The sequence below is a fragment of the Epinephelus lanceolatus genome, chromosome 11 (assembly GCF_041903045.1).
Source record: "Epinephelus lanceolatus isolate andai-2023 chromosome 11, ASM4190304v1, whole genome shotgun sequence".
Classification (NCBI taxonomy): domain Eukaryota; kingdom Metazoa; phylum Chordata; class Actinopteri; order Perciformes; family Serranidae; genus Epinephelus; species Epinephelus lanceolatus.
In genome coordinates this window covers 10,000,904-10,289,261 of record NC_135744.1, presented here as the reverse complement: position 1 = coordinate 10,289,261, position 288,358 = coordinate 10,000,904, and the positions used below count along the sequence as shown (strand labels likewise).

At 40.3% G+C, this 288,358-nt stretch overlaps 4 protein-coding genes and 1 long non-coding RNA gene across 19 annotated transcripts; 2 read left to right on the top strand and 3 right to left on the bottom strand.

The window, feature by feature from the left end:
* Window positions 1-14,075: 14,075 nt before the first annotated feature.
* Window positions 14,076-55,243, bottom strand: acaca (acetyl-CoA carboxylase alpha). Of its 12 annotated transcripts, none has more exons than XM_033611781.2 (55): window positions 55,050-55,243; window positions 53,549-53,807; window positions 50,843-50,975; window positions 50,499-50,637; window positions 50,181-50,290; window positions 50,002-50,083; window positions 49,795-49,893; window positions 48,872-48,978; window positions 48,384-48,494; window positions 47,953-48,162; window positions 47,693-47,863; window positions 46,217-46,378; window positions 45,877-46,040; window positions 45,583-45,733; window positions 45,272-45,375; window positions 44,945-45,172; window positions 44,599-44,749; window positions 44,354-44,488; window positions 42,995-43,141; window positions 42,721-42,909; window positions 41,869-41,969; window positions 41,477-41,565; window positions 41,129-41,253; window positions 40,924-41,037; window positions 40,324-40,437; window positions 40,149-40,238; window positions 39,902-40,020; window positions 37,898-37,921; window positions 37,288-37,437; window positions 36,649-36,792; window positions 35,075-35,177; window positions 34,876-34,983; window positions 34,732-34,788; window positions 34,406-34,450; window positions 32,914-32,955; window positions 32,041-32,256; window positions 31,737-31,892; window positions 31,414-31,638; window positions 30,383-30,538; window positions 30,111-30,257; window positions 29,460-29,729; window positions 27,724-27,821; window positions 27,421-27,541; window positions 27,143-27,253; window positions 24,981-25,124; window positions 24,725-24,845; window positions 22,815-22,911; window positions 22,598-22,694; window positions 22,369-22,504; window positions 22,114-22,291; window positions 21,907-22,019; window positions 21,052-21,206; window positions 19,988-20,158; window positions 15,945-16,081; window positions 14,076-15,784 (listed from the first exon to the last, which is right to left on the bottom strand). In XM_033611781.2, exons 2-55 carry the CDS (start codon window positions 53,776-53,778, stop codon window positions 15,658-15,660), a joined length of 7,224 nt encoding a protein of 2,407 aa, XP_033467672.2. In that variant the 5' UTR covers window positions 53,779-53,807; window positions 55,050-55,243; the 3' UTR covers window positions 14,076-15,657. The 12 variants fall into 12 exon arrangements, with proteins under 12 accessions (XP_033467672.2, XP_033467682.2, XP_078028358.1 ...); XM_033611791.2 differs by lacking the exon at window positions 55,050-55,243 and adding an exon at window positions 54,616-54,766 and having other exon boundaries at window positions 31,435-31,638; XM_078172232.1 differs by lacking the exon at window positions 55,050-55,243 and adding an exon at window positions 54,616-54,765.
* Window positions 55,244-66,177: 10,934 nt separating this feature from the next.
* On the bottom strand, window positions 66,178-74,583 carry LOC117264589 (T-box transcription factor TBX2b-like). 2 transcript variants are annotated; one of them, XM_033638655.2, is made up of 7 exons: window positions 73,791-74,582; window positions 73,199-73,466; window positions 72,842-72,988; window positions 72,468-72,544; window positions 72,228-72,388; window positions 69,756-70,285; window positions 66,178-67,472 (listed from the first exon to the last, which is right to left on the bottom strand). In XM_033638655.2, exons 1-7 carry the CDS (start codon window positions 74,132-74,134, stop codon window positions 67,071-67,073), a joined length of 1,929 nt encoding a protein of 642 aa, XP_033494546.2. In that variant the 5' UTR covers window positions 74,135-74,582; the 3' UTR covers window positions 66,178-67,070. The 2 variants fall into 2 exon arrangements, with proteins under 2 accessions (XP_033494546.2, XP_033494549.2); XM_033638658.2 differs by having other exon boundaries at window positions 67,114-67,472; window positions 70,157-70,285; window positions 73,791-74,583.
* Window positions 74,584-123,527: 48,944 nt separating this feature from the next.
* On the bottom strand, window positions 123,528-135,813 carry LOC117272454 (protein phosphatase 1D-like). Its single transcript, XM_033651397.2, has 6 exons — window positions 135,141-135,813; window positions 130,891-131,119; window positions 130,561-130,685; window positions 130,260-130,441; window positions 129,064-129,291; window positions 123,528-125,783 (listed from the first exon to the last, which is right to left on the bottom strand). Exons 1-6 carry the CDS (start codon window positions 135,661-135,663, stop codon window positions 125,355-125,357), a joined length of 1,716 nt encoding a protein of 571 aa, XP_033507288.1. The 5' UTR covers window positions 135,664-135,813; the 3' UTR covers window positions 123,528-125,354.
* A 217-nt stretch (window positions 135,814-136,030) lies between these two features.
* Window positions 136,031-137,308, top strand: LOC144464636 (uncharacterized). Its single transcript, XR_013492307.1, has 3 exons — window positions 136,031-136,165; window positions 136,988-137,076; window positions 137,179-137,308. It is a non-coding gene; the product is annotated as an uncharacterized LOC144464636 (long non-coding RNA).
* A 5,713-nt stretch (window positions 137,309-143,021) lies between these two features.
* Window positions 143,022-271,018, top strand: LOC117269091 (roundabout homolog 1-like). 3 transcript variants are annotated; one of them, XM_078172230.1, is made up of 31 exons: window positions 143,022-143,207; window positions 150,079-150,216; window positions 154,045-154,137; window positions 182,581-182,907; window positions 234,401-234,558; window positions 242,807-242,927; window positions 243,936-244,074; window positions 244,175-244,302; window positions 246,902-247,026; window positions 247,126-247,297; window positions 254,841-255,046; window positions 255,160-255,241; window positions 255,340-255,508; window positions 256,712-256,878; window positions 257,026-257,147; window positions 258,125-258,359; window positions 259,825-259,946; window positions 260,118-260,289; window positions 260,610-260,807; window positions 261,541-261,567; window positions 263,043-263,082; window positions 263,277-263,431; window positions 263,600-263,965; window positions 264,050-264,169; window positions 264,262-264,397; window positions 266,781-266,933; window positions 267,095-267,495; window positions 268,531-268,671; window positions 268,766-268,987; window positions 269,072-269,226; window positions 270,847-271,018. In XM_078172230.1, exons 2-31 carry the CDS (start codon window positions 150,123-150,125, stop codon window positions 270,859-270,861), a joined length of 4,761 nt encoding a protein of 1,586 aa, XP_078028356.1. In that variant the 5' UTR covers window positions 143,022-143,207; window positions 150,079-150,122; the 3' UTR covers window positions 270,862-271,018. The 3 variants fall into 3 exon arrangements, with proteins under 3 accessions (XP_078028356.1, XP_033501848.2, XP_078028357.1); XM_033645957.2 differs by having other exon boundaries at window positions 143,024-143,207; window positions 267,044-267,495; XM_078172231.1 differs by lacking the exons at window positions 143,022-143,207; window positions 150,079-150,216; window positions 154,045-154,137 and adding an exon at window positions 157,486-158,716 and having other exon boundaries at window positions 267,044-267,495.
* The last annotated feature ends 17,340 nt before the right edge of the window (window positions 271,019-288,358 follow it).

Below are 288,358 nucleotides of genomic sequence, written 5' to 3'. Positions count from 1 at the left end.
GTAGTAATGGGACTCCCTAAAAACTTTTTTTTCACCCAGGGGCAGTACCGTATTGCGTCACTGTTGTGTGCCTGATGCGCATCCTCATTAGCTGGCATTGGGTTGTCTCCATGACTTATCGGATAAGCTAGCAAAACCTAAAAATTTGTTTTTCAACCTAATCTTTGCCTCGACCCCAAGAATAAGCCCACAGGAGACTTCACTCCTGACTATAACTTCACACAGAGATGATGATTTTTTTTTTTTTTTTTTTGTGATCATTGATTCATTAAGATACACCTAGAGTTATGCTCCTTATACTGCTGGCACAGCTGCAATCACAAGACTTTTTAAACTACTTTTTTCTGACTGCATGTAAATTCTCAAATTGACCATCATACCGTTATGCTGGAAAATACGTGCAATTAAATAGTGCTAAAATATGCTGACGTTTAGATGGATTTAATTATGGTCAACAACAAAAATCTACTGATATCAATGTAGTATCCTGTATCAGTCTGTAACAGTCGCAAAGCCCGACCAGGCTTTAAAGGCAGACTACCAGTTTCCATGAACATATGCGTGAGGCCAAATACAGGAAAACTTGAATAGTATTCTTTATGCCTTCATATGTGACATCATCCGTTGGTTTGTGGACTCCCAGTTTGAAGCCTTGGATTCCGCATTTCGGCCATCACCATCTTGGATTTTTGGGGCCAGAGGTGACAATATTTGGATGAGAGGGTGTAGCTGTGGAGGAGCAAGGGATGGATCTGACTTACAGTGAAACCTCACAGATAACCTGTCACTCAAGCCGCCCCACCTGTAAATATCCATAACTATGAGTCTTGATAAAATGTAAATGGGTGAGTTACATGAAAATTCACCCCCGTACAGCTGTCGTGAATTTTGAAATAAGCTATAGAGATTTCTGCAGTAAAGTCGGACATTTTAACATGGGTTTGAAAACCAGTGCCAAACAAAAAAAGACAACCAAAGTAAAAGAATGCTTACATAAAAATATATATATAAGCTCCTCCCCCTTGACCTCTGGCTGGTTGACATAAAATGCATTCATTCTGGTAAGCGGACACAGGAAACAAAACTCCGGTATACTAAGAAATATAGAGAGCTTTCCCCAGATGTAAAAGGCTCAGTCAGCATTGCGTGAACTCATGTGACACGAGCCTGAATCTAACGGATGTTCATTCATATGTAAAAGTCTCAGACTCTTTAAATATATGCTACATGCAATAATAACAAATACAATATTTAAATAATGGTGATGAATGCATTTTATAGCAGATATAGCTAAATTCTGTTTCAAGTTTCAAACAGAATATTCAATAAAATACAAAAATATATTTAATGTTTTAAACTGTGTCCCATTGTGTTGATTAAAGCCAATGTCTAAAGCCTACAATGTTGAAATGTTAGGAGATAATGCTATGCTGTTAATCAAGCTAATCCCTGTTTATCTGAGCAAAATGCCATGATTAAGAGAGAGATTTGCATGTCAAATACATGGCCAGCAAATCAATTTAAATCTAGTTGACAGTGATTGTGGCGACTCTTGAATAAACCATGCACAGTAATGGTTATCTGTCGTCTGAGGTGTGATTTGTAGCTTTATTTGGCTGCAGTACTAACTGTACTGTGTCCAAGAGTGTGTAGGCCTACATATTTTATGTTGTGTACATATTGTACACCCAAATCTGATTTTTTTTTTTTGTAAATCAAATGACTGAACGTCTAAAAGTAAAAATGAATAAATAGATAAATAATAATAAGCCAGCTGAGTGCTAATCAGCTGACTAATACTTTTGACCAGATGGACACTTTGACCGCTAGAATGGCCTGACATTTGACCTGGCTGACAGCTACTTGGTTAGTTGCCTGCAGTTAGTCTCTTATAGGCGTTCACACTGGCACAGTTCCTACACATTCCAAGTGGGCTAACCCCAACTTTAGCCTAGGACCTGCTGATCAAGAGCAGGGCCATTCCCAAGTTTGCAGTATTCTTCCCTGAAAATGGACTTAACCCAGAGCTAAACATTGCCAGTGTGAAGTGGGGCTCGGTAAACTGTAAAACAGTAAACAGCAAATTTTAGATTGTTAATGTGAATTGTGTGTTTCAGCAGACATTTATCCAATGGTTAATAGAGGTGCTGTGTAAATTGTATAGCCCTGGGCTTAGGCTAACTGAGCTGTGAATAGAGACTAAATTAGCCCTGGGGATAGCCCTGAGCTGAGAGAATGCAGTGTAAAAAGCTGCACAAAACATATATATATATAGGGCTGTAACGGTTCGTAAATTCACTGTTTGGTTCAATACGACAAAGTTTGATATGTTTTTGATACAACAAAGCAGTGGAAATGACAGAGAAATTTCCTTGATTTTTAAAATTTGCAATTCATCCAAATGAATATCATGAAGTATTATCTTTTGGTCTTTTGGACTAAAATGTAGTATTGTAGATATAAACAAATACAAACAAGAAAAACTATTTAGTTTCTGAAATATCAGAGAAATTTTACTTGTTTTTTAAATGTTGTTTAGGCTTTTGGTTTTCGTACAAAGCAGGAATGGGTGTGTGAAGGAATATTGTAATGGGGCCCAGTTACATTAAGCATGCTCGTAAAGCCTGTGTTTCTCACCACAGAGTAGGGCCACATATCTGTGGCTATAAATGTCATGTTACCAGTCGCTGTGGGGATTTCTTTTACCCTAATCGGATCGGCTGCCTAAATGCTGCGCAGACAGCATTAGCTTGTAGCTTGTGTCGCCACTTGTTTTTGTCTAGTTCCACCGACTGACACATTGAGGTGAAGTTGGCGTAAGTAAGTTGACATGTTTTGAAGTATTCCCACTGATTTGTTGTCAGTTTAAATGCCACTCTGCTCAACTGATTTGGAAAAGTGAGCACAAGACATTAAAGCTCTTCATATGAATACTTTTTATGACCTTTCCGTCAACTCTCTTACAGAGCAGAGTCTATAATGGCACTACACTGATGGACTTTGCAGTTGATTCAAAAAAATAATGATATCCTATGCCCTCTTCTCCTAGGTAGCCTTATGAGCTTAGAAACCTAAAACCTAAGATGAGTAAATCTTCAATCTGAGTACAGTTAAACAATGGGGCAAATATTATCAGTGGATAATAGGTTATTGTAATTTGCGATAGAAATCCTTTTCATTTTCTAATCTGAATCTTATTTGAACTTAGATTTGGCCTTTTTGCAGATGCTGTTTCCTTTGACTTACTTGCAAAATGTGGCCTTATTCGCTAATTCCACTCTTTCTTCACTTTTTGCTCTAGGCTTGGTAGTCCACTTTCTGCATGAAAATCATTCACACATACAATTTTATAATCAATGCCCACAGTAATAGGATTCCTCTGGCCATGGGCAATTAATACAGTTTTTCCCTTTTTTCCCTCCCTGCACTGATCTCAAAGCTACGAGACATTGGCTTCTCCTCATTTACATATTTATTGCATTGGACTCAAATCTGGCGAGTGATTGATGTGGAGCCTGCCTCCTGAATTTTTAGCGGCCCATTATTATGAAAGAGAGGGAGGGGGCTGCAGCACGTCAGTGTACTTTTGATTAAAGTTGAAGAGGACAGAATCATGAGTGTTCCCCACCTACTTTCTTTTCCTGCAGTGCTTAATCTGCAAGGCCAAGTGCTGAGGAGATTTCAGCATGTTATAGATATTGACAAGTCATTCACTCACAAAAACTGAGGCAGATATGCTCGTTAAGATTTTAATTAGCGTTTCACTTTCTGTTAATTTTTTAGAGATGACAATATAATGCGTTTCAATGAGACATATTATCAGTTATTCTATGATATACCCTGGCAAAGCTTAGTACTATTATTTACATAGTTGCCCATGCTCAAAAGATGTTGATCATTTTAAGATGATAAGACTTAAACATTCCACACCTGTAAGATAAACTGACAAACAGCTGCCAATTTTGCCCTCAGTATGTTCATCACTACCAGTCTGTGGAATCAAGTATGCATGATCTTGCTCTATCACAAAGTGCTTTACACAGAAAACAAAAAGGATTCAAAAAACAATATGCAAAATAGTCATCTGAAATACCATGCTATACAAAGGCATGAAGAGGTATTTGGTCCCTGATTGGTTTTACACAAAGCTATATATCCTGAACTCCAAACTGAATTCTTTTACATCACTTTGAGTGCTGTAATTATGGTTCGTGGGAACAATGAGACAAAGACATGACACAGACATGCAGAAGGTTGCTGCTTCTCTCATTTGCAATCAAGTGTGTAATGTTCTAGTGTGAAAAAGCTCAGCTCTGCAAAATGTGTGCGCGCATACATGTGTGTAATGGGGTTGATGACCAGGGTGGAGACAAGGGTGGAGGGGGGGGTTCATCAGTTGTAGTGTTTCTGCCAAGTCCACACCTCTTCTGCTTTGTACTCCATGATCTTTTTGTCTGAGACACCACGTTACATACACAACAAATTTTGATTCAGTCTTGGAAAAAATGTAGCAGGTGAAAGCTGCCTTCTTCAGTTTGATTTAGTGGTAAGCAGTGAGCTTTAACAACACTAACTGAAAGAAATATATTTCCTCCAGAAGTTTAAAGGGTAACTTCGGTATTTTCCAACCTGGCCCCTACTTTCCCATGTATTTGTGTTTAAGTGATTAATGGGAACAACAATTTTTTAGCGGGCTTAGAATTTAGCGAGAGCGCTGCAGCCAGCAACGGCAAAACTGGTTACAATGCAATTCCTGTGGGCAACTGAGCATCGCCAGTCCATGTCCATTTGTTTTGTCACTGACCGGCTCAGATTGGTATTATAAGTGTCTGGCAATTTATGCATAGGGTCCCTACAGAGGTCAACCTTTTTGTGAAAGAGTAATTTTTTGTTTCACCAGAAATAGCCCCAAAATCGCCATAACCAAAACCACCAGACTCCATTTAGATAAACAGTAATTTAAACATGCGCAGAGCTGCCATATTTATCTAATTCTCCTTTTTCACCAAAATTAGTATGTGTATGCAGGTTTTTTTAAACATGTGAAAACAAGCTAAAAATAGGCCATAGACTTCTTTTCTATTGCTTGTAGACCAGAGCTGTGTACATGGCTGTGCAGCAGACATGTAGGCCTTTCTGTGTGTGGGGGTTTTCTTGGTGTGTCACATTCAACATCACAGACAGGCTAGAAAACAGTGCTAGTGAATAGTAGAAAACAGCCTGTGAGAACTTTGCAGTGGTTACTTCTTTTTATACACCTCTTACTTGTTCTTTCAAACCCGGTGCAGAGTAATTTGGATCGATGTTAGAGCACTGCTTCGGCGGAGATGGACGGTATTTTGTGGTGTCACGTCTTTGCATCTTGCTGGTTATGGGGCTAAAATTAACATCTTCACCCAGGTGTTGTGTCTCAATCACTGCCAATCGCAGCCAGAGCTGATAAATACCCTTGACTACTGCTGAGTCATTTGACCCGGGTGTGAATACTGACTGTAATCTTTCCCATTAAAAAACAGATATTTAGTGGGTCTTAGCGTTGTTGTTTTTTTGTTGTTGTTTTTTTGTGCAGAGGACAGGGGGCTTGACTGATTGAATTAAGGGTTTATTTCAACCAAACCAGAGTTGGTGACTGTTGGGACAGTGGAAAGATGAACCAAGACATTTTTGTGATTTTTATTTTGTTTCTGTGGACTTTGAATGAAGTGTGTTTTACTTTAATAAAATTACAATTTATTTAAAGGAGATCTAGTGGGTTTGACGATGGTGATTTCGGGGCTGTTTCTGGTTAAACCAAAAGGATCTCTCTAACAAATACAGTTGACCTCTGTAGGGATCCTTTATGTTGTCAGACACTTAGAATAGCAACCTGAGCCTGTCAATGGCAAAAACAAACCCTTTCTTTGGACATAATTGACGGTGCACAAATGCACTAAGTCATTGCATTATAGCCTGTATCGCCACTGGTGGCTGCAGCACTCCCACTCAATGCCCTCTGGAGGTCAGGCAGCTTCTTGAGAACTTAAACATCTTTATCAGTCTGATTTAAATGTTTCAAACCAGCGATGTCAGATGACACTACTGTATGCGATGTTGTCAAGAACACTGATTTCCATGGTTGGCTGCCTTTGTCCTTCAGAGCCAGAGGACACTGGTCACAAATAAAGCCTTCCACAGGCCCTATGAGAAGCAGTAAACCAACATTTCCATAGGGAGCTGGCTTGCCACGCTCCACCGATACGCCTGTAATGCATGCATTTTAATGTGGCGCACCTCTCAAAATGGGCCACTGCTGGACTGATGTTTGCATTCAGCTAAACTCTTTTAGTCAGCACCCCTGTGCATACCGTAACTTATAATGAGTATGCTGTGCATGTGTGCGTAGCAGAATGCATGTTCTTCAGAGTAGCCTCCTCTTGAGGCCATCAGTCAATCAGTATGTATATCCTGACATGCTACATGGGAAAGAAATACAGCTTTGTACCATAGTTGTATTTTGAAGTAAACAACAATTTCTTTGCAATATTTTAAACCCAAACTTGCGACACTAACTGCCAAGTGCAACATCCGTGCTTTCGCAAGAGTAGTGATGGCTGAAAATGAATGAACAAATCATTTTTAAACAACTCTTTTTAGTGTCTGTTATGTATCAGATCAGCTTGTCAAATGTCCAAGTGCTCATGAATCCCTAAATTTTCCCTCTTGCCCACTCGCTGTTGTCATGGGGTACTGCTCCTCGGATGGTCTTTCTTCCGGCTTCAGTGTGTTCATGAGCTTTAAGTTGTAATGTGGACTCTCCAAAGAAGATATGTTGTATTTTATTGCTTTATCTTTAATGTGTTTTAACAACATGTTGATCACAAAATCAAAGAAAATGGATCAGCTGTGCTATGCAATGTGATCAGGTACTCATTTTTCAGATTATTCTAACACCACGAGAATGTGGCTCATGGTTGTGGAAGTAACTCTTCTAACTTCTTTGCCCCTCAAAGAACGACAGTTATTTTTCAATAGAAGGCAATGATATGAAGCAATAAACTGACACCCAACATTTTTGATGTGATACAAATCAAAGTTAAGCTCACCTTTTTTCAGTGCTCCAATGATGCGGTGTGAACCAAGTGTCAACCAATCATATTATTTGGTCCCTAGTTGTGGTGTAGTGTTATTTATCTACCTGAAGACCCACCCGCAAACCTTAAGTCCTCCGTTTGGGAACACTTTGGTTTCAGGGTAAAATACGAAGATGGAAATAAACAAGTTGACAAGACAAAAGCAGTGTGCCAACACTGCAGAACAGCGGTCGGGTATGTACTTGGAAACACGTCTAACATGCTAACGCATCTAAAGCGACACCACCCGAGTTTGAACGTTAACCGGCACGACTAGAAAAAGCAATCTGGTGCAAACTACAATATCGTCGTCGTTTAAAAAGAAAGAGCGTTTCCCTGACCATCGCGCTAAAGAAATAATCAACGCCGTTGGAGCTGAGTAAAATTGTTTAAGCTGCACTTTAGATATAAGCATGTTTTGTTTACTGCACTTTAACAAAGTGGGAAAGCTAAGTAAGTTCCTAGTAAAACTGAATCTGAGCAGGCTTTAAAGCTGACCAGCTGCACTATACTTTTTATTTTAATTGAGTAAAACTGTTAAAGCAGAAATGTATATTTATATTTTTCATTCAAAAAATGTGTTAAAAGCAGGAGCAGGATTTTATTTTTCACTTTTATATTTCTATTTTCATTCAAACAATGTGAAAAAGCAGGATTTTATATATATTTGTTTCATTCAAAAATTGTGTAAAAAGAGTTAACTGCTGTGTTGGTATGTTTTAATAAGGTTACCAAGAAGTAAAAGATACTTAATAGTTGTCTATTTTTTTCATTACTGTACCGAAAAAAAACGAACCGTGACTTGTGTACCGAGGTACGTACCGAACCGAGATTTTTGTGTAGCGTTACACCCCTATTCAAAAGCGACTCTGCCATAATGTAGATGGTCGCCCAGTTGCGTTGTCACCATGGCTTTATTAGGACAACTGGATATAGCATTGAACTGCCAAAATTATCCAGATGACCCAGGGATTATCGGCAATACTCCCGCATTGTCAGGCCCACAGAGCAGGCACAGTAGAGACTCAGAGTGGCCAAGCTCTGCCGAGTCCAACCGAGCGGCTAACTTCCACTGGTCGAACAGCTAACTTGCAGTTTAACACACTGCTAACTTGAATGGGCATAAAACTATTTAATTTTGCGGCCCTTCTAGACTTGTCATCAGATTGAATGGATCAAATCCTAATAGTGAAATGAGTCATTTTGTGGAGAAAAAAAAAAAATGTATCCACTGATTTACAGACGTCTCTTTTGCCATCAAAGTCTATGGGAAAAAGTGGCATGATGCACTTCCTGGGGGGCTGGTTGTTGCTCCTGGTGTGATTAGAGCATTAGACACAGTGGCGCTGTGAGCTAAATGCTAATATCAGCATACTAGCATGCTCACCATGATGATGCTAGCCTGTTGTTTAGAAGATATAATGTTTACCATGTTCACCATCTTAGTAAGCTAGCATGCTACTATTTGTGTATTACTTTAGTACACCTGAGGCTGATGGGAATGTCAAGTTTTTGCCATCCCCAGAACCACGCTGCTAGCATGGCTGAAAACTATACTTTTACTTAGACAGTGATCTCTTGCTGGCCCAGCCTTGCCCACACTTCCAGCATACCATGTGGACCTGTCACTGCTCCTCTAATTTCCATACCTGTCAATGACCTGCAGTAATAACTGTGATATATGGCTAAAGATGTAACACCTTGGTTGGTGACCTTTCCCACAATGCCATACCAGGCAACCTTCAGCACCTCACCCCAGGCCTCCCCTTGCTTCATACAGCCTATTGTTGGGGGGGGTTCCATCCTCCCTCTCCCCCCTCATCCCTGCATCTCGTCGTTGGCTCAATGTACACGGCTCGCCACACTCCAGTGGCTCCATGAATGTTAATGTCGGGGCGGGGGGAGGGAGGGAGGGAGGTGGGGCTGCATGGTACAGGGAGCAGCTTCACCTGGTCTGCAATGCACAGCTATAAGGAGATTTCTGCATATTATTGTTCACCTTGGTGGAGCTATGTTTCTCTTATGTTACAGTAATATCAGTGATAAACAGTCTAGCACCACTATCATGACAAATAGCAACCTAGTTATTGTGTTGTCACATACAGCATAATATACATTTCCTCCTTAAAATGAAAAACAGACATTTGATGAGGGAATTTTGCTGCTTATATTTAAAATAAAAACTGTATTTTTCAGCTATGTCAAGATTAAAACACACCTAATTCTCTATCTTGTTTTGATACCTTCTTGCTTTTCTGTCTGCAACACAGCCCTCCTCTCTGTCGTCCTGGTGTTCAGTTAGTCAGCCGATGTTTACCAAGCTCTGACAGAATGAGAATGTATGCATTATGTGGTGATGATCACAGGGTGTTGTAATCTTTGACCCTCGTGGCACGTTCCAAACACAGATTGAAGATTAAGCCTCTCATGCAGCTGGCTGACAGGCTGCCCTCGCTGCCCCTGGAGAGATTCACTGCTTGACTAGAACTCTGCACGCTGGCCTCCCTGCATTAAAGATACAATACGTCATTCATTTTAATTCTTATCTAAAAATGCAAACTGCTTCACAGAAATTCTGCTTGCCTTTCGTCATTCAAGTCTATCAAACATTATAAATCATGGAAGACTTGAAATGCATAGGGGCGTCTCACTCAGAAGCACCACCATCATAAAACAAAGCCAATAGTGTGACAACAGTGTGTTACTTCCCATTAGAAATTCAGCTTAAATCCACATGGACTCGGACTGTTTGATCAAACCATATGGCAGCATTGTTCTGGGCATTAAATTTAATGGAAATGGACTGCTCTTACAATGGATACCCTTTTGCTTGATGTGATGTAAGTTGCTAGTAATGCATTGGCATTGAATATGTGGATTTACACGTACATTTTCATTTAAAATCAAGTGTATGTCTATGTCTTTATATTTACAAAATTCCAACCACTACTTTATAAGAACTTTCCATTTATGCACTTTCATTGAGATATCATCAAGAACATACTTTAGTATTACTTTAACTTTACAGGCACTGTAAGTCTTGTGGAAAATGCACTTAAGCGTTGCTAAATAATTAAAGGAACAGTTCAACCCAAAATCAAAAATACACAATTTTCCTCTTACCTATTGCTAGTGCTTTTAATCAGTCTAGATTGTATGGGTGTAAGTTGCTGAGCTTTGGAGATATTGGTCATAGAGATGTTTGCCTCCTCTTGAATATAATGGAACTAGATGACACTGGGCTTGTGGTGCTCAAAGCACCAAAAAACAACAACAACAAAAAAAAAAACAGCTGAAAATAATAAGAATCCACAGACCTTGTTGCGAGCCGTTTGATGTAGGAACTTAGGACCTATTTTCCCTCCACTAAACTACACCTGCAAACTGTATCATAGCACCCAAAGACGCATGTGTCTACTGCTAGCTCACCTAGCGCCACTGGGCTAGCAAACGTGAAAGCTTAGCTGAGGAAGCCGTCGTTAATGTTTACATCTCACGAGCACGAGCCTCTCGTCCATTAGTAGAAGCACAACTTCTCCTGCATGGTGATGTGGTTTCTAGATGTTGTTTGGTAAAAAGAAAATAGTTCCTACTTGAAACTGCTCACAACAAGGTCTGTGGATTATCTTGAATAACTAGATCATGATTTCTGGAAAAAGCCATTGCTGTTGAGTTTTTCAAACGTATGTTTTTGGCACTTTGAGCACCACAAGCTGAGTGCCATCTTGTTCCATTATAAAGATAAGAAGGCAGACACCTCTACAGCTGATATCTCAAACACTCAGCAACTCACACTGAAACAATCCTAGACTGATAAACAGCACAACGGGTAAGAGGAAAAATATGTATTTTTGATTTTGGGGGTGAACTGTCCTTTTAAGATAAATTAAATATCATTTAGATTATGCTGGATGTTTTTGTTGTACTTCATTTTAATTATTATTCATTATTAAGAATTCACGTTTGCTTACAATCAATTTTACCTCAGCACAAATCTTATTACACTTACGGAAAATGCACTCAGCCACACTTTGTAATGTATGTCAAAATAGTGCTCTTTTAATAAGTATGCAAATATATAAATTATATTTCTATGTTAATATTCTTAGTAATAGTCCACTGAAAATTAACTTACATTTGTTCAAAGGTACTTTAATGATGCCACAAGAATATGCAAGTACATTAATATTTTGGGAAATATACTCAACACTGAACACACTTCATATGCTATTAGTATAATTTAGAAATGAAGATGCATATTTCTTTTGTACTTGGGGCAGCATATTGAATAATTCATCAGTTTTGTTTCATTTGGAGACTGAAAACATTTTGGAAGCAGGCCACAAATATGCTCATGTAAAACAACAGGCACTCTGCACATGAGGGTGCCTTGAGGTAACAGATGCAGGCTTCTGACCCAGAGGTCACCTGTTTCTATTAGACTGGCAAGAAAAATCTACCAACAGTTACTCAGCTCATAAGACACATATGAAAAGTGTCTCAGTGTGACTGGCCTGCTATACACCTCCCAATATGGTTGAAATGTAAAAAGGCAGGCAGGCAGGCAGGCGGAGATGAGATGAGCTCTTCAGAATCCTCAGCCTGGAGAGAATGAGAACAGCTGGGGCCTGGCGCTCCCTCTGTGCCGGTCGACTCTTTGTCACGGGCAAAAGGCTCTTGTTTTCAGGCAGTAATCAGACAGCCCTGGGGCTCTGTAAAGACCCTGTTCTCTTTTCATCTCAACTGTTGCATACACCCTGCTAATTGGAATCCTGCAACTGGGTCACAGGCATTGTCTCTCAAGTGCTGTCAAGTCATTGAGACGCGTGAATGTGGAATTATGGTTGCCTCAGATGCATGATTGAGTCTCCCCCCTGCGCTATCTTAATGCCTCCATTTCAATCTCATCGCATACACTGATTTTCTCTTTTTTTTTCTACATTAATATTTCTTGCTGTTCCCTGCTTCGTTTTTGTCACAGTTCTGCCTGAAACCATCCCTAAGGCTTGGCGATTGGAAAGTAAAAAAAATGAAATTATGTAAAGAGCAGCTTAGTTTCTATATTGTAACTTTAAAAGTAGATATTTCCTCTGAACAACAAATGCCAAAAAAGACTTCTCAAGACTGTTGATGTAAATGTATTTTAAGCAGTTTCCAGCAAGTTTCACTAAGCACTCCCGTTCCCTTCACTCCAGTGGATGAGGAGGAACCTGATTCTGCAGTTTGTCGGTGATTAAAAGAATTAGCCGGCCTAGCATGGCACCACAAATGAGCAAAACCCTCTGGGAGACCAGAGAGACCAAGCAAGGCACATTTCCAATTATACCACCAAATGAGTCATTTTCTTACTGGGCCTCCTATAATTGTGGTGGGTATTGGGTGCATGCAACTCAATTTGTCTTACGTATTTGTTGGTAGGATGGTACAAGAGTTGACAGAGCCAAGGGGATGATATCATAAAATGAGACAAAATACAAAAAAAAGAAGAAGAAGGATGAGATAGATCCCTCAATATTTGTTTGATCTGCTTCATCCTCCTTAATACTGTTGAAGTTTAAAAGCCAGAACGAAAATGCCACTTTAATCATCTGTGGATTTAGGAATGGGAAGACTATCATTTTCCAGTAATCATAAAATGTGTCTCCAGAGTAATAGACTTTGTTCTGACTGCTGAAATTAATGAGGCTTCCAGTGATGTGATTATCTGTCCCAAGGATCGTCAATATATAAAAATAATTGACAAATTAAATTACTGCGAATTCTTGGAAACTTGAGTTTTGTTAAACTGCCTTCTCGCTTTATTTTAAAGGAGCAGTGTGTAAGGTTTAGAGGGATGTAGTGGTGAGGACTGCAGATTGCAACCAGCTCAACCTTCTCCTGGTTACGATTCCTTCAGTGTTGTTACAAATCAGTGTTTCTCTTACACTCTTCATCATTTTGCAAATGGCCTGCTTGCCCAGCACCTGCATGTATAGTGTTTACCTGTTTTCTCTAATAACTTTAATGTGTACTCACCTTTTTTCTGGTCAAGATGTTCAGGAGGATGTTCAAAAACACAATGAATTAAGTTTCACATTTAAAACAACAACAACAACAAAAAAAATCAATGTTTTTCACTCTCGTCACAGAGGGGCTGCTAACTACAGCGGCTGATGTGAAAACTTGAAAATGTGAATGGCCCTATTTAGTGCCAGTGTTTGGTTTGTCTGTTTCGGGCTGCTATAGAAACATGGTGGTGTGACATGGTGATCTCCTCTGACAAGGACCTGCCAGGGCCCCAGGAAGTGCACCGGGTTTTGAAGCCTATTGTCGTAGTGGCCATACGTAGTACTACAATTTCCAGGGTCTATGCCATGTGGCCCAAAAATACTTTTTCCCATTGACTTAGATTGGGAAAGAGATGTCTATAAATCAGTTGATAAACTTTTTTGAGCATCAGAACCCCTGCAAAATGACTCATTTGATCAAGATTAATCCATTTGGTCTGATAACATTTCTAACATATTGAAGAGCCACAAGATTAAATCATTTATCCCCATTCAATTTAGCAGAGCGCTAAACCCTAAGTCAGCCACTTGGCCGGCAGAGATTGGCAGCTCAGCCACGCTCAGCATCTGTTACGTCTTTAGTTAGTGTCATACTTTGGAAATATAGTGATTACTATAGTATTAAACTATACTATAGTGATACTGTGCCACTGAGCAACTTTCATAGAAATGAATGGAGCCCCATCGTCAATGCTGTATCTGTGTCTCTTCATACATCCATAGAACCCATTTATGTAGATATAAACAGCTCATTCTAAGGTAGTGAGAACACAACAAATAACATTTCAGATGATTTTATACTAAAGAAAACATACTTATCATATTAAATTCCATTTCTGCCAGTACATCCCCCTAAATCCTACACACTGGACCTTTAATGTAAGGAAGTGGAAACATACTTGCACAACACACTTCAGAATAAGTTGGGTAAGCTTTATTAAATTTGCACATACAGAGCTCATCAATTTTTTCTCCATCCTTGCATAGGAAGCAACCAGTTACTTATAAAGCAACTGGACAACATGTCAATACAGGCACATAAAAGGCACAGCACTGACCATGAAGCCATTTCACATCGCTAATGTTGCATTTTCAGCACAGCATATGACACAATGATCTGTGGGACTGAATTCAACATTATGGTGCTGATTATTAATATGTACTCTATTCTCATACAGTTGCCGCAGCTTGCCTGTCTATTGGTAACAAACTCAAGTAGAGGAGTAATATGCAATTCAAACATTGTTTTCAAAAATTAATATTAAAAATAAGTAACATTTCATATACATAACGGTACAAACTTTAAATATGACAGTTTGGATTACAGAGAAAATTAGACACCATATCTGACATGAAACATGTAAGTCCAGTGAACAGTAGCCTTTGTTCTTTCACAAACAGACATTAAATGATTAAGACATCTAGATGTTAATTCAAAAATATTTCCTTAGTTAAAAAAAATTAAAACCTTTTAACTTGTAATAATTGGTTTTAGGAGCAAGCACTAAAACTAGATGTCAAAACAGTAACCCAAGGGAGTATTTTTCTAAACATGCCATTATCCACTCTGCGAAGTACCATTATCAATGCTCATTTAAGCTATCATCATCTTTGTGTGTATTACTGTTTGTAACACTTTGTGCGTGTACATGTGTTATATTTCAATGCACGATTCACCAGTTAAAACTGTGCACTTTTGATTCTGGGTGCAATGTGAGGGAACAGTAAAGTGCATCTAAAGCAGCATGTGTGTGTACTGTGTGAGTGAGAACAGAAGGGACAGCTGTGGTTTTGTTGTGAGGCGAGCTGCCCGTCGCTCACTGCAGGGTAACTGTGAAACAGTCGGGGTCTTAAATGGACCTCGTCCCCGCTCCCTGCTGGGCTCTCCTGTCCAGATCTGTTGTAGTGTTCCCCGTCTTTGTTCAGTAACTAAGTGCTCCCTACTTAGGAGTGTAAAACCCCCTTTCTCACTAATGCCCCCAGCAATGTGTTGTCACCGTCAAGTTGGTCATCAAAACACTTGCGAATCCTAACAAGCATATGTCACAAACTTAAGGTGTATTTCCATATAACAACAACATTCTAAATGTATTGTTGCGTCGAGGCCACTGATTATCATGGAAGCATAAACAGCTACTTGGGCCAACTGTGTAAACTCCAAACATACCACGTATTAGTCACTCAATATTCCCGTAGTCGTTTCTCAATTGCACTTGAATACAAAATACATGGATTTATCTAAACACTGGCGTACTTGTAAGACAATTTACAAAATGTCATAATTGATGTCAGTCATCTGAACTCCTGCTTAGTGAGATTCATAGCCAACGATTCATCAGTAACCTGGCAGCAGCCAAGAGCCATCACGTTGGCTCCTCCAGCTTCAGTTTCCAGCCCAGCGCTCAGTCAGCAGCAGGTCTGGCCGAGCTGGGCTCCTTTGGCTGTGTGTTTCGGGCCTGAGCTGAGCTTCAGCCAGGCGAGGAGGAGAGGCCAGGCTCCCACTAGGAGGAGGCTGACGTCTCCATTGTGGACAGGATACGGACCACCTCGGCCCTCTGTGTGGGTGAGATGTGCTGGGTCATGTGAACAATAGAATCCATAGCGACCTCTGGATTGGCTTGAACAAGGCTGAAAATAAAAGGGAAAACAAAAGGAAACATCATAATCATGCAGTGAAAGCTGGATATCATATGTGTCAGCCAGGTTGGCAGATGAACATATTGACAGGTGAAAATTAGCTGCACTGTGTAACACTTCAGAGTGAACTTTAACTGTTTAGAATTATCACCTGCGTATCTGCTTGAGGATGTGATCTCGGCGGATGTACTTGATGTTCTCGTCAATGACGGACCTTGCGCCCTCTTCTTCAGCTAGCTGCCTCTCCAGCCATGCCACCACCTCTTCATTATTATCCCACAGATAGGCCTGTGTAAGAGAAAATGAATCACTGTGAGGGAAGTTCAGAGGATTTTTGGATAAATATGCTTCAGAAATCACACTTTTTATCAGTCTGTTGAGATGCTGGGGTGATTGCAGCAATTGACACATGTTCAACCAATCTCCATGAATTCTGCATGACTTAGCAATTTTGTCCAATCACTGCAACTTTTTTTTTTTGCAAATTTGACCAATCATTGTAGTTTCCTGGAGTTTCACCAATCATAGCACAAAGTAACTTCCTTGTATCTGGTTGTGAAGATATAGACATGTGCGACACAAATGTCTCAGACTGTTTGTGCCGGACATGTTTAAGACTGTGCAAAACAATTCACTGGTGTTCTGCACGAAAGCGGGCGTAAACTGTTTTTGCACCATGTGCATCGCTACATTGGTACACAAATGACATCAACAGACAAACACTTTTCTACCGCAAAGCACACCCAGAGATTGGCTGAAATGCTTGACAACAGACAAGGTAAATCACCAGGAGAGAGGCTGTTGTATCCCGAACTATTGCGCATGCTGAAACAGTCTTTCAGAGAGAATCAAGGTGCATTAGATTAAATTAGTATAATTAATGTAGTATAAATCACAAACTCAGAAACAGTGTGGTTTTATTCTCACTGGAACAAGCTGCCCTCAACACGTACATCAAAAAACACTAGGGATGTCCGGATCCAAATCGGCCACCGATATTAGCAAAAAACGGGCATCGGCATCGGATTGGACTGCATGGAAAAATGCCGATCCATGAACTCCGATCCAGTTTTTCACGGTGCCACGTTTTCCGGCCAGCCCAGCACTCCGCGATTCAAGCAGTCCATTCCAGTAACCGCTCCAGCTCTTACTATCAATCCACCAGGCCAGCATACAGACGGCAGATACACAGAGGGTAGGAAGAGTAGCGGTCAATTTAGTTAACTGACTATTTGTTTTCTGCTCTGGCTTTTTGAGAGTGATATTTTTATTTGGTTTACTCTCTTACTGTTTAAGTAAAGAGCACTGATGGCATTGTTTTAGGCACAATTAGTGAAATTGGAGCCATGGATGGACTACAAAAACACTACTAAAATAACTGAAAAGGAAAGGCTGCATTGTTTGTTAAATGTCAACAATGTCTTGTGGTGTTAATCTTTTTTTTATTTATTAGTGGGCCAAAGCACAAGTGTGTGGAGTCTTGCTGCTATTTTAATTTCATTGTTAGACATTTTAAAGATTTCTTGTGTTGATTCATTTTCTATTTATTAAGGGGCCAAAGCAGCCAAAGCAAACCAGCTATATTTTTTATTTAATGTTAATGTTCAAGTTTAAAGTTTGTTTATTTAACCCTGTTAACAATAAACAGGTCAGTTTCTCATACCAACTGTTGTGGATCATTGTAACTAACCTGATTAAGTAGTTGTTCTTTGCTTGATCAAACCTTTTCTAACCTGACCGACAACAAAATAAGTGAATATGTATAACACATGCTTGGATCGGATCGGTATCGGTATCGGCCAAAACTCAAGGCTGTAATATCGGTATCAGATCGGAAGTGAAAAAGCTGGATCGGGACAACCCTAAAAAACGCAACTATTTTTTGCAATTTTCACTTGCTCCCACAATTTCGTTTCCAAAAAGGCCAAGGTTTTTTTTTTTAAAGCTGCCGTGGACACAACAATCCTAAAAAAAAAGCCTGCAACACACTGGATGGACTGTCTTATGTTATGGGTGTGAACAAGTGTTGCTGGGAATTTACAAGTAAAGCAAGTAATAATAAAAAAAAAAAAAAAAATCACATAATGGGTTAATGGATAAAATATATAAAATATCACAAATCAACAAATAAATATCAACAACAATATGGACAGGCACAAAGTGCGGGCCGGATGTTGTGTTGACTGGACCTGATAGAGAAATTAGTATTCATGAGTGCTGGCATCTCTGATCCCAAACAAAGCCAGGCTGGAGGGCTTAGCAAAGATTTGGGGGCTGAGGGGTTTAATGGGCTCTTGCCTTTTTTATGAACAGTCCTGCTTGAGGTCCACAAGAACATTTAATGCCCTTATTAATCATTTTTAATCTGTTTGCTTTTAATTAAGAAACAGCGTGTTGCTCTCCTATCTGCACGTGCCAGGGCTGTGATTAATTGTGGCTTAAGACAGCCAGTCCTGATTGGGATAATATATTAGCTAACAAGAAGGCCACTTCTGAGGAGATCTCAAACGCTGGGCAGCCTCCTGTCACCCCTGCGGCTTGTACTCTGAGCCTGACTCTGGGCCGGAAGGAACAGCATTTGCGTATCTCTCAGGGATGTTTATTTTCATTAAGTGCCAGTTATCAGTCCGACTGTAGTTCATCACAACGATTTCACAGGAATGCTCACTACTTCTTTATCTGGTGCACCTTGAGGAGAAGGAATAGGAGCTTCAGGATAAAAAGAAATGACCTCTGTAATCATTCCCAGGGGCTAAGAAGGTGTTTACACACTTCCCTGAAATGAAGTAAACCTCAGTCTTTAATGGCAATTACTATCAAAGACTCTCAATCATTCATCACAGAATACTGGATATGAAGACTATGTATATTAGGAGGTACTTAAACTGCATGTAATCTGAAAATAAATGAGTATAAAACAACATGTACGCATGTATGTGATGCTTGGGCTTTCTCTCGGGCTTGTTGGGAAACCAGAATTACTGCCTTGCAGTTGTATGCCTCCACAAACCAGTCAAGTTACACTTGTTTACACTCATGTCTGTCCATCACTGGTACTGCAAGGAAGCTACATAGCAGCACGGCAGCAGAGAGGATTCATACAATCACAACAGTTTTAAGATAGGCACCCAAGATTAGTGTCACCAAGTATCTGACCAAACGTTTCCCCTTCTGTTCCCGAGGTTATAACGTTATATAATGGTCAGATGTTGTCAGTTAATTTGACCATTGACCTTTTAGATAAAATGTCATTACGTTATCATTTTATGCTATTAGAAGTTTGTGTGAAATGTTGTCATAATTAACTTATGAATTTTTGAGCTATGGACAAAAACATGTTTTGTGAGGTCACAGTGATATTGACCTTTGACCGCCAAATGCTAATCAGCTCATGCTTGAGTATAAGTGAATGTTTGTGCCTTATTTGAAGAAATTCCTTTGGGTGTTCTTGAGATATCCTGTTTATGACAATGACATGGGTGCAAGGTCACAGTGACCTTGACCTTTGAAAACCAAATTCTAAATCACTTGAGTCCATGTGGAAGTTTTGGCAAAATTTGAGAGAAATTCCCTCAAGGAATTCTTGAGATATTGCATTCAATAGAGTAGGGCGGACAGCCAGATGGACAGACAAGCCAAAAACATGATGCTATTACCAACGCAGAGGCATAAAAAGAAGTTATTTTTCAGATATTTGTGTGGTTGTGAGGCTGTATATCTAGGAAAGGATGAGAAGTGAGATACTATAAATACAGAAGTATTATTACTATTATTATTCAGTTTTTTGCCCACATACAATCTCTTGGATTTCATACACTTGTATTTTATAGTGCAAGATGCTTGGAGTAAATATATGGTCATTTCTGTCTGTTTTAAATTCCAAAGAACCTGAAACTGTCTGCTGAAATGAAGCTGTATTGGCTTACTTTTGTTTGTCACAGAGTCATACCGTTATTGGCATGAGATAAAGCAGTAAATGACTGAAGTATTTGTTTAAAATCTGTGCAAACTAGATAAATTGTAGCATCATCATTTATGTAATTTGCTTCAAACAGATACATTTCAATTCAATTAAAAGTCCAGTTTACATGGAATGTAAAGCTATGAGATACTTATGATGTTTTTCTACTTTAACACTCACTGAATGTTGAGAGATTATAGAGCAAGGCCTGTAAGGACACAGTGGGGTTTTACCTTTACAGCCCCCTCAGCCTCCACAAACCAGCGGCGTAGCATTGCCTGGATTTGGCCGTCTGTCAGCTCGCTGTTGGCTGCTTGGATCTTCCTCTTCACTGTGTCCTCCAGCAGCAGACGTCTCAGGCGCCAGTAAAAGAACTGACGAGATGTTTGCCATTCAAGTATATCCTGAGACAGGCAAAAGACAAAAGAAATAATCATGTAAATGCAGCTACTGTTGTTTGAAACTACTATTGCTGCATGTTTTTATAATTTACTAAATGTCAACATATAGGTCAGTGTATTTAATAATTTGTGAATTTAAAGGGGAATATGAATCATTTTCTGCTGGTCTAAATCCACATCTGGGATGTTACACTGAGGTAGAACTTATTAAGGTAATAGGAATCGCTGGCAAAAAGGTCTGTGGTATACATTTGTCTTGATTTTCTCTAACACTGATTACATAATCCCACATACATACACATACACATAATATAAAAGACTACTTTAACACAAATTCCACTCTATTTAAAAGGGGTAATTCAAGTTTGTGGAAAAACCAGTTGAAAACATTATGTGGGAATCTTATCTTTAAAGAAAATGTCACATTTAAACATAACACCAAGCAGATTAATGTAAAGGATTTATCACAGTGGATTGCAGATCTGAGGAATTTGAACCTACAATCACAGAATTCTCTGCTGGTGTACTTGACTTGAACATGCAGACCAGTACAGTCATACTGTGAGTACAAAATACACTGCTCACATAACCAGAAGGTCTTTCACAGATGGATGGCAGTCAAAGGTGAGTGTGAGTATGTTTGTATGTGAAAGATGGGACTGGGCAGGCACAGGATGAGTTGAGGCCTGCCCGAGGCTGCTCTGCAGTTTCTAAGGTGATTGACCAGGGTCATCAGAAGATAATTATGAGGACGAATCTCACAGCCTGGTGAGACCAAACATTATTCACTAGGCATGTGCGGCAGCAGCTAGATGGATACTCCCCTGTGGGCTTTTCAGGTCATTCACGTACTGACACTCGTACTGTAGTGATACATGCACACAGAAAGCACTCACCGTTATTACGCCCTTCTCTTGCATGCGACCAGGGGTGTCGTGGAGGTCTGCAAACTGCACAGCCACCTGGTGGTAGATAGGCAAGAGGAACTCCTCACGCTCCTTGAGCTTGGTCTCCAGCTCTTTGCGATCAGGGGGGCTCAGTTCTGGGGTTCCTGTTGGAGTTACAAAGCAATACCATACAACGCTGTCAAATGAATTTGCCAAAAACGGACTGCCATGTTCCAGCAGGTTTTGATTACAAGCAGTGTATATGGACAAGAAACTGCAGTTGAACCTAATAGGCAAAGGAAACACAGTGTACAAGGGGCAGAGTTTAGGAGTGAAAGCAGCACATTCTACCCTCACATAGTGGTCCTATAGAAGGCTTTCCTTTATAGTCCCATTACCATCAAATCAGATTCTACATGAACATGCAGTGGTGAATTAACTCCTGCTAACAGCATTTTGTTTTGGAGCTCCCCAAATCCCTGGCTGCTGTCACCAAAGACTGATTTCTGTCAATTCCAATCTGTAAGCTCGAAAACATTCCCCCCAATAACCCTCCATTCCTCTAGTTCGCCCACAGCGCCAAGCACACACAGCATTGGACCAGGGTTGCTCTGAGCCTGCGGGAAAATCAATAGGCTGTGCAGGAGAGACAGGAGAGCTGGTGATTGATCTGAACGGGCTGTGATTGACACGAGTCCTGAGGGAGTGCAGCGAAGATGATACAATCAACCCCAAATAAAGAACGACAGGGAGTGCACACATGCTCCCACCTGATGTATTGCTCCTTACTAAAATGAGGACGAGGCCGAGGGGGTGAAAGACACCCGTAAAGAGCTATAATTAGAATTGAAGTGGAGGACTCACCCAGTCTTTCGGCCAAGCTCATGTAGACCGGATCCACTCTTCTCATGGTCTTCACCAGGTCCTTCCTCCTGAATTTGATCTCCACTGTTCCCTCAGGCTCCAGAACTCCACCTCTGAAGACAAGAATGATTGAAGTGAGTAAAGGTGGTTTGATACAGATGATACTTATTTTTACAGATGAAACTGCCCTTTTCCAGTCTCACTCACCGGCTGTCCTTGTCAGCGTACATCTCCATGTGGCGAGGGTTGATGGTTGGATCTATAACCACCCAGGATCCTCCCCTCAGCTCAGCCTGTGGGGGAATATAAACCAGGACCGGCTGCTTGTACTCCCTCAGCCCGTCCACGATGTAGGCCCCAAACTTCAACACCTGGTCATACATATCTAAGAAGAACAGTTTCATATGAGACACTGAATGGTTTTAATCCCAGATGGACTGATTACCACGGAAGCACAAGTACCTTTCATTCCTCCAGAAAAGCCCCTCCAGTTAGAAAACACAATAAGAGGTAGGCCCTCTCTGTTCAGGTCCTTAATAGCCTGGGCTGTTTTGAAAGCAGAATCTGGGAACCACACCTGTCCTGCCTGCTGGATGATCTAGATATACAAATCACAAAATCAGCACCTGGGCGTCTGTAAATGCCGAAATACATGGATGCCAGGTTACGCTTGAGTATATGCACCCCTTACCTTCGCCTCAGAGTCCAAATTGGCTGGATCGGCTGGGATTGACAGCTCCACTGACCTGGTTTCCACGGCGACCACCCCAGTAGGTATCCCACCCAGTCTGTGGAGAGAGGCTATTCAGCACTGACATCTCCAAAACACCTTGACTACATTTGCAGTGCCAACAAATTCATTACTGCCAGTGTGTCATTATGGTTTAGTGTTTTGTTGGGACACTTACCTGGCTCTGCCCACCACCACACTCTGAGCCCATGGCTGCATGATCTCCATGAAGGAGCCCTGGTCAAAAAAGCCACTCTGCCAGGAACCCTTTGGTGCTGTATATACAGAGAGGAGTGAGAGGAGTGTGACAGAGGAAAGAAGTGGGGTTAATTATGGCAAATTGGAAATGCGCCTGAATCAATTTTCTGAAAATATTCTCTCTTTCCATTGTTTTCTCTGGCTTTATTCTTCCTGCAGTCCAATGTTGTGCATTTTCTTCCTTAGAATCTGTAATCTTGGCAGCAAACCATGATGGATGACTGTAAAAGAAGGCTTGCTCAGCTCTTTTTCTGCCTGCACACCCTGAGAAACATGCCCAGCCTATGAGGTTACCATTCAATTAAGCCTCGCCACACATCACTACCAGAGACGTTGACTAGCTTCCCACACGGTCCCCCAATCTCTTTGCTGTCCCAAGCTGTAATTACATTGATGTGGAACCTGCTCAGTCCTGACCTGCAGTGTAAAACATGCTGGATCCATTTTGGTCCTATCTCGATCTTGCCTTTAGCAGCATAATGCCAGGCTTTAATGTTACTCTCTTAGTTTCTTAACAGTCTCTCTCTCTGTTAATAAATTATTTCATCCTCTGACCCTGGGAAAATTAGCATTAAATGATTAATCTTTGTATTTATTTTATAAATAACACAAAGAAATGAGAGTGTAGCTTTTCACAACTGCTGCTAAAAAAATAGAATGAAAATGATTAGTAGAGGAAATGGGTAAAAGTGAAAGTGCATAAATCATCATCATTGAAGTAACAACCAGGATGCTATATAACACAGTGCAACACAGTGCAACTCAAAATTTGATGTAGCCACCCCACTGTCTCAGTTTTAAGCAGAGAATGGCTGTAGGGCTACATGTAGGGCTTCAAATAGCAATCATTATTGTTAAATGGATGATTGTTTAGTCATTAACATTATATATTTTGAAAAATGAAGGCAACACTATACTGCAGTTCCTCAAATGGCCACTTGAGGCTGGCTGCAAAAGCGAGTCAATCCCTGTAGATCCACATGTTAAAATGCCCAACTTTGTAGCAGAAATGAACACGTATACAGCCTGGTACAAGAAATGATTTTGGTCTCTAATGCTAACTTTCTCACGTATAACTGCACAGGGACTGAATTTTTATATATGCCCCTATAAGGAGTCGGATGTTTTGTTTTTCCAGTATGTACATTTTGTTTTAATGTTTTAAGCCTTTTTTATTCGCTAGCAAAAATTAGCATTAGCATTATCACAGTTAAACATAGCTAAAAAAGCATCGTGGTGACCAAGCTAGCATTAGGGATTAGCTCAACCCTCTTATGCAAATATGGTCACTTCTGGCTCCAAAATTCCAAGATGGCGTGGCCAAATTGCTAAACTTGAGGCTTCAGAATGGGAGTCAACAAACCAATCAGTGACATCACGGTGGTTACATCCATTCTCTTACACAGTTTAGGGCTTTTTTCCAATCAACAATCAGAAATGTTACGGTATTTAATTAACAGTGATATAAAAGTTTTAAAAAAGCAGGAAATCCTAACAAGGGAGACGCTTGAGAAGCAAATATTTGGCAATTTTGCTTATTAACTGACAAAATTGATAGATAGCTTATGATGAATTGATGATCAAAGTTGAATCAACTAGTAGTTGAATCTGAGAGGAATAACGATGACACCAGGTATGTACACTGGGGTAATCAAATGTTAAAAAAAAACAAAAAAAAAAACAAATCTTACTTAATATTTATTAAAGATCTTGCATCACAAAAACAACCCAGACAGTATCTACCAGAACTACAATCACCTACATTATTCTGTACCTACCTGCCAACAAAAAACAAAAATATTTCTCTAGATAGTGAGACTAGACACTCACTCTGGCTGGGACGTCCTGCGAGCATCCAGCGAGGATCATAGGGAGTCTTTGTGGGCACAAACTCTACCAGCCGATCTATTGGATCCTTGGCATTAAGGATTGGCACTGGACTAGAGTTACACTAAAGAAAAGACAAAGTGAGCTTCATTTTATTATGACAAAAAACAAAACAAACGGCTATAAACATATAGATAAATTCATTTATCACAGTGCTACAGGAAGCAGCATCCTGCTCAAAACAACAGCTGAACATTACCTTGGGCATGTAGGACAGCCACTGCAGGAGTGCAAAGACTCCCTCAAAGTCATCACAAACAGTGCAGTGGGTCACACCATTGTTGTGCATGATTTGAATGCCGCCAAGTTGGTTGTTGGATGTGTACACTTCTCTGCCCAGCACCTGTGGTAGGAAAAAGATTTTAAGCATTTATTTTACATTATGGCGAAAAGGATGATAAAAATAATACTTTTCACCGTTGAATCCAAGACTGTCTGACTTTTAAATATGGCTTTTTTGACACACACCATAAGGCTTTTGATGGTAGGTCACAGCGTCACTCACAACAGCAAACTATGGAAGCACTTCTCTTGAAACCTGCTTGAGAACTGGAGCAGGAGTTTTCTGCCCACTTTAATTAAGTGTGGATTTACCCTTTAAATGCCTCCTCCGTGTGGCCTCTAATAGAGGCAACAGGGTTAATGTTCATGTTGTGCAACCTCGGCTGACAACAGGAGGTGTTGTCGCCAGGCTTCTGGAGTGGGGGGCTGTGGATCAATGAGATGGCACACAGACAGACGTGCTGGGTAACAGCAGGGGTCCTGCATTACACGGCCCCGCTGCCTCGTCAATACAGGTGATCAGCAGCCAGAAATCTCTCTACCGCAGCCGTCACAGGTGGGTGGTGGCACCTGCCACTCTTCCTGGGGGATTTTCTGATTTTCACAGACGGTATGAATTAACACATGCTCTTCTGTATCCAAAATGCTCAATTAACTCAGCTGGCTTACATCCTTTTTTGTTGTCAAGTGTATCTCTATCTACCAATTGTGATAAATCCTGTTGTACAAAGGTGAGAGGGAAGCCACCAAACTACTTTTACCCTCAAACCTGCCCCTGTGCCAACCTGAAGCCATAAAATCTCACTCCCAGCCCACCCTATTTTCATAAGCAGCCTAGAACAGGTGGCAGGGCCCTGACATGGTTCCATAAAAATCAGAGAGGAGCTCAATCCCTACCCTCAGCTCTCACCTTTTCAGCCATCATTTACTTTCTTTATTACCATTAATGGTTATGTATCTGGCTACAAATCTAGGGCACTCTCCTAAAGCTGTCAGGAAAGCCTGCGGCCCCGAGAAACATTGCAGTCACCTTGACATACACAAAACCCCTGTGCCTCTGGCCATCGCCGGCTTCATTAAGATTCCACAGCAGAGAGAAGAGGAGGGGAAATAGGAGGAGGAACAGAGGGAGATGACTGTGAGGAAGAAAATGAGGGGCAAACTGGATGTAACAGCTCACTGGGGTATTTATGCTAGTAGTTACTATCCACTCCCCATGAAAATATGAGAGCTTTCCAGCAGCTAATGGAATGATGATCTCTGGGTGGCAGCCTCCTGCTCTCCATTAAGCTTCAGTTAATAGCCAGGAAACCACATGATAAACAGGCAGAAAAAAACGACCCCATTTCTTGCCTGGGCTGCTGGTGAAATCAGTGCTACTTTTAAATGAAGACAATTGATTTTAAACAAAGGATGTATTGTGATACATCCCCTGCACACTGTTGACACTTGTCAGTAAACATTACTATGAGTCTACTCCCACAAACTGAGCTAAACAGTGGGGCCATCTAAAAACAAATGAGCTCCCAGCAAATAGGTATGCCATCATGGGGCCATTTGCATGATTTGTCATGTTGCGATCTGTCATCTAATTTGAAATGGAGTCATCTTAATGTACTGACAAGGACAGAGAATGGAAGACAAAAGGAGGTAGTGAAGTGTGAAGGCATACACACATATACACATGTGCATCCTCACACCAATCAACTGCACGGTGAAAACAATCTGCCTCAGCAAAACTTTTCATTTTGATTAAAAACAAATGATATGGGTGTCCTGCACTGCAGCCTCAGGCATGTCACTCTATTTCTATGCAAATATAACTTCATGGTTCGCTTTCAATTATTCCACTGTGAGTGGCAGGCAGGCTCGTGGCCGCGATCTGAGAGGAAATCCTAGTAGAAGAGAACGAGGCGGGAGGAGGCCTGATCACCCAGTTGGAACAGCACCGAAATCATAGCACACTTTTCTAATTTCTTTACTTTGATATATATATATAAACACATCATTCATGACGTGCCATTTAGTATCTCAGAGTCTGCAGTTTTGTTTATGCATTTACACAGTAGATCATTTCACCTTGTTGAGTGCCCCAGCTCCAGTTAGGATAATGTGAGAGTTGTCCACTTGAATGGTTCTCTGTCCGAGCCTCACCAGATAGGCCCCGATCCCTATGGCTCTGCACGTGACCTGCGGGTCAAGACAATCATGTTAAGGCTTGTGAGCTAATCAAGCCTTTGTATAGACCAAATCTTTGTTCTTAAAAGATCGCACACAAGTGTACAGCTCAAAGCTGAGGAGCAGGCTATGTGTATGCATGTGTTTGTTATACACAAGTGCGCCCATTTCAGTCTCACCAGGTTCATGGTGATGATCTCCTCATAAGCCAGAGAGGATTCTCCAGCAATCATCCCAGACCCTTTCAGATTCTCCACACCCAGACCTTCATCTTTTCCAATGATGTCAGTGATCTTGTACCTGCATGACAACACATATATTCACTCAAAGCCAGACGTGACCCTCTGATAGCTTTCTCTTCCATTCACACCTCTGTAATCTCATGGGCTTTAAACTGTGATGTCCTGCATGTTTGACTGATACTACAGCGTCTTGCAGATTCACTTTCTCACATACAAAGTTAATGTAATAAAAAGATGTACCTGGATTCTCCCTCATCTTCCACATGTTCGCAATGCACAGAGTTCAGGGCTGAAACTTTCTTGTAATCCTGAGGTGTGAGGTAGAGATACTTGAAACCCTGCAGGGGAATATAGCAATGACTGCTTAGTGATGACAGACAGAGACACAGATGCAGAAAACTACAAAGTTGGATCTCTGAAAAGGCGAGAAAAGAAGAAGAAAAAAGAAAAGAAGAAAGATAAAATGGAGCAAGGCAGGTATGTTGATGCATTTTCTAGCTTCAGGCAGCCATCTGCCTCACTGTTTCATAAAATGACATCAATAGATTGCAAACTTGTGAGTCTGTATAAAAAAGCCACCAAATGATTAAAAGGTCGCCTAATTTTTTGGGGAAATATTTTCTTCACTTTTTGCAGACCAGACAGCATAGTCACCTTCACATTTCCCTTGTTAAAACCCGCCTCAGTCAATTTTCTGTAAATTATATTGGACCCATAACATGGAACAATGTTAATCAGCTTCCAGGTCAGTCCTTGCCAGTATTTCAAAAAACTGAAAAAATCTTTTAATCTTAGCTATATTCTTTTGAGTTACTTGTTTATTCTATTTATAATTATTAAGCTTCATATTACTTTTCTTATCTGTATGTGACATTTTGTTATAGAGTAATGAATTTATGTTGTTTTCAAAATTGTGTTCAGATTAAGTTTCTTTTATTTGATTGTTCGTATCAAAACAAGGAAGACCTTGGATAAACCTTTTAGGCTTTTGTCCTCCCTTGCATATTCTGTTAATATTTACTATATTACCGCTGTTGTTTAAGGGGCTCTATGTGTCTTGTGGTGTTAGAATGAAGGGTGTTTATATTAAACGTGTCTCAAATAATGTGTTAAACGTATGTAGAAATAATCCCTGTGAGTCATAGCCCTTAGATTTCCTACCATCCTGCATACTCCGTGTCCACCTTTTTTTTGTACTCTGGCTACAGTATGACATCATAGTGATATATTTCTTTAAATAGTCATCTGCTCCAGACACAGTACTGCAAGTGTTTACATTAAGTAGCCTACACTGCTAAATGAAGCTACATACAGGGAAACCTGTATTCTTGGGTACTGATGTTGTAAATTTCTCTCCAATTTCAAATCGGAATCCTGCTGGAACAAGTCTAGTTGTGTTTAGAAGCTTTAATTTGTGATTTTTCACAGTAGTAAGTGCTGCTATTCTCTGTTACTGTCAATCCCCATCAGTAATGATGATGCCAAGATTAAAAAACCCCCGGAAACACTGACCAATCAGAGCAGACTGGGCTTTTGCGGGAGGAGGGCTTTAAGAGACAGAGGGTCAACACAGGTGTTACAGACAGTTTGAGGAAATAAAGTACTTTTTGACCATTAAAGCTTGTAAACATGTTCCAGTAGAAACCTTAAATACAAGTATAGACCCTAACACTGAGCACAATAGGTCCTCTTTCATGTTCTTTTTTAGATGTGCTATTAAAGAAATCAAATACAATCGAATCAAGTTTCAGAAAGTTAATACTGTGATTAAAAAAATGTGAGTTGGTGTCTGAAGTAATGACATCCATTAAGGAAAAGACATTCAGTGATTACCAGTAAAATAAACAATGCACTGACAAAATTATATTTCTGAGGATATTTGTGTTTTGAAACTTTAAGTTGATGAATTTGGGGTTTAAATCAGTAACACAACATTTTGAAAGGGAATCCCACAAATACAATGTTATGTGACTGACCTTATAGGGGTCAGCTGGATCTTGCCAGGCCACGTGGAACATGTGTCTGATTTCCTCTGCCAGCCCAATGCGGGCGCCACTGTTGGCCGCAATGTAGATCCGAGGAATGCCGCTCTCTCGTGCCATCTCTGAGGCCCGCAGGAACAGCACGTCCTCCTGAGGCCCGAATGAGCCGATCTTGTGCGTGATGTCGTTACTTATGACGATGATCTCACGTCCCGCTGGATATTCTGGCGTGCGCAGGGTCATCCGCCATGCCACCATACCAATCTGTATAAACAGTACAGATGCACTTTAACAAATACAAAGTATCTTTAAATTCTGTAACATAAACACACTGTTTATACATTCAGTTTAATGTCATTGATTTGATTCAGACTGCAGCACTTTGTCCTTAAATGGAATAACAAGACATAAGTGTTATTTTTAATGCACTTTCAATGATGCCATACGACAATAAAATATTTAAAAATCACACAAAAAAACTGACAAAGAAACACAGGGACACCTACAGCATGTGAGGGAAACTGCACATTTCAAAGAGTGTGGATAGACAAGAAAAATGCATGTTATGACAAATAGGTGTTATTTTAAATGTTTTCATGTATCAAAGTAACAACAAACAAACAAAAAAAAAAAACAAAAACAAACCTCATTGCCCCCTGGCAGTCGGTTCATCTGCACCAACTGACCTTGGGCGTCAAGAACCAGCTCTGTGAAAGTGAGCAGCTCAGAAGGAAGAGGGCATTTGGGTAGGTGAGCATAGGCCTGGTAAGAGTGCCACAGCTTTTTCAGAGCCTGGGAAAAGAAATTAAACAGTCAGCACAAAATGATTCCATCAACATAATTTGGCCAATCAGTGTTTCTCATCATAAGCCAAGCACAATGATCAACATCACCAGTCATTCATTTTTGTATTGTACCTGTCTGAACATTTCTGGAAAGTCGTAGACATAGGTGGTGCCCAGAGACTGCGCCTGGAAGCGCTTAGACTGCAGCAGGTCCTTGGTCACGTAGGGCGTGTTGATGAGCATGCCATGCAACGGACCCTGCTTGTCTCCATACGCTTGGAACATGATCTGAACAAAAAGGGACAGAGAGAGTCACTTTACAGATACACTCACCTCTTCTGCAACCCTGCCAAAATATCATGACATTGACAATGATGATGATAATGAGCATCTGCGATACCCACTTCTACAACCTTAACCAATACAAAGTATGTGATTTAACAATCTCTTATTAACATAATGAAGACGTTCACACAGAAGTCAGATGTTTAAGAACAATGTACACAAGAAGTGGTAACAACCTGGACATCACGCAAAAACGTCAGAAATTATCAGACAGACAGGAGCATTCAATAGTGACCTATACTACTATACTAGTGCTACAATGTTGTCAGTGCAGCTATGGTTTATGCAGGCAATTCCAATCACAAATGAAAAAGCTCAACAGCATGTCCTTGTAACCCCAGAGCATTCCACACCATTCCAGCACACATTATCTTGCAGCTAGACTTTGGCTATTTTAAAACTCAAGTTCAATCCATTTGTAAAATGAATGCAGGAAATGCAACAGATTTTTCTCATTTGTGTTTAGAATTTTCAAAAAGAAACCAAAGTCAACAACTGTCACATGCCTGTGGGTGGTTGATGGAGAGATGGATGGATGGATGGATGAAGCGTAACTTACCTGATCAGCTGCGAGGAGAGAGGACATTACTAAAAGAATTGTCCAGCAGGCTAAGAGCACAACACCATACTGGAAATCAATCTTAAAGCCAGAATTTTTATATTCTACTCTATAAAAAAATGACAGACCCCATCTTTGTTACAACAAGAGAGGCTGGTAAAAAGCACTCTGGGAGCTGATGTTTCCAGGATGGAGCTGAAGCCCTTACCCACTGACTGGACAATATGCGGATGAGATGGAAGATGTATGAGTGCCCCACCTGTCGATCTTTGGGCCCCACCTGTCCCGTTCGGGAATCAGTGACCTCCTTGTACAGGCTGATGTCCAGGTAGTAGCCTGACTCATTGGTGAGGAAAAGGCGGATGGGGATTTGCTTTCCTGTTGGAGTCAGGCGGATGTTGATTTTCAGTTCGGCCTGCAGGACGCGCAGCTTCCACAGACGACTGCCGTAACGCATCACCATGGAGCGCACAGACTCCTCAATCTGAAGTTTGTAGAGGACGCAAACTCATTAATAACCCTGTGAGCTGTGGTCTGACTGCATATCAGAGATGTATGTGTGTGTCTGATAGTTTCACAAACCTTCGATGGGTCCATGATGACCGTGGGGACAAAATTGAGGAAGATGTGGTTGCAGTCAGTTCGTACAGTCGTGTTGTTGAAAGCCACCTCCAGCTCATCCATGGCCTCCAGCAGCAGACGCTCGGCCTCGTTGTGAAGGTATTCAAAGGAGGCCTCCTAATGAAGGAACAGGAAAAAAAAATGTTAACAGGGCCGGTAAGATTCAAGTGTAAAATCAAAGAAAAGGATATAAAGAATTATGTTGGAGAATCCAGAACCTTGAAACTTAAAAGGGATGGCTGAGGTTGTCCCTTCATTTTCTTACCTTTGTGACCAGGTCTGAGTGGCGGATGATGGCTCGCACAAAGAAACGGTAGTCCGTAACCTCTGTGCCCACCTCCACACGGGCTGCACCCAGGTACAGGTGCATCTTGTGGTTGGCACATGGGATGGCAGTCAGGGCAAAATTGCGCATGCGGTTGAGCTCCAACTGGAACGCCAGTGCCGGCTCCAAGTGACGATAGATCCTGTCTTCCTCAAACTAATGAGGACACAGACGCAATCACAAACAGAAACACAACAAACAAACAAACAAAGACTTTCCTGCAAAACTTCAGGCGTCAGGCTTCCCTGCCATCATCCCCTCCATTAACGGAAGTACTTCAAATTGGCAATTTTAGGAGCACCGAGCTGATGTAAGAGTAAAAAGATGCTTGTGAACCACACACTGTATTAAGTAAATGAAATTATGGGCAATCTCACTCTCAGAAAGCTGCTAATGGGTGTCATTTCTCTTAAATGGGAGACATAATTAAAGAGTTCATTACTTTAATGAGTTTTGGCGGTGTCATTGTAGTGAAACTATCAGGGGTAACGGAGAGGAAGAGCCATCACTGATTGTGATAGAGTGAAATTCAGCACTGCCAGGGGGGGTTAAAAGTTGTTTCCTATAACCACAACATAGTTTTGAATGGTCTCCCAGCAAAAAGTCAGTCAATCGGTTTTATTTTGAAATATGTGGGTTTATTTTTAATGTCACAATAATCTGATGTATGTATAGACTACATATACATATATATCTCTTCATCTTTTCAATAGACGTGCTCACTCATTTCTACATGCAAACACCAATCTCGCCATTCAGAAAATAAGCAAAAGTGATGATTTAACACATGGTTTGTAATATGTGCACACTCACCTTGTCTCTGGCACGGAATGTGAAAAATTTGGGGAACTCTCTCTGTGTGGAAGATAGTGAGACAGAGATAGACAGAACAAAAAGAAATTAACAATGCCTTCAAAACAAAAACACATCTGCAAGCACAGCAGTGTTAAGAATACCAAATCAGTGTAGACATGTACTCACTATAAACCACAGCAGGTGACATTAAGCTGGGCTTTGCTAAAATTGCTACACCAGTAAGTATGAAGTATTATGCAGTGATGATCAGGACCTTGTTCTACATGCAGTGGGCTGTATGCTCCTTATACTGTCATTTATCTATCAAGGAATCACTGTGTGTTCACTGAGACAGCCTGCTCACATAATAATGGTAATAGGCTGTATATATATATATAACACCACTCACTATGCTAATGAATAATACATTTCCTTTAATTCAGAGACATTTGATCTTCTGAATAATGCCTGGTAGCGCTGTTTGACGTTATCAGATGAAGTGTCCCACTTGCCAAAACAATGCCAGACCGATTGGGGACGCTCTCATCTGCTCACAGCCTTTACAATAAAAAGAGGACTGCAATAGTGCACACACTGGAAACCTCCACAGCCATGATTAGAAACTGTGATTACACATCATATTCTACAATATAGTGAAATGAGAAGAAAGCATTTTAAGATGAGCATGCAGACTACTGAAAAACCCCTCGGTGTAACAAGGGCCACATAATGACGGTGACACGGGTTAGCGTGATTAGCTCTCATCAGAGACTGCGGTGCCATCAAAAGAGAAATCAAAGCCTATTGTCATAAATGACAGCAGAGGCAAAAGAACGGGGCATTTCTCAAAATCTAATCCTGTTTTAAATCCCTGTCATTATCATCGGGATGCTAGTGGGTGTTTTGTTGATAATGGGTCAGACCTGGAAAGATAAATGCAGCCCTGTGTACAACAGCACAATAGACAGAGTGTATCACAACACTGCTGTGATTGTGGGTTCAATTCCTCCTTTGCTATCCATGCTAAAACTGTGTGCTCTCATTACTGCAGTTACTTAAAAAGGCATTTAATGGTGACAAAATCTATGCATTGAGTTCACAGACCTGGGGCTTTAACGACATCTTTAAACTGTAGCTCTGAAAACTAACTGTGGCTAACCCAAACATTTATCAATTCAGCACAATGGTGGGTTAGGTTACCTTTATTTACACTAGTGCAACAGAGTTGAATAAGCTTCCTCTTGAAACCAGGGAGTTGAACCCTATGGCTTGTCATGGAAAGATCAAGCAGTCACTGCTGGATAAAGCCCATGTCTGCTCGATCTCATTAACCTACCTCCTGTGGATTGTCTACAGTATTTTAAAACAGGTACAGTGCAAATGCAACTGACCGTCTGGGTATTTGAAAGGGCATGTATGAATTTTTTTTAATCAAATGCATTGATACTTATCCCATAAATCAAATCAAAGAGCCACCCGTCCTCATTTCCTTTGTGTTTCCTCTACTTACATGAAACCTCTGGTCCACCTCACAGTTGACTTGCTTCCTGAAATCCTGTCATCATAAATGCAGCAAAAGCATGGCATGCAGAAAGAGATACAAAGACAAACAGGACAATAAGCTAAATTTCAAATGCAAATTACTACAATTGCCACAGTGATGTCATTCCATATAAACAAAGCAATAAAGTATTAGTAATTACAAACAGAAAGATGCACAACAATTCATTTGTAAACATTTTGAGACATGCTATTCAGGGCAGTTGAATTGGTGACATGCAGGGCAACACATTGTGGAGACAGGTAGCTGACCTAGTAAGTATTAATTAGGCTCACCTTCTGGGCCACGAGGAAAGTCAGCCTACGGATGCCGTGTTCAAACAGCAGAGATTTCTGGAGTGGGAAAAGGCAAAAATGTCAGGATGAGAAGATCTTTCTGAACTTTCTAAAAAAAAGTTAATGTCTCTGCTGAAATCCAACCTTTGACTGAGTGAACTCTCGGAATATGCCTGCCAGGCCTTCATCATCAATGTCACTGTCCGTCTTTATAGCCACATTCAGGATATGGATAGGCTCATCCTGGACACTCTGGATGACAAAGCAATTACACATTTCATTCTAAGGTACACAGTCACACAGGTCAATGACCGGCCTGTGAGTATCAGTCTGTTCTCGTCACCTTGTTGTCCTCTTCGCCATACAGGACAGGATTACCTCCCTCTGGGAAGGTTGGACTTGGGGGAGGAGAGTCAGAGAAGCAGCTTAACACGTCAGCTATGTTCCTGTGGAGAAGAAAACAAACATGACATTAATCACTCTTAAAATATTATCTTTACCTGGCAACAAAAGACATCAAAGTTAAAGTGGAACACCACCTAAATTCAGATTTCCAGTGTTATTTCCATGGCATGGGAAAGTTCAATCAATACTTGTGAAAATGAGCTACCCTCTCTCAAAACTTGTGATGTCATATGGTCTAAAGTCTGTAGCTGCTCCATAGACAATGAATGGGCGACTGATTTTGTGGATCCACAGAATGTTTTTCTTTTTTATACCCAAATTAGCTTTACTGTATTATAGTGATCTCAATTCTGAAATAGAAAATGTACCCATATACTCATCGCAAAAACACACCATTGCAGAATGGTGCATGTCAAACGGCCACCCATATCATTTTTAATGTACAACCCCACACCGACAGCAGCTTGACACATGCCAGCGCTCTTGGATGCCCAGCAACACGGTCCTATTTCCAGCCTCACTGCCCCTGACAAAACACTTTTTTTACCCTTCTCACTCACAGTTTTTACGTCCCAACTCCTGTGGCAGCTCGACTTTTCTTCTCACCTCTGCTGTTGCTGTCTCTCATGTGTCGAGAAATATCCTAAGCTATACGACCCACAATCTCGTCATTATAAAGACTCTATTATTATTAGCTCTTCAGGTGAGAAATCAACTTTAAGTAGTAGGTGTCCACACTTGATTTCAAACTAATGCAGAGGTATAGATAGCTACAGTGATGTCACCCACTGGTTTGTGAACTCCTGTTTTGAAGCCTCAAGTTTGTTATTCCCACCATTGCCACCTTGTTTTTTGGACTTAGAAGTGACCATGGTTGGGCGAGAAGCTGGCACTATGGAGAAGCGAGGGGTGGATCTGCCCGAGAAGACAAGGACACTATCGTAAGACAGCCTGTCACTCAAAGTGACCTGCTTTTAATTATGCGTTACTTTCAGCCTTAATAAATGTAAGCGGGTGAGTTATATAAAAAATCATCCCCCCCTTACAGCTGTCATTAATGGGGAAATTGACTATAGAGACTATAGAAGCATTATTTGTACAAGACTGTTAACGTGTTTATTTTTGTTGTTAAGTTGGGCATTTTAACACGGGATCAATGGGATTGACTGGCTTCTGGAGCCAGCCTCAAGTGGCCATTCAGAGAACTGCAGTTTTTGGCACTTCAGTGTTGGCTTCATTTTATCCCCAGAGATTGCTGCGTGGACATGATGCACTGGCAGTATGTTTTCAGCTTCAGTGTTATCTATAACATCCAATTCACTATCTATGGTACAGCTCAAGACTTTACAGTTGATGACATAACAAAGTGGAGTTTTTGTAGCCTAGCTTTTGGATTTGGGAGGGTTGTTTGGGTTTACTAATATTTTTGGACTGTCTCAGACGATAGTAATAATGTACGAATTTCGAAAATGGGCATAGTTCCCCTTTAAGCATTTCAAATAAGGAACTAACCTGGTGAATTCCTGGAAGGAGCGAAAAGCGACCATGGCTCCCATGCGCTGACAAGGTGGTGTAAAGGATGTGTCAAGCAGGACATCGCTGACACTGGCCACGTGCACCATGCCATAGTGGTTTAGGTTGGATGAGAATGACATCCTAGGATATCAACAGAGAGCAATTAGAATGTGAATCTACTACACCGCTAGAATGTCTCTGAGAAGATGACCCCCATCCACCCTTATGAACCTCACAACAGTTTTGATCCCTCAGTTTTTCAGCAATTTTAAATGCTGGGGTATAATTAAATGTGTGAAAACACGCACAATTATGTGCTTATTGAAGGGGACTCTTTGGTATAAAAACTGAATGAGGTTCAAATTACAAAATGCAAGTAGTAACAAAAGTACACCATTACATGTGAACACAGTGAAAGCAGCTATAAAGTATGTAAGGGATTTCTGACAGACCACGTGTTAGTCAAATTAAAACAAAAGAAAATATTCCTTTCACAGGAACAAGGAAACATAAAACCACCAGAAAGACCCTTGAAATATCCAGTTTCAGTTTGTCGGGTGTTAGTCCTTCGATTGTAAGAAGCTGTCCCAGAAGTTACACCCACTGAAAGCACTTAAGAGGTTTTGTGTGTCAAACCTGTCCACAGATTCCGAATCTGAGGCATTTGTCTTCACCGCATTATCGTCCTTAGATTTACTATCTTGTGCGTTAAGGTCCTGGGGTTTAGTTTCCTGTAATCTAGTGTCGGCGGCTTTTACAATGTTCAGGATGGGAGCAGACATTCTCCTGGCAGGACAGTTACAGGTTTCAGTTGAGGAGATTCAGATTCCTCCTGGTGTAAACATTTCTCCAACATGTAATCTGAATGATCTTACACCACCTCGCATCCCAAGTTATTCCAAATCTCCACGATATTGAAGCACATACATACGATAGTTTCGAATATAACACTCTTTCATAGAGACACAAACACACACACACACAAGGACTCAAAAAATGTTTGACACAGAGGCTGAATGCCAAGGCCCATGCTGCTGTCAGTAAAATTAGAAAACATCGTGTTTCTCAGTCAGATTAAATCCCAGTTGCTTGAGTAGTTTCATTTTGGGAATTTTTAATGCACCAAACAATTTGTTGACTTAATCACCAGATAAATTAATTAAAACATGAATTACTGCTTTGACAATGCAGCTAGCTAGTCTACGGTCACTAGTAGTCTATGCAATGAAAATAATGTTTACAATACCTGTTTAGAGTGGGGATGTTCCCTCTGCAATCAAACAACATTGATTACTAAGTGGTTAGTGGCAGGCATCAGGAGAGGGAGACAGTCAAGTGTAGCAATGCGTGTATGTGTGTGTGTGTGTGTGTGTGTGTGTCCTGTGACATGTTCAATTTGTTTTGCACTGATCGATATCTAAATGAATGCAATTAATGCAAAAATTGAGGATAAAATAAAGTGAAAATGTATTTCAAGCCGTAAACACACATTTCACTTCCTGACTGCTCCCTTTACAACATGCATTATGTGATCCTAAAGCCTCCTTGTCCCGAGGTATACTCTGAACACAGAGAAATCATTTCACACTCTCATGCTGTCTTTAGTCCACAGTGATGAGCCAAACATGAAGGTTAATTCACACACACAATCACAAGCATGTAATCAAATGCGTGCACAACTGCATTCAAAGGATTGCTGCAACTAACTGCGTAAACAAGCTGAACCCAACATAGCAAAGCGACGACAAGCAAATACACTGATACACACATTCACACGCAGACAAACTGAACACAGTCACACGGATGGGATGCAGAAGTGCAACATAAATGCCACAGTTCTTCGTCTGGTACAGGCTTTTTCAAATGCTGGGCGTGTACAAGACAAATCCAGAGTTTGTCTAAGGTTTCTCTCTGAGTCTCAAGTTTCACATGGCGAAAGAGCGCCCCCGTGTTCATTCAGGACTTACGATGAAGTGCGACTGTCATGAGACTTTTTTTCTTTTTGCTGATGGCACTCACATACTTTCGACAAGCCAAGAACAGTATTTTTAATCTTACAAAATACCTTCTTTTGCACATGAGGAGCATTTACATGGAGAACAACAACGAACAATGACACATAGCTGGGAAGGTGTGAGAGGAACCGTGGCACCGTGGATGTGAGATTGTGAAGAAAACTCAAGCTCTTCACTGTTCACTGTTGCAGTGTTTTTTCAAATTGAGTGATATGTTTTGTGTAACCACAGCAAAGCTCCACCTATGTTACAAACACTCAGGCAATTGAACAACAGGCATGAAAAACTGAGGAGCCACCAAATGATGCTGATAATTCTAAAGAAGAAAGCAGTGAGCAGGAAAAATAAATGATAGCTGCACATGCTGCCGCTAAGATATATACTCAAATAACATGAAGCTGCATGCTGGTGCTGCCAACTTGCCAGCATCACTGCCACTAATGGAAAATTCTCCTCATTTTATAGCCATTCTTATTATTAATATTGATCCCTGTCCATAGTGCCGTTTAAAGGGATAGTTCGGATCTTCTGAAGTGGGGTTGTGTGAGGTACTTATCCATAGTCAGTGTATTACATACAGTAGATTTCAGTTGGCACCCAGTTTGGAGAAACAGGCCAACAGTACAGTACCAACACAGAAGCTAAGCAATGTATGTTGTGGACACGGCAGTAGCAAAATGTTTTATAGCCACCTAAAAAAAATGATATCATTTCAACTGTAGGCTATAGTTAGAATATTTTCACTGTTTTATCTTGCCTCCAAACAGCATTTTCTGACGGGTTACTGAGGTCATTATACCACCCTCTTCAATGCCAGGGTTAGTTTAGATTTACCAATGTCACACAATAACACAAACTAACTGATCGAGGCAACGGTAGCAAGCTAAAACTACTGTTTTTGTCAGTGGAGTCTGATGGCATTGAAGAGAGCATAGAGGGAGAACTAAAGCCGTTAATGGCTTCCCCGTCGGACAGGCCTGTCTGAAGCATAAACTTAAACCGATACTGATTTTTTTAGGTGACCAAAATACGTTTTGCTGCTGCTCCTGTTTACAGCAGTACATTACACACAAGGGGCGCACCGTCCGCTATCTATTGTATGTAATACACTGACTTTGGATAAGTACCTCATACAAACCCTCTTCAAAAGATCCAATCTACCCCTTTATGGGAGGAGCAGCGGGAAAGGTAATGCACAGCATGTGAGCGTTGCTGGCATTTGATGTGACTTATACCTGTTGGGGTGCGATGTGGGAAGCATGAACTGGAACTCTACAATACATGTGTTGTCCCGCAGTTGTCGATGTTGAACACTGTTAAGCTCGTAAGCAATGTATGCTCTGCGAACGTACACCTGCGGTTATTAGAGATAAAGCCGTACACAACGTTAGTTTGACATGTGAAACGTGTGCAATTTAACATTCAATAAAAATTAAATAAAAGGTAAACTGATTTGTGGATTGACATCATTGTGTCTCTCACCTCAAGGGCAGCCATCCTGACAACCTGATTACTGTGGTAGAAGAAGTTGGGCAGAACATCAAAGATGGATGTTTCTGACAGGATCAGTTTCTAGAAAAAAAGAAGATGGGTAATGAGTCATCTTGAAAACTTTCTCTTCTTTTAGGAGCGTTAGATAAGCTTGTTTATTGCCTACCTGCAGGTTCTCGATGCAGAATTGGTGTCCATACATATCAATGGCAGAGAGGAAGATGGACTCCACCTGGTTGTGCCGTAGCTCATAAGAGGGCAGGTGGGAAGCTATCAACACCTGAGTAGAAACGATGGATGAAATATAGTATGAGTTATATCACACTTCTCTCTCCACAGTTTACAAAAGTGTCCATGTCTTTACACTTGTCTTGGCTCTAGCTTTAAAATGTTTATGAGCATTACCATGCTTTTAATTCTAATTTTTTCTATTGTTTTGTTTTTCTGCCATGAAATTAAAGAGTAGACAGTGACATCTTGTGGTGAAACTCTCAGCAGAGATCATGAATTGAAAAACTGGTCCAATTTTCAAAAGCAGGGGAAGGTCTGCTTTTGAAAATTGGACCAGTTTTTCAATCTGATTCCTAGACCTATCTATCGCTGACATCCCTATTTAATCTGATCTTACTTGAACATATTTATAATACTAACTGAATAGTCAACCCCAAAATTTTATATGGGTAAACTGGTCAAATATGAATGTGAACGAGAGGGGACTTGAGGCTGCCATTTTTTCTAAACAGAGCATAAAGCATCCACATCTGACCTGTCGGGCTCGCAGTGCCACCTTGGCGTTGGTCGTCTTGCTGAGCTGGGTGAGTTCAGTCAAGATGGCCATCAGCTCATCTGTCAGTGTGGGATCACGGCCACACAGCTGGTCCTACACACAGGAGATGATATCATTACATAACACCACTAGCTAGATATCTTAAAAACACCTAAGTTCTGACTCAGCAAAGACAGACACTCACAATCAGCATCGTAACCAGCAGGTTCTTCTTGGTGACTTGAGCATGGGAGAAGATGTAGTTGAGCACATTGGCCATGTCGCCTTTGTTTTCCTCACGCAGTGCAAACACACACTTGTCATAGTGTCCTGTTAACAAGCCAACATGTGAGAGCTTTAGATATCAAAGACCAAATTCTGAGGTGTTTATTGTGAAATAGCTCCACCAAGTGGACAGAATATGTAAGTGCACTTCTACTGAAAAACTTAAAGAACAGCAAAGCCAAAACCCACATTACTCTTGCATGTGGCAACATGTCACCACAATGAACCTTAGAAACCAATAATTAGGGGTGTTGCCACTGTCCCTCACCATTCTGAAACTGGATCTCCACTTTCAGGTATTGTCTGAGCAAGTCCATCACCACCGCCTTCATGTGACCTCGGATCCCACTGCGATACCTGTTGGGAGACAAACACAGTCTGGCTTGACACAAAGAAGAATACAGCTTTGTGGTAATTTGGCACAGAAGAGGTAGTGACAAGGAACACAACTAATGTGCCATAAATCAATCTTAGTGTTACAAGTGAGATGACATCATGCAGCAAATTAAAGTATAGGCCTTTTAAACTTTGTGTCTGCCAAGGAGGTTGTTCCAGATCTATTATGTTCAACCCCTGGTCTATGCAGTCTGCCACTGCTATCAGGTTAACAGCACACCTTAAGACCCAAAATGTGTGTTATACTGAGAGTACTGTACTCACTTCTGCACCAACTGAACGATGCTTTGTGTGTTCATGAAGAAGACTTCTCTCTCTGACTTCTTGTTAAGAGTAGCAGCATGGCTGTCAAGGATGTTTGCAATCTGGAAAGATAAACAATATAAGAATTTAATCCAATTGCAATGCAGATTTATAAGCATTTAATCCCAGTGGCACTGATGACCCCTCAGAGAGTGATATTCTAGAGATAAATATAGTTAGAGGTGTGTGATAATGCCCTTTCACTTTAACATTAGTGTGATGGCCTTTCTTTGCTCTTTATAAACTGTGCATGAATATATGAAAGTGTCCAAAATGTTTTACCACTAATAACTTATCAAATCCAGTGGACTGTTTAAATAGTCCATGAAATTGTTGGAAGACCTACCTTTTGTCATTACGGACTGAATTATAAAGTATAGATATTAGAAACATCACAACTATGCCTTTAAACACAATTCACCAGTTATATACTTTGAAATAATTTGCTTGCACAAGAAACTGTGCAAAAAGTCAAGAGGAGGTGGACACTTTTTTTTGTAGAAATCTTGAGTGTAACTTGACACTAGAGTTGAGAAATCTCACTGGCAAAAAAACTTTTAGAAGCAATTCATGACTGGAAACTGCCGTGTTGTAGATGATCTAATATGGCAGCATTGAAAATGTACTCTATATTTAAATTAATTTAATTACTCTGTTCTCTGAAAACCAGGAGTTACCATGAAAACCAAGCATTTCTATTAATGGCACAGAGATAATGAACAGTGAGGCTAGTTTACTGTTAATGACAGGGTATTATTAAAAAGGATTCTGTGGGTTTGTTTATCATTATGTGTGTATGTGTTGCTGGGGCACCTGCTGGCTGGGAAACTGGCAGAGCACGGACGTGATGTTGCTAGCATATTGAGCCATCTCCTTCTTGATGCACTTCTCCACAGCGGGAGGGATGCGACCCGACACACTGGTCATGATGTCTTGGAGCTCCAGCAGAGGCAAAGAGGGGTCGCGCATGGTTTTCATCAACCTTTCCACCCACTCCTTCAACTAGGACGGACAAAAGAGGCATATATGTAAGGAACTGCTTCCAGCTAGAGGGGTTAATGTCGGTGTGTACCCAGGTGTGTGTTACCTTAGCACTGAAGAAAGGCTCAGGAAGACAGAAGCCGTTCATGATATGAACAAGATGATCCAGTGTGTTGTGGAAGACTCTGTGTAGCTTCTCCCCCCTCAGAGCTACTGCCTGGATAGTAGGCAGGGCCCCTGTGTGCAGCTCTGCCTACAAGATAGAAACAAATACTATTTTAACATTTTACATCATTGTTGTGCATATGCTGTTTCATACTGTTTCATACACAAGCATTGTCAATAGTGTAATCTAGTAGGAAGTAGTGGACATACTCTGAAATAAGCAAGCTGCACAATCCCCAGAATAATATTTGTCCAAGACAGCAGTAGTTTACTCTTTGTTCTTTACTTTTTTAGTAGGCTTCCTCTCAACCATTAAAGGGTAACGTTGCTATTTGTCAACCTAGACCCTATTTTCCCATGTCTGTGTGTCTAAGTGACTTATAGGAACAACAGTATTTAATAGTGGGCCAGTATTAAGCAAGACCACTGCAGCCAGTTGCGGCGAAACCTGCGGGCAATTGAGCGCCATCAGTTTTCCTCTACTAAAAGTGCTTGTTTTGCCACTGACAGGATTAGATTGCTATTCTAAGGGTCTGACAACATTATGGAAAGGATCTCGACAGAGGTCATCTTTGCTTAAGAAGATCCTTTTTGATTAACCAGAAACAGCCCTAAAATCGCTTTTGACAAACCCACCAGACTCCATTTAAAAAAAACTGTAATTTTATCACTGGGTTGGTTGAAATAAACCTTAAATTCACCCAGTCAGATGTAAAAATATACCTGTTCTATACATGCTAAATCATTGTTTATTTAAATAACAATCTGAGCATGTCATAGGCAAAATCAAGCACGTTTAGTGGATGTAATTTGACTGTGCTCAGTTGCCCGCAGGGATTAGATTACAGCCAAAATTTGCCACTGCTGGCTGCGGTGCTCTCGCTCATACTGAAAACAGCTTCAAAAACTGTTGTTCCCATTAGTCACTTAAGACACAAAACATGGGAAAGTAAGGTCCAGGTTATAAAACACCAACACACAGACACCCATTCCCCTCAGATAATTAAGCCTTTATTTTTCTGACTTAACAGATTGTAAATCAAGAAAAAAAACGCACCCACCTAAATAAATGAGACTCAGAGGAAGTAGAGTGTGTCTCTTGGTATGAAAATGTATTTAGACCTCTGTCATTTTGACAGCTTGTTTTGCTTGCTTTTCGTATTAGGAGCTGAAAACTAATATGTATGGCCTACATAAAGACATATTACATATAATGGCTCATTTTGTAGCACAGAAACAGGAAATCATACTTGCCATATGGGGTATACCTGTGCAGACTTCAATATTAAACAAAGTGTACCTGTTGCACTCTGCTTGGGTCATCCAGCTGCAGCTTGGCGATGACACAGCCAGGCTCCAGTGCTGCTCCAGCCCTCTTCACATAGTGAATACAACCAGACTCTGCAGCTGTGAGGGTCATTACCATCTTCATCACCTGGAATTCACAAGTACAAAGTTTATATCCATACAACTTCAACAATACTAAAATAAATTTGGACAGTTTCCATCTTGTGGACAACATACATAAGCCTTAACACACTGTACCTCTATTTCAGCATAGCACTGGCCAGAAAACACATGCCCGCCATCCTCGACTGTGTACTGGATAAGCTTTCCTGCTGAGGGAGATCGCAGCAGTGAAGGATCGTTCTCCTTTTCAAAAACACAAGTCTTGTTCCCAATTGTGATGCGATACCTGTAGGGGAAAAAAAGAATTAGAACATTGGAGTGCATCAAGTAATTACTGTAAAGTTGTCAAGATGTTTTCAGGCAATAAATTGGCAAATTAAAGATGTGTCATGTCATCATCTTTTATTTAATTTCATTCTAAGCTGTGGTGAAGTTACAGCTCATTTAGTACTGACAATTTCATTCTAAAGTGTCCTCCTACCTGTCCACCTCTTCCTTCATGTAGGTAGTGTAGCTGCTTCCATCATATGACAGCAAAAGACCTCCATCACTGAGGCGATGGACATCCACCTCAGCAGAGGAGTTGTTCATGATGACGACATAGGAGTTGGGAGACTGGCGGGTCACTGTCAGGACGTACTTAGTGCCTTCATAGATCAGCTCCACGTCCACAGTGTTGAGTAGTGTGTGTGCTGGCAGCACCTGGCCCCTGGTCGAAGAGTAAAAAGCGTCTTACATTTTCTATTCAAGCACTGCACAGGTTTCCTTTTTACCTGGTTGAAATGGATTACTATGGCATGTCACATACCTTTCCAGAGAATGCAGAAAGTTGGACACGCTGTTCCTCAGATTGACATCTGCCACATGTAGCGCCCCGCTCACAATTCCCAGCATGGTATCGGGACGTTCCGCCTGCACACAACATATACTTTACTTCTTAGCCAAGAAAACCAGACATTCAAGCTTTAATTCAAACCGCAGTAGGACAAACCACAAGGTCTTACTAGTATCTCAACACTCAGACGTAGTGTGGTTTCAGCACCGACATTAAAATATGAGTCAGTATGTCAAACTTATATTAGGGCCTCCAGTGGTCACAGATGGAACATCGCTGCCTACCTGCATCTTCTCTGAGATAAGCCTGTCCAGCCAGCCAGTGTCAATGCTGTTGTGCTGAAAGCTTTCAGTCTCCAGCAGCTTAATGAGGTATTCAACTGTCGTCCTGAAGTCTCCTCTGATAGACAGCTCCTTCAGAGCCACCACCATGTTGCTAGAACAGACAGACACAACCATGTATATCAGCGATAAAAACAACTGCATTACAATTATCTCCAATGGTGGATGTATATTAAAATTAGCAATAAATAAATCAGTGATATTTCTGACACTGCAATGTTTTTGGTGGGTACTCACGAGATGGCTTCTTCTCGATTCTCTCCCCAAGAGAAACAGTGTCCAAACTGTGAGTCCGCAAACTCATGCAGCCCTCCAGCGGCTGCAACACTGAAGTAGCCCCACACGTTCTTATTGCTTCTGAAGTTCAGCTCTTGCACTGTTCCGGAGCTCGGCTTGAAACCCTGCAATCACACCGTATTTCATCTTCTTATAAACTAAACCAAAACAGCTAATCTGACATTAGGAGAAGAGTAACAGAAGCAATAACAGCGACCTTTATTTGTGGTGCCACAGAATTACAGAGCAAAAAAAATGACCTTTATCTGCAAATATTTTGTGTACCAGGAGGGTACCTTACCTCATCAGGGTTTTCACTGGTGATACGTGCTGCAATGACATGGCCCCGTGGGGAGGGGGCTGTCGACAGACCCTCAAAGTCAATGGGAGAGTCTCCCCAGGGCTGGACCCCGTAAAGCATCCTGATGTCTTTGATTCTTTGAAGAGGAATACCCATAGCAATCTAAAAGGAGATAGTGGTATTAGTACAGCACAAGTTTATGCACTGGATAGGGATGGAAATCAAGAACCGGTTCCAGTCAAGAACCAGTTCTAAACTATGGAATTGTATGCCTCCAAGCTTATCAATTCCTTTCATCAATGCCGGCATGTTTTTCTGACAGGTGCAGACTGCAAAACAATGACATGAACCTAATGCGTCTACGCTGCTGGAAACTTGCAACAAGGAGTCATGGCAGAAACAAAGAGACAGTCCAAAGCATGGCTTCATTTCATAAAGACAGATGACACCAGTGATGTTTGCAATTGCAGATAAAAAGATCATTTCAAGTAAAAGTGGAGGCACCAGCAATAGGCTGAAACATCTTGCTACACAACATGGGCTTAAATTTCAGGAATGCCACGTACTAGATAATCTATGCTTGATTGTCACTGCTGCACTGCAACATGTCTGTAACTGAGGGTTAATATCCTGTTATCATAACATTAACACCAAGCTGCGTCACATGCATGGCCTTTGCTCACTTCGTTTCTACACTGTATTCAGACTGATTATAAAACAGTTGCTTTGACACTGAAAACCTGTGTAGGCATACTTTTTTCCAGACAGAAAATTGAAAAGGAATCAAAGGAATCGGACCAATAAGCAAAATCAGTAATGGAATTAGTATTGATAAAATAATACTAATTCTCATCCCTAGCACCGGAACAGACATACATATATAGAACATTACTGAACAGGCTATCAGGCCATGAACAAAGGAAGTAAACAACTCATTATGGAGCATATATGGATTATGAATGCATTTGCATTGAATAAACATCATTAGTTTGCCCCTGCATGTTTAACTGACAGTTGTCAACATCATGATTTTTAGTTTTATAGACGACCAACAAACAAAATCTTTCTGACAGATAGTGAGTCCTGTTGTAGGCTGGAAAATAAGACCTGCATCCTTTGTGCCAGACAGAGTGTGTCACTCCCACAGTCATATCCAATCAGCTTGGCTGCAAAGCTTTCCCAGCAACACTGCCCTTCAGCTTGACTGCCACTGACCTATTTACACACAATCCTAAACACTGCAGAACAGACCACGTGACCAAGCGCTGCTATAACCACTGGATCTACTACACCATTGCTGCATGTTGCCTCCTTCTTTTGCAGTCGGTTGCCATGGAGACAGGGGGCCTGTCTAGCGCTGGGCAGTGAACCGTGTTAATTTGTCTGCTACAGGACTGTCACAGACTCAAACGCTCTGTGTGTGATGTAACTGAGCATGCTCTTGTAATGCTGCAGGCGTGTTGGGGTGGGACTGACCTGCAGTTGGGCAGCAGGCAAGTTGACATCAGCCACCATCTCAGTACAGGGGTGTTCCACTTGCAGACGAGGGTTGAGTTCCAGGAAGTAGAAGCTGCCATCCTGGCTGTAGAGATATTCCACTGTCCCCGCACTGACATATCCCACCATCTTTGCCAGCTTCACTGCACACTGAGGAGAGAAAACAACTGTGTTCAATTTACTTATCTCCATTTATCTTTAGCAATATGTAAGTATAAACAACGCTAAATGGGTTGTACCCTTTCCATATCCTCAAACACGTCAGAAGTGGCGATGGTAGCAGGAGCCTCCTCTATAATTTTCTGATGGCGTCGCTGCACGGAACAATCTCTACCAAACAGGGAAATGGCATTGCCGTACTGATCAGCCAAGATCTGGACCTCTAGGTGGCGGGCATGCTTGGCTAGCTGCATGACAAAAATAGGGGATCCTGGGACTTCTGCCTGGACCTGGAGAACCAAAGACAAAGTAAATCCCTGCAGCCAACAAATGCTCAAAACCCCTTTTCTAAATGTCTGTACTTTTTTTGCCCTCACTGAATCCACCTTGGTGCGGCCACATTTTCCCGCTCGGATCTCTAATGATACATTCAAACCTTATTCTATAATGTGTTACGTCCTGCATTAATTAAATAAATTAAATGCTGGGTTTAGTCTGAGTTTTTTCATACCTGTCTGAAGAGGTTAGGGAAATCATCAGCACAGTTGACCTTTCGGATGCCTTTTCCTCCGCCTCCCTCCGAAGCTTTCACCATGACGGGGTAGCCGATTTTCTCTGAAGCCTGGCAATAGAAATATACAGCTTTTCGGCAAACATGCAAAAATGCACATGCAACATTCATTTGGCATTATAAATGAAGGAGAGGACCATCCTCTTCAGCTTCTACAGATGAACTATAGCAAGGGCTCCCACACTTTCAAGGACTTATCAGTTCCTTTCCGGCCCGAATTCCCCTCAAATTTGAGGACTCAATACAGTTCAATGCTGGTATTTATTGCTTTGTTTTAGTTCCCTGTTTTTATGTTTTGTATTATAGCCCAAGGGCACTATATTACCCTCCTGCTTTATAAATAACCTGTAAGAAGAGGAATGACAATAAACTTGAACTTAATTACTTAAGGACTTAATTATGACCTGCCAGTTAAATGACATGCTTACCTTCAGGCCGTCCTCCACATCCTGGATGCAGCCGAGCTCATATAAGTCAGTAGGAACATTGATTATTTTCTTCTTTTGGTTGTTCTCTGACCATTCTACTGTCAGGCCTGAGAAAAACGACAGATTGCATATTTACATACAAGTAAACACCTACCTAGTTCAACATGTAGTTGGAGTTTACATCCATGTCTGTCTAGATTCATACAATAATATATGTTGTGAAGACTTAATTTAATAAAAAGGTACTATGTGTATTTTGGTAATGTGGAAGTTATCACTATATATTGATGTGTATGATTCCAGTGAATCATTTTCCAATGAGAAACATGCTGTCTTCACTTAGAGACTATTTTTCCAGAGGAGAACAGAGGACTGATAAAGAGCTTTCTCACATGGTCAATATCAGCAAAACCAATGAGCTTGTGGTGGACTAACAGAGGAACAAGACAGAACACAAAGTTGCTGCTATGATGACAGACAATGATTCAACCATGGATGTTGCTGCAAAGACGCACCATATTCTAATATGTGGATGCTTCATATACAACCCAGTAGCACAGAAGATTTATACAATCAGAAGATCATTAAAATCATCTCTACAATCTGAAACCGGGGGGCGGGGGTAGACATGAGGTCACTGTCATATTGACCTTTGACCAATAATCGGCATCATTTCATCCTTGGGTCCAAGTGGATGTTTGTGCCAAATTTGGAGAAATTCCCCGAAGACGTATCTTGGATATCGCGCTCACGAGAATGGGACGGACAGACAGACAACCCGAAAACATAATGCCTCCAGCCACAGCTGTTGCCTGATGTATTTTTTTTTCAATAATAAAAGATTTCCTTTTGGGTTTTCAAAGCTGATCATGAACAACCTTAATAAAAGTCTATCTTTGGACCCCACACAAACTGTGACCTACCTGCGCCGCTCCAGGGCAGGGTTGGAATGCCCGCTGTCTGAGCCACGATAGACGAGGCAATCTTGTCTCCTAGAGCCCACATAGCCTGACTTGGGGGACCTGGGGAAGAAGTAAGTAATAAAAAAAAGCATTTTTTATTGAGTAAACTGATATCGTGAAGGTAAATTAAAGGGTCAAAGTGATAGACAAATTAAAAAGTTCTCTTACCCATGAAAGCAATGCCATTCTTGTGAAGCAGCTCTGGGAGTTTGGGGTTCTCCGAGGCATGACCCCATCCAGCCCACACTGCCTGTGAGGGACAACAGAAAGACAATGGATATTCAATCAACAATACAATTATTGATTACTGTGGGAAAACTGTAGATAGATTTAGTGTTTGGTGGTACCTGTACGGGTATGCGTTTAGCAATGTCCAGAATGAGCTCGACATTGGCGTAGTTGTTGTTATTGGTCCCTCCTGGCACAGGCACATAATGATCTGCCATTTTGATGTACTCTGTGAAAGACAGAACCACAAGAAAACAAATTCCAAATCATCGTTCTGCAGTCACATTTACGAAACTCCTTAATGGGTACTAGTGGACTCTCCTCTGAATTAGCTGTGGTGTTTCAAGTCCAGCATTTTGCCATGTCACTGGAACTACAGGTAGTATGCTTACTCAGGTGTTTTACATGTTCAGGGAGCTCATGCTAAGGCGCCTCACCTGCATTGGCCTTCAGGTCCTCTGGGGTCACCATGACAACAAAACGGATTGCCCTTTCATTGCGAAACATCTCATAGGCCCAGCGGCGGATGGAGCGCATGCATTTGACTGCTGCAATGCCATTGTTGGCGATAAGCACCTGGGGAAGCAAAATAGTTCAGTTACTAATGTTGATCAGCTCACATAAATTAAAATACTTTATTAATCATGGCTGGTCACAGATGCAAAATGACTTTACACTCATTATTAAAGAGGTTGTACAAATTACTGAGATTTATTTCTGAATATGATGTGATTTATTCTGCCCATCCTTTCAAGAATGTGTTAAATAAAAAAAACCTCACCTTCTCGATAACCTTGTTGCCACCAAAGCGGGTGACAAATTCAGCAGGGGAGGCCACGGTGAAGTCCCTCTGGAGGTCAATACGCCGGCGATCTCTACCTTGCTTCACCAGGTGCAGCCCTGACATGCTAGGCCTTTGTAAGAAAAAAAACAAACAGCCCATTATATCACCTCAAGTTTAGTCAGAACAGGTTATTAGGGAGCTCTGCTAATAACAGGCATTTAACTCATAACAACTGACAAGGCCTTAGAAAATATACCTGCCAGAAGCAAACTATCACGCAAGTCTTTTGCCAGCAGTTGCGCTTTAAAATAATTTATGTTCACAGCCCAGAGGATAACGAGACACTGATATCGCCTCCTGTTGATAAGACTGGTCTAAAGAGGAGGAATTAACTACTGTCTCTTATCTTAAACTTTATAGCTTGTGGGTAAGTTGCAATCATCTTAATCTATCACTAAGTATAGAGAACATTTGAAAACTCAGTAATGATAGGAATGGGGGTGAGGATTTAGGAGTAAAAGTAAAGGGTCAAGAATGATATGTTTAAAAATGAAACAGTTTGCTTACAGTATGACAGTGCATAACATATAATGCATAACAGAGCAGGACACTTCCCCAAACATATTTCTACGCTTGTGCAAGTGCCTCCAACAGGACTTGCAGAGCTCTTTGAAATGAGCCCCCCACCAAGGAAAACCATAAACTGTAGTGGGCACTGAGAGGAAGTGTTGTCGAAAATATTGATTTCTCGTTACATATTGATTCTAAATACATGAAACAGAGGGTGGCACGGTGTGCAGTGATTAGCGCTGTTGCCTCACAGCAAGACTGTTCCGGGTTCGAACCCACCAGACAGCTGATGCCCTTTTGTGTGGAGTTTGCTTGTTCTTCTCTTGTTAGCATGAGTTTTCTCCAAGTTCTCCAGCCTCCTCCCAAAGTCCAAAGACATGCAGGTTAGGTTAATTGTTGACTGTAAATTGCCCACAGATGTGAATGTGAGCGTGAATGGCTGTCTGTCTCTATGTGTTAGCCCTGTAATGGTCTAACCCACTGTCAGCTGTGACAGGCTCCAGCCCCTCACTCACTCTTATTGTTAATGTTTCCTAGAGTCATTCTGCTGTTCTCTGCTACATCATAGCTTTTATATAATTATCTTAAATTATATACTCTCTTATATACTCTCAATGTCAATTTTTCCCGGTGGTACCAAAAATGGAATCAAATATTGATATTTTCCAAGGTATTGAATCAAAGTTAGAAATTCCAGTATCGTGGCAAAACTGGTGGGTAGTACAGGGGGAGGGATATGACCATCAGCTGGGGGGCGTGACAGTATCTGGGCTCATTTGGCTGATTGTTTTCTGTGGCCTGATACTGCATGATTGCATCACCGTAGGCTTACCAGCACAAGGCAAATGAGTCCCTACTGAATAGAGGCTCGGCCCATCTAGCTGTGAAACCACTAGAGTGTTTTTTTTTCTGTCCTGTGAGAGAGACAACTGAGGGGGGGGGGGTAGTATTTCTAGTTTTAAATGTTGTTCCCTGTTGTTTCAGTTAAGCCAAATGTCTCTCATCCTCTTTGTCCTTGGTAAACTGATCAAACAAAAGCAGACTGGACAGAGCAACGAACCCAGTGTCTTGTATACAGTAGATAATGTGGCTCTAAAAATTAAGTTTTCTAAATAGCACACAAAGTATGTGAACAGCCAAAAACACCACTATCCACATGGCTACCAGCATAATATAACAATCTTTAGATACCAGATAACATTAAAAAAAACCAACATAAAATCATTTTTAACCTAATGGAAAGGAAGAATTGTGTACTTATGGGGAAGTTATTCTGTAGGCAGTTACTTACATCACTATCAAACCAACTCCTCTGTGAGGCTATGGGAGAAAAATGTCATTCACAAGCCCCTGTCTGTGAAAGTGACAGTGGAATGAGAGGTGTGGGCAGCCCAGTAAGACTGGAGGCTGGCAGAGGGACTAAAGACTGCCGCAAGCTTTAAACAAAGTTCTGTTGCTACTGAAAAGTTCCTTTCAATGGTTGGCTTGGAAATTTGTGATCATTTTACCAACGTTCACAAACCAACATACTGAAGTCTATGCCTACTTTCCAGGCTTACCACATAGACTCAGGAGGACACAGGCAAACCATTTAGCAATGCGCAGCTAGCGAAACCACATTCTTTCACATGTGCTGTAGAAGGGGCTACCCAGCGTAGGAGGAGGAGTGTACACACTGAACTCTCATTTTGGAGTACGGGCTTGCTTCGACAAGTTTAGTCTCACGAGACAGCATTTGAATTTGTACATTTTCTATTTGTATCACATATTTGCAAACCACTAAGAAATGATGTAATTCAATTCATGATGTGTAAATTTAATGCATCACCCTGGGTGCAGTTTGAGTAATCCAAAAATAATGGAATTGCCACTGAGACTACTTATCTTGAACCCTAAAAAAACAGTAACAATTTTCAAGTCAGAAAAATGTTTTAAGTCGCTAAAACATGGGACGCTCTTGAATCAAATTTGTCTGCATGCCTGGCAAAAGAAAATGTTTAGAATACTTGAACAAATTTTCAAAGAAAAGCCTGTATCCACATGTACAACTCATATCATAATCCCAATGTTCATGTTGTAAATTATTCTTGAGAAACTACAGGTAATGCCAACAGACCAGGTATGCATTCTAACCTCAGATTGTGCATGGGGCCTTCAATGTGGTCAAATCCCATTTCAAAGGTGCTGCTGGAGCTATCAGAGGATGGTGACAAGGAGCGAGCATCCTTTTCCTCAAGCTGCAGGTCAAGCTTCCCTTGGATTTCATCCTCCGAGTTCTCCTCTGACACTGATCCCACAATGAAGTGAGAGTGCAACGCCGTGACGGAGGGGCTCTTCTTAGCAGCACCATCCTGCTGTGCCATGGCTGGGCGACACGAGCAGGCTGCAATTACTGGCAAGAAACACAACAGTGGCGGCAGCGGTTATAAAGGAGACACAGAGTCCAAATATCAGGAGACAGTGTGACACAAGACCGCCTTGACTGACCGGCGATGCTGTTTGTCATATTGCAAAAGTGGGTTACATGAACTTAAGCATGTTGATAATGCAACTGATATTGCAACACTTGGACTCAATCTAGGAGCATCAGTACAGTGTGTGCAGGATCTGAAAGAGTGCCATTACTGGACATACATAAAAAAAGGTTGTATATCAGATTGCAAGGGTTGAATGACATTTGCATGTAGTGCTGTTCATACTGTTGTCAGTAACCATACAGTATCTGCAGCATTGTTTCAGCCCTAAATATCTGCAACCCCATGAAACAACACTGCCTTTGTGAGGCACATGCATTCAAACAAACAAACTATAAAACATGTATAAATCCTGCCTGCATGTGAGATACACTTAAAGTGTGTCTACCAATTGAAACCAATGCAGGCAAAAACACTTAACCCATCATGTAATGGTCAACACAGTTGTACGACCACATTGCATGTTGCATACATTGTTTTCAGGGCACAGTTGGCTGACAAAACTAGGTAACAATGAACTCCTACTCCACGTCCTCATTTAGTAAACTTACCAAAACGTCCTATACAATGTTAATTAGCATTACCGTATGGAAACAATAAGATTTCTTGTAACTGTCATGGTGCTGTCCGACCTGTCTCTGTTTCCTCACGTCGCTACAACTTAAGTTTTTTATCACCTGCTCGGGAAGGTGGTAGGAGTAGCCTCCCAGGTAAGGCACACCTTACCTATCGATAGCTGCTTGTGGGACCAGAAAAACAAGCCGAGCACTGCCAGACACGCTGCAAACATGAGCAACGGGAACATTACAAAATGTCGAAAACCGCATAACAGACCGAAACTTCTGACTCAAGCCGTATTTTCTTAACCGGCAAAGCTAGCGAACTGCTTTCTAGCTAGCTAAGGTTAGCGTTAAGTCAACTACCTGTCAAGTCAGAGCTAGCTGCCTAACTCAGCCGCTACAGATACACTGAGGCGGGGATGCTAACAGCGTAGCTAGCTTACTGTAATACAATTATAATGCCACCGTAGTGTCTCTAATACAGTGCTGCTGACTGTCTGCAGGTGTGCTGTACTCCACTGCAGCGTGGTCGGGATCTTCTGAACGCATCTGATGACAGGCAGACATAATCTGAGATAACCATCTCAGCTAGCAACTCACCGGTGGAGATACACCGAAACGGAATCCTGAAAAAGTTTGTGTCCGGCAGATCGATAATTTAGTTATGTCTAGCAGACATCTCTGGTTCCAGTGATGATGACAAAATCACATCATGATGAGGTAACAGACGCTTAAACAGCAGAGAGTGGGGTGATGTGATGATGCGCAGGCAGGTTACTCCTGGACATTGACCTCTGACAGGAGCTTCCGCTATAGAAATAGAATAGATAGAAAAGACTTCACAACAGATGGCATGTGGGGAACCAAATAGAAAATAGTTTAAATATTGTATAAGTATAATATATAGCATGGAATATGGAATTGAATGAAAAATAGTGACGTTAACAAAAACACACCTTCTCCAACTGTAACAAAATTAAAATATGCAGACTATTTTTTTCTTATAAATGATTCAAGCCTTTGATAAGTGTAGAAATTTAACGCCCCAAGTATGCATATAAGGTTCCTCTTAATTATGTAAATGAAATAAATCAATGAAACAATGACTTTTACTGTTTTAGCAGCAGTTATGGAATACACTACCTCTTAACATCAAATCATGTGACTCAGTTCCTCAGTTTAAAAAGTTCTTAAAAACCCACCTGTACAGACTAGCATTTATATAACATTATTATGTATGATTTTGAAGGTATGTGTGTGTGCTTGTGTATGCATATATACATATGTGTGTATGTCTGAATGCGTGTTTATGGGTATGTGTGCACATGGACGTGTCTGTATGAATGTATGTATGTAAGAGAATATATGTGTTTGTATAGACATATGTGTGTAAGTTTATGTATATATTATATTATATATATATATATATATATATGTATGTATATATATATATATACAGTACAGGCCAAAAGTTTGGACACACCTTCTCATTCAATGCGTTTTCTTTATTTTCATGACTATTTACATTGTAGATTCTCACTGAAGGCATCAAAACTATGAATGAACACGTGGAGTTATGTACTTAAGAAAAAAAGGTGAAATAACTAAAAACATGTTTTATATTCTAGTTTCTTCAAAATAGCCACCCCTTGCTCTGATTACTGCTTTTCACACTCTTGGCATTCTCTGGATGAGCTTCAAGAGGTAGTCACCTGAAATGGTTTCCACTTCACAGGTGTGCCTTATCAGGGTTAATTAGTGGAATTTCTTGCTTTATCAATGGGGTTGGGACCATCAGTTGTGTTGTGCAGAAGTCAGGTTAATACACAGCCGACAGCCCTATTGGACAACTGTTAAAATTCATATTATGGCAAGAACCAATCAGCTAACTAAAGAAAAATGAGTGGCCATCATTACTTTAAGAAATGAAGGTCAGTCAGTCCGGAAAATTGCAAAAACTTTAAATGTGTCCCCAAGTGGAGTCGCAAAAACCATCAAGCGCTACAACGAAACTGGCACACATGAGGACCGACCCAGGAAAGGAAGACCAAGAGTCACCTCTGCTTCTGAGGATAAGTTCATCCGAGTCACCAGCCTCAGAAATCGCAAGTTAACAGCAGCTCAGATCAGAGACCAGATGAATGCCACACAGAGTTCTAGCAGCAGACCCATCTCTAGAACAACTGTTAAGAGGAGACTGCGCCAATCAGGCCTTCATGGTCAAATAGCTGCTAGGAAACCACTGCTTAGGAGAGGCAACAAGCAGAAGAGATTTGTTTGGGCCAAGAAACACAAGGAATGGACATTAGACCAGTGGAAATCTGTGCTTTGGTCTGATGAGTCCAAATTTGAGATCTTTGGTTCCAACCGCCGTGTCTTTGTGAGACGCAGAAAAGGTGAACGGATGGATTCCACATGCCTGGTTCCCACTGTGAAGCATGGAGGAGGAGGTGTGATGGTGTGGGGGTGTTTTGCTGGTGACACTGTTGGGGATTTATTCAAAATTGAAGGCACACTGAACCAGCATGGCTACCACAGCATCCTGCAGCGACATGCCATCCCATCCGGTTTGCGTTTAGTTGGACGATCATTTATTTTTCAACAGGACAATGACCCCAAACACACCTCCAGGCTGTGTAAGGGCTATTTGACCAAGAAGGAGAGTGATGGAGTGCTGCGGCAGATGACCTGGCCTCCACAGTCACCGGACCTGAACCCAATCGAGATGGTTTGGGGTGAGCTGGACCGCAGAGTGAAGGCAAAGGGGCCAACAAGTGCTAAACACCTCTGGGAACTCCTTCAAGACTGTTGGAAAACCATTTCAGGTGACTACCTCTTGAAGCTCATGGAGAGAATGCCAAGAGTGTGCAAAGCAGTAATCAGAGCAAAGGGTGGCTATTTTGAAGAAACTAGAATATAAAACATGTTTTCAGTTATTTCACCTTTTTTTGTTAAGTACATAACTCCACATGTGTTCATTCATAGTTTTGATGCCTTCAGTGAGAATCTACAATGTAAATAGTCATGAAAATAAAGAAAATGCATTGAATGAGAAGGTGTGTCCAAACTTTTGGCCTGTACTGTATATATATATATATATATATATATATATATATGTATAATTCTTAAATTCCTGTGGATGATGTTCTTTTACTTCTTTGTTTTTCATAGTGTATGGTACCGTACAGCACTTTGTAACTCAGGTTTAGAAAGGTGCTATAGAAATAAAGTTTAGTATCATTATTATTATTATTATTATTATTATTATTATCATCATTATTATTAGATGTTTTAACAGCTAACTTTAAAAATGAAACACTGAAGCTGAGGTAGGAAGAAGAAGAAGAAGAAGAAGAAGAAGAAGAAGAAGAAGAGTAGTATCTGCTATTTGATGGTATTGTTTTATCAGTGCAGTCCCAAGCACATTGCAATAACAATATCAATATACACTATTTGACTTCCACTTCCAATCACTGGGCACTTTCATTGCACATAGGCGTATTTAATTAGTGATGGTATACTCCCAGTTTCAAATTAGATCACATTTGATAATGGTTTACTATTAGTTATGTTTTTGTCGAGTACTGGGTGTTTAAAGTATTCACTACTTCCATGAGTGTCTTAACGCTTTCTGATTTAGTGATAGCTCACTTGGCTGCTGTGGGAAATTCATGATATTTCATAGTAGTTCATAATAATAGGAAGTACATAATGTATATACAGTAGTCAAGTGTTTATGTTGACCTTGTTCTACATCTATTCTCTTTGTGTACAACATCATCAATCGTTATGTCAAGGCACAAAGTTACATCTTGCCTGTGCTGGCGGAAAAGAGTCTCAGTACGGTAACTACTTTGTATCTATTTAACCTAGATCTAGTATGGTGCTGTTCGCAGAGAACCAATCGGATTTCAGAGCGATTTTATGGGCGGGGTTTAGAGGAGGGTTGTAGCGCAGCCTTTGGGGCTCTGAGTTATAGGAGGGGCGGGTCCCGGAAGAGGTTGTCCCTGCTTGTGCGTGGCATGCACTGCATGTGATGTCTGCAGTAAAACAGTGCTGATGTCTGGGGCATGGTCGATACTACGTGTGTTTTGTCTCATAAAATGTTCCACAGTTTAAGTCCTTTGTTATCGATTGTGAAGCAATTTGCAAACTTGCTTATCTTACACGTGAACTACAAGACAGTTGTTAGAATTACAAAACCACCTCTTATCATGTAGTTATGACAACAATAAAGCTGTAGGACAACACCTCAAGTCTTTGGGCTGTAAATGTCGAAAATAGTAAATGTGAAAGGAGCTCAGTTTGGAGAACTCTTCCCCTGTGCTGCCAAAGATCAGATTCAGAGCAATGACACTAGTCAACAACAGAAGAGAAGACTTGTCTTATTTCCTGACTTTTTTGTTAGTCTTTCTTCATGTTAAAGGTCAGCTGTGAGGGTTGGTGACACAAAACATCAAAACAGACCAATGGATGAACAAGTATAGTGGCATGAAAGGTTTGGGTTGAATAGTAGAGTAAAGAGAAGATAAACTGATCTCCAAAAGGTATGAAGCTAAAGATGGAACATGCTTTTCAGCATTTTAAACAAGATTAAAGTATTGTTCATGTTCTGTACAGTTTTAGAGTGGGGGAAAAAAAAAAAATCATGCAAAAGTTTGGGCACCCCAAGGCATTTGAACTCTCAGGGTGTTTTCACACTTTTCAGTGTTTTTTCCTTTTCAGCCCTCTAAGCGGACTCTGAGCGGCGACTCAGCATTTTTTTGTGCATATGTGAATACTCCAAGAGAACTCAGACCCCTCTAAAGTGAACCATATGGTAGAGCTGAAGTTCACCAGAAAAAGAACTGAATCATTTTTCAAATGAACTGACAATATGAATACAAAAGGAGCTGAGTCCCTTTTCTGACGGTCCACATTTTGGTGGACTGAGTTCGGTTCATTTAAAAAGGACCATGTGTGAAAACACCCTCAGACAACTTTTACCAGGGTCTCAGACCATAATTATCTTGCTAAGACTACGGCTTGTTCACAGTCATCGTTAGGAAAGGCAGGTGATGTAAATTTCAAAACTTTATAAATTATTATTTGTCTCCTGAAACCTTGTCCCAACAATCAGTAGCCATGGGCTCCTCTAAACAGCTGCCTATAGCATTCTAAAAACTAAAATAACTGATTTCCCACAAGTGTTTTCAGGTGGCTGTTTCCTCAGTTCATAATGTAATTAAGAAAAGGCAGTTAATGGCAACTGTGGAGGTCAAGTTGAGGTCTGGACGATCTAGAAAACTTTCAGAGAGCTGCTCGTGGGATTGCTAGAAAAAAAAAAACCTGTTTGACTGCAAAAAAACTGCAAGGAGATTTCACAGACTCTGGAATGGTGGTGCTCTGTTCTACTGTGTAGTGACATCTGAACAAGTATGACCTTCACGGAAGAGTCATCAGAAGAAAACCTCTCCTGTGTCCTCACCATAAAATTCAATGTCAGAAGTTTGTCAGAAGGAACATCTAAACAAGCCTGATGCTTTCTGGACACAAGTCCTGTGGACTAAAACAGAATGTTCTGGATGCAGTGAGCAAAGGTATGTTTGGAGGAAAAAGGGCGTAGAATTTCGCGGAAAGAAAACCTGTAAAACTGTTAAACACAGAGGTGGATCGATGACGCTTTGGGCTTGCGTTGCAGCCAGTGGCACAGGGAATATTTGACAGGTAGAGGGAAGAATGGATTCAGTGAAATTCCTGCACACACCTCAAAATCCTACCACATCCACCTCGAGAGGCACAAGCTGAAGGTTTTGCCATGGCCCTCACAGTCCCCCGACCTAAACATCATTAAAAATCTATGGCTAAACCTCAAAAGAGCAGTGCATGCAAGACAGCCCAAGAATCTCACAGAGCTAGAAGCCCCTTGCAATGAAGAATGGGTGAAAATCACCCAAAAAATAATTAAGACTCTTAACCGGCTACAAAAAGTTGTAATACTTTGCAAAGGGGTGCTACTAAGTGCTGAACACGCAGGGTGCCCAAACTTGCTTCAGGCCTTTTTCCTTCTTTGTTATTTTGAAACTGTTAAGATTGAAATAGTAAAGCAGTCTTTGTGTCATCATTAACATTTTGCCTTTTGAAAATCAGGTGATCTTTTACTTGCTTAGCTATTCACAATGACCGAAATTTTGACCAGGGGTGCCCAAACTTATGCATGCCACTGTAGGGGAGACCGGGTAAATTGGCAAACTTTTCACTCTCTTACATATTTCTCCGATATAATTTATTTTAAAATATTCTACATTTCAGTAGAAATTGAAAGGTTAAGGTCTATAACTATAAATGAATGAAGAGTGCTTTGGTGATTAAAGTCAAGTTGTGCATTTGTGCTACCCAGTCCTATTAGGGGGTTGGATGGCATACTGTTAAAGTGGTGGAGTTACAAAAAATGAAGCAACCAACAGAAATAATTTAATATTAATAATTAATAATTTAATCCAAACAAGAACGAGAAAACATGTACATTTAATATAATATCTGTCCATCTTTAAAGTTTAAAGATTTTTTTTAAGCAGTTCATTGGTAGGAATGTCTAGTTACTGTTACCATTTTCTATCCAAAATTGGCAAATAATACTACTAACAATATAAACATTGTTTTTGATTTTTAAAAATAGTTTTAATTTCTCACAATATGCACATAGTTACAACTGTTAATTTTACATTTGGTTTTGCACATGTGCCAACCAACCCCACTCACATTTAACCCAACTTAGTGATTCCTTTGTGTATTAACTAGAAATAACACATTTATAATATTTGCCACAGTTTTATAATATGTTTAGTTCACAGACCACTTTTTTACTTTTGGTATTAAAAAGCTGAAATGTTACCCTCACCAAGAAACTTGGTGCCTTTCAGATGTATAGGCTAATTAAATAGACGAGTGCAAATTAAGAAAGCAAACATTTTGATTTTACATTTTTATTTCTGTGACCTTCAAAGGACCAGAAAATAGCTGTGTGCCAACCAGCCCCGGTCTCCCCTAAATGGGAGCTGTAAAGCTATGAGCTCATTGTTAATATGAAGCCAGTGCATTAACTGTAAATATTTCAGTGTAGTAAAATAACCCCTCAATGCCAAACAAAACCATGAAGAAATACTCCACAGTCTTTTGTTTTAGAATGTGATCTGAAATGCAGTGTTACTGCAACTGTGATCCACTAGATGGCTTCAGAGGCCATTAGTTTGCAAAGTACAGTGACATAGGCAGAAATCAAATGGTCTACACAAGCAAGACTTTTGAGTTAAATGGTAACTTTATGGATTCTATGGTTCAACATTGTAAATAGAAATAAAATATACAGAATATTTTGTATCTTAGTGTTTGAGATTTGAATGAATCTGTCCATCATATTTATAATTTGTTTATGGGTGCACTGAGACTTTATCCATTTGAATGCATTTGGTGAGAAAATCCACAATGCAACTGCAGACAGTGAAAGGAAGCTCACACCATCAACCTTCTCTTTCCAAATAAATAATGTTTTTACCCCCTTTGTGTGTTTATGGAATATTTTGCTAGATTTATTTCCTGTCTGCTCCCTTTTTCCTGTGGTAGCTCATGGCTTCATATCTCAAGCATCTACACACCTTTCTGCATCCACACTCCAACAGAGCCACGCAAGACACTCTAGTGCTTTATTCATGATAACACAGGCTTTTGGATGATACCCCCGTTAAAAGCATTATTCATATTGTATGTAACAGAAGACTATCTAGCATCTTTAAGTCATCTGTGTTGACATTTTGTATCTCAACATTTGAAATTTAGAGCACCAACTTGCTGAGTATTCTTGGAGGAATATGGCAGTCTAAATGCGCCATGTTGCTTTGACACCGTGCCATGCAAAGGATAATGAATAATTTAAAAATCCCATCTGAGCTTTACAGATCTGAGAAGTATTGCTTCTCTTAACACATTTCAGATTAAATGTCAACGACGTGCGGTTCAAATGTTAACTTATCTATGAGTTAACAGTTTTTAAGCTAGTATTCTGCACACTATGCAATGTGAGATAACTGTCCTACACCTATTGCTTTCCTGCAGCTCAACCTAGAGGAGGAATATGGGTGAATGAGGCAGGACGTTGTCAGCAGGAGAAGAGCTCTCCTTCCCTTTTGCTGCCTCTCTCCCCCTCCAACCCCCAGAACTCCAGCACTGCAGGGAGAAGTTTTCTGCTATCTGCAAAACTTTGCAGTTGACCTCCTTGCCACATTTTTGAGCCAGTGGAGATGTTCTTTCGGCATAACACTATGCTCAGCCAAGGAGAAAATGCACACAATAGAGGATTGAGAGGAGCCCAGCACACAGGGAGGGCTTTCAGATCAATTTTCCTCCTGGGAGACCACCTGACTTTGTCACACCAGCAGCTACAGTGAGAAAGGACAGTGTTGCTATGGAGTGCTACAGTTATGTTTTATCATGATTAAAAACAAGAACAGACTCACTCACTGTACCTCTTAAAATGCATTCCTTTATCTGTGAATTGATTCCACAGGATTAGAGTTACTGTTTTTTTTTTTTTTTTTTTTTTTTTTTGTCCAGTTCAGAACAGACTTACAAGTGACAATACTAATATTGCTAATATTACAATTACACAGTGCATAGACATAGATTTTGGGAACACATTCCCCTCAATTTTTAAGAATGTGCATTTGTCTCCCCTCAATAAAAATATTAGAAGCACAGTAGACTTTTATTTTGAAAACAAAAAGAAAAACACAATGACACCATAAATTGATACAGAAAATGCACAGATTGGTGCATAAAGATTTACCAGAATGCAGACCCCCAAATCCCCGGATGACTGCAACTAATAATTATTTTCATTATCAGTTAATTTACACATTATTTCCTCAACTAATTGGTTAAATGTTTTGTCAATAAAATGTCAGGAAATAGGGAAACATGCCCTGCTGTGTAATTTTCTATGGCCCAAGGGGATGTCTTCAAATGGTATGTTTTATCCATGTATGGCAAAGAGGCCTTTTCTTTCTTTTTTTTTTTTTTTTTTTTTGATTATCAAAATAGTTGCTAATTAATTTTTGGTTGATCGACAAATCAATTAACTGACTAATGATTGCTGCTCTATGTATATGTGTCTCTCCCAATGTTGAAACAAAACTGCTCTTGATAAGGGCATTTGACTGTTTTGCACTGATAATTCAAGCACTGCACTTTGTGGTTTTATTTTTAAGTACTCTCCCATGGCAAAGACAACACTGACTCTTGCATTAATGGCCACACTTTTTTTTCAACAGTTTTACAGGTATGTCTTTCATGATGGCAGTGCAGTATTCACCTCTCTTCATCTGTCAGGCAGATAAATGACACATCATCAGGAAAAAACTAGCAGCCTTTTGTTAGCCTCCTTGGTGTGTTTCAGCCTGACCACAATTTTACCCCACTGTATCCATTGCTATAATGTGCCATGATGAACTTTGACCTCGGTGCAGTATTTCCTTTTGTTTTATTCTATATATACAAGAGGCCTTCCTCATAATGTTCAGATAATGTGTTCATCTTAAGATACTCAGCTCGTCTTAATGAACTCTATACTCACACATAATCATGCACTTACACTGTTTGCATGAACATGTGTTTGCAAATCTGTGTGAAAACTGTAGTGTGTGGAGAAGTCATACATTTCTAAATATCCAAGAAATATTTCACAACATCTTGCATCGACTATACGAGTCAATATGTCATTTATGTATTCCGAAAAAGTATTTTTCAGCGCAGCTTGAGCAGATGTACGAGCAGAGGGATTAGCAACTCAAGTGTAGCTTTGCTGTCACAAGCAGAGATGTTTTGGGAATTGCCCTAGCAAGCAGTGAGCTGCACTCATGCATATGGAATGAAGTGCACAGGAACCGCAGACTCGCTCATTCACCTTTATTGCTCAGCCACCATCTCGATGGCCAAGGGCATGGCAGCAGCAGCTGTTGCACTGAAACACTTTCAGCTTGCGCTTAAAGCCTCGGCAAACAATATAATGAAGAAGCAATTCCAGATTTTTAAACGATATATTTTAGTGTCACATTTTTTAATTCACCTGTTAAAAACATGATCATTTTTGATTCCTGGAGAGAGGGAGCAGCAATGCCGAGAAGTATCCTACCATGAGATTGCTTTCCAAAACCATCACTTCAGAATTAAGATTATTAGGTCCACAGCGACCTTTGCCTTAATGCATTTGTCTGTCAATGTCTTCTCTGGGGTGGCAGGAAAACAACAAGAGTGAGTATTAACGTGGTAAGGAGGGCAGCCGGGGACAGGGCCAGTTCTTCTACAACAGAAACCAACTTGGAGAATTAGGACAGGGCAGTTAAGGTAGCGCAAGAGCTGATTTTGCAACAACACCTTCATGAGGAACAATTAAAATGCCTAATTTAGTCAAATGAACTTAAAAGATTAGGCCAAACATGGACGGATCCTGATCCTTGTCGGATGAGCTGGCGTCATGGAATCTAGATCTTGAATCCAGTCCAGCTCTTGAGACATTTATAATACATGCATGCATTTCTGTGTATCTATGATGGTGTTTAACATTAAATAACTACAAATGAATACTGATGAGCTTTGATATTTACAGCTTTGTTATGCATTGTGAAGGAGTTACCTTTATTTTGGTCTATGCTAACACTAATAGCAGGTTGAACAGTGTTGAACACAGCAGGCAGACATGTTTTTAGACATTTACAGTGCAATGTACAGCAGCTTTACAAATATCTAAACACCAACTGAAAATAGACAAAGGCTTGGTAGTCAGGGTCTGAACTCGGGCCATCTTGTGTGGAGAAATCAATCCCAAATTATCCTGGAAACCAAATTACAGATTGTACTTTGTGTCAGATGTATCTGGTGGTGAGACAGCAGAGGTAATGTCTTATGTAACCTGTTTTTGACCACAGACATTTGGATAGTTAAAGCTAAAGTTGGTGACTTTATGAAAATGTCACTATGTTCTGAAAGATATAATGAGACAGAATGGGAGAAAAAACCTTCAAAAAGCATTCGCTAGAATCAAACACAGTGCACCACTAACAACCAGTCAGAGCTGAGGAGTCTCTAAAGCAGTTGTCAATCATGTTAATCACTCCAGGAACTGCAGTCAAACTGCCAAACTTGCAATACTGATCAAATATGAATCAGGATTCTGTTACTGCATTGCCTGTTTCTCATCTCATCCCAAATGTTTTCAGAAACATATTTTAGTGTACTGTTTAGCTGTAAAATGAGAACCTTTGTGACCAGACCGCCATGTTTGAGACAGTCAACCGCGGTACCAAGCCCAACCCATCAGCCAGAGCCAACTGTTTTTCATTTTACAGCTAAACAGTACACCAAAATGTGTTTATAAAAATATTTGAGATGAGATGAGAAATAGGCAAAGCAGTAACAGAATTTTGATTCATATTTGATTACTGTTGCCAAGTTTGACCACAGTTCATGACCAGTGACTGACATGATTGATAGCTGGGTTAGAGACTCCTTGACTCTGATTTGTTGTTTTTTGTTCACAATGATGGATGGATGGATAGGGAAAGAAATATGACTTTTTTCACAGATTATCTGTCTCATTAAGTGCTGTATGAATATAGTGACAGTTTCAGTAAATATATATATATATATATACATATATATATACATATGTGACCATGAAAATACTGAGACAACTGTATGAACTGTGAGTAACATCTTTATTTAAATTGTGAAAAACAGATACTCAAAATCACCTGAATAATTTGGCAGATAACCTGCCAGATTACCAAAGACATTTTTCATAAGTGCTGGTAAAAAAAAAGAAAAAAAAAAAGAGAAAAAAATAATCCTGAGTTTTCCCTCCAAGTCCTCGGTGCAGCTTTGGTACATTAACAAAATGTGAAATTGTGAATAAGTGGGATACAATTTCCTCATATCTCAATGGCAGGTTTATCAGTGCTCAGTTACAGTATGCAGTCTTAAAATGCTTTGATTGATTTGGTTATATACAGCAAGTGAAAACTTAAACAAATTATTTACACTGTCATACAGCATGAAGCAATACAAATGTGTCTTATTTCCATTTAAAGCACATTATTGTCCTTCAGTGGAGCATTCCACTTTAGGCATAGCTCATTCTCCCCAGAGGAATTTCAATGAGCATCTTTTTAATAGTTTTTTTTATGACTATAGAATTTTCTGTACTTATTAATTTGGTGTTTATGCAGATCAAAAGACATCTTGATGTCTACATTAAAACTGGGCTAAATTTGGCTGAAGAGGTGGAACTTGTTTTACACATAGCCATTGTTTTAGAAGCATTAAAATGACTGTACTTAAACATGGAATTTGGTAAATATCATAAAGCCTGGTGTTAACATAAAGGTTTGGGTATCTTTTGACCTGCAAATCATCCAATCAGTGTCCAATAGGCCGATTTATTGATGATATAATGACAAGTTAAATAGCAGCAACACATGCAGTTTCTGACAAAATATTTTAGGTGATTATTGTGTGCAACTTCATGAACTTGTCTGTGTCCATTGCCCAGTGTCCATCACGTGTAGGATGAAAAGCAAGACAGAGGAGAGTCTATTGTGGAGGAGGTGGTTTGTCAAGTCCTGTAACCGGATTATGTGTCTTCTGCAGTTCATTTGAAGAACCTTTAGCAGTGTTCTTTGTCGGAGCAATCTTCCCCTTGGCCTTGCTTTTGTGACTGTGATTGTCAGACACTGGACTTGCCTCTCTGCTCCCTGATTTGGACAGCTCAGATTGTGAGTTTGAACTGCAAGGCGATCTGCTTGTAAGTAGGCTTTGGCTTGAGATGACAGAGGTGGGGACCTGATAAGGGCTGAATCGTAACCAAGGCCGAGAGCTGCGGAAACAGTGGTTTCTGGCCAGCGTAGAGGTTGCAGAACAGGTGGGGAGAGCTGGTGCTGCCATGTAGCTGTATGGATAGGAGAACAATCCTCCAAAGGGTGATAATGAGATTCCCTGTATAAAAGGAAAGAATGGTTAATTAAAAAAGTTGGCCTGCTATACCATAGATTATCAGACATTTCTATGTTTTTATGTACAGATTTGTGAAACAAGAGCACAGCCACCTCAGATCAAAGCCCTTTAAGTCTAAGTTCAGTATTTTCAATGCAAACCCAATGTGAACAGCAATTTTTGACATTGGTCCAGTATTGAGTGAAAGTGCTGCAGCCGGCCAATCAGACTGCAATGTAACCACTTGGGGCAGGTTCACTTTGTTGTTTAAGGTCCACTAAAAGCGTTTGGTTTTACTGCTGACATTTTTTAGTTTATTATTCTATGTGTTTGACAACTTATGGAAAGCATCTCTCCAGATATAAACATTTTTGTTAAAGAGTAGGATCCTTCTTGTTCAACCAGAAACAATCCCAGAACCACCGTCACCCATCCTGACTCCAGACTCCATTTAAATAAATAGTCATTTTAGCGTGCATAGTGCCAGCATATTTTCACATCTAACAAGGTGAATTAAGGGTTACCACCAAACCAGAGTTGGTAATTGTTGGAAGTGTGGAAAGACAAAGTAAGATGGTTTTTCTTGGTTTTATTTTGTGTCTTTCAACTTGAAGTGTGTTTTCACATGATAAAATTACTGTTTATTTAAATGGAGTCTGGTGGATTTGAACATAGTAATTTCAGGACTGTTTCTGGTCAAACAAAAAGAATCTTACTTTTTAATAAAAACATCCATCTCTATAGAAATACTAAATATATATATATATAAAATGTATAAAATACTGAAAATATGCTGGCTCATACTAAAATTACTGTTTATCTAAATGGAGTCTGGTGGAATGGGTGACTGCGATTCTGGGGTTGTTTCTGGTTAAATAAGAAGGACCTTACTCTTTAACAAAAATATTTATCTGTGGATAGATGCTTTCCAAAAGTTGTCAGACACTAAAATAATAATCTGAACATGTCAGTAGCAAAAACAAGCACTTTTGGTAGATGTAAAGTGACAATGCGAAGACGCCCTGGATAGTTAAGTTAGAGTTTTGTTGCTGCTGTGTGCCATGCTCTCCCTTAATAGTGGACCAATTTGAAATATTAAAATAACAGGGTCCAGATTGAAACATACCAAATTTACCCTTTGAGTGAGGAGAAGATGATGCAAAAGAGCTGAGGAAGAAATTTCTTTACAAGCTAAATCTCTGCAGCTTGGACTGCATAACAAGTGGAGAAAATTCAGACAGTCCTGTGGTTCAAAACAAGGGAGGTCCACTTGGCCAATGAGGTCAGTGTTGGGAGAGGGTGTAATAAGAGGCCGATTTGAATTTTGGGCAGGAAATATCACATGAGGAGCTGTATTGAACTTCTGGTGGAAAAAGATCTGACCTGACAAATGTTACAGTGGGCAAATCTGCAGCTGCAGCCTCAAATGATATCACATTTTTTTACAGTCACACCAATATTCTAATCCAGGCTTGCGGTTCCCGACCTACAACAGATCGGGAGCTGAACCTCAGGGGTTGTAAAATTACCAGGGTAGTGCCCCACAAAATTCAGCATATTATTTATGACTTTTCTCTGTAAAGTTACGCCTCAGCTGAAATGCTCACGACTCATAGACATGCAAGCTGTTACAAGGGGACACCAACAGAAATGGCTTTGCATTAATTATTTATCTTTATAAAATAAATATAATTTCCAAACGTATAATGATCTCAGTTGTTATGGTATAATTTCAAATATGCACAATTGCCTTTCATAATTTTGTAGATTAATAATTTTAATAAAAGTCATTTCAGTGTATTCTATTTTATGATCACTTCAAACTAATGTAAAGTGTCTTTAAGTACTATGAAAAGTGCTCTATAAATAAAATGTATTGTTTTTATTGTACATGCTGCCTTGAATTAGAAGTACTTAGAGCTCATTACAGTGTGCTCCTATAGCTTTGGCTGGAGGCTGATAACATTAATTGATCCAGCACTGAGGAGTATACCATTAAAATTTAAAGGGTCAGTACACTCAAATTATAAATTTTTCTTATCTACATTTTCCTATCTCATTGTCAGGGGCGAGAGATATCATCTCTGAAAATGCCTGCAGCCATCCCAATACAGGTCAATGGAATTTCATTTATGGTGTTTATGGAAAAAGTCCCAATGGAAATGGTTGACAGTAATATGTGCTTAGTGCTTTTATATGCAAGTGTGAATGGACCAACAGCTTACAAAATCTTGAAACTGATTAACAAGTGTAATACTAGAATAGAGTACTCCTGCTGAAGCGTACCTGAGATGCCAGCATGTGCTGTGACACGTGAAACATGAAGGGAGAGGGAGAGGTGATGCTTTGAGAAGACAGGCCTCCGTTTTCCAGGTTATTTACTCCCGGCAAAGACGACAAAAGATGTCCCATTCCCTCTGGCTTCGCTGACAACTGTCTCGGGTTAAATAACAAAGGTGCCCCGAACTTAAGAAACTGTTGGCTGTGCGCATTCCATCCATCCAAAGTCTGAAGGTGACCAGAGCTGAGGGATGATAAACTTTGCGTTTGGGACATCATAGGCAGGACCCCATCTCTGATTTCACTCATGTGCTTTTTTGATGAGTCAGTCTCCGTAGAGTACATATCATCTGATGTTCTTAACAGTGTTCTGTCTTTCATTGTGTCCTGATCGTCGTCGCACTTACTGAGAGCAGGCTTGTTCTGTGGTGTCTCCTCACTCTTCTTACTCATGTGTTCAGTCCTAGAACAACTGGCTTCAGCAATGTCCTCATCTTGAAGATCAATATCTGAATCGCTTCCAACAATGTTGTCATCTGTGGGAGAAAATGTTAAATTCATTAAATGTGTGTGTACATATTATAAGAATACAGTGGGGACAGAGATGATTTAGTGCAAACATCTTGAGCTATAACGAGACAATGCTTATTTGTGAGTAACCTCAAGGCGCCAGAACAGTCGATTCATTCAAGCAGACCGTCTGTGTTTTGCCAAATTTGAGTCACACAGAGAACTGAGGTTAAGATCTACAAACTTCCCGCCATGTCCCCCCCCCCGACCCCTCTTCTGACCACCTCAATAAAATAGGGCCATGACAATGGGACAAAAAAAAATAACTCAATGTCAGCTTACTTGCTAAAGGCTATGATATATATTATATGATATATGTAGAAAAGCTAGACCCCAAGTTAAGATTTGTTTTGTCACATTTATGTAGCGCATAATGACAAAAGAGTTGAAAAATCCATCTCATCGTCTAAGAATACATCAACTCCAGCGACATTATTTAATGCCTAGAGAGTCAACAATAAGGCATTTTTCACAAGACACATGCTGACATGTCAAAAACGGAAAAGCACAGATGTACATAATGAAAATTAATAGGAGACCATTTTACTATGGGATCACTCCAGCCACGATACAGCGATTTAACTTAAAATGAAAGTGGTCCAGGGACATAAAGTAGGGGGACCAATGGACCATTCCCAACTTTCTACCCCTAACTTTCAGTGCTCCTACTTTTGGTGCCCTTGCTCAGACCCCACCAATCTTAAAACTCAGCCTTCATTTTGATTTTTTACTATACCACTATCATGGTGACAAAATCTGTCCACAGACAGACATATTAACACCTGGCAAAGTACTAAAAATGTGGTAGTTCCCGCTGCTGCTATTGTCTCCAGGACCAGATTTTGCGATGATGACACACACACACACAAAGCGACTCAAAAGGTTAAAACAAACCAGCCCCACAGTCGCAGATAGTAATTATGGCTCAACGCTTCAGTTTAAGGGTCCTAGTTTTGCACATACTGTCACCGTCACATTGCCATGGTTTACTGGGACGCTTAAATAGAATAAGAGCCTTCGTCAATGTTATTAGTACCACCTGTGGTTTTCTAAATCTATCTAGACCAAATGTCTGCTGTGAAACTTGTTTGTTAACTTCTGCAATCTAATAGGCCTAATGATGGCTGGATGGATGTAGAAGACTCTTTAATTCATGCAAAAGAAAACCACTAAAGATCCACATTAAATTTAGAATGGTGTATTTTTTATTTGTGTGATTATTTGTAATTAGTTAATTTCCTCCATTGCTAAAAAAATAACTGAATCATTTATATCAGCTTAAAGGGGAACATCACAGATTTACACATCAAAGTGTGATTTAGTTTATAGGTCTGGAGAACTACTGCATTTTGTGTAAAGAAGTTGTATTAGAGCTTTTTGTGGCTCCAGATGGAGCTGTGATAAGTTGCCTCAGGTGATGCCACTTGAGTTAGTTTTGGCTAAAGACAACAAGTTTCAAAATGAGAAATGTGGGGATGTGGAGTTAGAAAGACATGAGGTTATGAGTCCAGACTTTTGGTGGCGATGTGAGAGGAAAGAACAAGGAAGAAGAATGGTCTACAAAGGATAATATCTTCGGTTCTGCTGCATCAGTTTTGACCCTGTTTTCTGTCAGTTGTCCAGTATGATAATGTTATGAGAATGCAATGCTACATCAGTGGAGTGCTCTTAGAGATCTGTTTGTTTTTGTTGCTCTTTTTCAATATACAGTGTTGCTACTGTACAACCTTTAAAGTAGCTGGAAACCATGGTTTGTTTGCTGCTTATTGGTTTGTAAAACATAAATGAACATTGCATCTGTTCAGTGACTGTAATGTTAAATATTTAGACCTTTAGAAATCATTTTGGTTCGCAGAAACATTGGCATGAAGGCTGCTTGATGATATAATAAACTGTAAGTTAACCCACCTTGACAGGTAGGTGTAGACATCAGAGGGCTGCTCACCAGCTCCCATGGAGAATAAAAGGGATCACTGGTGCTGGGTTGCTCACTCGAGTCATCAGAATCAGCACAGTCCCGGTCCACTTTGCTTTGGCTCTCATGCGGCGACATAGATAACTGCTTACTCCTGCAGATCACGAATTGAAATTAGGTCTACATATAGATATTTTTAATATTATGATGAATTCTAATAGCAAAACAAATACCTCTTTTCTCGTCTCCCATTTCCTGTGTCTCTAAATCCTTTGGCAAAGGGATTGTTGTCGATTTTTAGCTGTGTAATCTTGTGGAGAAAAAGAAAAACCTGCATGTTACTAAGTGCAAAAATACAACTCCCTGCACAGATCATAGAAAGCTTATGTGTGGCACTAATGAAGTCCCCGTTTTGGAGCATCTTTGTCAGGCCTCTAATTCAGTCTCCAAATCAGCCCAACATTCACCAGACTCATGTTTTTCTCTCACTTTTCATACACATAAAATACACAGCACTACAGCCATGTGCATTCTGGGTATAATGCAGGCAAACGACTGGATTTAAGTCTGCTGTGAGTGCGTGTGGAGGGGGGAGGAAGCGCGTTACCTTTTCATTCTGATACGCAGTGACAGCGATGAACTCCGTCTCCGGGAAAACGTAAGTCCGGAAGGTGCTGTATGGAAGCTTCATTATGTCGTTGGCTCTCACAATATGAAATCTGGGTTGGTATTTATGCATTGAATTCAAAATAGTCTGAAAAAAAAAAAACAAAGACAAAGAAAGTAGAATATGAATGTTGCTGGCTATATGACACAACTGACTAGAATTACGCACAATTAAAAATATTGTTAAATAAATTTGAATGGGCTCATAAGTTCTGTATTTTTTTTGTTATCATCCCTCAATATGAAAAAAGTTTTCAATAATAAGTCCTACATGAAAATTCAAATTGTTGCTACTTACAAATCCATGCTTATCCGAAATATTATTGGTGAGTTTGAGTTTATGGAAAGCGACGGGCTTGCTCATCCACTGCTCTCCTTTGGACGGGCTGTCTGGATGGATGTACATGCGCTTTGGCATCTCCGGGTCAGCTTTCCCAGCCACCACCCAGCGGGAGTTGTGAAACTTGTAGCGGCAGTCATCAACGGCGACGATGTCCATCAGCAGGATGTACTTTGCTGCTGCAACCAGCCCGTCCACCCGCACTTTGAACGCCGGGAACATCCGCCTGCAGCAGAGGATTAACGAAACATCAGTGTTAAAAAACTTTGATTTGGACTTTTTGCATGCAAGCATCTTCCAGTGGGAATATGATTTTTTTTTTTTCTGACTATTTTTAGTGATTAAGCAGGGACTGAACTGGACCCTTGTAAAGTAAGTAAAGGGCCCCGACCTAAGAAGGGTTAATCCTATAAAAAGCATCATAGACACCGATCCTATAATAAAGAAATGTAATATCTTTTTGGACCTTGATATAAACTGATGGCGTTTCAGGTCCCATAATGACACTTTTATGTATTTAATTAGGAGCCAATACGCACAGTTCACGTACCTTCCTGATTTTGTAATAACCATCTCAGTTCCCATTTTGTGAAATTCATTCCATAAACTCTTTGACTCCAGAGTGACTTTCGGGTCATCTTCCAGCCCGTCCTCTGGCTGCAGGCTCTTCAAGGACTGCGGGTGAACCGGCTGACGGTGGCGCCTCAGCGCTGCGTCAGAGGCAGCCTGCTCCGGCAGAGGCTCGGACAGAGAGGCGACGTCTGGGAAAGGCAGCGCGGGGAAAAACGAGGGCTGAGCGGTGGTAAAGAGGGCTGACAAGGGCAAGGCACCTGGTCGATGAGTTTGGAAAGGATGGTAAGCCATGGCAGTCGCTGTGTCAACTGGATCTCTCATCGGGGCATCCGATCTGACAGGTCGATGTTACAAAGTCTCAGCCCACTTGCTGCTGCAGGCGCGCGGGCGTCTACATCCGAATTGCAGCAAGAAGAGTTTGTGAGTTTTCTAGCATGGCCGAGAGATCAAATGAGGGAATGCAAATTTCCCAATAGTTTCCAGACACTTGGGCAAACCAAGGCAAGGATGGTCCTTTATGTATCCGCTGGTAGGTAGATCCACCATGGAGAGGGCAGCGCACTTTTGGACCATGCGCAAAGCTTGGTAACAACTGCAATGGCATGTGTGGACATAGAGAGGCAAGGAGATGATATCCACACCGTCACAAGTCTGTCGGCCCGGCAAGTCACACGAATGTGCCAAATAGCTTTCACTGTCTGTACCAATTACAGAGTGTGCGGGGCGTGGTTTCAACAGAGAGAGCTGTGGATTTTAATGGATTAGACAGCATGCACACACTGCATTAAGTAGCACAGCATGAATGAATGATTACAAGTACTTTTACCAACTTTTATACCGTAACAGTGACGATTAATATTGAGAATAGTTGTAGGTTGACGCTTTAATTTATCACTTATTTTATATTTTACATGAAATCAGGAGTAAAACCTCATCTCTTTTATTGGCTTATTATGTGCGAAAATATTATTATTATTATTAATAATATTAATCATAATAATAATATAATGGTGATGATTTTCAGATTTTCCCTAAATGACAGTCAATATGATCTCGAAATGTGTCTAAATCTATGGAATTCTTTTTCTCCTGTGGTGACAAAAAAAGAAGAAGAAAAAAAGATTCTTATTTTCTCATCAATCTTTGAAAACTGCGAGTGTTTCTGATGAGGTGTGGATGCATGGATTGGGTAATTAAGGCGGACCCGGCGCCAGTTTGCTGGCGTCCCGCACAGAGCCGAGAGCTCTCTCCTGTCACTTCACATCTCGGCATCTCTCCAAATCCTCAAGTTGCCTGTTCCACTTTTCTTTCCAGCGCAGCCTACAGGCTACACTGCCGTGGCTTTTGTGAACAGGAGAAAACCTGAGTTAAGAAGGAACATGACTCCGAGTATCTAAATAAAAGCAGCACTTGAGTCTCGAATTTTTCTGGATCAAATGAATGAAGTCCAGGTTTTCTTGATACTTTTGCAACTTATACACACCTACTTGTCCCAAAGTTGTAAAGTGTAAGAATTCATTTCCACTGATATCCTTTGTTATATGTGATGTATGTTGTCTCTTCTCAGGCAATTCAACTGGTAATATTAAAGGCTTTAAAAGCAATAGTAATACAACTTAAAAAGCAAAGGTGCCAACTCAGAAAACTGTGTTTCGCTTTAATCGAGGTGTGGTGTAGTCTGAACATTTTTAAGAATATATATCTAATTTAAAATTGTTTGTTTTGTTTTCTCATATTATTTTTTACCAAGATCAGATGACTTTTAGTCCCTCATATTGCACATCAGTGTCAACACAATGCCTGTATAGGACACCAATGTGTCCGTTGGTAAGTCCCTTAAGGAGATGATGAGGAAAGTTTAACTCAATTAACCACTGAATTTAAAGCTTTCATATGTAACATTTTTAAGTTGAGGAGTGTTTTTATTCATATTTTCTACTGGTTTATATAATTTCCTTAACTGAAACAAAGACCACTGAAGTGCCCATCTCTCCCAATTCAATTCAATTCAATTCAATTCAATTCAATTCAATTCAATTCAATTCAACCAGCCTTATTGGCATGACATTTAAAATATGTTGCCAAACCACAAATACAATTGAAAGACGGTGAATGAAATAAGTGACCACATGAAAGACAATATTAGTCAATACAGTAAAATAAGTAAGCTAATTCAATTTGTAAGCAAAGAAAACAATATATAGCAGGACTTGCAGAATTATGTTCTGCAATTGTCCCCCTTTAGAAATCCATGATTTTCTTTTCTTGATGACTTCCTTTTTGTAGATGGAATTTCTTGACAGTCCAAGTTTCTTCACTAACACCATTCGCTGAACTGTTGCATATCCTGGCTTAAGCTGTTTCCTCTCATGACAGCTTTCAACTGAATGAACTGATTCTCTGGCCCATAGATTAAGTAAGTCAACGCTAGCCTACACACACTGACTGAATTTGCATAGGTTGCTTGCATTCATTTCAAACATTTTTGCATTTTTATTCTGTAAGAATTACTGCTAACATGTTTGTTTTATTTTTCAATTCAGACTTTATTAAGGACACAACTCATTAGAAGTTCGTAGTACAATAAAATACCATACAATGTCAAAATAAAATAAATAAATGAAATCCATATAAGACATTCCATAGTGGTCATACAAATCAATCAGTGACAATAGTTTGTGAATTTTGGAGAAAACTTAGGTATAACATGCTATGTGATTGTTGTACCGACACTAAAAACAAAACTATAACAATTTTAGAATCAGTGAATAATGATAGGCAACTTTTGTCAGTACTTTCCAGCTCGAATGGGCTAGAAATAATAATTTAAAAAAAAAAAAGTCTGCTGTTTTTCTCTTTGCTGCACCAAAGGCTGGACTACAATGAATGCAAGGTGAGGTAGAGTGCTGCTTGACAGTTACAAGGCAGTAAAGGCTCGGGATAGGAAGTGATCTCACAGGTCCCACAAATGATAAATGGCTCCTGAGATAGTGAAGGGTAATAACTTGTAATCAAAGCCATAAGAGGAGTTCACGATTGAGAGGAGATACATTTTCACAGAAATGGCGTGCATGAGGGTGCCTGTCTAACACAGCCAATGACAACACTGAAAAAAGCTTGGGGTTGAAGAGGGGAGTGGCGGTGGTCGGGTCTGCTTTTCCTCACTCATCGCTACTGAGAGGGATGGTCTTCATATATGCCACCATTTTTCTCTGGTGCAGCTCCAGCCGGCGGCTTGAGAGAAGCGCCAGAGCAGGAAGGAGGCAATCAATCTGAGTGATGGTGCATGAATTTCACCTCTCTGGTCACAGTCCACACCTGGGACAAATTCCGAAGAATGTTAGGCCACTGAGGGTTCCTGGCAAGTCATCCAAAGGGCAAGCCAGTAAAGTACATATCACATCTGAAGGTTGGAGAGCACTCTTAAATGACAAACGGGAGGAAGAGGACAGGAAGATAACTTAAGTGTGGACTTAAGACCGAGCAGAGAGGTCTAAGGACCGGTCACCTCAAGTGTTGTCTGGGCTCTGTGGTGTCTTGCTTTAATCATGACATCATATTGGTAACATAATAGACACAACACATGGATCTATTTATCCTGACTGTAAGACCTAGACGCTGGGATTAGTGTAGCTCCAAAAGCAGGGAGCTGCATTACCACAAACAGGCTTATTTATGGATTCAATTATGGGTATCTTTCCTGTAATGCACCGGAAAGATATTCATACCCTCTGCCTCCATTTATTTTTCATTACACGTGAATCATATATGCGTTATTACATGAAAACGTCGGTCCGTGTTTGTCTGGAGTGATTCATGATGATATCACTTTCCAAAGCTCAGACGTTCGGTGTACTTTCTGAGCTCCAGCAGAGTGGAATGTGAATGTGGCTCATTATTACAGGAGGGTTAAGATGATGAACTCCATTAAAGAGCTGAACACTTTGTTCTGCATTTCAGACGTCCCACATGTGTTTTGTTATACTGTTTTGTTTCCAGACCATTTCATTTTTGTACCAGATTTTGCATGTTTTTACACCCTTATGGACAGTGGTCACCAGTTGTAGAGTGGCATTCTTTTTATTTATATTTTTTAATCAACATTTTAGGGGAGGGGGAATTTCATGCATGCATTAACTGTATATGCCCCTGTAAATTAAGAAAACAGAGGAGTGTGAGTAAAGTGTACACTCATTTGTCTATAATATGGTGTCATTCTGGAATAAATACTTAATAAGATTTATTCTCCTTTCTTTTTAGAGGGTATGGGGAATGCGCATGTAGCCTGTCAGCGGTGTAGTGTGTACAGAAGGGCCTTCTGTACACACAGGGCCTTCTGTACACATTACACCGCTGACAGGCTACAACTGGTGACCACGCACTGCTGTCCATAATCATTAGCAAATGTAATCATAATCCTAAAGACACAAAATTGCCATTATTATTATTACTATCACTTCCAGTATTAGGATGAACTACAGCTCTGCATGTAGTTTGTCCAAGTGGTGTTGCTGTATCCCAGCCGAAGACAGCTCATAGGCATATAGAGTGCCCCAGGCATGATGTTTTTCTGTAGGCCGACGCGGAAGTTAGAGTTGACCTAGTTCCTTCGACAAAAAGCCTATGGGATTTCTTCATTTGATTTTGGATTACTGCAGAAAAAAAGTTATGTGGCAGACAAATGTATAAGGTAATTACTAGTGGTAGACAAAGGGCCCATCCCAATACCCCCCCTTAGCCTTACCCCTTGGCCCTACCCCTACATTTGCGCGTTCCCAAGAGGGATCGTGGTGTCCCAATTCCTTTTTGCGTGCAGGGGTAGGGGGCATAACGAGGGGTAGTGGGTATGAAACTAGCCCTTCGGAGCAAGGGATTTCAGATGCTGACTTGCCAGCGAGGGGTAGATGTCGCCATGGCTACCACTGAGCAAGAGACGGGGAAAAAAGTTCATACATAGCTAACGTTACCGTCGTCTGGTTGCTTGTTAGCTAGCTAGCTAGCTTGCACCATCTGGCGTCTGTCATCTGTCCTGTTCTGCAAAATTGTCAGACTTTTCACATTACGATAACACACCAGCTAGTATAACTATGCTGCCTCGAAATGTTAGCTGGTTAGCTAGTTAGCAGAAGTCCCCTGTTGTCTGTCGTTCATCAAACGAAGCATGATGAATGCGGCAAACGCGATCAGTAGGATGAATTAGACTCCATTGTAGATGCCGGTTGGAAATGTAAATAGCTCGCAGCTTCCTGTTTAAAATAGTAACGTATGCAGGAACATTACTGATGCAGTGACGTAGTGAGTGGTGTCCCAATTCCTAGGGAAAGATTTCTACCCCTACCCCTCGTTGCTTCATTTTGAGGGCCAAGGGGTAGTGGGCAAGGGCTAGGAGTAGGGCCAAGGGCTAAGGGGTAGTGGACAAGGGGGGGTATTGGGATTGGGCCTAAGTACACAACTCTATTACATAAGTCAAAGTATAGATAACCTTGGCCAAACATTGAATTTAGAGACCCTAATGACTCTAAAACAACCCTAATGACCCTAAAACAACCCATTGAATGCACTGACTTGCTTGTAGAAGCAAGTAAAGCAAATAAACAAGTCATAATTTGTAGGCTAGGTTAATTCAACTTCTCTTACACAGCATTGCCATAAATGTGAAAAAGCTTGACCTCTTCTCTCTACCTGTCTCTACAAATGAAGTGGAAATGTAGTGGAGTCAAAAGTACGATATTTGTCTTTCAGGTGTAGTGGAGTCCAAGTAATAAGTTTCCAGAAGAAAAAAAGAAAAAAAAAAAGTCAAGTGAAGTACAGATACTCAAAAACTGTGCTTAAGTACAGTACTTAAGTAGATTATCTTCACAAGTGAACGTCACTTTTATCACCAGAAGTAAAAAGCTACTGTTAGGCTATAAACAAATACCACAGTCACATGACTCAATGTCTCCACCACAACAAGGCTATAAAGCCTTGTCAGCGTGATGGCATTCTGTAGTCTCATGTAGCTACTTGTTAGCAAACGCCTTTTTTAAGACACATAAAAGCTTCAAAATTCACGAGTGGGGTTTTAGGACTCATTACTGGGGCACTCTATTAACGTTAATGTCTTTATTACATTATATTTGTTAGATAGTCCACGTGAAGTCTGAGTAAAGTGTTAATTATCTGCGCTGTAGTGCTTTTCATTTATTGCAAATTCATATAGTTTACTGTATAGCTTTAATTGCTTACGATAAACGATATAAAATAGTAGGTATTATAGATATTCATTGCAAAAAAAGTTAAAGCAAATGCAATGCTCTAAAAAAGTATTAGGAGAGTGACATATTTTTGTTGTCTTGGCTCTGTAATGGATTTGATATAACACAACTCTAATGAGGTTAAAGTGCTTTAATGGCCTTAAATTTTTCATGTTGTCTACATTTTTTATTTCCATGTATTTAGACAAGGTAATGTAATTAAACAAAGTCACCATAATGAATATTACATGTGTGTTAGTTTTGTAGATCAAGGTGGCACTGCTGGGGGGCAGCTAGGTTTGAACCTGCTGATCAGCTGGGTGTTTTTGAAGGTTAGATAATTGGTGTCTCTAAATGTCCTGTAGGTGTAAAAATGAGTATGAATGGTGGTCTCTTTCTGTGTGTCAGACCTGATTGCCCGCTGACATGTCCTTAGTGTACCCAATCTCTTGCCCAATGTCAGCTGGGATTGGCTCCAGCGCCCCCCTGTGACCCCTTTGAAGGATTAGTAGTAGCTAATGAGTGTACTAATGGGCATTTACACTCCAGGCCAGTAGGGACCGTGACCCATACTGTAGCATTTTTGGATGGAACTGCAATATTGTGCTACAAGTCAAACTTCAAGTCCATGGTACTACAAAACCATGAGATATCGTCTGCTTCAGGTTAATGTCAAGCCATCCATTTACCTCTGTAAATCGGCTAGCTTAGCCGCAAAACTTTTGAACAGTTTGGTGCTAATTAAGCACCACAATTATGTTGTAAATCATATGCAGTTGATGCTTGAATAATGTCACTGGCAATGTAATTTACTCATACACACCATACACACTTGGTATCCTCCCACTTGTCCCGTACTGCAGCCATCTGTAATAATCTTCGTAAGACCTACTTGAAAAGGAGGAAGCTTTCATGCCATAGGGTAGGTCTACTCAAAATGTGGATAGCTTTGCTTCATACACAACTGACCAATTCATTTTGACATGTAGACACATACTATACAGCCATGTACACACATTTACCTTTGTTCTGCACTGAAAGCTACTAGTTTGCCTGAAGCATAGTATTATCGGCCCTGTCAAAAGTCATTAATGCAGGGGCAAACTGATTGACATTACCTTCACTTGACCTCCATCCAACAGCTTCACTTAAGCTATACTTACTTAGCTCAATGGCAGAGTGAAAGAAAAGGTAGATAATACAATAAGAGCAGACTGGATGTATATAAATGGGTAGGCAATGTGACACAGCATTATAGAAATGCATTTTCTGCCAGAAGAACAAAGCCAGCAGTGTGGCTTTATGCAGAATAATGTTGGTCAGTTCCGGTACCCTTTTGCTCGGGAGTGAAATATCTCAACAAATATTTCAATCAGGAGAAACTCATTCTGAGAGAAAGGAATATTTATTTACATGTGCACCTAAGTATAAGAAATGTGAAAAGTCTTTGGCGATTAGATCTTGATGTCATCCATTTCAGGAGGGTAGTAAAGATGTAGGCCTAGTTGATAAGGGGTCTCACCCCCCCCCCTATGGAGCCTAGACGCTGGTGGGGGTTATTGTGGTGGGGATGAGATGAAGAGGGAGCTGAAGCACACTCTGTCCTGGGCTCTGGATAAGGTGACTGGAGGTGAATGGATGAGAAAGGACGTGACAATCCGCCTAAAATGACAGCTCAAGAGATTTAAAGCGAGGCAACCAGCAACATAGATGGCTGAAGGAGAACGTGGCAGTATTTGATTGGCTAACCAGGAGACGGACTACCCATAGTCAGCTGACTGGTGGAAGTGGTGGGAGTGGGATAGAGAGAGAATTGACCTTTTGCTAAGCGACGCCCCTTTGTGACGGTCCAACAAGCTGTCAGAGTAAGCATGGAGCCCACACTGCAACTAATTGCGCTTCCTGAAGATAAAAAATGAAAATAAAATAGTGATTCCAGAAAGAGGCAGACAGAGGGGTCTAGAAATGTGCTTGAAGGATATATCCAGGATGTCAAACTCACTTAGCAGCAAAAACAGGTTAAAAAGACAAAGATAGTTAGAAGCAATGTCTCAATAAAAAACAATCACTTTTTATGCCACTATACCAGCAGGAAACACAGCAATGTCTTGGTAAAAAATGATCGCTTTTTATTGCACTATTTCTGTTGGAAAAACAGTGATAGTTGCAACAAAATTCTCACGTTTAGTGCCTAAAAAGCCACTGGAAACTCAGCCATGACACCCTAAATCACAGCCCATTTTGTTCTTTGTTGATCTCAAACAGTAATTTGCAGCTTGGCAGGTATCCCCTATTCCTCCTAATGACAAAGTTGGCTTATATACTACGCCAGTTTAGAAGCGTGATTTCTTACGAAGCATGTAAATGTAACGCATTCGTGGACAATGCTGACATTTTCACTTGGTGACTGGGCTGACTTAAAAACGTGTTTATTGGTATGTAGTCTGATGCTTGACAATGTGGAAACAGGATTAGAATTTTCTTCATCAAACATCCCATTTAGTTGTAAAAGGAAACAATAGCTTTGAATTTCAAGGTTGAGATAAGGAGGAAGACACAGAGAGACAACTCGTACACATTTGAACTTGTATTCAATTTAGTGTGAATGGCTTCTGTGCCTAACCACTGACCTTTGAGAGAGAGACGCGTTGTCTACAAGATAAACCTAATGTTGCAGTAATGAATTTTGGGTTGCATTAGTCCATTTGTGGCGGTGTTTCAAGCACAGACTCTGAGCGTCTGGGATTCCAACTTAATCTAATGACAGAGAGGCAGAGACACAACTAATTATAAAGAAAGGGCCAAGTCATTGTTCTTGCTGCAGGGACTCTAAATATATAGCCCCAAATTTAATCAGGGCCTAATAGACACGCTCTAAGAGACGCCAGTCAATTCTAACCATCTTAAAGCCTTGTGAACTCCCAGTGCAAAGCGGCACTAGCTACAAAACATCCAATGGCTTTTGAAGGGAAAAAAATCTTTTGTTCACATAATGAAATTAGGAAATATTTTTACTTCCTAAACAAGTTAAACATGCAACTCGCTGGCATGGCAGACAGACGTTTTATTTTGGAAATAAGCCTAATGCTTAATAGAGTTGACTCCCTGTTGAGGCACTGTCGCACCACTATAACTTTGTTTGTTCATATTTATTGGATTTACAGGAAGACGTGTTTTCCTACAAATTAATTTAGCAGGCTTTCAGAGAGACTGACCGATGACTGTGTGTGTGGCTCTCAACTTTGAAAGCTTCTGGCATAAATGTTTTTAATATAGCATTCAAGATGACAGGACTTTCACACATTTTTTGCAGTATCAAATAGGCTACTTCAACATTTAAACTGTAATAAAGTACATCCAAATTTAGATCAAAGTATAAAATAATAAAGGAAACCTTATCAGGACCATGGAGATGTGATTTGCTTGCTTCAGTGTTCTATAGAGTAGTGCTTCCCAATCCCCAAGGACCCCTTTTCTGTTACCAGGTAAACTGATGACCCCTATGGCATATTTTAGGGGTATTTAATATTATATTCAATTATAACTAATAATAGTGTTAATTAATAATCATAACAGTATAGAAAAACTGATAAAGTGTACAATAAACCCAAATAGTGTATGCAATATTGCAGGAAGTATGTGTAAAAGATTGATTTGGATTCATTCCCAAACTCTACTCTGGTCTCCTGCTTGTGAGGGATTCATTACAATATCGTAACATGGTTTAGATTTCTAAATAAACATTTACCTTGTTGCTAGATAGACCTACTCCTGAAAAACTCGTGTCCGCGCAAGGCTTTTTGTCCCTATGAGGCCACCGTCATTAACCCAACGGAATGGGTGAGGGAGTGAGCCCTGCAATCTAGAATTTGACCACTGATGTCACTGTTTTCAACCCATTTTACACACTGGCCCTTTAAGCATTTTTCTGTTGTTATAGCGCCACCCAGTTGCCAATAAGAATTAAATTTCTCCAGTCACCTTGAGGTTTCCTGTTCTACATATCTACCAAGTTTAGTAAAAATCAATGGTTAGGCCTAGATAAGAAATTAGCTCTTTAGCACCCCCATTTTATGTGATCTGGTCAATAATGGAGGGGTCCCCTCAGATTATGTGTGGTCATATGCCTACAAAGTTGCGTGGTGATCGGTGAAACCCTTGAGATGTTATACACCTTTATGTGATGAGCCACGCCCTCCACAATATTCATTGCCTTATAGAAGCTCAGTTTTAGTAAGTTTTCCAACTTTTGCCAAGAGGGAACTTTAGATATTGGGCCCTAGATTATGTTCACCCAGTTTCATGCAGATGGATCAAATTTCCTAGGATGCCAGAAAATCTATATAACCGGAAGTTATGGGTTCTTGAGGCAAATTTGTTCCTCATGAGGAGAGGCATTTCTGTGCAAAGTTTCAGGTCCCTACACATAGAGGGCATGAGATATGCCCATTCAAAGTTTGCAATTTCAATCGGTTGCTACAGCGCCCCCCTTTGGTCAATTGATGTAATATTGCTTCATTCTCATCCTCCCATCACCCTCTACTACTGTGCCAAATTTCACATGGATTGATTAAGTCAGTGAGGAGAAAAACGTGGAACAGACACACAGAGTTTTCGTCATTATAAGTAGTATAAGATAAGATTACTTGTTTTGAAAAATTGCATTACTTCTGGCAAAGAATGCATCATGACTTGTTTTGGGCTAAAGACTCAAGGTTTGGGACTTGGGATTCATAGTCTTGACTTGGGATTCCATTGGTAACTTGCTTGTCTTGACTTGGGACTTGCCTTGGGACTCAAATGCGAAGACTTGAGACTTGTGCCTTGAGCCCTGTTTCCATCAAACACTTTTGGTATGGTGCCTTTGGAACCAAATTAAACCTTCAGACATGGTGCCTAGACCCTAGGTCTTTGTAGGGTTTCCACCACAAACAGCACTCTTAAATGTGGGCGGGGCTGTTGTCACTCACTGCTCTGTCCAACAATCTGTCCTGTATTTTCACAGGTGACACAACTCGTTTTTCATCCACAGACAAAAATGGGAGCAGTAAGGAATGGTTCCATAAGTACAATCCACCACTTTTCGCAGTGGAAACAGAAAAATGCATAGCGAACTGAACTGAACCGTACAAGACTGCTTGGTGGAAACGGGGCGAAACAATGACTTGGTCCCATCTCTGCTTAATGGGCCTCTTTTTGACAAATTTCTGTTTTCTTCTCCCTGACACTTGGCCATTGCTCTATGAGATCTTTAGTTGTTTACTTTTCTAATGCAGGGTGAGGCTGTTAAGCAAAGAGTAAAGGCTCTGTGAATATCAGCCTGGCATGTGTCCAGGTCTTCACTGTGCCCTTTATCCTGTGAGCTTTTTTTTAAAAATGTATATCTTAAATGATGATCTAAACTGTATAAACTAACTATAAAAACATCATTTAGTTTCCTGCACTGAAATGAATGAAATCCTGAGATGTAGGCCAAAGATGTAGACCCCCTGTAAAGCTTTGGTGACCCCACAGGACCTCCAGGTTGGGAACCAGTGGTAGTAGTTATCGTAGAATATATAACTTTATCATTAAAAAACATTTTAGGAGCATTTATGCAAACTGCTACACAGAGAGTTTGGCATATTAAATACTGAAATATTGGCTTAAACCTTGGGTAGAACTATTTATGAGAACATACTGTTTTAGAAACCATGAAACCAATTTAGGATAGTCAAAGGGGGACCGTTATTGTAACAGAGGTTTAGACCTTTATCCTGTGGGATGCTGCAGCTCTCTGATTGCTTTGCTACATTAGATCTGCTATTAAATCATTTACTCCTTATCTTTCTGATCCTGCCACTCCTGTGCATTTTCTGGTATCCAAAAGCGTCAGTAATCCCATCAGAGAGTCACAGTCAGCAGAAGGCTTTTGTAGAGCTGCCTTTTAACTCATCCCTACCCTGCCTCACTGAAATGTTTTTTTGGAGTGTCATCTCTCTGTTCTCTTAGCAGTATGAGGGTCCTAAGTATCTATTGTGCAAAATACTTTCAACACTTTCTCTATGCTTTCTCTTTTTTTTTTTTGAGCAGGAGGGACCTTTCATAGCCAAATAAGGCTGCTGCCATGCCTAAGGGCATCTGACAGTGGTAGATGGGACCTGGGAGGACAAGAGGGCTCCACGGTACTCAATATTACATGACAGTCAGTGTAGCTGTGTGGCACTGCAGCTCACTTTACATAGAAAAGCTTCAATGTTACAGTCTCTGATTGTGCTGTACATTTTTTGCAACATCAGTACACATAACTGCTGTGTATTCTTTCAAACCTCCCTGGTGTCTTACATTATTCTCCGTGAAAGTACAACAAAGCACTATACAGTAATACACATATTATGGTTGGTGAGTGACAACTGGGATGTCACTGAGAGGGAGTTAACTGCTGACATGCAGAACTAACAATGTGTAAGTATGGCATGGACCAAGATTTCACCCCTCAGTGAGACCAGTTATTTGTTTGTGGTGTGTTTAATTTCAAGATGGTTTAAAAGCAAGATTACTGGAAATTTTTAAATGACTTAAATTATTTGTTTCAACAATTTTAGCAATGATAAATGAGTGAATTTGGCTACAAAGTTGATGGTGTCACTAACATCTTTAGTTCTGTTTTTTTTTTTGCGTGTGTGTCTGCTACCATAGACTGCAAAAAAAAAAAAAAAAAATGGATGTAACTACCATTAGTAACCCATTGGTTTGTGAAATCTCGTTTTGAAGCCACACATCTTGCAATTCAGCCATTGCCATCTTGTTTTTTTTTTGTTTGTTTTGTTTTTTGAGCCAGAAGTGATCATATTTGGGTGGGATGCTGGCTCTGTGAAGGAGCTAGAGGTGAATCTGACTGAGAAGCTGAGGACACAATTGGCAGACAGCCCACCAATCAAAGTGGCCCACCCTTAATTATGCATAACTTTTAGCCTTAACAATGTAAACAGATGAGTTATATAGAAATCCATCTTCTATACAAGTTGTCATGAAAGAGGGAATTAGCTAGAGATACCAAATTCCTTTTTTGTACCAGGCTGTAAACATGTTTATTTCTGCTTTAAAGTTGGGCATTTTAACATGGGGGTCTACAGGGATTGACTGGCTTCTGGAGCAAGCCTCAAGTGGTCATTAGAGAAACTACAGTTTTTGGCACTTCCATGTTGGCTTCATTTTTCAGCCCCAAAGGTTGCCGCTTGTACACTATCTGCACATCAATGTTGGGGAGTAATTAGTTACATGTAACAAAGTAACATAATCAAATTACAAAAAAGTAATAGTAATCCGTTACAGTTACTGAGACAAAACAGTTCACAAAACGCAACATTTCAGAAAACACATCTCACCAAAAACGGCAGTTCACAAAACAAAAGATTTTATTAAACATGATATTTCACAAAGCACCACACGACAGAAAACACGACATTTCACAAAACACGTTTCACAAACACTACAACATTTTACAAAATACAATAAAATTTCACAAACACAACAACGGAAAATCCATCCATCCACCGCTCATCCAAATCTGGGTTAAGGGGGCAACAGGCCAAGCAAAGCATTCCAGACGTCCCTCACCCTAGCAACGCTTTCCAGCTCCTCCTTGGGGACCCCAAGTCGTTCCCAGGCCCAGCAGTGGCTCTATTCCGACCTCCCTCCAAATTTCGGAGCTCCTTATACTATCTCTAAGGCTGAGCCCAGCCAGGCTTCTAAGGAAGCTCATTTCAGCAGCTTGTATCCCTGACCTCATTTTTTCAGCCATTACCAGTGATGGGAATAACGGCGTTATAAATAAACAGCATTACTAACGGTGCTACTTTTTTCAGTAACAAGTAATCAAAAAAGTTACTGTCTTCCCCGTTATAATGCCGTTACTGTTACTGTTACTCGGCTTTACTTGAGTTCACTGAAGCGGCTTTCACCCAAGCAGGCTCCTTCTCAGCGGAGCTCTAAAGTTTTTTTTTCTTTGGTGAGGGCAGGTGAGGGGGAGGGGAGGGAGAGACAACCACATAAGTGATGATGATTGGCATAGGGAGAGTAAAATTTCATCATAAACCAATCAGAGGCAGAGTAGGGCGGGGTTGCTGTGTGGGCTTGTTTTTTTGTAAAGTCGCTTACAAATATTGGTAGTCGTGGGTTGTGTTTTTTTTTTTTTGGCCTGTTTCTAAAGTGGATTTGCTTATTTGGGCTTGCTCTCTAAACGTCACCTTTCTCTATATATATCCGTCTAATAAGTTATTTAAACGCACAATAGTGTGTGGAACTGCAGGGTGTTTCCACAGCTCCGCTCCCTCCGCCCCTCTCCTTCTCCACATACACACAGGTGACTGTCAGTCAATGATACTTTTCACATTTAAATTGTGTGATTAATGGAGGTTCTTTAACTAGTGTAGGTAAGTGTTCAATGTTTTATAATAATGATTTATTCTGTTAAGTGTCAATTTCATTCATTTAACATATTCAGTGTTGAGTTTCATTACATACAGTTTCATTAAGGGGGGTGTCCAAGCAATTTGACATATTTGAGCTTTTTTTTTTTTTTTTAAAGTAACACTATAGTTACTTTTCCAGGTAATTAATTACTTTTACAGTGCAGTAACTCAGTTACTAACTCAGTTACTTTTTGGGGAAAGTAACTAGTAACTATAACTAATTACTTTTTTAAAGTAAAGTTCCTAACACTGGCCATTACCCATAGCTCATGACCGTAAGTGAAGGTTTCATAAAATGCAATGGTAAAAAAGGAAGCACAACAGCCATTTGCCATTTGTTCTCTGAAATACTGTGTTGTTTATTGTATTTTTCATATGGTGTCCTACTGCAGTTTTGACCGAGAGCCAGATCTAGGCTGTACCCAGTCTCCCCCTGTCTCTGTTATCTTATCTATCTGACTAAAACACTGTGAGCAGTCACTTGTGCTAACACACTCAGGGATGGCACCTGAAGGTGGCCTATCAGATATCCAGAGTGATTGGCACCATCTGGGCCACCCACTGCCTGAACCGTAAAGCCAGTCTTTCTCTGAATTTCAGTTAAGAGTTAATTTGCTAATACTGCTTACTGGCATGGCTCTTGAGCTTAACATCGTAGCAGCCTTTTGCTGAGTAACCAGATTTGGCGGTGCTGTGTTGAGGCATTCAGACACTACCTTGTTCTAATCCCAGCTCTCTGACGTGAACCAGATGGCAGCACCAACTGGCTTGCATCTCTGTATGTGTAAAGCCCTATTCGGACAGGATTAGTTTTACATGGGCACATGGGGTAATGTCACTTTACCACAGGACGTCGGTAATGTTAATGGCCAATTTGCACGGGATAAGAAATATCAGTAAAACTACCACAAGTGGGAGAGGTAAATCCATTCACGCACCGCTGTCCCCTCCTGTTGTCATGTGCGTATGATGTTGCACTTGGCTTGGCACCTGCAATCTGTGCTCAGGTGCTATGTGGGAACTGTTCAAAGAAATGAGCCTTGAGGCACACCAATACATCACATCACTTAATATCTGGACCTGTAGTGGACCTGTTGGCAAGCTACAGCGAAAAAGAATGCAAGACACACGTCTTTTTTTCTGTCAGTAACGCATCATTACTGCCAAGCAACACTCACCAATAATGTTGAGTGCATTACCATAAATCAGGCTTTAGTGCATGCTTATTTTTTCCTGATGGCTGGGTAATGATGTTAACAGTAAAGGCATTGCTGATTGAGTAAATGCTATATCATAGGCAATTGGACTTGACTGAGTTGCCTACGATATAGCACTCAGGATAACCATGACCTGAATGACTGAGAACCTTCACCAACATGTTGCTGATTGAGATTGAGATTGAGATTGCATTCATCATTACAGAGTAAGTGTGCATGTGATTTTTGAACAAAGCAACAATGTGTTTTAGAGACACACCTTCACTGTTAGCCTATTATCTTGCTGCTGTCTTTTTAAATATGATTCTTTTGCTGCCTTTAGTAGGCTACATTCATGCTCCATTTGTGCGCATCCTCCACCTCCCTATCACTGCCTAGTCTTTGCAGATTCATCAGCTTCATCAGCCTCATCAGCCATCAGTCTCAGCAGAGTCACCAGCCACCTATACCCTCTCTAGGCAGACACCCCTCAATCAAAAAATCTCAAAAGATTTTCTGGCAAATCTTAAACATCACATGTCAGATGTTAATCTGTACATCTGTAATCTGTAATGGACAGTTATCTTTACATCATTCACCTGTCTCTCCTGATTAAAATGATCAAGGATCAGGATTTAAACCTGCAACAAGCTCAGCTGCTGTTGACTTGGTCAAAACTGCAAAGCTAAAAATAAGAAAAAGAAACAGACAGAAAAATAGGCTATGGGCTGATTACAAATTACTGTGTGATGTTTTATTCATTCATTCAGTCATTTTCCATAACCACTTATCCTGGTAACGGATTGCAAAGGGACTGGAGCCTATCCCAGCAGACACTGTGTGAGAGGCAGGGTACTCCATGGGCAGGTCGTTAGACTTTCACAGGGCTGACACCAAGAGACAGACAACCATTCACGCTCAATTTAGAGTACCAAGAAACCTAACCTGCATGTCTTTCAACACTGACACAGGGAGAGCATGCAAACTTCACACAGAGTTTAATTCAACAACTAATGATGCATCACGATGCACACAATGTAATAAGCAGATCTGCCATGTGTAATTGTGGCTCAACAGTGTAAAATTTAATCCAGTAAGAGATGAATGTTCCTATACATGGGATCTTGTCTTGAACCAGCATTAACCATAAAGGTGAAGTGTCATGGTAGAAACAAACATGTTGGCTAACACCTTCCCAGCAGCAAGGTTAAAGCCAATGAATGACATGGCAGTAATTTAGGGGTGGCATCTGGGATGGCCAGTGATGTTTTAGGGATGCCACTGGCCACCCTTTACCTTGCACGGCAGCTCTTGCAATTTCACAAGAACACAAGAATCGTGGCATCATGAGATGTCACGATAATCTTTTTAGGCTTCAAGTACTGCATTTGCAAATTAGTGTCCTGTAGGAGCTACTGGCAGCTATGGTGGTGGTTTAGGTCGTGTCAGCCCACGATGGATGGTAATACACAGATGGTTCACCCAATCAAAGTTTTTCAAAGTGTCTGCCCCACAATTAGCTTCCAATGATGGCTTCTTAGATCGCTCTATGTAACAAACCATCTGGCACATGAGATTAGGCCACCCCAGCCACCCCTGTAAAACCATACATGGATTTAAATTTCCACAGTATGTCAGGGGTGTTCTTAAGGTGTCATGTCTGGTGTAAAAGTAGTTGTTTGTACAGTAAATTAGGCAAAATAGATAAATTAATTAATTATTGCTAATGACTTCATCTTAGTATATTCCATGACTTTGCAAAGTCCCATCAAAGGCTTATTGAAGCTTATCATAATGGGTGTAGAGATTAGGGCTGCACCGATGCAAACATTATATATATCAAGTCATGTTGGGTTAACAGGATTTGAACCAAGTAAATGCCAAGGCAACCTCACTCAACCTTTGAAGCAGTGACACCCCAAACACAGGTGGATATATTTAGGTCATGTGTCTTTTTAAAGTACCTGAGCTCCTGGTCTATCACAGGATGAAGAACTCCTGAACTGAGAAGACCTCAGAGTTGAGTTGAGTAAATAAAATAAAACAAAATACATGTATTTTATTTCAAATACAGAAAATACTTTTTTTCTTTTTCTTTTTAGCAGCAACCTGCAGCTCTATAGGTCACTCTGTCGGTCGGTTGGTTGGCTGGTTGGTCGGTCGGTCGGTCCACAAAGCTTTTCCTGAATAACTCAAAAAGTCCTTTACCAAAATGCTCAAAATTTGCATACTGCAACTAGAGACCATGAGTAACTATACCAGAAAGAATGCCCACGATTCGTCCATAGGTGGCGCTATACTAACCAATTCAAATCTTTCTGTGAATAACTCAAAAATTCCTTGACCAAAAATGCTCAGAATTTACATGCTGCAATCAGAGACCACAAGTAACTGCATTGTAACTGATTCAGACAACTTTATTGATCCCACGTGAGGCAATTCATTTGTAGCATACTCATCCCAAGCATCAACCACAACAACATACAATTTCCTATGTTATGCACAGTCCGGTAAAACAGACCACTAGGTCATTGAAGGGCATATTGAATGGCCCAAGTTTAAAAAAAAACATATAGATAAAAATATTTTTTTTAAAAAGTAAAAAATATTGTTATATCCAATATTATAAGAATGTGTAGCCTATTATTTTTGTTTTTTGATTCATGGAGAAAGTATTTTGAGTATTTTAAATACAAAATTACTCCACTCAAAAGTATTTTGTTACAAATTACATTTGCTTTTTATCTGCCTTATCAAATACAAATTACAAAATACTCAAATATAATTGAAATACATATTTTAAATACAAGTAATAGAAATACTGCCCATCCCTGTTAATGGTGACCCTGAATTCCCCCAACAAGATTATCTTGAGATTCACGCGAAAAAATACTTCTGTTTATTCAGTCTTTGAGGATGTAATGTACAGCCAAAACACATGCAAAACAACTTTCTTTATTTACTTTATTTCTTCACAAAGAGCAAAAATGCAGTAGATTCAATATGTTTTGCAACATGCAGTTTAGGGTAAGTTCAAACTGTAAGATTACTTTCAGTATCTTGCTCTCTCCCTTCCCCTGTCCTGTTTTGTCACATCTGTAAAACTAATGAAGCTCAGCGTAAGTTCAGTCAGGAAGATTTTCTTTACAATATATCCATTCACAGTTCTCTCTCCATCCCACTCCCACCACTTCCACCAATAAGCTGGCTATGAGTGTTCCCTCTTCCAATTAGCCAATCAAACTTTGCCATAATCTCCTTCAGCCATTCATGTCACTGCTGCCAAACTAATCTGTTCTCCTTTCTGGGGTGTCGATGGCTTAGTGGTAGAGCAGGCGCTCCATGTACAAGGCTGTTGCTGCAGCGGCCCAGGTTCAACTCCAGCCTGTGGCCCTTTGCTGCACGTCACTCCCTCTCTCTCTCCCCCCTTCACACTTGTTTGTCTTATACATTAAAGGCTAAAAAGCCCCATAAAATATCTTTAAAAAAAAAAAAAAAAGAAATCTGTTCTCCTTTCTGCTCCTGTCAGTTGTCATTTGAGGCGGAATCGTCGCACCCTCCTCCACCCCATTCACCTCCAGTCACCCATTCACCTCCAGTCACCTTATCCAGTGCCCAGGACAAGCTCATCAAAAGCCCATTCCTCTTCACATCCAGATCCTCAGCTCCCTCTTCATCTCATCTCATCATCACAATTACCACCACCTGCTCTCAGTGCTTCTGCATTGAGTCCTGTGCCTTCAGAAGAGACCGCATCTCTCCATTCAGCCATGGTTCCTAATTTGGATGAAGGGTTATTTTACCTGGTGGTGGTGACATCATCAATACGTTTGCTGATGTATCCATAAACAGATGACACATATTCCTCCAGGTCCACCCCGCCCTCACCAGTTGCTGTTTCTCTGAATACCTGCCCGTTGGTGCAATCAAAACTGTCCTGGAGCACAGAGATAGCTCGACAGGGCCACACAGTGATGGTCTTCTGTGTGGGCTTGTTGTCTTTGAGCACAGGATGATGTGGTCAGATGGTGCATATATAAATAAATATTATTTTCTCTCAGAAAGAGTCTCTGCTGATTGATCTGTTAAATGATCTTGTTGCTGTATAACTTGAAACTGCTTCCTCTCTGGGTTACTGTCAGCTGTCACTCCAGTGCTCACTTGATGCAACTTACCGCTACGCCTTTTCTTCCAGTGTTCCCAGTGTGTGATATTGCTCAGGCCCAGTCCAATGTGCTTCTCAGGAATTCTGCCTTAGTTCGAGAGTTAACCCTGCTCTCAACTCAGATGCTCAATCTGTCTCTAAACTAATGAGGCTAATAATTTTATGATGGAGTCAAGCAGTGGACAAAATGGATAATACCATGTTTGCCACAGTGTACTAAATAGCGTAGCATAATAATTTTATGCCTATGTGCCAGCAACAGCTATGACCGGAGGCATTATGTTTGAAGGTTGTCCATTCTTCCATACTTCCCATTCTCGTGAACGCAATATCTCAAAAACACCAAACAAACAAATTTCTTGAAATTTGGCACAAACGTCCACTTGGACTCAACAATAAACCAATTAGAATTTGGTGGTTAAAGGGCAAAGGTCACTGTGACCTTACCTCTGTCTCATTCTCATGAATGCAATATCACAAGAAGGCCTGGAGAGTTTTCTCAAATTTGGCACAAATGTCCACTTGAACTGATTAAAATTTGGTGGTCCAAAACATGTTTATGGCCATAACTCAAGAATTCATATGCTAATTATGACAAAATTCCACACAAATGTCTAATAGGCTAAACTGACACCCTTCTGGACACTATTCAACTTCATACCTCAGGAACAGAAGGGGAGACATTTGGTCAGATACTGAATTGTTGACACTAATCTTGAAACTGTGCTGACTGTATAGATCTTTGCTGCCAGGTTGAAGATGTGTGTGAAGCATTTGTGTTTTTGGAATATGTAGCTACTTTGCAGCAAAATCCTTATCTGAAGCATTGTCAACTGTCATGGCTAACTGCAACTTGACTGGTTCATTGAGGCATACAATCATGAGGTGATAATTCTACTTTTCCCCTCATATTGTTGTATTTATATTTATGTCACTTTAATACACAGGTTCTGATACACAGTAACACATTTATCAGTGTTGCATCAGTGGGAAATCATTTTTATACACACATGACACAGTCCATTGTCCTTGTCATCTAGTATTATCTACCAGTGTCCCAGTATTGTGTGTGAAGGCACGGTGGCACTCAGTGGCACCCTGTCACCAACTCTTGGGCTTCTCTGCGAAAGGCTGAGCCAATGTTAATAGCTTAATAGTCTTTACAGGTCAGCTGGAGTCGCTTGTGTCTGTGTATGTGTGTTGTACAGCTGGGGTCCGCTTTCCTTTACAGGCAGTTGTGTTGAGAGTGTGAAAGTGCTGCCGTTAAAAGCAGCAGACACACTGCCAGTGACAGAGGAGGCGTTGGACAGCTCCCAGGCCCCAGCATGTCCCTTTGCCTTCACTCTCACCTTAATCCAAAGTGAAAAGACAACACATTCAAGCAATACAAATTCAGTGACTTGAGAGCTGCCTCCATCGCCAGCAGGGAATTGGGAATGAGATGAGTCAACTGTTTCTTTTCACTTCTCCTTCTGTGTTTTTTTTGCATCTGTGAGCATCTGTGTGTTTGTGCACGTACCCAGATTTGGCATCAACACAATGACAAAAACAGTAAAGGAAAAATAGTGGCAGCAAGAAAAATCAGACACTCCTGTCTTATCAGATGAGCTCCTTTGTACAAGAATTGAATAAGCAAAGGCCTTTAGATTTTAAAAGGAAATGTGCAATTGCTCTGTCTTGCCAGATTTACAGAAATAAATCACTTTTACCCACATTGTCATTCTTTTATTTAAAATATGTGCAATTTATATTTTTCAAATTTTTTGCAGGCATATTCCTTTTTTTCCTTTTCTTTAAGACTTAAGGGCTCTTTTGTGATCACTATTTCTAGCGCAAACCAGCAGGTCTTGTTTGGGCATCTCTAAGTTTGAACCTGTTATTTTGGTTCATGTTGGTGCAGGTGCCAGTGCAGTGCAAAGTTCAGAAGGGATGTTGGAAGCTGAATATAGATTGGAGAGTGTGGTGATTACTTAACATATTCTCAGTCACTAACTTCGCTGGTGTCTCTTCAACACAACCATCCACAGACTGTGGCTTGGAGGTGAAATGTACTGACATCAGCCATTGGTTTGTGGATGGCTGCGTGGAAGCCTCAAATTCTGCATTTCATTGCTATCTTGTTTTTTTGGAGCCAGAAGTGACCATATCTAAATAAGAGGGTAGAGCTTTGGAGGAGCCAGGGGTGAATCTGAAAGACAGTCTGTCACTTAAGTGGGCCCACCCTTAAATATGTGTAACTTTGGGTGAAACGGTTGTCCCAGTCACAGTGTCACATGATGAGGGGCTAAACTATTGGAAAGAGCTTCTTCAGGAGATCATATTGTTGTCTGGATGATGCAGAGGTGCATTGCATGGGTTTACATTAAATTGGTACAATGATAATAAAAATGAATTAAAAAACAGGTTTGGTAAAGCTGTTTGATCGTGCAATGCATATCAAGAATGCATAGATTTTTTGCTGATTTCCTTTTTTCTCTTTTTAGTTGGAAAGGAAGCTGTGATGCACAGGATTAATGACTTCAAGTAATCTGATGTCTCCCACATCAACAGGCAGATTACTGAGCTATAACTTACTGTCTGACATGTGTAGAGGTGTGCACGGTTATTTTGCAGCAGCTCTGTATCTTTTGCACATGATTTAATGAAAGTAAAACACAGTGGGTAGTTGTGCTGTGGCACTGTGCATCACAATCGGAAATCAGAGGCTGCAGATTATCAACAGCGTAAAGCAATGTTGGAAAGTGTAGTGAGCTAAGCTACCAGATAGTCTACACTGAATGAAGCTTCACTACACAGTGTAGTTAACCCCCCCCCCCCCCCCCCGAAAAGAAATGTAACAAGCCAACAAGCCATGTTAAAGCAACATGCCAAGAGTCAAAGTCAAAGTCAGACTCAGTTGACAAAAACAGCAGGCATGTAACAACATAAATCGGTTTTTAAATGCATATACTCTCTGGGGAGTGTTAAAAAATAGTTTATTTACATTTCAAGCATAAGCATTACTGTGTCATATGTCCATTAAGAGTAGTCTATTTCATTTTTTGTTGTTAATAAAACATAAGATTTGCAGCAAAGTGACGTTGCATGAGGATCATAGGCTTTATGGTTCTAAAATGTCTATTCTCAGTGGAAGGTCTAAGATCCATTTTCCACAAAAATGCCCACCCAAAAATTGTTTTGTTCCGCTGCATTTGAATAAACCTCCCATCTCTTTGTGCCTCTCCTACTTGTGCATCATGTGCTCTGCGCTGGGCTCCAAAATACCACACATGGGACAAAAATTCAAGGCTAGGACAGTACCAGATGGTCTGAGTCCTGCCACAAAAATATAATCCAAAGAGTTATAAACTTAATGTTTATTGCATTTGATGGTTTGATTGATCATTTTCACATCACTCTGCCAGCAAAAAGCATGATACCACTGCTTATACACATTGTTTTAGGGTTATTAGAGACGTGTCACAGGAACCATTGTAGCTGACATAATCTAAAATGCCAATTGTGACATTTTTAATAACGCTATGACTCAATGAGTCTAAACAAGATGTGGTTAAACTGGAAAATTTAAATTTCTTGATGGTCAGCCAAGCTGACTTGATTCCTGGCTATATAATGGTTTTATTAGGAGGTATAAAGACTGATTGAGTGTGACAACAGCAGTGCTGACAGTGTGTCCACATTTCCCTTTAGGAATACTGTATGTAGGGCAGGAGAGGCTAATGGAATTTAGCATTAGGGTCCCACTTAAACTGATTAATACTTTCTTGTATTTATTCTTGACACACAAATTAGAGACACTGATTTATGAGAATAAGGTCTGCCTTGCACACTGTTCAATCAGGTCAGTGGGACTGCTAATAGACTTTCTCACAACAGTGGGTTTTATATAAGCCCTGTGTGTGACACTTCTCACCTGTGGTTCACAGCGATGACCCTCTATGGCGCTATAATCCAGGCTTCAGAGGTTTGATCAGAGTAAGAGCATTATAAGGTATGGGAGGTCAGATCGATGTCTGAAAGCAATGATGGCCGGCAAGGACACATTAGAGGAGGATTAAACACCATCTTTTGCCATGGTTACATATGGTAACAAAACTACTTTAACAAAAAGGACACCTTGACACGCTATAAACTTCTCAGCACGGCAACTTGGATAGCTAATCATTGTGTCACACTATTCCCCATGAAATCTTCTCAGGTTTTTTAGCTGAATACTCAGGTCAGGGTTTTTCAAACATTTTTATGCAATTTCCCCAAAATGTGCAAGCACCTTGGCTTTTGTTGGAACAAGTAAATGAAGAAAGTAACTATGATTTTGTCCCATCATTTGTAACTTTAATGGATCATCCTGGTTCTTGGATCAATTCAGCAACAACAAAACACGCCATGCTTGTGTGATGACATGTTCTCTCACACACTGGTAGATTGCTGACATAATCCTTAAATCCGGACGTGCAAATCTGCCTTAAACCTGCTCCTAATGTGTGTGAGGTGATATAGGTTTTTCAGGGGAACAGCCATGGGACTTAAAGACAGCTAAGAATCTTAACCCCAACACACCTCTAAATCCAGCTCCAACAGTTGTCTAAAACTGTATAAAAAGACAGACTCAAAGAACAGTCTAGATGATTCATTTTGTCTTGACGCAGCAGGGAAAATGGAATTCAGCCATTGTTAGTGTTATTAGTATTTATTTCGTAAAGTGAAAATGTCCACCATTACAGACTTCAGAGTGACAGCCTGCTTTGATGAGATGAAGTCATTACTATGTAGAGACATTGAATTGGAAAAAAATGTAGAAAATTTAAATTATTTGATGCAATGTTTCATAGTCATGATGGCTTGTCATTAAGTAGTCTTTGTGTCCATTGTTCACTCTCAGCTTAGCCAAAGCCCCTGTGGCCATAATATGATGGAGGCATTAGTTGTGGTAAAGTGACACCTGAGCACGTCAACACCTGGCTCAGAATTAAATGGATTTAGTAATCAGCGGACAAACCTTCTTTTCGTAAACAGTTTACTACTTCCTGGAAAACAAAGTGTAGCTGGAGAGCCGGAGTATAGCCAATAAGCCAATAGAAGCCGTCTCTCTCTTGCTTTTTAGGTGTTTGTTCAGAACTGCAAACCATCAGCTCTTGATATCAGCTGCCTGTGAGGAATCAGTATTCCCAATTTTACATGCAGAAACTATTAATAATGTTCATGATGATTTCAGGTAAATTTTGTCATTTGCATGTATAAAAAAAAAAATACTAATAATTTCTTTACCATCACCAAATGGAACTCAGCTGGATAAATTTAGACTAATCACCACACTATATAATACACATTGTTACTCAGATATGTGGAAGTTCATGCAGGCATTTTGCACCATGAGCTGCTAAAACATCAAACATCAAACCACAGTCAATGCTGAGCTTTATAAGCAGGTATTATTGTGTGTGATGCCTTAGACAAAATGATTTAATAGTAGAAAACATGAACACATCTTCTTTTGTTTCCTTCTTCATGTTAACCCCACAGTGTACAGCTGAGCTTATCGTCATTTTAGTCAAGACTGATTCACAGCCAGGGGAGTGGCTTAGTGGGAATAATCACCTTTGAAGCACTAGTGTAATTAACGTATTAGATTAATCCTTAATCTTCACACTCACAGGTGCTTTCACTCATGTTGACCGATTACACCTCTCCTAAAAACTGGGGGAATTTACACACTGTTTGACAGCTCCCTCCTGCTCCTGTGAGCTGTGTTGCACCTATAAGGCCTTCAAGGCTTTCACACACAGCAGGGTGGGATGATTTACATCATTTTTGTTTAAGGGTTTGTGTTAGCATGGACTAATTTCCATTATAGCTTGACCCAGTTTCTACCTGACCAGAGGTCTGATTAACAGAGATGTGGATTTTTGTCACGTCTTGGGCTCGAGTCAGACACGAGTCACAAATTTAATGACTTTAGACTCAACTTGACAAAATCAAAAGAGACTTGCAACTGGACCTGGACTTTAACACCAATGACTCATGACTTCACTTGGACTTGGACTTTTGACTTGAAAAATATTTGATACTTTCCTCCAAGTCCAAACATTAAAAAGTATGTTATGTAAAAAGTACAAAACAAAACATTCATTTTCTTTCACTTCCTAAATTAACTGATGTTAACAGTTTTCATTTCCAGGAAGTCCACAGATAATTTCCCAGATCCCCTTTGTTTTGAACTAATCCAACAGCAATCAATGAAGTTGCAGGAGAGAACCATAAAGAAGTATCTTTACCCTGTAAATGCCAGTTGGAAAAATGAGAGCAAATATACGTTTATTCACGTACAAAAACCAAGCAGAGGTCATCAAAAAATGAACTTCAGTATGCAAAATGTGAGGGTCAAAAACGGAGATGCACCAACCTTGAACTGCGTTTGACATTTAAAGTACGCAAAGAAGTGTGAATCGAGGCTAGCGAGCTAATACTAAGTTAATGTTATTATTATAACATTGTTAAAATAGCATTAGGCCACCTTTGGTGTAGAGTGCGTCAAAGTTTAGGGCTTGGGACTGGACTTGGGACTAGAGTGCAACAACTTGAAACTTACTTGAGACTTGCAAAATAGTGACTTGGTTCCATCTGTGCTAATTAGCCAGAGTCATTGAATATATTTGCATGGGTGTGTTGGGCCTTTGATGAAGACAGAGGCATACAACCTCCAACTACACTGATTGACAAGGTTACATCTGCTCTTGAAAACAATGAATTTGTTTGTAGTATTTTCTTCAACTTCTCTAAAGCATTTGATACTGTAACTCACAATATCTTATTGGCTAAGTTATATAAATATGGTTTTCAGGATGTTACTCATAAATGGTTGACAAATTATGTTTCTAACAGAGCTCAGTTTGTTTGTGTTAAGGGATGCTATTCTTACAGAGCTAAACTACACTGTGGGGTTCCACAGGGATCCATTCTTGGACCACTATTATTTCTTATTTATATAAATGATTTAGCAAATGTTTCAAATCTCTTCTCTTATATCATGTTTTCAGACAACACAACTCTTGTTCTCTCACACTCAAACTTTAGTTCATTGATTGAAAATGCAAATGTTGGTTTAGGTGCCTACGTTGCATGGTTTAAAATAAATAAATTATCTCTAAACATTAAAAAATCTAATTTTATTATTTTTATTGGCAGAAAATCCTATAATATGGATTTATCTCACATTACAGTTGAGTCCATTGAGATGCCCCAGGTATCAACAACAAGATTCCTGGGAATTATCATTGATGAGGGTCTGAGCTGGAGAGAACAAATTGATTGTGTTAGTAGAAAAATAAATAAATCTGTTGGTATAATAAGGAAGGTTGGCCATCTTATCACTAGAAATTGTCTTCTTACTCTCTGTTACAGTTTAATTTATCCTCATCTTTCATATTGCAATTTAGTTTGAGGGAGTACATTTCCCACTACTCTCCAAAAGATTTTGACCCTTCAGAAACGCTTTGTTAGAATTGCATCCCAATCAGAGCCATGTACTCCTTCTGCCTCTTTATTTCAGAATCTTCAGATCCTTACAATTTATGTTATTAATGTTTTTAAAATATGTGTTTTTATTTATAAGATTCTCTACTCAACTGAAGAAAATATCCGAGAACAGTTACGGACTTACTTCGTAGCAAATTCTCTTGTTCACTTATATACTACACGTCCGTCATCAGTTCTCCATCCTCCAAAATGTCTCACTTGCAGAAGCCAATTTTCTATTAGATTTAGAGGCACAAAATTATGGAATAGTTTTTCTCAAATTGCAAGTAATTGTTCACCAGCAACATGTTTCAAAAGACATCTAAGAAAACATTTAATTAAAGCTTTGTAGCAAAACATTTAGCCCATTTGAAAGCTTTCTGTATCTCATTTCCAGTTGTTTTTTTATCTTTATTGTAATTTTTATGCTTTGTATATTATTTATGTATCCTTGACACTGTCATTTTAATTGTATTCAGTGGAGGCTTCAAATAAGCCAATCAGCTTTTTGCCTCTTCCTGCACTGTATTTTCTATAGTATATTTTATATTTTTGTGCAAAAATAAAAAAAAACCTAAAACCTAAAACACTCAACAAGTTGTACAAAGGATGATGAATAGATGCTAAATTAACATAGTTGGTGAGCTAATGTTTAGCTATGAGCAGCTTAACAGCTATGTAACTTTTTCACAGCCTTGTTTTGATAGGTAAACAGTAGCGGATCCTGATATTGGCCGAATGGGCTTTTGCCCGGAGCAGCACTTTGTCACGACGTGTGGGGGGCAGCAGGAGCAGCAAGTGCTGGATTATGTAATTTTCGTGACAACGCCTGAACGCAGCACAGACTCCACTCCAGTTGACTTTGTGTTCAGTGTAGAGCTTAGATCGGGCTGGCCCGGCCCTTTAACTGTAATTATGGGCCCGAGCAGGGTTTAAACCCGACATTTTTTTAAGGATACGAATGTGGACATTGAAGGCTGACTCACATCTTACTTTCCATGGCAAGCCTTCGTCATGTGCCTCTTAAGGGTTGAGGTCCCCGTCTTTTTGCTGTCCTATACCAGCATCGTGCTGCACTTGTTACACTTGACAAAGCCGAGTTTTTCAAACATTTTTACGCAATTTCCCCAAAATGTGCAAGCATCTTGGCTTTTGTTGGAACAAGTAAATGAAGAAAGAGTCTTTTGTAGAATTTTGTCCCATCATTTGTAACTTTAATGGATTATCCTGTTTCTTGGATCAATTCAGCAACAACAAAACACGCCATATTTGTGTGAGGACGTGTTCTCACACACGCACACACACACACACACACTCTGGTAGATTGCTGACATAATCCTTAAACCTTACCTGGGCATCTGCCTTAAACCTGCTCCTAATGTGTGTGAAGTGAAATTGGTTTTTCAGGGGAAAAGTCATGGGACTTAAAGACAGCTAAGAATCTTAACCCCAACACACCTCTAAATCCAGCTCCAACATGAGCACATCAACAGTATCATTGCATCTCTCACTCTATAACCAAACGCTCATTTGTCACAGCGGTTGTCAAAAACTGTTTAAAAAGACAGACTCAAAGAACAGTCTAGATGATTCATTTTGTCTTGATGCAGCAGGGAAAATGGAATTCAGCCATTGTTAGTGTTATTGTTAGTATTTATTTTGTAAAGTGAAAATGTCCACCATTAGAGATTTCAGAGTGACGGCCTGCTTTGATGAGATGAAGTCATTACTATGTAGAGACATTGAATTGGAAAAAAAAATGTAGAAAATTTAAATTATTTGATGCAATGTTTCATAGTCATGATGGCTTGTCATTAAGTAGTCTTTGTGTCCATTGTTCACTCTCAGCTTAGCCAAAGCCCCTGTGGCCATAATATGATGGAGGCATTAGTTGTGGTAAAGTGACACCTGAGCACGTCGACACCTGGCTCAGAATTAAATGGATTTAGTAATCAGCGGACAAACCTTCTTTTCGTAAACAGTTTACTACTTCCTGGAAAACAAAGTGTAGCTGGAGAGCCGGAGTATAGCCAATAAGCCAATAGAAGCCGTCTCTCTCTTGCTTTTTAGGTGTTTGTTCAGAACTGCAAACCATCAGCTCTTGATATCAGCTGCCTGTGAGGAATCAATATTCCCAATTTTACATGCAGGAACTATTAATAATGTTCATGATGATTTCAGGTAAATTTTGTCATTTGCATGTTAAAAAAAAAATACTAATAATTTCTTTACCATCACCAAATGGAACTCAGCTGGATAAATTTAGACTAATCACCACACTATATAATACACATTGTTACTCAGATATGTGGTAGTTCATGCAGATATTTTGCACCATGAGCTGCTAAAACATCAAACATCAAACCACAGTCAGTGCTGAGCTTTACAAACAGGTATTATTGTGTGTGATGCCTTAGGTAAAAATTACCTTGGAAATCCAGAGTTCTCGCAAGAGCACAATTTGAATTTGCTCAGCGAGTCACTCTGGCAATCAGTAATGATGCTCATTACCTATGCCCATGAAACCGAGCTGCACCAATCACATTGGTGTATCTGATATAGGTGGGCCAGAGGCGAGTTAAACAGATGACGACAACGCTGCAACGACAAAGTCCGGAATCAGTCACTGAGCATTGCAAGATGGCTACGGATGAACACCAGTTGTTTGAAACAGCTTTGGCCGCTACAATGAACGAGTTAGACTTGGCTTTTTCTCTAAAAGAGGAACAGAAGACGGCACTCAAGTCTTTCCTTTGCAAGAAGGACGTTTTTGCTGTTTTGCCGACCGGATACGGCAAGAGTCTAATCAGAGATATTGGATAAAGCGAGATACCCACTCAGCTCACTTCCTGATTCAGTGATGTCAGCGCCACGCCCCCGTAGGAGACTTGCGGCAGCTCTGAATGTATTGTTGTCAATGAGGAAAATGAACGTGATCACAATTTATGGTCAATTCTTTCGCCCTGTAGCCACACATCTTACCAACATTCTGACACTAAAGCTGGATTTTTCATCCGCACAGATCAAGAGAAAGTTAACTTTGTTTGAGAGAGAACAGGCTCTGATTGGAGGGAGGGCCAACCACGCCCACTTAGGAGACAGGAAGAGTAACCGTTTTCTTAACATTGGATAAGCCTACGGTGGGGTATCTCCTTTATCCAATATCTCTGGTCTAATCTACCAGTTAGCTCCATAGACATACAGTGCCCTCCAAAAGTACTGGAACAGTCAGTCCAATTCGTTTACTTTTGTTGTAGACTGAAAACATTTGGGTTTGACATCAAAAGATGAATATGAGACAAGAGATCAACATTTCAGCTTTTATTTCCAGGTATTTACATCTGGATCTGATACACAACTTAGAAGATAGCATTATTTGTAATGGAACACAAAATTTTTAGGTGAGCAAAAGTATTGGAACATATAAACTTAAAATAGATTAAAGTGAATGAGACTTAATATTTAGTTGCAAATCCTTTGCTTTCAATAACTGCATCAAGCCTGTGACCCACTGACATCACCAAACTTTTGCATTCTTCTTTTGTGATGCTTTTCTAGGCTTTCACCACAGCCTCTTTCAGTTGTTGTTTGTTTTGGGGGGTTACTCCCTTCAGTCTCCTCTTCAGCAGGTAAAATGCATGCTCTATTGGGTTTAAGTCTGGAGACTGACTTGGCCAGTCTAAAACCTTCCACTTCTTGCACCTGATGAACTCCTTTGTTGTTTTGGCAGTGTGTTTTGGGTCGTTATCTTGCTGCATGATGAAGGATCTCCCAATCAGTTTGGTTGGATCTTTCTTTAAATTAGCAGACAAAATGTTTCTGTAGACTTCTGAGTTCATTTTGCTGCTGCCATCATGTGTTACATCATCAATGAAGATGAAAGAGTCCATCCCAGAAGAAGCCATGCAAGCCCAAGCCATGACATTACCTCCACCGTGTTTCACAGATGAGCTTGTATGTTTGGGATCATGAGCAGATCCTTTCTTTCTCCAAACTTTCGCCTTACCATCACTTTGGAAAAAGTTAATCTTTGTCTCATCAGTCCATAAAACTTTTTCCCAGAATTTTTGAGGCTCATCTCTGTACCTTTTGGCAAATTCCAGCCTGGCCTTCCTATTCTTCTTGCTAATGAGTGGTTTGCATCTTCTGGTGTAGCCTCTGTACTTTTGTTCATGAAGTCTTCTGCGAACAGTAGATTGTGATACCTTCACTCCTGCCCTCTGGAGGTTGTTGCTGATGTCACTAACAGTTGTTTTAGGGTCTTTCTTTACAGCTCTCACAATGTTTCTGTCATCAACTGCTGATGTTTTCCTTGGTGTACCTGTTCGATGTCTGTTGCTTAGTTCACCAGTGGTTTCTTTCTTCTTCAGGACATTCCAAATGGTTGTACTGGCTATGGCCAATGTTTGTGCAATGGCTCTGATTGATTGTCCATCTTCTCTCAGATTCACAATTGCTTCTTTTTCACCCATAGACAGCTCTCTGGTTTTCATGTTGGTTCCACCTCTAAATGCAGTCTGCACAGGCAAAACCTATCGTACCCAATCTGAAACTGAGCTCAGACATCCAGTGCTATTTATTGTTTGAATAATCAATGTAATTGGGAGACACCTGGGCAACAAAACACACCTGTCAGTCACATGTTCCAATACTTTTGCTGTCATGAAAAATGGGTGGGTTCAAACAAAAGGTGCTATCTTTTAAGTTGTGTATCAGATCCAGATGTAAATACCTGGAAATAAAAGCTGAAACGTTGATCTCTTGTCCCATATTCATCTTTTGATGTCAAACCCAAATATTTTCAGTCTACAACAAAAATAAAGGAATTGGCCTCACTGTTCCAATACTTTTGGAGGGCACTGTATATCCACCTTATTTTCAAACACGGAAGTAAATAGTGATCAACTTCCGTTTTTTTGTGCATGACTTCCGGTCAGCCGCTTTCCATCATGCTTTCCCTTACCGGAGCTAATGGTGCAAGCTAATTTTTTTTCAATTTTCAGTTGTTTATGTTAGTCAATCAGTTAGTTAGTTAGTTAGTTAGTTAGTCTGTGTATTTTGTATAGATAACTGTGCCCATGTTTCCGTTATAACAGAAATTTATTCCCTCTAAACACGAATAAATCACACGTCAATCATAAACTATGAACCAAAAAAGCACAATCTATCCCGAGTGAGACAAACTGCTTGATCCCCGTCTCCAGTGTACCAGCAGAGAACCTGCAGAACCGAATCAGCGAAAAAACACACCGGGCTACACAGCCTCTCTACCTGAGCAGCTGAAGCTGCGGCTCGCACCCTCGACACACAGACACACAGACGGTGCTTCTGCATGCCAGCCAAACATGTACGCAACTGTGAGAAATAAATATGTGAGGTGTACACTGCTTTTCTATCTTTTTTTCCCTTTTCTTTCTTTCTTTCTTTCTTTCTTTCTGTCAGCGACATACACTCCTAACACAGGACGGGTTGTTTTAATTGACTGAGTTGATCGTTAAGCCATAGTGATGTGCGGATCGGCTCTGATAGCACCCGAATCAGCATATACGCATCAACCATCCAGCCGTTACAACATGATTGAGCTGGCAAAGCAGTTTTGTGTTGCTATGTGTGGTATTTATTCAGTTTTGGGAAATCACGATGTCTAGAAAGCATCAGTGGCTGCAGCTGACAGGGACAGCTAACGTTAACACTAGCAGCAAAGCTAACATCAGGATCGTCATCTGTTAAAAGCCTCCTGTTGTCAGATACGACATGAAACTACTCCAGTTAGCTCAATCATGTTGTAACTAAGACATCCGCTGGAGAAAATATTTTTGTGAGTTTAGTGAGTTATTACAGACACGGCTAACGGCTAACAGCTAACGGTTAGCCCAGCTAATCTACGATAACCATGTTATTAATTACACACAGAGAAAGTACGAATGTTTGTTCAGTCATTGTGTTTATAGACTTTACAAGAATCAGATTAGTTGAAATGGTGATATGGTGACGTGAAAAATGTGATATATACATATATATAGCTAAACTCAGCAAGGTAAACAACAAGGGGATTCCCATTTACACAGTGGTAAGAGTGCTGGACCGGAAGTGTCGCACAAAAAAACGGAAGCTGGCTGCGTTCTGTTTTGCCTCCGTGTTTCCGTGAAAAATATGTTGGATACATAGACGCCGCATCGAGCGCCGTCAACGTCGCCGCCATATTGGATGTGGCAAGGCTGCGCTGTAAACTAATACAAGTGAATGGACTTAATTTCATAAAGCGCCTTTCTTTAAAGAAATTTACGTTAATGCCTGTCGTTTATTCATTCACACACACACTAATATATTTGGGAAACAGTTAGGCACCAAAAACAATGTATTTGATCTTCTCAGATGGCTAAGATAAGAACTTTATTGATCCCACACAGGAGTAATTCACCTTACATCAGCTATAGAGAACAAGGTAGTGCCGAAAAACAATACACAGTAGCCTATATATAGGCCTACACACATATATATATATATATATGTATATATATATATGTATATAGCCAGGAAGTTTCCACTCAGAGAACAGCGTTGGAAACACAGGCAAGCGTGATCGAAGACCAGAGACCGGCTGTGGCTCTGGATCGCCGGATGACGGACTTGGAGAGGTGCCATTGCCATGGATCGCCCGGCCGGGCCCGTGGGGCTGGTGCTGCTGCGTTGGGATCGCAGGAGAGAGAAGCCCCGGGGTCGTCGGAGCCTGCTCGGCAGTCACTGGGGGTGACGGCATGCCCCCAACTCCTCTCCCCAGCATGGAGTACCGTTCTGAAGGAAGGGAAGCGCAAGCCTCAGAAGCCCCAAAAAGTGTAATTGTGTAGGATATCTGAGTCACCAAACAGCTTAATTTCAGCGCTTGCAAATCCTGCCGTGAGTACGGTTAGGTTTAGTTTATATGCAAATATTTGCTATTTTTGTATCTGTCTGTCCTTTTACTGTGTCTTGTATTTTTATTGTAGGCCTACTGTAGCCTACTAGGTAGGCTACACACACACACACACACACATACATATATATATGTATACTGTGTATTGTTTTTCGGCACTACCTTGTTCTCTATAGCTGATGTAAGGTGAATTACTCCTGTGTGGGATCAATAAAGTTCTTATCTTAGCCATCTGAAAAGATCAAATACATTGTTTTTGGTGCCTAACTGTTTCCCAAATATATTAGTGTGTGTGCGAATGAATAAACGACAGGCATTAACGTAAATTTCTTTAAAGAAAGGCGCTTTATGAAATTAAGTCCATTCACTTGTATTAGTTTACAGCGCAGCCTTGCCACATCCAATATGGCGGCGACGTTGACGTATCGCAGCAGCGGGCAAACCCACTTGATGCGGCGTCTACGTATATATGTCTATGGTTAGCTCCACTGGTAGCACTCTGGATACATCACCCTGTGTATTGTTCGGATTGGTCATAGTGTTATCCAATTGTGTGCAGTGATATTTACAAATGTATGCTTGGTGCTGCCCCTCGAGTTGGGCCATTTTAATTACTCATGGCCAGACCCTAAATCTTTCTTGATTTGGGTGTGGATTTCCAGGCTAAGGCAAAATGGTTTAATAGAAGAAAACATGTACACATATTTTGTTTTCTTCTTCATGTTAACCCCACGGTGTAGGGAGAGTGGGGTAATTTGTGCCAAGGGGCAAGTAGTGCCACCCCTGTTATTTAGAAAACCATAGAAGAAGTTGGTCATGTGACCACATATTTTTGAAGAGGCATCCATTTCGCTCATCCTGCAAAGAAGGGAGACACATGGCTTGAGAGGTAAGCAAGTTCAAAAAACATTTTTTTGCCCTCCAAAGTAAAATTTCTATGATTAAGGTTTTTTGATTGCTGTGTTTGAACAATTATAGAAAACTTTGAAAACAGTTCACACATGTTTTAGTGCTTTAGTAAGCTACATCATGAGTCTATACAGTTAGCATGATGCTAGCTCAAAACAGCTGGGGGATGCATTTTTTTCAAAATGGTGGGCTTGGGGTAATTTGTGCCAAAGGACCTGGGTTAAGTTGTGCCAGTGGCACAACTTCCCACAACTTATGATTATTTACTATATATTACTTTATTGTATTTTATTGTTATTGTACATTGTATTCTTACATTTGATCACTAAAACTATATGCCATTCTTAATTTTAGACCAAAATCCATCATGCCACGCAGATACAAAAGGAAGACAGACAGGGTTTCAACTCCTCTTGAGGAGTTGGAAAGAGCAGTGAAAGAGGTGCAACAGGGGAAGACCATACGTCAGGTTGGAAAGGAGATGAAGATCTGAAGGATGACCATAAAAAGATATATGGATAAGAAAAAAATAGGAGAAGTAACAAAGCCAGGCTATGAAAGAACAGCAGCCGCCAAATGAGTCTTCAGTGAGAACATGGAGAAAGAGCTAGCTGACCATATTAAAACACTAGCAGCAATGTTTCATGGCTTAGGTGTCATGAAATGCCGTGAACTGGCTTTTGAGTTTGCACAAAGAAATAACATTGACATGCCTGCCAGCTGGACCAGAGACCAAAAAGCAGGTTAGATCAAGTATAGGCTATTGGATAGTTATTTGGAGCAGATAGCTTCAACTTAGCCTAAATCTGAATGTAAACTGCAATGTGCTGATAAACTTTTAACCTTTTCTAGGACCTGATTGGTTCAACGCCTTTAAAGCACGCTACCATTTGGCATGCCGCGTTCCTGAAGCAACCTCTCTTGGAAGAGCTACTGCCTTTAATAAGCACAACGTGGGGGAGTTCTTTGATAACCTCTCTAAAGTGATGGACAGGTAACTTAATAATCATGTGGCTTTGACATGCTGATATGATCACCTGCACACTCCGAGCCCTCTCTCTCTCTCTCTCTCTCTCTCACACACACACACACACACACACCCTGACTAGGTAGCCTGGCAGCCTGGGAAGGAGAGAGGGCACATCATCTCTAGAGGGTCTTCTGTCCTCAACAGCAGAGTTGACATTTACACACACAACCACATCCAAGTATGTTAAAACTGCTTTAAACTTCTCTGATCATCAGCACTACCTTTTATCTCATTTCAGGTACAGCTTCCCTCCACACATGATGTACAATATGGATGAAACTGGTGTGACGACAGTGCAGACACCCAAGCAGGTTGTCACAGAAAAAGGGAAGAAACAAGTGGGTTCAGTAACATCTGCTGAAAGAGGAGAGCTCGTCACTGTGGCCTGTGCAGTAAACGCCACTGGAAATGCAGTACCACCCATGTTCATTTTCCCGCGTGTCCGCTTCAAGGAAAGCCTCATGAATGGATCACCAGCATGTTCCATTGGTCATTGTACAAAGTCTGGATGGATTAATGAAGACGCCTTCCTCATCTTCCTGGAACACTTCATCCGCCACACCAACTGCTCCACCGATCACCCAGTCCTGCTCATTCTGGACAACCATGAGTCTCACATCTCACTCAATTCAGTGACAATTGCTAAAGAGAATGGGGTCATTATGCTCACCCTGCCACCTCACACCTCACACCGCTTGCAACCATTAGACAAAACTGTCTATGGACCACTCAAAACCTACTATAACCGAGCGATGGATGGGTGGATGCGATCACATCCTGGGCGAACCGTATCGATCTACGAGGTCCCAGAACTTGTGAAGCAAGCGTTCCTCTCTGCAATGTCACCAACAAACATAATCTCAGGTTTCAGAGCAATGGGCATATACCCTTTCAACAGGGACATCTTCCCGGAAGAAGACTATGCACCATCAATGGTGACAGACAGGGCAAATCCAGAAGATGAACCCAGTGCCATTGCTGACCTTCCTGGAGAAGAGCCCTCCACCAGTGCAGCTGCTCACCTGCCTGGACCATCACATGTGCCAACACATGTCACAGGTATTTTAAAAAAAGTCTTGTAGGCCAATAGTGGCAGTGCGCATAGTGGCGCGGCTCAGGCTTACCCTCCATCTGACCATGCAATCTTGTTGTTCCCTGCGTTCAATGACAATAAAGTTCCTTTCCTTTCCTTGAAGCAGGTCCAGACCCAGGAGAGCCACCTGCTATTCTGCCAAATCCCGAGCACTCATCAAGTGACGAATCTGGTTGTTCTGCTCACTTGGGTTATGTGTCTCCAGAAGTCATTCTTCCCTTGCCAAAATCCACAGAAAGAAAGAACAGAATTGTAAGAAAGAAAGTGAAAACAAGAATTGTGACTGACACACCTGAGAAGATGGAGTTGGAGAAGGCTCACAAAGAAAAAGAAGATAAAAAGGCTGAACAGGAAAATAAAAAGAATGAAAGAGAGAAGAAAAGGGCTCTGAAACCTGCAAATCAAACCAAAACCAAGAAGAAAATGGCCGTGTACAGTAGCTCAGAAGAAAGCTCCACCACCAATGATGAGGCAGAAGATGGCCTGGAGAAGACACACAGCAGAGAAAAGGAACGGGCTGAAAAGAAGAAAAGGAGTGGAAATAAGAAGGGGGTTCTGAAAGGGTCAAAACCAACCAAACCCCAAAAAAAAGTGCTCTCCAGTAGCTCAGAAGAGAGTGACTTTCCGATTCCACTTAGCGATGCCACTGAATATGAGAGTTCAGATGTCCAGAGTGACGATGATGATGATGATGGTGACAAGGATCTGTCTGCTGGTGACTATGTCATTGTGAAGTTTGCAGGTAAAAAATCCAAATCCTATAACTATGTTGGATTGGTGGAGAATGTTGAAGGTGACGAGATCAGTGCAAAGTTTCTGAAGCAAAGTTGTAAGAGGTCTGATGGAAAGCCCATCTTCACATTTAGAGAGAATGATGAAGGAGTCATCCCTAGAGGTGATGTGCTCAAGAGACTACCCACACCACAAAAGCTTGGTGGTAAAGCCAGAAGGGAGCACAAGTTCACATTCCCCTGCAGCATTGACAAGTGGAATGTCCAGTAGTAGGCTAAATCTGTGAAGATATTCAGATGCAGATGCAGTTAGGTGCTCATTTTGGAATTTTCATTTTGTTCTGAGCACGTGTTCATGTGGCGCTAGGCCTTGTTGAAGCAAATTGGCCTTTGATGATGTTAAAACTTTAAATAAACATTAAACAAGTACTTTTGTATTGAATTTGTCTTGCTTTTATATAGCATTATCGTTTGTGAGATTAAAATGATCTTTTTTACTTCAGTTATCAATGGCACAATTTACCCCAGTGTATTCTGACTAATGGCACAACTTACCCCGCACTGGGGGCAAGTTGTGCCACAAAACCACTTTTTTTTCTAAAGCTATATTTCTCAAACAGTTTATTTAAGATCCAAAGTGATTGCTCCCAGGGATGCACAACATCCTAAACTATATGTACATATTTTAGTTGGAGGCATTCCTGTAATCCCCTTGCGTAAAAGGCACTTTAAGTAAAAATTGGCACTACTTACCCCACTCTCCCCTACAGCTGAGCTTATCGCCATTTTAGTGAAGACTGATTTACAGTCAGTGGAGTGGCTTAGTGGAAATAATCACCTTTGAAGCACTAGTGTAATTAACTTATTAGATTAATCCTGAATCATCATGCTCACACAGGTGCTTTCACTCATGTTGACCGATTAGACCTCTCCTAAAAACTGGGGGAATTTACACACTGTTTGACAGCTCCCTCCTGCACCTGTGAGCTGTGTTGCACCTATAAGGCCTTTAAGGCTTTCACACACAGTAGGGTGGGATGATTTACATCATTTTTGTTTAAGGGTTTGTGTTAGCATGGACTAATTTCCATTATAGCTTGACCCAGTTTCTACCTGACCAGAGGTCTGATTAACAGAGATGTGGATTTTTGTCACATGTCTTGGGCTCGAGTCAGACACGAGTCACAAATTTAATGACTTTAGACTCAACTTGACAAAATCAAAAGAGACTTGCAACTGGACCTGGACTTTAACACCAATGACTCATGACTTCACTTGGACTTGGACTTTTGACTTGAAAAATATTTGATACTTTCCTCCAAGTCCAAACATTAAAAAGTATGTTATGTAAAAAGTACAAAACAAAACATTCATTTTCTTTCACTTCCTAAATTAACTGTTGTTAACAGTTTTCATTTCCAGGAAGTCCACAGATAATTTCCCAGATCCCCTTTGTTTTGAACTAATCCAACAGCAATCAATGAAGTTGCAGGAGAGAACCATAAAGAAGTATCTTTACCCTGTAAATGCCAGTTGGAAAAATGAGAGCAAATATACGTTTATTCACGTACAAAAACCAAGCAGAGGTCATCAAAAAATGAACTTCAGTATGCAAAATGTGAGGGTCAAAAACGGAGATGCACCAACCTCGAACTGCGTTTGACATTTAAAGTACACAAAGAAGTGTGAATCGAGGCTAGCGAGCTAATACTAAGTTAATGTTATTACTCCATTGTTAAAATAGCATTAGGCCACATTTGGTGCAGAGTGCGTCAAAGTTTAGGGCTTGGGACTGGACTTGGGACTAGAGTGCAACAACTTGAAACTTACTTGAGACTTGCAAAATAGTGACTTGGTTCCATCTGTGCTAATTAGCCAGAGTCATTGAATATATTTGCATGGGTGTGTTGGGCCTTTGATGAAGACAGAGGCATACAACCTCCAACTACACTGACTGACAAGGTTACATCTGCTCTTGAAAACAATGAATTTGTTTGTAGTATTTTCTTCAACTTCTCTAAAGCATTTGATACTGTAAATCACAATATCTTATTGGCTAAGTTATATAAATATGGTTTTCAGGATGTTACTCATAAATGGTTGACAAATTATGTTTCTAACAGAGCTCAGTTTGTTTGTGTTAAGGGATGCTATTCTTACAGAGCTAAACTACACTGTGGGGTTCCACAGGGATCCATTCTTGGACCACTATTATTTCTTATTTATATAAATGATTTAGCAAATGTTTCAAATCTCTTCTCTTATATCATGTTTTCAGACAACACAACTCTTGTTCTCTCACACTCAAACTTTAGTTCATTGATTGAAAATGCAAATGTTGGTTTAGGTGCCTACGTTGCACGGTTTAAAATAAATAAATTATCTCTAAACATTAAAAAATCTAATTTTATTATTTTTATTGGCAGAAAATCCTATAATATGGATTTATCTCACATTACAGTTGAGTCCATTGAGATGCCCCAGGTAGTTTTTGTTCAAGGGTTTGTGATAGCATGGACTAATTCCCAGGTCTAAGTAGCAGTGGATTTTTGTCACATGACCTAGACACAAGGCAGACTCGTGTCACAAATTCAGTGACTTCAGACTCAACTTGACAAAATCAAAAAGACTTGCAATTCGACTTGGACTTTAACACCAATGACTCATGACTTCACTTGGACTTGGACTTTTTGACTTAAAAAATATTTGATACTTCCCCCCAAGTCCAAAGATTAAAAAGTATGTTGTGTAAAAAAGATGCAACAAATCAGTTCATTTTCTTTCATTTCCTAGATTAACTGGTGTTAACGGTATTCATTCCCAGCAAGTCCACACTTAATTCCACAGATCCCCTTTGTTTTGAACCAATTCGACAGCAATCAATTAAGTTGCAGCAGAGAACAAGGAAGAAGTAACAAGAAAAATTAAGTAAAAAACATTGACAAATTTAAGTTCATTTGTGTAGAAAAACTAAGCAGGGGTCATCAAAAAATGAACAGCAGTATGCAAAATGTATGGGTCTAAAATTACAGATGGAGTTGCACCAACCTCTAACTGTGTTTGACATATAAAGTATACAAAAAAGTTTGAGTCGAGGCTAATATTAACATAGTTAGCAAGCTAATACTGAGCTTATGCTCCACTTTTAAAATAGCATTACATTTGGTGGAGAGTGCATTATGATTTATTCAGGACTCAAAGTTTAGGACTTGGGACTTGAGTGCAACAACTTTAGACTTGGTATGACTTTCTAAACAGTGACTTGGTTCCATCTGTGCTAATTAGCCAGTCATTGATCACATTTGTGTGGGTGCCTTTGATTAAGACAGAAGCACACAACTTCCAACTTTTTTTTTTACGAGGAAATACAAATTTTGAAAAGCATTCTTGATTTTTTGTAAATTTATCATATTAGTATATTGGCATTACGTTTGGTGAGGAGGCCATTACGACTTGTTCAGGACTCAAAGTTTAAGACTTGAGATTTGACTAGGTATTTGAGAGTCTTGACTTGGGACATGACTCAGGACTTGTCTGTCTTGATTTGGGACCTGAGTGCAAAGACTTGAGACTTAATTGTGACTTGCAAAACAATGAATTGTTTCCACCTCTGCTAATAAGACAGAGTCATTGAATACTTATGCATAGGTTTGTAGGGCCTTTAATTATTATGTGTTTTTTTTTTTTTTTTATCAAAATGCTGTTCAGACATAACATACACAACATCTAGAAAATTACTATGTAACATGGTATGAAAAAAGTAAGGTCCTTTTTGTTGGACATAGGGTGGACATTAAATTCATTCCATGACACTTTCTCAGATTACGTTCACTCCGTGCACATGTGCTGCAATGCTTCAGAAACAAGTGGCTTTGAGCTGCAGGCAATTTAGGCTGAGTGTCCCTGTGAGTTTTGGTCTATATGAGCAAGAGAGTGAATAAGTGAGTGGACTGAGATATCAGGCGGAGAGAAAGGGATTGTGGAAGGAGGCGCTGGACCGTGAACAAGCCATGAAGCGGAAAGGGATGTGATGACTATATTAGGGGTGAAGGTGCCATTCCTCTAAATGAGTGAGTCTTGTCTGAAAGTGCTATTGGGAAGGTCCATGTGACCCTGGTCAACAACACAGACCATCCAGTTTGAAGGCGTCGACGTGGAGCCAGACCTCATGACCTACCACAAAGGGAAGCCATTGTGTTGCAACAACCCCCCTATTCAGCTAATGACCATAACTAGAAACATTCTGATTCATCACAAGATGCCTGTAAGCCACACAAGTGTGACATAGGACTGGAAAGGCAGAATTTAATTACAAAAGGACACTTATCACACAAGTAAATAATAATGTGAGGGAGATCCTAAGTGTGGGAAAATCTGAGTCTAATCTTTAACAAGACTGAGATATAAAAAAAATATTTTTTGTGATATAAACAGTTTTTGATCACGATCCTGCCTGCCTTCTTTGAGTCAGTGCAAGGAGTGAAAAGGAGGACACGTCACCTCCCATCATCTGTAGAAGTCTTTCTCCTCGTATAGCACTTACTCTAGAGCCTCCCAAGAGTGGCAGAGGGCAAGCCATTAAAGGCATGCTGAAACGCTACTGATACTGTCAGAAGGAGACAGGAGACATGGAAAGAAACAAGTTAGGCAGGCTCTACCAAAGGCTGTGACACTTATAGCTCTCACTGTTCCTGTCCATACTAAGAGTGTTAAAGATATAATGTGTAATATGTAGCCCCATGCGCCTAATTAATGGGGGGCACCATTTCACCTCCAAGCCACAGACTGTATAGCTTAAGTAAGAAATGTATCGATGCCATTGGTTTGTGGACAGCTGTGTTGAAGCCTCGAGTTCGGCATTTCATTGCCATCTTGGTTTTTTGCATTCAGAAGTGAAGTGACCATATTCGGACAAGAGGGTAGAGCTGTGGAGGAGCCAGGGGTGGTGACAGCCTGTCACTCAAGTGGCTCCGCCCTTAAATATGCATAACTTTGGGCCTTAATAAAATACAAACGGGTGAGTTACGTAAAAATTCACTCAGTTGTCATAAATGTTAAAATTAGCCGTAGGGACCAAAACCGTTCTTTTGTACCAGACTATAATCACTTTCACTTCTGCTGTAAAAGTTTGGCATTTTAACACTGGGGTCTTTGGGGACTGACTGAAAAATGCAGCTTTTGGCACTTCCGAATCTTACTATTCTTACTATATAATGACGAAAACTCTGTCTATCTGTCTGTGGGTGTGTCTGTTCCATGTTTTCCTCCTGACTGACTTGGTCACTCCATGTGAAATTTGGCACAGTAGTAGAGGGTGATGGGAGGATGTGAATGAAGCAATATTACATCAATTGACCAAAGGGGGGCGCTGTAGCAACCGATTGAAATTGCAAACTTTGAATGGGCATATCTCATGCCCCGTATGTATAGAGACCTGAAACTTTGCACAGAGATGCCTCTCCTCATGAGGAACAAATTTGCCTCAGAACCCATAACTTCCGGTTATATAGATTTTCCGCCATTTTGAATTTTTTGAAAAACACTTAAAATCAATCTCTTCCTAGGAAGTTTGACCAATCTGCATAAAACTCGGTGAACATAATCTAGGGACCAATATCCAAAGTTCCCTCTTGGCAAAAGTTGGAAAACTTAGCTTCTTAGCTTCTATAAGGCAATGAATATTGCAGAGGGCGTGGCTCATCACATAAAGGTGTATAACATCTCAAGGGTTTCACCCATCACCACGCAACTTTGTAGGCATATGACCACACATAATCTGAGGGAACCCCTCCATTATTGACCCCATCAAATAAAATGGGGGCGCTAGAGAGCTAATTTCTTATCTAGGCCTAACCGCCATATCAATATTTACTAGAACAGTACGCCTCAAAATTTAACTCTAATTGGCAACTGGGTGGCGCTATAACAACAGAAAAATGCTTAAAAATGGCTAAAATGCGACCGATTGCTGTGGCTCCCCCTGTGGCCCAATGTTGTTTTGTTTTTTTTTTCTAATTTTTGGTATGACTAAGTCATGGTATGGTATGCTGTACTCAGTGAGTATGGACTAGTTTACTAAATTTTTCAGTCGCTGAGGTTGCTGCTTGCTCCGAGCCAACTACTAACAGCAGGGCAGGAATATGCAAATTTCAACCAAACTGCTGAAACTCCGGGAGACGGTCAAAATAACATTGCTATCTTATAATCTTCTTGTGTGGCATCTGCCTTTAGTTTACGTATAGCTTGTTTTGCTCAATTTTAGCAAAACTGAAAAAAACCCACAAAGTTTTTGTTGTCATTATTTGCACTTTCGCTGAATAACCATTGTTACATGTCACCAGTCTAAAAGAAATATGCAATATTTCTTTTAGACTAGTTTAGCGTAAAACGTTATGTCTTTATTTGCAAAAGAGCTGTCCTCATTGGTGGAATACCAAGCTAATATTTCGATCACTTCTTTTCTTTGCCATTGAACATGGTTTCTTGCTGGGAGCAGACAGTTGGGATGGTGATAAAGGTTGCTTGCCATGAGCTTCAGCCAGCTTTGTGTTCCATTCTGCCAATTAAAGGGTGTTTTAAGTATTTTTTTTCAGCCTATTTTAGAGGAAACCACACCCATGACAAAAGTGGGCTGCCAGATGTCAATGCCCAATGATGGCTGCCAGCCTACTGCTGTGGTAGGCAGGAAGTCAGGTGCTGGCTCGAAGAGGTGTGTCATTGCTGGGCACCCCGTGAAACAGTACAGTTTGACTTTATGAGTTTTCTTAAGTGCCAACTTCTCTAAAAAACACTGAGTTTGAGTTACTACAGGGAAATCACAGTGTGTGCAGTGTGTGCAGATAATTGCCAGATTGCCACTGTAAATAATAAAATGTTCTCAGTTAGTTGCCTGGTAAAATGAATAAAACAAAACAAAAATGGTGTTTGGCTTCCACTCCATGCCGCGAGTGCCCAGATCTTCCTGCTCATCTGCTGGCAAAAGTTCAGCCAGTTCAGCCAGTTCAGCCGATGACAGAGCTGGTTGAAAATCAACAAAGTTTCCCCTCAGCTATCCTCATTGCTATTTTTCCAAGCTACTGTAGCTGTCATGTTTTTTTGGAGACGTACCTTCAGTGACTGCCCCCGTCTCCCCACTGAATCCGCAAATTTTCCAGTTTTGTAGCCTCCAAATGGCAGAGAATGAGGTTGAATGAGGCTCTCTTTCAATGTAGCTGTCCAGCATTAGGGTAGCAGCCAGTCATGGGGCCTTGACGTCTGGCAGCCTGCTCTTGTAATGCAGAAGTGGGCGTGGTGTCATTTAAAGTGGATGGAATAACCAACTCAACCAGGGGCTGTAGCTTTATTATAGATCCCACCTCTCTTTGCAAGACATGCCTCACATAGCATTCAAGCTTTAGGATTGGCCAGGTGTCCATGCTTGTGCAAGGCGATGGAAGAGTGTTGATTCTGACCACAGAGGAGAGCCTGGGCCTGCAGAGCATGTTGAAGGCTCCAAATTCAGGGGTGTGTGTACACTGGAAGACAGCCAACAGCAGGCACTCAGCCATGGACATGTACCCTTCAGACCACCCACCCTCCCTTTGGTTCTCCACCATGCTCTGCGGGCCCTGGCTGTCCTCTCACCCGCGATGACTGCCTCTCTGGCCCTGGTAAAGCCTCCAGCATGCTCTGCCGGCTCTGGGTTGACTCTCAGCTGCCTGGCTATATCCCACAGCCCCTATGCAGCCACTGACCCAGGATGTGCTCTGCCTCTCTGCCAGAGAACCAGAGGGAGTGCAGAAGGTCAGCCGGGCTGTGCCCACAGCCGAAGGCCCTCTGTCTGCTTTCCTCTAGTGTCCGCTGACTAAATTTGCTGTGGACTCTGACTTTTTTTTGGTCCCACTGCATTCCAAACGTTTGTACAGTATGATTGGATGAACGTTTCATGCTCTAGCCAATTACAGCACAGTTGGGCTCCAGCCAGTTACAGCATAGTGAAGATTTTGTGGCCCTGCTCTCGAAACATTTGTATGGCATGATTGGACAAGCAATGTTTCGTGCTCTAGCCAATCACAGCACAGTAGGACGGTACATTTTTAAAAAAGCTGTGGGATCCATAACAATGCAGGGCAATGCCTTCAATGTAATTGACAAGCCCTCTTGGTAGCTCTACTTCTTCATCCTCTCATAGTGGACTGAGGGCAGACTGGACGCTACGGTGACTCACTATCGCCTCATGAGGTACAAGTGGTGTTACAAGACAGGACGGGCCTGGGCTAGCCGGTTAGCATGCTCATTTCAGTAAATGCCTTTGCAGTAGACGTCTTTGATGTCAAAACTCTCACTTCTTCATATTCTTTGATATTGTTAGTTCATTTTTGAATATTTTCAACTAAAATTCTGGCCACAGCTTACATATTGCACCTTTTAGGTGCCAGATTAACATTGGCCTAATTTAATGACAAACATTTAATGAAGCAAATTATAAAGCCACATATAAATGCCTGTTGTATTGGTTGACAGGAGAAAGAGTGGGGCTACCATTCAGAACAGTTGGATGACAATGAAATGAAAGGATAAGACAACATTAAGTGATTAAGTAAGGCATCGGACCACCCTGCCAGAAGAGCTTGAGTTTCAGGTCAGCATCTGTTTTTCCACTCATTAACTCAAACTTTTCCTTAAATCTATCTGTTTCTGCTTGACTGTTCCAGTAAGGTTTGGGTGATTAGGATGAAAGGGAACATATTTTAGAAATCAAGGTTATCTTGTTTCTTTAACATGTAGCAGATTCTGTAACAGATCTACCGAAGTATAGCAGTTGAATAAAAATGTTACAGCTGTAATTTAGACTATCTTAGAATGTAAAATTAAAAGCTTTATACGGCGCTTGAAAATGTCTTCTGATCTCCCTCCCATGTGTTCTATCACCCTGCTAAATGAGCGTCATGCAGGATCTTTTGGGATCATATGAAGGAAGCAAAGGAAGGAAAACCAGCTAAGGAGACCTCTTAGGACAGCACAACACAGCCTTTGGAGTTGGAGCCACAACTGATGAACGAAACAAATTTTGAAAAATCATTAAATGTTCCAATCACACACACACAAGCCATTGACCACAGTTTGGGAGTTAGATAGAAAAGAAAAAACCTTCAGAGTGTGTGTGTGCGAAATTGCTATGTATTCAGAGGTGGGCCAGAGAAGGCAGGATCCATTAACTTGTATGTTGGTTAACACCTTTTCTGATCAGGGGTCTGTTACATCCAATCTTTCCATTAAAGCCCTCACACTGTCATAAATATGGTGTAAAGAAAGGTGTTTCAGTATTGGCAATGTAAGGAATAGAGTGTCAGAACAATATTTGCTCTCTGAGTCCCACCTAGTTTGCTGGGATGACGCTTATTTGTAAGAAATATGAGGAGGGGGAGTAGATGAAGAGGTGGTGGACAATGACACGCTCCACTGGCTGATGTACAGTGACAGACTGTCTGCAGTAAGAGGGGAATGTTGCATGTTAGGCAGGTCAGCAGATGCTGGGCTGACAGTCGATGAAATATTCAAGTCAAGACACTGCTATCATGGATCTGATGTCTGTAATGTCTCAGAAACAGACCCTGGGTAAGGACAAGAAATGTGTTCCCATCATATCACAAGAAAAAATTACCAGGGATGTTTTTCATTTACCTTTATCGGAGTCAAGTCAAGCGCACGTTACTAGCCTCATCCAATGGCAACACCCTTCTCTTTTGAAAGAATGCAGATTGAAATGATTACAACAGACACTGGAGTATGCCAAGAGTTATTTTCAGTTCGAGGTTTGCTTACTTGCTCATTCTGGAGCTTTGGACTATACACATCAGTAGATGGAGTTTGCTCAGTTATCATGAAACATAATGTTACTTTTCCATTTTTTGACTGATAGTTCTTTCGTGACCTCGGAAACAGCAGTTTGACAAAACAATCTCAACCAGTATTGTAGTGCCTAATATTGGTCTTGGTCTCGAGACAAGTCTTCATACCACTTTTTGAAGGTCTCTGTCTCATCTTGACTCATCTGCATTTTCACTGTCTTGTCTCGATCTCAGACAAAGAGCAGTTGGGATTTTATTTCAAGACCTGTCAAGACCACAACTGTGAGAATATCATTATATTGCCTGTGCAAAAAAGGGAGTGTTGAATAGAGACACTTGATTTTAGCTCCTCCATGTTTGTTTGTATTTGTTTGGTCATACAAAACAAAATTCCCATACATAATGTTCACCTATGCAATGCCTTTTGATTATTTTATCAAAACATTTCTCATGGTACTTAAAGACCAATTCACAATGTTTGTTACAGTAACTTCCAGGTAGAAAACCTCCATGTCACGTACATAAAATGAAACAACGCTGAGCAAATGCTGCCTAAATTGGTTAGTTTTCAGCCCCCCGTCATGCCTCCATCAGTTAGTGTAAGGTAAAGCAATGACAATATAATGGTACACACTTAAACTGTTATTGATTGTTCTAGGTGGGTGTTTCTAGGTAACTAAAGCACATTTTGCTGCTGCCCCCGTCCACAGCAGTACATTGCATATCCTCCATGCAGGTAGATAAGGGTTCTAAAAGATGCTAGAACAGCACAGCACATAAAATTAGCACAACAGAAACATCAGAAAAGGAAGACCACAATGCTGAAGTATATATCTTTAAACATCACAGTCAAAACAATGGCCATTGTCTACCCAGAACTGTTAGTGTGACGCCACAGTGATAAGGCTATACAGACACATAGTGCAGCATAGCAAAAAAAAAAAAAAAAAAAGGTTTCTGTGGGTGTTTTTATGAGGATGTGGATCCTTCAGATCAATTTGAAGAGTGCCTGTTGTTTGTATGTTTATCATTTTATCGTAAGTCTTGTCACGTGGGACGCACACTAGACTGGTCTTGGTTTTGACTTGGTCTCAGTTTAGGTGGTCTTGACTACAACACTGATCTCAACTCAAGGTCCTCTTACTAGTTCACTGGAAAAAGAATTTTTTAAAAAAAGTGACAAATAGAAAGACATAAGCTCTATCGATTGACTCAACCTTTTAATAGTTAACCCCATCTACATATTAAGTCACTATCAACCACATTTCATAAAAGGCCAAGATATGTGCTTAGTATGTTACTGACCCAGACCTGTGAAATTTAAATTGTAGGTCACTGTGTGTACATTGTACTTAAGAGACTTGTTACTGTAGAAACACAACTGTTTAATCCCTTTACATTAGCGCCATCTACTGGAACATTTCACCGGTGCACCCTCTACAAATGTGAGTACAAGTCTTACCTCTATATTCAAGCTACGCTGTAGCTGAAGCCAGTGTAAACAATGTTCTGTTAACAAAGTTGATGAACAAGTTACTTAATGAAACAGATACATGTTTTAGTCAATAATTAAAGTCATGATAGCAGTTTCACACACAGGGTTGGATATCGTTGTGTGAACAACATAGACACTGCAGCGGATGTAACAGCACCAATTGGAAAATGAGAACTTTATTACACCACACAGACACTGTATATCAAGTCACTTTCAAAGCATGTAGCTTATACAGTTAGTCCTGAAAACTGGCTCCAATGGATATGAAGCCAGACCCAAGTTTTGTAATTGCCAAGAAAAAAACAAAACAAAAAAACAAACATGCCCATTAACATCCATTACCTCTGGACACTTCACAACATAGAGAGTAGATCTGAGCATGCCAGACTCCTGAAAACCCCCAATAACTTTGCATAATAATGTACTGTACAAACTTCTATTGCATATTGACTTACTGTACAAAACCATTAAACTGCTCTGTAATAGAACTGTAAAACATGAACCAGGTTTAGTATGCTGTAGTGTGGATGGCAAAATGACACTGGTATAGAACTGAAGGTGCATGACAAACAGTTGAAGCTGGGCCACGGCCATAGACACATTGACATATCCTAGATATTCTAACCCGTTTGAGTCCCAAATAGGAAAACCTGTGAAAAGCACCTGTGACTCATTTGTGCTAAGGCAACCATGACTCTTATGTAACATGAAGGCAAAGAAATCAGCTAGAACAGTAGCTGAGCTGCCATATCAACACAAATGGTAAATTACTAGTTATCATGAAACGGGCACTTCCTGCATTCGTACCATAAGGTGTTTTAAGTGCAGATTAAAACACAAGTTATGGGAACAAACCACACACAAGAATATACAGTACTATATGAAAACAAAGAGGAAGGCCTATCAAAATGGTTCTAGTGCCTAGTGGGCACTGAAACTGGATGTTATACAAACAGGGCAAAACAGACTCCTACCACCTTCCACTGAGGCACAGGTATTGATCTTGGCTTATACATCAGCACCCAAAACAGTACCAATACCCATTGGCCAAATCATAAATTGACATGCTTGGAATGGATCAATATGACTCTCCAGCACACACAAAATATATCAAGCAAAGTACCATCAAAGGGTCAATTCACTAAAATCACAATACAGTATCTACATGGATAGATACCACTGGGGTATATCTTTTATTTTCTGATTTGGGTAAACTGACCCTTTAACACCACCTCGTAAGCTATGCATGAGATACAACAATTAGCTGAGTAGCAATTGTGATCTTGACAGTATATTTAGCCACTGGTAAAGACACAAAACAAATAATATAGCCTTAAAAGTCAGTACCCACATAATTACCTCAGACCACTGCTTGTCAGGTTTTTCCATTATTTTGCATGCTACAGTATTACCACTGCCAGAGGCTTCTATTGCACCTGATTAAACGATAAAAGAAAAGCCTATTAATGGCTGAGTAGCACGTTTCATGAGAGGAAAGATTCCAAACAACTGGTCTGAGGTTTTCACCAAAATAAAGGAAAGACTCCAACAAGTAAATTAAAAATAAAATAGTGAAGTCATTGGATGAAAACTGGAAGATTGCATGTGTCACAAATTTGGTAAATTGATGTTCTCTTAGACTGTAGTGATCCATCTTCTTCAAACTACATCTTTCGGATATACTATACATACTCATAAGTATGAAAATAGATTGTGTAGATTGAATGGATCTAAAATTTAAAATTTTATTGACTAAAATTTAAAGAGGGGGCAGGAAGAAGAGCAAGAAGAAAAAGTTAAAACAGCAACACATTTACAATCGCAAATTTCTCACTTATTTACAAAAACAAAGACTGTATAAAAAGTATACATCTAGGAATAGGCCTGTGGCACACCTGATACATGAGCAAGGTTGACACGATGCAGATTATCCTTCTGGCCTCAGGGCGAAAACACTGTTTCTGTGAGACAAGATTCAACACACGCACAAGGCGGCATTGTGGTGCTGTGGTAGGATACTGCTTTCCTCAGAGGAGCTTCTCTTTTGAGCGCGAGTTTGACGGGATTCACTTTGTACATTGCTATGAGTCGTCTTCTGGGGGAAACTTTTGTTGGAGGACCAGCCGAGCCGACGGGGAGGACATCTAAGTTCAGGGGGGGTATGCTGGGAACGGCGAGACCTTTTTAATGGAGGAGCAGGAGTGGCGCAGTCCATTTGGGTTGTTGAGTCTTGCTTTTCAAAATCATTCACTGAACCGTCTGAGGGGGGCAGTGTGGCCCTCACAGAGTCAACGTCCGGTAAGAGCTGTGCTGTGGCACAGGAGGCTGCTTCATACAGCCCAAATGCCTGCTCCAGAGCCATGGAACTTTCTTTGAATGGGGAAGCATTCACTGCATCACTCCACTGAAATAAAATGAATAAAAACTAAATCAATATTAAAATGTAACATTTCATGATCCAATTTATTCAATCAAATTACTGATACCAGTATTACACCTTTATTTGTAAAATCTACATTCATTCAAATTCTGTCACACACAACTTTCTTTAAAAATGAGACATAGAGATGAAAGCTGTTACAAATGGACAAAGACTAAAATCATGAAAATAAACAACAGTTTGAAACAATATCGGATTAAGATGTGTTCAAATGGTTCTATGTTGAGTTTTAGGTGTGGTGCATGATGTAGAAAATGTAGGCAGTCAATGTAGACATATGAGTTTCACTGTGAAGAATGCTGGAGCTTGGTATTTCTCTGCTTGCACAATGTAGTGTGACGTATAATTGTTTTATGAACTTCACGCCTGTTTACTTCCTGTCAACTGTAACGTTAGCCTTCGCCTCCAACCTTAGTGATCAAAGTGGTTTTTCATCCTTTAAGTTAGTTACTTCATTTTTCACAGTCACCTTTGTCCATATTGTTCATAGTATTTACTGTTCTTGTTCCACATAGTGTTTTTGATCATTTTAATAGCTTGGTTAGCCAGCTAGCTAGCCTAGCTAGCTAGCCTAGCTAGCTACTAAAATGAAGAAAAACACCATCAAGTGTATTAAGGTGATCAGCTCTATGGAGTTTTACTGCTCGCTTTCGTAAGACAGGGTACGTCAGACATTTTAATACTTTTGGTAGCTCTTCAAAGCACTAAGTGTAAAAGAGAGAGAGCCGTAGGAATTTAGAGTTAGCTAAGCTCTGAACATCAGGCTAACGTTGTTGCTAAACTAAGCGATTAGCTAATGTCGCTAACAGTTATTTAAGACACCAAGGTGATTTTTAAAACAATCAATCAATGGTAAATACTATTTACAATATGTACAAAGCTAACTGTGAAAAGTGAAGTAATATGAACTAACTTGGGTTAGGGCTCACTGAGGTTGGGGGCTAAGGTAGTAACATTACTGCAGAGTTGACAGGAAGTAAACAGACAACACATTTCACAGTTGGCTTTGTATCTCACAAATTGTTAATAGCATTAGCTGTTCCTTTTTGTATAAAGTATTTTTGACCCTTTTGATAATCACCTCACTGTCTAAGAAGATAAATGATAGCTAATGTTAGTCACCCAATATAGCACTAACATTAGCTTGATTTTTAGAACTTAACTAATGTCAGCTGCTATGGCCCTTTTTGACAGTGCTTTTTTCATTTTAGTAGCCAGCTAGGCTAGCTGACTGGCTAAGCTCACACAAAGCTAACGGTGAAAAGTGAAGTATCGTTAATTAACCTAAGGATGAAAAGCACTGTGATCACAGAGGTCAGAAATAAAGTCAAAGACGGTGGATCTTTGGTAAAGATAATGTTACTGTAGAGCTAACAGGAAGTTCATAAAGTGGATAAAGGTCACACTACATTGTGTAAGTAGAGAACTTTGAGGTAGAAGCATTCTCAGAGGTCTCCATCTCCAAGCTATTTACTTTAAAAAATGGTCTGTTCAAAAGTACCATTGAGGCAAAATAAGAAAATCAAATAAACATCTTCTCCTTCCAAAGAAGAGTCATGGAAAGTACATACGTAGTCTTCAGATACTGTCTTTTACCAAAATTAAATGAGGGGACAGAATTAATAGGAATATTAAAAATAATGTTTGTGCCATTTGTTCGATCATTTCTTCTACAGCAATTTCTAAAACTGTTTTCTCACCTGAAGCACATTAAAGGGATAATGCTCCCAAAAATAAAAATTCAGCCATTATCTACTCACCCATATGCCGATGGAGGCTCAGGTGAAGTTTTAGAGTCCTCACAACACTTGCGGAGATCTAAGGGGGAGAGGGGGTAGCAACACAACTCCACCTAATGGAAGCTTACGGCGCCCCAGATTCAAACGCGCTCACATGTGCGCGCTTGTGAGACCGTGAGACATGGGCACTGCGTTCATGTGTGTTCACGTGCTTTCGCTGGTCTCACGTGCAAGCGCACACATGTGAACACAGTGCACAGAGAGGCAGTTAGAGTTCAAATGACGTTTTTACAAACAACTTTTATGTCGGGGCTTCACTTGGATCACTACGGACGAGCAGTATGGAGATACTTTGTTGTTTCAATTATGTGTTTTTGGACGTTTGAATCTGGGGCGCCATAAGCCTCCATTAGGTGGAGCTGTGTTGCTACCCCCTCTCCCCTAAGATCTCCGCAAGTGTTGTGAGGACTCTAAAACTTCACCTGAGCCTCTATCGGCATATGGGTGAGTAGATAATGGGTGAATTTTCATTTTTGGGTGCACTATCCCTTTAAGACTGAGCAGAGGAAACTAAGGGTATCTAGTATACCTTGATGACTGATGGCACTGTGAATTGTCTTTTAAAATGTCTTCAATATCCTTTAATAGGTCAGGGACTACACTGTCTCCCTCTACTGGCTATAGTGGGAAGAATGGTAAGGTGGCACTGGTGATGGTTATCATCTTTTACTAACAAAAATATAAAATGATTTTAAATCGGTTATCTCACTTTCACAAATGGCTTGGGTTAGTACTGAGCAACACATCTAAAGAATGATCTACAGCTCTCCTAAAGCAGTGCAATATCAATACCACTATAATCAGTGCTCCCAGGCAGAGAGGACCAATCAGATGTGCAGAAGTTTGGCATTTTTATGTCCAAATAGCTGAATGTTTGCCACCAGGTTCAACAAGACAAACCCGACTATTCAGCTAATAGGTAATATAAGTCACTGGATGGTCATGTTGCTGACGCTTTGATACATTTTTATAACTGAGCAGTCACCTCACTACCACTCCAGGCATGGCCATCCCTCATGTTCTTCTCCAAATATCTCATCTTCTTCAAAAAACATGTCATCCTCATGCTCCTCCTGTTGACCCCGAAAACAAAGAGTGATTTGTTGAAACCAGTGGTCCACTGATAGAAACTGCTGGTATGACCTTCGGTCAAGAGCCAGTGGTGTCTACAAGTGTTCACAATTTAACTGGTGAGAGTATTAAACAAAATGACAATAAAACATGGACTGGAATATATAAAAGGACAATACAGTGAATAGCAAACAACATGTAAACACACAAAGATATTCAGTATATTTTTCCATTGTCAGAGTGGCCCTGAGGTCCTTTCCCTGCAGTTACCATCTCTGCATTTGGAAAATATATGTCATTTTGCTGTATGATTTATATGGTTCGTCCTAATGAAACATTACAAAAGGAGGATGCAGCAAAGCTATGGCACTGACCTTTGGGACCTCACATGTGTTATAAGTAGTCCCTGGGAATGGAACATGGTCAATTCCTGTAGACATGTCGACAACAATCTCATCTCGATGCATAGGGATAGGTGGGCCTCCGCGCTCCTGTAGTGCCAGGACAATAACTGTTGTGTTGTCTGCTCGAAGCATACGTTCTTTCCAGAACAGTAGGGCTGTGCATCCTAGTCGGCGGGCGCAAGACATTCCCTTTGGTCCCTTAAAACAAAAAGAAGTGGTAGAAGGAGAAAGAAAAGTGTGAAGATAAATACTACTATGACTACTACTTTCATCCTGTCAGAATCATAATTAAAAAAAAGACATGATTAATTGTGGACACTTTTCAAAAAAGCTGATGCAGTGTATTATCCCCACTTTGAAAAGACTAAAGTCTCACACCCTCTCACATCTAAAGATAAGGGCCGCTATTTGCAAGACTACAGGTAGATTCCTTTTGATTATTTCCCATCCTGCTCCTGGTGGAAAATATTACGCCAAACTCCTTTAAACAAATATGACAAATTAACGATTCCTTATGTGTCCGTAACACATAACTCTAGAAACACAAGAGCAAAGGCTCATATGTTGACAGTCTCTTGGCAATTCGGCAAACTTTACATTTTGGATGTTTTTGTCTCAACTTGCAACCAGCCTCCATTGGTTATTTGGGCTATTTTAGTGAGAGAAGAGCGTGGGAATGAGAGGTGAATAATTTCAACAGTTATGATTTCTCATTAAAATAAGTAGTGGTTGGTGGATAAGATACACACTGAATTAAATGACAACTCTTGTTTACGAAACAGCTCTACCAGTTTCTCCTCCTTTTTCACTGTATGAGGAAACCGAGACTTATTTGCATACTTGAGCCTCGTTGATGTCACCTTTATATTTACTATCTACCTAGTTGGTGCTAGAGGGAGCGCAGCCACTGGTTGCTGACAGTGCTCATAGCATTGAACTTTAAGATTTGCATGAGCCATGACTAAAAATGTACTTACAATATTTAACATGTTTGATTTTGTTGAAGCGTCAAAATGAGAAAAAGACTGACTTAAGACAGCTCTGAGTGAGTTTTATAACGACCTTACACCAGACAATCAAGATCAAACTCTTTTGATTTCATTCTGACATTGGAAATTTGTGTGCGACATTTGTGTTTGGATGCCATTTGTTGTACAATGACGTACCACCATTTTGTCATGGCTATAACACATGTTGACTGCATTCTTGGGTGGCATCATATTCCATAGTCCATCACTGCCAAGGATGATGTAGCGATGCCGTCTGGGGTCAAGGGTCATTACGGTGGTATCGGGCTCTGGCGAAACCACAAACTCCCCGCTGTAGAAATCGTAGCTCCACAGATCACCTTTCGACAGATAAGAAAACATGATCACTTGTGGAGCAATGACAACAAAAACGATTCATTGCAAATACACAGTTTAACTTTATGGACGCTAAACCTAACAAACAGGGTGTCATCTTTACCGAGCGATCGGGCCACAGCCAGGAAGGGGATCTGGTCAATGACTGTACTCCTCCTCACAGGGCCATTGTGGGTCAGCCGGGGCCTCTTCCACACAACACGGTTCACCCCAGATTTCTTCATTACGCTACAGTTACAAGAACAACACAACACAATTCAGTACAAAGAGAACTGTTTAAGATTGACAGGAAATACAGCAATATTGAAAGGAACAAGTGCAAGAAAATACTTGCCCTTTCATGTGATGTTATATGGCTGTTTGACAGAGCCCCTGACCTTATAGTACAATTCTATCTTGAAAATGCTTCGTGAGGTCCTGTTCACCTACTCACCTGCCACCGAGTCGTTCAATCCTTTCTTTTTCTTTAGGAAGTTCTGGTTTATGGTCCTGTGTTATTTCGAGTGCCTGGAGCCTGATATCAGAGTCATTTTCTTGCACTCCAACCACTACAGCTGAATCCCCTACATGGGCAACGTACATGTGAACTCCACGGATCACAATCACGCTGGCTGTGGTGCCTGATGTACTGGGAAGGCCTGTAATAGTCTTTGGCCACTCCGCTGTGAGAGGAAAAAAGATAAATACAAATGAATGTTACTCGCTGATCAAATGCAGTCTTTGACTGTGATGAACACACAGTGGTGTTGGAATGTTAGTTGTTTGCACAATTATAGGCTGCAAATCAATCAGTGTGCTCCAGTCCCTTTGTTTTCCCCAGCAAATATGGTCAAAGTTTGTAAGGGAAACACTGATGCTGTATCAGTAAGGGCACAATGCCAAAATGTTATCAAAAATATCAGTTATTAAGAACTAGTTACACAAAGAGCAGGAAAAGATAAAAAACCAACAAACTGCAAACTATCACTGTCAAACAACACTACTGATCAAGATGAACCCTGCTCGCCACGGATCAGAGGGTTGGTTTATAAAGCATGATGACCACATCAGACAGGCTTACTTGAGTAAATCTGGCTTATTTGTGAGAAATTCATTTTCCATAAAGCAGGATTAAATAGTTTAGACCCATGTTACCATAGAAACATACAGTAGGATTAGCCAGTAGCAGAGTAGCCACATTTAGGCAAATTTTTAGACTTAGCTTCAGCGCCGACTTAGAGGTCCAGTGTGTGGGATTTGGGGGAATATACTGGCAATAACATAACATAATAAGTATGTTTTCTTAATGTATAATTAGCTTAAAATAAGAATCATGGTGTTTTTGTTACCGTAGAATAAGCCATTTAGATCTATATAAGGAGTGGGTCCTCTTCTACTGAGATTGCCATGTTGCAACGCCATGTTTCTACAGTAGCCCTGAACAGACAAACCAAACACTGGCTTAAACCTTTCCCACATTTTCCTGGGGTATACGGTATTACCGTGACTAATTGAAAATCACTTTAAAGGGCTCAGAGGGAGTCGCAAAAATGTCGGCTTGTGCCTATACGTTCAGAAACATAATAACAAACATTACATAGGCCTAAGAATACTGAAAAAATAACAACAAAACATGTACAACACTAACAACTTTTATTAATAAATATTAAAAAAGTGCAAATGCAGCAGTCACCCAAACAGAATGAAATAACAACACTGTCTGTGGGCTACAGTCCACTTCCAAAAAAGTATCAATAAATAACAACGGCGGTAACGATAATGTGTGCTATACAGCATATCCGACCGCAGCAGCTACTGTCCGATGGTTTATGTTTAGAACCTATCAACATAAATCAAATACATTAAAAGCACAGCTCCACAGCATCCAGTACTAGGGCTTATCAAATAAGAAAAACAGAACAATAAATAACAAGACATGACTGAAAATGGGCATATATAATCCTATCCTGAGAAGCAACAGGAAATACTGTTCGTTGGTTTATTTTGGTCTGTCAGAACAGGCTACTCCTCATTGAAAATGACATAAAAACAAAGTATAATGATAACTATAGCAGCATCATATGCTTCAAAACTATTCAAGGTTTTTCGCGAGACAAACCAGCATGTTTACTTTTTCCAGCTGGAGCAGGGCACGTAGTGGATTGACAACTTTGGCCGCGGTGCTGAATATGCGCTCTGATGGAGAGCTCGTGGCACAAACGCACAGGTACTTTCAGGCAGCCCTCGACATCAGAGAAAAATGCCTGGCTCCATCACATTTCCACCTGAGAAGGAGGTCTTCGTCTCCCTGAATAACAGGCTCACGACAACAGGCAGTTATCTCTGCTCCTGCTCGCTCCTGTATGGTGCCGACTGGACCTGCCGCCGCATCGGCTTTTCTTTGAAGGAGACTGCCCACAGTCATCTGTTTTTCGGTGGTTCAGGTTGCGCTTCTCCCTCCTCCACTCTGATGGAAACTGGACCTGCTGCTGCTGCTTGCAGAAGTTGTGAAGTTGTGGGTTTTTGGGGACCAACTCACTTGATGCGCGGCTTGCCATCTTTTCTTCTCTTTCTCACGTCTGAGCTGTCACGTGACGACGTCACATCCAAAAACTTTATCAAATGTCATCTCCCGACAACAGTTACGAGAAACATTATAGCCTATTATTAGTTTTAAATTGTAATAGTATTAAATTGAAAACTCAACCACACATACATAAGTGCTGGACAAACAATCATTATTTAGACATTAAATAAATTATATTTAATATTATATCAGGCCACTGTAGGCCTATATGGGCAGCAGATTTTTTTAATGACGGTAATGAAACTGACCGTTGCTATTTTTAGATACCGTGGGATACCTTATTACCATATTATCGCCCAACCCTAGAAGAGACCTCTGTGGATAAATCAGCTCCTGCTAAAAAACCTGCTGAACAATGGACACTGAGAGAATTCTAACCAGGCAAAGTTTCAGCTGATTGCAATCTGCAATCCTCACTGCTAGATGCCACTAAATCCCCCTAAATCTTACACACTGGACCTTTAATCCAGTATTACTAACCAGACTGAAACACACCATTTTCTCCCAAATTACACCCCAACAGTCCCTTATTACTGCACACAGTTCCTCTATACTTGAGTCAGGATTGGTGTTTACTGGTGATCTACAACATGCTGCCAAGGGTTCTCTTAGCTTTGTGGTTTTGTCCATTTTCACCTTAATATTTAATCATTCATATCATATGTTTATTATGAACATCATGGTTTGCTTCTCGCTTTTCTTCATAGTAAATTTATGTGATCCGAGTTTTATGTCTCAGGTCTGTGTTTTAATGTTGTCACTTTGCGACTGTTCTTTACTCATCAGAGGAGGGGGGTGACTGGATTGTAACTCCATTTATTACCCACCCCAAAGCTACAAATATTTTTCCCTGAGTGACTGGTGGAAAATGCATGACCCTTCCTCCACCATAAATTAGTAATTACATTTTTAAAACTGACACTTTGATATTTAAAAGTTAAAGACAAAATCCTGAAGTTGAAGACAGCCTCAGTTTTTCACTCTTGTTGTGCATGCTGGTTTGTCTGTGCATAACCCCTAACCCTTTGGCCAAATTTCAAATGGCACGTAGAGTAAAGAGACGTTGATAAAATATCACTATTTTAAGCTCAGCTTTGGTTATGATTTTTATCTGAGGGAAGCATTCATCACACGTGTCCAAGGAACGATAGAAATTTTAAAATCCTTTGATAGTTTCTGTTTTTAAGGTTTTGGCTATGATAAATGGTGTAATTTTGGCGATTTATACAGAAAACATGCCTTAAAACCTGCAGGTTTGGTAAGGTGTCTTTAAAACTGGTGGTAAAATAAACACAACCATTTAAATGTGTATGCCCCTACTCTCAGGCAAAAATAAATAACAAAAGTCCCTCCCCCAGTGCTTAAAAATTATTCAACATGCCTCCTCCTTTTTGCACCACCTTCTCCCCCTCATAAGTAACAAACAGTCCCTAAGAAGACTTCACAATAAGTCCTGCTTCTCAAAGCCTTTATAGACCCAATTCCTGATTCAGCGCCACCCTCTACAAATCCTCTCTGACCCCTTGTACTATACATTGTGTCTTTATTAAATTAAGAGATGAGTAAACAACATAGGCCTACGCACGCTTTCAATATCAGATGTTAAAAACTGAATAATAACTATATTACATAGATAGTAATGCACTGCCTAAAGGAAAGTGTGTGATGCACAGGGTGAACAGAAGCACAAGCACCACAACCATTATAAACAGACTGAAACTGGACACAAGCCCAAATTGACAGAAATATGGTCTTATAAAGCACAGACTCAGACTGCACAACTAAATTAAGTTATTTGGGTCTTCTGAAGGGTTTTAGAGTACCATTTTTCCCTTTTAACCCTTAACCCACTTATCTAATGCTGTGATGAAACCATTCATCAGAGCTTTAGTGTAGACGTTATCAACTCTGAGAGCTGTGTTGTGGTCAGATTACAGCTCCCTGTGTTTCTGTGATGGGGCTGGGCCAGTCGGCAGATCACTGGGAATACCAGCTGAGTAGGATACTGTCTCATGTGACACACTTTGCTATTTAACGTTGCTGAGAATGTGACAGTTCGACTTACGAGCAAAGGACAGCTGTATACATAAGGGGAAAATACAAGTTTGATGACTTACGTAGTTCTTTCCACATTGCATGATGACAGGCGATGAAGCCTTTCTTGAGAGCAGCACACACTTCACTGTGATCCTTGGACCAAAACCCCCGCTGCCTTTTCAACAAATCCCACAGATTCTCTCTTGCGAAATGTGCCGCTTCTCGGCCCCCGTGGCCATCGAAAACAGCGAAAAACGCCACAGACTTCCGAGTGTCGACTGCATGCTCTGCGACTTTTTCCTCTGATGCCGGTGCGCTGTTGTTGCTACTGTCCTCATTCGCCAGACTCTCTACCCACATAGCAGAAGCTGGGCCAGACTCGGCAGCACCGCCATGGTCGTGTGTCTCATTTTCAGTCTGTTTTGTAGGTCCACTCTCGGCTTTCCCCTGTCCTCCATATCCCTGCGACTTTGGATAATCTTCGGCTGGCGACGGCGACTGCGTCGGCTCGTACTCGATTCTTATCTCGACAACATCCTCCATGTATTTCCTCCCCCCTTGCTCGGAAAAAGCGCTCATACGAAATATTATCCCCTCGTCCATGATTGCGAACGCCTAATGGTAATTATCTAAGCAATAAAGGGGCACATGTAGTTGCTAACTGTAGCTTGTAAGCTAAATTTTTGAACCGATTTTGCCGCGATTCTATGGCCGAAGGCTTCCTTCCTTTTTGTTTATCTTCTCCGAGACGTCCCGCTGTACGTAATGACGTAATGTTTTTCCACCTATCAACTCTGCAACTACGCATGGCATGCCTGACTGTGCTGCCTTCACTGGTACTCGAAGAAATTGGAAATACAGGTAGCGATCACGTTACAGACCACAAAAACCTGCAAATAGGCTTGAATGTGACCCTGATCATGACTCACTTTATGATATCGCCCTCAACGTGCCATAGATGAAACCCAGCTGCTGTCCTCAAGCATTAGTAACGTTATGGTAAATCATAAGAACTTTCTGAAGTAGATACTTCAAGGAATGAGGAGACGTAAACGTCGCAAATTTTGCGCAGAATTCACCCCACTATGGCAGAACGACAGTCAAAGTAAGCATACAATATTTAAACATTTTCCTATTGAGGCTATACACTGTAAGGTTACTGTTGTGAAAGCTATGGGTATTTGTTCATATTTTCAAACACAATAACGTTACAGCTTGAGTACAGCTGTTAAATGTTGTGGAAATGGCTATAAACGTTGAATGAATCACTTCAAACTAAGCTAAGCTAACTCAGTTCTAAGCTAATTCAACCTATCTACTCAAACCGGCGACGTTAATGAAAACATTAAACTACTTGACAGAGAAGAAGTATAAACATGTGTTTCTTTCTCTAGCAAAACTTATTTTTCTTATCTTTTCAAAAGTATTTTGTTAAAACTAATTAAAAGGTCTCAATTATGTAAAAACAGGTTTGAAAATGTTCAAAAGCAGTGTTATTTTAATGGCCAACAACATGTAGACACTTGAAAGACTTGCAGTTTGCTTATGAAGACTTTAGACTTGCCTCAAAGGACTTCACACTTGCTCTGTCCTCACACAAGACTTGAAAATGTCACTGTGACCTCAGACTTGAAGTTACCTCAAAATACTTAAGAGTCTAGTTTTGGTGTAACACTGAGAACTTAATTGTGGATGAAGGGGAGGCTAGAAGTGTTTTTCTAGGAGGCCATTTTGACATGTCGCCGCAGGAAAAGCACAGGTGCAAATGGTTAAATTAATGATGACTCAATTCCACTTAGCTTTTTTATTTACAGGGTATTGTGTATGCTGGCTCACTGTCACACTGCCATGGCTTACTGGAACACTGGGATACAATAAAGCCATCATTATTATTAGTAACACCTGTTTTTTTTCCTGCAATGCTTAGTCAAAGTTCTGCTGAGAAAATGGCCTATCCTGCTCCTCCGCTGCCAGTGTCAGGACTGAAATCTCCACCACACCCTGGCTGTTGTGGAGGTGTGTTGGCATGTCAGCATTTCTCTGACTCCATATTAGCTTATTGAATGTGGCTCATGAATATATTTTTAATTTGCTTGTATCTTGAAACATTTTCTGTAGATCCCAAGATGCAAGTTTTCAAGTCCAGCATTTGTCTTCAATCTTGGGTGTGTCACAAGGGAGGTACATGAAACTAATTACAGTCTGGCATAATGAACACTATTGTGACAAACTGAAATACTGATTCGCCCCCTTAAATTATTTGCAAAGCCAAGAAGATTTTCGGTATGCTGAATGAAAAGATTCACTCACAATCACTGTAATTAATTTGTTTATGTGGCGCAAAGGATTTATTTAATGCCACACTTGTTGTTCTTTAAATAAACTAAATATTGCATGCCTGCAATACAATGCACTGTGCCAAGGTTGCTGACTGGATGAATGTAATGCTATGTTTGGTGTATTATTTTTAAAAAGGACATGGATCATGTGTTGTAGTGTTTAAAAAATGCAACAGTTTTCTTTAAGGTGGAAGCAGTTACTGCAATCAAATAACCTTAATTCTCCACCTTTACCTCCCTTCTTTACATAGTTTAAAACAGAGAAAGGCACAACGGCAGCACGCATGTATCTGTTTTACCACAAGTAAAATTCTACAAGGGGTCTCATATGTGATGTATGGTCTTCATATAGAAGCCACTTTCACATTCCTCTCAGCACTTTCTCAGCTGTGAGCTTTCATGGTGGATTTCTCGTCTTTCAGGGAAAATCTTTACATCTCTCTCTTGTGTATGAGAGACGTAGAGAGCGAGTGAGAGAGGGAGAGAGAAGATACACATGTTAAAGGGGAGAAATGGGAATTTCCCACATTATACTTTCCGTCAGTGTCTCCATCTCTTCTTCATCTCTTAATACCCAGAACTCTGACCTTGACTTTAACCCTGAAAATGCTGTGATTAAGTATTCACCCTCTTCATCATTATCTTTCTTTCTTTTTCTCTCTTTTCTTCTTTCCTTCTTCCCTACCTTTCTTCCTGTCTTTCTTTTCTTTCTCTTTTCCTTCGTCCTCTTCACTGTTTATGTCCATTAATAGTCTAGCCCTCTGAGAGACCCTGTCTGCACACAGGCCACTATTACAGATGAAGAGGCAAAGTGATTTCCATGTAAATGGTGTCAGAATGTCATTTTCAAGTGAAGCTGCTGAGAAAATGAATTCCTGAAGACGAGAGAGATTACCAAGGGGCAATGACACCTGGATTGTATTCTCACAGATTCCCCATGCAGCTCTTGTATAATGGTCCATCCACAAAAATAGCTTTGTTTGGCTCCATGACTGTGTGGATGCTGAAGTGTCAGTCAGCCCATCCAAAAAGGAGAAAGGAAAAGGGACTCATATTACCATATAAATGTATGGTAATATAACCATTTTTGATATGAGCAAATCACAGTTAAAGTGTCTGTGTGTGTGTGTGTGTGTGTGTGTGTGTGTGTGTGTGTGTGTGTGTGTGTGTGTGTGAGAGAGAGAGAGAGAAAAGGCAATCTTATTGTAGGCATTTATTTTCTCATCAATGTACAGTATATTCAAAGTGTAATGATAAATTGATGAGGCTATAAGGTGAATAGATTATATATGAACCTCAGTCAACCTCAGGGCTAGCCATTAGTCTATGTGACAGGTTCACCATACAGCTAAAGAAACAAATATTGAGACCAGCACTGCTAATGAAACAAGGCAAACATAGACTATGACCAAGGGTCAACAGGTTTCTTTAACCTCAATCCAAATCTCTTTTTTTCTTTTTATGACAGACAAAAGACACTTAAGGAAAATTCCCACTGGAAAGGCTTATGCAGAGGTTAGTACAGGTTTATCATCTCACTGCTACAGTGTGACTATCCTTAAGTAACTTGATTGTGAGAGTTGAAATACTGTGGTGGTTTACTCAACACTAAAACATTTCAAGACATATGAATGAGCTAGGAACAATCAATACAATTAACTGCATTTTCTGCATTTGCCTTTGAAAACATTATGTCTGTATAAATATGGAAGTAATACAGGTACACTTAATACATATGTGGAAATGGGAAATGATCTCTACATAAATCTGTTTCATTGCCTTTTATATATCAAGCTTTATGTTCATAGAAGGTTTTGCGTATTAGAAGAAAAATAGGAATTCATTTGGTAGATGAATGAGTCCAAAGAGGTTTCTTTCAATATATAATACATTGTTAAGTACGTATTTTACTGCTGTAAAGATGGTCTTTTCACAAAACTCGGCTGTCTATGCAGTAGAAAGATGCAAATACTTTTGAAATCTGTGCTGTATGACCAGAGGACACAGAGAAAAAATGAGCATTTTGTGAGCTTGTCCAGGAAAAAATATGGCAGCCAGCTGGTGACAAATGATCTTGTTAAATACTAAGCTAAAGTATGTTTATGAAAATATTTTAGGCGAGACATAGGAGATACAGGAACAGAATCTTGGTCCATATTTGATAAGCACAGCATTGTTTAACCGTTTGAACCAAGGTCCATAGGAACCCTGCTCAGCCTTGCAGCCAATTTTTCCCAGTGTCCACTTGTGGTACTACAGTGGGGAAAAAAATCCCCTGCGGCCCTAAAAGCATTTGCCCAGAGGCGGCCACCTTTGTAAAAGACACATCTGTAAAACTGTTGACGGGACACTTCAAACTACAAACAAGGTAGATTATGAATATTTCTATTCTGAATGTTTGAGCCATTGTGGTTTTATATTTGTACAATTTTCCTCAAGCCGAGAAAAGCGAGCTGAGTGGGAACTCGCGGGCAGGGCTAACAAGAGAAACAGTACTGCTAATATTTAGTGGGCTGCATACCATGGAAATAACCCCGGAAGCTAGAGAACTTTTTGACGTATGCACCAGGCGAGCAACTCCATTGGAATGATAGGTGCAATTTTGGAGTCAAGTTTTTAGTTATTATACAAATCTGTGGTTTGGTCTCAGTTTTTTCTACCTCTGTATTAACAATACAGGAAACAGTATGCTGCCCATTTCCTGCTCACAAATTCTCATATTACAGCCAAAGGGTTTATGAAAATATCATTCTGAGGACATTTTAGGCGAAAAATAGGCAAAACATTAACAGAATCTTGGTTTATATTGATGAGTTCAGCTTTAATTCACGCATACTACCCAAATATTTATAATACAAAGCTGGTCTAAAATTGGCAAAGTTTCCCAACTCAAACTGACCTATTGTAAAATGTTCTTCAGTTAACAATTGTAGGATAATTGATATAACAATGACCTTATGTTTTACTCGTCCTGTGTTTTCTGAGAAAACTCACTAGCATTAGTAATGAACTTTCCCTTCATTTATTATGAATAAATGATATATTGCAAATGGGAAAAAAATATTGATAAGAAAATGTGTGTCTTCATCCAGAGTTTGATGTAAATATACAGCTATCATTCATTTTATTCTGGGACAAGTTATTGCTTCAACCATGGCAATGCATTAAAGGTCTAGGGTGTAGTATTTAGGGTGATATATTAGCAGAAATGGAATATGATATAATGTTTTATTTAGTGTATATAGAGTATAGTGTAGTATATAGAGTATTTATGTTTTTGTTACCCTACATTGAGTTGTTTATATCTACAGAGGGAGTGGGTTCTTGACCACGGAGGTCACCATGTTACACTGCCATGCTTCAACAGTGGCCCAGAACAGACAAACAAACACTGGCTCTAGATGGGCCATTTGTGTTTTTGTGTTGGCCACTGATATGTAATGTATTTTTACCTGTTATAATCACCTGGTTTGATTGTTTTGGAGAGGAAGAGACCTCTTGGGATAATTTGGCTCCCATTAGCAGCCTCCTGAACAAAGAACACTGAAGGGTTTCTAATCGGGAGAAGTTTCAGCCTGTTGAAATCTGCATTCCTCACCACTAGATGTCACTATGACCCTAAATCTTACACACTGCTCCTTCAAAGCTGACATAGAGCAGAAATAAATTGAATGACAGAATAAAAGATGATGTTGCTGTTGCCTATAATGTTTCATCATTTAAACATTGAAGAGACAGCATCAGAGGAGGTGAAAGGGAAAGCCAAAGAAAAGGAGGTAACTCGTCATATCCTACATCCTCCAAAAACAAAACATCAGTTTTTATGATTAGCTGTCACATTCTGTCTGTCTTTGTGCATCTCACCTCAGGTTCAAACAGCAAGTGACTTGGTCATTCTGACCAGTTGAGCAACGCTCTTGCTAGAGACGACCACATTTCCTCTTGAGATGATTATCTTTCCGACGCCACACTCACAAGTCTGCACCTGTCAGCATGATCGATGACCATGATATTGACTTGAGGTTAATTCAAAACTGCACTACTGAGTTAGACAAAGGATCTCGATAAGAGCGCTGGAGATAAGAGTGCAGTTGAAAAGAAAATTGTTTTGGGTCACATGCCCTTATGCCCCTCTATGGCATCATCAGACTATATAGGCTACATTTACCAATCCTTTTTTTTTTTCTCCAGAAGAATTATAGGTAAGAATACTTAAAAGCCGAGCAGCTAAATCTTACTTTTTTGTATTTAGAAAGGCTCTAACCTCACTGATTAATGTATCAATCTACAGTATACTGTGCAGGTGCCCTGTTTCAGAGTCGGTTAGGAATAAACATTTGATTCAGAAGATGCCCGAACATAGACTGGTTTTTCTACACAGGAATTAATAGACAGGCTTTTTATTGCTTTTATTAACAGCAATGAAACTAAACTTGTGCCATTTGGCTGTCTTGCACGTAAGACAACATTAAAGCTTGTGTGTATTTGCCTGATTTGTGCAATCCACCGTGCTCATCACACTGCTGAATGGTAGACTGAGTTGAATAAATAGCTGCTGAGCAATGTTGCGGATCAATTCTCCTTTTGTTACACACTTCATTACACAGAAGAAGATGCACTCATCAGTCATTATGGACATTGTTTCCAATACAATAATATAAAAATAATCAATTACTGTAAACAACTATTCGTAGGACGTGAGTGATCTGGTCATGGAAAATACACAGAGGAAAGAAAAGGGCAGAGTTCCACAGTCATGCAAGTCAAGTGGACTGAAAAATCTAACATTTCTCTTGGTGTAAATGTGTGTGTCTTTGCTATCTCCATGATGAATTGGGTGTTTTCCTGCCATGTGGCCTGTGTATGCTACAGTTCCAGCACCCCCGCTGTTTAAACCTGAATAGAATTAAGCAGGTAGCAAAAATAAATGGGCAAAAACAATTTGAATTTCACACGGTGAAAGAGACAGAGGCAGGCTGGTTTTGCTGCAGGTGAGATAGACCCAGTGGGATGTTTTTGCAACAACACACACTGATTTTCTACACATTTCTGCAGCTACCTTGAGCTGCAATGCTTCATTTTGAAAACCATCAAAAATACAAATGGATATATGTACACTTGACCCCAAATTGTGACAAACCATGGGTTATAACAGCTCATTTTGCAATAGAAGTGTTATAATAAAGAATGCTGCTATATGTAAGACAAACACTCAACAAATATTTAAATGCATTCAGAATCTGTTTAGAAGACTCTGGTTTACATGTACACTTAATGAAAGTGCTCAGAATAATCTTCAACATGCCACATATTAATAATGCAGTCCATGGTGTCCCCAGTGACAGAAAAAGAACTGAATATTGGAAAATGAAAGAAAAAAACCCTTGTTATTTTCATGGTCTGAGAAAATAGAATCAAAATGCTAATTTTATTGTTGAAATTCACCAGTTTATGCTGTCCTTGAGTGTGTGAGATGTCAGGCTTAATCTGTAAGAGTAAATTGTCTGAGTGCAGCCTTAGGACCCTGAGGATATTGGACCTAGGTTGCTGCAGAGGTAGCTTTGTGATTTGTATGCACCCCATCTGATAGCGTCTCCTGGATCACAGATGGATTATTTAGGCTTTTCCTTCGGCATAGGCTCCTTCTTTTGATTTTTTCTCTCCTTTTTTTACAGGTCCGCATTGTATCTTCCTTTTTATTCCTGTCTCTGCTTTCATTGTTGGATGCCTCAAAAACACACACTGCCAGAGATTTTGGCTTTACCAGAGAAAATGGAACAAATAATGCTGGAGGAATAACCTGGAGGGGTGAGTTGTAAAGTTGTACTCAGTCATATTAGTGGGGCTTGGTTAGTATCTTTGCAGTGATAATTTTACTATTGTGAGCGCACATGGTTTTGGCATAGCTGGTTTCAGAGGGAATTGAATCCTTTGCCTGCCCATTGATTCACACAGGAGCAGATGCTGTCCACGTGCTGTGGTGCTGAAAGTTATTTGTGGCTTACGCAAATTTGTAGTGAGTGTTATTTGTATTCTGATGATTGCATGTTGCCAAACAAGGAATAATAGCAGAGTATACCTCCTTATCTTTCAACATTTCTCATTTCATACATTTACTTGGACTGAAGAGAAGTTAAACGACAAGTTGTTTTTCATTCAATGATCATAGAATGTTTTACTGTGTTTTGTAGTAAAGGTAAAAACAAAGAAGCTTAATTATAACATAATTTCACTATAACATATTGTCGATTATTCATCTGAATGAAGTGCATAGTGCATACTGCGCTACATATACTAAGAATGGTTTATACTTTTGTTTTAAAAAATAGGTAAAACACTTTACAATTTTATTTCTACAAAACCAAGGTCTTAAGCTCTCTCTCTCTCTCTCTCTCTCTCTGCATCATCTGTTTTTTATTTTATTTCTCTGGCTTCTGGTTCTAAAAATCCTTCAGTGGTTTTGAAAACCCTAAAGGGATTAAGCTATGGCTGTGTACAAGTAACTATTGCTAAAATTACAGTCAAGCAAATCCAGACTCATCTTAAAGGATCATTTAATCTGGTGGATTTAGTTTATATGGCTGTACTATCAATTTAAAAGAACATTGCCCTTAACTGACTGCTCTGGCCAAATAAAGGAAGGTATGAAGTTTTCTTCAAAGCAAACAGTGGGAGTGAGCATTTAACGGTACTGTGTTGTGAATAGTAGCATTGACTGAAAAATCTCTTGCCAAGTGGAGTGAAGACAGTGGATTTATTCCCTTTTCAATCCCTTAATCTGTAAATGCCTCCAAGTGGGCCTGAGGTGTTTGTCAAAGAGGGATGAAACAATGGATTGCAGCAGTAAGTACCTTGCTATGTGGTCATTGGGTGGTCATCGGTATTTCCTCCTCTCCTCTTACTCTGTGAAGTTACGCTAACAACAACAATCACCTCCAGTTAGACAACTGGATATTGAGATTTGTGGAATCAGCAAACACGTTGACTTATGTTTTAAAAATGTACAGTTAAACACGTTGGTCGAGCCTATCTAACGTTTCTGCTGTGCATATTTTGTGTACTGTGTTGCTTTGTTAGCGTTAGCTTTGTTATCTACCGGCACGGAAGCTAAACATTGTACTGTTGTGGCAAGAGCAGGAGCAAAACATATTTTAGCCACTTAAAAAAGTCCCACCAAAAAAAAAAAAAAAAAAAAAATCAATATTGGTTTAAATGTACGCTATATTTAGAATATCTTCACCACTTTACCTTACACATTAGATGATCGAAGCAGCGTATTCTATGAAGTTAAATGACTGTTGGTCAGTGGAGTCTGGTAGCTTTGAGGAAATAGTTACAGTTTACTGTCACTGTCTGAAGGCAAGGTAAAGCGGTGAAAACATTCCAAATATAGCGTACACTAAACTGATATTGATTGTTTTTAGGTGGCTAAAAACTAACAAATTGAGGCAGTGTTTACTCAGCGCCATTTCATTCTATGTACCTGATACAGGGGTTTTCTACCCGGATGTCACTGTAAACAAACATTGTGATTCGGTCTACATCCCACTAAACAGGATTCAACAGTTACAGCTGCCGCCATTAGCAACCATTTTGAAATACTGGCAGCCAATTCTTGCCTTTAGTTACTGTCAGGGGCAACATTTGAAAAATAGGGACAGCGAACAACATAACATGCACCCCAAAATAATACATTTTTACTTGTGATATTTAAATTTTACTGTAGCAGTGAGAACCAGTAACAGAACCAGACAATGCTGCAAGTGTAAAGGTGTGTTTACTTGCATGTTTTCCTGTAGTCCGAAGCAGAAGTTATCATCGCCCTGGTCCCCTCGTCAAAAAGCCTGTGGGATTTTTCCATTTGATTTTGAATATCTCTGTGGCACGCAAATGTTTATGATTCCAACATGTTTTGTTCAGGAAGATAATCTCCACCAATGAACAACACTTTCATGATTTTTGAAGCGTAAATGAAATCATTAGAAGTAAAAAGCTAATGTTAGGCTATAAACGAACAACACCACAGTCACATGACTTAATGTCGCCACCACAACAAGGCTGTAAAGCCATGGTTGGTATGATGATGTTCTATAGTCTCTTGTTAGCCACCACTAAGCATAAAAGCTTCAAAATTCAGGAGTGGGATACTGACATATTTTATGTCCTAATCACAGACACAATTTTGTTTGGTTACTGTAATACAGCCTTTAAACATTTATGTCACATTCTCATTGTTAAGCTGACGCACAATTGCATAGCTACTATCTTAATTTCTCGTCATATAAAGTGACTAAAAGTGGTGACCATATTTTCAGTTTCAGCAACCATAAGCTGTTGCCTGGTTACCAGCCTGGCAACCGCTTTTAAAAGTTGGTGTTGAGCCCTGCCAACATACTTTATTTTCTTCATTATTTGCCAGTACAGCTAGCAGCATGTTTAGTTGTCTTGATGCTGACATATCAGGCTCATTCATCCTCTGGGGCCAAAGGTCACTATTCCTTATGGGATCATCTGTTACTCCTCAGGCTAGTTATTCTCCTCCACAGTGCCTACTCAGCCGACTATGACTTGTTACTATGAGCCCCGACAGGGCCCCAGACATTGCCTCTCATACTTTTAATATCCTTTGTCTTGCTCTGATAGCTCCTGTAATGCATTGCAGTGGCAGTGATGAAAGCCCGTATTTGTCTCCCCATCCATTTCCCCAAAAGACACAGCCATATGTCAGCGATAACTGCCAGGTGTTGATAAGAACTCTTCAGTCTTACACGAGGAGAGAGTGTGCCTTGTATAATGTTGAAGTATGTGATGTACGACTTTACGTGATTGACAGTAATATATGCAGGTGGTTTGTGTGTTGTGCGTACATCAAATATCTGAATGTTTCAAAAGCACAAGCCTCTTCTACCTTACATCTATACCCCCCTCTGTTGCCTAGACTCCAGTTATTAAGCGGAAAAAGTCGGTGAATCACGCTTCCTGGTTGTGCTCCCCGCTTTCACCCAGCACCCCAGCAGCGTTGTACTACAGAGCTGCTGATTAGCCATCACATCTGAGTCTGCAATGTACATAGAGATGTATTCATTTGGCCTAAACATGGCCAAGAATGAAAAAAGCTAATACAGTGTTACAGGTCTGTGGATATTCTCATTTATCCAGGTCAATTCCATTCTGGCAACAATTAAATCGTAGGCAACTGGACTTTGAATACAATGTTACATTTTCAGTAGGTGCATTAGTATTATATTCCTGCAGATGCTACAGGTGCATCGACATATGGCTGCTTTTCCTTGCAATCTGCGTCTAAAGTAAATATGTCTGTTGAATTTAAGTATCTCCCAGTGCACCTTTTGACATGAGATACCTGGTATAACATATTGAATTGCACATTTCTGTCTCTATGAGTACAGGGAATTGAATTTAGGAGGCAGAAAACATGGGGAGGGGGATGCTGAACGCTGATTCTGTTCACGCTCTGGTGCTCTCTACAGTATGTGATCTGTCTGCTGTGGTATAGGGGGAGCTCCTGTTCTGTCTTATTGACAATATGTTAGATGGTGAGCTGTGATTATTCCCCAGTAGACAGAAGAAGGAAGGGGAAATCAGCACTCCTGTCTCCTTTGATCTGCAGACTCTCCCCATTAGCTCAGGGCAGATGACTCTAACAGATATTTTATAGTCATTTCTCTCAGTACGGGCAGGTTTGTGTGTGTTGAGTGCATGCAGGTGTGCATGTTTGTCCAGCTACATCACCTCCTGTATGTAACACAGTATTACAGGGTGCATGCATGTTATATTCATTTTACTAATACTACTGAGGCAGATACAAAGTTATTCTGAAATGCTCTATTCGCTAAACTTACTGTGTACAGCAGGGTGTAGAATGTTATACTATGTGTTGACTATACACTGCTAATGTTTACATAGTGCACCCCTGACTTGTTTTTTGCTGTTTTCACTGGATCCATCCCTTTCCTAGATTTTTTCATATCAGGTTTAGATGTGAAGGTACCAATTTTCCACAGAGTTATCAGCATATTACACATATACCTCGATGCTTGTTCTGTTTCACTCATATCTTTTTCCTCCCACTGGCGGATTTTTAAATTACATCTTGGATTTATTATGTTTTTTTTTTTTTTCACCTCCACACCCACATTCTGCCTTTCTTCTTTCTGTATTCCCCATAAGATATGTTAGATAAAACTAAACAATGCAATGATATTATTACCACCCACATTTAATATTCAGCACTCTACAAAATGCAATCTTTCTTGCTCATTAGGTTATGATACATCCATATGCAGATCTTTGTGTAGATGTTTGCAAGAGCAGATTTCAATATGAATGTTATTCATATTCTATATTGTATTACTGTGTAATATTTCACAGCTTTTGAAACCTCAGCATTTTTGCTATATTGGCCAAACACTGTAAAATCTCAGAGGTTATTTTACCAATCAAGTTTTTATTGTTGTGTCATGCATATAAATATGCCAAACCTGTAGTGACTTACAAGATTCCACAAAGTATTGTAAACCTTATTCAGAATGAAGAACAGAGCTAAAGAGTTTAATCATCATTATCATCACTGTATCATTAAATTTCAGGTTGTTATATTTTTACTAAAATTCACAGAGGTTTATGATAACACAAACTCTATTGCTGAGTGTCTTTTTTTTGGGGAAGCTTCTGTTGAGGTTTTTAAATCAAACTCCTTATGTCATCATGATATTTTATGATGTCATCATACTAACATTTGTTTTTTTAAATCCCTAAACAAAATCCTCAATCAAAGGCGATTTGTGCAGTTAAATGAGTTAGTCTTTTTTAAATTAGATCAACTTTCTTTAATGAATTAATGTAATTTCCGATGTTGTTATATTGCTGCTAGACCGCCTTGTTAATACAGCTGTGTAGCTCCCTTTGTGTATGGCAAGCGGGAGAGCAAACAGTTTTTTGACCGCAGTGAAAATGTTTTTGAACAGCTTAACGCTAACAAATATGGATTGAAGCAGAATATTTACCAGCCATGACAACAATGTGACGGCTGGTATTGTTTTCATCTTGTAAGTCTGTGTGTGTGTCATCATGGTGAAATGTGGTCCTGGTGACACCAATCATAGCAGGAACTACTACAGAAGCTGTTTTCAGTATTTTGCCAGGTGTTTGTGTGTCTGTTTTTGGACAGATTTTATCAACCCAATAGCTTTGCAACCATGCAAGATGCATTCACAACACTGTGTAGTGATTGAAAATGAATGCTGAGTTCCAAGATGGGTGTGGTTTGAGCAAGAGGGCTGGAAGTAGGGGGTTAGGAAGCAGAGAATGGACCAGATTAGCTTTAATTAAAGGGTCGCTCGCTGCATTGCAACATGGGCTCTAGTTTCTTACATAAAAACATATTGTGAAATTTGGAAATTATCACATTAATCTTTATCAACAAATGACTTTTGGACTTTTTCCCTGAGGTTTTAAAATAAAGTCAGCTTAGTCAAAGACATCATATGATAGAACAGCCCTTTTTTTTCATCTAATAAAATATTTTTCCAGCCATTTCATTAAAGACTGATAAAAACATTCAAACCCAAAACATTAAACACGTACAGTAACTCCTTCCATTTCACATACAGAAATGGTAGTTGCTTTAATTTTTAGAAATGAACAACATATCACTAGTTAGTAGATGAATCTCAGTCACAAGTTTTTGGCATATTTATCAAGTTGGCTGTTGGTGTGCATTTCTCCGAACAATTAAAGTGGCGCATAGAGTCGGCGGCCGCAGGGTGCCAAGACATCCCAGGAATCTGGCCGTTCATCAGACAGCTAGGATGAGTTGCAAAGCTGTTTGTACCACAGATGGCTGATCAGTACAACTGACTTCCTATTCCTCCCGCCTGGCGCTGTCACCGTGTCTCATCACCATTCCCACTTGAGAGCAAGTGAGAGCAAGGGTGTGTTTTATGTGTGTGTGTGTGTGTGTGTGTGTGTGTGTGTGTGTGTGTGTGTGTGTGTGTGTGTGTGTGTAGGGGGGTATTTGTTTGGGGGGTTAGGTTGGAAAGTGCAGCAGGTAAATGTGAGCATGTTTGTATGGTGTTTGCCTTGGATTATGTATGAGCACATGAAATTTTGATGGAGCATTTGAACAGAGAGTGTACACATACACAGTTCTGCACAAAGCGCACAGAGATCATGTTTAAGATGTACTGTAGAAGCTCACTTGTGTGTGGAATATGGTAGGAAAAGCAACAGTGAAGCCATAGTGATCTGCAGTCCCTTGGTATGTGTGGATGGATCAGACTGAAACAGACAGAGTTTGGCTGCATGCTGGATGGGTTTCAGAGGGAAGTCCATCTGTCTTCCTCTCCTCTTTATAGTGGAATTTCACACAGGATCATGGTTGTATATAGTGCTCACCAGCAGGGTAGATGGTGGAAGAGGGTTTTGTGTAATTTCACTCTGTGAGAGGAGTTGTATTTGAAAAATGTTTGTCATTATAGAACTTAATTATGCCAAATACTAGTGTAATGTAAGTCTACTATTTTTCTTCCTGTTGCTGGAGCACAGTTTTTACTGATCTTTTTATTCCTTCAGCGTGTCTGAAGCTCAGCTCACATGTTACAACCATGGTGTATGTGATGCCCCAAATGATAAAGTTTCACCTGTCTCGTTGTTCCAGGTTTAATAAGGCCCTCTTAAAGGCAGGCTGGGTCACTGGGGACCATGCTGGCGATACAGTCACCCATCACATTCCTTCTCATCAGCCTGCTCTGTGTCAACCAGCTGCAGCAAAGCCACACCATGGATATTTCATTAGGTGAGAATCTATTCACTGACCAGACACACACAACATAGCATCATCAAGAGTTGTTCTTATTAGAGTTATTCTTTCACTTTTCTGTCTTTAATGGTGTGTTAATTTATTTTTTTTGCATAAGATAAGCAAGTTTTCTGATGATTTTGACCCTTAATCTTTCCTTAAAACCTGTGGTGCAAGCATATGTTAATAAACAGTTGCATTAAAACTGTAATTTGAAAGATTTGTATTAAGTGTTATTAAGTTTGTATATTTGAAAAAAAAACATGTTCTTGTGCCTCCTTGTCGTGCTTCTAATGACATTTGCAAGAATTCACTGCAAGTACATGAACAACAACCAATCACAACCGAGGAGTCTCTAATGCACCTGTCAATCATGCCAATCATTGCTCGTGAACTGCGGTCAAACTGTCAAACTAGGCAGCACTGATCAAATAAAAATCAAGATTCTGTTACTGCATTGCCTACTTCTCACTTCAAATGTTTTCAGAAACTATTTTAGTGTACTGTTTAGCTGTAAAATGCGGCTGTGTTGAAAACAGTGGAGGCAAAATGAAGCACTGTCCATTGTCCAAAGCAAGCTTTCAAACAGCCTAGTTTGACAGTTTGACCGCAGTTCACGAGCAGTGACTGACATGATTGACAGCTGCATTAGAGTCTCCTCAGCTCTGATTGGTTGTTTTACTTTAGTCACTGTGGATTCTAGCAAATGCCATTAGGAGCACTACGTGGAGAAGGAGCGACTTTCTGTTCTTACAGATAATCTGTCTGCTTTGCTGCTGTGTGGATGTAGTGACAGTTTCAGCAAATGTGAACATAAGTTTTTTTTTTCATAAAAGTTACCATCTGCATCTGCTGTCTACTTACAAGAGCAGTTTGCACAGTACAGACTGTTCAAAAGGCTGTCATGGTTTAGAGATTTTCAGAAATAGAGATGGAATAACTTTCAGACATGTTCAAACAGTTTTTCGCATGAAGTAGAAGAGGATATTCTTAACCACAATACCCTCTTCCATACTGCCAGTATGGCAACCATATTGCTTTATCAAAATATGTAATCCACTCATATTCCAGATTTGGGTCTCTGTGTATGAGAGAGGAGTGAAGGGAGGAAAAAAATATACAATACCATTTAAACAGCAGAAAAGAAGCACCTTGTAGGTGCAGTAATGCTGTCCTCTTGTGGCTTGAAGACAGAACTCAAGATATGCATGAATTCATTTCTCTGTAAAAACAGGGCATTCCCAACTTGCTTATTTAGTTGAGCACATTTCTTTCTTCTTCACTTATTCTTCAAAAAAGTGAGTTCAATGTTACAGTAATGTGTATGATGATAAGACACACAGGGTAAATAAAGGTCACACGTAATCTCCATGGGTGATCATTTGAGAGGTGGCTCACCGAATAAAGTGATTAAGAACATGCAATAACATATCAGGGCAGAAGTTAAATTATTGACTCCCATATAGACAGGGTCACAGTCATAGCTTTGTTAAAGGACTTATGAAATTTTTGAAACTGAACATATTCATATTCAGTACAGTTATTGTTTAATAGTTTTACATGCAAGCACATTTTTAAAACCTGCACTTTAACATGAAAACAACAAGGAAACTCAAATACTTGCCTTTTTTGCTGGTCACTGGCCTTAAACACAATGATGTGGTGAAGTGGTGGCACCCTCTAGTGGTATATTTAGATAATATTTATGACTATACACAGCCGAGTACATTGCCAGTGTATAAAACATAGGTCAATTAATGGAAACTTTATGGTTGGTGCATGTAAGCATTGGACTTGTGAAATTTGTGCATAATTCACATCATTAATCAATGATATAAGATGAGTACTCTGAACTGTGCAAAAAAGTTTATTGGTTGCTCAGCTTAATATCCATGAGCTGTCTGTAGTGTCACATTAGATTTAGTGTCTATTTACACAGAGGAGATCACGTTGTTCCTGTGACTTAGACGTTAATGTGTTCTTACACTTCACCTCTCTTTGACTGCATGATTAAATTTAATCACACCACACAGTGTTGGTGCTCCCAAAATGAACTTCCAGAGTAAAAATTATTCATCGAGTGGCAATGGAAATACCTATTTATCTTAATATATTTTTTTAAAACAATCACAAACTAACTCAAATTTTTTTAACAAGGTCATAAAACTTCTTTGTTGACCTAAAGGATAAGGATACACTGGAGAGTTGTAGATAGTATTCAGACAGCTTGCGTAGCTAGTTATGTTGTTGTGACTGCTGCCAGTTTGCAACAGTTGTCAGCATCTGTAGGAATATTGTATTTATCCATATAAAAGTAGCTTATTTTATTACTCCATTTCACCTCTCTTTCCATACTGAACATTTATTAAAAATTAGCAAAAAAAGAAATAACAATCCTTGAAAAAAATATCTTAGTGGTTTCAAAGGACACTACCAATTGAAGGGTATCTTAATTGTTTTTTAATCTGGCTCCTATTTTTCCATGTTTTGTGTTTAAGTGACTAATGGAGACAACAATTTGTGGAATTGGTCCAGCATTGAGCAAAACCTCTGCAGCCGGCAGCTACGAAACAGGCTGCAACCTTAAAGGGCAATCGTGCATTGTCAATTTAAGTCTACTAAACATGCTTGTTTTTGCCACTGACATGTTCAGATTGTTATTGTAAGTGTCTGACATGAAAGGATCCCTACAGAGATAGACCTTTTCGTTAAAGAGTAAGATCCTTTTTGTTGATCCAGAAAGGAACCCAAAGTCAGTATTACCAAACCCACAAGACTCCATTTGAAAAGACAGTAATTCATCATTGAAAAACGCACTTCATTCAAAATAGACAGAAAGAAAATTAAACTCACAAAAACTGTCTTGGTCCGCCTTTCCACTCTTCCAGCAGTCACCAAGGGTCTCGCTTATAAAACAGTGCGTAGGAGCCATACTAAAAATGTACGTACGGACAAAACCCAGAAATGGTGGGCGCCGATAAATATTCGACAGCTCCTACAAACAGGCTTCTACCTCACCATCTGCATTGCCAATTTCCCATCCCCAAGATGTTCATAAGCATGGGTCAAAGTTTCTCGCATCAAGTCTGTTTTTATACATCACAACTTTTCTGGGTAGGTGGTGTGCCTCTTTCAGGCGTCGTTTTGTGAGTATGCAGTGTTTATAAATGAGACCCCAGCTCTGGTTTGGTTGAAATAAACTCTTAATTCAACCAATTCAACTAAAATTACTGTCTTTTTTAAATGGAGTCTGGTGAGTTTGCTGATAGTGATTTCAGGGCTGTTTCTGGATAAACAAGAAGGATCTTACTATTTCACAAGATCTGTCTCTGTAGGGTCCTTTCCATATTGCTGTCAGACACTTAAAATAATAATCTGAGCCTGTCAGTGGCAAAAACAAGCACTTTTCGCGGACGTAAAGTGACTGCACACAAATCTCCAGAGTGGTTACATTACAGCCTGTTTCACATCTGCTTGCTGCAGTGCTCTCGCTTATTACTGGACCAGTTTCAAAAATTGTTGTCTCCATTAAAACATGGTAAAATAGGATCCAGGTTGAAAAATACAGAAGTTACCCTTTAATGACAGTAAATTCAATCCAACAAGCAGTAAGTAAAAAAACTTTGAACCTAATGGTAGTGTAGGAATGTAACTGTACAAGCAGACCTGTTGTCCCCCCTTTTCTTTAGCGTGGCTGTCCTTTCCATAGTTCCACACCATGCATCCATCAGTGTAATTTACTGAATTTCTGTGTTACACATGGATAAATTAAGTAATTTTATTATTTTAAATTGTGTTACCCAGTGTTGTTGTCTGTGCAAACAGATACAGACAAACACAGAGGGAACCATGAGGTCATCGCCCAAACACCCGCATCTGAACCAGCATCTGAACAAGACAACAGCCTTGGATACAAAGGTAGGTTCTGGGTGCTAATTGTGATTTGTGCTAGTTTGTGTGAAATGAAACAAAAATCATTTTTCCTTTATCAAAACAATGGAGAGCTATGACGTGGTGATTAAGTTAGGATCTTACTGCCCATCTCTTTACACAACATATCCGTATTACTCTTCAGACTCTTGTCATATACCATGTTGTTGTTACCGGAGCCTATAGTTGTGTTTTACTTTTTTATCTATCTATCTATCTATCTATCTATCTATCTATCTAATGTTGTTATTACTTAAAATACAAGGTTCTGTTTTATTCACTTTTTTTGTTTTACATTTACTTTTGCTTTGGACTTGTGAAAAGGTTATAAAGAAATGTCTGAAATAAGCCTTGACAAAGCCAGCAGTCAGTGAAGTGGTGCTCCAGGTTGTGCTGATTCTGTATTTGTCCTTTGAAAGATACAACGTTGAACCCAATTCCCAGGAAGAGGACTACGTTTCCTTTTGCTGACAAAGACTCTAATACCACTTAATGCCAGTTCAGCAGCTGCAGACCTCAAGTGCTGTGTCCAAAGCCAACACAGTTCAATCCCCACTCCCTCTGCTTTGACATTTTATGGTGAGAGCTCTGACTTTGGGATGTACTGAGATAGAACAAAGCTAAACGTTTAGGAGTTCGTCTCTCCCTTATAGCCTCTATGGTTTTGGCAGATGGGAAAATTAGACTTTCCGCACAGTCTGTCTAACGCCTGGTGCAAATTTAAGTTAACAAGAAGAAGAAAATGAGATGCTAAAATAATGATGTTTTTGGCCTTTTATCTTTTAATGGTCAGCACAAAAGTGTTTTTTATGGAATCTAAATTGGAGCTCTTACTGGCTTCCATCTGATATGTGGGGCTAATGGCTGAAAGACGGATTCTTGATCTGTCTGTTTCCTCTCTCAAGATAAGAAGCCTATTTTTTTTTCATACCCTAAATCGTTGTGGCCCAGCAGGGGAAAAAAGATGACAGTGAGAGTGTAAGAAGTTGAAAGGATGTCCAAGTCTTAACGACTGATAAGGCCATCCGAAAGGCTGCCAGTTTGCCAATTTGGAGAGAGATCGAGAAGAGCAGAGGCATGTCTATTGCATCAGCTTTTTTTACTATTTGATGGGAAATGTGAAGGCTCTCCCTTATTTTGCTTGAACACTTGACCCCAGGCAACTTAAGTGATGTGCAGTGAGAGGTGCTGACAAATATGCAAAGATATAAATGAGTGGAGGGAAATGAAAGAGCCAAAGAGCTGTCACAGGTAATAAGCAGAGGGAGAGTGGAGAATAAGCATGGAAAATAAAAGCTAGAATGGGGAAAATAATGTAGTGAGAGGTGCAGCTAATGGGGTGAGGTGTTACATACACAACTGTCCATACATACATCCATGCAGCTCATACAGTCCATTTGCTTGAATGATAAAGAAATCACTCCTGATATCAGGTATGGAAAAAAAACCTGTTCGTTTTTTCATGGACGAAAACAGTCAACAGTGACTAATACAAGACAAGCTGAGGCCAGGTTTGTTGGTCTGTGGAGGTTCCAAATTATTTATTTCTTCATAAATATTTTTTTGGATTTGGCTTTGTGCTTTTTGGAGATATTTCCTCCCCTGGCTCAGAACCAACTGGAGAGCTACTTTGGTGTGGAGGAAATAAATAAAAATAGGTCTCAGTACTTGGCACTGTGTCCTCAAAATCCTTGCCATTTTATGTGCTGTGTTGCCATGAAGACGAACGTGCATGTCTTTGTGTCCATTCTTCACCATCTGTTCCTGGAAATACTGGTGTTGGAGATGCTTTGGATTGCAACCAATTGTGGAATGGACGATAGATCTCACAAACACTGCATTTAGCTGTGTGCGCACCGCACCTGTTGTTATGTTGAAGCCACATGGGCATAAAGCGAGAGCCCGCTGCCGAACCTCTATCTTCTCGTTATTTGTGCTTTAGTCCTGCTGTGATGACCGCTAGTTTATACTTGCCAATGATACAGAATGAGACTAATTATACAGCCATTATTTGACCATCACCACATTGTCCTCTACAGTACTATGGCACTATGGCAGCCATTCAGTCTAGGCCTAATAGGCAGCCAGACAGTCATATAGTGGGGATAATATTCACTTGGAGGAAAGAGAAAAATGGAGACAGAAACCCCTGTTGATTGTCTGGTAGGGAAAACAAACACAATAGCAATGTGTAGAAAAGAAAAAAGATGGGGGAAATGGCAAGAAATATAGCACAGCTGTATGTATATTCTGTGTCTTTGTGTTGCTGCAAACACAATGTGCAGGGTATAGGAGAAGAACATTCAAGAATACAAAGAAAGGAGACGGATGGTGTTCTTGAATGAAAAAAAAAAAAAATAGAGTGCATGTTTTATAAAGGCAGAAATGTGCTCATAGTGAGACCGTAATTTCCCATATTTTACTGGTTGTTTACCAACCATGATGGCTCAGCTTTAGTGCGAGCTCCATTCAGCCGCGCCACCAGTGGTCCCAAAATGGCCAATTAAAGGATTTGAGGCGAGAGTTCAGGGACGGCCCAACTCTGTTAAATGTGACTTAAAAAACAGAGGCATCATTTTGTTTTCTGTGGTGTGTTGGTGAGACAGAGCGAGTGAAGTTTGCCTAAATGCATAATTATCATCTCATTTCCTGTGTCACTAAATTTAGTTGGATATGTGATGGAATTTTTAAGTGTGTGCTTTTTATTGTCAAACTGATGCATGTACTTAACTTGTCATTTTTTTTGTAGTGTCATGCAGCCTGCGTCGTTATTTCACTGGGAGTTTGGAGATAAAGGGATGCCGGCTGAATTAGGGAAAAAACAGAATTATTAAAAGCTTTTTTCTCTCTCTCTCTCACACTCACACACACACACACACACACACACACACGGAACATAGAAAATTTGTAACAGCAGAGGTTATGTTACTTAAGACATAGGCGACACCATGAACAGACCAAATTAAAGAGAAATAAATTACTGTAGGCATTATAAAGTGAAAAACAAAGCCAAACAATAAGGCCTCTATCCTTTCCCTGTCAGTTTCCTGTACAACAGATTGCGTTTGCAGCCCTGCAGCCAGCAGAGGGAGTGCTAACCTGCTTAGATAAAACCAGACATATTTGAGGATCACTGGGTTAGAGATGTACTGTAATAATGATGAAGTTCAAAGGAGTCAAAGAATGAATCCTTCTCAGTTCAAAAATTGTTTAAATACAATTTCACTCCATATGTGATCATTACTTCAACGTGTTTGATACCAAGACTTAATGTGTTATCAGGCTACCTTTCTAAAGCACTTAAAATGTCATTTAATTTCCCAGTGGTGAGTTGGGAGGTCAGAGGGCGAGAAGTTCATTGATTTTTGTCATGGAAAGGAGAAGCACATTGCTGCTGCTGACGCCTGTGGATGGAGGCACATTTTACTGGCTCATTAAGAATACAGTATTTTCCCCAGATGTGCTGCCTGCACTGGTTATAATAAGGACACAGGGAAAGAGCACGTCCCTCCGTCTTGATAGGAGGATAAAAATAGTATAAATCATTCATCAAGGTCAAATTGTGTTCACGTTCAACAGTAGACACACTTTGAAATATTAAGTAGCCTACACTTTTGGTTTGGGAATTCTGCCGTTCATAAAAGGCTCCTCTCAATATATTTGATAATGATAGACACTTGAAACAATGTGTTTGATTGGTGCTGGCTATTGGATTCATAGTCTGCTGCAGGCTGCTAGAAACAGCTTGAATTATGGGAATTTATAGTTTTCCATTAGATATTAAAACTGTATCATCTGCATTTAGTTGACAGTAATTTTGATGTTTTTCTAACAACTATGAGGCTGCTGTAGCCTGGATCTTTTCACAAGGGACGTGCTTGATGCAAATGCCTAGTGGAGCCTCGCGTTGTGAATGTATCCTTATGCGGTTAAATGGTGCCTGACTCGCAGGAATCTCCTCTGCACAACAGAAAAGCTTCTGACTGGTTAGGAAAAACCAAAAGCAGCGCTGAGCGCAGAGACGCACGGCGCCTCATCCAACCAGCGCCAGCCCCACGAAACCGGGGTAAAACTACACGTTTAAACCATTAAAGTGGCTGCAACTGGATGCATCTACTTTGTGGATTCTCGCTGGCCATTCAGCCGCGGAAAACCTCTCCTGAAGTGGAACTAACAGCGTATCCGATCACAGATGAATCCCGCGAAGTTATCAGCATTTGGAAGTGAGGAGTTCGACAGGAGCGGGGAAAATCCAAGTGGTGTTGAGTGGATTACTTCTCGAGTAACCCGCAGCGATGCCTCCGACTGATCTCAACTTTGATTCAAATAGTAGTAATTCACTCTCCGGGGAGCAGGTCTGAACAGTATTATCTGTATTATTGCGGAGTTCAGGAACTCTCCTCCACCCGGATCCCCATCCATCTCTGCAGCAGAAGTTGTGATTTAGATGAAATAGACGTCAAAGCGCATTCTAACTGGATTTACACCGTTTCCAGCTGCTCTTAAATGATGCCTGCCTGTTTGACGGGGATTTACTGTCTACTGGCATTTCTACAGATTTGTGCAGGTATAGTGCTTATTACCAAGACTGTTTTTTACTCATGGGTTCGGTATGGGAAGTTTCAAAATGAATGTGCTGCATGTGGAATGAGCGTGATTTACATACCGCTGGTGGAACAGAGAGAGAAGTGAGAGGGGTGTGATGAATTTGCTAAGTTTGATCCGTCATGGCATCCTGCGGGTTTTTCGGTCACCTTTTCTCTGTGTAGCCAGCAGTATCTGTACGTGGCCCCTGACCCATGCTGCGTGCTGCCCGGCTGCTGAAAGTGACCCATTTATCTCTATGCTCTGCTGCAGTCCAGTGAAACAGCCTACTACAAGCAGCTCTTATCACACTAGTGGAAATTAATTGCCACAATAAGTGTCCAAAGAGAAAAAGGAGAGAGTCAGGTTTATGTGGGAGCATGTTGTTTTATATGATAAAATCAGTGGCATGCTATAATGCATGTGAGGAGTCAAAGTAGAACATAGAAGGTTATCATTCTCAGTCCTCAGTGGGTGCATATGTTACACGAGTTGGAGGTTAATGAGGAACAGCGAGACTTTGCTTGGACAGTTCTGGTCACCAGTCAGACCAGTGAGGCTGTGTTACTTCCAGTAGACAGAAAAAGAGACTCCATGCAGCACTGACAATGTCATGCATGGCAAGGCAGTAATTATAATATGTATTGGGCGTGACACATCTCCATAGTATATATTTTAATTACTGCCTTTCCCCTGCCGCTCAAATATGCTCAAAATGTACCTCCCCATATATTGATGAGAATATAAATAAATAAAAAAAAAATGCTATGCTACATCAGGCAACCATATATTCATAGTAGGTACAGTAAGGACACTGCATAGATGTACTGATAAGAATAAATAATAGAGGTAGGAATTACCAGAGGCCCCACAATACGATATTACAATACTTCAGTGACGATACAATATTACTGTGATTTAAAAAGTTTTGCGATATGCCAAGTATTACAATAACATATATTGCCTTTATTACTTTTTTAAACTTATGTCCTCAAACTTTATCAACATCTGTATTAGGAATTAATAAAAGTTCTCAGTCTGTTCATCTCATTTCAATCATTTTTATTGCAGCAAAATGTGTCTAGTGGACTGAAAAAGCAATTGATTTTGTTATTTTAGTAGGCTATCAAAAGTTTAATGTGTATTTACAAAAACAATTTTTTTTAAATAAAAAAAAAAATACTTTGCGTCTGTGTATTGATACAGTATTGCCATGCAAAATATCGCGGTGTTATGCTGAATCAATGTTTTCCCCACCTAGGGGGGCAGATCCCCAGGCCCTCCTCAGATTTGATCTCCCCCAATGTTTACTCCATGGCTATGGCCTCACATGGTAGATTCACCACTGGATCATTCTGGAAGACATATTTTTACATAAATCTTGTTTGTTTGTTTTTTTTCTTCTTTGAGAGAGAAATAGATTTCCATGCACTCTGGTACCTTATATTTTTTCATAGTCATGTCCTTTTTGAGCGTGCCAACTGCAACCCAGCATGACATGTTGGGAAATGAGGCAATGTCAAACATAATTTGTGATGGAGAAAAAGGTTTTGGATTGGGTGGTGTGTTTCTGTTGAAGGGTCAGGGTTCGTTCTGGGAAAATGAACCGAAGCATAACATTGATCTAACACTGATACTGCAGGTGGAGGTCGGGGTGCAAATCAACAAAATAAAGTTTTTGTTGGAGTGCTGACAACATATTTTCCACTATTGGCTCACACACATTTTTCTTTAGCGTTGATCACTGCTGATAGTAGCCACTGTGTCTCAGTCGAGCAGTTAACCTTACAGGTGTATCCAGTAAAGGTGTGTCAGTACACATCACCTCCTCCACACACTAGGACTGAAAAGACACAAATAGACTAATAGTAGGGCGCTTTAGTCAACATATTAGATAACATTTTTTCTTTGCCTATGCACCTGCTGTGGGGCACAAGCTGGCTGAGCCCGGTGGGGATATAGAGGAGGAGTTTAGTCATGGCCCACCAAAAATACATCAGGCTGAATGCAAGGGACTACAGCCCACCAAATAGAAACTAATAGCTAAATCTCTTCACTCTATATCTATTTTCATATATTTTGTAAATATATTTAAAGCTATTGAGCAGATTTAAGGCTACAGTAAAGCTTCAGCCTGAAGTAGGAAACAAACAAAAACATACAAAACTATATTTATTTTGATAATCTTCTTGGAACCACAAGAAAAGGCCCATAGGAAATGACAAATGTTTTTCAAAATTTCAGGAGTCCCTACTGGCGCCAGTCTTGTCACTCTGTAAGACAAAGACAGCTGTCAGTAACATTAGCAGTGGCCACAGACTGAAAAAAGAACAATATATTTTCAGCACACGAGCTTTCACAAGTGTCTGTTACTGAGTGATGGCTTTATTTAGTGCTGGACTTCCTTTCTTTGACAGTGTGGAGGCTTATTTTGCCAAGGTTTTGTTCAAATGAGAGCTGAAAAAAGATGTGAGTTAAACGTTATTCTTGGGTGTGACACCATTCCTTTGAAATTTATATATTGAGTGTTACTGATGTAACACAGTCCAAAACAAAGATAATGCACCAAATGCTCTTTTTAGCTTCTGTGACTTTAGCTGAAGCTGTTCAGTGTCAACTTGTGGATATAATACAGACTTTTACCAACTGTTTTCTTAAATTTCAGTGGTGACTTAAAAAAAAGAAACATACTAGGGCTTGCCCGTCCACATCAAGAGCACAAAAATGGGTATGACACCAATTTTCCAGTTCGTTTTCTCTAAATGTACAAACTGACAAACTTGGTAACCATGCAATCCTGAGAGTTTCAAGAGTACTCAATGAGATTTGTGCAGCTGTATACTTTTTAGGAAAGTTCTCTGGTCCCTTAACAGGATGTGAATATGTGAATTTGCACTGAAGTGTACACCTGACATGAAATAAACCCTTTGTGAAGCCCAGATACTAAAATAATTTTCTCTGACCACTAAACAATAGAGCCTGACTTCTGACAAATTATGTGTGATGGGCCCAGCACTGCAAAGTTTAGCCAAAATATATGCGTTGGAAGAGGTGATGAGGTGGACAGTAAATGTACATGGCAACCCCATGTTTGATCCTGAGAGTGCGTGTTTACTACATCCACATCCCGACATAGATTACAGGGATTTTGGACATTATATCTGGGATGGCTGCCAGGCCCTGTCCTTGAAAATGATCCATGCGTAACAAATTGCAATCAGGGTGATTACATGTTTTTTCCACCCTACTTTTGTTTAATGTATACCAACTCATCTCCTTGTATGGTATCTTGAGTGTAGCGTAAAAACGTACAATAGTCCATCGTTAAAACATCAAGCTCTTAAAGCTCTGCTGTTAAGTGACTTCATCGTACTCCCAACTAAGGGAAACCTGAAGCTCCCCTTTGTTGAGAGTTAAATCTCTGCATAATAAATCTGCCAACGGTAATTGGATGACACATAATAATCTAAATGATGGCCATTAAAAGCATATGCTCATGTCGAGATGGCTTTGTCCCTTTCATCCCACAGACCTAAATTATGCATCCCCGGAGTGATGCTGTGACTTGCCTCGCCATTCTACCTGCTTTGTTTGATGGCCTGTAAACACTGTCTAAAAAGGAACCATGGGAAAATGAAAGAATGGCTCATCCTGTTATTCTTTGTTATGATGGTTGTCTCAACTGTGCTATCAAACAGACTACAGGATTTGAAAGCTCAGTTAACCCTCTCAGTTCAGCTGGGACTGATAGGATTAATATCTTCATAATACTAGCTAAGCTAATATAGGCTAATTACTTTAGCAATAAGTGACCATGGTCCTCTGAGGCTTATTTTACCTTTATAGACCCTCTTGTCCATGTGTTATCAGTGGAGAAGTAAATACAAGAGGGGCTCTGAGACCAGCAGAACACAGCCTAATTCCATCACTGGTGTGTACAGCAGTCCCATAGGGAACAGTTTGATTGAGACATCTGGCTTGCCTGCTGGAGTTAGTTGCACACAGGTCAGAGTTCACATGTACCTACTCATGCTGTTTTGGCGACTGACACTCGTGGCTGCAAGAGGTTGACTGCTGTGACCCAAAATACTGCACGGCACTTGTTACAGAATGCTGGACTTAAAGTAATGATGGCTTGATTGGGGGGAAGCCAGCCCACTGTGTTGTCCCCTAAGCTAACAAGACTCCCTGTAGTCTTTGTGGTGGTGACAGTGATGAGCCGAGTCCTGCTGCTAATGAGGACTTCTTCGCTATGGATGATGGGGCTGATAGGACATCCTTATACGCTGACGAGAATTCCTTTGTTTGTCAGATGAAATTGTCAAATTCCTTCTTTTCTTCCTTGGAAATAATGCAACTAATAAGCTTCACTCGAGACCAGTTTGGTTGGAGAGCATCTTCATTAATGTTGTTTCTATCTTGGAACACGCCAACATGAAGGATAAGAATAAGGTATAGAGTAAGAAAAATGCATTTAGGGTGTGGCCTCTCTCTGCTTCATGCTGACTGAGAATCTGCAGAAACTACACTGTTTTTTAAGCAAGGTGCACTGGTTGCTTGCTAATTTAGCGTGTTCTTTCCTTCTTCACTGCTAGCAGCCACTCTGGCACACTGTGCTTTTTCAGTTTTGAACGGCTTCAAGGCTTTTAAGGTGTTTATATTTTTCTCACCTGTCCCTCGGATCTATCAAACCTGAGTTTAGGTCTTCTGGACCTCATGAGCAGTTTTTGTGTTTACATTTTGAAAGAGTTGAGTCGGATGAACACCTTAAACCTTAAGTTGCGTGTGCATTGTTGTACAGAGCATCCACAGTGTCAACTAATGTAACAACCCAACTGCCCAATCCAAAAAATGTTGGCATTGTGTGTTTCTGCAAACCACGGATACGTTGGCATGTTACTATGTAGTAAATGCATTTGGCTTAAAATACCTAGTTTATGCGGCACAATCCCCAAAGGAAAGCAGTGACAAAAAACCAAACAAAAAAAACAACTGCTTTTAATGCCGCCATCCCCTGCTAGATAAATAGCCATGGGTCACTAAAATACACCCATGTTCGGGGGGCTGGAAGCTGGTGGAAAAACAAGTCATAGGTTGCTAAAAAACACTCACTTTTGGGGGCTAAAAAGCCTCTAAGAAAAGTGATGGGTTGCTAAAAACACCCACTTTTGGATGTTTAAGAGCTGCTGGTAAAACAACCAGGGTCCCTAAAAACATCCATTTTTTGGGAGCTAAAAAGCCACAGGAAAACAGCCATGGGTCGCTAAAAACAGGATTTGTATGGCCATGAAAAACCTGGAAAAGTCATGAAATTTAAATATAGCAATTTCCATGACTGCAGAAGTTTTTTGGGAAAAAACAAAAAACAAAAAACAAAGTTTTGGAAAGTCATGTAAATTGGCTTCAGAAATTTCACTTTGACGTCACGTGATGTAAGTTAACGCAATGTCATGAAAAGGCAAATTAATTTCTGGCTTTACTTCGACAAGTATAAGGCATGACATGAGAAAGAACAGGAGCCAGGACGTGCAAAATGTGGACTGTGTAGTTAAACGTTCGACATTTGGAACATGGGAGAGGCAGTGCTAGCTAGCCATGCTAAAGGAGCTAACATTAAGCACCAGGCTGTTACCACTGCGCGAATCAACTCCCATTACTGCCGTTTTTATCCCCAGTCACCAATGTGACACCCACAGCCAGCTGCAATGATTCCTTCTTGTACACCATTAAACCAGGGACTATTTCAGGCGCTGTGTCCAGAAACAAAGCCCTAAATTCAGAAGTAAAGGCGGTCACTGATGTCTCTCCTACCAGTCATGTGAAGACACACGCCGCAGGCTTTTTCAGGTCATTGTTTCTGCGACAGCCAGATAGATCCCAGAGTTTTATGTGGTGAATGCAAGAGCTCATGTACCGTATATGTACTTTTGCACAGGCTCCTCATTTTAAGATACTTACTGGTAAATTCTGAAATAGATTTTTATTCTCATTTTTCATGTAACATTGTAATGCACAGACGTTTCAGAGAATCATGAAAATTTGCTTTGAAGGCAAAAAAAAGCTGTTGGACAAACAGCAATGACTCACTACAAAAGAGTTGGTTTTGAACTGTGGTCTGCAAAGGTCTGCAGCGTTGCAGGTATTTCGCCTGTATACGTGACACCCCATCCACCATCCCCTCCAACTCCCAGTGACATAGTCAGCTTATATACTATGTCACTTTAGAAATGTTGATATGATACATATGAAGTGTGCGAATGTAACATATTTGTAGTTTGCAGAATCGTACAATGCCAGCATTTTCTTCTGGCAGCTGGGCTGCATGTTACAATAAGGTCGTGGCAGAGGAATGTTGTTTGACACAGGTGTTTTTGAGGCCATTATTACCTGCTAAATGCTCATGTGAACTTTGTCCCTCAGGAACTGTTCTGGCAGAGTAACTGAGACTGTGTCTCTCTTGTCTCTCAAAACCCTGCAGACGTTGCTGCAATTGTTTGCTCCTGACTGAATGTGCATAAATGCATATGTAATGGTGTTAGCGTAAGCTTGTTTTTAATGTGTGTTTTCGGATTGTGTGCTGAAAGCTGTGATTCATGATTGCTTCCCTTGTTTACTCACTGGTTTCCTGTGGTGCTGTGAGGCCGAGCGTGGTTGCCAACCCCGGGGAAAGGAAGCTACTGAGAGCTTTAACAAGCGCCCGTGGGCCTGGAGTTCACAGGTCATCACACCTTCTCACATACAGCACACACATACACACAGCTCCTCATTTTTCGGGGGATCGATAACTATCTGCCTGCCCCAAAAAGGTAGCAGGTTCCTTGCCTGTAGGGTCCTCCTACACCTTACTGCTTCCTTCAGCCTCTTCTACTCATCTCTATAAAAATAGAATCACGGCATAGTTCATATGTTCAGTCGACTATTTCAGTGTTTTTTCATTGACAAGCTCTTATTAACAATATTATATCTTCATTAGATGCAGCAACAAGTCAAGCATGAGCTGAAACAATTGATATAGAAATTAAATGATAAAAGCAGCTAATTTTACCATGCAAATATAAAAGCATGAAGCTGAGCATAAAGTTAAATATTAAACATGATATTTCATGGTCACTGCCACCCCAGTAATGCATTAAATTACACAGACACATTTTGCACTAACCTAATAATTCTGTAATTTAAATTTGTTATTTAGGTTGATAAATGAGGTTGTGTCCACTGTGTCACAGATCAGCACATCATACCACTGTAAAAACAAAATAAAAGTTGCAGACTACCACACAATAAATACATATCTTATATGGCTCTGCTTAAGTATTTCCAAACTTGATTTATTAAATTTTTTTGGCGTCTCGCACTTGTCCCCCGGCTCTTAGTTCTTCACAATACACTGTCCTAAATAGTAAACCAATAGCTACACTCATCTGGATGGACTTGCTTAGAAATTCCCGTGGGTTTGTGGTTTTCTACGGGCTGTTTGAACTCCTTTGGCCTTAGTTTCCTGTTCTGAGGTCAGTGTCCATCTCTGGGCTGGCTGTGTGCTGAGGCACTTTGGATAATTACTTTTGTGAATAAATCAGCTCTTTATAGTTTTGAGGTTTTATCAGTGGATGTGAGGACACCTCTCTTACTGTGATAACCAAGAAAGGCTGACACTGGCACATTGTTTCTTTCTCACATGAACTGCGTCTCTGAAACAAATTGTTCTACATATGTGACTGCACGATATATCCATCCGTGCTAGCAGTGATTGAAGTGCTGCAGTAGTTGCTCTCAGAGTAATGCTGTATTCCTCAAGGAATTTGGGTTTGAGAGTAATTGGAGAGTTAATATTTTGAAAGAACAGCTTTAAAGGTCACAGTAATAGTGTAACCTCAGAGATGCTTCTCAAGGTTACATCTGTATGAGGCATCTTCTCTCCAGTCAGGCGGCTAATAATCAATAAAATCGATTTGCTCCCAGTGACTTGGCTTATACAGTCGATAAGCCAAGCCTGCTGATGCGTTCAGAGCAATAGCCCGTTAAAATAAGGAATCAAGAATGCATTTTTTAAGCATTCAGCTGGTTTGATTTTATGGCATTTCTTTGAAATACTAATAATAAAATGTGCTCTGACAGCCTTGATCAGAACACATCTAAACCAAATCCAGTCCTTTACCTGCTCAGATCCTAGTAAGACTTCAGTGATAATGAAGAGAGCGAGTGGATCAGCAGGCCAGTATGATACCCTCAGGACTGACCTTCTTATTACAGGGAGAGGACCTGCCTAATGTTACCTTCATTAACCAGAGGTTGATGTTGGAATGTCTCTTAAAGCATCTCAAGCATTTTGACATACAGTCTCATTAGCCAGTCAGAGAGCCAGTGGGAGATATTTGTATTAAAGAGGACTGGCATGATATTGAACACACCATGAATTCAGATTTAAGGGGAGACACTGTCCAAGGTGGATACGTGAAGTCTCTTTATCAGTTTGGTCTATTTTTAAAGCTTTTTTCTTTAATTTCACGTGATTTTTAACTGAAAAGACATTTCAATCCTCTAAAAGACACTTTTGTGTCTGGGTTGTTTGGCACAATGTTTAAAATCATCAAACAAGTAATGTAATACATTGTAGGAGTTAATCATACAGTATGTAACAGGATTATAGTAGACCATTATCCTCTCCAATTGTAAAAATGGCTGTCATTGCAATACCTAATGCATTTGATTGTCTTTACCGGTCCAGTTGCCAGAGAAGAATGTTGGCATTGTATGTTTCTATAAACCACAAATACATTACATTTGTAAGTTTCATATGCATCGTATCAGCGTTTCTAAAATGATGTAGTATATGAGCTGACTGTGTCATCGAGAGGTGAAGAGGATGGTAAATAGCATATCACCTATGGCGAGATCCCTGCCAAGCTGCAGACCAGTGTTCGAGGCCAATAAACCATGTTTTAGCAAGTCATTGCTGTGTTTCCAGTGGCCTTTTAGGCTCTAAACGTGGGTGTTTTGTAAAACCTGTCAATGTTTTTCCACTGGCTTTTTAAGTCACCAAACATGGGTGTTTTGTAGCAAGCAGTCGGTGTGTTTCCATAGACGTTTTAGGCCCAAACAGCGGCGTTTTGTAGCGACCCATCAGTGCGTTTCCAGCGGCTTTTTAGGTACCAAACATGGGTGTTTTGTACTGTACAGTAGCAATGGAGCGCTGTTCAGTAGTTTGTTTTTTTTACATTGCCGCTTTTACTACCACAACATACCAAAAGTGTTTTTGTGTGTAAACCTAACCATATGGTGATTATGTTGCTATCACCTGCCACATCACAGTGCTGTTGTCACTTTTCCTTGCTACTTTTGATGTCTTGCTGACCAGTTAACAAGAAAAAAAAAATTGTCTTTTATTTTTGCCCCGCAGTAATGTAAAAAACCTACAATTTTTCCATCTGTTAATTCAACTCTAGAGTTTGTGTAAATAAGGCTGACACTGTTATGGCCAAAAAAGAAAAAAAAGGCTGCACTTTCTTACATTTAATTTCTCCCATTTCTTTGCTGGGTAACAATGTAGCCGGAGGCCTTCTCTTGGAATCCCATATTACAGAGTGGTATGATAGCCGGTGACATCTTATAATGTTTGAAAAAAAAATTGCCTCAGGTTAATGAGGGACTAAGAAGGGAGATAAAGCGTGGACAGAGATAGTGTCAGTTTGTTAGGAAGAGGGAAGCAATGTGACATCTGCAGTCTTTGGTGGCTGTGTTATGAAATACAGTAATTAACTCACGTTTTGAATCTGTATGTATGAACACAGAGATAAAAGGAAACTCTAGACAGTCATTAATCTCACAGACGTTGTGTTCCCATAGCCTGTGATTTTCCACTGCAATAAGAACTACTTCCAATCAACCAAACCTGCATAGTTTTGCTCACTTCAAACAGTGGTTTATTATGACATGCGAGATTGGTATCAAGTTTGGTCTGTAGCCAGATTTTTAAAGCTGCTTTATAACAAACAGTGCTGGTTTGGCAGTGAAAGGTATGACAAATTGTTGCGTTCAGCCTTTTTTCACAAATCATTGCAATTACATTTAACGGTCGAGTGGAACCTCTCCTCAACCAGCAGGTCATTACAACTCCTGCCAGGATTTTTAGATTGTAAGCTAAGTTGTGCACTCTTAAAGCAATTTATTAGAACACACAAAGTAACCGTTTACCTCAAACATCTCACACCCTCAAACACAACCGACACAACACAGCAAACCAGGCTTGAAAGCTGGGCTTAAACTGTATTTTTCACGTCAACAACCAACCCCAGAGCCCCGTGCCAACCTGTGATCAACAGCACCGCCATGAGTGGAGCCAAATAAAAAGCTGTTCATACAGATAAATTCTCCAGTCACTACCCAATGAGCAGTTTTAATCACCTTTTAAAAATCAGTTAGAAAAGCTTATGGAAGGGTAAGCTTTTCATAGGAAAAAAAAGGATTGAGGTCTGTTATAAACACACCAATCCTTCATAGCAAAAATGAAAAGCAATTTGTCAAGACACATTTAAAATGATATTTGCCCAGTGGAAATGATTGACACTAGCAGGTTTGCTGTGGATTTCTCTCCATGCTGAACTCTGACTTCTTGGCTGCACCCACTGCAAAGCTTTATTGCTACTTGTAGTATTGCTGCTACATGCAGGTGCTGTTCATAGACTAGTGTCTGAAAAAATATACACATAATAACTGGGCTTCCTCATACACTGCATTTACACATGAAGATTTTGGTGTTATGCATTGATTTAGTGATTTATATTCCCATCATCAATTTAAGATATTAATCTTTGGACTGAGTGATATCAAGAGACATATTTTGTGGCCACTGTAAGTTTGAGCTCAATTAGATGATTGTATCTGAATTTATTGAAGGAACAAAAAAAAAAAGAAGTTTGGCACACATAAAGGTCTGTGGTATCTGCAATCTTCATAGCAAGTGCAAGAGGATCTAATATTCAAAATGAAGACTGTATTTCCACCATGGTGGTAATATGGCACCAACAGCAGCAGCAGCAGCAGCAGCTGTGTTTTGATAAGACTTGCATTTGGTTCCTTGACTTGACTGTTGCCAATGTGTCAGACACTCGTTGCTGTTTTTCAAACAGTCAGTCAGTTCTTTCGGTATAATCAGTGTCAGGTTAGTGTGTTAATTTGTAGAAAAAGGACACCTAACATGACACACTTTCATTAATCCTTTTTGGATAATACATTTTATTGCTTACTATTTAATCCAGAGGTCTGATTGCGAGGGAACGGTTATTTTTATAATAGTACGTTTCTGCAAACCACGGATGTGCAAGATTTGAAGTTATTTTGTTGCAGATATGTTGAAAGTTTCATTATATTTCACAAATGCTGGGGTAGACACCAACACAACAAATATCATGTTTTGGCATAAAATAAGTGACATGCTGAAAAAAAAACAACTAGTGGTCTGCAGCTTGACGGCCATCTCGCCTAGGCTTCAGACCGTTCACCACCTCCTGATTACAAAGTCTGCTCGTATACATGTAATCATACCTACATCATTTTCGAAACATTGATGTGATATGTATAAATTGTACAAATGTGAGATATCCATGGTTTGCAGAAATGCACAATGCGAATATTTTCTTCTGGCAACTGGACTGACATATTCTTTACCCTGCATAAAGCCTTTGTGCACAGATGTTACCAAGACACACACACACACAAGTGAAACAGGTGGCAGGCAGCTCAGATAGCTGGACATCAATATCACTTAGGGTGTGGCAAGTTTTGCAATCTGCATTTTGAATCAGAAAGAGGAGCTGAAGACACATTTTAAAGGGAAAGTTTGACATTTGGGGAAATGTATTTTACTTGCTCATTTTTGTAAAGCTACATGTATGTATTAACAGTGAATGGCATCTATTTTCTCATTTAACACATGGCAAGAAAGCAAGCATGTTTTCCAACGTGTTTACATATTCCTTTGCAATTCAGACATACATTTAATCCAACTACAAGAGTAGGGTATTAATCCTTACTGCATATTGCAAAGCTAAGTAAGCTCCATCTTCTTCCTCTACTAAACAGGTTATTAACAATGCCAGCAAAATTTGAGTGAAACTCCACAGCACTAACCTATAATCTGCTGTGGCTGAATGCACCCTCTTATTAATGTCCTCTTGGACTATTAAGCTAATGCTATGATTGTTTTGAGTGTCAATAGAGTCCAAAAACATCCAGGCCTGTGGCCACTCATTCTGCCTCTTCATTAAAGAGACAGCAATTGAGAGTCAGAAGAGCAGTTTAGAGGCAAATGTGAGCTTGTGTCAGCTGGTACTGAGTTATTTACTAATACGTTATATGTGTGTGTGTCTGCATGCAGACATGCATGGAGTGGGACTTTAGTAAACAGAGGAAGTCCTGTGAGAGGGCTTCAGTTTTGTAGATGTGTTTAGTGCTCAGGGCGGAATGTCTCTCCCTTCACATTATGACAGTCAGTTCACATCTGGGCTGCCACTACCAGGGGCGCAATTAAGACCAAAAATAAATGTAGGTCACACAGATATGCACTTGTGACATGCAATGACACAGCATGAAGCTAATGTGTTATTAATATATGAACTCAGTTAGTGTAGCAAAAACGTTTTTAAATGACAGTTTTATAACTTACAAGCCTCAAAGGAGATGAAGGAAACATGATTAAATATAGATGGTCAAACACACATTATGCAGTCTGTTTAACTGAGTATACTAAATACTGCAGACTACATTGTAACTGATGACGAGATAAGGCAACTTATTGGATCAGTATGTGCAAGATTAACCCAAAGTCGATATTTTTCCTGTAATAATAACAAACTCTTTGCCACTTTAGTGTCTGTCTCTATTCATGGGGAGTTTGACTTTCTAGCTGTGCCTGAGTGATAATCAATGGCCTATACAGCCACTTTACTTTCCACTGAACATTTAATGGAGTGAGGATAAGCCTCTCAGATGGGCTGCTGCTGGCCTTTCCAGGCTCTTGTGCTCCTACAGGAGGTAAGCTCAGCTTAACTGTTCATATGTCAAAGCTGTATACTGTATATAAACAGCAAAATTTGTAGAGAATGCTGACACAAGTAGGGATCGCCAGTAAACAGTATTAGCATAGCTGGAAATATGTCATTCACACTTTGCCAGCAAGTCAGTTTAGTGTCATGTGTGAGCAAATCAAAACATTTTAATAAATAGTATTGGATTTTTACAAACTGCAGGAATCAAGATGAAAAGACCACAGCTTGTGTGCCATTGACAGCCTGATGGATTTATTCTCAAATTAAAGTGTCCTGGTGACCTAGTTGGCTCAGATGTTTATCGTGTACCAGCTATGTTCTGGTTGGAGTCTGCCCTGAGGACTTCATTGCTTGTTACCCTCCCAGTGAGCATTTAACAGCTGACAACCCAATGATTTTCTTTTCACAGTAATTTATTTTTGCACAATAAAAACACAAAAGCAAAACAATTTCAGACTTGGCTTCATGAAATTAATATGTAAATAAAAATGTGTGTGTGATTCTTAATGAAGGGTCTTCAGAAAATACTTGTGAAAATGATTAGGTAATTATTCAATTGACAGAAAAATAATTGTCAACAATTGGGGGGTAAAAATTCACTGTTTTCAAGCTTTTCAAAATGTTAGGATTTGCTGCTTTTCTCTGATTCATGCAATTGAAAAAAGGAAATATTTGGACTGTTACTTGGACCAATTAATTTAATTTGGGCTTTGGGAAATTGTAATGGGCACTTTCCCTATTTTCTGACATTTTATAGACTAAACCATCAATTGATTAATCGTAAAATTAATTAAGAGATTAAACTGATATTGAATACAACATTAGTTGCTATTAATTCTTTTAAATTCTTTCTCTGCATTGTATGAAGTGAATTCCTAAGCCGCTCATGTGTTAAGCTTGCAAGCGTATTCCTTGCGCATTCCCACTCTGCTCATATCTCCCCCTGAACATCTGGGTGCTGCAGTTGGGAGGTGTTATCATGTCCATGACCTTGACTCTCCTCTCCGCAGACTGCTTCATTGTGCATTGTGTTGTTAGAAGGGTGCCAGAAGAAAGAGCCTCGCAATATTGTAATTAAAGTTTTTCATAACTTGCTTTTGATTAAAATCACCTTTTACAAAATGCAATTTAAGAAGATCAAATGTGTCAGCACAATGGAAGAGAGAGTGTGGTTGCAGACACCTTGTCCTGGCCACACACAGACATAGGAACACACTCACATTCCTTGCCCCCACATACTTGAGTCAATGACAGTGTTCAACTGTTCCACTTAATTGTAGTTTATACAGCCTGAGAAAGAATGTCTGGCATTTATTGGTTCCCTGTGTTTTACTTTACAAATGAATGAGTGTCTGCGTGTGTTTGGAATATCTGTCTCCAAGGGATGAGCAACACAAATGGTTTATTTTCCAATGAGTCTGTTTTTTTTTCTCTTCGTTTAAGGAATAATCCAGTGCTCGGGGAAATACGCTTATTTACTTTGATACCGAGAGTTAAATGAGAAGATCAATATCAGTCTCTCTGTACGATAAGTATGAAGCTACAGATGATTAGCTTAGCATTAAGACTGGAAATGGGGAAACAACTAGCTTGGCTTTGTCAAAAAGTAAAACAAAAAATCTTGCCTCCAGCCCCTCTTAGGCTCTCTAATTAACATGTTATATCTTGTTTGTTTAATCCATACAAAAATCAAAGTGTAAAAATGACACGTTGTGGTTTATGGGTGGGGCTATGCTAGAATATTTCTTGGTCGGGCACAGATAAGCTAAACTAATTTTCTCCTGGCTCCAGGTTCATATTTACCAAACAGGCTTGAGGGTGGTATCAGTTTTCTCACCTGATTATCAGCAAAAAAGGAAATAAGTGTATCCCCCAAATCGTCGAACTACTTCTTCAATTTAGAAATATGAAAGATAATCTTATGAGACTATTCGTTCAAATTTTGAGTGACATGCATGTTTCAGTGCCATCATTAAAACCACTGTTTTAATGAGCGGAATTATGACCACCAAACAACAGACCAGGGGTGTCAAACTAGTAGTAAAACCATTGCATAATAACCTATAGATAACAAGACCCCCAAATGTTCCCCTTTATTTTAGTGTAAAGAAGTACATTCTAAAAATGTTCATCCATTTACAGAACAGACGATGAACAGTCTGAGAGTTCTTCTGAAAAACAAGTGCAGTTTCAAGCATATGTCTTAGGTTGTCCACATTCAGTCTGTTTACTCACTGTCATTACATGTGTATTTTTCCATATGTTTCAACCCCTGTGTAGTGATGTCAATATTTGGTAGTACCTTAGCACTTTTGGTAGTACCTTAGCAAAAGGGTTCCATCAATATTGTTTGAAGATAGAAGTCTGATACAGATTCTTTGTACTGAAGCTGCTGGTTGACAATATTTTGGACAGTGTTCAATATCTTAAAATATGACCACAATTAGAGCTGGGCAATATATATTGTATTGATATTGTGATATGAGATGAGATATTGTCTCAGATTTTGGACATAATATTGTAAGTGTTGTCTTTTTCTGGTTTTAAAGACGGCATTACAGTAAAGTGATGTGATTTTCTAAACTTAGCCACTTAGTCATTGTACCTGCATTAATGATGATATTTATCAAAAATGTCATTGTAAATATTTTGTGAAAGCACCAACAGTCAACCCTTCAGTAGCGTAGCAATATCGACCTCTTGGTTAAAAGATACTGTGATATTTGACTTTCTCTATATCATCCAGCCCTAACCACAGTAAGTATTCATAATTTTTAATAGAGAACTGTATTCTGGCCGGTGTGGAAAAGCAGCATTTTACATGAAGCAGGCGTCTCACTGTTTAACTTTCTCCTGAAACCTGAAACCTGCTAGTCTTCACAAGTGCATCAATATTAAGTGTGCAAAGTCCTCTAGTGGGCTGGATCGGCCCTCTGGCGGGCTGGTTCTTGCCTGCGGGCCGTATATTTGACACCATTCCTCCACCAGCCTTTGTGCAATTTTTCTTTTTTGATTTGTGGTCTGGCAGTATTCCTTTCCCTTTCAAGTTATTACATTGCAAGCTCATAAATATGAATATTCATATTGCCATATACTGATCATTCATCAGAGCAGCGACAAGGTTTCTGCTGAGAGAGCTAATCCCTTTTAATAAACACATACATAAAACTTAGTTGAGCCGACAACACAAAATGCCATATAAAGAGGAGGTTAGTGTTATCAGTGATAAGTGTAAGGTTATAATATCCATGCTGTACATATGATTAAATATGATGTTACTAGCCACAGAGCTGTGAATAAGCCGGTCGTTGTGATATACTGCAAACAGCTGATGAACATCAGCAAATACATGCCCAACATTAGTGCTCTGACTGAACTAATGCAACCCAACTGCTAGAAAAAATGTTGGCATTATACATTTCTGCAAACCATGGATAGGTTACGTTTGTACGTTACAATGTAGAGGATATAGTGAAACTTTTCTTTTACATTTCTTTACGATTCAACAGTGCTGCGGTTAATATGTGGTTAGGTTCAGGCACCAAAACCACTTGTGTATGGTTAAGTAAAGATTATGTTTTGGCTTAAAATACCTGCTTTTGGGGCACAAGCCTAGCAGGAATGCAGCAACATCCACATTTGGGGCACTATCCTCGATGGAAACGCAGCGACGGGTCACTAAAAAGCACCTACTTGTCACCCCCACTTTGAGCACTGGGTTGACTAACACTATGCTTTATTTGTTAAAGTTAGCATGGGCATGAGCTTCATATGCTCATCATTTCTGGTTAATTATGCTTCAATATGGAGGAAATTAGTTGCAGGTTGGCATGTGAATGGTTTTTAAAGTAAGTATTACTCTAAGCATGGTTTAGTCCTTTGTGCTTTTGTGTGCGTGCAACCTTTTATTATACAGTCCACAGTGTTATAAAACAGGTCCCTGGTCTCTCTTATAGCTCCTTTGATGTAGTGCTGAATCCACATTAGTCAGGACTTGGCCTTAGAAGAGAGGATTTGTTGGATGTTTTGCTGACATTTCTGTATAATCAGATGTGCTTAAAATACCAAAGGTGGTGCAGTGATGCACAGCAAACACTTGCATAATATCACCCGCTTGTCACACTAATACTTCGCTGCTGTGAGTTAAGTGTCACAGACTCAGACAGCTGTCTAGTCTAGGTCCTTGAAGTGTATTTTGGGATGGAAATGCTGACGGCACTCATCCCCTATTCAGACACAGAATTTATTCCGCAATTTAAAGTCATATTAAATTCAGTATTTTTGTGTAGTTGTGTACATGCATGGTATGTCAGGTGGCTAAAGGTGGAAATATGCCAAAATCTGTGTAACACTTGCTGGACAGTCTAATTCAAAATGACATTATTCATTTCTGACAACTAGCAAAACATAAAACAAAAACTGGTAGTTTACGTAGTTCAGTTGATGTTTCCCTGCAGTGTCTTTGGTGCTCTGGTGGTCTTTTGTTTCTTTGTGTAACTTGTTACGTCTGTCTCTCAAATGCTCTGTAAGCCTCTCAATCTTAGTTTTGTTCTCTTGATATCTGCCTTGTTCATCTGGTCTTGGATAGTTGTCTGTTCAAACGTATGGTGTCATTTGACTTACAAGAGCACTGCTTTGAACTCTGAAGCTTCTGGAAATCTCTGTCTAGCCATTAAAAGTGTGGTCTGATCCACGATGTGGCCCACGGGTCACGAAAAGAAAACTAAATGACTTTTACAGATTGAAACAAAGGGATTTCCTTAACAAGACATAGCTGTTCCGTTTACTGCACACACTTAAGCCTCCAACAAAATCTGCCTGCCGTCATTAGCCGTGCCCCGACTGCTACTCTCCCAGAGTGGCACTCGGGAACAGGTAATCCCACACTACCTCAGGTGAAGATTTACTGCTTCCACCACTGGGGCTCTGGTAGGCTTGGTGTCAGAGTCACTGGGAGAGCTGATTGTGTCACACAGCTGTCAGCAGCACCAAAGGGTGATAGTCTACAGCATTCTACATTGATGAATGTCACCCATTGTTTCTCTAGTACTTGCTTGATTGGGAAAACAACAAAGACACAATTATGCACATTCTTCAAGAAGTGAATTTAAGTTTCAGAGTTTGAGTCTAAAACGGGAGCACAAGGGCCCAAACACACCAAACTGGCATCAGAGAACTAGTGGCGACAAAGGCTGACTGTTTCGTCGCCTCATGTCCCCTGCGTCTTGGCCAAAAAGTTTCTCTTGAACACATCGCAAAGACAGCCAACGGTCAACTACCATGTACGTTCTGTGCTTGCATGAGAGGAAGTAACTCCATACCGGCAGGTGGAAGTAGTCTGTATTCGACATTCAAAAAGGGAAACTAGAACACTGACATGACGCTAGTTAGTCGGTTAGCACACTAACAACACAGCCTGATGTTTATATAAAAAACAAAGTATGTTTTCCCTGTTCAAGTGAACAGTAACACAAACAACTATGAACTGTTTGTGCTTAAGAGCTCAGTGTCTAAAAACAATAATCTACCAAATTTAACTGTCTCAATCTCACAGCCTCTCAGTTTAGCCATTTGTTTGCTTTTCTTACTTCCGTTTCTCTTCTCGTCCACTTAACTGAATTGAACTGTCAATTGGAGTGATTTCAATTACCGACAGGCTCCGACATGTCTGACACTGATTCAACCTGCTGGACTGGTTGAAAAAATGATGACTTGGACTGACTAGTGCTAACGGTGCAGGACACAACACAAAAACTAGGCCGACAGGTGCTCATCGACGGACCAACATTGACCAATGGCCGATGGCTTCAGGGTTATCCACACATTCACTTATTCATGGTTGCCCGCCACATTAACATCTGCTGCCACATAGAGATTTTTTTTTTATTTTTGGAGCTGAACCCTTCATTAGGAGTACTATTGGAATATATCTACTGTTTGGTTGTTAATTGCACCAAACTCCGCAAACTGCAGCTTAAGACAAAAAAAAATCATGAAGACTTCCACCTGTGCTACATTCACAAACCTGCAAAAACCTCAGACTTGGAAAGGGAACTCAGAATGATACAAGGACACACACACACACACACACACACACACACACACACACACACAGAGTCCACCCTCCCCCACCCCATCCTCACATAGATACAGTATCTATGTGAGGATGGGGTGGAGGGGGCCCTGACACACCAAGCCCAGTGTTTGCTACAGAATAAGTATCATACTTATTCTGTAGCAAACACTGGGCTTGGTCTGTCAGGGCCTTAAGTCTCCAAGTGATGCCTCAGAAACATGTGTATCAGCCTGTCTGAGGTGTTGTACCTTTGGAAAGGATACTTTTTCATACTGAGCTGACAGCTGGTGTGACCTCAATGCGGCAAGCTAATTTGATTGTGAAATTAGATATTTTCTCTGTATATATCTTTGGTTCAGCTCCAAACAATCATAGTAGCCTCCTTTCATGCACTCAGTACTGTACTGTAAATGACACTCAGGTAGGTCGATCCAAGACCACCAGCGTTGCAGTAAATTACACTCATATTTGTCACATTGTGTTATTAGAATCTCAGAGTGCATGATTTGTTGTTTCAAATCCCCTACCATCCCCTTTATCACCTCCTCTTATCCTCCTCGTTTCCTCCTGTAATTTATCCCCTCATGCATTATTTTCTGACTCATATTGTCATCAAACTTACTTGAATAAAATACAAAATACCTTGCTTGTTATTCCAACATATCATGGCTTTCTGCTCAGTTTTTTTCTGCACATTTTAGTTGATTCTCTAGAGGGATGCACAGTTGTGGAGCAAACCGACTCTCTACCCACTTCTGTTCTCACTGACTGAGACAAAACTACACAGACATGCTGCTTTTCTTTAATGTTTGTTGCTCTTCATTCCCCTTCTCTCTATAGATCTTCACAAGACAACAGAACTGCCTCAGGGATGACTGACAGAAAAAAAACATATTTGTAGGGACACAGGTGTTACAAATGACCTTTGGTGTGTATGTATGTACTCCATTGTGCATCTGTGTGCATGTTTTTGCATACTGATTGTGTGCTGGCTGCTGGCCCTTTGCAGATAAAGCCTGATCTTTTGGGGGCCCACTTGTAGTGGGCTGATATTGCCTCTCTGTAATGCCAGGGAGCTCAGGGAGCTGCAGGGACCCTTAGGCATCAGCCCAACACAATTAAGAAATGTAAGCAGCATGTGTGACTGGAGGCCACAGTGGCCACCTTGTTTATATTGTTCCCTTATAGGTTTAAATGTCGAGACCATGTGTAAAATTGTACTTAATTGAAACGTTAATGCACATTTTTTCTCACAGCTGCATTGGTGGTTTTTGGAGAGCTGTACATATTATTTTTAAATGTTGTTTAAGATAAGTTTCCCTTATTTTGAAGACGCTTCTGACCTTTTTCACCATCAAGTGTGACAGATAATTTCTTCATTCAGGCAACATTTGGGAGGGCACAGTAACTAGTCTTAGGTCTTAATCTTGCAAGTGACAACCTAGCTTTGTGCTGGTCCACCAAATTAACTTTATGTGCTCACAGCACTGAAAAAAATGTTGAAAAAGTCATCTGGAGGAGGGGACAGTGGATGACATGATACCTAGGCAAGAAGCCTGCAAAACTGCAGACCACTGTTCGAGACCAAAAAACACCAAAAACTGGTAGTAATTTAGCAAGTCGTCGCTGTGTTTCCAGCAGCTTTTTAGGCACCAAATGTGGGTGTTTTTTAGCGACCCATCACTGTTTTTCCAGTGACTTTTATAGCAACCAGTTGCTGTTTTGTTTTAGCAGTTTTCTAGGCACTAAATGTTGGTGTTTTGTAGCGACCCATTGCTGAGTTTCCTCTGGCTTTTAAGACACAAAAAGCAGCTATTTTTTTACTGAGACATCGCTACTTTTCCAGTGGGGATTGTGCCCCCCAAAGTGGGTATTTTAAGCCAAAATTGACAATAACATGTTTTTGTGCCTAAGACTAACCACACGTTAACCACAGTGTTGCTGAAACATAAAGTTTCAACTAATCTGCTACATAATAACGTGTAACTCTAACATATGTGGTTTGTAGAAAAGTGCAATGCCAACATTTTTCTTAATGATTGGGTGGACTTTGGGGAACCCCTGACTTTTCATCTAGTGCATTATAACATCCACTACTAGTTCATGACTAAATACCTGCAAAACTAATGACACTTCCATCATTCTCAGCTGTACTCTGTGTTTTGTGCTAATTATTAAATGTTGTCGTGCTTACATACTGAACTAAGATAGTGACCATGGTAAATGTTACTGCCTTATTATCAGCATGTTAACATTGTAAGCATATTAGCATGCTAACTTTAGCATAATGCTCAAAACAAAGCTTTAATTAAATTATATTTACCTTCATTATATTTTGATTGAAGGAAGAAAAAATTTAAAAGGGTATCTCAAAATTTTGCCCCAAAAAATCCCAAGCTATCTGTATGATTAGGTACTCTAGGAATAAGTGAGAATAAGGCCAACAGGCCTATTCATGGTGTGTGCATTTCCCTCATTGTTGCCTAACAGAATGACTCTGGTCACTTCCAATCTAGTGTTATTGTTAGAGACCTTCAAGCTACATTTGCACTGTGCCAGTGCAAAGAAAGGTCCTGCTTGTGCTCTTGTTTCAAACTGTGGTGCTGTGGGGTGTCACTGAGGAGCATACTGTACAGGCGGGTAATTACCTGCCTGTACAATTCAACTTTTTGGCAGCTTTTGCATTCATTAGCATGTAGCCCTTTAGCTCGGTCAACCACTTGACAGCATTAAAGGAAAAGTAGACAAAGGAAGCAAATGGAAGGAAATTTAAAAAAAAAAAAAAAACCTCAGAATGTAATAGTCAGGCAGTGGGAGGGCTTATCTCAGCAGTCCACAACCATTGAGTCAGACTGCTACCACCCAGGTAATGTGGAGCTTTTGGATGCAAAACATACAAATGTCAGCATACCTTTCCATTTTAAATGATAAGCTTGCACACTTATCAACGCCTTTTGTTCCTGACCTTTTGTGTAAGTGTGGGGGTGGTACTCTGCCTCTTAAATACTTTTCCTTTATAAGATTTTGGAAAAGGCAGTAAATACGGATTTGTGCAAACGCACAAAACCACACTACCCAGTGGATAAAATTCTCACCCATTTCACAATGCGTGAGGTGTTATCTATCTGGGTAAACACTTGTCTGTGTGGGATTTATTGGTTGCAGCGGGAGTGTAGGAGCTCATCACTCTCTTGCACAGTGGTGATTATCTGCTTTACAGGGCGATTGGCACATTAAAGCGTGACCTGCTGATGGCTGTGTAAGCCAGTGTTTGCAGCAGCATGAAAGAACCGAAAAGAGTTCCCACAGCAATAAGACAGGTAAACAGTGGATGCAGGACCGACATTAATGCCACATTTTCTTCATCATCGTGCTTCCCTCTGTCTTCACTCCTTCTCTGTTGGGTTTTATGCAGTTGCCTGTGCTTTTTGGTTTAGGATTAAAGGCGATTTTAAATTTAATCTAGATTCTGCAAATATAATGAGTCCTGTAGCTGTCTTGTAGAATCCACACCAGATTATCCAGCATTCACACAACATTGGAGGAGAGAAAAAGGAGAGAAAATAAGTGAGAGGGGTGTGTGTGGACAGGGTCGGAGGTGGGCTGGCTCGACTGTGTTGGGGGATTGGAAAGAGATGGAAGGAATGTAAGATGTGCCGAGGCATTGGAGTTGTGTACCTGGATCTCATTAGGGAGGTTTGCTTTGTCCTCTGCCTCACAGGGACTCATTGTTACACCGTTTCTTTGAGGAGGCCAGCATGATTGACATCTCAACTGTGTATCAGGGATTAGAGGTGATTTTGTGGTTGTTAGTGTGAGTATGGTTGGAGGTATTGATTCGTATTTCTATGGCTGGTGTAACGATTTCAGGGGCTGTGGTAAAATGGGCTCCAAATGGAGAACACAAAACATAAATAAATGTAAACTCCAGTAGGGTAGAGGAGAGAGAATGATGGCTCCTGTCGAGGATGGGTATCCTTTCTCTTTTGCTCATAATACCAGAGCAGGCATCTATGGGAAATACATGAAGTATAATTAGATTTTCCACTTTATTTATTTCCCTAGTCACTAATCAAGTGTACAATACATTTGGGAGCTTATGCGCTTCCTATTGTTACCTGTAGCAGCAGCAGTTTCAGACGTGTTTAAAAGTACTGATTACTGAATATAATCATTGAAATGAACACAGATTGTTTTTAGTATTGTGTCGTTGGAGCCACAGATAACACCATAATCCCTTTTATGATTCAGCCTTGAAGCTTTTCTCAAAAACGGCATATATATATTTCCTTGCAAAAACACGTTTTAAGGCTAGACATGTTTTGAAAGATATTACTTTCCGAGGATTTCACATGTCAGCATTGTTTTTTTAATTTACGATGCCTCATGGGGTTCCAACTGCTGAAACAAAAGGAAAGCATTTTATGAGCGACATGCAATTGTGTGGTAATTACATTGTCAAACTGGATTATTGTTAATACAAGGCACTTGCACAGCAATAATAATATGCCATGTCTAATTCCTTTAGAGCTGCTGCTGTTTTGATTAGTACTACTCTTTAATGCGTGGAAGGATTATTTGATGAGTTTTACTGTGGCTCTTTGTGGAGTGTTTTGTTGTAATCCATATACAGTAAGTGTCATATATCTAATACGGCAGTAAAGTATATACCTGGAGCTAATTCTCCTCTTTGCTTATGTCACCTTTACCCCCTTCTTTTTTCTCCAGGGTCTCGTCTTCGCCAGGAAGACTTCCCTCCCCGTATTGTGGAGCACCCCTCTGACCTCATTGTGTCCAAAGGGGAACCAGCCACTCTCAACTGTAAGGCAGAGGGTCGTCCAACCCCCACGGTGGAATGGTACAAAGATGGGGAGCGCGTCGAGACGGACCGCGACAACCCACGCTCCCACCGTATGCTGCTGCCCAGCGGGTCCCTCTTCTTCCTACGTATCATCCACGGACGACGGAGCAAGCCTGATGATGGCAGCTACGTGTGCGTGGCCCGAAACTATCTGGGTCAGGCGATCAGTCACAACGCATCCCTCGAAGTAGCCAGTAAGTTGTCTTGGTGTGTGTATGGTGTTAACATGTTACAGTGGTGAGAGCTTTGATAATTATTTAAAAGATTATATAGCAAATTCACCTAACATATGAATGGCCACAGTCAAAAATAAGTACAAAACTTTACCAGATTGCTATGTCTTTGACTGAGAATAACTGAGAAGCTATCTCTCATACCCAGACATGATATACAGATATGCAGATAATCACTGTCTGCGCTCTGTTAAGCATTTTAATTGATTTTCCAGTCTCTCAATGTGCATGATGATAGCAAGGATTTTAATATCCATCTTCAAAGAAAGTAAGCAACTTCTTTGAAAATGTTAAAGTCTGGAAAATATGTCCTCAGTGTAACCTTATCTCCCACTGAAAGTAAGAATAGAAAAAAAAAACTTTTTCATAGGTGGAAATACTTTCATTTTCACCAAAATGTGTCACAGTCTTTATTATATTTACATATATTTATAGACTTAAAGATGAGGTTGATAGCTTTTATAAACAATGGCTTTTCATATTTACTGAAACTGTACTATATTCATACAGCACTAAATGACACAGATAATCTGTAAAAAAAAAAAAAAAAAAGAAAAAAAAAACCTTTCTGCATGTGAGCGAAAACAACCAATCAGAGGTGAAAAATCTCTAACGCAGCTGTCAATCATGTTGATCACTGCTCAGGAACTGCAGTCAGACTGACAAACCAGGCAGCACTGGTCAAATATGAATCAAGACTGTTGAGCCGGCTGGTTGGTGGTGCTTGGTACTTCGGTTTACTATTTCTAACATGGTGGCCAGGTCACATACTTCTCATTTTACAGCTAAACAGTACACTAAAATATGTTTCCAAAAACGTTTGAGGTAAGAAAAAGGCCATGCAGTAAAAGAATCTTTCATTCATATTTGATTAGTGCTGCCTTGTTTGACAGTTTGATCACAGTTCACAAGCTGTGATTGACATGATTGACAGCTGGATTAGAGACTCCTTGCCTCTGATTGGATGTTTTCAGTGCACAGCGCTAGAACCTAGCAAATGCCATATCAAGCAGTATGAAGAGGAGGAAGGACATGATTTTATTTTTCATAGACTATTGCCCCGTTTCCACCGAGCAGTATGGTACAATACAGTTCAGTTCGGTATGCTTTTTTTTTCCGTCTCCACTGTGAAAAGTTGTGGACGGTACCGATTGAACCATTCCATACCGTTACCATTTTTGATACCCCTTCTGTTGGGGTACCTAGCACACAGATCTGGTAGTCAGAGAAAAAATAACTTAATTCACTCAGCTGACTGGCAGCAACTTTTAAGGTGGAATGTTAACTTGTAATGTTACTCAATGCATTAGGTGACGTCGTGAATCAATCAACACAACCTAAATATTTCATATAACAACTTTGACCATTACTTAAAGGCGCTGTATGTAAGAATGTGGCCAAAACGGTTACTGCACTCAAATTCAAAATACTGCCACGAGTCGTGTCCGCCCCCCCTCCCCTACAGATTTGAGGTTGCTGGACAGCGGCATGCTGGAGACTGATTTGTTTGCCCACAGCGGCTGCTGTGGCAGGGCTGCGTTGCTGCATCCTTGATCTTCGGTTTTCCAGCGGACCGTTCGAGCAAGTCCGGCTTCTCTGCTGCTAACGCTGCTGCCGGGATACAGCTCATGAGGAGCCGGCTGCTAATGCTATGTACCGGGACACTGCTAATGCTGCTTGCCGTGCTGCTGTAGTTCAGTCGTAACTGTAACTGATGCTGAGATTCTACTGACTGTGTGACTGGTAGACGGCGGAGGGAGGCGCAACAGGCCAAAACACAAATTCAAAACATAAACACGATTTGCAGACTGCAAAAAAATTTTTTAGATGCAAATATTCTGGCTGTACTATTGTTGTCGGTGAGATCAGTATGTTATATGAACATTATTCCTTAGTCTCTGTGACATATTAGGATGATTTTACGACTATTTTCTTTAGATTTCTTACATATAACTCCTTTAAGTTTTTAATGACATACACAAATTAGTTTCGGCCGGGTCATGTGGACGGCATATATTGTAATCCTCACTTGGAGAAAACAAAAGGGGTTGCGGAGCGTCAGGCTACGGCAACAATAAACCCCTGAGCTTGTCTGAGAAGGACTACATGCACAAACCTATTTACAGGGCGAAACCTATTTTTAAATATCCCATGTAGAGACTCTCACTGTAGCCTGTTCTATTTTGTTCTGAAAATGTTGCCGTGCAGCCTTGTTCTGTGGACAGTTAATGAGGTGCAGACTTCCATCTGTGTCACCAGTAATGAGGAAATACAGTGAGTGCTGGACGGAGCAGTGAGTGACAACAACCCCGCCCACATTTAAGAGCCATGTCTGAAGGGTTACTTCTGGTTCCAAAGGTACCATACCGAAAGTGTTTGGTGGAAACGGGGCTTATCTGTCAGGAAATTCTTTCAGAAAAATGTGACAGTTTCAGCAAATATAACACAAATTTGTTTTCATAAAAGTTACCAACTGTCACTTTAACAACAAATTACCATTGATCTTATTATATGTGAAATATAATGTGTAACTATAAAAGCCTGTTTTATTTTGTTACCTTCCTTCCAGTATGGGTCATTTTTATGGTTGAGGGACAGGTGGATTTTCACGATGCAACCCACCTGTCAGACATGCAGCAGCTGTGTGTCTGCTTTAGTCCCCACAGTTTAAACAAGTGCTGAATGTGTTCCCAACAGGTGACAGTGTCACCGAACTCGCTTAATCGTAGAGCTCTAAGTGTCAAGCTGGTGCTGCTGCCAGTTAAACAGCCTTACACTGCAGTATGTCTCAGGCACGAATCTGTCAGTTTGCATGCAGCAGTCAAACGTGTGTGTGTGTGTGTCTGTGTGTGTGTGTGTGTGTGTGTTAGCTAGAGTGATGGAATGAAGCAGACAGAGGACAGGGGGCAGAGGGCAAAAGGTCAGGGCTTGTGACCATCAGGATAGGGTAAGCGCAGCTGGCCAGTGAGCCTCTATGGGACACAGGTTCTGCAAGTCCTAAAACACTGGAATTTGGTAAACAACATGAGTAAAAACTGCACTGAAAAAAGGAAGTCTTGGTGACAAGGATTAACAACAGCAGCCATGCCCTCACATACTCTGTAGCTCCGAATCCTTTACTGTCCATCCCCAGCTCATCTCAGCTGTGTCAGCTTGCAGAGCTCTGCCCAGGCTCGGTCTCCTGGGCAGATATTTCGCAAAGGTTTTAGAATAATAATACCCCCTCTAGTATCCGTTTCACCCTTTGAATTATAATGAAAGAGATGGTCAAACGGTATCACGGTAATGCTAGATCAGCACTCCAACCCTGAGAAGCTCAGCCCTCTAGGGGGAGAGTTTATTACTCGGAGTTCACTAAATTTACTGTCAGGTTTTAAGGTCGAGGGAGGGGGAACACAGAGAGGACTTGTTGAAGCTGCCTGGATGAGTTATGTCTCCCTGCTTCATCCTTCAGAGGTCACACAGATTCATGGGTCACCCTGGGGCTGGATAGTAAAACAGAACCCCCTTTGGCAAATGCTGCTGAGTTAGGGAGTTTATAAGAGGACTGAGAATCTGGGGAGTGTTAAAACGAGGCTTGACCTCACTCTGTCAATAGACCAATGTGTCAGATCATTTGTCTGGTCTTGTTAATGTGATAGTTGTTTATTTTGTGTAGTGTTTAATTGCTTAAATGTTGCTTTGACTGAAGAGCACTGTATTCAAGATAATGACTGGGTTTTGAGCTGACGTGTTTTGGTTATTCTTTTGTGCCATACACAGTAAGCCCATGTTTTTGAATAGTTTGTTTTGACAAACAGCCTGAGTATCATCATGTTTCACTTATTATATTTGTCCCTCATAAATTCACTCAGGAAATAAAACTCAGATGGCACTCACAATAACAGAGCACATTCATGGATTGCAATCATTTTCCAGGAAGAGTAGCCACAATTGATGCATCATAAGTACTTACCCCCCCATATTCATAATGATTATTTATCAAATGCCCCCCAAAGCGAAAAGAAAACAAATTTCCTCCCCTCAATATTCACTTTAAAACCAACTCCAAAATCCACTGGATGTTCACTAAACGCCTCCTGCTTCATGTAGGTTTACAACAACAGCTGTGCACAGCTCATGAGCGCATGCCAAAGTTTTTGGCTGCTCTGTATCTTCTGCCTGCCATGCACAGTTGATCACTCACTAATACACAGGTAAAACACAGTTTAAATCGCAGCATCACATCTACACCTGTTGAATAGAAACAGGTGTGTTATAGCTCTTGAACACATGTGGTTGGGTGTATTTCAGTGTAACAGGTTGGAGGATGATCTGACGTTCACTTTATCAATAAACTGTGTTGCTGTGTAGCAAACAAACACAGGACTTTAACCCAGCAGACCGCTGTTTGTGTCCAGTGGAAAATGTGGAATAGTTAAGGTAATGACGTGACATGGAAATTGACATGTCCGAACCTTACACTGGAGGGGTATCTGGAGCATCTTAGTTTGAAGCATAGAGTCACTGACCAAGCTGCCGTATCAGAGATTCACCGATCCAGCTTGTTCAGTTTCAGTATCGATCCCGATGCTGTGGCTTTGAGTATCAGCCGATACCTGATACCGATCCGATACCATGGTTGACCTAAAAAACTATATACCTTTACATGTAGAACAGAAAAAACTAGAGGCATCAGGCATTGATGACTACACAGTTCTTTCCTAAGATAAAATGAAACAAGATGAAACAGATTAATGCAATGATGAACTTTTTATTTTTAACAAAAATAAACAATTGTGCAACAGCAGTTGAAATAGTGTGAAATACCTCCACACAGCAGATTCTCTCCTTTGCTCAATGACGTATGACATAGCTTGCATCACAATAGATTTAAAGGGAAAGGATTGCCTCAGGTATAGGTTGCATTTTCCGATACCAGATTCATCAATTTTGATGATATTGGGGCCGGTATTTGATCCAGATATCGGATCGGTGCATCCCTATGCCGTATTTAACGCGTTGGAAGTGAGAACGTGTTGTTAGGTGAGTGTGCATTAGGATGCAAATAGCAGCTACTAAAGACACAGCCTTGAGCAACATTTACCTTTAGCCATTAGGAGCCGTGTCCACCAAAGTGTTTTTTTTTTTCCTGAGGCCAGCATATTTCTTTAATTCTTTGCCAAAGTTTTATCTGAGTGCTGAGGGTTGTAAAATGTTCAACTTAATGTATAATGCTGCACTTTCGCTGTTACTTCTTACAAAGCTGTTCAATCACAGTGGGGGCAGGACAAAAACCACAAAGAGAAACTATCACATCTCACATGTACAAGTGCTGAACAACAACAATGGAGGACCAGTATGTGAATATACTGTATGTATATGTTTCCTCTTACGTACCCACACAGACTGTGAGTCTGTCCTCTCTCCCCACGTACTTCAGCTTAACCTTCATCCAGAGCAAGTACTCTACCTTGCACAGACATTTTTACTCCCACGGATATTCTGTGTCATAGCAACCAAATGCAAGCAAGCAGGCCCAAAGCATCTCAGCTGCAAAAACGCTGCGCCTCCAAAGAGCTCTTGGGCACTCCCAGTTTTTGAGGGTTTGACCCCAAAGTGAGCACTTCACATTTCATACAGTGTTATCATCAGGTCAACATTTTAATGTGTCCAGTACGTAAGTTTATTACTAAATAACTGTAAAAATATGACATTCAGTGCTGATTGGCAAAGGCTAGCATGCTAACATGCTAGATTAAGAACTGGGAACAAGGACATTAGCGTTTAACTTAAAGCATTGCTGTGCCTCAGAACAGCCTCACAGAGCCAGTAGCACATGTGGAGTTATAGTCTAAGATGCACACACAGTAAAAAATAGAATATACTCTGTTTATCAAAAAAATCCTAATTCAGTGTTTCCACGTAGGTATTCCTCCAGTGCAAAAGGTATAAGGGCATTATTCAGTATAATAAATATTCTATGCTCTGCACCTGTCCCTAAAAATAAACATTTAAACAGTCATAATTGATATACATGATCGGCTGTCACTTTATATAATATGATGTGTTCATGCACTCAGCTACACAGGAAGGGAAGACACTGCAGCACGTTGATTAGAGTCCCACAGAGCATTAGTCATTTGATTTCTTATCGACAAAGTAAATGTGAAAGCTACAGTGGAAAATTAATCACTTATAAAAGCTTCAACTCAATTCCACATGAATTTACGGGATTATAGCTTTTTCTACTGTCGCTTTGATTTAAGCGAAGTAAGGGAGAGATGATGAAAAGTGGGGAGATGGCTGACAAAAGACAGGCTGACAGGCTGAAAGTGATGGGAACAGGAAAGGAGTGACGGAGACAGACGGGAGGAGAAGAGAGCGGGGAAGAAGTGTCTGTCCTTCAAGGCACAGAAGTGAAACTAGTTTGCAGAAAATTGAGGCGACGTGGTAGAGACAGTGACAGATGTAGTATGTGCTGGTGCCTGAAGCGTGACCACGGGGTTGAAATACTGTGTAAGCACACACAACATGCTCGCAGACACACACACACACACACACACACACAAACAGTCTACTGGAAGTGAAAAGGATGAAATGAGAAAAAAAGGAAAAAGCACATATAACTTAGTTCCTATCCAATAAATGTCACTGAAGACACTCAGCATATTTTTTCCTGCCTGCGGGGACCCTAGAGGACCCTGGGAAATGAACATATGTCCTATTGACCTCAGCCACTTGATTCAATCATGGAGCGCTTTATTGAGGTGAAGGCAAAGTCACAGCCCGTGTACTCTAAAGGTTATTGGATAGTAGACCTGTTTTTAGGTTCAGTAAGGGAGAAGAATAAATGATATTCTTAAACTAATTGGACACTGCCATTTGCTAGAGGAAAGTGAGGCTTGTGTCTGAGCTTAAGGTTAGCCCACAATACTGCAATGATGAAGTAATGAACCACAGGGAAAGACAACAATACTGCCACATCACATGTCATGCATTAGAGCCTATAAAGAGAAAGGCAGAAACATCCCCTCTGATTCCTCCTGATAGTTTGTGTTTTTATTTACATGTCTCTCAGATACATTTGGCCCATCACACATAGGATTACAAGACGCAGTTGCCAAAGCCAGAAGGAAAAAACATCAACCATAACATTATATACACTATATACACTAAACAGAAATTTAAAAGCAGCACTTTTCTTTTTGCTCCACTGATTCTCAGGTTTAAGTTAAAGGTCTAAGACTTTTTAAGCACATAAGACTTATTTCTCCCAAATTTTGTACACAATTTTTTTTTTTTTGACTGATGGATTTTCTGCTAAATTCTCAGAATTGGAGACATGTTATGGCAGTGAGATGCACACTTAATTGATGGGCAACAGCTCTGGTGGACAATCCTGCAGTCAGCATGCCAATGGCACGCTCTTTCAGAACTTCTGTGGCACTGTGCTGTGTGATCAAACTGCAGATTTTAGAGTGGCTTTTTATTGTGATCAGTCCAAGGCAAACCTGTGAAATAATGATGCTGTTTAAACAGTATCCTGATATGCCACACTTGTCAAGTGTATAGATTATTGTGGCAAAGGTGCAAGTGCTCAATAAAATTTTACCAATGTTGTGCACAAAATTTGAGACAAATAATTGTACGCCAAAAAAATAAGAAAAAACGTTTGTATTTTATGTGTAGAGCTTTGATCCTCTGCCTAAAACTGATTGGGACTGACTTGACCTGCTTGGTTTGGGGTTAATTCCCAATTTCTCTCTCTTTTTTTTTTTTTTTTTTTTTTTAATGGGATGTGTTGCCAACCCATCCTGACTCCCGACTATCATTAATAAGAAGAAATTTAATATAATCTCTATATAACATATAAGGTATATGGCAGTTTTTTGGCTGTGCTGAACATTCGGGAGATGAAGGCACAAACGTTGGAGATCCTGTCAGATATGTTTGTCACCACAGTGAAATGATTTAAGTTGACTTTAGCTTGTAGTAAATGTTTCAAAATAAGTAGACAGAAAAATAAATAAATAAAATAAAATTACATTGGGAATTTATGGAAATTTAATTGAGTGCCTAAAACTGCTGCCGTGGTCTGGGCTCAGGCTTGGACAGAAACTATGTGGGTTCCTGTAGCATCAGGCAGGATATTTTGAGCCCTGTATCTCAAAAGTACAAAATGGGGTGAAAGATCAGGGGTTTTTTTTTTCCAATAAATTGATCACTGACACTTGGGATCAATTTTATTTCCTCCCATTTTTATTTTCACATGTACCACCCTATTGCATGCACAACTTTTTTATTTATTTATTTATTTATTTTTTAATAAGCTACAATATCCTGTTTTTTCCCCCCCCAAAAAAGGTTAAGGCCAATTTAACTTAAATCTGGACCTGTTCTCAAAATTAAACAACCTCTAGTTTTTAAGCTTTTAATGCATCCTCCATGTATGAAAATCTGTTCATGTTATATAGCTAAACAAATTCTTGTGGGGTTCCCAGTAAAATTTACAGCAGACAGTAACAGAAGAAAAAAACATATCATATAATAACATTATAATAGTATAATAACACACAATAACATATCAGTGGACAAATAGTGGACAAATCTACTTTAATACCAGATTTCAACTGGGCACATACGGATGCTTCTTAGATCATTTATATAAAACATACATCTTCATACTGTATCAATATTTCAGTATCCTAAATGTATGCAGTTTTTCTATTCATATCTTGAAAAGGGAAATCCAGGGGGAGGCGTGATGGCTTGTGGTAACAACATGAATGTATTAACATGATGGACATGTTCATCATAACACCACACTCTCTGATGTGGATCATGGGATATGCGCAGCTCAGTCAGACTGTGAGATTGACAGCTTAAGGTGGGACCTCTGGTCCATCTCCCTGTCTGCTCCTTTTTGATTGTAATCTTATGTTGGAAACAAGCGGGTGAAGGAGATGTACGAGGCAGCGAAGAGAGAGGCAGATTCTCAGAGGTCACGTTTCCCCTCTACCTGGCCCTATCCATTAACTAATGGCTCCCCACTTCAAATGGCTGTCACCGTCACTGACAGCATCCTGTCTGTAGTCACTCCGGATAAAAGCAATGAAAGATCCTAAGTGGCAGAAGAGCGGTATGTCTCAGGAAAGTTGTCATTTTCTCTCCATAAGGATGAGGTGTGATATTGTTTGATAGACAAACACTGACACATTGTAAATGCTCTTCATCCACAGCCACAAAGTCTGATATCAGTGTTTACTTCCAATTGCCTGTGACAGTCTGCAAACGTTGTGCTAGCCTCTTGTTCCTCATCCTGTTTTCGGCCTCCTTGTTCTCTCCCAGTTGGCCTATGGTTAGATCAGTCAGCGAGTAAGTATCACACTCCGGGGACAGCTGGTTTGTGTTTACAGTCTGGAGACTGGGGCGAGTGCACTGCAAGTATTGTCTAAACAATTTTAGTCGCTATATTCCCCTCGGCTCAGCGTTTCCAAGAGCCAGATTTGTGCCAGGAGTGTCAGGACGCAGGGAAAGAGTTTGTTTGGCTTGCAGCGGTTCTGTGAAGGGAGAGGAGAAAGGAAGTATTTAAGAGCTCGTGACAGAGACCATATGGCTCCTGGGTGTGTGGCAGTATTATCAGAATGTAAAGGTGTTGCTTTTGTGTGTGTCTGTACATTGTGTTAGGACTGTGATATGTGAAACAACAGTTGCTACTTTGACAGGAGTGAGAGGACTGACCTTCACATCTTTACAGTCTCTGTCAGATGATGGAATTATACCATTAATTATAACTCCCTTTGGGGTTTTTTTACACTTTCTCTGGCAAAATGAGCTTTCATTTTGCTACAAGGATGTATTGTAGCCTTGTCAAGAAAATAAAAGAAACATCCAGCCTTATGCATGATAATAAGCAGGCAGGCATTGTGAATTATGTGCACTGTTGAAGATTTCTTTACATTACAGTCATATGAAGCCTGATTTATTGGCTGTGTTGTGTGTGTTGTGTGTGTGTTTCCACTTTTCTGTGCTTATCTTTGGAGAATAAGTTGCTGATGAGGAGAGACAGATGTAAACTTTTGTGTATGGCAGGGATCATCAGCTACCTTTGTCCAAGGGCCAGAATTTTTCTCAGCAGACACTGTGGGGGCTGGAGTGAGTGTTTAATTTAATTAGTAACTGTGTAATAATGTAATACAATTGTTTTAATTATAAAATAAAAGTAAATAAACAGGAACTAAAATAAAAAAAAACCTAAACACAATGTCAAAAAAGAGCATGTGGAAAAAGAAAGTTTAAATAAAAGCATGGGGGGAAAAAAGTCATGAGTTTGTCCCCGTTGTTGCATGAACATATGGCACAAGCTGCTTTCCATTTATAAGAGACAATAAAGATATGGGTCGATCAACCACCTGAACACAGAAACCTCCACAAGAGAAGGTGGGAGGTGGACTATTGCACACAATGTTTCTCTAATGGGCTGTGGGCTGATAACAAGGTGGATTTATAAAGTACCTGTGGGTCAAATGCACATATTTTGGGGTGGTAGATCACAAAGAAATTATGTCTCAATTTTTTGTAACTTAAATACAAGGGGAAAAAAGCAAGATATCATAAATACCAGAACACATGTTTTCCTCCTCAAATTCTATGACTTCACTAATATTGGTGGAAGCTTTGGCAAGCTGTATGTGGCCCGCGGGCCGCCAATTGACTATTGGTGGTGTATACTATGCCCCTGTCTGCCCATATGTGGGTGACATTAAGCACATGCTTTGGGTATCCCTTCAATTCTTCTGCCCCCCCGACACCGCACCACTCCGAATCATGTTGCATATTATTTTGTCGCGGGTAATGTATTCAGCTCTGCTCGTTGCTGGGGAGACACTGTTTGGCTCGGCCCATTTCCCGCGACACTAAATCTTTTCCCCATTTCCCGCACTGAACCTTAGTGCTGGTTGCATTTCCCTGCAGCCTCGGAACAGCAATGCAGCCAAATTTTATCCATTTCCGATAAAGTCCCACACATACTGTGTCGTGTTACTCGCTGATGTCATGTGTATTTTATTCACTCATTTGCTGATTTATAACATGGCAAGAGAAACTTCCCAGAGGGCCAGATAACCTGCACTTGTGCTTCGTTGCAGAAGAGTTTCGAACAACTGAAATTAATTAACAGTGAAAACCCATCATCAAGTCACAACTTGCAACAATCCCTATAATGACATACACTATGATATGTCTACTGTGCCCTATATTTTACTTGTGAATTTGTCAGTGTGGAAGTATTAAGGGCTTACAGCATAGTTGAGTAATCCTGCTGTCACTGAGAGAAGAGGGATGGTTGTGCATTTGCTGAGATATTAGCCTTATCCATCCTCTATCTGTCACTCTATAACGCCACAGTCAACAGCACCCACCAGCCATATCTGGGCTCAGGCTTAATGCTATCTTCCCTGGGGGGTCAAAGGTTGTGTCACTTTTTCATTTCAACCTTGTGTCAGTTTTCATTCGCCAAAGCTTTCCGCCTGCTCTCTGAATATCTGCTTTGTGTGGTATCATTTCATCCAGTAAAAGTTAGCTGCAATTCTGTAAAAAAAAAACAAGCTCACTACAACTCTGACAGTCCCTTCAGGGCGTGAAAATGAAAAATGAACACTCTCCCAGATGTGCACTGTGTGGTTTGATGATTGTTTGTTGGTGTTTATGATTGAAATGCCAGCTTTTTAGACTATCATTAAGCTAATCAAAATTCTTATGTTATCTAGAAGAGGCGGACACTTTGCTTTGTGACTGCCAACTATAATGAAATATTCTGAATGAACACCAGACAGCCAAATTGCACAGAAACTAAACTCAGTGTTTGTTTTGCAGTAATATATTCAAACAAATCTTTTTTCTCAATCGACATTCACACTTTGCTTAAAGCTGGAGTAGGCAGTTTTTTGGACAAGGCAAAGAAAATGGCAGAATTTGAAAATACAGCCCCCCTCCTGCAGCTCTCCCCTCTCTGTCCTAAGCCCCTCCCACCAGACAAGCACAGGCAAACTCACGCACTTCATATAGTAATCTGTATGAGTCCAAGTCATTTATTTCATTTATCCTGATTGTGATTGTGATCCTGATGCTATTATATAGTGGCAATATTATTAAAATTACCATCCTGTTTTCATGCAAACCTGTGGGCCTGTAAAGCCCTTTGAGATGACACACTGTGATTTGACACTCTAGCTAGCTACATAAACATGACAACTTGAATGAGCTTCAGCTGTAAGCCTTCGGAGCAACATTATTTCTCCATCTCTGAAATGCTTTGCTAATACTTACACGTTTTATTGCGTTCATCATCAGACTCTCCTTTAGGCTCTCCGATAAGTCCTTTTCCTTTTTTTGCAGAACTTTCTGCCAATAAATCAGGTTTTCACCATCTAAAGGGATGAACACCTCATCTACATTCATAAAACAGGCAACAGGAATGCCCTCTTTCTGAAATGAACTGTGATTGGCCAGTTTTGTCATAGGTTGGATTTTCCAAAGCCTGAAAACAGAGCCAAGAGGAGGTGTCTAGTTTTTTCTCAGACCTCTTGAATTACAACATGCTGAAGGCTATTATGGATTTTTTTGCCCAGTGACATAAAAAAAAAAAAAAGCTTTAAAAGCCTACCCCAGCTTTAAAAAAGTAAAATAATGCTATTAGATTTGAATGCTTGGATTGCTCTTGGCTTACAGCAGTGCTCTTGTCAATGTAGTCGCTCCATAGGCACAGGAGGCTTTTCATCTCATATACAGAACTTAAACTCAAATTATCATTGCTAATGTCAAAATCAAGACACTATACAGCTAATTCAATAATTGAAATTGACGATAAAATTAGTGTGCATGAAATGTTGCAAGGCAGAATAGACCTCTGTATTATATACAAAGAGATTCTTGGCTGGTGCAGTTAGGCCAATGTCGAGTGAAAGAAACAAGATAAAACTGGATGTTTTGTTTCCACTACAGCATACATATTTGCATGGTAAACCACATGTCATGTTCTTCTTTTAGGAAAAAAATCTGAAACTAAAAGGGAAACATATAAATGTTAGATTTTTTTGGTTTCCTGGGGTCCGTTTCACAAAGCAGGTTTAGTGAAAACTCTGAGTCTGTTAACCCTGAAATGAGGGAAACTCTGGGTTTTCTGTTTCAGAAAGGGAGGTAACTTAAACCAGAGAAAGCGGAGTAACTCCAGCCCGTTTCAGAAAGAGAGGTAACTGAAGCTCGGTGTCAGTTACTATGGCAACTGACTCTGTGAACCTAACCTGGTCGGGAGCAGGTTTTCTTCAATGAACCTCGAGTTTCTAGCTGTCTCCTCCCTCTTACGCCACACACGCAGTGTGATTCATTCATTCATTCCTTTAGTGTCGCACGGGTTTCAGCGAGTTTGATCATCTGTCCTCAAGGTAAAGTTGGATCCTAAAGTGTGTTCTAGTTCTAAATCTACTTTTTTTACCATGGCATTTTTATGATATTTTTAGGCCATATTATCTATTTTTTTTTTTTTTTTTTTTGTATTTTAAGGCCCTTTTTTTTTTTTTTTTTAATTTATTTTATTTATACATTCAATTACATTTTTCATGATGCTTTTATGGCCTATTATACTATGATATTTTTATGCCAATCTATACTTTGACTTTGCATACAGTACAGGCCAAAAGTTTGGACACACCTTCTCATTCAATGCGTTTTCTTTATTTTCATGACTATTTACATTGTAGACTCACTGAAGGCATCAAAACTATGAATGAACACATGTGGAGTTATGTACTTAACAAAAAAAGGTGAAATAACTGAAAACATGTTTTATATTCTAGTTTCTTCAAAATAGCCACCCTTTGCTCTGATTACTGCTTTGCACACTCTTGGCATTCTCTCCATGAGCTTCAAGAGGTAGTCACCTGAAATGGTTTCCACTTCACAGGTGTGCCTTATCAGGGTTAATTAGTGGAATTTCTTGCTTTATCAATGGGGTTGGGACCATCAGTTGTGTTGTGCAGAAGTCAGGTTAATACACAGCCGACAGCCCTATTGGACAACTGTTAAAATTCATATTATGGCAAGAACCGATCAGCTAACTAAAGAAAAACGAGTGGCCATCATTACTTTAAGAAATGAAGGTCAGTCAGTCTGGAAAATTGCAAAAACTTTAAATGTGTCCCCAAGTGGAGTCGCAAAAACCATCAGGCGTTACAACGAAACTGGCACACATGAGGACCGACCCAGGAAAGGAAGACCAAGAGTCACCTCTGCTTCTGAGGATAAGTTCATCCGAGTCACCAGCCTCAGAAATGGCAAGTTAACAGCAGCTCAGATCAGAGACCAGATGAATGCCACACTGAGTTCTAGCAGCAGACCCATCTCTAGAACAACTGTTAAGAGGAGACTGCGTGAATCAGGCCTTCATGGTCAAATAGCTGCTAGGAAACCACTGCTAAGGAGAGGCAACAAGCAGAAGAGATTTGTTTGGGCCAAGAAACACAAGGAATGGACATTAGACCAGTGGAAATCTGTGCTTTGGTCTGATGAGTCCAAATTTGAGATCTTTGGTTCCAACCGCCGTGTCTTTGTGAGACGCAGAAAAGGTGAACGGATGGATTCCACATGCCTGGTTCCCACTGTGAAGCAGTAATCAGAGCAAAGGGTGGCTATTTTGAAGAAACTAGAATATAAAACATGTTCACATGTGTTCATTCATAGTTTTGATGCCTTCAGTGAGAATCTACAATGTAAATAGTCATGAAAATAAAGAAAACGCATTGAATGAGAAGGTGTGTCCAAACTTTTGGCCTGTACTGTACATATATATATATATATATATATATATATATATATATATATATGCCCTACTATACTGTGTATGATATGTTTAAGCCATACTATATGTTTACTTTTTTATGGCATTTTTATGCTATACTATACTATGACATATTTTGTGATATATTTATGCCATGGGGATAATGCACACTGAAACAGCCGCTGAATGATATTTACTGGTAAACATGATTAAAAAGAGGCACCCCCACTATTATGCTGAAGTCTTACCTGTTTGAACGATGTCTTTATATTTCATCTTGAGCTGCTTCCACGTTCTTTTTCGCCGGTGGGATTGTATCAACGTGAACTAAATTTTAGCTTTAACACCATTCCACCTGTTTGCATCTGTAGCCTAATATTATTGTGATTGCATAAATGTATAAAATAAATTTAAAATTAGGCATTGACTCGAGCAGTAATTTTCTCCCACGCCGACTCCCGTTCCTTCGCTGCTGCAGCCGTGTTACTCTTCTTCCTGAAAACAGCTTCAAATTCGCTGTATGAGCACATTAAAATATCCAACTCCAGAGGAGTAAAAAATGCAGACCTTTTCTTGTCGCTTGTTGCCATGGTGAATCGTGGTATCGGGGCTCCATTGATGACGGCTTTTTAAAGTCGTGGTGCACGCGCTTAACTCAGAGTGAACAAACTCTGTGTTGATTGAACCGATTGAAATCACCTGTTCTGAAACCCGTAACCCAGAGTTTCCCATCTCAGAGTTACTCAACTCAGAGTTCAGGGTTAGGCTCAGAGTTTGTTGAACGTCCTTTCTGAAACGGACCCCTGATGGCCCCTTCTTGACATAAATTCATCTGAATACCATTTGTACTCCTTCTATGTAGAGCAGAGGAGTCCAAACCTTTTTTTGAATGGAGCCAGAACAGATAATGTGAAAATACCTGGAGGCCTGCTGCTTTTCCCTTCAAACACATTATTAAGAAAAGAATCCCATACAAATGGGACAAATGCAACTGTTTTATCTTGTGAAAAAGTATTGAGCTTTCCACTGCTCCTGAAAGCAGCTAACAAGCAGCTTTTCTGCTAACTAGCCGGAAATGTCTGCTGTTAGGTAACTGTTTCTTTGCTTGTTTACCGCCTGTTTATGAAAACACATTAGTTCAGATTAACCAATATTGTATGTTGGGCCACCTTTGGAATAACAGGCCGTGAGCCATTTAAAATTGCTCCACTGGCCACGACTGGACCCCAGGCCTTTATTTTGGACATGCCAGATGTAGAGGGAGATGGCTTGTAAGCTTACCTTTTCTATAATAAAGTTGCTGGGGCTCTTCGTGCCAATTAGTGTCACTCAAACATGTACATGCCCCTCCAGTGGCTTAAAAATATTTCTGATATTTCCTTAAATAATAAATGAAATAACATCTGATATTCTTTCTTTTTAGAAACAAATAAAACTATTGAACTACTGAGAGCTGAATCCCATCTGCATAGTAATGAACAGAGATGCTATTATGAAAAATGATACGGTGAAAACCTAATACTGATTAAACATTATACTCTAAACGTGAGCATTGAAGCACACCATAAATAATGTGGCTGATGAAAAATGTCAAATCAGATAATTCTGAGAAACATTGCAGGTAAATCTGAGAAATACTATGCTTTGGTGAATACTGTATCTCAGTACAGTGCTTAACAGAAATTACACAGAGAGAGAAGCAGTCACAGACACTTGGAATCAGAGATATGAGCAGTTGCCAATGCAGCAGCAGAGTAATGCACTGTTTATGCAGTATTGTTCCTGCTGCTTCCTCACCACAACCAAAGATTCTGGTATCTTCTCTAATAGGCTGCAGATGTGGTGATTTATAACATGCAGCGGAATAGGGGACAAAGAGTGAGAGAGAGGGTTGGTTCCTCAATGGAAAGCTGAATAATGAGATGAACATTTCCAAGGCACTACAACCATTCCTGTGCCTGCCTGGCTGTCAGTTCTGCATCTCCTATTTTCTGCCATTTCCCCCTCCTCCTCCTCCTCCTCCCTCTCCTCCCTCTCCTCCTCCTTCTGGAGCATCTCTTCATCTCTTTCCTGTGGGAATACTTTGGAATGTGCAGACAGGTTTGTGATGGAGCTGCTGTTGTTGAAGCTGCTCACTGAAAGCTTTGATGACCAGTGATGTGTTCCCCATTATTGTCATATGCACTGTATACAAATTGCATGTATGTCGATCTGTGTCAGGTGCACAGTATGCAGAGACAGACTGTGAAACAAGGGTGTGTCTGTGTGTTTTTCATGCTGATGCTGCCTTATTCTTAAAAACTAGTGCTATTGTTGATGTTAATATTGTTTCATGTGTAAAGAAAATCTGAAATAATTTAAATTAGATACATTTTTCAGCACCTGGAAAAAAAGAGTACCAAACATTGTGTCTGAACTTGCCTCGCATCACCACACTGACACTTTGAGGGGCTGTGCTTTTCCTGCCTTTTATCATTTGAACATCATCAGCCTTTTGTGATGTTGACATTGCAGAATTCAAATAAGCAATTTCAATATTTTTCCAATTAATTGTGTTGCTATGCATGGATGTAGTAATAATTAATATTCACAATCTCTGTGTTTGCTTAGCTGGCAGCTTCCTTCCACACACCAGAAACTAAATTCCTTTTTTTCCCGTGTTATCAAGGCCAATATTCAAGGTCTCAGTTTTACTATGCGAGACACAGAAGGTGAGATGAATGAGAGCCTTCTCCAATCTACTTCTATAGCAATCTACTATGTATCTACAAGTACCATTACAGTAGACGTTTACAAGTAGACTTTCCATTCCACTCATTTTCTCAAATATATGAAAGTATATTATCTTCAAATGCCATAGAATATGAAATGATGGAATATTTTATTATGAAAAACTCTGTGCCAATAAAGCCATCCTCCGTGTTTGCACAACCTCGCTCAATCTCTGTTTTCCTCCGTGGAAAAGTCCCTTTACTGTTCCTCCCAGACTTCCCAAGGCTATTGCGAGATGTAACAAAGAAGACAGCATGAGATGAGGCACTGGGAGCTGAAGGAGTGGATAAATCTGAGAGGTAAAGGAAAACCAAGAGACGTCGAAGAGGGACTGGAGATAATTAAAAGGATTTTCAGAGCGATATAGCCCTTAGCACTGGGACTTTTCATTCATTTACACACATTTAAATGCCGCTCCTCACACGTACATTTAAATCAGATAATGCACCTATACCCAAAGATGTGTTGTTGTTGGGTTTTTTTTTTTTTTTTTTATAGTTTTCATGCTACGCTCAGGACATGACTATGTGCCTCATCCCCACTCATATCTTTAATATGAGTTATGCAAAGCACGTCAGGATTCAAATCATTTTCATAACAGCAAATCGACTGGCAATTTCTCACAATCAAGCATGAAAAATATGCTATTACGCTGCTGAAATAATCTTTTTGGTTTAATATATTGTGTTTCCAGGAGAGCGATGCAATAACATTTTTAGGTTTAAATGTCAAATTGAAATATGTGCATGATACTAATGAAACTGTTTTCCTGTCGGAGTGTAGAATGTTGCCCTGTTTCACTCTCACCATCTGTATCTATAAAGACTCACACATACACACACACACAACCAGTTGACGTGAGTTTACATCTCATCGATCAGACTAATGTGATTATAATATATATTCATAATTAAGAGTGGTAAGGAGGTTAGCTGTTATCATGGTGCGACCCCATTTCATATTTTTATCCCTACTCTTTGTTTTCCTGTGCCCCTTTGTCCCTTCTGAATAGAGGAAGTGGTCAGTGGTTGAATTCAACATTGAAAAGTGTCAAAATGCAGGACAGTCATGCACAAATCAGCAGTAACAATGTAATGTCAGCTAGCTATCTTATTAGCTACTGAGATGTAATATATTGAACTGAAATTAAACCAAGATAATATGATGGTTAGTGAAATGTTTAAATCTTTATCTAAGAACATAGGCTACATTTGTGGGTTTGTTGCTTCTGCAGCCATCTCAATGATGACCTCTCAGAACACTCGCTTTGGAGTGTGCCTCTGAAAAACCTCAGTTTGGAGGGCTATGTAGCCCTAACACTTCACCCTACCCCTCTACCCCAACTAGAACTGGGACACCCTACCACTATAGGTGTGAGTGCTCAAAATGGAGGGGGTAAGGACTAAGTGCTATAGGGGCAAAGGGGGTGTTGTTATTGAGTGTGCTGTGCATCTTGATTGATCACTCTTCTAGGAGAGTGAATGTCACACGTGACTTAGCACTGCCACCTTGCACTGATGAAGTGGTGTTTCTGGGGCTTGTAATCATGGCAGTTAGGTCCCAGGTCTCTGAGGTCAGAGGGATGAACAGCTGAATTGACTGTTTGACAACCTGTCGGCAACTGCTCTGCTACCAGAATAATGTGTCAGTCAAAGAAGAAGAGGAGATAAATACCACCTGTTACTATGTGAATAGAAATTTCTGTCTGACCACACTTATTATACTGCCAAACCAAAAAGTCATGACATTTTTACAATCCGTAGCAATGCGTAGGCAATCAAATGGCTCATATAACCAAAAATTGATTCCCTTTCACTGATCAGTTAGTTCACCACACTATAAAAAATATGGCATGTCACCTTCTGATATCTGTTGGACTCTAATTTATAGGCTGCTTACCCTTTTTAACTTTACGTGTATTATTGCCAGTAAAGAAATGTGTAGCAGTCAAATTCATGATCGAATGTAGTTAGTATTGATAAATGCACAAGTACAAGTATGCAAATACAGCTTAAGTGAGGATGAACATGTTTCTAAGGAAGTCATGCCTTTGTGATAACATGAAATAATGATCTATATCAGTGTCTGTGCAGGTTTAATAAGGGGAATAACAGCTCTGTGCTTGATGGCACCTCCACTTTCTAGCACCACATTATGGATAGTAGTAGATGAATGATAGGTGTGCTCTCCTACCCTAATGCACAAATTGCCCCGGCTGCAGAGTGCTAATGTGGTTTGCTTTTAAGCATAACCATGACATTATATTTAGATATTCCAATAAGACAGTTCACACCCAGAAAAAAAGAGAAAACAGTTGTCTCTTTTGTGGCTTATTAATTAATTGTAGCTGTACTTTAATGTCATTGCATTCAGCATTTTGTACTGTATAGCTGCGTTACATTATTTGTCTACAGTATTTGCCATCTATATGAAGTGATGTCATCATTTGGAGATGGATATGTGTGATGGTTTTAGAATTTTGTTGTGATGTATTTGTCAGTTTTCACCACATCTTGCTACTTTATGGATTTAAAATGTGTCCAACAGAATCTTATTTTCATTTAACTAGTTTATTGACTGTAACCTGGCAGATTCTTCTCATGAAAGATTCAGAAACATACATAAGAAAGATATTCCTCTCCAGGCTCCATCCCTGTATGTTAGCCCAATGGCCTCCGAGCTGAGCTGGCTAATTATAAGCTCACTGAATTCATTTAGAATGAGTCAAGTGAGTTAGGATTCATAGTTGGACTACTAATTGACCTGATCGGGTACTAGCATTCCTGAGAACCTCTCTTCTTTAATGTTGTACTCTAGACCTTCAAAAATAGCGCAATAATCTCAATAGGCTCAACCACCCATACTCATTTGCCAGGCTTCCTTTTTAAATAAGAATTTGTTCTCATTGGCATGCCTGGTTAAATAAAGGTTGAGAAATTTCAATTTAAAGTTTGGCCATAGTTTGTCAAAGCTGTAGAGTGAATAAAAAGCCTCTACTAGTTAAATCATGATCTCTGCACACAACATTCACCCCTGCTGTCTGCTCCTGCCGACGGTTTTGATACAAACTCTCTTCTCATGGTTCTCTACCAAATGTATGCCATGATAAATGAGTTCGTAAAGGTCTTGCACCAAAATGTCAACAGGCATTAACAGACACGGGCATCTTTTTCGTCCACTCTGTATTTTGAGTGCAAGAAGCCTCTCAAGATGAGTGGTTGTTTAATTGACAGCTCCCTCACTAACTACTCTCCCTCACTGACAGATGAGGAGGTTTTTTATACTAATAGCCATCGGACACCTGTGTGTCTTGTCAGTTTTTCCTTGAGGTTTGTTGACAGCGTGTGCAGAGACTGCAAGTGTGATGTAGGAACGCTGTCAGTCTGATGTCTTATATTCCTGCTGTCACCTCTTCTCTCTCACTCACACAGAGTGCTGTTTATAAATAGAGTATGCTGAAGCCATGCGTCGTTGTTTTTTGGCGTGCATTTCTTTCAACATTTGTGCCTCTGAAAAACAAGCAAAAAATATATCATGGACTGAAAGTGAGACATCATATCAGCTTTTCTTGGAGGTTTTCATATATTCTTTTCATGCATTTGTTTTTAAAGCACGTCTTATTTATATTCACTTGCAGTTTTGTCAGCGTATTTTCCATTGCTTCTTGGTTTTGTTTATCTGAAATGCACTGTGTTATCTTTTTAATAAGCTGATACAATAAATAAACTATAAAGTCTGAAGAATTGATATGAGATACACTGTACATAGACAAAAGAATTGTAAATATTTTGGGTCAGGGCACTCCTATGCCCCCTTTTCTTTTTACTTTATTTCTGGGTTTTGCTTGTTTGGGTAGAACTTGGCCTTGGGTCTGCCTCTCTCCACCCGCTCTATCTGCTGCTGCTCTGTTGGCATTGATTATCTCAGACCTGAGGTATCCACTGTGTGTGTGTGCATAAGTGTGTATCTGTTTCACCGTCTCTAGCTCCGCTGCATGCTGAGAAGGCAGATATCTCTAGAGGTTCTGTAATGGAGCGGATAGTGTTGCCCGCCTCACACTGCCATGGGGGATGGAGGGAGCATTGGGTTGTGGGGAGGGATGGAGAGAAAAAAATAGGGGAGAGGGCAAAGGATGGAGGAGAGTATCCACCGTTAGTTTACAGATAGGAATGAAATCCTGTGTTTGATTAGCCCTTTGACTCCACTGGTCACAAACACTTCTAGTGTCAGCTAACTGAATTGTGTTTTTTCACGAGATATTATGTGGAATATACTGTGCTTGTGCTGGGCCAGGTCATTGGAAGGGTTGCAACAATTTATCCATTTTTACTAGAGTTTATTATTATGCTATAATTAAAGGGTCAGTTGACCCAAATCAAAACAATAGAGCCATTTCCTTAGTTACCATGGTACAGTATCTATCCGTGCACATAGTTTGGGTTTTATACAACCACGTTTTGAGATATCAGATTTCTGTCTCCACTCCAATACGATGGAGGTGAAGGGAATTTTTAGAGCTGTACCTGACTCAGAATTACGTCAATTGAATCAGATTTGGCTGTTCAATACGAATATTCATCTATTGTTTCTCTGCTGAGAACTGTTCAGCGGAACATTCAGGGAGACATTGACGTTCACATAATAAAGCTAAATTAGCCTTCTGTGCAAATGAGTGCTAAATACACTATCAACAGATTTGAAATGTGCATTGTTAAACAAAAGCCAAAGACTGTGTCATATTAAGTTTTTGTAAGTTGTATTTTCACAACTTCTAAGCAGAAGGCAGAAGATAATGTTATCTTGGGGCCTGACCACGCAAAGTCTCTCTTCCCCTGGGAAGCTGTCTCACAGAGGGTGTTTTCATCACAAGTCGAGCCAGTGTTCACACTATTCAAATGAACTGGAATTTGGGGTCAAGTGTACTCAGATCCGGGCCCAGATCCCTGATGTGTAAGCCCCCTCAGACTCACCCAGGGTCTGGGTCTGCAAATTTGAACAAATATGCGTTTCCTAGGATAGCAGCGAAAGCATGATCCGCCCTGCTCTCCCTCTGATTGACTAGTACTTGTTGCCTTTATTGTTTGGATTGGTTATGTTGAGTAGTTAAGTTGGGAAGGTCATGTCTACGCTATTGTGCAGAATGCAAATGTGCGTAATGGGGAGCAGCATGAAAGCAAGGAGCACTCACTCTGTAGCTACATCTAGGAATGAAACGTCCGTAGAAGTACACTGCACACTGACAAAAAAAAAAAAAAAAGAAAATTGAAAAGATTGCTCAGCTTGAAGGATCTCAGTCTACTGAGAGGATCTCCAACTGTTAATCCAAAGGTTTTACTCTCAGGGTTCAGCACAAGGACTTTAGTTTGTGGAGTTACCAGCATTTAAAAATGCTTTTTTAAATTTTGTATTGTATTTTTTTTTTTTAACAGGACAGTTTTAGAGTGTAATAGCACAAAGCCAGGTTCAACATCAACATCTCTTTCCAAAAACAGTGTTTTCTCTTTTTTAAACTCTGAATAATAAAAAAAAAAAGATGTGCTGGTAATGGTTTCCATAGGAACTATTATTTAATTAGAAAGTAGTCCCATTGAAAGCTGTTCAAGGTGATGTTGGTGGGTTATCCAGAGTAACGAGACCAATGGTTTTGGAAAGACATGTTACTTTGTGCAATTTTCTATGCTATGAGCACCACAAATTAAATTTAATTCACCTCAATTATATCGGGGTGGCAGCAGAAATCAGAAGTCAGATATCTCAGAACCCAGGCAAATAAAGCCACTAATTTTAAGTAGAAAATGTTTTTGCATTTAAGTGAATTTCTCATTCAATGAAAAGAAGAAGCAAAAACAGGTGAGGGTGGTTGTTAAAGTCAGAGATATTTTCTTTTTGCACCACTTTAATCGTGGGACTAGACACATAACAGTAATAGATATTAATGCCTCCTCCTTGAGAACGTGTGTGTAGTTAGGAGCAACAGCACAGCTAGATGACTCCAGTAGCAAATTGCTTCTGGGAGGTAGAAAAGCAGGAAGCTTCACACTCCCATGGACACACAGCAGGGAATGTGCTGTACATTGTTTACAGTATACACAGTCTGCCATGTTTAATAGCCCTCCCCGTCACTCCCATTGGGGTTCTGAACAGAACAACAAGCTCACAAACACCAGGACTTTAACAGCCCATGCATGTTAGTCAGTACGCTTCAATGGAAGCTATTAAACATGGGCTACCTTCAGCACAAACACCTACTGGGTCTAATCAAGGGTTTCAGTCCCAGTAAATCTTACTGTTCCTGGCCTTGTAAATTACTGTAAGACTACCGCAAATGTATGTTGACCTTCCGCTTTTCATTCAAACCCCCAAGCAGCTGCATATTTATATCAAGCAGAGCGGAAAAAAAACAGTGCGTCCGACAACAAACCAATTAATTTGGACACATGCTGCCATATGAGACAGTGAATGAAAATTAAGAAAATGGAAGTCAACCGTGGGTAGACAGAAAACCTAGGTGTAACGTGGAGCTCAATGGTTTGTTTTGTGGGAGGTGGAGATGTTACCCAACTGAAGCGGAAATGATAATTAACACTGACCTCAACTCAACCCTGATTGTCTCCCCTGTTCTTTCCCTCTAGAGGCTCCCTCTAGAGACACAAAAGAAACTCTCCCTCCACAGACTGTGAAGGACATTTCATTTAAGTCCATGATGCCAGAAATGTCTTCCAAGAAAAAAAGGTTATCCTATCCCTAACTTCCCTCTTTCTCATTTCTTCCTATTTGGATCCAGACAGTGCTGAGTCTACAGAGAGGAAGACAGCTGGAGGGATTACAGTGAGCTAATTATAAGATATCTATCCATAATTGCAGCGGATTACACTATTATTCATACAGAGCTTAGCTGCACAAAATGCCTTAACCACCATCACATTACGTAGCATATATCGCTATGTATTATTCACTATTTATACAGCTGAAACTAAATACCTTCAGTTAAAGGAGCCATGGTATGGGTAAAGAATAACCAAACCCTATTACCCTATTACAGCTCTTTTCTCTCTCTGTAACGCATCATTGATGACTCCATTAGACTGGTGCTTTGAGGGTATTGTTGGACAGAAATGAGGAAATGGCATGGTCTATTCAGGTAGCAGATCGATCAGAGAAACTAATTCCAGAGGGAGTGCATGATTGGACTTCTGGGCTGGCCTTAAGATGACAAACGGACACTTTAGTGAAGGAAATCATTTGAGTCTCATTGATCTGGGGAAGAAGTCCTGTCCTTTTCTCCATCCACTTGTGCCTCTTATACAATGAGAGAAGTGAATGTGTGGTTGTAGGAAAACTTCATTTTTATTTTTTGCACTTAAGCCAGTAGTGATCCTGTGTTTTAGATATTGATCATTCTAATTAGAAGCACGACAAGCAAAGCTTATTATTGGAAGTGTAGCTTAGCATTGTAGTTGTAGTATGGCTATGAAATAGATAGTGGGGCTGCACAGTTAATCAAAATATTATTGAAACTGTAATATGGCCAAGTAATATCCAAATCACAGGAGCTACAATTTTTTAAAGGTAAAATTTATCACAACACACCTTAAAAAATGTAGCATTGTGCTTCATAGATGTCCTGGCTTTAAAACCATATTCCAAATATAAGAGAACATGCTTGGTACAGACCCTAACAAAAATCACAACATCATCATTTTTATATATTTTTTGATTGAGGTTTTTTTTTGTTTGTTTGTTTTAACTAAATTAGTTAACTAAACAAGCTAAAACCACCTGTCATGTAAACTCATGTGCTGTGTAAACTCTATATTCCTCTCAAATGTGCCTTGCTAATATACAGTATTTTGTACAACAGTGTGTGATATCAACACCAAATGCACCCTTTATCGTCTTTATGAGACAGGGGTGCTTTCAACTGACCAATGTGAATCCATCAGCTGCAATACTTGACGCTGAGAGCGACTGAGAGAAAGAGTGAGAGTGAGAGTGAGAAAATCTACGTAGGGTGGAGAGGAGTGGAGGTGGGTGAGTCAAACAAAAGCAGACCATCACCCAGGTGACTACATTTCCTGTCCGGTGTGAAACCAGGTATCAGTGTTGTTTTAACCTAACATTAAGTAACTTACATAACAATGTTCCATGTGAAACCAAAAGTCACCATTGTTGTAATGTAATGTTACATAATTTAGGTTTGGTCATTGCACACTGACGTCACTCATGTGACATATTTACACCACACTATGTTGTGCAACAAACATACTTATCTTTACCCACGACATGATCTTTTTTTCTAAACTTAACCGAGTAATTTTGTTTTTGCCTCACAAGATTAACCATGTGTCACAATGTGTTTCTGTGTCGCTATCAGGCACCGAGGGGCGTGACGAAGCAGCGGTATGTGACGACCTTTGAATGAGAAGGGGTTGCATAGTTTAATGGAAAGTGAGAAAAGGGGACAGGTAGTAGATGACACATTTGTGGGTCTGAATTGAATAATCCCTGACGTGATTGCAGGAGGCCAACATCATCAGATACCAAAAAATGTATCATTGGCATGGAATTCATTGGAAGTGAACAAGAGGCAAAGTGAATATTCACAGAGCATTGTGCAAGTGTTTGCTTGTCCTTCTATCCATCTGCATCTCTCTGCTGCCAGGATTACAGTATGTTGTTTATCAAGCTCGCTGGTTTTTAAAAAATAATCTATTTAGCAGTATGTTCACTTTGCTCCCTCCTACCTCCTGCCCGTCAGAGCAGCTGTCTCTGTACACATGGTGCAGCAAGCCAACCTTAACGTTTTCTTTGCACTGCTGCTAAATCCAATTAAATTTACAGCAATGAAATCACCTGATTACAAAGCTGCGGAGCCCCCCTCCTTCCCATCTCAACACCCCACCCTTTCCCTCTGGTGTGTGTATTCATGTGTGCATTTGTGTATGCATGCCACCAAGAGCAATGTTAAGAGCTGATCAGGTGGGAATGTGACATACTTTCTGGTTGTGCGTATGCCTGTCTCTTTGCTAATCCATATGGGCGCAGCACTAATTAAATCCAGCAGCTCAACCATTCACACCACTGGCTGCTTGGCACTGAGCAAAAAAAAAAAATCTGTTGGTGTTCTGCCAGGTAATATGACAAAATCGGTGGGGGGAGTTTATGTGGGTGTGTGTTAATGTCAGTAAGAGAGAAGGGGGTGTGATGGAGGCTGTTTGTTTGACTGTAGTGAGACGGGTTGAGCTGGTCCGCAGAGACAGAAATATTAATTCTAGTCTAGTGTTTGTCGATTTAACAGTCAGATTGGCTGCTGATGATGTAGATGTTTGTGTAAGAGGTAACGTTTGTCAGCAGGGTTAATAGCAGAGGGAACATCATGTCACGCAAGGCCTCCTCACTGAGCCAACCCTGCTGGAGTCACTGAGACAGACTGGCACGCAGCTTGTCTCTGCAGAAGTGGGTGCCTCTGTCAGTAATTTCCAGGCCTTATCAAATCTAAACAGTAGAAATATGTGCCTTCCCTCACCCCTGACCCCATCACTCCCTGTGGCTTTCTGCTAGCCCCTTCCATCTCCACTGCAGAAACTTATTATTGTGTTTTAAATGAGGTAGCTTTAGATCCAGTTTTACTCTCTCAAGTGCATCCTTTTCATTTTGCGTTCCAGAATTGTTTAGCAGGAAGTGTTTATTTATTTTTTGTTTCTTATTTGCGTGTGCAGATGTACATGAGTGAGGTCACTTGCAGTGATTATAATTGTTCGCTTGATGTGTGTTTTCCAGTAATTTCACAGCAAACGTGCTGATGTTTTTGTACGGATTGTGAGACTTTATGCTTGATTAGTCTGCTGCTTGGGAGGGCTAATGTGTTGGTTTATTGGTGTTCTGTTAACAGGATAAAGATTTATCGGGGGTGGGGGGGCGGAGAGACAACAGCATGTGTTCTGTGGTCCTCACAACAGATGGATAAATAAATGGAAATTGGGTCCATTTGTCACTGCCTGGTCTTGCCTGGGATGCGGCGTACCTGTGGAGTGCAGAGCCCAGCAGAGATGTGACAGTTTGTCCCCATCTTATCGGGTCGTCTATCACACATGTCCCTGTGAGCCTGCTCCAGCTCCCTGCTCACGCTACTGCTGGCTAACTACACCAAAGGAGAGAACAAAGCACAGATATCCTGCTGCTTGTGTTCACACCTTTTGAAAAAGAAAAATCCTGCCACTGGTTGAGTTTGTTGCTGTAACGAAGAGATACATATAGCTTGTAGACCACATTCTGTTTGAGAAAAACAGGGAAATCAGATTGTTTTAAAAAGAGAATTAATGTCCATAAATCTTTTTCAGTGCACAGTACTCAGCAGTATGATTATTTTTAATCAACCTTAGTTCTGACAGACACCGACATCCTTTTGTGGCAGTATGATACGCTGCTGGGTGGCATTACTTTATAACACCGCCAAACAGCGTCAGTTTGAAATGCTGCTGGGAAACAAGGTAATTTCAGGAGCTGGAAAGTCCCTATAGGGCAGGCGAGAGAGGAGGTGGATAGGTCCAACAAACACTGGACTTCCACCCAGGAGCCTGGGGTTTGCTTCCTGTATTAATGTTGAACCAAATCATGATGATTTTTTTGTAAACCAAACCACGTGCAGTTGTTGCCGAAACCTAACCACCTGCATTTGTTGCTTAAACCTAACCACATGCGTTTGTTGGGTAATTCAAACTACATGCTTTTGTTGTCTAAACCAAACCACATGTGCTTGTTGCCTAAATCAAACCACCTACATTTGTTGCCTGAACCTAACCCTGTGCATTTGTTGCCTAAACCTAACCATGTGCATTGGTTGCCTAAACCTAACCTTGTGCATTTGTTGCCTAAACCTAACCGTGTGTGTTTTTTACCTAAACCTGACCACATCTTTCTTACCTAAACCTAACCAGGTGCATTTGTTGCCTAACCCTAACCATGTGCATTTGTTGCCTAAACATAACCTTATGCGTTTGTTGCCTAAACCTAACCACATGCGTTTCTTGCCTAAACCTAACCATGTGCTTTTGTTGCCAAAATGAAACCACATGCATTTGTTGCCTAAACCTAAGCACATGCATTTGTTGCCTAAACCTAACCATGTGCATTTGTCGCCTAAACCTAACCATGTGCATTTGTTGCCTAAACCTAACCACATGCGTTTCTTGCCTAAACCTAACCATGTGCTTTTGTTGCCGAAATCAAACCCAAATGCATTTGTTGCCTAAACCTAAGCACATGCATTTGTTGCCTAAACCTAACCATGTGCATCTGTCACCTAAACCTAACCACGTGCTTTTGTTGCCTAAACCTAACCACGTGCATTTGACGCCTAAAACTAACCACGTGCATTTGTCGCCTAAACCTAACCACGTGCACTTGTTGCCTAAACCTAACCACGTGCATTTGTCGCCTAAACCTAACCACGTGCACTTGTTGCCTAAACCTAACCAAGTGTATTTGTCGCCTAAACATAACCTTATGCGTTTGTTGCCTAAACCTAACCACATGCGTTTCTTGCCTAAACCTAAGCACATGCATTTGTTGCCTAAACCTAACCATGTGCATTTGTCGCCTAAACCTAACCACGTGCATTTGTTGCCTAAACCTAACCATGTGCATTTGTTGCCTAACCCTAACCACATGCGTTTCTTGCCTAAACCTAACCATGTGCTTTTGTTGCCGAAATCAAACCCAAATGCATTTGTTGCCTAAACCTAAGCACATGCATTTGTTGCCTAAACCTAACCATGTGCATTTGTTGCCTAAACCTAACCACGTGCTTTTGTTGCCTAAACCTAACCACGTGCATTTGACGCCTAAAACTAACCACGTGCATTTGTCGCCTAAACCTAACCACGTGCACTTGTTGCCTAAACCTAACCATGTGCATTTGTTCCCTAAACCTAACCACATGCCTTTGTTGCCTAAACTTAACCACATGCGTTTGTTGCCTAAACCTAACCTTGTGCATTTGTTGCCTAAACCTAACCATGTGCATTTGTCGCCTAAACCTAACCACGTGCATTTGTTGCCTAAACCTAACCATGTGCATTTGTTACCTAACCCTGACCACATGTTTGTTGCCTAAACCTGACCACATGCGTTTGTTGCCTAAACCTAACAATGTGCATTTGTTGCCTAAACCTAACTACGTGCATTTGTTCCCTAAACCTAACCATGTGCATTTTTTACCTAGCCCTGACCAAATGTTTGTTGCCTAAACCTGACGACATGCGTTTGTTGCCTGAACCTAACCAGGTGCATTTGTTGCCTAAACCTAACCATGTGCGTTTGTTACCTAAACCTGACCACATGTTTGTTGCCTAAACCTAACCACATGCGTTTCTTGCCTAAACCTAACCATGTGCTTTTGCTGCCGAAATCAAATCACATGCATTTGTTGCCTAAACCTAACCACGTGCATTTGTTGCCTAAACCTAACCATGTGCATTTGTCGCCTAAACCTAACCACTTGCATTTGTTGCCTAAACCTAACCATGTGCATTTGTTGCCTAAACCTAACCATGTGCGTTTGTTACCTAAACCTAACCACATGCCTTTGTTGCCTAAACCTAACCACGTGCATTTGTTGCCTAAACCTAACCATGTGTGTTTGTTACCTAAACCTGACCACATGCCTTTGTTGCCTAAACTTAACCACATGCGTTTCTTGCCTAAACCTAAGCACATGCATTTGTTGCCTAAACCTAACCACTTGCATTTGTTGCCTAAACCTAACCACATGCCTTTGTTGCCTAAACCTAACCACATGCCTTTGTTGCCTTAACTTAACCACATGCGTTTGTTGCCTAAACCTGACCACGTGTTTCTTGCCTAAACCTAACCATGTGCTTTTGTCGCCAAAATCAAACCACATGCCTTTGTTGCCTAAACCTAAGCACATGCATTTGTTGCCTAAACCTAAGCATGTGCATTTGTTGCCTAAACCTAACCACGTGTATTTGTTGCCTAAACCTAACCATGTGCATTTGTTACCTAAACCTAACCACATGCCTTTGTTGCCTAAACTTAACCACATGCGTTTGTTGCCTAAGTCAATGAAAAAAGACAACACGCACTCTCAAAAAAGAAGAAAAAAGTCTGGAGGTGCTCGGCCACAGAACAACAGTATAAACAAGAAAAAGCCAGCAACACTCGATGTCCTTTGTTACAAACTTTTAATACCTCACCTCAGGTGTGCACTTGGTACAGGCGATTAAACACACAGACCGGTTTCGACAAGTGTCTTCCTCAGTGTCTGAAAAAAGAGTTTGTAACAAAGGACACCAAGTGCTGCTGGCTTTTTCTCGTTTATGCATTTGTTGCCTAAACCTAACCATGTGTGCTTGTTCCCTAAACATGACGTTGTGCGTTTGTTGCCTAAACCTAACCACATGCGTTTGTTGCCTGAACCTAACCATGTGCATTTGTTGCCTAAACCAAAGCACATGCATTTGGTGCACAAGGATATGCCCGTACATTCAAGGTGTTTCACCGACATTGTAAGTTTATTTTGGATAGTACTGTATGCATCTAACGGGCAGAAACTGTACATTTCCTGTGGAAATGGAGGTGTATTATGAAAAGATACAATACATGTAACAGATGTAAGTTGACACAGAATCCCAAAACGTCAACAACAGATGCACCCAGGACACCTAGCGCTTCATATGTAGACTACAGTTGTCCACTGACCAAGTGGTGATATGTGATGAGTTGGGAGTGAGAATATGTTGTGATAAAATAAAAACTGATTGCCAAAGTGTAATGGCAAAACATGCATCTCAGCCTCTAAAAGGATAAGAGAGATACAGTTAAGTAAAAATCATGCACTAAATTGCATTATCAAAAAAGTAAAGGGAGACAAATTACTTAAGTGCATCCTTTAGCCCTATGTGTCTCAGAGTGTCCTAAATTATCATGTCATATTAGGGACACAAACCCACAGAACGTGACACTGACATTGTGTATCTTCAAAATCTTGTCTCATTTTAAATAATAACCTGCAACAGCAGAGACCAGGGATTACATTCTGAGTCCTGCATGTGGTTACACTTTCGTTAATGCTAAAAAATACTTGTGGCTTCAGTTCAATGTTAATAAAGTAAGTATGTCCTGTCAAGTGCTTTAAGTCATCGTTGGCTATTTTAATATTTCACTCAGACCACGATCATTCACTAAGCTTAACCATGTGCTTTGAGTTGCCTAAACATAACCATTAAGTTTAATGACACTTTAGTCACCAAAAGCAAAGATTATATTGCAAGAGCTGATATTTTAGGTCAGTACCAATGTTTTGCAATGTATCATATTACACTAATTAACAACATTTCATCATTATGTTGGTAAAAAAAATATATCCAGGCGGCATTATGTCTCTAACAAAACATAGTTGCTGTTGTAAATTAGTAGTATATAGCCATCATTTCTAGGAGACAGGATTGTTTATTAAGCACATCTCCCCTATAATTTCCTCAGGGATACAAGTTGTGGCACAAAATGGGGAAAAATCTTCTCATGCTCAGTAAGTGCTGAGTTTACCAGAAGCAGCAGCAGTTTCTCTGGAACGTAGAAGAAGTGGGTAATTATCATGTTGTGTGATAGCTTCCAAGGCTACACGGACAAAGGAAACTGAAACTTCAGCAATATAAAACCCAATAAAATGTAAAAACACTGCAGCACTGACTACTTATGATAAAATATATGTTAAAACCTTTGAAAAGAAAGAAACAACCAAAAGTCGGATCTCACAGGTGATCACTTAAATGGCCAGTGTGTGTTGGCTACCATACAACAGACCTTGCACCTGTATTTGAAATAATATGCTTCATAAATTAAGTAAAATCTCTTTGGGGTCCTTTAACTATAATGTTTAGCCAGCAGTTTTACTATTCATTTTTCTCCCTCCTTTTTTTTCATGCATGGAAGAGAGAGACGTTGAGGCAGAGACAGACATGAAGCCACAGTGCAGTTGTGTGGTTTACTCTGGTATTCTGCTGACATGGGATCCATTAGTAGGGTTTGGGGGGTTGGGGGTGGAGAATGCACAACAGGACTGAGAGAGAGAAAAAGAGGGAAGCATAGGCCTAAAAATCAGTGAAGAAAATCTAGCATTGCTGAAAGACTTAAGAGCAGGTTTGAAGCAGGAGAGGAGAAAACGAGGATGGGGAGGAGCAAAGCCTTTAGAGATGGTGAGATAGCTGAGAGGAAACAAAGGAGATGAGAGTAAGCAGAGATTGAAGTTGGAAGACAAGAAAACACAAGGGAGAATGAAAAGTGATGAGGTTGTTCAGTACTGTACATGCAGGGAAAGAAAGAGAGATGAGGAGAGCTGGTGGGGGCTGATTCAGCTTACTTTGCACTGGTGGAGAATAGATTTGGGTCGATATCTGGTTTTGCCAGTCCGGTCCGGTGTACGAGCTTAAACCGGCTGAACCGGCATTTGTCATTATGGCACATTCTGGCAAATTGAAGACCTGTGTCGACAGCATCACACCGCTAAATCCAACTCGTGTTGCATCTGTAATAAGCAATATGACAAGGTGATTAACATAATATTATGTTTGTTTATAAACGGACTAAGGGAGCCACTAGTGTCTGACAGGCCGTGTGCAATTTGCTGCTGAGCCGAGCACCGGCAACATGAAGGAGATCGAATTTCAGTAGAGGTGAAAAGAGGGGGGAGTGGTTTGTTTATTAGAAAGTTTATGTCTTCTTTGTTGTGGTGAGACGAGACATGGTCTTTCAAGAAAACCAAAACATTTTGGATTCGAAGCCAACAAAAGAGGCATCCTAACTGGCCACGAGTGACGCAGTGCACCATTTAGAGCTGAACTTTTGTGGGACGCCCTGTTTCTGTTTAATCCCCTTAGCTCACTTTGAAAGTGCCACAATAGACAAGGAATGGCTGAATCATGAAGCTGAAATAACAAATTATCTATGCAATGCCTATTTATTCAACTTCGAAAACCTAAATACGGTGGCAGCTGGCTGCAGGGAGATCGCCCAGAAGCTGAAAGTTTCTGGTAAATGACTATCGCTGATAACAGTTTACATGCTGTTGGCGCAATTTTGTGTCATTTCCAGTAAATATCTCAATATAAAATTTGTGTTTTCTGTTTAAAAAGTAGAAACTTAGGAAAATCGAAGTAGGCTACTTATCTTTTAAGTGGTTACGTCTCCAATCACATCTCAAGATGATAAGTATCTGTTTTATTTACATGACGTAACAGAAGTGACAGTGTTATGGGATTTGATGAGGGAGTTGCGCACTTGTTTACTGCTAATTATTTTTTTCCATTGGGGAGTTTAGCAAACTTTCAAGTTTTTTTGGGTTTTTTTTTAAATAACTCATTCTGTGTTATTATTCCGTGTCACCTCTCTAAATTTGGATAATTTTTCAGTTGATCCAACCAGAGCTGATCAGATCAGGTCAATGGAGGAGAGGAGCAGCTGCTGCAACGGTTTCACTTTCACTGTGGCTGGCGTTCTGCTGCTCCGTCTGTGACCACTGTGTGCTCAGGCTCTAAGAGTGTAGTGCAACGAATAACCAAATGGTATTTATATTATAACACTGCTACTAATGAACAGTTCAGCTACCAAAAATAACACATCAGTACGCAGTGGCAGATGTTGCTGTAATGGCGGGCTGCCACAAATAAATTCATATGTGGGAAAGCCTGAATTGTGACACCCAGTGGTAAAATTCAGTATACCAGTTCGGTCCTGTGTTGGGCCACGCCAGTTTGAAAATGTTTACACCGGCCCAACCCCAGTTAAGAATCAAGCTGCATGGTGGAGCCTATGCAAGAATGCCAACTGTAACTGAAAAAATATTCAGGTGTGCACTTGCCCCGACCAAAATTGTCAATGACGCACACTGTTGACCTCATCTTAGTCTGCTAATTTGCTCCTCTCCTGTCAGGTGAGTCACCTAATGTTGCAGAGGACTGAGTCAGGATAGATACATGTATTTTAACAGTGCTTATTCATGGCATACCTCATACTAATGATAAGGCAGGATGTCTGTACATACACTTAGTGATCTTTCCTGTGGTGTCCAAATGATACCCTCTATCCCCTTTTATCACTGGAGCCTCGCACGCCAACCAACGAGAGTGTCATTGTCAAGGAGATTGAAAACACCTGGAGGCTGGCATCATCCAACAGCACATCAATCAGCCATATTTATGTGGAATCAAACATTGACAGATGAATGTTTGTAGCCACAGGGCTGCAGCAGTGTTTGTGATAGGGATTTGCAGAATAACACAGAGGGGATGGAGAAAGAGGATAACGGAGAGCTGTATTAGCTTTATTTTCCAAATGCGCTTCGTGTAATTACAGATGCTTCTCAGGGACGCACCTCTCTCACTTTGCTCACTTTTCTAGGAACACTTTTACATGCAGATATCCACTCTACCCAATTGTGCCCCTGACCACAACATCAAACGGAATGAGCTATCAGAGACGAGACCGCGCGAAGCATCCAATATCAATTTTTTCATATAATCACGTTTTTCTCCCTTCCTTTGCATATCATTTTGAGCCCTCTCCCTTCCCCTCCCCCATACCTATCCATGAACTCTCCTAGTCAGAAAGACAAATTACCCAGTGGGCCGCTTTTTTAGCTGCGCTTTCTGTACAATAATCAATTTGAGGACGAGAGAAAGAGAAGGCTAGAGAAACGTGAAATTATTCATCAGGGTCTCTCAGTAGCAGGGCAGTAGAGGTGTGGGGGATGGTAGGGGCTACCTCGTCCTCCATGAGATAATTAGGGAGAAGACCGAAAAGCAGAAATAAGGGGAAGGCTGCAGGCTGGCAGTGAGAGGAAAAAAAACGAGAGATGGAGGGTGGTAGGTGCAGACATGGGGGATCGTACTGTAGCTGCTCTGAGAGCAGTTTGTTGTTATATTTGGAAATCTTGAGATGGTGTTTAGTTTGTCGTCCCAGCAACAGACAGATACACAGGAGAGGATGGAGGATAGCTGGTGGCTGGTGACGAGCGAAGGGGAAGTGCAGCAAGGAGGAGGAGGAAGAGTTTTGAGGGGACTGAGAGTTAGCTTCAGCTAAACTACTCAGGAGAAAAGAAGGACAGCGCAAGGAGGGGAAAATGAGCCAGGCTCTCTCTTGTGGCGGGTGTTTATTCAGAGACCTCTTGTTTCCTACCAATTAAAGGGGCTGGGGACTGCTTCAGCACAATCCTCCCCGTCTCACTCCCTCCTCTGCTCAATCCGTCTTCACTCCCTGCTTCCCTTCTTCTGCAGTGTTTGCTCCATCGGCAACTTTTTGATCATTTAAACATCTCACAATGCGCGTTTGCAAGCGTTTTTCCCATCTGACAATCTCATTTATTTGACATTCTGAGACGAACCTTTAGCATCCACATGTACCAAAGAACACTACGTAGATATCTGTGGAATCATCTGTAATATGTTGTTTTAATTACTTGTATTATCTGCAACAGCCTGCATTAGTTCTGTTCTTATCTATACCCTTCTCTGTGCTGCTGCAATGACCCAATTTCCCCAGAGGGATCATTAAAGTTTCATCTTTCACCCCTCATTCATTTCTCTCTCCATTCATTCCTCCCTGGTGCAGCTCGGTCCAAACCAAACAAGCTTGTCGTTATACTCTATTTCTCTTCCAGTTCCTACTCTAAATCAGCAGACTTTAGCATCCCCATGACTTTCAGGGGTTATAAGTGCCAAAGACTACTGTTTCTAGGTTGTTTTTAGGGAGCACGAATGACAAATTTGTAAGAATATGTAAGATGGATGTGCATTTGCATGTGATCAGTTATTTCATCTCTGAAAGTCCCCCAAGGTTAATGGTGATATGGTGCATTTATGGGTTTGCACCAACCACCAAATTAATTTCTAGATGCTGTCTTGCATCTTGCAGGGTGAAAAATAATTGAGAATTGAGAATGCTTGTTTTATACCATCTGCTCTGGAGTAGCTGTAATGTGATGCTGTGTTCACCGCATCGACTTGCCCCCGCCTGCACACATCATTATCAGTATTAAACACCTGACATGATGCACTATTTGGCTCTAAATCAGCCAATCATTCATTTTTTTTCTATGCTACAACTCTTCACATATCCGTCAGTTGTGAGGAAATAATGTGTCAAATGCAGCCTTCATACACGTCTCGGAGTCATGTGATTTGCTATCTGTACCTGCACTGTCAGCATCTTTCCCCCCTCACCATAATGTAATTTTCCCTGCTTGAATAAAAGCATTGTTGTGTATCTCACTGCGGAAAGTATGCCTGCCAATCAGCATAATATGGCTTGCAATATAATGCCATAGTCCCAGATATTTGTGTGGGAAAAAAGCCTATGATTCATGATATCTCTGTCTGATTTATATTATTCTCTCTTTTTTTTTTCTGTCACACTGGAGAGCGTTACATACCCACCGTTGCCTCTTTCTCTCCAGGGCCCAGAATTGTCTCTCAGATTGATGACAGGGGAAGGACTAGGGCACCTCAGGGTACATTAGGATGCGGAACATAGCTGTAACTGTGAGTGTGTGTGCTGTGTGTGTGTGATTCACATGCATGTGTGTGTGTGTTTGTTAGGAGGTAACTTTGCCTATTTTGGCAGCCGCCTCACCATAAAGGAAAAACACTACATTGCACTGTCGAGTCGGTGTTGCATTCACTTCAGCTCTTTGTTTCTTTGTGTCTGTATCTCTACTCCTACCCATGCTTGTATGTCTTTGTCTTGCTCATTTTTTTTCTTTGTTTCAATACATCGCCCTCCCCACCACCAGCTCTTCCTCAACCTCCTCCTCCTCCTCCATCGCCTCTCTTTGTGACCCGGGTGCACTCCTCCCTTGGAGCATATCTCCTGGGTTTTACACTTTATTATTTCTACCTCTACCCACTTTGTCTTCTTTCACAAACAAAGGCCAGGTAGGAATTAAGGTAGATACTCATTTAAACAAAGAGTGCCCCACTAAGCTTCAGATTTATGCTCTGTCTGCAGTGTGTAATTGCACATACCCTGAAGTTTGCCCCTCTTTGCTTTTTGTGTACAGTTCATAGAAGGTGCTTATTTAGAACTCAACCTAGCCCAAGGAGATTTTCCAAACACCATTGCTAAGGTCATACTGCTCAAACAAAGGTTTCCATGGGCCAAAATACTGGAATACATTTATTTCAAGGTCTGACTGCTGTCTGCTTTCCAGTTCCTTTGTTTTGTCAAACAAAGCCCCTAAAGTCTTTCTCACCAATCTCACTCCTTCAGGCGGATTCATTGGCCTTATTAGTGGAAAAATCTCGCAATGTGGTGTTCTTTTTTTGTGCAAAAAAATTAATTGACATACTCACACACACACACACACACACACACTTACATACACGCTTCCCTCCGCTAACCATATTTTATCTACTCGTTAATGTTCCCAATTACTCCGTCAAACACTGCCAACGTTTTGCAGCGTGGCACGCTTATTGAAATGGTAATGCAACCATCTCAAAGTAAGAGTCTTTCATTCACTGGCTTCTAAGTGGATTTATTCATGACAATTTACTCTTCTCTTGCAGGATTACACTAATGAGAGGGTTAAAGGGTGGTGTGTGTGTGTGGCTTTTCTCTGCTTTCATGCGAGGGGACTCTTGCCCTGGAGAGAAAGGGCCACGTTTCTACAGCCTCCAGCTCTCTCCATTATTCAGAAGAAGAGGACTTGATTTGGTTTTGTACTATTTCTCATTCTCATCCCACTTCCTGCCTTCTAATGGATTTAGGTGTCTTTCATAGTTGTTAGTGTTCTTTGTAAGGTTTTATCTGATTTGAATCACAAACCAGTCAGTGAATTGCTTCACACCTGGAACAGGCCTTAAATGTGATAAAGCAGTGTTAGTGTGTTGCAGACCAGACAAGACTGTAAGCCATCTCCTTGCAGGAGGTCAGGTCCCTATGGGGAGGTATTGTTAGTACAGATCTCAGTATGTAGGTCATTGTGCTTTGAGTTCAACAATCCCCAGGTATCATTTCAGGATGCTACTGTCAACACCCTGTCATACACCTCTCTGTGTCCCCTTGCCTTTCGCTCATTAGTGCCATCCACCCAACATTCTCATTGTTTCCCCTTTCGCCTCCTATTATCACTCATATCAGGAGGAATTCCAGTTTTCCTTAGGAATAATTAAAGGACAGGTACTGTGTGAATGGAGATTGTGGTCATTTCACATTCAAACATTTACCAGCCATGACAGTGGCTTTCTCCTTGTGAGCCTATGTGTGTGTTATCATGGCAAAATGTGGTCCAGGAGGTTTAACAATTTCCAGCTAATGTCCAGTAGTAATTTCCAGTAGTGTCATGCCTAAGCTAATCAGAGGCACAAAAGGGTGGGTCATGTCTTCGCCCTATTAGGGGAAAAAATGCATCCTGGAGACACCTATTGTAGCAGGAATTACGACAGTAGCATTTTGGAGTATTTTGCCAGGTGTTTTATGTGTCTTTCTGTCTGTCTGTGGAGAGATTTTTCACTACAAATAGCGTCACAACCATGCAAGATGCAGTCAGGAAAATTGGGGGAAATGGGGTGTAGTTGAGATCACAATGAAGGCAGACATCAAAGATGGGTGTGGTCCGAGCAAGGGCACTGGAAGTAGAGCGGTAGGAAGTTGCCCAGTTCACGCCCCTGACACACATTTGTTTTAAGTAGTAGATTGCTGTATCATGGCTGGTGTAATCCAATCGGCAGCCTCTGGGGCTGAAAAATTAAGCCAGTGTGGGAATGCCATAAACTGCAGCTCCTCTAATGGCCACTTGAGGCTGGCTTTGAAAGCAAGTTATTCCCCATAGACCCCCATGTTAAAATGTCCAACTTTACAGCAGAAAAATATGTTTACAGCCTGATACATTTTGGTCTCTGTAGCTAATTTCAACATTCATGACAACTGTACAGGGGTTGAATTTTTATAAAACTCATCTGTTTACATTTTACTGAACGGGCACTGTCTAGGAATTTCTCCCATCTAGTGTTGAGATCGTATATTGCATTCAAACAGATCTAGTGCCTCACTGTTTCAAACGCGTATTGCAACAACGGTAGCTGCTGTGTACCAGAAAGCTATGATAACATTGTTAGCTGTGATTCTCCTTCAGTAGCTCTCTCCACCTGGGAAAGGCTACCCCAATGTTGACCCTCATTTTTTGAAATTCTGTATTTCTCAAGTATGTCCCTGTACATACCTGTATTTTCAAGATGGCGCACGTACATGATGAGACACTGCTCGCAATGTATATGTAAATGAGAATTTCAGAGTTTACGGACATACTTAGATACGCTGAGGTAAATACACATGTGCTAGGACACACTTTTGACTGCAAAATTTGTATCTGTCAAAGAACAACTGAAATTGTTACACATAGTGCCTTTAAGGCTTAAAGTTACTCATATGTAAGGGCGGGGCCACTTGTGTAACAGGCTGTCTGCAAGGCATTGCTGCAGTCTGTGAGTTTGATCCAGCCCTCGCTCCCCCACAGCTCAACCCTCTTGTCCAAGTGTGGTCACTTCTGGCTCCAAAAAACAAAATGTTGACGGCCAAAATGCTGAACTTGAGGCTTAGAATGGGAGTCTGCAAACCAATGGGTGAAGTCACTGTAGTTTAGTCCATTATTTTATACAGTCTATCGTGTGATTCCATCGCAATATGGTCTCTAGTTTAAAGTTTGTGGCAGGTGCTTAAAATTAAGGGCATGCCTGATGAGTTTAGTCATACAACATACAGTTAACCACCTGAGGTGGTTATATGAATTTATGGCGATGGGTTAACGAGCTCATGGTCTACAAAGTGTAGGCTACTTACAAAATAACAGGTGGCAAGAGCAGACACCACCCACACATATAAACATTTTATTTAGACTTCAGAAAGATTTAATCATACAAGGCTTGCATCATTACAACACACTCAGTCCTTGCAAATATAAGACTGCATAGAAAATACAAAGGTTGGCATCTTGATCCCACTAGTGAACTTTATTTTGCTAACATGTTTCAGAGAACTGTGTCCTCCCTCATGTATTGTGTGCCCTGAGGGAGGAGATGCGTACCCAAATGCATTTGCACTGATTGAACGAACCAAGCTTGTGATTTACTTTCTGTTGATTTATTTTGCTTAATAGAAGCTTTGTTTAATGAAATAGTGAAGCCTCAGCAAAATTAATTAAACAATGTAGTTAAAAGTGATTAGCTCAGTTGATGCCAAGAAATAGTAAAAAGGAACAATATTTAGAGTAACTATTTTCAATTTATTTTTCATTTTATTGCAAACTAATCCTATTTAAGGAGAGGGGACTACATTTAACAAGTAGAACCCCTGTGGGTTTTACTCCCACACACCCGTGACAGGACAGTTAAAACTAAAAATGTCCATGTAGTGTGGAAGCCTGTCATTGTTTCAGAAATGGGAAGTAATCAATATTTGAAATGCTACAGCCCTATTTATTACATATCAAGCAAATCATTGTAGCAATAGCTGGGTTATACACTTACAGTAATACACTTGCATAAACCCCTACAGATATAGAGGGCTTTACAAACCAGTGAGGTTGTGCCTGCAGCCCAGGGGCACAAAACACTTGATGTTAGGATAGCTTGTGTTAAAATACTGTTTTTGCAAGTTTCAAAAGGGTAACTTTAAAACTTAGAGTCAATTGGTAGTACTGTAAACATTGTAAATTGGTTAATTGTTATTTGTTATGAAATGAAAAAGTGATTCTTTTTGGTTTCTAGAGAGATTTGAAATGGATTTGTGAGCTTTGCAAAGGTAATCTTAAGCTAAGATTGATATGGTGGTTGACATTTAGAAGCCTTTTCAAATCTTAGCACAATCTGATCTGATCCCTTTACCATTTACTGTAGACAGAGTGGTCATTACTCACAGTGGTGTCATACTGGGCGCCTTTACAGAAAACGATGACAGTGTCTAATCATGGTAATTAAACATTTTATACCACAACACTATTAGTATAGCCTTACACAACAGTACCAGTATGGTCTTGCTGTTTGCCTGCTTTAAAATGACTCTTTGAGCAGGTGTGTCCAGTATACTGAAATATTTGGTCTGAATGTCAAATCTTCAGTGGCAGAGGGGTCTCGTTTAATGTTGTCCATTCCTGAGTAAATGAGCATAAGTTATGTGTGGGAATGTTTTCAATATAAACTCCGTGTATCTCATAAACAAAAGAGCGTGTGTGTGTGTCTGTTTCTCTGAACATGTGTAACAACTTGTCAGCCTGTATTTCCTTTCAACCTCTCACACAGCCTTAAGTTGAAACAATTCTCTACAGCTCATAAAGATGTCCGCAGCACTGGTACCTAAATCTTAAAACCAAACACTGTGACTCAATCCAAATACACTCCTTGCCCTTACCACTTAGTCCTTGCTCCTCCGTTTTGCATGTTCAAGCTTAGAGGTGTGGTGTCCCAATTCTTGTTCAGATAGTGGGTTAGAGTAATGTGTTAAGGCCCAGACACACCAAACGGACATCAAAAAAATAGTGGCAACTAAGACTGACTGTTGGATTATCTCACATCGCCTGTGTCTCGGCCAAAAAGTTGTACCTGAACACACCACAAAGACTACAGCCAACTGGCATGTACATTTTGCGCTTTCATCAGAGGAAGCAACTCTCCACACCAGCAGGCAGCAGCAGTTTGTATTTGTCATTATCCTTATCCTGTTAGGGGTCGCTGTTAGGGGTCACAGGGGGGCTTGAGCCTATCCCAACTGACATTGGGTCCAGGTGAGGTACAACTTCAACAGTCGCCAGACTATCGCACAAGGTATTTTTTCTAAAGAGCTTAATGGCTAAAAACTTAATCTTTCATAATGTAATAAGTTTGTATTGACCTCAAGAACTCTTGATTTTAGCCATTTGTTTACTTTCCTCACTTCCATTTCTTGTTAACGGTGTGGATCATACTGCCAAAACAAGGGCTACAGATGCTTACCAACAGCCTGACGCTGACCAATGGCTGACCATCAGCTTGCTGCTTCAGGGTCGCTAGGGCCACATGGCCATCCAAACAGGATTTTCAGAGGTACACTCCAAACCAAGTGTTATGAGAAATTACCGGCAAGATAGCTGCACAAGCAATAAAGAAAAATGTATTTTCTTCATCAACAAATATATATAAAAATTACATTAATGGTGTTGAATATTGTTTAAATGTATTACGGTCATCTTCTTTATAGCAAGCTTAACAAAAAAATCACTAGGAGCATGCTGATGTGTCAGTAGCTAACAAGCTAGCCAGCTAACGTTACATTGTTATTGCTGGTCTGTGCATGACAGTCCCACATTTTGACCTATTTTCATGTCACATCCCCCCTTTGATGACTTATGACGCCCGGAATTTATCTAAAGTACAACGAAGGTGCTGCCTTTGTTAGCGCTCCTCTAATATCAGTACAGACTGGTAGGGTAGGAGCACAGGTTGCTAATGTTAGCCCACAGAGCACAGCTAGTGGTCTGGTGCTGAAGCAGTGTTCTTTTTTATTAGCTGACTTGTTGGACTGATTTATAGCTGGAAAGGAGTGTCTATGCTTCTCTGTCTCCATCAGATAAATAGCAGATGTCCTTTTGATAATACCATTATTGCCAAAGTCATGTCTGTTTATGTAAACGCCATTGACGACTACTGATGATGTGTCAGGATCTTGAAGGGTTGCTCAGTTTCATATGGAAAAATTTCAACTACAACCCCTGGTAACTGATCCAAGAGACAAAGGGGCACTGAAAAACAAGGGGTAGGGGTAGAAATAAGAAATGCGATGGGGCTTATGTCTGCACACCTGCATTTATCTTTCTCATTTCATTCTTAAAGGATTCAATACATGACATTGGTGTTGTTTTACACTGCACCAGCATTTGTTCCAGTGCACCACCATCTACTTGTCTACTCATTGTAGAAATCTGATCTTCATCCTGAGAACTGATGTAGTTTTGCTATTGTCACATGATAAGTAAGAGAACTCCAAACGTTATAGGCAGCAACAGGAACTGTGAACCTTTTGCACTTTTGTGTGATTGACAAGTCACCTAACCCCATCAGAGCTGTTTCACCCAGCTCTTCTGCCACTCCACTAATTATCCTAATCTGCTTCATGTCCGTCTGTCTCTCTGTATCTGCCCTCTCCTTATTCTCAGCAGCGCTTTTTCCTCTTTCCTTTTCTCCCGTCTTGCTTCTTACTGAGGGATAGGATGAGTGGAAGAGATTAATACGGAGGTTACACAATCCTTTTAGCTGGTTATAATGTCTGCCCCTCACGAGTGATATGTTCCGCACGTACATCAACAGGATTAGAGTGTCAGAACATCCGCGAACTGATGAACCGGCGCATCTATCCCTCCACACACACTCACACGGCATCATTGTACACATAAACCCCCCATCCTAATGCAGTGCCTCTTAATAGGTTGCATGTATGTCCATTTCGCAAACCATCGTTTCTTCTGACTTTGCTCTGCTGTGTGCATTATTGAGTTTTTTTAATAGTGCAAAACAGTATAACTTAACAGAAAAACAGCCATAATAATGCAAAAATATGGGACAAATTATCTCACGAGTGGCTGGGGTAAATTTGTATGTTCAATTTGTATTGTGAGCATGTGTAGCAAGATTATCTCTGCCCATATGCCAATGTGTGCAAGGTTTAAAGAAGAGAGGAAATGGATAGTGACAAAATGTTGATTGTCACGGGATAGAATGAGACAAGAAATTCTGAAATTCAAAAAATAAAGTAAATGTGTGATACGAATCTAGATAGCGCAGGTCAACTTTAGGTCAGCATTCCTAGCACGTCTTACATAAAGTTGAAGCTAATGCCACAGCCCGAGAGAGCTTAACACGGGGGGGAAGGCTCTTTGAGTCTAAGAGAGGAAGAAAACAAGAGGAAAAGTTAAAGTGTAAAATTTGGCCCAACAAATATTATAACTAGGGGCTTTATCCCAGTAAGTGAGCCCCTACGTTGAGTTAATTGGCTCTCCAAACATAAGATAGATTTATGCCCCTGCATGCAAAAGAACCTGTTTGCCCTGGGACTTTTGTGAGTAATGATTTCAGTGAAGAAAATGAAATTCAAATAGGGGAGCTTGGGGAGGACAGGCAAGGATTTTTTGTTTGCTTTATAAGCAGTGTGCGGTGTCTTCTGGATGCTAGTGTGTGTTCCACAAATCTTGTGTGCCATAGTTATGAGACTGAGCTAATGCATGTATTCTAATTTGTATGTGAACAACCTTCTTATTTTATTGGATTTGCTTGGTTGCAGTTCATATTATGTTATTGGCTTTGGTATGTGCTTGCAAAGGGGTACAGGGCCCACTGGACCTCCCGTGCGAGTGCCTGTCTGTCTCTTTTTTCGATCTATCTGGCCAGCTACAGTCCATGAGCTGCACATATTGGTTTTTCTTTGGAGCAGCTGTTTCTCCTGCAGCTTTCTGTCTCTCCAGACTACAGCTTTGTAAGAGCAAGGAGGAGAAGACGAGTAGGAGGTGGTGGAGGCGGAGAAGGGAGGGTGGGTTGGATAGAAGTATAAAGGTAGGGGGTACAGAGAGGTCAGGAGATAGATTGTGAGAAAAGTCAAGGATATCATATCTGCTGGGGTTTGATAATAACTGTATTTTTAAGGCTGGCTTAAGGTATTTATTAAATTTATTTACTTTCAAGTCAGCGCTCTGGGGTATTTCAGTCAAAGGCTGGTTTGTATTTAAGCTGAAACGAATGTTTTTAAGCACTGGGAAACATTAAGACTTCAGGACAGTGTCATAGATGCCAGTACTTATTTTTACTTATTACTACTTAGTCTTGGAATAATGTGTTTTAGTGTGGTCTCGGTTCAGTGTGCCACAGAACAGAGAAGGAACCATAATTCCAGCCTCTGCCTTTTTTCCATTTTAGTATTTACATATCATTGACTTGGTTTGATGAAATCTAGGAAAAATAGTCATGCTGTACCTACAGCATCAAGAATAACAATATATATGGAAGGGCAGTCATTTTTAGAGATAAAGTTGATGCTCTGCCTTTTGTCTTTTTAATTTTTGTTACTTCATTTTCCAGAGAGCATTTTATTGAACTTTTCATTCTCCACTCATTATTGAGCCTTTTAGAGGAGGCCAGTGTGTATGAGGTATTTGAATAAGTAACTGATTATATCAAGAATGCATTTATTAATAATGCATGGGGTTCCAGTGGATTAAGACTTTATGGTATTTAATGAATGCTTTCAAATAATGCTCCAACAGAGTGTCCGTTAAATGACTTTCAGTCATTCTGTTTAAGTCTTATAGTAGCTTAAATACCAAACAGACAGTAATTTAGCTTTTCAAATGTGGGGAGGGGGTCACAACACTTCATCATATCACCGAAAGGCTCTGGTAACATGTGATAGGCATTATTATTGTATTATTTTTTGCATTTTATTCCATTGTAGTGGAATTCTATTTGGTTTAAAGGAATAGTTTCACATTTTGGGAATCCCTGGAGCTTTGTCGTCGTCGCAAGGTTGCTAAGCAACCAGCGGAGACTTGAGGAAGTCACTGCTCCCAGCCAAGAAATAATCCAGCTCTTGTTTGATATCAGACAAAATTGTCAACGCGTTACACTCCATGTCCATCTTCATTCTAACAGTGCATCCACTCAAACTGATTTATGTTGGGGAGGGGGACTGAATTTTCCCTTAACAATCACGAGAGGCCAACCTACACTAATGGTAATCATACCAACATACTTGTTTTGCTGAGGTTTTATGAGTGGGGCATAGCAAAGTAAAAACTATGATGACGCCGATATTGAGACATGTCGACTTAGAACAACTTCGAGCAGTGTGTATCTTGTCTGCAGCAATTGCCATTGTTGTTACTTCTCATTGGTTGTGGAGTACTGCTTGATGAAGTTTGACAACAGGTTGACAACAGCGATGATACCACCCATGGTGTTGACTGGCTAATCTTTAGTCCCCTAGCGGCTTTCATTGGTCAGTCTTCATTTCAGCCATCAAACAGCTGTTCCATTTCATGATGCCAGACCAATTATTAAATTTCGAGGAGGGGCAGATTCCAAGCTCTGGACTCAGGAAAATCCAGCACATAACCCCCCCTTAAAATGACAACTTGTCATTTTTATGCCTTGATTTTTGTACAGATTAAACAAACACAACATAACCTGTTAATAAGTGCGCTTTAGAGGAGCTGGGAGATGGATTCGCACCCCTTTTGGAGTCAGTTTAGCTGTTCCTCCTGTTTCCAGTCTGAAAGCTAAGCTAAGTGGCTGTAAGTTTCAGTCATGAGAGTGGTATCAGTTTGAACTATTGTTGAACTATTCCTTCAATGTCAAAATGTAAAACCATACAAACCTTTCCTGACAAAAGAGAATACATTTTGGAAATTGAGGACTGTTGTGTTGAATCTAAATCTAAATCTACTATTGAGAAGGTGAAGGGTCCCTCCATTTAATTCTCTCACAAAGAACGCTGTATTTATTATTTAGTTGGCAGCTAATTATGCTTATCAAGCTCAGACCCTGCTGATTGTAAAAATGTGGTTCCATTCTTAACATTTAATTCTTGGAGCCAGCAGTGACTTACATGCCATGGCATGTTCCCCTCTTTCATCTGTGTCAAGCTTTTTGTTGTTATATGACGTTTCTGATCAATCATAAAACAAATGAAAATATAAAACACATCAAACTAATGATGTGGAAATGCCAAAGTCTTCAACTTTTTTCTTCATAAAAACCTAAAATCTGTCAGCAGTCTCTAAACAGGCATTTGGATAAGCTGATTGCTAATTGTATTCCTCTACTTTAATATGAGTTGGAAGCAGAAGCATGCACAGCTGTTGTGCTGCTTTTGGCAAAGCTATAACTGATATTAAACTGTCAGTGCCTTGCAGTAATGTTGATGTTGACTTTGGGACGTGCAATTGATTGCTGTACGAAAACAGTTGTACAGCTGGATGTGCAGTATATATCAAAGCACTTTGAATACAAAATGGAGAAACAAGAGGGGGCTAGTTTTAACTGTGGTGACAAAAGGTGCCTCTGGCTGTCTCATGCAGTGATGCAGTGTGATGAGGTTACTGTGTGTGTCCCATGTCTGTGGGGTTAGATTGTGTTCCTTTTTTTGGTCCAGTTGGACTCTGCAGAGAGGCTGCAGTAGGCCTTTCAAGCTATGGCTCAGGCTCCAGAGGACTAACAACAAGTCAGACACTGTCAGATCAGGGGTAGTGAGGCCAACGGCAGATGCTTTGAAGTGGGCTATGAGATTCTCATCTGGAGGGATCAGATGGAGGGCGAAAATAAGACAGTGAGAGGTGCAAAACTCCAGCTTAACAGGCAAGCTGGGTTGGCTTCAGAAGCTGCCGAGGTGGGTTTCACTGTTAGAAGCGGAGCCTGCTATGAATGGCTTCAAAAAGCTGTGAAATTCATGTGGGTGCAACGTGTGAAATAAACAAGTATGATTTGAGAATAACAAGAAAGACATGATAGCGTGCAAAGCCTTAAAGGAGCAGTGTGTAGGATTAAGTGGCATCGTCTCCCATGTGCCAAGTGTGAACTTCCAGTTAAGATTCATTCATTGTTCATTGTTTAGGAGGTGTTTACCATGAGCCTAATTATGCACAGAGGTCTCTTCCTCTCCAAAACAAATGGATCAGGTGATTAAAACTGGTTAAAACAGAATAAAGCAGTTTGACATTACAAATCAGTGTTTCTCTGACACGGCTGGGTCATCATAGACGGGCCGCTACCCCAGCACCTGCTAATGTGTGCTTGCAATTTATCTCAGATAATTTAAGATAACTGATAACTTACTGTAAGGTGGTGCAGTGGTTAGCACTGTCGCCTCATAGCAAGATGGTTCCTAGTTCGAACCCAGGGTAGGGGGTTTGAACCCAGGGTGGGGGAGCCCTTCTATGCGGAGTTTGCATGTTCTCCCCGTATCAGCGTGGGTTTTCTCTGGGTACTCCGGCTTCCTCCCACAATCTAAAAGGTTAATTGGTGACTCTAAATTGGCCATAGGTGTGAATGTGGTTGTCTGTCTCTGTCTCAGCAGATGCAAGAGTGAAAGAAAAGATGGGAAAGATACAAGTGAATTAAAAGATTTAGTTAAAGTTTTTGAAGTAGACAAGAGCAATATTAATCACTCTGCAATCAAAGCATGGTGAGATTTAAAAAAGCCTTTGTTTTTATAGCACATGTAAGAAAGAGGGTTTAATTTGCAGTGATTGTCCTTTGCATAATTCTTCAAACACCCTCTAAAATCAAGCAGTCATTGCAGGATGTCCACATTTTATTAATCAGCGTACAACATTTAATATGAGCATCTACTGAACCTGGTTTTGCAAATGCCACTGACTCAAGCTATTTATGATTTGACAGTGGAGTAAGCAACACCACTCCTAGAGAGCAGCTTGTCAGGATATGTTGACTAATAAGCAAACATTATATGAATTGTTCAGAGCTATTAGAGGACAATAAAAAGGTTTCAAGAATGTTGACAAACCATAGACAACAGTCTAAGCATAGTTTAGGTTGTGAGATTTGTGTATGCTTGCATGATTTTTACTTGGGCATGCATAATTTCTTATTATATCTTAATAAGCAGATACATTTCTCCCTCTGAGAATATAAACAGTCAGTTTCACAAACACATGTTCTGGATTATTTGCGTGCTTACCCGGCATAATAGTATAACGCGCAAACGAGCCAACTTTTCCTTGTTCACATACACACAAAAACATGCACACTTATGAGAACATTCTTCACTAACCTTCATAAGCTTTGCTGCTTTTAACCCTTATCTCCCCTTGCCTTACGTCTTACACTAACTCCAGCACTATCACTGAAAATAAATCTTTAACAAAGGGCTTTGAGGAAACAGTCCAGGCTTTCAAAATCCTATGGAGACATTTGGACCTCACACGATAGTAAAAACAGATGTGTAACCTGATTGCTATTGGGCTTATGAGATAGCATCAGTCAATCAATCAACATGCACACACACACATTCACACACATACTGTACGCACAATCGTGATGGTCTCACTTTCTTCCTGTCTGTCGTAACCTCAACCATGTTTTTGTGTCCCGCGAGGAATGCCTTTTATCATGTGACGCGGTGGTGTTGGCGGCGGCAGGGAGGAGGGGGGTGGGGGGTCGTTGGACAGCTGTTTCCCATCAGCACTTCAGTCAACTGTAGTCATCCAGTTGCAACCCCGTTCAGAGGATCAGAGGGGGCAGAGCAGCAGAGCGGAACTCAAAGAAGTGTGGGGGCCAAAATGCCTCCAATTAGAAGGTCATCCCAATTTGTTCTCCCATATCCACCGGTGGCCATCAGGCATCTCAGGCCCGCTTGTCCAGCGTTATGTACAAATCCGTAGCCAGAGGTGAACGAGTTGCCGCCATCTGGGAGTCATTATGCCTTTTCCTCATTGTTTCCTGTCTTTTCACCCCAACCCAACTCTACTGAGTTCTGCTCTCTCTACGTTGGCCCGGCTCCCTTGGCTTGTTCAGGTTCTAAGCCCCCCCTGTAATTTAAAACTGGGAATGCTTAGCAGCAGTCACTCATGCATAGGCGTCTACATTAGCACATGCTGTTCACCTCATCAGGAGCAGAATTTTTCTCAGCTGTGTAGAACAAAAGGTTGTTTTCATTTTTACAACATACTCCTTTCTTTCTTACACACCCCAATTTTACTTTCTGTCTTGCAAACACTTGAGAGCTCTGGCAGTATTCTGGTAGATTTTTTTTGACACATTTAAGATTTTAGGATCCCTTGCCGCTCCTCCTCATGCTGTTTAGAGCTTGAGGCTGTACAGTGGAGAGCTTTTATATACAGTCCATGGTTGAGACAGGAATGAGCTGCCTGTGGCCACCAGGAATCACACTCTTCTGCAGGGCTTCTTGGAGTGGATGCGAGTTTGCTTTGTCTCCAGTTCAACTTCTGGCTGGCGAGTCTTTTTTTTTTTTCTGTACGCAGGCTATTCGTTGTGGAAAGATGATAAATTGCTGTGGTAGCTTTTCCGCTGCCTGCCACTGGAGCCGTCTGGATCTCACCTTTCTGCATTGCTCTGTAGCCGTGTATCCTCTCGTCTTTCTGTCAGCCATTAAGACAACCAGCTTTCTCAGCAACTTGTCTCAATAGACCGTATCTCCTGTTCGAGTAAGGAAGTAATCACATGAGGAGTACTTGCAGCTATTACAGTGCTGATTTACATGAATTATATATCATATATTAGACTTATAGATTAACACCAATTGAGTTTTTTGGAAAAGAGTTGGTGTGGTGCTCTTAAAGTATGTGCTAGCAAACAACCCTTTATAATGCTGCCTTCAATTGGAACTGGTATTTTTCGTATTGGTAATATCCTGCTGTTCAAGTGCTTTAATTCTTGAGGACGCTGTTGCTAGGTGACAGGATATAGCCAAATATGGCCTTGTTCCTCTTCCAGACGTGGTGATAATTTTGTGTTTTGTACATTTCATTGCCACGCTAGGAACAAGAACAGACAAGAGAGTAAATAAATAAATAAATAAATAAATAAATAAATAAATAAAAAAAGCAATTTCCCTGGGCTCTGACAAAAAACATTAGCATACAGTATGTCACAACATCTTTAAAAGTCCCACTTGTGGAAGCTGTAAATACCACTTCAGTCAGCCATTGAAATGAACTCTTTTCTGTGACATGAATTAAATACAACCCACTTAAAGGCATCAAAATATGACCAAATATTGTGATTTATCATTGTCAAATAGTCAGATGTCATTAAATTCCACTCCTTTGACTGATCTGTTTTTCTGTGTGTTTTCCAGTTTTACGTGATGACTTCAGACAGAACCCAGTGGACGTTATGGTCGCAGTGGGTGAGCCGGCGGTGCTGGAGTGCCAACCGCCCCGTGGGCACCCTGAACCCACCATCTCCTGGAGGAAGGATGGTACCAACTTAGATGACAGAGATGAACGCATCACGGTAAGAAATGCAATTTTGACCTAAACCATTACAAACAAAAATTTTAATTTGTCATTATTTATGATCATGTTACAATGCAACAGACATAAAGAGATACTAGATTACTACTTTTGATCTAATGGCTTATTGACGCTTCAAGTTTGCTGCACAGCTTTTTGGGTGTAAATCTTTAGTATTTAGTTGCTGTTTTTGGAACTCTAAAGACCCATTCTTAGACACTGTTAGCTATCGTCTGATGTGAATAAAGCCTGTGAGAGACCAGTATTTCGAGAGATCTGTTAAAGACAGCTGTAGGCCGATGCAGAAGTTAGCATCATGCTGGTTTCCTCATCAAAAAGCCTGTGGATTTTTTCCATTGGGTTTTGGATTATTGCCGAAAATAATCTCTGTGGCAAACAAACGTTTATGATACTTACATGTTGTGTTCAGCAAGATACTCTTCACAAATGAACACTACTTTCATGATTATTGAAGCCTAAATGCAGTCACCAGAACTACAAAGCAAATGTTGGGCTATAAACTAGCTACACTATGGTTGAATGACCTAACGTTACCAACATAACAAGACTGTAAAGCTGTTTGCTGTGGCTCAGTGTGATGACATTCTGTAGTCTCGTTTAGCCATTTGTTAGCAATCACCTTTTTTAAAGACACAGAAGTAGTTTCAAAATTCACGAGTGAGGTATTCACTGATGTATTTTATGTCAAAGAACAAAACGTGAAAGTTTCTTCAGCTTGTGTTAACCATAGACGTTACTTCAGGCATCTAACCAAAAACCCATTCAAAAAAACCTATTGGCTTTGAGATGAGGGAACTGTGAGTTCATCACTGAGCTTTAGGATTCATTCTTGAGGCATTGCATAGTTTGATTAGCATCTTTAGACAGGTCTAGAGAACATTTTAACTAATCTTTATAAACAGGTAACTGCATGTAGATAAATTTAGAAAAGAAGACAGAAACAAAACAAAGAATTGCATTTCAGCACTGCATTCTGCCTCTTTTGCTTTTCACATTAACTGTTTACCTGCAAGCAACCAAAGTTGGCTCAAATGCGATTGGTCAATACTGTGCAGACTACAAACAGAAATCAGAACACTACAGATACCAAAATGTTGTACCACTGGCCACAGATTCTGCATACATATCAGATATCTGTTTCAAGAGATTTCTAAATAACCAACTACCTCTCACCTGAGTCACTTTAAAGCATGGAAAAACAAGTTTGTTAAGTCAAGATCGCAAAAGAATTTCCTTGTGGTCATGAGAACGATAAATAACATCATCTATACCCAGGTCATCTCTGAGTTCCTGCACAGTTTTGAAAATGCCTGGAGAAAACCCTGAACCCTAACCTGAAAAGATGAGAAAAAATGCTAAACATATGAAGAAAAAAAACAACCAATGCATATATTTCAACAAGCTGGCACTAGTATGAGCTACATATGAGCTACAGCATGCTATTAATATGACACATTATGTTGTCATGTGGCGTACAGTACACAGCAGGGATTTTATTTTCATGTTTTGAATACACTGAACAAAAAGAGTGCTGCAGGAATGAGTCCTGAATGAGTCCTCTTGGTTAGATGCCTGAAATAAAGACTGGTTGACACAAGTTTGAGAGACTTCCACTTTCTATTTAAAAAAAAATACATCAGTAAATACCCCCCTCCGTGTCTCAAAAGGCGCTGTCCCTAACAAGTGGCTAATTGAGACTAGAGAGTTTCATCACACTGAACATGGCTTTTCAGGTGGTGGTGCTATTGAAGTCATGCGACTGTGATGTAGTTTGTTTCTAGCCTAACATCAGCTTTTTACATTTAGCGATTGCATTTACACATTTCTTTCTTTACAAATTATTTTATTTCATTTTTTTCTTTACATTGCTGTCATTTTTTTTACTTACCTGCTTCTTTTATGTTTTGTAAATCAGTTACATCTCTACATCTGTTGTTACCTTTTTTGTCTTTGTTAGTATATCCATATTGTCGACATGTGTTTGGATTAAATGATGAATAATTGGCCAAAAAAAAAAGAGAGCATCATCCTTGCAGCACTCATTTTCAGTCACAGAAGCATCTGATTGGTCTGGCCTGTAGGAATAGGCTTCTCCTTCCTTGAATTTAAGAATAGTACCATGTTTCAGCAACTCAGAGGATTCTGTGTGTGTGTGTGTGTGTGTGTGTGTGTGTGTGTGTGTGTTGATTTGTTTATTTGAATGTCTGTGCATGCTCCCAGGGACACACAAGAGCAGATTCAAAGCTCATGTTTGTGCGGAGTGACAGGTAGAGACTCTCTGGGGGACTGTGATGGACAGAGGAGCTATCTCTGATTTTAGGAGAGGGATGGATCAGAGCCAGGGGGGGAGGCTCCTCAGAGGGAAACACAAAGGCTGCTTTTTGCTTTGTACTTTCTGCGTGCCTGTCTTTGTCCTCCCTAATCATCTTCTCTGTATGGAAATATGTCTTTGCCGTGAGAGTTCACTCAAAGACATCACTTACTGTACAAAGACCAAAGGAGTCCACCACAAGTGATTCATGGCTACTTTCCATCCTTTTGAGCGTTTCCCTTGTGGCTTGGACCATCATTTATTAATACTGATATGTAGATAAAGTTGTGAGTTAATTCTTAATAACGATTTTTAGAAAGACACTCTCTCACAGGAAAAGTTTGATTTATTGATTTTAATTTAAAACAGCAGAGCGCCTCTATGCTGAAAAATGCATGTAAATCACACTATAAGTAGCTTCAGAATATGTGTGCCTTTAGGGCATTTGAGGCTATGTGAAGAAGAAAGAGAACACATTGAAACAGTGCAGAGGCGAAAGCTGAGGTTTCAGTGTCCGAGATGGAGGATAGACAAACCACATTTGGATTTCTTAGCAATGGAATTGCTGCTAAAAACGAGGAGCGGTCAGTCCAGGAAATAAAAAAGCTCTTGGTCTGCTCTTTAATCAGCTGCTAAAGTTACTAGTGCAGCAGTATTTACAGCAAACAGCAAAAAAGTTGCACAACAGAAGTACAGCATTATTCAAAGGCATTGGATTGAGCTAGATCATCTTTGTAGTCCATTGGGAATACTTCACTGGCACAAAATCTAATATAATCTAATATATCAAAGGGACAGTTATTACACAGACACAGCAGTCCAAATCACCATGGACGCCCACTGAATCTAAAACACAAATATTTTTATCCAGGGTTTAACTGGGGAGGCGCAGAATTATGATTTCAGAGGAGGGGGGGGCACAGTTAGTGTGGGCACAAATCCTCAAAAGAGCTTTAGTTTTTCAGATATCCGTACCCAAGATAGAACAAAACACAACTTTTCCTCATACAACTGTTCATATGATATCCCACAAATCAGTGGCCCACGAATGATGTTATGTACTCAGTGTTAAGTTACATAATTAGCAAAAAGTTATAGAGGTTAGGTTTAGGTTTAAGTTACTGTGGTGAGGTGTAGGAAAAGAAAAATGATGACGACGTACCTTAAAATGACTCAAAGTTCACTCAAAATTCACAATTCAGCTCCGCCCACGAGAGGAGGAACAGAAGTGAGTTAATTAAACAATCAGCTAAAGTCAATAGGGAGTGAAACTAAAACAAACTTGTTACATAAGGTAAGATTTTTCTTTAGTCACTGAGCTCTTGGCAGAAATGTTTAATGGTGGTTTTTGTTATATTTCACTGGCACACGGTGCTGTTAATGTGCAAATTGGCTAACTAGCATCAAGACTGTCTTCCAGATTGCCCTTTTGAATGTGGATTACAGACACCAGCATCTGCTGGTGTGGAGAGTCATTTCCTCTCATGCAGGTGCAGAATGTATGTGCTTGTTGACCACTGGCTGTAGTCTTTGCGTTGTGTTCATGTGCAACATTTTTCACTAAGTCACAGCGATACAGCAAGGGGACTTTGTCCGTGCTAGTTCTCTGAAGTCGGTTTGGTGTTTACAGGGACCGCTAAGGACCGCTTTCTTCTTTACTCCGGTCAGCACATTGGTCATATGATTGCAGCCTTCCAAAATACATGAGTTGTGCATGAATTACTGGCTCATGATTACATGGGATATGTATGAATTTTTGTGATTTATTTTTGTAGGAAAATGTAGAAACATTTTAAAGCAAAATACAGCAAAAATTGATGAAACTGAGAAATACTGTATACTGACTAACCCCATAGGTGAAAATGTGCACTGTGCAATGTGAGACTTTTAAATACTTAGTTACCATAGGCAGATATTTTACGTATAACACTGTTTAAAAGAGAGTTATTTTACTGAAGGTAATATATGGTGGTATGTGGCACAGTTAAGGCCCTCACATTGAATAAAAAACTTTGCATAAAAACAATAAAGGTGGTGCAATAAAGCAAAATGTGTAAAGTGAAAAGTAAATTGTATTTTTTCATGTTAATATGTAACAAAATATGAAAAAATATATTTATATTTGCTTTTCGAGATAAATCAGAAATTAAATTTTAACTCCATTAAACCCTATATGGAGCTCAAGATGACAAAAATGTATCTCCCCTCACAATGGTAAAACTAAACACTCCAAATCCAGCCTAATATTGTAGATACTGTTGCCACTTTAAACAGCATTTTGAAAAAGTTATTCACATTTCCATGCTCTTCTTTTATTCTATGTAATTTCTCACAACTTCTGAAATACATATACCAGTCCAGTTTCCATACCTTTTTTTCTTTTCTTTTCTTTTTTTAAATATACTGTCAGTGACTGTAAAAAGTGAAGGAGTCCAATACAGCCATCTGAAAATGTACAGAGGGCATGTCTCCTGCAACTGTGTAATCTTAATTACCTGATTGTAATATGATTATATATTCAATAAAAATATCAGTCAACAATTACTCAACGAAATGGAAAACTACAGTATAGTATGGGAAAGATTATGAGCGACCAATAAATCTATTCACTTACATGCAAATAATTGGAAAGAGATGTCAACATGTCATGAGGTCCCCAGTTTCCTAGTTGTCTATATATCATGTTGCTTTTATTAATGTAAATTCAATGTTCTGAGTTCATGCCAAAACATGCAGCCTGTCGTACTTGCTCGGATTCCAACGATGATGTCATATGTCATACATGGCTCTTTCATGGCTGTAGACACACCGCTGTTACTGTATGCAATCCTGCAGTTGTGTTTTTAGCCATATATAGAACATTTTTGCATTGACTCTAATGTGAGTCCAAACATCCAAACCAAATCCACTGGATACTGAAAGGAATGGCTGAATCTGCAATACCAGCTCCCAAATTCCCCCCACTTGCTCCTTGTGATTGCTAGTGGTTGGTATTGTGTATGAAAAGTACATAGAACCACAAGTTACACCACAATCTTCTTCATAAAACCACGCCATTTGCAACACATTTAGAATGTCAGCCATAGTTAGGCCACTCTTGGTTGTTATTTATTCAGTGTACAGTATGAACAGTTTGTGGTTGAAGGTTAGCCTGGAGGAGGCTGACTAATAAATGAAAGGCTGTTGGTTTCATCCCTGCAGCAGCAATTTAATGATGTATTCTATCTGTTCACTGGCGAGTGGAGAGTGCTCAGATATCCAGGTGCTGTCTAGCATGACACTGAATCCCCTGCCTGCTCCATGGACACAACACTGTGGGCAGCCTTGGCCTCTGACCTCTGTTAAGAAATAAAAGTGCAGAGCCATTACAGGCTGTGTGTCTCTGGCAAGCATTTATGAATAGTTCGATTCCACTGCTTAGTGTGAATAGGAAAAAAGCAATCTTAAATCATAATGACGAGGCCGAAAGTTTAATTGCAGTTGATACCAAGAGGTTTCAGATGTCAGGGTGCAAAAAAATGGCCTTGTGGTTGTTTTGAGATTTTCAGACTGGCATGTCTACCCACTATCATATCATGCCTGCTCACTTCTGCTTTGGTATCACCTCTAGCACTCAGTAGCTTCAGGCTATCAGTGCAGTAGCTAACACTGAAAGCACCATAAAGACAGCTACCGAAGTCTGCGGGGGCGTCTGGTGGATAGGATATGAAAAGAATGAAAACAGTATGGAGTGCATATATCTTCCAACTCTTTGTTGTATGTGTAAGTGTACTTGTGTGTGTATGTGAGCAGATATCAGTATAGAGGAGGTAAAAAGTTTGGGAAAGGCAAAGAAGGCTGACTGAACATCTGAGGAAGGTCTCTACAAAGAGGCAATGTCTTTGTTCTCAGGGTTCTGTGCTAATGTAGCACTAGATATGAATTATGTAATTTCATAATGGGTGACCTTCTGTGCAGCTTGAAAGGCAGTGCAAATTCTGTTCCTTAGATGAAGATATGCATACAGATGCACACAAGCACGTCTTGCTGTTACCCTATCAAGCGCACAAAAATGTATATATTTTAAAATAGCATAGAGACAAAGATGTGATTATATGTGGGAGGCATCATGCATTAAAGGTAACACATTCACAAATAAAACTTTGCACATTTTATCACAAAACATAAAAATGTTGGCATTTTATTATCTGCATAATTAAAGTGCCACACTCACACAGTGCATGTAAGGGACCTTATCTTACACCTGTCATAAACCTGGGGTCTTCGGCGCATAGCACTACGTAACTTCGGTTGCTAGTTTCAGACCGACGCAGTTGTTATTTTCACAGCCAGCACCCAAGTTCGGAAAGAAGCAAATGTACTGGTACCTTTCTACGTACCCGTGGGTGTGTGGTAAGGGGCAATGTTTGCATATTGCTATTTTGAGAAAGCGATTGTGTTATCAACCAATATAAACTTGGTCTAATGCCTGGGTCTTCAGCAGCAGGTCTGCGTCCCTAGGGTTACTGCAGGGGGCGCACCAAATTATTGTTTGATAGTTGTAGTTTGATAGTAGTAGTTGAAGTTTTAATTAATTGATTAATTCATTTTTTTATTGAAAAAAAAATTAAATATGTCTGAAAATACACATTAACATGAATCCAACGTTTTATTAGCAAAAATAATTTGGCCTATTCATAAAAGACACAATATAGTATAGTACACAACATCCATGATAGGCTACCTGTTACCTATGAATCCTTCTGCAATTATGCGAGTACGCCAGCATCAAATCATTGTGCAGCACCTATCTATTAGAGCATGGTGAACTAGTTTGCTAACGGGTACGTATACCTTGAAACACATCGGCACATTTGCTTTGTTATTATTCCAAGTGACATCTTGTGAGCCGCAATGGATCGTTTTTTAACTTTTCGAGCAAGAGACTCTGACACACCATCCACCTCAGAAACCATTGGTGAAGTGCAGAGGGTGAGGCTTATTCACCCTGCCATGTTACAACAGCTGCTGACGTAGCAGCTACAGGCAAGTGCAAACAAGAGAAGACCGAAAAAATATTTAGAGAATTATTTCAAGTCTAACTCAGTTCTATACAATATATGTAATAGGGGTCCCTGCTCTGTCTCTCTTTCAGCTACAGGGTCTTCAAAATAGTTGAAGACCCCTGGTCTAAAGTCAATAGCACGGCATTTTCCTGCTCTCTTAAGGGGGCTTTATTTACATAGTAGGATGCACCTACATAGGTCAGTTCACAACTCGCATATACTCCCCTTGTTACACTCAGGGGCACATGGATGGGTTGCAGGTGGGCGAAGTAATACATTATCACTGACTAAATTATAAATTGCATTCTTTAAAATGTGAACATAGCAGAGATCAGAGCAGAGCTGCAGAGCTGCTGTCTGACTCTTCAGTAAAAGAGACGCTGTACTTTCTACAGCTATTTCAGGAGAAAGTTTAGTTCTGTTTCCTCTTTCAAATTTATAACTACAGTTTTTTATTTTTGCTGCTTAAATGTCCCATGATATTTGCTCCTGTGACATTACTGCTCTTACTGCATTACTCTCAGCAGAAAACCACTTGCGTCTCCAATTTGCTGAATCCACCATGTAAATACAGTGCGCACTATGTTTTTAAAGTGAGTGGGAGATGACACTCTGATTTGTTAAATTCATGTTGCGCCCAAAACACACCTATAATTTGTTAAGAGACTTAATACAAGCCCTTTGCCCCTGACCCTTAACTTTGTGCCTAGATTATGCATGATTTAACTAGCTGGAGTGCAGTTGGACACGCCCTAATTGCGCATGCACCATGCACTTTAGACCATGTGCTAAAGATTGTTTAAATAGGGCCCAAGGATGGGAGGATCTTGTACTAAATCACCTCTGCAAATATTTTTTGTGCTTTCTTTTAGATTCGCAGCGGCAAGCTGATGATCACCAACACCAGGAAGAGCGATGCAGGGAAATACATCTGCGTTGGAACTAACATGGTGGGAGAGAGGGAGAGCGAGATTGCTGAACTAACTGTGCTAGGTAACATTTTCAGTTTTGTGATTGCATTTCCCAATGATGCAGTGCTTCACTTAGTCTAAGTACCTCTCACTTCACAGTGGTTTAGTTTGCCATTGTGCTATGCAAGGTCTTTGTCACCGGGGTAAAATAACCCATTAATTACCTTGATTATGCAGCACAGCCATCCAGTCTGCCAGCTTTGGAGTGGTTTTCCACCAAACACATGCTGAACATCTACTGCTGTTCCATCCAGCACTACAACCCCTCAAACCTTTCAATATAAGAGCTCCCCATGCTACCTCCAACATCACCAATACCAATCGCCTGTTTCCAGCTTCTATTCTCCATCCCCCACTTATTTTCCTAACATTTCCCATCAGAATAGGGCTCTTATCAGTATCACATGGTTAGATGACCTTGGTTGGGAGTATACAGTATAGTGCCTCATAGAACCATACAAGGCTGTGAGAATAATCCTGCTGAATGCAGAAATAGGTCAAAATATGTTGTTCTACAGGTTGTGCATAATAAATGACTTTGGAGACTGGCAGATGATTATCACAAGAATATTAAATGTTTCCAAACTCTATGATAATTGCAATATGTAGATTACTTTGCATATTTTGCTAGGTATTCTGCATTAATTAGAGACTTTTTTGTTTTTTTGTAGAGGGAATTTTTCAAGTCCATGGGAGTTTGTAGTTACTGTTGATCAGATGTTAATTTAAAAAAATATTCCTGTCAAAGTGAAATATTACTTTTGAGTTAAAAAAAAACAAGATAGCATAGTGCTATATAAACATTTTCAGTGTTTTCTATACCTTGCCAGATAATTAAGGCACTGTTCTTTGCATCAAGTGCATGTTATGGTAAAACTATACAAACAAAATTAAACTTCATCAGAAGGCAATATGAAATCCATTATTACTATGCCATTTCTTGGTACTTTAAGATAAAGATAAGCTACAGTGACTACACAAAGAGGTTGAAAAATACACAACATTTTCAGTATATCTTTCTGTCCTCCAGAACGCCCAACCTTTGTGAAGCGGCCCAGCAGTGTGGTGGTGTTGGCAGAGGAGAGCGTGGAGTTCCACTGTGTGGTTCAAGGAGACCCTGTTCCCACTGTTCGCTGGAGGAAAGATGATTCTGACCTGCCTAAGGGCCGGTAATGCACAAAGGCCCTCTATACATTCATTTAGCACGCAAGCATGGTGTCTTAAGTTTTTCTTTCATCTCATGATCGCCTGTGTCCATCCTGCCTACAGATTTGAAATCCTAGAGGACCATACCTTGATCGTTCGCCAAGTGACCTCCTCAGATGAGGGCTCCTATACATGTGTGGTGGAGAACATGGTTGGAAAGTCTGAATCATCTGCCACGCTTACTGTACACGGTCAGTGCAGCCCGACCCTCACATGTAACGTCCTCTAAACGTAGCACAACCTTCTGTTCTATATAAGGTTCACACGCTTTTTCTCTGGAGATTTTGTGTTTGTGTTTTTTTTTTTTTCCTTCTCACTTCCTGGCTGGAGGTCATATAATGTAGTCCTAAAAAAACAAGCAGTATAGGACATTGCAGCAGTTTGTTTATACTACATTTCATGGTAATGTCCTGTATAAACTGAGAAGAGCATGCAAAGTAAATGTTTACGTGACCGCAGAAAATGGATTCATTTGGTCTGAGTGGTCCTGCCACAATGACACCCTTAAGTTCTTAAATCAGAGGCAGGAAATGAGCAGTAAGACACCTCTCATAGTTGCACACACACACACAGACCAATATATATAAATATATTTACACATAAATATGCACAGACAAAACAGCGACACAGTGGGTGCCGTAGACTGTGAGGGCAGTAGGACTTAATTAAAGATAAGGCAGGGCTGCTCGCATGCTGGGAAATGACATGGTTGCAATTACATCGTCTTCCTCTCCCTCCAAAAACCAGAGAAACGAGCGTCAAGGGGGACCATAGCTAATGTGGGCAGTGAATGGAGAAGGGCAGAAATAACTGGCAGATGACTAGAATTTGTATTAAGGGAGGAAACAGAGAGCTATCTGAGTTAATGTGTGTTTCATAATTAAATCAAAAAAACTCTGGCAGGCACAATCCTAGCTCTAGTCATAACCACAGAATCATTTTTACTGACCTAGAACATTTGGTTGATATTTAACAGTTGCCATTTGAAACAGATGTAGCAGGCCAACAAGCTTTGTAAGGTCTGCGCAGGTCCCAAGTCTGAGATGAAATGCCTCTTAAGCACAGCAAAATGATCTGTATGTTTTCAAACATTAACTTGGAAGAAACTGTTTAACAAATTAAAGAAAACTGCCTTTGAATGATACACATCTTTTCAGACACGGTGCTTAAACTCAGCTTTTCTGCAAATTCATGTGCTTTATTTTTTTTAACAGACATTCTTTGAACACAAAAATGTTGAGCAATAACCGCAGTCATCCTCTCGCAGCAGTTCCAAAACCAGCTGGTTAGCTAGCCAGTCATTTCACTATAAATCTAGTTTACAGATGTCAAGATGTACAGTGGTTCCCATCCCCAAATTTGTCTTTGTTTGTGTAGTACATTTAGTAAAGCAAATCCCTGCATAGCACCAGCAGTCCCCTTTTCCACCTTCCGTCCAGACACAGTGTTCCCTCCTCACCCCTCACAGTTTTATGTCCTCATTAGGGGTTTGAATCTTTGTCCAAATACACTTCAAGGCTGGCTGGCTCTGTAACTCAAACCGGCAATTACACTACTTTCACACCTCGCTGTAGACTAGTCTGCTGGGTCTAATAGGGGCTAAACAGCAAGACTTGTCCTTTGACATCTGTTTTTTATTTATTTTTTTATTTTCTTTATTTTTTTTCTACTCTTACCTTTTTTTTACTTTTTATTCCAAAAACATAATATCCTTTATCTACATCATTTTCAAACTATACTTAGAAATGTATGAGCATACATGAGGTTGGATATCCACAATAAATTCTGCATCACTTACACTGTTCAATGATACATCTATATTTCTTTATGAGGAGGTCAGATGAAATGAATCATATCAAATACATCATCATCATCATCATCATCATCACCATCACCATCACCATCATCATTGCCTCATTTGCATGTATAATAGTAATAATGAAATAAAATGAATGTTGTCATAAACACCATTAAAGGGAATCAATAAAATGAAATCAAATAAAATGACACTGTTAGATTACAAAAGCCAAAAGACGCAAAGTGTTTGTTTTTTTTGTTCGTTGTTTTTTTTTTTGGCATACAATGTTGGCCAATAGCTACAATTATCTGCTATGTAAGAGACAATATCTCCTGCTATAATATCTTATACATAGTAGATAATATCTCCTATGTTCCATGAATACAACACATCTGTGATCTATTTCCTTTCTAGGCAATACTAAGGAGAATATATCTCCTCCTCCTACTTAAAAAAAACAAAAATCGCCTAGCCTCTTAGTGCTTCCTTATCAACCATTTAGAAATGTTCTTGCACCCCATATTACTGACTGACTTCTTTATTTTTCATACCAGTTCCATTATGCTCACTCTTTCAAATGTGTGTCAATACTGTTGAATGCATAATTGCAGTTCCATATATCTATACGTACCTTCATTACTCATTACACTGCTTTTTTTGTGTCTTTTCTCTTGTAGTCAATACTGGTAAGTTGTCATCCGTCCCTCATCCACCATCAGACAGCAACAAGATATCTTGAGCCCCTGTCATTGTCCTATCTTCACAGTAATTCCATCCAACAATAAAGTATGTAATTCGTGATATGTGTGGGTAAATTAATAGATATGTGCTGTTTTTTTAATTTTAAAAAAGGTAAATCATGATTGTTTCTTGCTACATACACACTTAACCTGTATTCCTCGACCTTTTCATGCATACTGAGATGTTATAAAACTGGGAAAGATGAAAATGTATCAGGCTGCCAGGTAATTAGGACCTCATTTCCTCTGCAGTGCCCCCAGCATTTGCCATACGCCCCAGGAACCAGGTGGTGGCAGCGGGCAGGACGGTCACCTTCCAGTGCGAGGCCACTGGCAACCCACAGCCCGCTATCTTCTGGCAGAGGGAGGGCAGTGAGGTGAGATTGACCCTCAGTCTGTCATCACACTAAATCACTCCTCAGTGCAAATAGTGAACGAATGGGTTACTGACTCTGTGATCTCTGTCTCTCCTCCAGAGTCTCTTGTTCTCTTACCAGCCACCGCAGCCCTTGAGCCGTCTCTCTGTCTCCCAGATGGGCAGTTTGACCATTACCGACGTTCAGCGCTCTGATGGCGGCTTCTACAGCTGCCAGGCTCTCAACATCGCAGGCAGTGTTATTACCAAAGCACTGCTGGAGGTCACAGACTGTGAGTAAAGGGAGGGTGTGATGGAGGGCAGATGGGTGGGACTTTTATTCAGCACCTTTCTAGCTTTGATGTTTGGTCTTTTGGCTAAACAAACTAGCTTGCTGATGGAGTTTACCTTTTTTGAGCTTGTGAGGTGTATTAGGCTACAAACTGGACTTGGTTACAGACTGGTGGGAGCTACCTCCATTATAGGTGTGGTAGTTGGCCTTGGTTACAAACCAAGCCAGGGGAGGGATTTCAGGAGATGTTGTTCACTCTGTTTCCATGGTGATTTTCTGTAAAGATTGGGGCTATCTGATGCTGGGTACACACTACATGAGAATTAGGTCAATTTTGGGCCTGATTAGCCCCACCCGACAATGGTCAGCAAAGCCATGATTTTTTTTGATGATTCTAAAGATCATTTTGCCAGATTTTCCTCTGTTCTTTTACATTCCTCGATCTGCTCGGAAGTCCGTCCTGGCCACACAGATTTCACATTGCAAGTATTAAACATATTCAGTATTTACAATCCGATATCCGGCATTCCAGCTGGTCTCAGAGGGTTTTAATCTCAAATTGGATTCAACTCAGATTTATTAATGCAGCTCTAGTTTGCACTCTCACATGGAGTCCATGTTCACACCATTTCCTTGACTTCAGTCATGTGTTTTTTTATTTTGTATTTGTTAATTTCCTTTAAAAGTAGTGCAAAACAGCTGGTTAGCTAGGTCTTTCTGCTTGTTGTCCACCATGTTTGTTTGCTCTAAAGTCTATTTTCCTAACCTGCAACTTTACACTATATTTACACAGTATGTAATCTAAATTAAGAGAACTGGGGGACATGTAATGATATTATAAGATAAAAGTTAGCCATTGTAACTATTTACATTAATACAACACAGTCTGTGTTCTGCTTAACTGTACATATGTGTGAAACAAGAATGCTGGATTGACATATGATATGATTTAAAGCCAGGGTGTCAAACCTATGGCCCGTGGTCAGAATCGGCCCATCAAAGGCTCCAAGTGGTGCCAGGTTTCTTCAGATTCTTCAGTTTGCTTCAGAGGCTTTTCCACCCTGACAAGAATACAGTTCTCTGACATAACAATGAATACTTACTGTGGCCATGTTTAAAGATATTGAACATTGTGCAAAATATTGTCTATCAGTAGGTTCAGTTCAAAAGAATCTGTATCAGACTCTATCACACCTGTATCAGGAAATGTATAGATAAATGCACATGTAATGACAGTGAGAAGTGTAGAGGAACAGCCTCTCTGGACTTCCCTTGAACCAGTATTATCAATGAACAAGACCCACCAGACCACCGGGTGTCAAATACTTAGGACTCACCCCTGTATCACCCCGACTGGACAACAACTTCTTTCAGCCATCCTTAGGCCAAAAGGAGGTAAAAAGTCACCTGGGATCCCTCAAGTTTCAGGTGCCATCTTAAAGTATCCAGCCTTCGGGGCAAAACGCGGTGATGAACGATCCACTAGTTGTCTAAGACAATGCTTCTTTTTTCCACCACATCCTGTCCTTTCCTGTCACCCCAGGAAAGCACGCCCTCCCCTCTCTTACCAAATGTTATGTGTGACCAAAATTGAAATGTGTGTTGGAAGTGAAATTATACATTTTATCCATATGTGTTGGGAGTTGTAGAAATATAACTGGGATTCATTAATCAACTTGTTTGCATGAATATGTGCTTCCTCAATCTGTTTTTCATTATATGTTGCCACTATAGGTTGTTTTCAGTTGTATTCATTTCAATTGGATGTTAAGAACCGATTTTGACCATAATGAGAAGAGTATGTACCTATCGCGCGTAACATGTCAAAGTATATGTCAAAGATATATATATATATATAGATACATATACATATATATATATATATACAGTACAGGCCAAAAGTTTGGACACACCTTCTCATTCAATGCGTTTTCTTTATTTTCATGACTATTTACATTGTAGATTCTCACTGAAGGCATCAAAACTATGAATGAACACATGTGGAGTTATGTACTTAACAAAAAAAGGTGAAATAACTGAAAACATGTTTTATATTCTAGTTTCTTCAAAATAGCCACCCTTTGCTCTGATTACTGCTTTGCACACTCTTGGCATTCTCTCCATGAGCTTCAAGAGGTAGTCACCTGAAATGGTTTCCACTTCACAGGTGTGCCTTATCAGGGTTAATTAGTGGAATTTCTTGCTTTATCAATGGGGTTGGGACCATCAGTTGTGTTGTGCAGAAGTCAGGTTAATACACAGCCGACAGCCCTATTGGACAACTGTTAAAATTCATATTATGGCAAGAACCAATCAGCTAACTAAAGAAAAACGAGTGGCCATCATTACTTTAAGAAATGAAGGTCAGTCAGTCCGGAAAATTGCAAAAACTTTAAATGTGTCCCCAAGTGGAGTCGCAAAAACCATCAAGCGCTGCAACGAAACTGGCACACATGAGGACCGACCCAGGAAAGGAAGACCAAGAGTCACCTCTGCTTCTGAGGATAAGTTCATCCGAGTCACCAGCCTCAGAAATCGCAAGTTAACATCAGCTCAGATCAGAGACCAGATGAATGCCACACAGAGTTCTAGCAGCAGACCCATCTCTAGAACAACTGTTAAGAGGAGACTGCGCCAATCAGGCCTTCATGGTCAAATAGCTGCTAGGAAACCACTGCTAAGGAGAGGCAACAAGCAGAAGAGATTTGTTTGGGCCAAGAAACACAAGGAATGGACATTAGACCAGTGGAAATCTGTGCTTTGGTCTGATGAGTCCAAATTTGAGATCTTTGGTTCCAACCGCCGTGTCTTTGTGAGACGCAGAAAAGGTGAACGGATGGATTCCACATGCCTGGTTCCCACTGTGAAGCATGGAGGAGGAGGTGTGATGGTGTGGGGGTGTTTTGCTGGTGACACTGTTGGGGATTTATTCAAAATTGAAGGCACACTGAACCAGCATGGCTACCACAGCATCCTGCAGCGACATGCCATCCCATCCGGTTTGCGTTTAGTTGGACCATCATTTATTTTTCAACAGGACAATGACCCCAAACACACCTCCAGGCTGTGTAAGGGCTATTTGACCAAGAAGGAGAGTGATGGAATGCTGCGGCAGATGACCTGGCCTCCACAGTCACCGGACCTGAACCCAATCGAGATGGTTTGGGGTGAGCTGGACCGCAGAGTGAAGGCAAAGGGGCCAACAAGTGCTAAACACCTCTGGGAACTCCTTCAAGACTGTTGGAAAACCATTTCAGGTGACTACCTCTTGAAGCTCATGGAGAGAATGCCAAGAGTGTGCAAAGCAGTAATCAGAGCAAAGGGTGGCTATTTTGAAGAAACTAGAATATAAAACATGTTTTCAGTTATTTCACCTTTTTTTGTTAAGTACATAACTCCACGTGTTCATTCATAGTTTTGATGCCTTCAGTGAGAATCTACAATGTAAATAGTCATGAAAATAAAGAAAACGCATTGAATGAGAAGGTGTGTCCAAACTTTTGGCCTGTACTGTATACATATACATATATATATATATATATATATATATATATATATATATATATATATACATATATGTATATTAGGGAGGGGTCTCGAATTTCGAATAGTTGTTTTATTTTTGAAAAATCGATTTTTTTTTAATGCGACTATTACTATTTGCCGTCTTATTTCCCCCCCTTTATTTGACATGCAATTCAGCTCCTAACCGCACGAGGGCAGTCAAGGATTGCTTCAGCGGTGTGAGATGGGCTACCAGCTAGTTTGATGCTCTTCTACAAACAGGAGAAACACGCAGAGACTACTACTCCGTGAGGAATGTCCGCAGTCATTCGGGCTTTCATAGTCAAGCGCACTTCCGCGTTGTAGTTTCCTGTAAAAATGTCCGTGAAAAATCCCCGCAATGTGAAAAATTGTTGAATAGTTGCCACGATTTTCGAATAGTGTTTTTGCTTGTGTTGCCCATCCCTTATATATATATACATATATATATATATATATACATATATATATATATATATATATATATATATATATATATATATATATATATATATATATACATATGGTATAATAAGAGGCACTAAGTTTCTTTTGAAATAAAGTAATCAGCCTGTTTTACAACTAAGACCGCCTTATCAGATCCGCCCACTTTGGCCGGTTAAAAACATGTGCGATCTGGTGCGCTCACTCTCTACTCTAGTCTTCTCTAGTCTCTTGTGTGTATCTCTTGTCTCTCTCTTCCGTCTTCTTCGTATTTTTTTTCCTTTGTTTCTTCTTTTTCGTATCTTAGCCTCTTTCGTATTTACGTTTTAGTTACACCTTTATACTCACACGATCAAAGTTATTTTAAACTTTTAAGTTTGCTTTTCCAGTTTTCTTTCATCTCCAGTTTTTTCAACATTTTTATGCGTGTTAATAATAACTTTGATAACAATATCGAACGGCCAATGATATTGTTTTCACCATTATTATAAGCGAGTAATTATAATGAAGTAGACAAGTGCCTTTTTCGACCTGCCTGTTCAACCAAAGATTCATCAAACCCAGCAACTGCCAGCCACTTGCCACAGTGGTTCTCGTGCCAAACCCAAAGGCTTTTTGCAGCGTAAAGGGAATGGACGTGGGGGTATCCACAAGACTTCACGGGCTCAACCGCTCCCCCTTCTGCAGTGCGCCAGCTGGTGCCATTCTGCTGGAAAATCTGGGAGTTGCAAAGTGAAAGTTCGGGGCCCCAGGGGAAAATGTCTGCGTGGTTCGCTGCTAAGAAGGGAGGCAACAAGCTCCCCCTCACAGGTGACCGGCTGGGCAGTGGTAAGAGCTGATGTCGAATAGGAGATTTAATTATTTTAATCTTAATCTAGGACTCCTTAGATAAATATTTTTGCGCATTCCTGTGTTCCGGTTTATCTTAACATACTCTCTCACTATCGCCAAATTAAATAACCCACACAAGTGTTACTTCTTGTTTTAATCCATTTATACATACTGTTGATTTTGTGTTATTTCATATTATCCTCATTCATTTATTCAGTTGTTACCCATTTAGCTTAAATAAATTTTCATTTATCGCCAAGTCGTTGTCTGTGGATATTTCTTTTGAGCAGGAATCAAGATCACTGTATGGAGAATTCATAACCCAGATATTGAGATTGATTCATTATTGATAAGCATGGTGACGAATTAATAATTGGTTTACGGAGTTATTAATTTGATTAGTCGCTTCCCTCATTAGGAGGTTGGTGCCCCAAATTTTATTACGAGTACAAACATTCTCAAAAAGGTATTTCCCCTACAGAAGTAAACTGACTGAATGTGGAAAAACTGAGACATACTGTTGAAATTGTATTTATTTTTCTCAAGATATCTCAGGCTGTCTGTCTTTTTGTTAAAGGGTGAATGTCTACAGAATGTTCTTGTAATTCTTTACACGAAAAAAGGGAAAATTGGGGTGTTGGTGGCTTAGTGGTAGAGCAGACGCCCCATGTACAAGGGCCCAGGTTCGACTCTAGCCTGTGGCCCCTTGCTGCATGTCACCCCCCCTCACCCCCCATGCTTGTCTGTCCTGTCAAATAAAGGCTAAAAATGTCCAAAAAAATATCTTTAAAAAAGGGAAAATTTTGGGGCTGATGTCACTTATAGGTTATTGTGTGATGGTTTTATTGGTCCGGCCCATCTGAGATCAAATTGGGCTGTATGTGGCCCATGATCTAAAATGAGTTTCACACCCCTGATTTAAAGGTATATCTATAAGAAAAGTGGTCTGAGGGACTCTAATCCAAATTCTAGGTAAAGAATAACTGTATTAATTGTTTTTTTTTTTTTTAAAAGAAGCAATTTAAATGTGCTTGGAGGCCCACACCAATAATTACACACCACCAGCAAAGTATACAAGCTTCCAATTAATAGACCTGTATGAACATGAATACATGTGTCTGGGTTAATGCGTGCTATGTACATATATTAAATTAATGAATATTGACAGTTACTGCATATACACATTGAGGTTTTCGGTGCAGCCCTGTTAGTTATGAAAGATAATTTGCCGCTCTTATTGGCAATGCATTCTGCAGCGACCTTAGTATAGGGAAATGAGAGGCATCCACTCAGTGCAAAATCTGTTACAGGTAATGGTAATAAAAAAAGATGGAGTCATGTTTTATGTAATTTTTTCAGCGGTCTATAGCACTGCACTCTCGCCTGTACCTGTTTCTCTATACTCTCCCCTCCCCCAAATTCTCTCCATCCCACCGCACTTCTCTCATCCCCATTTGGAGTGGTGCATTTTTATGGAAATAACTGGTCTGCATTACCTGCGGCAGTTTTCAAGGCGTGTTTCCATCACCTTTTTTTGGTGGTATTTTTATTTATTTATTTATTTATCTAGAGCCCCTGCCCCCATCCACCAGGGTTTTAAAATGTAAGAGAGCGAGAGAGAGAAAAGAGAGCTCTGTTATCTAAGTGGGATTGTTATTAGTTGGGCTTTGCTGTTGTGATTGGAGCCGGCTCCAGCAGTACCTACTGCCGAATGAACGATTAGTTGCTCTCCGCTGGAGGGGAAAAGTTGATTTCTTTTTCCTCCGCTGCCTGCACAGCCACCTAAACCTATTGTTCTCTCTTTACCAATTTTCCTCTCAATATCTTTCATATCTTATCTGTCTTTCATTTTTGGGCAGCATTTTCATTTTCTCTACTTTCATCTTTCCTACTTTTATTTCTGTCTTTCTCCTCATGACTTTGATCTTTTGTGAACATCAATTCCCAATTTCCAATTCCGTAATATAGTGTTGACAGTGTACTGTTTTTTGGCATTTTGCTATTATTTGATAGTAGTAGTGGAGATACAGGCGGGAGAATGCAGGAAGAGAGACTGGGATGTCATGCAACAAAGGTCACAAATCAGAATTGAAAATCTACTGTTTCTGTCACCTAAGCTTAACCTTACTTTATCTATACTGTCCTCATAATGACCACAATGTTTCTCTAACCTCAATCAACAACATTTTTAAAATGTCTTTGTCCTGTCTTTGTCCTTCTGTTGTGTCTTGCTTAAACTGCCCTTCACTGCCCCCATGATTTCTGGTGGCACAGCTCCTCTTTGTCTGTGTCCATATACATATCTGTCATTAAGCATAAATGAGCCTAAAGACATGCCCAGTCACTCATTCATGCTGCTGAGGAGTTGAGGGGGGTGTTGGTTGGTCATAGAAACTGCCATCATGTACATCAGCCACCAGATCAGCCAATAGCAGAATTCATTCGTAATAGCTGGGTTTTAACCAGTAGAGGGCAGTCGCTATGAATATTTCTAACACAATTTTTAAAATTCAAATACTTTGCACTCAAATGTCAAGATTTGGATCTGAATCCATCAATAACATTACTAAATGCCCATATACATTGGTTGTCAGCTGAAAAAGTGAACCAAACCAGAGTGGTTTGGGACTTTAATTACTCTTTCAGTATGTGGTGTATATATAATAAGGTCACTGGGCTAGTGTCAACGATTACGTTTTCATTTCCCTTCTTTGTTTTTCTATTAGCGAGGTCAGACCACCCTCCTCCTGTGATTAGACAGGGACCTCTCAATCAGACCGTTCCTGTGGACAGCACAGTAGTCCTGGGCTGCCAAACAGCTGACTCTCCACCTTCTACGGTCCACTGGAAGAAGGATGGTGTAGTGGTGTCTCCAGTGGACTCACGCATGTCCATAGCAAACACTGGATCACTGGAGATACGCTACGCTAAGGTAGGAGGAGTAACACAGCATTTGGCATGTATCAGTTAAAGCAACTGCACTGAGCTGAGCCAGCTCACTAATGTCAACCCACTAATATCTTCTGTTGTACTTTCTCTCCTCAGCTGGGAGATACAGGCCTCTACACATGTGTAGCTTCTAGTCCCAACGGAGAGGCTTCCTGGACAGCATACTTACAGGTGGAGGGTAGGTCACACAAATTGAGTAGTAGTTGTAAAGGTTAATGCATGCTGAAGAGTCTTCCTTGGTGTATTTTAATGAATTTTTTGGAATCCCTGCGGCAGAGTTTGGAGTTGTTGTTCAGTCAAGTCAGCCTGTGGACCCTAACCTGATTCCCAGTGCTCCATCTAAACCTGATGTGACTGACATCGGCCGCACCTCTGTCACTCTGTCGTGGAAATCCAACCCCAGTGCTGGCGCAACACCTACATCTTACCTGATCGAGACATTCAGGTAAGACATACGTGGTATCATGCATTTTTTAAAGGTCCAGTGTGTATGATTTAGGGGCATCTATTGACAGAAAAGAGGGCAGTCTACAGCCAAGTGTGAAGCAGTCATGATGAGAGTCAGTACCTCCAAGTCTGAGTTCATGGTTCTTTTCTTGAAAACGGTGTATTGCCCCCTCTGGGTTGGGAGAGAGTTACTGCCCCAAGCAAAAGAGTTTAAGTATCTTGGAGTCTTTCAAGACTGGGGTGTGAGATGGACAGACAGTTTGGCATCAGCAATGATGGGGACATTGGGCAGGATTGTTGTGGTGAAGAAGGAGCTGAGCCTGAGGGCAAAACTCTCGGTTTACCAGTTCATCTACGTTCCGACCCTCACCTTGGGTCATGAGCTTTGGGTAGTGACCAAAAGAATTAGATAGCTGATACAAGCGGCCAAAATAGTTTTCTCTGTAGGTTGCTGGGCTCAGCCTTAGAGATGGAGTGAGGAGCTCAGACATCCGTAGGGAGCTTTGAGTAGAGTCGCTGCTCCATTGCGTTGAACGGGACCAGTTGAGGTGGTTCAGGGATCTGATTAGGATGCCTCCTGGGCACCTCCCATTAGAGGTGTTCTGGACTCGTCCAACTGGTAGGAGGCCCTGGGGCAGACCCAGAATGAGGGACTGTTTATTTCATCTTGCCTGGGAATGCCTCGGGATCCCCCAGGAGAGGGACGTCTGAGTACCTTGCTCAGCCTGCTGCCCCGAGGACTGCCCCAGAAAAGCAGATGAAAATGGATGGATGGATGGATGGATGGATGGATGGGTATTGGCAGAAATGGAATATAATTTTCATAACTATATTTTCATTAGTGTATATCACCTCTAAATTTGAAATTCATTGTGTTTTCTGTACTTAAGAATAAGCCCTTTATATCTACATATGGAGCAAGTCCTCATCCACAGAGTCAACCATGTCTGTACACTAGCCCAGAATGGACAAATCAAACACTGGCTCTAGATAGGATGATTCACATTTTTGCATAGGCCATAGTTCTCCTTCATGCACGACACACAGGAGAAGTTTCATTAGGTTGACGTTTGCAAACTCACCACTAGATGGAACTAAGTCCTACACACTAGACCTTTAACTACTTGTTGTATATTACATCTACAGTATCAAAGTTGTTGACACTGTCCTTGCATCTGTATTTTATTATTTCTTCCTGCAGTTATACATTAGGCAGCAGATGGGTGACCGTAGCTGAGCATATAAAGACACAGACCTTTGTACTGAGGAACCTTAAGCCCGCAACTGTCTACCTCTTCATGGTCAGAGCGGTAAATGCTTATGGCCTCAGTGACCCAAGTCCAATCTCTGATTCTGTGAGAACACAAGGTCAGTGCAGGCTTTTCATTCCTTTTTTAAGCTCCACATTGAACATATCCTGTATCATTTAACCTGCAGAGAAACAGCATGTTTGTCTCAGTTCAGTTGAATGCGTCATTGTTGCTATTTTGCTTCTTCTTCCTTTTGCACAAACAGACAGCACTTCCACCATGCAAGGGGTGGATCATCGTCACATACAGAGGGAGCTGGGAGATGTGGTTATCCACCTGCACACACCAACTGTCCTTTCCTCCTCTGCTGTCAGGGTGCAGTGGATGGTAAGGGGAACAAATCATGATGACTGTCCTGCTCAAAGTCAACATTTTTTACAACATGTACTACTAATATGAGAAAAGGTCAAATGCGCAATTTAACCAGCGAATGTCAACACATGTACATCAACAAATATATAAAAGCCAAGGGGTTACTTTTATCAGGGATTATTATAGAGCAAATTTATCCTCTGAGATATTTTCCGTGACTCTCCCAAGCATCACAAAGATGGGAACTGTCATTGATGAATGAGCAAATACACTCTCAACAGAGATATACTGAAACAAAGAGATCTGAACGGTTCAGGAGGAGCATCTAGGCTAAAACTGGCTTGTTTGAAAATGAAGTGAAGTGTTTAAAAGATTTATTTAATGCTTAAAATTAAATATGGTTTTCTCACTAAACATTTATTAGCAGAGAATAAATCCACTGCACTGAATCAATTTTGGTGTCTTACATTGTGCTTTGTTCCAAACACACAGCATTTTTCTGTGTGGATGTGTGTATTTGGATGTGTGTATCCCTCCACAGAAATATTTTAAGGCACCATTTGTCATAATTGTGTGGTTTAAATGGAAAGTGCTTAGTCCTCTTTTGGCTCAATTTTAACCAGAGCCATGCTGAGGGGAAACTATTAATGACCTCATATTGTGGTTCACAGTGAGACTTCACAGATATGAGGAAATGTTAATCTGTATCAACCTAGAGGCAAAGGCAATTAACTGAGTTTTAACAGATCCTTCCTGCAGGATGTTCACTCACACCCATGATAAGATGCTAACCTCCTAAATGTATGTTTTAACTCGTGCAGATCTAACTGTGAACCTCAGACTTTACTCGCATTACAGCAATAAAATCTACAGTACTTGCACTCATCTCTTTGATTCAAGCACAAATGTTTATTTGCCCATGATCAAAAAGGGTCCCACTGTCACATGTCTGGAAATTTATGCAGCTTGTTTTTCCTCTATATCTCCGCTAGGTTGAGCAACAGTCCCCATACATACAGGGATACAAGGTGCTTTACAGGGTGTCCGCTGAGCATGGCCAGCCTGAGGGGCAGTGGAGCGTCCTAGAGGTGCACACCCCACGGGAGGACGGGGTGGTGATCGGTCAGCTGAAGAGAGGAGCCATATACGAGTTCAAAGTGCGCCCCTTCTTTGATGAGTTCCAGGGAGCTGACAGTGAGGTGAAGGTGGTCAGGACGTTGGAAGAAGGTGACTATCTTAGAACTTTTGTTCTGCAATGTTAACGCAGGACAAAGGTGCGAGAAATTAAATAACATGGTGAAACTTAGAACCGTACAGAATGTTTTTACATTCAAAGCTTTTGGTGAGGTTTTGGAATGAAGCTTCGAATGCCTTTCATCATATTTATGATTTCATCACCCTAAAATACACTACAAATCCTTGAACAAAATCCTTAATTTGTATAGCGTGGAGTGCAAAGCAAATGCAGATACAAAATATGAGCTTTTTCTCTGTAATGACCAAAGTAATTTAGTACAATAACGTTAGACCCAAAATAGATTTTTCATTAATGTGGTTATACAAATGGAGTGACGCCTGCAAGCTAGTTCAGGCAGTCAGCTCGTGCTGCAATGATTCATACACACATGTCATAGCTCATTCTCCGGACACCATCCCAATTTGGCGGTCTATTTAAGCTACAGAAATTTCCCAGCTCTCCCTCTGCCTTGTTAATGCCACTGCTGCCCAGTGTCAGTATTGATGCCTGCTCTTTCAGCCCCACCTCCATCCCAGCATCCACCTGCAGGCTCCAGCTAGGCAGGGGGGGATACTTAATCATCACTCCCCAGCATCACATGTAAACCTATCTGCAGGGAGTAATGAAGGCGGTGTCCAGACACAAAACTCTAAATATGTTCTGCTGTTTCAGTAAACATTTCAAACGTGTGTTGTCTGACTGAATTATGGTGCTGTTAGTTTGCTGCTAGACCACCCTTGTATTACAGGTGCATACCTCCCTTTGTGTGCAGGATGTAAGAGAGCAAACAGTTTTTTGACCACAGCAAAAATCTTAGTCTTTTAAAGGCCAAACACCAACAAATATGGACTAAAGCAGAAAAGTTCATATCTTTTCTCTTTTTTTTTTAAATAAATTGTGTTTTTTACACGTAAACACAATCCTATGCAGCCACCACTGGAATCTAATCTACAAATAGTATAATACTGAAAATATTACTAAATATCACTAAAATTCAACATGGATTATTTTTTTTATAAGCTGCTTTCCCTATTATTGTTAATGATAAACATCTGTGGAGAGGGTGAGGCATAAACATTTTTCGGCTTCTGAAAAGGGGCATGAAAGCATGAAACCTTCATCAGTCTAATCTTTATCTGCAACTGTGCAAAAATACCAGGTTTTAACAGAATGAATAGACATGAAAAAAAATGCTGCACAACATTTGCATGTCAATTTAGAATTCCAATGTCAAAGTAATGAGTGAATTTTAGAAGCTTTAAACTTTCCTATGCACCCGTAATGCAATTCTTCAGTTTCTTTCAGTTATGGTATATTTGGAGAACAATGCAGAGGCCATGTATGTTTTTTAGAATGCAATACTACAAGGGATGCAGACCACACCTGCGACACAGACAGCATGAGATGCAGTTGTGTTTATGTCTGCATGGTTAACTGTATACCTCATTGTCTTAGCCCCAAGCAGAGCACCCCAGGGCGTTACAGTGACAAAGAGCGATGCCAATGGGACTGCCATCCTGGTTGCCTGGAAACCGCCTCCGGAACGGGAAGAGGCTGGAGTCATTCAGGAGTACAAGGTAAGAAAAGGAGGCCCCCACCCTTTCCTGTACACATGCTCTGAATCATGTGCATTATAGTTAAATTGTAAATGGCGTCTTTGTGAGGCTGATGATGCCTCTTGTGTTTCCGGATGCGTCCTTCAGGCAGGCACTGTCATCTCGTTTCCTCTCGTCAACTTCTCTTGACAGATCTGGTGCCTGGGTAATGAGAGCCGCTATCACGTGAACCAGTCGGTCGACGGCTCCACCTTCTCTGTGCTCATCTCCGGTCTGGCGCCAGGAATTCGATACAGCGTGGAGGTTGCGGCCAGCAATGGTGCTGGTCCTGGGGTCAAGAGTGATGTTACTTTTTTTCAATTAGGTAAGAGTCTGTCCAGAAAAGGTGATGGTTTAGGAAAATGTCACAAAACTAGGCCTTAAAACAGCAATAGCCTAGGGTGTAAATTTTTGTAACATTCCTTAGCTTCCTTTTCTTTACAGAATTCATGAAAAATCAATAAAGCATAATACTGTGCTTACCCTGCTGTTACTTATCCTTTCAGATAGTTTAACGATGCTCTTCTATTTTTGCTGCTGCATCAACATTTGTAAACAGAAATCTCCAGTTTTGCTTTGTGTACATCATTGCAGTTATTTTTGTGCACATATAATGTCTCCTCTCTTTCCTCTTTTCCTGGTTAGACTCTGCAGGCCAGATGATGGATATCAGTGAGGAAAGAGACACGTTGTCTCAGATCTCAGATGTGGTGAGGCAGCCGGCATTTATCGCTGGCATTGGCGCCACCTGCTGGCTGGTCCTCATGATTTTCAGTGTGTGGCTCTACCGTCACCGCAAGAAGAGAAGTGGCCTCAGCAGTACATACACCGGCATCCGCAAGGGTGTGTGTTTCTCTGTTGTGTGTATATTTAAGAAAGGTAGATGGATAGATGTATGTGTGATCAAGATGGCAACTATATTGGGCAAGTGTGCGTTTGCAAAACAGGTTATCATGTTGCTTTTGTGGGTACATTTGAAGGTCGTCATGACTATAGAGGGGACAAGACATGACATGTTGCCACCACACTAAAGAGCAGTCTTCATCTCTGTGATATTAAGGAATAATTTCAGAAGCTGATAAGTAGATCACATCAAAGGGTGAAAAATACTGTGGTTTAATCTTCCTTTGACACAAAGACTTTAGAAACAAATTTGCATTTGCGACTATGCAGACAGTGAAAGGCTGACCTTTATCCGCTCATTTGTAGAGTGTCATTTCCTCAACACAGCACAGTTCTTAGAGGCACAGGCCTGTCAACCTGCCATTACCCTGTCTGCTACAATATCACTGTTATTTTCCCACTCTCTCTGTGTGTTCGCCTGTCACCCCCATTAACCTTCACCTGGACACTTGTCAGAGACAGAGGCAGCAGTAAAGCAGATGGCATGTGGTTATTTAAATGTGTGTACACGTCAGTTTTTCACATGAAGAGATGTCCATCACACAGCAGAGAGTACATGCATGGCATGTCAAAACCTCAGTGTGAGCACATAGCTTCTACAACAATAAGGTGTATAGAAATGATTTCACTATGCTCATCTTACTCTATTCCCTGACATTGTCTGTCCCTACAGTGCCCTCATTCACCTTTACACCTACAGGTATGTACGCTTTGATTTTTCTGCTAATGTGTGTGATATACTTTATGTATTTAGCAAGTCACTTATTAGAGTGTTTTTTTTATCCAGTTCAAACAATCCCAAGATGAAATTACATTCTTTCTCTTTGAAGTATTGGTGAGAGCTGATATTTACAGTTCAGTTGTTCATGGTCATTTACATCACTGGTTCCCAACCTGGGGTGCTAATACCTACTATAGGTCGCTATAGCTTCACAGGGGGTCGCAAAGCCTTCTCGATTTTAAGAGGTGTAAGAAAACTGTTTTGCACCTATACAGCAGGCATATATTCCAGTATTTCATTCATCTCTGTGAAGAAAACTTAATGAAACTCGTAATTTTTTTTAAGTGTAGATTATTATTGAACTTTACAGGTTAAGGGCACGGTGAAGGCCTGAACACAGTGTTTAGAAAAGTATGCTGTTAAAACAACCAAAGAGCTATCAGAACAATCAGTGTGAGGGAGAAAACACATTGAGTTTGTCAAAAAAAAGCCTATTGAATATGTATTATTGTTAAAATTAAAACAAAATACATAATACAGACAGAGAACCGTTTAAAAAGTTCTGAAAAATACCAAGAAAACTCATCTCTTACGTAAAATTCACAGAAATGACCTGCTCCAAATTCATTTTAATCACTCATTTTACACAGGCTTCCTGCAGTTATTGCATTCACTATTTGGGTTAATTTTAGAGTTTATCAGTTGTTCTGTACTTATTGTTATGCATTGAGCAAAGTAAGAAATGTTCATAAAATATGTCATTTAGTCAGGGCTCATCAGTTTCAATGATCGGTAAGGGGTCCCTTAGGGAAAATGGTTGGAAACAATTGATTTACATATAGAAATGAAACAAATGGGAGTACAACTTAAAGTGAAAGTGAAATAAAGTAAGATTACATAAGTAAAACATAAAGAATCTGAGCCAAAAGGGAAAGTGATTAAATAATTCTCTAAGTGTTGTGTAGCATCTGTTTCCACAGCATATGACTGCAGTATAAGCAAGTAAATATATGTGTTGAATCATATCATGGATTTTGCTGATCATAATAAAGCAACAATGTGCTTTTGCATAAATATCTATAGTATATGCTGATTCTGTGCTGAGCTAGGTTAGCTTTATATGACTAAATAAGAGAAATATGTCCTCTGCTGGAGAATTTTTATTTGTTTGATGTTTTACTGTTGCTGGAGGAGAAACTGTTTCAAACCGTGTCTCTGAATCAATTCTGAAGTTTTATGGAGGTTGGTGAAGGCACAGGCAATTATTTGTGTTGTGTTACTGCACATTAAATCACAGAGTCAGTCTTTCGATGGAAGCATGTATTGAAGTGAGTGTAGACTTTTGACTTTATAGAAATTCTACCTGCCTTTCATGGTTTCGTTTTCTCTGCCTTTGGCACTTCCTGTTTTTGACAGCTCATCAAGGTTTAATGTTTTTCTGTTTCTCTTTGCAGTGGCGTATCAAAGAGGAGAGTCTGTGTGCAGTGCTGGCAGGTGAGTGATATTTTTGTCTCTTTGTGTTATATAAAGACTCACAGGACACATGCACTTACACTGTGGAATCACTAGGGGGAGGTGTCTCCCTTCTCCACACGATGACTGTAATGCATCCTCCCTGTGCTCACTCATCAGTGATAAATTTGAACAGCAGGTTTTGATTGACAGCACTGTGGTCCTCCTTGTTGCAGACCTGGCCTTCTCAGCATGGGTGAACCTCTAAACCAGCTGTGGCTGCCAGACAATTGGCCAAATGCATGTGCCAATCACAAGGACTGTAGCATCAACTGCTGCAATAATGGCAATGGCACCAGTGACAGTAACATGACAACATACAGCCGACCAGGTTAGTGCAAGACTGAGTTCACGTCAAGGTCCAGGCACTGCAGGAGTCTCTGAGATATATGCTGTCATGGCATCTTATACAATTCACATGGCTTCCAGCAATGCTGAAGCTTTTGTGACTTGTGTTTTTGCTGTGTTCATGTGCTCCTTTGTTTCCTGCTCTCTTCAGCCGACTGCATAGCTAACTATGGAAATCATCCAGAAAACAAGCAGGGGGGACAGCTTGGTTCTGAGACGGCCATTTACAGCGATGTGAACCTTTCCAACAAGCTCAACGAGATTAAAACGTTCAACAACTCCAACTTGTGCTATGCGAGTCCAGGAGGAGATTCAGCAGCCACGTATGAACCCATCCCATACGCCACCACACAGCTCATTCAGGCCAGCATCAAGAATAAGGCAGCCACCGGTGGCGCTATAGCAGAACCTCTGGACATGCCCTGCTGGAAACAGCCCCCCAACCCACCTCCAATACCAAAGGAGATGGCAGCACAGATGCAGTACAACATAATTGAGCAAAACATGCTCAATAAAGGTAGATTACAGTTAAATTTTATTCTCTTTACACCATTTCTATGAAAAAAAGCTGTTGCAGATTTTCTAGTTTCTTTGTCTTCAGATCATCTGCAAGGAGCTGAAGGGATGATCCATCCTAAAACTATCCCCTACAACCAGAGCCGTGATCACAGCACAGGAGGCTCACACCACAGCTCTGACAGAGGCAGCAACAGCACCTCAGGTAAGGCCAACGGCTACTTTGTACAGTAGTGAATTTTAATGAGGCGAGCTATAAGTCTGTGTTTTCCTTGATGTTTTCTTCTCATCTCTCAGGGAGTCAAAATCAAAAGAAGGGAACACGAGCCCCAAAGATCCCAAAACATAATGCAGTAAACTGGGGAGAAGCCCTGTCTCCTCCTCATGCTAATGCCTGGGACTGTGATGAGTACAGCATACCCATGGAAAGGAGGTGAGGGGGAAAAGACAAACACAGATGCCAGCACTTTTATACAGCACAAACTAAGGCCTTGTTCAGGATGCCAGCCTATTTTTTTAAATCCAGATTGTATCCAGATTGATTTGAGGAAGTCTGGACAGCTAAAACCACATGAAATGCAATGTTTGCATATCTGATCCAAACCACATTTGGAGGTGGTTTGACATGTGATCCTGGTCACATTTCTGCAGATGCGTCTAGGCTTTCTGGCAGCTCAAATCGAATTTCAAAGTCTCTTTGAACACAACATGCAATGACATTGTCAAATCTAGAGTGACGGAGGTGCTGAGCAGATCCATGCTGCTACCAGCAAAGCACTAAAGAAGACAACAAGGGGAACAACACTCTGTAGACAGACACCGAAATAAAATGTTTAGAGGGCAAAATGATGGACCTCCGTTTCTCAAGCTTCCGCGTCACCAGTGTTGCTATGTATTTACTGAGGCCTATGTCGTTATGCCTTTAATAGTGCGGACAGTCTGTCCTCAAGATCTGATTTGAGAAATAAATCTGATTTGCCTGCAGACTGAACGTAGCCTATCACACAGACATGCATAGCTCATTCAACTGGTAGTGTTTAGGTGGGGTGTCAAAAGAGAGCTGCAGTGGTGCACCTCAAAATGCCCAAAAATATCCCCCAAACATATTACTTCATTTGCTCTCAACTGAGTGAATAAAATTAGATTTTAAAAAAGGGAAAAAATTATAATGAAGGTGTCAGTGTGTCATGTTTAATATTATGCTGCTCCTTAGTAAAGTGTAGCCCACCAGGATAAATTAAAATTAACAACAACAAAAAAATAATAACATAATAAAGTTATCAGACTCATACAAGCATAATTGGAGGTACGCTGTGAACATCTGCAAACCTTCCGTCAAAACAGACCTTGATGTCACAACCAATACTATTCAGCAACGCTGTCAAAATTAGCACAGTTATTTATTTATTTTTTGCATTTGTGTAAAAAAACTGTTGCTGCGTTTTGTTTACTTCCGAGTACTGCCAAACCAGCTGGCTAGGATAGGGATGATAATAGTTTTAGATGGAAAGTTTCCTTTTAAAAAGTTGCCTGACAAATCTTTGGAAGAAGTATTATGCTGGTTTTGCAAAGTCAAATTTAATTACCTCTGAAGTAACTCATCTATGACATACATCCTCAAAGCAGAGCACCCTACCAAAACTACAGGGCTTCCCCAATCTACAATACAGAACAGCAGTGTGGTGTTTGTTGGCGAATATTGACACCTGTCAGTGAAACGGTAACTAATGGATAGCTGAAAACTGCTGCCCAGTTAACACAGTAGAAGGTGGACTGGTCATTTGAAATGGATTGACAGACAGCTTTTATAATCCACCCTCGAGAGGAACAATCGCGCCAAGAGCACACACTTTGTATTAGGGCTGGGTATCCTTTGAAAAATGACCTTTAAAATTATCCTTAAAAATCACACCAATACAAACTGAGTACTTCATTTGGTGCAAATGACACATTGTGAAAACCTAGGACACAACAAGTTTAAACGCACAAAAGATGAGTAATTTTGTCTAATGAGTTAAGCATTTTTTCTAACCAAAGTAATTTACAGTTTACTTTCCAATGTTTTGGTGGCACCTGACCACAATGAACTGCATTTCTCCGTCAAATACATCGCACCTCACTTCACCACACCACAGACTGTATGGTCTGCAGCTGCTGCGGTGGCGGGCCAGTCACATGTTGCATTAAACTGAAGAGCGCTTGTGATGATTGGTTGCAGACAAAACCATTCAAAAAGTTATCTTTTTCTAGATCTACAAAAACAAAAAGGATCGAATGCAGGTAAAGTTTCGATACTAAGTGATACTGGCTTATTTCGGTCAATACCTTAAAAGTATCAAATATTGATACCCAGCTCAACTTTGTGTGAAGGCAAAGGGGCACAGAGGATGAACAGCATAATGACAACTACTTACACAATTACAATTTATCACAGCCATTTGTGCAGTTAGTTTATTTTTTATCGATCAACAGCCCTATTTATAAGCAATCTAATTATACAATTTAGATTCTTGTTGTCAGACAGTCTACTATGACAGCAGGTTTTATATAATTGAAATGACTTCATAAAATGGACAATGAACGGAACAGAAACAAGCATGCATTCAAGAGATGTGCAGTATTTCAGCAATAAAAAACAGATGGTGCAGAAAGCTTATTTTTCATCATTGTACATTTTTCTATGATGGAAATTTGTGTTTTGATGGCGGACCAAGGGATTTGCATTGATGTCTAATGGGCTGTGACTAATGTGCTGGGACTGCCAGCACCCCTCATTCCTTTTGCTATTACCTCATGTCAGTTGTCCTTTTCTTCAGTTTTGATCCAGAGGAGAGAATAGAGGGCTGCCCGACTCCACCAGTTAGAGGGGCAGCCTCATCCCCTACTGAAGTGTCCTATAGTCACCCATCTCACACAGCACCACAGGGAGACCAGAGCAATGGCCCGCATGATGGATCTGAGCACCTCAGGTAACCGCAGTAAACCTTCCTGACACTGCATTCAGTCATTTTTAACTGACACTGTACTTTTTTTTTTTGGTTGTGACAAGACTGCACAGATTTTTTAATCCACTTTACAGCCAGCACATCACCAGCCACCCTCGCCCTCTTTCCCCAACACACACCTACAGCTCCATACCCTTCTGCATTGACACCGATGTACAGGAAGAGGATGAGGAGGAGGAAGAGGCAGAGGAGGAGACAGACGCAGAGCTCGCTGATAGTCATTTCAGCCAACACCACGACCGGCAGAAGCACAAACACCAGCTGCACCATCCCTCTTCACACAAGCTGCTCCTCCATGGGCTGGAGCAGACCCCAGCCTCAAGTACTGGGGATCTGGACCGATCAGTCACAGGGTCCATGGTTAATAGCTGGGGCTCAGCATCTGAGGACAACATCTCATCTGGCAGGTCCAGTGTTGTCAGCACCTCGGAAGGATCCTTCTTTACAGATGGCGATTTCAACCAGGCAGTAACGTCTTCGCGGGATATTGTCGGCCTGCGCATGTGCAGATACCCAGAGGAGTCAGGTGAGAAAGCTTCAGGGGACAAAGGTTTGATTTTGTGTTCAAGCCTATGAGCTACATTAGTGCCATGGCTCAAGGGATGGCAATGTTGGTCTTTCATTCAGTCCACCACTACTTCTGTATTTGATGAAATGTTGTACAGAGTCATGGTCCCCAGAGGATGATCATCATACATCATGACGTTATTCAATCCACAAAATCGTTTGGATTGATTTTTCTCTGACAATTAATTACAGTATTAGCACATTAAAATCAACTTAAAGTTTACTGTTACATGCACTAGAGGTGTACAGAGATGTCATTATATACATATCTTCAACCAACAAAATTTAATGTTTCAATATATGTATTATGATAGAAGATTGGAAGTTGGCATGGCTAATACCAGAAGTTTCATTAAACTGGGCAAATGTTGTATTTTCTAACCAGATATTCATTGGCAATGCAGTTGTTCTGCCTTCAAATCATCAAACTATGAACTATCTTAATGCCTATGAAATAAATCCTGAAATAAATAAGGAAATACATATATAAATAAATGTAAATATAAGTAAGTCAATATGATTTAATAAATACACAGACCTTGTATTGTGTATTTTTCAAATGACTTCTTATGTATTTATTTTTAGGGTACTTCTACTTCATAATTCCACATGCATTTCCCAGCTTTTTTATTATCATCTGTTTACATAACCAACACATATTAGGTAGGCTGTTAGCTGAGATTATGCATTATGCAATCAGAAGGATAGGAAAAGAAATGACTAGTTTGTGAAATCAAAGTCCTATCTTGCAAACAAAATTAGAATTTTTATATTGTGGCCATCACAATGATATGAATTGATTTGAGGAAACATGCGCAAACATTTAATTTTCTTTTCCTGAATAACAACAGGCAACTTGGGGTAGAATAAATATATGTTTCCATCCCATTATTTGTGCCACCCTGCACAAGGTATTCAGTTTCGGATACATCCCTTAAATGTACCAGTTCATGCGATCTTAACATTAAATGCTATGTCTGTGTGATAATTTCAGGCCGGCGGCCCCAGCGACCCAGCAGCCCCATGTCCACAGACAGCAACATGAGTCCTGCAATAACACATAAAAGACCAAGAAGGCATAAACAGAACCAGTCTGGTCAACAGGGCTACCAACCCAAAGATGTCTTCAATGATGGTAAAGACTGAACCCAGAACGAGATTAGGGATTTTACTCCCATTTATCTTCTGATAACTAACATTTGGATCCCTGTGCTCTGCTGTGTCCCCAGACTCCTGCATGCCTCTAAATTTTCCCAGCCAGATGTCCCATGGTGACTATAAAGCAAGGGGGGCCACGCTGCCCCGGATGGGCTCTGGGGAGGCACGGGGTCGAAGAGGCAGCACTGGGACTCACAGGGTCAAAGAGGCATCGGGTGAGCATAGAGAGAACCAGGACAAGCACAAGACTCCACAAGGAGGAAAAGGAAGCAGCAAAAGCCGACAGCACTCAGGTACTGGATGGACTCATGCTTTGGAGCTTTTTAATAAGTAGTTAAGCCAGCAGCTGACTAAAACCTTTTTTCTTTCTTCTCCAGAATTTGGGGATGTCCTCCTGTATAGTCGTCCCTCCTTCCCATCAGGTCAAGCTCAGAGGGAGCCTGATGATACTAATTCAGCCAGCTTTATGTCATGTGGAGACTCAAGGACCAAACAGGGAGGACAGGTGGCACCTACAGGACAGGTTGAAGAGGTAAACCAAAATCAGGAATCAAATCATCAGTCACATAGAAATAGTCTTTAAGCTATTTCATGTATATTTATTTTGCCCAAATATGTAGCTTGCTCTATCGAAATCAGTCAGATGTCACAACAGCTCATTTCTTTATAAACATGGATTTTTGGTCAGTTCAGGTTTTGTTTGATTGTAAATAAGTAAAGTCTCGGCTCTCAGAATATGAAACTCGTATAGCCAAATACAGAGAATAAATTCAGTTTTGAAGCTTGTAAATGCACGATGACAAGCTAGCAGCGAAACACTTGTCACCTCATTCCTCCCTCTATGTCTTCCTGACATTAGGAATGAAAGGTTTAACGTTATATTAACAAGGCCAGGTCCCGAACAGTGGGTTTTCCTCTGATCTTAAATAATGTCTTGGCTTTCAGAATATTTAAACCTTTTAAAGCCCGAGTGTTTAGGATTTAGTGGCATCTAGGGGTGAGGTGCAGAACTGGTACTTTTCCTGCCTGCCATGCATGAAGGAGAACCACAATGGCCGATGCAAAATCACAAATGGCCAAGTCTAGAGCCAGTGTTTAGTTTGTCCCATTCTGGGCTACTGTTGAAAAACTGTCAGACTCCATGGAAGAGGACTTGCCACATATGTAGATATAAACAGCTTATTCTAAGGTAATGAAAACACAATGATTTTTAATTTCAATTGATTATAAACTAATGAAAACAAAGTTACAAATATTATATTCAGTTTCTGTCAATAGATGATCCTGGATCTTTCAAACATATACCAGGTCACCACTAATGACCCACTTGAGCTAGTTCTAAGCAGCTTAGCTTTGGCATCAAAATATAGCATTGTGTTTTTAAACTTTTGTCAGTATGGACTTGCTACACATTGTTAGTTTGGTTAGATTGTCCACAATTCAATCGCTCCGTTCAATGTACGGAGACTATGAGCACCACAGTATAATTCATTCAGATTTACCTGCATGCTAAACAAAAGAGACACCGTGAACGTGCTGATTCCCTACTTTTGAAGCAGTCATAAAGTTCTTTAGTCGGTGAGGGTCCACCAATCAAAAGGGTTTTTTTTTTTTTAATATTGTCATGTGAGGTCCATTGCTATAACTGTAAGATGACAGACCACACTTCTTCTGACATAAACAATATTTCCTCCACTTCCTGCACAGTATTGTTGGGTATGCTTGTTTTTGTTACCTTGCTGGGTACAAAATAAGTGTCCCCAGGCTTTTCTGTATATTTTTCACCTCAAGACAGCCCACAGACTAAAGCATGTGCTCCCACTTTGGAAGGCCATTGAGCTCAGTCATTTACCTTTGCAGCCACCATACTAAAAACTCTTTTCTCAAGATCAGGGCTTGGCAAGAGTCATGATGTAATGGATGTATTTTACTTAATACTGGAACATAACATCAGTACTGATATTATTAGAAAGCCTGTAATGTCCTCTTTTCAACAGCGCACAAAACTCAAAATGTGTTTCAGGGTCAGTGTAGCTGAAAATGATAGAGCAAGTCACATATTTGTATTTTATCATCTGTGACACAAGTGAGCAAACAACTTCAATTGATAAGTGCAATGAGAAAAAAACATGACACTGTTTTGTTTCCACAGTTCCTGAAAAGCTAAGAAGCAATGCAAGCACTAAAGGAATATCCTGCAGTTGCTTCAGACGAAGGACTATGACCTTGACCTTATGGAAAAAAAGACTCTTTAAATACTGCACAATACATGCTATTGTTTTCTACTTTAAATTTCTCATTAGGTGTTGGAAAAAAAAGAAAAAGTGCTCTCATGTTTAAGTCTGTGGACTTCAATTTGATGCACTGTTTATTGTTTGTGTTTTTTGGGTGACCAGCCTCCAGGAGCCTGAATCGCTGGTCGCTCAATAAAGCAAGATGAATGCACATTTGATGGCGGTTGTGAGTGTCTACACAAATATTGTCCATGGTGACTGCTTGATGCGGACCATACATGATCTTTGCCTGTCAGTTGTCTTGTTATTTTACTGTAATTGATATTCAGTCATTACCAGCCATCTTGTAAATTCTTGAAATTGTTTACTGCCACAGAAGTGCTTCAAATTCAAATTTTATATAACAGTGTTAATGTTTTATAAGTGATGTACATCTTGTCTTTGTATTATTTGTTCTACTTTGGTTATAAAAGCACAATCACTTAATTTTATTCTAAGTCTTTATTATATGAATTTCAGTCTGGAGGGAATCAGTCTTTGGAGTCTTGTTAATCGTTTCATCAGTTTGCCTCAGGCTGAGAAAATGATTGTTGATTGTGATTGTGCATTCGGTTGCGTACATTTGAGCTGCTTTCATTCAGATTTGAACTATCTGTTGTGTGTACTGAGAGAATTGCATGCAGATTCACCTGTAGGAGCTTTTACTTAACATCTTGTCTGCTTTGTCTTCCCTTTGGGATGATGAAAAACCTGGTCATGGACTGGTTCCATTTATTGTTTTCTCCCCTGAGTCCATTTCATTTAGTCCTGTGTGGCCATAACTCCTGGAGTAGGACTGGACAATATGCTTAATTTATCCACTTACTGATCATGAGTCTTTGACCAACCTGAATTCACTCATATGGCAAATTTTAGAGGAAAAAAAAACTTAAACCTGTCAAATATTAGAAAGCCAGTTTAAGAAGGTGAATATTATCAGGCACTGATGTATAAAACAATAATATTGCTTATGTACAGTTATAAAGTTAAATTTACATTGTGCTATAGATTTTAGTCATATTGTCCAGCCCTATTCTCTAAGTTATATATGGAGCAAATATGTCACTTTAACTACTCTGTTTCAATAAATATTGCTGTTCCTTAAGCAACAACAACAAATAATCTTTCAATTCATTCTTGTATTCATTCCAGTGAAACACTAAAAATCTTCACACTAGTTTTTGCCAGGCAAAGATGGCAAACAGCCTAGTCACTAAAAGAAGATGTTAGCAGTGTACGTTTCTGCAAACCACAATCAGCTACATTAAAGGCCAAAACACACCGGTAGCAAATGCTGCAAATCAAAAAATAGGCCTCTATCATGTTATTTTCAATTATGTCGGCAGCAGCTAGATGTACGTTTGCGCTCCTGGATGTGCCGCCCCACGGCATTTTATGCCACTGTCCTATTTCCAGCCTCGTTGCCCCCACAATAAAAAATTTAAAATGCATTTTTCACCCACTCGCTCTCTGCTTGTACATACCAGCTCCTGTAGCAGCTCTTTTTCTCTGCTCCTTTGGCAGCTCGACTCCTCTCCTAACCATTGATGTATAAGAGAACTCCGTAGCTGTTGCCATGTCTCGTGTGTGATGAAGAATATCTCAAGCTGAATGGCCCACAATCCCATTCATTAGTTATAAAGATCGTGGCCAAAAAGCCTGGCGAGTCATACCTCTCCAGACTGGCTCCTCAGATGAGAAATCAAGTTTAATTAGTGGATGTCCACACATGATTTTTAGCTAATGGATAGGTGGAGGAAGTACAGATCTTTCACTTAGTAGTAGTAATAAATTTGCGTGTTTATCTGTTGACAAGCTGCACTGCAACATGTCCAGTGTATGCTCCCACTTGACGCACGTCACTTGACATGGCATGCCACATCAGTGTGTTATCAGCTTTACACCTTCATACGTATCACAGCAAGGGTTCTGAAGTGCTGTAATATGTAAAATGTGTTTGTCTCGTGGAGGTGGAGGGGATGGTGGATGACATACTCTTGCCAAGCTGCAGACCACTACCATCGCAATTTTACAAGTAGCTTTTTAGGTACCAAATGTGGATGTGTTTTTAGCGACCCGTTGTGTTCGCTTTAGTTTTGTTAAAACTAAAGCTGAAAAGAAAAGTACGGTGAGTATATTTCCTACTCCTTTTGTCACTTTTAACTAAAAACATTTAACTAAGCTATAACTCAGACAATGTTTAAGTTTTTTTTATTTTAAGACCTTGAAAAGTTTTAATTATGTAATATTTTGGGGGAACTAGTGGTGAGGATTATAGACTGCAACCAGCTGAAACTTCTTCTGGTTACAATTCCTTCAGTGTTCAGTGTTCAGGAGGTTTTTACCATGAGCTAAATTATCCTCAGAGGTTTCTTCCTCTCCAAAAACAAATGTAACAGGTGATTAAAACCAGTGAAAACAATGAATAAACAGTTTCATTAGCACCTGCTGATGTGTGCTCACCTATTTTTTCTCAGAATTTAATGTGTGCTCACCTTATTACTGATCCAGGCGTTCAGGAGTATTAACTGCGAGCCAAATTATCCACAGAGGTCTCTTCCTTTGTAAAACAAATGAACCCAGTGATTTTAACCTGTAGAAACACTGAATAAAACAGTGTCATATTCAAAAAATCAGTGCTACTGCAGAAACATGGCAGTGCAACATGGCCATCTCCATGAATGAGGAACCACTATTTATGTACATATAATATATATATATATATATATAATATTATTCCATTTCTGCTAATATATCCCCCTAAATCCTACACACTGGACCTTTAAAGCAAATGACGCACATACATTAAGACTTCGAAAATACCCCTTTTTTCACAAACCTGTGTGTATATATAGTCCACTGTGATTATACTACAAGACACATTATTGAATAGGTTTGGTTTAAAACATGTGAAATTGTCTTGGACAAAGATGTGTAAAACTGCCCTCCGCAGAAGTGACATCAAGTAAAAAGATTCTTTAACGTGAGGCTCAGTGATTTTAAACCATGAAATCTGATGTTTAAAGGCAAATTAAATTTAAATTGCAGCATTCCAAAAGCCAGCCGCTCTTGAGAATCTGATTTTTGCTATGTTATTTATAATCAAAACATCTTCAAAGATCTTTGTTCATTTATGGGTTTTTTTTAGTTCCGTTCCTGATTTCCAACTGTCACCAGTGTTTTTGCTGAATGCTCCTCAGTTCATCCCACAGGTGGATGAGGAAGACGGGAGGAAAGAGAACAGTGAGGATGTGATGACATGCTGTTTAATTAACCTCACTTATGAACTTTCATCAACAGAGCAGCTGTGTGTTGCTGAAATGAAGAAAGTCTTTCACGGATGTCTTTCAGTGTGTGAGTATGTATCGTGAGTGTCAGTTTGAGTATTCCTCGACTCACACCGTAAGCAGTGCATCATTCACAAATAATTGAAGTGATGTTATAATTACACAGAACTCATTGTGATTAATGAACAAGGTTGATCCTGAAGAAACTCCATTCAGCAGTGAAAAGTGAGGTGTCAGATTGTTTTCACCTCAGTGTGGTTTCCTCTGATATTTCCCAAATGTGACTGTGGCTACCTGAGAAGACACAAACTGACATCCCCTGCTAAACTGGTTTCTAGAATTAAACTTTGGTTTTGTCAGATACTGAAAATTACGGGTCTTGATTGCATTCACAATTATTAGGATATTGATACTGGTTGCTTATTTTACCAAGATGGGGTCTGTGGGATGAATCTACTGAGAATGTATCTTTAAGATTTTATTGTTTCCTGTTTGGTGTTTGAGCTGAATGACTATAAAATGATCTGAAACACTTTAAGGCGCTATACTCATTTTTATTTGTCTATATATTTATATTAGAGCGATAGTTTGGATTTTTATGCCTCTGTGCTGCTGAAGCTATGGCTGGAGGCATGAATCCTGAACTATTCCAATCTTGTGGACAGGATATCTCAAAAACACCTTGAGGGAATTTCCTCAAATTTGGCACAAACGCCCACTTGGATTCAACAATGAACTGATTAGATTTGTGGTGGTCAAAGGTCACTGTGATCTTGCATCCATCTTATTCTCGTGTACACGATATCTCAAGAACACCTTGAGGGAATTTCTTCAAATTTCGCCCAAACGTCCACTTGGACTCAACAATGAACTGGTTAGAACGGCAGCAAAATCTATTTTAGCCACTTAAAAAAAAGCCCACCCAAAAAATCATTAACAGTTTAAGTGGTTGCTGTATTGAATGTATTGTATGTGTTTAATCTCCACAGGGAATGTCATCTCTGTCATAATAATTCATTTGTTTCATTTTCTTGAATTTGTTGTCTCCTTCATAAACCTATGAAATTGTAACCCAAACAGCTGATCTAACGCGTACTACAGTACGAGGCACACTTGCACAGGGGTTAAAGTTCTCCGGCACAGTGCCAGATTTCTGGCGTGGCGATGTTTCTCTCCAGCATGGGCAGAAGTGCTCTGCAGTGCGAACATTTCACTCGCATTTGCCCCTAAAAATATATATATGTGCGAACCGGGAAAATGATTTAGGCGCACAGTGTGCGAGTAAACACAACCTACTGTTTACCATAATCGACATCGGACGTTTTTTCATTGATAACCGATCAAATAAATGTATTTTAAAACTCGCTCCTTTGTCTCTGATACAGCCTCTCCCTACCTGCCTGCAGTACCCACTGCACTGGGCTTTGTAGCACTGTCCCGCCTACAGCCCCCTCTGATTGGTTACACAGCACAAGTGATAGCCAATCAACACTGACGCCTGTGCATGCTTTCACATCATGTCACATTGAAACACAGAGCACAGATGGAGCAGGAGAGGCTCCGGTAAGCCAGCGGTAATTTTGAAGGTGAGGTAACAGAAACCAGACAGAGACAAAGGTTGCAATAAAAATCCTCTATGCTGAAGTTTTAAAGTCACCACCACAACATTATATGATCCATTTCAATGATGCTTGCCCAGAGGCGAAATTTCGATGTAACTGCCTGTTTAATTCACATCAAGCGCAATACAATTTTGCAAATAGTCTAAATGATTTAGCTTCTAAAAATAAATAGCACCAAGGCAAAAAAGAGATGTAGGAGCTAGAAGTCAAAAAGTCTGGTAACCACTGAAAGTTTAATCTTTATTTATAAACTCATTATGCTATAAAAGTTTAATCTGAAACGTAACAACTAAAGCTATAATCTTTTTGTTCGTTTTAATACTAAAAACGTTCCTTTGCAACACATACATTTCTGTTTCTTCATTTTGTGACCGCAACACCAAGCCCCCCGCTCCGGAAAAGATTTCAGATTTCAGGCACACAAATCTTCCGTGCTCCACTTTTCAGGCACAAATTTTTTTCTTGCTATAACGCCTGCTTGCACTTATGTAAAGGAATACGGCAGGTATACCGTTGAGAAAATGTAGTGCCAAAGGAAAGAGAACTATTCTTTTATCAATAGATCACCCTAGTTGTATGTGAAAGAATCGCTTGTAGTAAAGGCACCTGTTGAGGATTATCCCCTGACTCTGCAGTTCCTTGCAGCTCTATGAAGCCTTTTAGCATCTTTCAGCTCATTGTTTCGGTTGTCCAGTCTGCAGTTTCGGGCGAATATCCTCGCGGATTATTCTCGCGGAAAAATATAAAAGTTGATTTCATGGAAGTTAAAAAAGTTTCCGCCCAGACTTTGACCCCCCACGGAATTTGCCAGCGGAACTACACAGCTGGGCCAATGAAATTGTTTGTTTATAGTCGCGCAGACCCGGGAGAGTCCGAAATCCAGTCAGGCAGGACAGTATGGGAGAAAGGATGATAATTTCACAGCACCCTGTCCTTTTTGATAAAAGGCGGGATGATTTTATGAACAATGAATTAAAGGACAACGTCTGGCAGTCCATTGTCCAGCTTGGTGGCTGCGCTGAGAGTGGTAAGTGCTAAAGAAAGTTGATGTTGACACTTGTTAAACGTTAGCTTGCTAGCTCGCCGCTGCTGCTGCTGCTGCTGCTGCTACTCTTGTCCATGTTCACCCACACCCATTCACGCAGCGCGGACTTGGGACACAACAATGCAAAATTCCGCACCGGATCCATACTGCGCCTGCGTGTATGGTTTAAACGTGGAAAAGCGCTGCGCGAATATTCTGCAAATCCGTCCCGCATTTCTGCATCGCGGCAGTGAGAATGAACACTGCTCTCTTCATCGTCAAAAGCTCTAAACCCACTGTACTACTATTACTACTACTGTGCTACTTACCAAGCAACAAACAGCAGACAGACCTTCAGGAGTTGAGGAGACCAAAAACAGAGCTAGAAGAGAGTGATTATTGGCCTTACATTGATAAAGTGCATAGAAACACAACTTCAAATAAATCAAATTGTTGCTCTGTATCTGTAGAATATGTAGGAAACTATTTGTTCTTTCTTATAATTGATACTCCACTCAACTCAGAAACAATTTAGCTCCCTACCTGGCTATTTTCCAACTTGATTAAATTTGGCTTTCAAAACACACACTACCAGCGGTAAGAGGGTCAGAGGTACAATGATGGTCTCTTCACCTTTTAAGTAGGATCATATGTCTTAGTGGATTGCCAGCTCAGTCCTTATGTCTACTCCTACATAAACACAACCTGAAAAAGTTTGTGGGAGCAGAACTATGAGCAGGGCTGCTCAGCAGTTTTACACCCACAATCACCAACGTCAGCTATCCTGTAGACTCACTGACCAACAACAACCCACATCATTCAAGTTACCTCACACAGCAATATGAAACTTGTAGCTACAGCTTTTTTTTTTTAAATGGGAACAGTGGGTAGAGCCTGATGAAGGAACATCCTGTCGCGACATAACGTCGCCCAGCCACACTGACCCTGACCAGCCAAAGGTTAGTCGCTGCAACCCACCTATGTCATTATCAACAACGATGCAACAGTGAAGAAGTATTAGGCCCCAGTCAATCCAGGTAGTAGGGCATTAACAGAAAGTCAATTTGTTGATGTGTCGACGTCAGTGGCACAAGTCGACACCCCCCAGGAGGAGTCGACAAGTCGTGTGTTTTTTCCCTCTCTCTCTCTGTGCTTGTGTACGGAATGCAATCGCTGCCTCTGATTACGCTGATACTTTATCCTTGACAGCGTACTATAAGCAGAGCAGACTCCGCGAGGAATGTCTGCAGTCATTCGGGCTTTCATAGTCGAGCGCACTTCCGCGTTGTAGTTTCCTGTAAAAATGTCCGTGAAAAATCCCTGCGATGTGAAAAATACATGCCGGGCAGTCACTTGCGCACACAGGGCTTGCGGACGTCCGCTTTGAGTCTGTGCGGACCTCCACGGAGTTCGTTCCGCATACGTTCCGCCCGAGTATGTTCAGGCCTTGACAGACACACATCACATGTGTGGAGATACTTCACTTTCCTCTCCCCTGTCAATGTGATGACGTCATCAAATGACTTGTCGACTCGACTCGACTTTATTGACAGATAAGTCAGCCTGAAAAAAATCAAAGTCGTTAATGCCCTACCAGGTAGTATGCAGCTGAACCAGGTTGAGCCATGACCTAACCCTGCAGGGGTCAAAAGACAAGCATTAAACACCCTGCACACCTAATTTCCCAGGTCATTAAAGAGCAAGGGAATATGTTAGTGTATCATGCCCAGACAGGAGTCTAGTATAACACAACTGATACACACCCAACCCTTTTCACCAGTCTTCTCCTCAGACCCCATAAAGGAGCCCTGCTTTGCCACAGACTGAGCAAAGTAGATGCAATTTTGCCTCACTGTCCTTCGCATGATGTGGAAGACAAAAAGCATCTCACTGTATAACTCTTAAGCCGAGTTCACACTAAAGATTCATGACGAGATGAAACCATTTAGGTATGTTGCATGGAGAAGTTGCAGTAGTGTGAACTGGCCCGTCTCAGCTTGACTCAAGTCGACTGATGGTGTCACCTCAGCTTGCCAAATCGCCAGTTATAGAATATAGGTCACATCACCTGTTTCAACAGCCAATCAGCTTGTAGCAAAGTTAGCTGGCCAAGTCAGTTACAAACTGTCAGCAGATGGCATGTTCACTTGTTGAGCATTCTCTGGCAATAGCCCTCTGTCTCCCCAGAGCCCAAGTCTCATCCTCATGGTGTGTCGGTGTTGTGTGTTATTTCTGCTGCTGATCACTGTATGTGATGTCATACTAACACATACTCACTGACTGATTAATTAGCACTGGTATTATTGTATGTTTATTTTGAAGCTCAGGTCATTTAGTGTTTTTGTCGTTTCATCACTGCTAGAAATGCAACTGTAGCAAGTATCTCACTAACACTATCCTCATTCATATTTTAGGGTCCCACAAATTACATTCAGACTGAAAATAAGCCTGAAAAGCTGGAAATCAGAAAGGAAATACAGAGTTGTTATGTAGACGACACACCATTTTATCTAGTTAGACTGGTGCGAAGTAGCAGGTTTTTGCAACATTGCAGACCAACGCATTGCAAGTTTTATCTCATCTTGAATATTTGGTCTGAGCTGGACTTTACAGTCTAGTAGAGGGCTCTCTGCATGTGTTAATAAACCAAATCACAATGTTTATTCACAATAACTTCTGGGTAGAAAACCCCTGCATCACGTACATAACATCAAACCCTGTCTCAACTGGTTCGTTTTTAGTCATCTAAAAAAGTTCCACCTAAAAATAATCAATAGTTGTTTAAGTGTACTCTTATTTAGAATATCTGCACTACTTTACCTTACCATTAGACAGCTCTTGCCATTGGGGAACTGAAGCTGATATATCAAAGCCACCAGACACCATTAACAAAAACAGTAATTTTACTTAGCAGAACACTGGAGTTGCTGGTCTACCACAGCCTTGATTAGTCAGTGTGTAAGATAAAGAAGAGAAAATATTCAAATATGACATACACTTAGATTGATATTGATGTTTTTAGTATGTAATGAAAATGTATTTATACATCTTTTCTCACAGACAAAGGTCACAAAGTACTTTACAAGATTAAGCGACTACCCCAAGCCTCGTAGTTAAAAGTGCAAAACTGTTTGCACAATACATAATGAAAGATCACAGTACACAACAAAAATATACAAAATAAAGAAAATACAGAGCTAGTATGTACAAGTTGCCAAAATGCCTGTCTAAACAGGTGCATATTTAGATGGCTTTTAAGCAAAACCACTGAGTCAGCAGACCATTAAAGCCACAGTGTGTAGGAATTTCTCCCATCTAACGTTGAAATCATATATTGTATTCAAACAGATGGTGCACTCTAGCGCCTCACTGTTTCAAACACGTATTGCAACAACTGTAGCCGCTGTGTACCAAAAAGCTATGATAACGTTGATGAAACCATGTCATCCAATACTACATGGAGTATTCATTCAGGCTCCTACACAGACACACGCGACGCAAGTTGACAAAACCCCTCTTCACCATGCTGGCTGCGTTTACAACGTAGGACTGTTGGGGCGGATGTAAATTGAAACAACCAATTACGTCTTGTCCTTTGACAACTGACAAGTGGCTCAACCTCACACACCTCATCCCTCTCCTCGCATTACTGCGCCGCTAACAGCTGTTAGTGGCCAGCGGCACTACTGCCGCATAACAAAGTCCCACTCTTTGAGCATAATGCAGGATCATGTATTATGCAGCATCACGGGAGACGGAATGCTCGTCGCCAAGAAAGTGCAAAAGGGAATCAAAAAGGCAACGTGACCGGCGAATTAAAAAACACAAGGGTCAGCATTGGGGTTGCCTTTCCCAGGTGGAGAGAGCTGCTGAAGGAGAAAGGTAATACAATCACAGGCCAGCGCTAACAGCGGCTAACAGCGGCGCAGTAAGGTGAGGAGAGGGATGAGGCTGTTAGCGACTGGCCGCTAACAGCGGCTAACAGCCAACAGCGGCGCTGGCCTGTGATTACATTACCATTCTCCCTCAGCAGCTCTCTCTACCTGGGAAAGGCTACCCCGATGTGGGCCTTCGTTTTTTTAATTTGCCGGTCACGCTGCCTTTTCTATTCCCTTTTGCGCTTTCTTGGTGACAAGGATTCCGTCTCCCATGATGCTGCATATGCATGATCCTGCATTATGCTCAAAGAGTGGGACTTTGTTTCAAATTTGCCAGGGTAGTAGTGAAGCGCCTCTTGCTCCTCTCCTTCGGCTCCTCAGTCACACAGTGCTGGCCTGGCTCTCAACGAAAACGCCTAAGGCGGTGCTGTATGTCCCTTGCTGGCGGGTGTATTCTCAAGATGGCGAAACGTAATGGAACCCCACAGACGACTTACCCGCACAATGTACAAACAAATCCGAAATTCTCCTTTTACGAGGATAAGTCAGATTATTGGTGGAGGTAATAGTACACCAGTGATGACATATTTATGAATGCAGACATCAATTTTTGCCAATAAACAACTGAAAATGTTACACAATGTCCCTTTAAGGGTGCAGGCAGAGCATCCCAGAATTTAGGTGCTATTACTTCAAAAGCTCGATCACCACAGGTCTCAAGGTAATTGCGTGGGACATACAACAAATTTAATGCATTTGACCTAAGAGAGCGAGATGAGTAATACAGGTAAAGTAGTCCAGCCAGATAGGCAGGAGCCTGACCATGTAATGCTCTGTAAGTAAGAATGAGAATTTTGAACTGGATCATATATGCAACAGGAAGCCAGTTAGGAGATTTTAGTATAGGGGTAATATGAGACCGTCTGTGTGACCGCTTAAGTAGTTTTGCAGCAGCATTCCGGATTGCTTGCAGACAATTAGGAGCAGAAATACTTAGTGAGGAGAAAAGTGCATTAAAGTTGTCAATGCAAGATGAGATGAAGTTGAAACTACAGCTCTCAGTTTAGGTGGCTAAAATATGTGCGTCCACAGCAGTAACAGTTATATTGCTTAGCTTAAATGCCGGTAGATTTGGTTAATCAAAGATGATAGCAAAGCAACACATTACATAAAATAAGCACAGCAGAGACTTCAGATAGGTCGGACCAGAGTTTTTAACTATATAGTTACAGCTGAAAATGACAACAGAAATCAACAAGTGTGTCAATTTTACATATCTCCGCAGTTAAATCAGTTGCCAGTTGTCTACCTGGAATGATTGTTGTTGTTAGTGTGACGTTGAGGTGATTTGGTCCATAGAACTAGGGTTACAATATAATAACCTTCGATGCAGAATGTGTATGATGTTTCTGTAAAGAGAAAAGATGCCTTTTTCACATGAAATTGCTGCCATTTTATTTTTCATAATACATAAATAATGGCTGCATTTGCTATGTTTGCCCATTTGTCTTCGGTGAGAGGCACTGAGGCCACTGTCAATACCTGTGAGACCATCTTGTGTGTGTGTCCTTGTGCAGACAGGTTGACCTCCTTTATAGCTGCCAGCAGCTACGACACAGTGTGATCTACCTTTTCTCTCCAATTATCACTTCAAGCTTGAGTGATGTGACTGCTATGTCTAAATGGAGGGTGGATAATTTTAACTTGTGCTGTGAAAGCTAATGTCCATTCCAATCACCATCGCTGACCCCTGATTGCTGAATAAAGAAAAGAAGAAAATCAATAGTCTTTTAATAACCAGGGTAAAAAAAAATCGTCTTCATTATTGCCTCTGAGGGGGTAATATAAAAACTGTTGACAAACTGGAGTGTGCATGGGCATTTCGTAAATGGAAACTTGAATATGCAACATTTAATAGTTTTTACATTATGTTTACTGAGTCATTCATGCAATCAGCCACTTCATGAATTATTCCAATAACTTGATTACAACCAAATAGAATTCTGAGTGAGATTCAGTTGTGTGAGTAATGCTTCTCTAGAAAACTACTTCTCAGCACCATGAATGGTTTCCTTCATCCCCATCTATTTCTTTTTCGTTCCTTTTTTCTTTTCCTTTCAAGGACAACTGTCTACAGTAGGTGTGAAGTGTTTGCCTTGGTTTCTAAGATACTGTGTGTGAACGTGTGTGTGTGTGTGTGTGTGTGTGTGTGTGTGTGTGTGTGTGTGTGTGTGTGTGCTTGTGCGCGCTTGTTTGTGCTGCCAAGTTTCATTTTCAATTTTGCCGTGTTTATCCAGCAGATTCTCTGCAATCTGTTGACAAAGAGCCGGCCATGACAGCTAGGGCAAATGTGGCAGAATTACTAGAGAGGCTGAAACTGATGGCTGTCAACCCTGAACAACTCTTTATAAGCAGACAGATCTATAGAGACAGTATGGCTGAGTGCTGCGCTGCAAATGACAATGTTTCCACTGACCCACCAGCTGAACTGCACCACGTGTCGTCTAGGTGTTCAGTTTCCTCCCATTACCACACACCAACTGTCTTAATCCAAAATATTATTCTGCATTGTTGAGGAAGTCACTGGAGGTTTTGGGAGAACTGGCTCACTTTGGCCTCTTAAACAGGTACATGTAATCATTATGGCAACAGGATTTTCTACATAATGAGGTTTATTGGGAATGAGCAGGAGGTGCTGTTGCAGGAGAGAAGTCTGGAGGTGATGAGGACATTGATTAGCTTCACAGCAATGAAACAAACAGGTGGTGTCAGAGATAGGCAGCATTTCTCAGCCCTGGGAGGAAGTGTTTTTCCTGTGTCATTGACATACTTGGAGGCAGGGGGGTGAGGTGACACCGGTGTTGAGTAAGAAGTTATGAGCAGAGGGGGTGCAGGAGTAATGAAGTGCAAATTTATGATTTCGAAATTTATCGCAGTTGTATTTGAAGGAGATTACTTTCTCTTAAAGCAGACAGTTGGTGAGGAATTAGGAGGTGTCGGAGATAATGAATCTGGTGGTGAGGTGGAGCTCGATCCAGCAGTGGTAAATTCAGATTTGTTTATGGAGATATATCACTGTCTGTCACCATAAAAGTTGACTGCGAACGCGGGGGGGTCCTGCGACGCCAAGAGGGGACTTACTGCGGCAGATGAGAAGGGAATGCTAAGTTGTCAGAACCTGCACTCCAGGCTGAGAGGGTGATGACACGGCCTTATCTGGCAGCAGGAGAGTGGGTTAGTTAAACAATTTAGATATAAATATACATGTTCTAGCACAATGAGAGATAGAGGGCTGTAGACAGCAACATGAGCCCTTCACAAGTATATAATGCAACACAATGAAATATAAGATAGCTTAACAACATGTTTTAGGATTTGCAGAGAGTACTGTGCAACCATGCATTTTAAAAAGGGACAAAATGTGGATCACTTTACGAGTTGGAATACTGTGTCCCATAAATACAACCAATAAAATCCACCATGCCATCAATGTGTGGTTTGTCTGTAGACCTGTGTTTAAAGATCCCCTCCAGACATGTTTTGAAGACATATAAATATGACACGCTTCGAATAATAATGTATGTCTGATCGGCCAAATCCCAATGTCTCCCTGAAAGCTTTAAAGCCTGAACCCTCAGGGACTTAACTGACATCACCTGGTAAATGTTTAAGTGCAAGAGGCTACAAATGTTCACAATGGCATAAAAAGGAATAGGACAGCACATTATCTTGACGACAGTAAAATACATTACATATGATAATTGTGGGTTTGGGATTTGTTATTGTATGTTTTCCACCTTCTTCACAGCCGAGGCACCTCAGGGGTTGGTCTGTGATTTGAATGTCTTCCAGGCTCTTACCTTACAGTGTGGACGAGAGGTTACCTTCAAATACTCAATTTGCTTGTTTTTGTCAAAACAGCATCATTAGGCAAAATGATGAGGCAAAAGAAGGGACTTATGTTTATACCAGGTGTGTAATGTAGCCTATGGTTGCAGTACTCAGATTCAATGTGTTTTATGGAACATCTGAAATCGTTTGTGTATTTTCTGTGTAAATTTAATATGCCAGGCCGAACACCCATGTGCCAGTCTGCCTTGTTTACTGTTTTTTTGTTTTTGAAAACACTTTTCTTGACAACCCTGTAATTTAAACAAGTGGCAACCTCAGAGGCGGAAAAATTAAGCCAGCAAACTGTAGTGTAGTGAATTACCACTTGAGTCTGGCTCCAAAACAGAGTCAATCCCCATAGACTCCCATGTTAAAATGTCCAACTTTAAAGCACAAATAAACATGTTTACAGCCCGGTACAAAAATGTTTTTGGCCTCAATAGCTAATTTCAACATTCATGACAACTGAACAGGTGGTGAATGTCTTTATAACTCAACCGTTTACATTTCCTAAGGCTTAAAGTTATACATATTTAAGGGCAGGGCCGCCTGATTGACAGCTGTCTGTGAGGTGTTGATGCACACTGTGAGTCAGATTGACGCCTTGCTCCTCCACAATTCTACCCTCTAATACAAATGTGGTCACTTCCAAACAAACAAGATGGCAGTGGCAGAAATGCTAAAGCCGAGGCTTCAAAATGGCAGTGCAGAAATCAGTGGATGACATTATGGAAGCAACATCCACAGATGTATAAAGAGAACTGGACTGTTGTCCGTGGTATGAAATTACCCAGATTCTCCACATTGTGCACTAGGACTTTAGGCAACCGAGTGGCTAATTCCGGTTTAGCTCTCTGTTAACTTGAATGGAGCTAAAATAATTTAATTGTGCAGCTCTTCAAGACCTTCCAAATCTCATTGGACCAAATGGATCATATCCTGATCGTGAAACTAGTCATTTTGCGGGGGTTGTGAAGCTCAAAAAAATGTATCCACTGATTTACAATCATCTCTTTCATAATGTAAGTCTATGGTAAAAAGTCTTCTGGGGCTCCGCAGCATTACTTGATGAATCTTAATATTGTAATTCCATGTTTGGCTACAATGCTATAAATTGTGGGTAGTTCCCTCAGGCAAAGTCTGCAGTAATGTGGCCTTACAGGAAGTATGCATAAATGACTCAAAATGTCTGTAGAGGGCTGTCATGCACTTGATGATTTGACACTGGGACAGGTCTAAACCCTCACGCACTTTGTGGGAATTCGCCTCAAAGTCTGTGAGTCTGTAAATGTGGAGACTGGGATTGGGCCATGTGTTTTTTTCCACAAAAATGTTCCCTTACCTTGTGAAAAATTTCCCTAATTTCAAATCCAGAAATTATTTTCCATCTAAGAAAATGTAACTACTGTAGAAAAGATGTCTCTTTCTTCACTGAGAAGTCACCAGATAAGCAAATTACATTTTTGAGTGGAGGGGGACTCAAAGAAAAATATGGCCGGCAGGTGATGTTGTCTCTAATTTGAATTAAGTGTGAGGTATTTTCGTAACCTAAAAACTTGATGGAAAATGCACTGACTGTTATTTTACTTTGAAATGTTTTCTGATCAGCTTTAGAGATCTTGCCCTGGCTCAAGGAGAGTCCCATGACAACATCGGCAAACAAATTCTGAGTCAAGACTGTTGAAGTTAACTTTTTGGGCAATAGTGCAGAGACAATCTGTCCTAACCAGAAAGGCTAAACTACAAGCGTGTCACTTCAGTCTCCAGAGGAGCTTCCAGCAACTAGAGCTGGGTCTTGGTTCCAGGATTAAACAGCAGAGTGGGTCTCAGCTGAAATTTAAAGACTGTGTCTTGATCTGTGAGCCAGTGAGAGCAGGTTATAGAGAACGATAAACATACTAATATCCTTTTTGTATTTACTTAAATGCCCTGTATCAGAGACCTCCAGGAAAGCCTCACTGCTTCATGTCAGCGGCACAATGTGAAGTGGCAACATAAAAGAAGCAGACGAACCATCAGGGTGAACAAGATGAAAATAAATTGGTCACTGAGGGAGCTAAAGGCCAAGAGACCACTGGCCTTTGGCTTACCCTCAGGGTAGCTGTGCCTCAGAGCGGGGCCTGCAGTCTCAGGTGGGGCGCATGTAAACCACCACACTGTTAGAATGATGCAATTAGCCAAATGTCATGGGTCACAAATCAGCCTTTCAAGGCGAAATTACATATACTCATACTGAAAAGGTTGTTCACCACATGGTGAAAGCATTACATGAAATGATGCAGCTCTCAAAAATGAAAGTGAGTAGTTCCCTTTATCTTCCCTTAAAGCAGCAATAATGAATATTTAAGTAAGATATTACAGCATCTAGCTTCCTGGATACTGGATATATAGTCTGGCTGTTATGTACAGAATTATAATGCAAAATACCAGTATAGTGAATGCAGTAGGGTCTCTTGTCTGAACATCATACTGGGAAATATAACAACCTACTCTGTGATTCATAATGTTGTTTCAAAACATACAGTGGAGCTGTACAAGCTCTGTAATCACACTGTCTACATTTCCTTTGAAAATGTATGATACTGACATTTCTTGGGTCTAAAATTAGCTCTTCAGCGGGATGGTGGCACTACAGATATGAATATCCTGTGTGTAAATATGCTAATAATTGTTTGCGTGTCGTTAGATCTTGAATAAATATGTCTACTGTCTGAACTGTGTGAAGCCGATTTTGTTCATGTAAACTACAGTCTGTCATTATTATTCATTCATGTTCACCTAGATAAGAGGGTGGTTTACCCAGAGGATTCTTTCTTTTGTTCCCATCCACCATCAGAGAGTCTCCCTTGCAGGGAACACTGACTGATTTTGTTTAAATTTCTTTAATTTTGATATCTTCATATGGCTATTTCGGGGTGGCAAATGCTCTGACATAATTACAAAAAACACAAGTTTGAAGTAGGTTATAATTTCTATAGATGTATTATGTCATTTTGTCAGAGTCAAAAATAAACAACTCTTAAATATTAACACATTGAATTTTTAGACAGTTGATTACTTACAGATGATAAAGGAAATTAAATATAGCCATTTATTCACACCTGTTTAAGGGTTCTTGCTGTCAAACCATCATATTAATGCTAAAATTAATGCCCGTAATGTGCTGTATGAAATATTCTCTGTTAAATAGTAATCAAAAAAATCACTAGTTAAATTAATGACTGTCTATGCTTTACTGCCATCATTACTACTAGTGCTTTCCAGAGAAAAAAAGGAGCCCCATTATAAATATTTCTTTGAAGCCATGTCCAAAGAAGTGGAGCAGTTTGAGGCCAAATTGTTCCCCTGAGTGCTGAAAAAAATAACACAGCAGTAAATAACAATTACAGTAAACTGCTTCTTCATCCAACCAAAACCACAACACCCCTAAAGTGACCGCACCAAAGCCAGTGTATTAAACTATGTCTTTATAAGATGGAGCCGTAACTCTGTGAATGCAGGTGGAGCCTTGTAATTGGGCCCTGTGGGCTCAGCTTGGGTAAATTAGGAGAAGCCTATGCAGGACTTGGTGGTGGGATTGTGTGGAGGGAGAGGTGTGTGTGTAGGGGGGCTGGTCCCTGTAATAGGGTGGCCAAATTGTGTCAAAGTAAGTATAGAATTGACTACACAATACCAATTCTTCTGTCCCC

Coding starts and splice junctions, on each gene's coding strand:
- acaca (XM_078172232.1), bottom strand. CDS start 54,694: ATGTTCCCGTTGCTCATGTTTGCAGCGTGTCTGGCAGTGCTCGGCTTG. Junction 50,291..50,498: donor GGACCTGAAGGCCAATGCAG/GTGAGGCGCCTT, acceptor TGTCTTTCACAG/AGTACATCAAAATGGCAGAT. Junction 32,257..32,913: donor CATTCCGTGCCAGAGACAAG/GTGAGTGTGCAC, acceptor TGTCCTCATTAG/TTTGAGGAAGACAGGATCTA.
- LOC117264589 (XM_033638655.2), bottom strand. CDS start 74,134: ATGAGAGATCCAGTTGACACAGCGACTGCCATGGCTTACCATCCTTTC. Junction 73,467..73,790: donor GTTATTACAAAATCAGGAAG/GTACGTGAACTG, acceptor CCTCTGCTGCAG/GCGGATGTTCCCGGCGTTCA. Junction 67,473..69,755: donor AGCACATGCTGGCATCTCAG/GTACGCTTCAGC, acceptor CCTTTTATACAG/GGAATCTCATTATCACCCTT.
- LOC117272454 (XM_033651397.2), bottom strand. CDS start 135,663: ATGGACGAGGGGATAATATTTCGTATGAGCGCTTTTTCCGAGCAAGGG. Junction 131,120..135,140: donor TGCAATGTGGAAAGAACTAC/GTAAGTCATCAA, acceptor TTCCTCTCACAG/CGGAGTGGCCAAAGACTATT. Junction 129,292..130,259: donor ATAGCCATGACAAAATGGTG/GTACGTCATTGT, acceptor TTTTGTTTTAAG/GGACCAAAGGGAATGTCTTG.
- LOC117269091 (XM_033645957.2), top strand. CDS start 150,123: ATGCTGGCGATACAGTCACCCATCACATTCCTTCTCATCAGCCTGCTC. Junction 244,075..244,174: donor TCTGACCTGCCTAAGGGCCG/GTAATGCACAAA, acceptor TCCTGCCTACAG/ATTTGAAATCCTAGAGGACC. Junction 268,672..268,765: donor CAAAGATGTCTTCAATGATG/GTAAAGACTGAA, acceptor CTGTGTCCCCAG/ACTCCTGCATGCCTCTAAAT.